The sequence below is a fragment of the Bactrocera neohumeralis genome, chromosome 3 (genome assembly GCF_024586455.1).
Source record: "Bactrocera neohumeralis isolate Rockhampton chromosome 3, APGP_CSIRO_Bneo_wtdbg2-racon-allhic-juicebox.fasta_v2, whole genome shotgun sequence".
Taxonomy (NCBI): Eukaryota; Metazoa; Arthropoda; class Insecta; order Diptera; family Tephritidae; genus Bactrocera; species Bactrocera neohumeralis.
In genome coordinates this window covers 3,704,152-3,992,509 of record NC_065920.1, presented here as the reverse complement: position 1 = coordinate 3,992,509, position 288,358 = coordinate 3,704,152, and the positions used below count along the sequence as shown (strand labels likewise).

General features: G+C 37.8%; 7 protein-coding genes and 1 long non-coding RNA gene across 19 annotated transcripts; 7 read left to right on the top strand and 1 right to left on the bottom strand.

Moving 5' to 3' along the window:
• Nucleotides 1–91,150: 91,150 nt before the first annotated feature.
• LOC126754254 (protein turtle) lies at nt 91,151–228,980 on the top strand. Of its 5 annotated transcripts, none has more exons than XM_050466265.1 (13): nt 91,151–91,512; nt 96,908–97,519; nt 136,674–137,145; nt 158,018–158,139; nt 169,696–169,978; nt 177,290–177,531; nt 191,005–191,275; nt 193,407–194,270; nt 194,759–194,842; nt 201,288–201,371; nt 208,800–209,213; nt 221,513–221,723; nt 225,380–228,980. In XM_050466265.1, exons 3-13 carry the CDS (start codon nt 136,731–136,733, stop codon nt 227,505–227,507), a joined length of 5,118 nt encoding a protein of 1,705 aa, XP_050322222.1. In that variant the 5' UTR covers nt 91,151–91,512; nt 96,908–97,519; nt 136,674–136,730; the 3' UTR covers nt 227,508–228,980. The 5 variants fall into 5 exon arrangements, with proteins under 5 accessions (XP_050322222.1, XP_050322221.1, XP_050322220.1 ...); XM_050466264.1 differs by lacking the exon at nt 201,288–201,371 and adding an exon at nt 186,968–187,054; XM_050466263.1 differs by lacking the exon at nt 201,288–201,371 and adding an exon at nt 186,965–187,054.
• Nucleotides 191,387–192,861, bottom strand: LOC126754272 (cAMP-dependent protein kinase catalytic subunit 2-like). Its single transcript, XM_050466304.1, has 6 exons — nt 192,771–192,861; nt 192,531–192,694; nt 192,230–192,459; nt 192,006–192,171; nt 191,662–191,939; nt 191,387–191,606 (listed from the first exon to the last, which is right to left on the bottom strand). Exons 1-6 carry the CDS (start codon nt 192,859–192,861, stop codon nt 191,387–191,389), a joined length of 1,149 nt encoding a protein of 382 aa, XP_050322261.1.
• An 11,294-nt stretch (nt 228,981–240,274) lies between the features above and the next one.
• Nucleotides 240,275–243,042, top strand: LOC126754267 (gustatory and pheromone receptor 32a-like). The gene is made up of 4 exons (XM_050466296.1): nt 240,275–241,313; nt 241,455–241,517; nt 241,578–241,667; nt 241,726–243,042. The coding sequence occupies exons 1-4, from the start codon at nt 240,285–240,287 to the stop codon at nt 241,795–241,797; spliced, it is 1,254 nt and encodes a 417-aa protein (XP_050322253.1). The 5' UTR covers nt 240,275–240,284; the 3' UTR covers nt 241,798–243,042.
• A 364-nt stretch (nt 243,043–243,406) lies between these two features.
• LOC126752830 (uncharacterized) lies at nt 243,407–247,369 on the top strand. The gene is made up of 6 exons (XM_050463824.1): nt 243,407–244,312; nt 244,473–244,486; nt 245,755–246,820; nt 246,983–247,045; nt 247,116–247,205; nt 247,270–247,369. The coding sequence occupies exons 1-6, from the start codon at nt 243,407–243,409 to the stop codon at nt 247,345–247,347; spliced, it is 2,217 nt and encodes a 738-aa protein (XP_050319781.1). The 3' UTR covers nt 247,348–247,369.
• Nucleotides 247,370–250,761: 3,392 nt separating this feature from the next.
• Nucleotides 250,762–252,289, top strand: LOC126752827 (gustatory and pheromone receptor 32a-like). The gene is made up of 4 exons (XM_050463820.1): nt 250,762–251,793; nt 251,852–251,914; nt 251,979–252,068; nt 252,122–252,289. Exons 1-4 carry the CDS (start codon nt 250,762–250,764, stop codon nt 252,203–252,205), a joined length of 1,269 nt encoding a protein of 422 aa, XP_050319777.1. The 3' UTR covers nt 252,206–252,289.
• A 956-nt stretch (nt 252,290–253,245) lies between these two features.
• On the top strand, nt 253,246–258,181 carry LOC126752824 (gustatory and pheromone receptor 32a-like). The gene is made up of 3 exons (XM_050463814.1): nt 253,246–254,325; nt 254,401–254,463; nt 258,059–258,181. The coding sequence occupies exons 1-3, from the start codon at nt 253,246–253,248 to the stop codon at nt 258,179–258,181; spliced, it is 1,266 nt and encodes a 421-aa protein (XP_050319771.1).
• A 270-nt stretch (nt 258,182–258,451) lies between these two features.
• On the top strand, nt 258,452–285,510 carry LOC126754260 (protein borderless). 8 transcript variants are annotated; one of them, XM_050466281.1, is made up of 9 exons: nt 258,452–258,537; nt 261,211–262,009; nt 277,983–278,205; nt 278,511–278,795; nt 279,059–279,207; nt 280,798–281,058; nt 282,629–282,857; nt 284,361–284,567; nt 284,630–285,510. In XM_050466281.1, exons 2-9 carry the CDS (start codon nt 261,587–261,589, stop codon nt 285,133–285,135), a joined length of 2,283 nt encoding a protein of 760 aa, XP_050322238.1. In that variant the 5' UTR covers nt 258,452–258,537; nt 261,211–261,586; the 3' UTR covers nt 285,136–285,510. The 8 variants fall into 8 exon arrangements, with proteins under 8 accessions (XP_050322238.1, XP_050322237.1, XP_050322234.1 ...); XM_050466280.1 differs by having other exon boundaries at nt 258,475–258,537; nt 261,119–262,009; XM_050466277.1 differs by having other exon boundaries at nt 258,481–258,610.
• Nucleotides 282,865–284,264, top strand: LOC126754274 (uncharacterized). Its single transcript, XR_007666277.1, has 2 exons — nt 282,865–284,025; nt 284,067–284,264. It is a non-coding gene; the product is annotated as an uncharacterized LOC126754274 (long non-coding RNA).
• Nucleotides 285,511–288,358: the final 2,848 nt, after the last annotated feature.

Sequence of the window (288,358 nt, the reverse complement as noted above, 5' to 3'; positions counted from 1 at the left end):
CCATACAAGCATTTGATTCCGATGGTTCAGTTTATATGGCAGCTATTCGTTATAGTAGTCCGATATGCGCCTGTCCGACAAATGAGCAGCGTCTTAGTGAGAAAAAGGCGTGTGCAAAATTTCTGGTTGATATCTCAAAACTGATGGACTATTTCGGGTATATATAGGCGGGTGGCTAAATGGACTGAGTTCGTCACGCTAATCAATTGTTCATATATACTTTATCGGGTCTCCGATTTTTTTCTTGAGATTTATAGCTAAAACTATATATTGCTGCTTGTTAGCTAGCTTTGAAGTCAGAAAGCAAGAAAGCTGCACTGTGCTCTCGCTATCTTGAGGAAATGGCAAAGGAAAATATTGTTTCAATTCAATTGCAGAGCGAAATTGGCTGATTGTGTGCGTATAAGAGAGCGATGACAACAAAGCAGAGCAGCGATAGGAAAACAAACAAAAAGGCTGCTGAAAAGAAACCAATATGGGCTTACATACACAGCGCGTACAGCCGAGCGCCATGGCGTATACGTGATATGGCAATTGCCAAAGGAGTGCAGCACTTTTTCTTGGGACTCGAAGTCTGTTGAGACGAAAAATTATTTGAAAACAACACATATGTGTAAAATATAAGCAATTTTTACAGCTGCGATTTATCGGCTGCAACGACAGCGCAGTCAACGCAGGCTGCATGAGTTCGGAAGAACAGCAAAAAAATACAAAAACAAATACAAAACTTAATGCAACTCGCAAAAGTTGTTGCGTATAAAACATTGCTTGCACTTTATGCCCAGATAAGCCACAAATTGCCTGTGTGCGCTGTTGTATGCTTTTATTTAGGTTTTTTTTTTCAAAAATCAGTCAAAATTCATTGAAAACAAATGATATTTCTTCCGCCCGAAATGCCAATTCGTCTGCGCAATATTGTCAAATTTTCTAGTCTGCTGCCGCAATACTCAAGATACGAAAGTACGCTTTAATATGCAAAATACCAGAAAATAGAAAGCAAAGACTCAACGCGTTTTGCTGCACTTCGATTTAGTTGTGGCAAATGGTAATCAAGACTAACGCTTTCCACCAGCCTGCCTGCAGCGTTCAACGAAATGTCGTGCCGTTCGATTTGTTGCCGAGTGCACTTGTGTGCATTTCAAAGCAATTATGCCAATTCCTTGACTACTTTGTTTAATTATCTTTCGACGTCTCGACTCAGAGCACTGGCTGCACTAATGAATGCACAAGCATGCGCTTGCACTGCCGCAGCGGTGAACTCAAGCAGAGCCAGTGTCAGCGCTGGCGGCGGCGGTGCTGGTGGCTTCAAGCCGAAAACCAGTCAGGCAGACAACCAGCCAGTCATTCGGTCGCCAGCCAGTTATCATTTGGCTACATTCATTTCATGGTGTGTGCACCAACACACTGCCCGCTTCCCTTCAGCGCGTGCTAGCGCAGCATTTCTTGAGTAACACTTCGTGTTTTTTTTTTCTTATGCTGCCATTCATTAGTTCTGCTTCCGTTAGAAGTAATCGAAGTGAATGAATGGCTCGGCGAATGCATGAATCAAATTTGTATAAATTTTGTCTGAATTCAAGTGGCAAACAGCAGTGCATTAATTTGCTCAATGAAGTGTGAAATTTTATGGTAATTTCAAGCACAACTCCAATCAACAGTACGCAGTGTTTGTGCACATTCTTGTTTTATGTTAAAATACTATTTTTGTTGCTGATACATTCCTTTGCGGATCGGAGAGAATTGCCGAAGCAGCAATGCCTCAGTTTCGTTGCTTAAGCAGCAGGCAGTTTGTTTTATATTTTCTTTTAAATTTAAATTGTGCAATTTGTAGTATTATATAATATGTTATCTTGTAGCTACCACTTGTGGTATGGTATCGACAAACCTAGTTCTTTAGAGGTGGTCTTACGACAGTGCTTTTCGTTTTCGGGAATTATATCCGATTGACTTTTAATTGATTGGTTGGATGATCAAGTGGGAAAGCTACGAAGATGTCTCATTAGAAATGGAACTAGAAACTCATTTAAGCGTAATGTATGATTTCGTTACTTATAAGCAAATGTAATTAGCTTCCTTTTGCCCCTGCTGACAAATAGACTGCCTCTCTAACGTTACTTAGTGAAAGATCGTTTCGTCTCAGTCACAGAAGTGGCAATTATAGCTCAACAACATTCTTGGCATGAAATAAGTAAAAATAGTGCACTGATTTATTTGAAAACCGAGTAAGGTTAGGTTAGGTTAATCTGGTAGGCCAATAAGCCACGCATAAATCAGGTTTAGTCCTTTGCGATACCAAATGAAGTTCAGTTCCTCGGTCCAAGAGAAGTACTCATTCTTTAGGATGCCTGTGCATCACGCGAATTTTAGAAGAGTCTGCGGCCTCAATATCTAACCTCTTCGTTTCGTTCGATTATCTGTTTTCATCTAGACGGCATCTTCATAATACCCCCCTCGTAGAAGCCCACCTCCTTATTTGCGAAGAACTCGGGCAACCACTTTTCAAAAGCCTCTTTTGAGTTCAACCGTACACCAACAAGGGCGTTCGCCATGGACAGCAACAGGTGGTAATCACTTGGCGCTATATCCGGGCTGTATGGTGGATGCGATAAAACTCCCATTCGAAGCTCCCGTAGCTTCTGACGAGTCATCAACGAAGTGCGTGGTCTGGCGTTGCCATGGTGGAACACAAAAATTTTTTTTCTTGATTGGCCAGTTGGTCAGTCTGCTGGAATTATAGATATTACAACCAATGACTTAATAAATATATAGCAAACTTTTTAAGCGGTGTGTTTTTTATTTTAAATATATTAAGAAAAGCCGGCGTCACGCAGGATGACCCCCTTAAGGCAAGAAAGCCAAAAGCTTTTGAAAATAGATCTCACTACAAATAAAATGAAGAGCAGCACGACTAAATATCTGGCAGATTACACAACGCTGAAATAAAATATTCACGAACTTCACACACGGACGGCGAATTTACTTGTATATCTAAAGAAAGAAATGAAGCCTTAGCTAAAAGCTACACTTCAGTGAGCACCGCAGAAATAAGCCTATAAAAATACAAAAAGTAACTAATCACTGCTGCAGTTCTTGGAGTTTACGGCTTTGTGCAATAAGCACCAGCGTAAATACTCCCGATCAGAGCCAAGCGCCGCTGGTTTAAAGTTGTTTGCTGTAGTTGGCTGCAGCTGCCGGCAAAAAATTGACAACGTTAGACATTTTACACACAAACGAACCGAATGGAGGCCCTCGAAGACTGCACATCCGCATTTATGCCGCGGCGTTGGTAGTTATAGGCGACGTAACTGCAATTGCAACAACATCAGTCGTTACTAAGTATTCTTAATGTTGACTGCGGCAAGTGCGTGATTATAACTGTTCATCTCATTTTCCAGATTTATGTACAATACACTGAGCGGCTCTCTGGGCTTAGCACCATAATCGACAAGTATATCAGCTGGATTCAGCCAAGAAGACACCCGGCCAATAGACCGCTTTCCTGCTGTAATTGTAAGCGTTAAACGGTCTTTTTATCTTTGCCTCTTAGCGCATTTCAAGTAGAATAAAATATGAAGAAATAAGCAAAAAAAAAAGAGAATATCTGTGGAAAGACGCTTAAGCACTTTGGTTGTATTTTGCCTGATTGCGACAGCGCAGTGGCATTTAATGACAGCTGCAGCCTTGATTTTTACAATCCTGCCGGAAATGTGTTGACAGCAACCAGCGGGGCCGCAGCTGCCAACAAAGTGTGAAGCGCGTTGCCACTTTCTGCAGATATGCCGCAGAGTTGATACTGTAACTATTGCAGGTATTTAGCCTTTTTTACTTTACAGGCACTAAATGATACTATTTAAATTGTAGTGTTTTTGTTGGATAGCGTGGCTCACGCCGAAAAGTACACATTTTTTGGCGAAATCGGTAGCTATTGTTATTTCCGGTTGTCAAACTTCAGAGAAAAACAAAAAGATGTTCAAAGAAAAAGCTTAACTTAAAGTAAATGGAAAGTGCGAATGAGACGTCAAAAGAAAACAAATTAATTTGAAAAAATATTAAAGAAAATATTGGGTAACCGAAAAAGTCTTTTCGTATTTTGTCAATAGATGTTCGTGCATTTGAATATCTTCAGTGACATTTACTTTTTGAAGATAATTTCATTTAAATGTTGATCATGTGGTTTCAACAAGATGGCGCTACATGCCACACAGCTCGCGATTCTATGGCCATTTTATAGTATTGGAAAGGTGAGATCGATTTAACGCCTTTGCTATTTTTTGTGGGGCTACGCTCAAGTCTAAAGTCTACAGAAATAAGCCAGCAACTATTCAGTTGACAAAAAGAAATTCGATTGAAATTCGAAAAAGTTGCCCAAAATGGAAAGAATGGACCTAAGACGACGTCAATTTAAATGAAATTATCTTCAAAAAGTAAAATCATGAAGAAAATCAAATAAAGAACCGATGAGATTTTGCAAATTTTATGGAAGTTATCAAGCTTAAAAAATTGATATATCTTCAGTGCTGCCAATCATACCATATAGTATTGGAAAGGTGAGATCTTAAGCTTCATTAAACCAAAAAACAAATAAATTCGAGGAAGTTGAAAAAAAAGTTACAACTGTTCAAAAAAAGAGAAGAATGCCACACAAGCCACCAATGAAATTTGTGAAGTTTACGGAGACGATGCTGTATCAGTTCGTGTAGCACAACAATGGTTCGCTCGCTTCCGTTCTGGAAATTTCAATGTGAAAGATGCACCTCGCTCTGGTCGACCTATCGTTGAAAAAGTCGATGAAATTATGGAAAAGATTGACCAGGACCGTCACATAAGCAGCCATGACATTGCTAAGGAACTTAACATTCATCATTAAATGGTTTTGAACCCTTTAAAAAAGGCTGGCTATAAAAAGATGCTCTATGTTTTTGGTCTGTGAAAAATTGAATGGACCTAAAAACATTTGCGATTCGTTGCCAAAACGAAATGAAATCAAACCATTTCTGAAGCGAATGGTAACAGGAGACGAAAAGTTGATCAAATACGACAATAATGTGCGAAAACGAGCATGGTCCAAGCGTGGTGAAGCTCAACAAATGGTCGCAAAGCCAGGATTGACGCCTCGAAAGGTTATGCTGAGTGTTTGGTGGGATTGAAAAGAAATCATCCACTATGAGCTGCTTCAGCCTGTTCAAACGATTGATTCTACATTTTGCAGTCAACAACTGATGAGATTGAAGCAAGCAATCGAAAAAAACGGCGAGAAGTAATCAACAGAAAGGGCTTGGTCTTCCATCAGGATAACGCTAGACCAAATGATTTGGCAAAAACTGGCAGAGCTTGGCTGGGAAGTTTTGATGCATCCACCATATAGCCCTGACCTTGCATCATCGGACAACTTATTGTTTCGGTCAATGCAGAACTCCCTTAATGGAGTTAAATGGGCTCCAAGATAAGCCTGTGAAAACTGATTGTCGCAGTTTTTCGCCTAGAAACCAAAAAAGTTTTACACTGATGGAATAATGTCTCTAGCGCAAAAATTACAAAAAGTGGTCGACCAAATGGTACATATTTGGTTTATAGTTCATTATAAATACAAAAAAAGATAGTTAAAATTTGATTAGAAATACGAAGTTACTTTTTCGACTACCCGATATCTAAAATGGTTAAAGCCAACCCTCGAAGGTATAAAAGCGCAAATAGTTCTCTGTTGTGAGGTTCTCTACCGAACTAGAACTTTTCTGGTTGAACGGTGGCTGATTTGTCTTATTATTTGAGTTTCTGCGTAATACAGTTATTTAGGATTGTTGTTGTTCGGAGTCAGCCCATTTAAAAATTAATGCTTTGTTCTTTATCACTAAATGGTTAGCCCTTTGAATGCAGGGCCTTCATAAACATTTGTGGCTGGGAGTGTTTTCAACATTTTTTGGACTCATTGCAAAAACAACAACAATGCAATACCTCCATATTTTTCATATAAAGCTTTTTGCGGTTGACAATTTAGTTTGATATAGCGCATTTGACGAGCACACGCGCGCTTTGACTAGTGCGCGATTTATTAGCGTTCGTGCCCCACATTCACCGCCGCAAATGTCATTAGCAAATATACTCTATAAATCAAAGCGCTACCAGCTGCGGGTTGTGCACTCAATGCAGATGTCATGTGGCATGATGGACTGCTTGCTAAGAGTGAACTAAAGCAACAACTACAACAACCATAATGGTGACAGCCACCAACGAAGCAATGACAGCGGCAAGGCAACAACAGCTGCCGTCGCTGATTGGGCGAAGAGCAAGCGAAAAGCGAGCACATCATAAATGTCGCCATTGAAGGCGCCGCAGAGTGACAGGCAGGAGCGGTGGGAAAGAGTGCCAGCCGAGGCTATAAATGGTGTGTCCGCATCTTCAGGCGCAGATAAGTAATGTTAACTACTTGACTGATAATGCTAGCAGGCTTGATGATGTTGCCACAACAGCGTGACGCGACAGTCGCAGCGGCGTACTCGGCGATATCAACCGAATTTCTAGTTTCGGCCCATGCCACCAGGGAGTCCGGTGCGACCGATGTTGCGAGCATACAAAATTAAGGTGCCGTGATAAATTGTTGCAAGTAGCAAGTAGCGTGTATCTTGCAGTCCCCCTTCACTCTTATGGCTGGCAGCAAGCGTGATTCGGCTGAAATGCGAGTGTAGTAGTGGTCGTGCAATTTCTCCGCGTGTCACGAAATAAGCAGCAATGCAAGGCAATGCAATAAAATGTTGCATTTATGCCACTTATTTTTTTGGCATCAGAACGCAGCAAGATGCCCAAAGAAGCAAGGAGGAAACGGGAAGCGATAAAAACTTGCATAATGTGTTGCTTTGGTTTGACTGCAGCGCCTTTGTGCAACGGCTGCCACATACTTGCCACATCGCAAGTGGCATGTTTCATCCGTTACGAACACAATACTGCTCATAACTTAGTCGCGCTCATGGTGGACACGTGTGTGGCATGCAACGCAGCGCAGCAGGATTAAAAATGCGCCCGAAAGGGTTTTGGGCGGAGTAAAGAAAGTGTTGAAGCACAAGAAAATTATCGCAATTTCATCAGTAAGTGTGCAGCAAATGGAAAATGTTGATCGAGTACGAGTTGTTACATTGTAACGAGTAGCGAGTGACGCCATTGTTCGCCTAGGAAAGCTGCGCGTTTTCTACTTTTCTGCTCTGAAAGCAGATTACTGTGACTCGTAGAAACTTGCACACGTGCATTTAAACAGTAAAGACTTCGCCTATCGAATTTTAACACAATAATAAATTGAGAAGCAAACTTAATTTTCTTTATCATGAATAAAAAAATTAAAATTTTGACAAAATTCCGTTTTAGGTCAGGTTAGTCTGGTAGCCTAAAGCGCCATGCATAGACCATTTTGTTCTTCTCGCATACTAGTTGGAGTTCCGTTACGAAGTTCATGAGAAGTAGCCATCCTTTAAAAAAAATGTTGCCACATGTATTCGATAAAAAAGTGATTAATATAAAAATATATTAAAATATTTATACTTTAACGAACTTTAAAAAAATTTTCTTTTGGTGTTGCCAGATGACCAAAAAAAGTGTTTTTGAATAAAATAAATATGTTTTATAAAATCTGTAATACTTAATTCTTTCTTGTTTTGTGTAACTGGGTTACCACCCATAATTATATTAATGATAATGAGATTATCTGTGCACAGGGGCGGCTCCAGAGTAGAGTACTGGGGGGAAAACTATATTTTGATTTGGGAAATGTGTTACTATTACTTCTTCTACTACCACACCAATGTCATCGTTTATGTTGAAAAATGCTAAGCAGTTCAATCTTTTCTGGAGCATCATTGTTTTGAGCCAAGTCTTGATTCGGCGCAAAGTTGAGCGCTAGCATTTGTGGCTGGCAAAGCGCAAAGTACGTGAAGAAGAGTATGAATCGCCGTATATAATACTATCCTTACCGCAAGTGCTGAGGGTTTCTAAGGCAGAAAGCGTTCTCGTAGTCATTTTCATCTTCCATAGTTGTTGCCATAGCGCTATTGCTACTTTGGGCTTCGATTTTTGCAGTTCTTTGTTTCCTGGCAAGATTTTCCCAGAACGTCTAATCAGGCATGCAATGAGTACAGTTGTATCTTTTTCTTCCAAGTTCAGGCTAAATTTTCGGTAAGAGCTGACTCAAATTGGTACTTTCAAGAGCTTCATCGGAAAACCGCGTTTTTAAATCTTGCATGACTGTGTCAATGTGTGGAATGTATGCAGAAACCCTGTAGAAGTCTTCACAGCTTTGAGATGGGTGATTGATTGGGAGACTCTGACACCTACATGTTCTGGGGGTTTTCACTTCATTATTTACTGAAATTTCGCCTACGAACCTTTCTCTCCAAGATGCTGCTCATTTGTCGGAACTACTGATATCGGACCACTATAGCGTATAGCTGCCATACAAAGGCAATGATCTAAAACAAGTTCTTGTATGGACATCTTTTGTGTTAGATAATATATCTTTAGTAAATTAAGCACAAATTACTTTTAAAGTCAACCTTATAATACTTGAAGAAATTTTCTAAATCCGACTACTATAGCATATACTTCCTATATGGAATAAATGATCGTATTCAAGTCCTTGATTGGAAATCTTTTGTATTTGGTGAGATATCTTTACGAGATATCTTTACGACCATTTACTAAGAAAACCCTATAACATGTAAAAAAATGTTTTAGATCGGACCGCCACAGCATATACGAGTACATAGCTGTCATATAAACTGAACGATCAAAATCAAGTTCTTATATGGAAACTTCGTTATTGTGAACATTTTTATTGTTTTTTTTTTTTTTTGAACAAAAATTTGTATTTTAGATGTGAAAATTATTATTTTAAAAACGTTGCAAGTAGTATACAATATTGTCTACTTTGGCTTGCAAATAAAGTACTTCAAACTGAAAGCACATTGCAAAATCTATATTCTCAATTGATATTTTAGTATGAAAATTATAGTTTAAAGGTAAAAATCCATCCACATATATTAGAACGAGAAAAATAAATAAACATTTTTCAAGATATCCACATTGCTGGTGAAAACTGAACTTTGACCTCAATAAAACTGCATGTGGCCCCGCTTTTCCACTGAAATTTAATGGCCCACCTTTATGCGGCTGTCATAAAACAGCGGAGCCACAGCAAAAACCCAATTGATAACGCGCTATTCGCAAGCCGATACCCATACACAAGCACACATACACACACACACACACACGTGCATACCCACACACACACACACACACTCATACCTGCGCAGGAAGTCAGACAGACAGTGGCTGCCTGTTAAATTGAGCGTAATGCACATTGTATGTTATATGCTGTGTGGAAATACCGTTGTGTATTTGCATACGTGCCACACCCAGAGCCAGGTCGAGGCAATGCCAACGGCATAAACAGCGCAAAGTTCACAGTGACGCAAATGTGCAACGGCTGCCAGATCATCCTTTTGTGAAGTAACCATTTGGAAAAAACATTGAAACGAAGCCAAATGGCGCTGCAAAACATGCCACCGCTGCCGCATACACCGTTGCATGTGCTCGTACCTACATATGTATATGTATGTGTGTAGGTGTGCTCACACATATTTATTTACGTTGGAATTAGGGCAGCGCAAGAGCAACAATCAACAAAATATTTATGTGTATATGGCAACTATATAAATTTAAATGCAGTTTACGCGGCGATGAAAGAGTGGCAAAGCGCATTTTCACTGCCACAGCGGTGTTGCAAGTGCGTGTGCGTATCCTTGTAAATATATATTTAGAAAATAACAACATTTGCACACTTTGATAGCACGGCAGGTGTGGCAGTAATAACTTCGCGCGAGTTACGTAAATGTGTGGTGGCAGCTCAAAGGCATGCACCGATGAGGAAGTATGGGGCAGAGGGGCTGGTAAATACGGCTCATAGGAGACGGGAGTTATTAGTATACACCCACAAACCCGCTTTGGAAATGTTCCTTATATAAACATATATTCTATGAAGTACAATCATCATAGTAAATGATCAGCTTGACGAGCTGAGTCGATTTAGCCAAGTCTGTTTGCCTGTATATGTATATGTATGTAAGCAATGTGGGATCTCAGCTTTCGAGATATCGCTCTGAAAAATTGCAAACGATCTTTTCTCCTCACAATGGTGCTCATTTGTGGCAACTGCCGATATCGATCCACTATTACAAACTGACCAACCAAAAAATCCCAAAGTCCTTGTACGAAAAACTTTTTTAGTTGACGAGATATCTTCACAAAATTTGGTAAAAATAATTTTTCAAACAGACGCTATAATCTTCGAATAAGTTGTTCAGATCGGATGGCTATAGCATATAGCTGCCATACAAACTGACTGATCAAAATCAAGATACAGATCTTTTTATACCTTTTTGTGCTATATGAAGTGTACCTGTGAAGGGTTTTACATCTTCGGTGCAGCGTAAGTTAACTTTTTTTCTTTTATTCCTTTATTAAATACATTTTCGTTAATTTCTTTTCTCTTTTTTCGTTGCTTGAAGTCGAAAGTCCTTACACGCAGCGCTATAAACTAGCACCAAATGCATGCACTTAAACATATTCGAGTATTTTAAACTTAAACAACATCATACGTCTTGCCAGCGCATTACCGGCCGCCGAGTAGCAACCTTGTTTATCCATGGTCCCCAGTGCCGCAGCTACTGCTGCATAAATTATTTCTTACAACCATAATTTTTTAACTAAATAACCAGTTTCGTTGAGAAATATATTTACACGCACACTCACATGCACCAACATAGCTACTCACACACACGCATGCATACACTCTCCACCGGCATCCGCTACACATGCCGTCCACAATAAGCGCCGTACTGAAGTCGCGCCCCACGGCGTATACGTGACATTTGCTTATGCAGTTTCGTGCTGGCGCATATGCGTGCCTCCCTCTGCAGCGGCCTTCGTCCTTCACCGGTCGCTCCGACAACTTGCTGATTTCGCGGTATTTTGTCCATTCAAAACTGTCGAATTGCGCTGTTGCTGTTGTTTTTGTTTTGTTTTTTGTGCACTTGTTTCCGAAAAGTTTTGTGCGCCGCTTTTCGCCGTTTTTAGGCGCTTTCACAATTCACAATTTATAGTTACCGTTGGCAATTTAACTTTGTTTGCCAGTTTTAAGTGCCGCACCAAACTACACATTTCGCGTACTTTGCGCCGCCAAGGTTAATAACGGTCCAAATAACGTGCCGACGTTTGACGCCTGCCACAGCTGACTGACAGCCGTGACGCGACAGCCCCGCGTGGCGTAGGCGCATGCAGCGGCACGTTTAGGCCCGTACGGCAGTGGCAGTGGTGGCGGCGGCGGCAGCCAAGTGTCTATGCATGCAAATAATTTTCGTGAGTGCAGTAATTTCGGCTGTTAGGCATATTTAGGCTTTCCACTCTTCGCTCATTTTGATGTAACATAATTAGTTTCGTACGAGTAGCATGCAAAAACGCATTTGGTAAGTGTTTCTGGCACTCAAATATTCGCAAAACATATGGGCCTTGGAAGCCAAGCTAACGTGCACTTAGTTGAAATATATTTGAAAATCGGTTGGAGGCTTGAGTGTGAGCAAGATAATTTTAATTGCAGGTACTTCTGCGTACATGTGTGTTTCTAATGGTTGAAATTTGTTGGTTTTCGAGTCGTTGAAGTAATGTTTTCCTTGAAATGCTCCCATCAAATATTCGCTATACATTTTAATTCATTGTCTCATAAATTTGCGTTCAGTATGTTCATTGAGTTGTTTTATTTTTGTGTTAACTAAAGTGAATTTGTATTACCATATTTTCTTATTATCTTACTTTTTAATGCCTCAATCGGCCATCCAGACATTAGTACTTCAGCGAATTCACCTTTATAGCCTTTATCGACTTACATAGAATTTTCTATATATTACTTTACAAAATACCTTAACGAGGTTTAGCCACAATTCCCAACACAAGTACCTTAACGAGGACTCTTGTTCATACGAAACTGCGTTTCTGCGGAATTTATCTCTGTCAAAAATTAAATTTTTAGTACGAGTTCGGTACAAAACAAGAAAAAACGTTAAATTCGGTTGTATTCTTCAGTAGTACAAAATATTTCTTACAAAAACTTGATTTGCTTCGATGAATTTGTACGGCAGCTGTACGCTATAGTGGTCCGATTTGAAGAATTTCTTCAGTGATTGTACCGTTATTTTTGAAAATAACCTATGCCAATTTTGGTGAAGATTGCTAGTGAAATAAAAAAGTTTTCCATACAAAGGCTGGATTTTGATCGTTCAGTTTGTATGGTAGCTATATGCTAATATGGTCCGATTTAAACAATTTCCTTGGACATTATAGCAGTGTCTTTGGCTGTAATTTGGGCCAAATTTCGTGAATATTTCTCTACAAATATAAGAGCTTTCCACATAAGGATTTGATTCCAAACGTTCAGCTAGTATGGTAGCTATATGCCGTATCCAATATGGGCCATTCCGAGAAAAGAGCAAGTCCTTGGGGAGAAAAGGACGTATGCAAATTGGGGGACTAATATGCGTATATAGAGGCAGACTGATATGTCGAAGTAATTTGGTTGCGTGCATTGACAAATTTACAGTGTGGACAACAACCCGCTAAGCTGCATTCCAGTTTCAATTCGACTAAGAATTAATGTAGTAAAACAATATCTTTATTTTGAATGGTAAATCGATCTAAATTAGCGTTTAAATCGATCAAAGGCTGGCTACTTGATCAATTAGCTCCTGGTCGAAAAGGTTATAAATCGACTCAGTTCGTCAAGCTATAGCCTGTTAAAGCTTTTAGACAATTATTATGAAAACTGTTCAAAACCGACAAGAAGGCATTCAGGTGTTCTCTGCAGTATCAAATTTGCAAAGTTACAGATGTAACTTTTCTAAATTTTAAGGAGATTAATTACAATTTGTATCCTGGTTTGGCGATATATTTAGTAATTAGAGTAGAAGATTATAAGAATTCTATCAATGCTGTAAAAACTTAATTCTCATTTGTTACAAACACTTCCCGTTAGTTGCAGACCTCCCAAAGAATTTTCAAGAAATACTACTTCATCTTCTCTCTAAATATGAATGTGTTTGAGGTTTGAAATTTTGATTTCAAATTGTAGGCTTCCATATTATGAGAATTCTTCACTAGAACTTAGACTAATTGTAGGTAATATTTTAAAACTATTTTCTCTCTCAACTCTCACCCTCACTATTTTTAACAATTATTATTGAACTTTGGCAAAAGTACAACTTCCAACAATAAAATCATAAAAAATATGTTTCCAATCAATATCATTTTTGCTAAATTAAAATCCAATCAAAATGAATTCCTTGGTGAATGCTTGTTTGTTGGGTGAAATTAAAAATGTGTGGTAGAGGCAGAAAACTCCTCACAACCCGAATTTATGTTTTCATTAAACAGAACTGGGCCAATTGAAATGATGCAAATGTACTCGTATACAGGTACCTAGTTATATGTAAATATGTACTTATATCCGTTTAAATAGAAAATTTTTGCACATTCCTGAGCAAAACATTTTCAAACTAATTTCTGCTAACTCTCCTCGAAGCTAAAAATAAAGCAAATAAGCGAACGGAGATGCTTCGAAAATACAGTTAGTGGCGATAATCAAAAATCAAATTACGTGGGTTGACTTTTATATTTTGAGATTTGGCATCTCTAGTGTTGCAATTTGCCAACTTACATTTCCATTGTAAAGTTTGACATTTCTGATGTTGTATATACTCGGAACGTTCTGTTATACCAGCGCTTTTTGTATTGCTTACAGTAACTTTAAATATTCAACTCGGACAAAAATTGGTGTTAAGTCGGGAAAATTTGTGCGCGATAATTTTTTACAACTTTCGACGTAGATTAACTCAGCAACAGTGCATTGATGAATGAAGCTCTATTAAGGATCAGTGCTTCTCGATGGTATGGTTGACCGTGTATCTTAATGAAGAATATTTTGAAAATTAATAAAACGATTTTCTATGGTTAATATTTGGTTTTGTTCAGCAATCCTGAAATATAAAAGCAACCCTAGAATAGTTTATGAAGAAACATATACATATACACTTATGACTGCTGTTTTCTGTTCCTTTCTTTCTAACAAACTGGAAAATTACTACTCACCACAATAGAAACTTGGAAATGGTTTTAAAATTTGTATAAAAATTACAATTAGAGTGCAACCTAAGTACGTCGATTGCTGCCATAGTCGAAAAATCAAAATATAAATCAGTGGAAAAATTGAGTTGTGTTGAGAAATTTAGGTGCATTACCAGTTATTTCGGTTGCATATCATCATATTATCACGTTTCAAATGAATTAAGTCCTAGTGAGCACATATGTAAGTCTAGATCTAAAGCCTCACACACAAAAATGCCTCGCCGGCAGTTTACTGAGCGTAAGTGAAAGCAAAACTAATTTTTGTGGCTGCATTTGCATTTCTTTATTTGCACTTCTCTCAGAGATTTTCAACATTTTGCGTTTCTATTGCATTGCTATATTTATGCTGCTTATACATAGTTGCTGTTGTTGCTTTAGCTTTTCCAACATTATTCAATTTTTGAATGGAGATGCCCAGTTGAGCTGTGTTCGCACGAAATATACTACAAATTGCTGCTATTCGCACACAATTCTTAACTAAAGTGCTGTCAAGAATGACTTTACATACATACATCTATATATTTACATACGTTAACACGCCCTCATATAAATGTTTTCCACATGCTGACTCAACAAATGTCCAGGTAAATGCAAATTCCACTTCTCCATAAATTCCCTGTGGAGCTCTGCTCACTGCAATTGTTGCCGAGTTTGGCAATTTCGTTTTACAGTTTGTTTAAATTATTTAATACTCGGTTAGTTAGTTCGCTTGATATTCATTACAAAGTTACATATGCTTAAAAAGCCGTACATTTGACTTTGCAACGTATTGTGTTGCAGTTATATTGCTAAGAGTTGCTACTTTGCTGTATTTTGAGGCGATATTCTGTGGAAAGTTTGATGTGCCATTTAGTGCTTTAAATAAATAATTTGGAAGATAAAAAAATTGTGAAAAAAATACAAAAAAGTTGGTTTTTATACTTTTAGGGATGGAGAAGAGAAGGAGACCCTACAAACTATTCATATATATGAATAAGTATAATGAAAGTAGACATGTCAAGCTTCAACAAATATTTGGTAGTCGAAAAAGTATTTTCGTATTTTGTCAATAGATGTTGTTGCAGTCGTATATCTCCAGTGCTACCAATCAAATTGTGTTATACCATATAGTGTTTAAAACGTGAGATTTAACCAACACAAATTAAATTCTGGGAAGTTGAAAAAACTACCAGCTGTTCAAAAATGAGTGAAAATAATGAAGAAATTAGCTAGGTTTTTAAATTTTTGTATAAAAAAGGAAGGATGTCATGTAAGCCACCAATGAAATTTGTGAAGTTTACGAAGATCATGCAGCACAACAATGGTTCGCTCGCTCCCGTTCTAGAAATTTCGAATTTACACTGATGGAATAATGTCTCTAGCGGAAAAATGGCAAAAAGAGGTCGACCAAATTGGTACATATTTGTTTATTTATTTATTATTATACATATAAAAAATAAGTGGAAGTTTGATTAGAAATATGAAAATCCTTTTTTTACTACCAATATTACGTGTACTAATCCAGGAGTCAACATAGTACATTGAACTTCTATCCAGGCAGAAAATATTTTCGTGGGCAAACGAACACCAATTTGGCTGGCATTAATTAATAAGACGGCGAAGCTTTCCTCTAACCAACATCTCTTCTACGGTGTTTTAGAGAATGTCAAGATCACGCTCTTCAAACTCTATATTATAGGCATCCTATGGAAACTCGCAACACAGCTCGAAGGTTCGGTCTTTGCTGATGCCGGACTGGCACTCTCTGTTCGATCTGAAGGTGAGCTTCGTTGAAACGACGGCCGTGAAAGTCAACAGAAAATATATACATATATGTGGCTTGTCAAGCATGAGTTTGGGTTGATCAAGAACTTCCTGTATTGCGGTGCGGCTAAAGAGGAAGAGAGTTTTTTTACAGCGATTAAACCACGTCAACCGGTGAAGATCGTTGTCAGTTGCAGGTTGAGCTAAGCCAGATTGGCGAAACGTGACTAACATCCAATACCCTCACTTTCAGACTCCAAATACTTAAAAGCAAATGCCTGGGATTGAGTTCTTTTAGTGAATAAGCGCTCTGAAGGCTGAAGAAGATATGAACCAATATTGCAAGAAGAAAGCAAAAATTGAATTGAATATAAATCTCATTGCGAAAGAGTCTTGAGAGCGTCAAGAAAATATCGGTTTCTATTGAATCTGTGAGGAACTAATTTACACAGACAAAGGAACTGCATTCTAACAAACTCCACTCCACTTAAAAGCAGGACGGCACAGCTCAGGTTAGTTGGTGTCGCAAACACAACAACGTCGAATTGTGTGAGACAGAGAACCTTTCCACAAAAGTTGTTAAACGAATTTTTAGTTTTTAATTAAATATGCACATTTCTATGACGCTGCATTATCCCAAATTCGTATATGTGTCGCGTTATTTAAAATGCGAATTATGTCAGGTTTCCTGATTTCGACAAAGCGCACGCTGTTCTCTCATTTGAAAGCGCTTTATGATTCTCTGTTTGTGTGTTGCTCTGACTTTCACTTGTCTATTGTCTCCGGGCAGCGAGTTTCACTTTTAATAAAAGCGCGATAGTGTGACTTTTGTCCTACACTTTCTGACTCGAAACGGGGGCGACTTCAAATGCAAACAATTGTTATTGCCGCCTATTGTTGGCGTTGCGCTAACCCCTTCTGCAATGCAATCAGCACAACAACTTCATATATATGCTTCTATGCAGCGATATCTCTATTCCCTATCAGCGTACTCCGCGCAACTTTGCTTTGCCGGCGCTCGCGTAATAATGAATTGTGTCAGAGCTGCGCTACTGTTAATAATGAAGTGTAAGAAAAAAGAATATCGCAGCGATATTAAAAATGCAAAACACAAAGCAAAGAAAAGGAAAATCTGCATAGAAACCTATATTTGCTTATATAAATATGCATATTTGTGCATTCTGGCGCAAAAAGCTGAAAAGCTGAGAGCTTAATTTGCTCACCCCTCCGAGCAATGAATTGTTTTCTATTTATTCCGCTGAAGCGTTCGCATATAACTTGACACTTGAGCCCGGCTTGCAATGCGCGAACCGGGGCTCTCGTTGACATTCATACACACACGCACACACACACAGATGCGCCGCCGTGTGCTCAACAAGTGCCCGCTTCAAGCATCCTAGATAGATTCAGCATGCAGCAGTTGACATCGTTTGAGCTGACGCTGCGTCATTGTGGTGCCATGGCAGATTTTGTGAGTTTGAGGAGTTTGGCGACGGCATGAAAAATGCAAAAACTATGCATGTGTTGGTGTGTAGAAATATCTATAAGAAAAAAGCGCGACGAAAATGCGCAAACAATGAGTGGAATGCAATAAAGAGTCAGTGGAGTAGGTCAACAAATGTTGCAAGCGAACTGGCGTAGTGAGGTGAGTGTGTATGAACGTGTGCTCGAAGCAGTTCGGCAGCCTCCTATGCTTGAGAGTGCTTCTGCCATGCAATTACAATTTGCGATGTATTTATGTGTGAGAGTGTGTGGGTACACCCGGAATGAATATAGCATTGGAATTGAGGCTTTAAGTTAATTTCATGTACTTTTGTGGTACTTATGTTAAGGCAATATCGTTTTAAAATTACTCATACGCCCCAGTGGCTGGCACTCAAAAACAGCAAAGCCGGCTTTGGGCTGGTATGTGTGTTTTTTTAACTAGAAATTTATTTTAGTTTAAATACGAAAAAAGAAAACACGTTAACTTCGGCTGCACCGAAGCTAATATACCCTTCACAGGTGCATTTCTTTTAGTAACTATGTGTTCAGTTTGTATGGAAGCTATATGCTATAGCAATCCGATCTGAACATTTTTTTCGGAGATTACATTGTTGCCTTAGAAAATAATCCATACCAAATTTGGTGAAGATACATTGTCAAATGTGAAAGTTTTCCATACAAGAACTTGATTCCGATCGTTCAGTTTATATGGCAGCTATATGTTATAGTGGTCCGATATCGGCGTTCCGACAAATGAGCAGCTTCTTGAAGAGAAAATGACGTTTGCAAAATTTCAAAAGGATATCTTAAAAACTGAGGGACTAGTTCGTATATATACAGACAGACAGACGGACGGACATGGCTAAATCGACTCAGCTCAACATACTGATCATTTATATATATACTTTATAGGGTCTCCGACGCTTCTTTCTGGGTGTTACAAACATCGTGACAAACTTAATATACCCTGTTCAGGGTATAAAAATAAAGTTTCATTATTAACACTGAATTTTACTTACTTTAGCATTAAAATATTACGCAAAATGCGAGAAGAGAACAAAAAATATGAATTTCTACCCGACATCATACACTGTAACGCTTTCACGTTTTACTCTTGGAATGTAAAAGTAAAACCATAGAGATCACACACATTCATAAAAAGACCACTTCCTGGGCTGTGAACCCCGAAGCACCACAAATACAATAATAAGAAATATTGATAAAAAAGGTGCCAACAACAACGCGTTACTGCTTTATTGCCGCCAACCACAGGAAAAACCTCATTAAAGACAATGGCGGCTGTGAAATAAAAGTCCATTGCCAACACGAGCAAATACGTAAAAAATATAAATATGTATTTATGATAAGCGCGAGTGGTGGAAAAAGCATTTCCGCTTATGTTCAATGTATATAAATGTGTGTGTGTGTGCGTCATAATTACCTGCATTCAATTGCGTGGCAGCAAGTGTGGAGAATTGTGCATTGCAGATAATAAAATTTGCACTTTAAAGCATTGCGCGCATTCCGGTTTGTATGCATATATGTATGTATGTATGTATATACGAGTACACACATATTATCGTGAATATTCGTATGCGAATGGCCGCCAGCAAAAATATCGTGCCTTTGTGTGTGTGCCTTTGCATGAGTGCTCATTTGAGTGAATGTATAAAAATGCTCGATGTCAAGGGAAAAGAAGGTGAAATAATAGTTGTTATGAAATGAAAATAATTGAAAAGAAGCATTGCGGTGCCGTATCTATACTGGAAGCATGAAGTAAACGGGGAATGGTTTCCAGTTGCCGATTTCAGTTGTGTGAAAAGTATGGCTTCAATCCGAAATCGTCAAAAATGCCTTGGCGCATATGCACTTATTCAACGCGAAACAAATTTCAGAATTGTTTTTGTACCGAATAAATGAGCTTAAGAGAGTTGTAGCTGCCAATGAGGCACTAGAAGTGGGCGCAAGCACCGTAATGACGAGTATGCGTTCGGTATAATGAGTGGGGTTGAGTCTAAGGCTGCGGATTTAAAGTGCGGTGAGTATAAATGGGATGGGTATGTGTGTGGTGAATTCCAGTTGTTGCGGAAATGGTCTAATGGTTGTTATTTTAAGTGTGGTGAGTATAAGTGTGGTGAATTCAAGTTAAATGTGCAAAATACCTTTGTAAGAATGTTCAATGTAGCTAATTTGAAATGCGGTCAGAACACGTGGAATGGGTACATGTGTGGTGAATTGCAGTTCGTTGGTCTAATGGTTGTTATTTCAAGTGGGGTGTGTACAATTATGGTTAGTACAAGTAAGGTGAATTAAATGTGGAAATATGTTCAAAGTGGCTAATTCGAAATTCGGTGAGAACAAGTGAGATGGGTAAATGTTGGGAAAATCCCAGTTGGTGTGAATATGTTCCGATGGTTGTGATTATAAGTGTGGTGATTACAAGTATGGTAAGTAAAAACATGGTGAGTTCAAATGTGGTGTGTACAATTTTGGTGAATTCAATCTGAATGTTGAAATCTGTTCAAGGGAATTGATTTCAAGTGTGGTAAGTTCAACTATGTGGTGAATCAACTGTAAAGTATGTTGAGTTATTTTTGAGCGATAGATATGGATTGAGGATTGTCGTTCTGAAGTCCAATGTTGCAAGAATTTTTGTGATAATGTCACTTATGTATATGGCTTTCTTCTCTTTAAAGTCTATGCTTTATTATTAGGAAGGAACATTTAGACATGGGATATGTAAATTGCAAGAGCCTTTAAAGTTTTAATGGTTATTTTATTTGTATTAAAAAGTCTCATAAATATAGGCTTTCTTTACTAGATCTTCCACATTTCTTCATAAAATATTTTTAAACTATTCTAATTTACTAAAAGTACTCAATAGCGCATACTGGCGTATTCCTTCAAAACAAGAAAAAAATAATAATAACAAAATATATCTTCACCCTACCACCAAAACATATTTTCGCTGTTTTTACGACCTTAAATCGCCTTACAAGAGTGCCCATGCGGCCGTGCGGCGCACTTTAACCCAACACATTTCCCTGTGTCAACTGCCACCTGTGCGCTTTCTAAATTAGTTCATGAATATTAACGTTAATTACGCCTGCGTCTTAGCCCTGCTAAACTTCGTGTAGCTTACTTTCTAAAGTATTCTTCGGTATTGTTTGCTCAGACTTACCGGACCTATGTAAGCTATGCTAATTTGTGTTATCCTTCCAACTTTTATTATCTCGTTGTAAAATTCGCTTAAATGTGATATCCTTTTTTATTGGCGCAACAGCATAAGAGAGTGTGTAGTACTCATCCGCTTATCGGGCTACTTGCGACTCTCCGCTTAATCACTCATACTCGCTTCTAGCATAAAGGCAGTCGGCCAGCGTATTGTACGCCTTTCTGTTGCTCGGTCGCTGTGTCGCGCGCTGCGACAAGTGATTATTCTTAGCAAAAGCAGATTCATTGCTATCATTCTCTGCGCTTCTTTCATCTTTCAGTCAACTGACGACTTCATCTGCGGTAAGTGTATGCGTTGGGGCTGTAGCTTTTTCCCAGCTGAGCTTTATGTTAACGCCATAATGAGCCACTTAAAAACTTGATGGCCTCCGCACAAGCTTGACCCTGAATAAATGAGCCAATTTCTGCAAAAGTTGAGTAGCGAGATTACAATGGTATGTGCGTTATATGTTACTAAGATTATGTGGCGAATTAAAAACTAAAAATATGAAAAATTTCTCTCATAATTATACAAGAAGACATACGTGATGATGGTAGGAAAGTAGAACAAGTACTGTTACAACACAAAATTTTTTGATAATTTCTATAAACGAAATTTATTTTTATATATGTCAAAAGCGATCATTTTCGATGTCAGATAGTTCTTTAATTTGCCCAAAGGAGTGAAAATTAAAATGCTGCGCCTGAAAATTGTAAATTGTGTATAACGTGGTTAAGAAATCATGTCCACTCAATGACTATTGGGAACCCATAAATCTAGGAGAGAAGCAGACTAAAAGCAACAAACTTACAGGACATCCTATTCAAGGTCAGAAGAATCTAGCGAGCCAGCAAAAGTGTTATGTTCAGTTAGGTTAGGTTAATTTGGTAGGCCAATAAGCCACGCAGATTGAGTTCAGTTGCTAAGTCCTAAGTAAGTAGCCATCCTTTAGGTAGACTGCGCTTAACACGAATTTTAAGATTCTGCGGTCTCATTATCGATACCTCCTCCAGTGTATCATAGCGTGGGAACCCCAGATGCCTACAACATAGTCTTGCAAATGAAGAAAAAGTGCATAAGAGTGCTCCAATGTTTCACTGGTGCCCTGCTCTAGACATTTCTTGCAGTCTTCTCGCTCTGTCACTCTGTAAGCCACATTTGGTGGACGTGTGTCGATTCAACAGGACAACACAGTTAAAAATAGAGAAAAAAATAAAATTAAAGCACAACTTTCCTTAAGAATGACAGTTAGTATTATCATATAATATCTTTTCTTTTTTCTTTCTGAAATCAGCACACTTGCACTCCATTTTCACTACAAAAATTCACCACACATGTACCCAGTCCACTTGTTCTCACCGAATTTCAAATTAGCCGCATTGAACATATTTTCACATTTAACTTGAACTCACCACACTTATACTCACCATACTTGTATTCACCACAATTGCTATAGCAACCATTTGACCAAATCCATGCCGAACTGTAACTCCCCACACTTGTACCCATCCCATTTTTGTTCATCACTCATCACTTTAAATCCGCAACCTTAGGACACAACTCTTCTTTAGTGTCCGAACTTAATTTGTATGTAAATTGTATATAATTTCTCTGCACCACAATAAAAGTATGCCAAAATATTTGCTTCTTACGAGTGTCATTATTGTTGCGGTTGCGGCTTTCCTTCTCCTCTTCTCCGTTGTTGAGTGGACAACAGTTGTTTCCACTATTATTATATATTTTATCTGCTAAATTATGAGTTAATTAGGTTGAAAAATATTTGTGGCCACTTTATACATGCGCATACATACACACATACACATGCGAGTACTCACATATACAGCTATAGCAGCTGAAAGTAGTGAGGTCGGCGAAAAATTATGTATGCAAGTAAATATTATGAGACTACATAATGTAATGAATGTTCTTATATTATATATTACGCTCGAAATAGTAGTTCAAGCACCGCTCTAAGATTTATGGCAAGGCGAACGCGTGAGGGCCGGTAGGAATTGCGATGCGTTTAGTTTCGCTTGGCAAACATTTCACAAATTTTGATTTTATCATGTGTGCGTAAATGGAGGTTGGTGAAAATGTTGTTAGTTGAGGTCCCAAATTGCAAAATTAAAGTGCTTTTCAAAAAATTTTAAATTAGCATTTATTAAAAACTATTTTCTGGAGGCATTTAAGGATTAAAGTTTTTCTTCCTGCATTGAGCACACTGTCCAAAAGTTCTCAAGCATGACAGCTGCACTCATAACTATTCACACAGCTCTACTTTAATATTTTTCTATGTACATGAACACAACGAACAACGCCGCACATATCCCCCTCCCTGTTGAGGCACATATTGTATGTGTGTAGCTGGAGCAGACAGGAACTCAACAGCGCAACTCCTCGCCTTTTTTTCGATGCTTCTTCAAAACACTCGCAGTGCCGGCACTTGTCAGTTGGCGTTGTCGTTTTGCCTTTTGTTTGTCCTTTTTCGCTTTTCGCAATCCTCTCCATATATTTATTTTTGAAATTTTTTTCAAAGCATATATTTTTCGTGGCTGCCCGCCTGTCCGCTGCTAGACAACGCCTGGCGCTACTGTTGATTATGGCATATTGTTTGCTGTTGTTGGTGTTGCTAGTTGCACTTCGAGTTTATTGCAGTGTTTGACATGCACTTGAGCTGCACAATTTTAAGCTCTGTGAAGGCAACAGCAAAAACAATTCGACAACAACAACAAGTGAGTGAGATATGTAGGTTGTTGAGCGAACAAATTTATCCACTTGTCTTTCTGCCACTTTCGTAGACTTAAGCACAAAAAAAAAAGCTGAAAATGAAATTACTTGAGCACAGCTCTTCATGCATCTGGGGTAGTTAATAAGTCTGGATGAATGCTGCGTGCTCATCATTATTATTAAATTACTTAAGCAAGCCTCATTTGTAGCTTGTGTTGCAGGGTGTGAGATGCTGCCGGCATGCCAACAACTTTCAGTATGCCAACGGAGTTTTCGGCAACCAATTCAATTCAACTGATGAGCCGCAATTAACTATTTTTGGTTTTGAACTGTTTTTTTTTTTTAGATCAAATGGAGCACGCGTATTGTTTGAAGCGATGGATTTGTTGTCACTGCGGCCACACAAGTCGTTTTGTTCGAAAATATTTCTTTATATTTTTTCCGACAAGTAGGATCAATATACTTGTTTCCTTTGAAGTTTGACAACTTTCCCTCAATAATGTGTGAAATTGGTATACATCTGTCTCTATTTATCGCAACCCCCTATAATCGGACACAAATCTCTCTGAGTGTCAATACATTAATTATATTGATTTATAAAAGCCTTTGATTTGAAAATAGATATTCCAAGTGAGATATCTTCTGGAAAATGAGTTTACATATTCACTTTTGCATTGTATAAACTAGTGCCGAGAGTGGTCTCAATCGGTTAAAATAAATTGATAAAACATTTTTTAAAATTTTCAAATGTAAGAGGTGTCTAATGTTGGCTCCTGATTTGATCTATATAGTTGTTGTTACAACACAGAATACAAAGAGTGTTGGCATATATGATTGGTCAATATATATTTTGTCGCTTTCAAAGTAATCCCCACCAGATGTAATACACTTAAGGCAACGATTTTTCCAGTCCTCGGAACATTTTCCCTAAGCACTTTTTGTGGTGGCTATCAGCTACTTCATTTTATTCTCTTCGACCAACTGAAAACGGTTTTCACGGATCGGCAATTTCAGTTTGGGGAAAAAGAAAAAATCACACGTAGCCAAATCTGGTGAATACTGTGGTTGATAGATAGTATTCATTGCTTTTTTGGCTTTAAATTCGGTCACAATCGCGGTCCGAAGAGCTGGTGCATTATCATTCTGTAAAATCCATGAATTGTTCTTCCACAATCCCGGCCGTTTTCGACCGATGTTCTCACGCAAACGCCTCAATACGGCCAAATAGAACTGCGTAGTGACCGTCTGTCCCTCCGGAATAAATTCATGATGCAGCAAACTACGAATATCGAGAAAAAGATTGAGCGTCATCTCGATTTTTGAGCGACTTTGGTGTGGTTGCTTTAGTTTCGGCTCGTTTTTTCGCCTCCATTCCGATGATTGTTGACTTTGGCATGCAAACTTATAAATCCATGTCTCATCGGCAGTTAGAATGCTCTCCATAAATGTGGGTTCGTAGTTCGCACGATTAAGCTTGTCTAAAGAGACCTGTTTACGGTCCTCTTTTTGAAAAAAGAAATCAGTTTTAACGGGACGAGTGGAGCAGGAACGCGTTTCATCTCCAAAAAATCTACCAAAATCATTTGAACGGATTTTAGAGAGATGTCGAGCTCTCTAACACTTGCCTGACGATTTTTAAGCATCACATCCTTCATTTTTTTAATATTTCTATCATGTTGTTGTAGAAGTCGAAGGTCGGCCAGAACGAGGCATACCTTCAAAGGTCTCGACCGTCTTTGTCGAATCGAAGACAGCCAGTGTAGCTTTCAGTAGGAAAAAGAAATCGTGACAATTTCTGTATCATTGAATTTGTCAAAATTTATAAAGGAAGTGACGAAAATTTATCATGTTTCTGTTTGTCTCTATTAACCATGCTTGGGCACATTTCTGCACTAAAGAGCTTACCTCTCGCTAGACTAATTTTCGAACCTACACTAGTAAACGCTGCATTATCAGAGCTCATGCTTAAAATAAGCTACTATAAAATAATTAAATATTTACTTGGAAAATATTTTTATATTTATTTTAGGTTTGCTTTTACCGTTATTGGTACTCGTAAAATTTTGATTAAAATTCCAGCCAGAACACAGTGCAATTTTCAATAAAAATTCCTCCCTTTATCAGCAATTTTGCAGATATTTATGATTACGATGTAGTATTTCAGCAGCGTTAGCTGGAAAGTCGAACGACCGCCACAACAACAACAACAGCGCCAACAACGCCAATAACAAATGCAAACACTGGCAAGCTAGCTGGCCAGTTAGCTATGTTGTGGGGAAATGAAAAGTTATTATGAAGCATTAGGATTACCTAATGGCAGAGCGGAAACGACAACTGCCACTGCTGCGGGCTGCCACACAGCTGCAGCAGTTGCAGGCAGCGCGGCCCGAGCGGCCATTGCTAGCTGGCATTTTATCACTTGTTCACTTCCTCTGCCGCTTGTTTTTGTTTTTGTGTTGCCATTGCGGTTGCTGTTGTTATTATTAGAGTTGTTGTTGTTGTAGTTGTTGTCATGCGCTTGCATTATGCATTTGTGGAGCTAACATTGCAGCGGTGCAACTTTATGCAACTTCCGCTGATTATCCGCCCATGCATAAATACGCCAACGGAAAGGGACTGACAGCGTCCAGTCATCAGTGGCAGCTGAAATGGCGATAAAATACAAAATTTCATTCCTTTTACTTATTCATGCACATATACAAGTATATACCCGTATATGCATGTATGTGTGTGTGCGACAGGAAGCCCGTGCATTTTTACTCGCGTTGAACTTTAGTTTTGGCTTCGCCACCGCTTTCAGCTGCCACCGTTCCACTCACAGTTGCAGTTACATAATATTTGCATTTAAATATATTTGCGCTTGCCTCGAGTATCTTCGGTCTTGGCCATTTGGCCAACTAGTCACCGGCGTTGGCAGGCCATCACGAATCAGCTGGCGAGCAGTTGAGTGTCGTGTGCTCGTTTGCGCGCCTGCAAGTAATGTGATTTTAATAATGTGGCAGAAATTTATGATGCCACACACACATGCACACTTGTAGTTTAGTATACTCGCATATACTGCATAATGTGCATAAAATATGCGTCGCTGCATTTTCGCCAGGGCATAAGTTAAAATTTATATGACTTAGCTGGCATTTAAATTGAGATTTGCCAAAAATATTATCTATGCAGCAGCGCTCATAAATATTGCGACAACCGTCGCTAACTGTACATGCCTTTTGTCGGCATAACACTGAGCAGCAGCTAAGCCGTTAAAAGACGAGTTCATAGTTGACCCCGTTAGACCCCGCTGGCGAATTGTGCATATGCATGCTCGCTTTGTTCAGCAACGAAATTTATGGCCACTGTTTGCCTCCAGTGCAGCAAATAAATGTACTTTATTGTAGAAAAGACTGTAGATTTGCACGAAAATGAGGTTAAGTGTTAATAATAAGGAATATTTGAACATCATCTGCCAGCAATTTTCGACTTCTTAAACATTATGCTAAGTCTCAAAATTCAATTTGTCCATGTCAATGCTTACTTTAGTTAATTAATACTCGAAAAATTGAAATATTGTACTCTAAATTTTTGAGACTCGAGAAAAATACAAATTTACGAGTTTACTTGTTTTTAGATATTATTTAGTGTTGCCTACGGCTCTCAGCAAAGTTCATCTCAACGCTCTGGTGAGCTTTCTTACTGAGGTCTGTACAGTGAGTTCAAAATCAGTGAAGCTACTGATCTTTCGTAATGCAAATTGCCAATCTGTGTAGAGAAAAATGATTTTACTAAATATTTTCTTTTCAACTGTCTAGCTTTTGCCAGACTGAAGTTAAAATATCTCGGTAGGCACCAGTCAAAGTGGCTGGGATTCATATTAGCCGCCTAAACAAACTTGTCGTAGGCTTAAGGGGGTATTTTAGTCTGGAAATTTGAAAAAATCGAAATTTAGTTTTAATATTTCGATAATTTTCACATATTTTCAAAAATATCTTTCTAAAAGGCATTTTCAAATGTCAATATATTTTCGAATACATTAATGTAAAACTTTAACAGCGTTCACAGCTGTCCAAGTGGGATCCTATGAGGTTATATGAATTCCTTCGCGTATAAAACAGCCTTTTTAAAAAAAAAATTTGTCATATAAAAACTTAAATATTTTATTGGAATTTTTAGAAAAAAATTAAAATTTCAGTGAAAATTTCCCGATTTTTTTTTCAAACAGTTGTAATCGAGAAAAAAATCCAAGCCTTTAAGAATTGTGTCTCAAAGATCTGTGTAAAATTTCATGAAGATCGAATGGGTAGTTCCCGATAAATCTTGGCAACCGACTTCAAAAACACAGTTTCCAAAAAAACTCGTTTAAAGACAGCGTTAATAGCCTAGCTAGCATCGAGCATAATATTATAATAAAAAATCGAGTTTTTGAAACCCGTAAACCCATGTAACCTCATAAGTTACCTTTGAGACTAAGATCAGCCTTTAAACCTAAAATTTCGCAGAATCATAGAGAAAGAGAATTTTTTCTTGGAAACTTGTAAATATTATTTTGCTCTACTTTGGTTATGCATGAGAAAAAGTTAAAAAAATTTTAACTTCGGAGTCAATGGGAATCTATACTTATATTGGCTCTAAACAGGATAAATTGACCCAGTTCGTCATGCTGTTCATTTATATATTGGGTTGTCAAAAAAGTCTTGCGGTATTTTATTGAATTTTTTTTTATTGAAATTGAAATGAATTTTTGATGACTCATGCCCAGCTCTTGACAGATGCTATGTCTGCTTCTATGCCGGTCTTTTTTGACCAATTCAGCGATTTTATCGCAATTTTCGACGACAGGCCTTCCGGAGCGTGGCGCATTTTCGACCACCTCTACACCACAACGAAAACGTTGAAACCATCGTTGTGCGGTGGAAATGGAAACTGTATCGGGTCCATAAACTGCACAAATTTTATTGGCGGCTTGAAATGCATTTTTTATCGTAGTAGCGAAAATACCGCAAGACTTTTTTGACAAACTATTATATATTTTATATGGTGTCCAAAAAAAATTTCAGGATTCTTATAAAATGTTGAGAATAATATTAAACTATTTTGTTCCTATTCGGATATTCCATAATAAATTTTGAAATACTTTTATTTGAAATTTTTCTTAGAATAACTTTCCTTTCTTTTCAACGACGAACTTCAACGTTAAAGTAAAAAAGGTATAGATTTTACAACTGATATATTGAACATATAGTGTTCCTCTACATGTTTCTTGACCTTTCAAAACACAACTTTTGTGCGAAAGTATGCTGCCGATATTCCAAAGTGGGAGCTCAGTGAATCTTACCTGAATACATAAATGCTTCCATGCAGGTGAGGGTGAAAAAGACTATAGAAAAAATAAGCAATAACCAAAGCTAATATTAGCTTTAGTCAAATATGTTTTCAGACTACTGAATTCATAACTAAATATAAAATTCCTGTGTTAAGTAACTAAAACCCATCTCACAATTTACTTGCAAGATGCAATTATACTTTTCTCTCCTCGGATTTACAGAATAATTTCAAATACAGAAGTTAATGTTGATGTGTGTGTATGAGCATAAATATTCTTCTAAAATTATAGAAAATATTTCTGAAAAATTGTGCATTTTTTTCCAATAAAATTTAATTGAATGGAATGTTTAATTTGAAGCTTATAATTTTCACTTATTTTCAACACACACATACCCCAAGGCAATACAAATGTTTCAGCATACACACTTACACAGTTAGCGTACTGAGATTTATGTGAAGCGTATTGTAGACATTAAAATCAAGGAAAATTTATATTTGAAATAAAATTGGCTCTTGTATTGCTTTCAAATGTTCACTCCTTAATGTACGCCATGGCGTATGAGTAATCATGCAGTCGCGCCTCCAACTGCTCAGTTTTGTTCACAAACCCATTTTAAACTGTTGCAAAGTAAGATGGAAAACTTTTGCTGATTTCATATATATGCGAAATCATTCATTTGCAAGTCTGCGCCGGCGACGGCGACGGTAATTCACGCTGACACGTGTAGAAATTATGCCTCCGGAGGATAATTATTTATTCATAGAACCCACACGCCGCCACTTAGGGGATTGAATTGGGCGCATTTTTAATTTATTTCTAAGCGATTTTTTGTTTTAGGCAGAAGCATAGATAAGCATTCACACCGATGCGCGCTTTGCGTTTTTTCCACCCCGAAGCAAAACGGCTTGGCAGCGCGCGGCAAATGGCAACAAAGCAATGTGTAATTGTCGCTTGGGAGCATTTAGAAAATGCGTATTTATGACGTTCAGTTTTTTTTTTGGGCTTCCGAATGCTGCTCATACTTTAATATGACTGATTTTAAAAACTTCTTGGTTTTTGGTGCTTTAGTGATGAAATTCAAGAAATGTTGAGTTGGAAGCGAGAAAGAAACAAACAAGCGGTGTTTTATGCTCTCACTTCCGAATTTTACAGTCGATCTAACTACTGTCCAAATTCTTAATCACTAAACGATGTTTACTTTCAGATCTGCAGCAAACAGAAAGCGCTTTTTTGGTTTCTAACTGACCATAAGCTTAGAACATGCGACTTTGCTTTCGACACTGAATGCAAACCGAAACTATGGAGAAAGCAGTGAATGAAAACATACAAAGCTTAAGTGTATTAAGGTGGAACGCTTATAGATTGGGTGTCGTTGTAATTCAACTAAGTGAAATTATCAAAATTTCCAAAATTCTATGGAAATCAGGATTCACTTAAATCTCACTTGCAGCGAGAGAAGCTTTAGTTTGTCCAACTCATTCATATAAAAGTTTGTTTTCCTGGAAACTGACCCACCTTTATGGCTGCATGCCCCAGCATAGGCAGCTATTAAAAATCTAGCAAGCGAAAAAGCTGGATAAAACTGTTGCCGCAACACTTTTAGACTCGGAAAATGGCGTAACTTTCGTGGACCGTAAACGAATGTGTGTTTGTTATGTGTGGAATTTCGGTTTAAGCCTCGAACACGTGCCGCAAACAATACAATTTTGCTTCCCTAGCTGTGCTACATCATTGCATAAGCGCCTTAACCCAGTGGTAAGTGACGCTTTGACCACTTTTTCGCAGGAAAAAGCTTGCAAAGACAGCACTGAGCCTAACTCCAACAAATTCATCGAGTTTTGTTATTTTGTTGGTTAAAAACAGCACTTAAAACAGCTTACCTTGTCAGCAGTGATGACAAAACTGACACCGTTACAAACATCATTACTTATATACCAGTTTGGGGACCAGTTATGTCTATTGAGCTCCTCATCTATGCATCTGGCTTTGGCTTTAGTCTTGTGTGTTGTTGTGTTCCCTTATAATTTCGCTTGTTCGTATGTGTTTACCGACGCTTATTGTTGCCGGTTCCCTTTTTTGTGCAATTGCACGCAGCTGTGTTTGTTTTGTTGTTTGGCTGATTTTGCGTTCTTTTTTCTCATGTGTGTTCCACACATATGCACACAAACACCCGAATCGCTGGGCGTTAGCCGGAATACCAAAGAGGCTTTACAATGTTGGCGTTTGCCAAGAAAAATCCTCACAATTCGCGCGCTGAGGCAAACACACGATGGAAGGTAAACGCGTGTTAGCGCTGATTTAAAGCATACTTTTGGGCTTTAAGACAAGCGTTTTGGTGAACTCACGCTAACGAAAATTAAAGCACCACATGCGGTGAAATAAGTGCGATGAAGTCAATTTTTAAAGTAAAAATTTATTAAAAATTAAATACGTTTAAACCACATTTCAGGTTAGTTTAGGTCGTAGGGTTGATCCAAGAGTGATCGATTTCACTAGGAGAGTTATTCGGCTCATGTGTTACCCGTAAACTCTACAAAGATGATCACTACATCCTCATAGATCGACCAAGCGTGTTGAGCTCACCACAAATTTATTTAGTGGACCCATTTCAATCCCTTTTTTTAGGTTCGCCAAAGGTTTATCTACTGAGTTAGGTTAATCTCAGTATAGCCCAAGCCGCGCTTTAGAGGAGGAAGTGTCGAAATGATTCCACCCGCCTACCTCGATGCAGTTTTGGCCGCACCGCCTGTAAACCTATTGGACAGTGTCCAGTCAAAACTTCTACAATTGCGGTAAGATGGACTTTACTACGAGCAAGTGGTTCGGAAGACCTCATACGGTTCATTCTGGGACAGAATAATCTCGCAGTCGTATAAGTTTAGGTAGTTAATCAATGCTTCCTGAGCTAATTGGAGGTCCAAAGGTTTAAGCCCAGTACGCAAGAAGACATCGGAAAACCACATCGCTTCCAATCAGATGAAATGTGCCCTTTCCTGCAAGATAATCAGCTTTGCAGTTTACGGCGATGCCGCTGTGACTGGATTCCCATACAAATCTAATATGACAGAAGTTTGAAGTTGTTGTTCATGAGGTCATGCACCCCTTAACTAATTTTGAGTGCACAGTCAGCTGACATTGAGCAGTATTTATTCTAGGTTATCGGAGTGAAAGCACAAGTATCTGAAAAAAGGAACTTCGAAGCAGTATATACAGAGCTGAAAGACGCTACAATGGTCTAGTGGTCTGAAACTTGAGTTTATGAAGAATTATCGACAGAAGACTCCACCACTTGATCCCCTTCTTAACTTCGATTAATCCGCTCACTGCACCCCTGCACCCCTTCTTCAATGGTTTTATCCCGCCCACAAGTCCTTCCAAAGTGTGTAAGGAACGAAGGATCCAACAGGGGAAAGTTCTGCGATGCAGTGATCTAGACTGTAATGAATGCAATGCAAGCAATGAATAATTTTAGTGTGTCCCTGTCCTAGGTTTCTCATATATCCAGCTTCCCTAAGTGTAATAGCAGCCTTCGCTCCCAAGCACCTACCAGCTAGATGCAAAGTGTCGAATAGCATTTATTGCCATCATTGGTGTTGTCCTGAGTGCAGCACAGATGTCGATAAGATTCACTTTTTGAACACGCTCCATCTAATTATGTGGTTTTTCGGAGCGCCCTTCACAAGACAATAAGCATAAAACATTCTTAACAGAATTACGACTTCGTATAGCCAGAATATCACTTCTTGTGAGAGGCCCCACCTCTTCCCAATTGCTCCTCAACAACAGTATAAGGCGGCCGATGCCTTCCTTATCCTCTCCACAATTCTTCATTTTATCACGTGGGTCAGTTGAAGTCTAGAACTAAGAAAATATTAAATATGCCAACACCAAACAGCAGGAATTAGCAAACTGTAACCGATATAGCAAGTTTCTTCTTAGGATTAGAAAACACCGTTGTATGAAAAATTGGAATGATTGATGGAATATTCAAATAACTTAGTATCGATCCGTGGTCTCCGGTTTAGTCTATACCGTGAATTCTTAAATAATAAAAACACCGGATGACACAATTTTTGGGTATGACTTCTGAACGTTAAATCTAAGATTCTTATCCACCAAAAAAAAAAGCGAAAAATATTTTTTTAATTAAAGTTTGCTTTTGTAGATTTTTTATTTCTTTTATATTCTTATGGGCTAATCCGGCCCATCCGTATCAGCAAAATCCATATATTTCATTGCTTGAATGAAAATTTGAGCACGAAGGGGGAAATAAAAAAAAATTATTGACTGGTGTAATAGACAAAGCTCATCATCTCTTCTTGTGACTTGGAACATTTTGATGTGCAGAGGTTCAACCAAATATACTGTGCTCTACGCCTTTTGGAAATAATTCATATTTAGTAGCCACAAGCAAGTGCTTGCAGAGCATAAATTGGCATTGAATAGCTGAGATTTTTCAATAATTAAGCACACAAATTTCGCTGTCAAACTTCTGTTGTTGAACTTTTTGCTGCCTGCATTCGCCCGTTAATACTTGTCATTGCTCGAACTCGACGCTCGCGTAAAACATTTGCATGTGGCACTTAAGTTATCGCAAAGGAAGATTTAAAAAGTTTTAATTTATATTTCTACTTGCGTTTCTGCGTAAAGCTGGAAAGAAATTAAAGTGGGAAGTCAGAGAAGAATAGCAGAATAGCAGCGACAATAGCCGGAAAGCAGAGCGCAAAGCATAATACTAACCTTATAATTTACAAAGTAGTCTAAGGATTAGCGTAAATGCAGGGACAATTAGGGAAATACTACCACAGTCAGCCCCCCAAAAAAAAGAAAGAAAAGCGAGCAGAATAAAGAAAATGTTGAAATGAATAATGCGACAGCAGAACTGAAAGAGGCGCACATAAATGCCAGTACTCAAGTGCAGGCAGCGAAGAAAGCAAAAAAACAACTAAAACTTAAAAAAATAATAAAAAAAAAAAAAAATAAAAATAAAAAATTAGGAAAACGACTGAAATACATACTTCTAAAAAGCGCGAGACTTAATCCGGCGTTGTTATAAAAGAAAGCGCAGCATTTGTCGTGAGCGCGAGTTATGGCGGCCAAACGCAGCGCGTCCTGCCGCCCATTAGCATGATTATGGCCATGCCAGCGCTGGTCCAAAATGGCGCGCCTGCCTCAGTGTGCGTGTGCCGCTGATTGCCGCTAAGCACTCGATGCCACTCGGCTAACATACGTACACGCTCAATGTAATTGCTGGCGGTCATCATTATGGCGAGTGGACAATGGCGGGCGCACGGTTGGGAGCTGAAGCGGGCGAAGTGGACGAATGCTTGGTATGCGCGGAATGCAAGCGCTTATGCGCGCGTGTGTGTGTGTGTGCGTGAATTTGTCGCAAATCTGCCATTCTTGCTGCGCAGCTATGCGAAAGTACAGTTAGTGGCGTTTAAGTGCGCGCACTAATAACTTAATGTAAAAAGTTTTCGGCATAAATAATTTCCATATTTGCACATTTCTAGTTGCCACAATTGTGGCATACAAATATATATATGTGGCATGCAGCTATACGATGGCGGAATGCTTCCTTCGCATTTGCATAAATCTTTGGCACTCGTAAGAAAAGTAGTACGAACATTTTTTCTTGACATATCTACAAGTGTAAGCAGACACACATACATATTTTATATGCAACAGAAAGCGAAAATGAAAAGTCATGCGCAAATAATTTTCGGGGTGTGGAATTGGTGCTAGCGTGTTGCTGTAGTAGCTCTAGCAACGCTAAACGGCTTACAAGTATAAATCAAAGGCTTTTCAGATTTTTCGCACCTCCATTGTGCGGATGTGTGTGCGATTATTCGCACCAAAAGCAGGGAACACGCCACAAACACAAAAGACACCTAGCTCATTTCATTAACGGGCTTTCGTGTCAATCTGAAGTTGCATGTGGCACTCGTATACAGCACCAACTCTCTGCGGCTCATAAATTTCCACACTCTTCATTTTTTAGTTGACAGCCGCAATTGCGCCACAACACCATGCCGCAACGACGTGCTGCAGTGTCGCAGTGCCACAACAGTGTGGAAGCAAACAATGCGTCAACAATGCTGCGCAATCTGTCAGCTACGCGTTGCCCCTTGCACGGCTTTCTCACTCCCTAATGTGGAGCTGTGGAACGTACGCTGGTTATGGTTATTGTTGGAGACCCCTTTTCTTATTTCAGCAAAAAGCTTTCACTCTTTAAACGCATATTTTGGCTATTGTTCCTGTAGGGAAATTATGAGTACATATATTACATTAGAGGTAACAAATTTCGAGAAATACGCCTGTACTATTTTTTGGTGGATATGTTAAGTCACTAAGTCAGCACTGATGTTAGCAAGATGACGCTAGTTAAGTTGGAAAATATGGTGCAAACTTAGGCTGACTGGACGATGCTCTTAACTTAATGCCCAAGTGTAGGCAACGAAATACATTAAAATGAGGTTTTGCCTAAAAGTAGGCTAAGCCAATAAAATTTCGTGCCACGTGTTTTTCAAAAGATTTTCAAAAACAACGAACGTCTAAATATTGTTTTTGTAACTACGAAAAATGAGCTCACCAATCTTGAAGCTTCCTAAATTTTAGATTTAACTAACGTATGATCCAAGTAGAGGTATTTTTTTCAATAGGCTTCTTTTCACAGATCACGCGTGAGTCCTGTCAAACTGTCATATTATTTTTGTTCACTATGGTTTGACATTTCTTCATGGGAAGACTTACGCATGAACAACATTTACCAATCGCTCAACTTTATTACGAAAATTTACGTTCTTTAAAGAATGTGTTTCGTGCGCTTTGCTGAACTTATGGTCAACATAATCGGCCTACTGAGTGCACTATTCACAACCACATCATTATATTCAAATTCCAAGAATATCCGACGTTTTCGAGCCAAATTGTGTTCAGCACATTTCTGACTCAGTGAGTACAAGAAGAGCAACCTGATGAGATTCAACAGCTGTCATTTTATCCAGAAAAAACAACGGTTTGGAGTGGTTTGTCCCTTCAATCCCCCTTCGCTTCAAGCCTTGGAGCAAAACATCACGCATATCATTCGCCAGTTACCAGTCGAAATGCTCGAACTAGTCATCTATAATTGATCTCAATGGATAAACCACCTGACTCGTAGCCGCGGCCAACATTTCTTAGAGATAATCTTAAAATAAGTGAGAAAGAATGTTCTTTGTTATGATAACAAATATTCCCCATTAAATTTAAAGTATATGTGTTATTTCTTACAAAAGCAGGAATCCTCGAAATGAATTACCCTTTAGTTATTTTTATGCATTTTCCAATATGAAAGGTTTGTGAACATATGTTCGATTTCATATCGTTACAACACCAGCCTCTGCAGACTGCCAGGAATAGGTGGCATTACGCTATCGCACTTCTTACTCGAAAGAAAATTTCTGGCAAGCAATGACCGGATGAAATAAAAAATCGCTGAAAATCAAACTCATCATTTTGTGCTTTTTGATATATGTAACCCTCTTCCACATCGATGGTTTGCATATTTGAGGTAACCCAATATGATGAAATAATTCTTAAAATAAACCAGGTTTGCAAAAGGACGCATATAAAAAAGTAACCCTCGACTACCTTCAATTTCTTTCTCGAGTAAATAGATACTTTTAAGTTTTGCGCTTCGCATTTGGCTTAGACCACACAACTTAGTTTTGCAGTTCTTTCAACTATTGTGAAATGCTTTTCGCACTTTTGCTGTAATACTTCTAACAAAATAAGAAAACCGCATGCAAATACTTCACAAAGCGCCCTTTATCAGCAACTGGGGCGCTGCGTTCGTTTACTTAGGGACAAACTTTGAATTGCTTTGCATTACAGCGCATTGGCTTTTGACGATTGTCGCGCTTCTCTTCTGCTTTTGCCAGCTCTCTTTTTGCCATTTCTGCCTGTCGCTCGTGCGGTTGATGGCCATTTCATAGATGCCACCGCAAAGTTTCAACTTTAATGCCGCCAATCTGTAGTTGCAACGAAGAAAAAATGTGGCAAGCAATTGGCTTTCAGTTGATCGCGCTGTCCAAGGAAATGGCCAATGTTCCAAGAAGACGCCACCAAATGTCCTTAGCTGCCGCTCTTATCGGACTTTTATGGTACACTTCCGTCCTTGGACGAACCGCTGGAATGGAGGCGGTCGCCTTACGCGCTTACCTTGTGTGACTGACAGCGGCCGCCAGTGATTGGCGGACTTGATGGAAGTTGTTCGTGTGCTTATTGGTGTGCGGCTGACATTTTATTTTTTACATCCGTTGGCTTTGACAACTTTTGTGCATTTCGCTGCTCTAAAGCAGCTTTTCTCTGTGCGCCCTTCCTACTCCTTTGTCCGCACTTGTGCGCCATTTGTTTGTTGCGCGGGCAGCGCTGCAGTAAACTTGTTACAGTTTGCGGATTTTTCCTTTTGTGTTGTCTGCTCTCAGTTATGATGTTTTGACATTTCTTGTTTTGTGGCAAAGTTATTATTGCAGGTAAAATGAAGAGACAAAAATTCGCTGGTGGCGCTGACAATTGACGATTTCCTTCTGTGTAAAATTTCTTTGACCGAAATGTTTAATTTTTTCTGCTTTTGAACAGTGCTTAATAGCTTGGTTAAATCTAAAAATGTTTCTAATAACAAAGCGATTTTTTTGATATTTTTGAGTATGAGTAGTGAACCAAGAAAAGTTGTAAAATTCTTGTTGTACTACGGGTTCTGACAAAAGACGGCTATAACAATGTAAATTCAGCCGATTTAAGCTATATAATGGTACAAGAATTGCTGTAAAGAATATGTGGACTGCACTTAGGCCATAATTAAGCCCTTTAAGCTCCCAACTTAAATCTTATCCCGCTACTTAGAGCATTTAATAAGAAACCTGATTCCTTTCCAACCCAACTGCTTAATATCTCTAAGCACTGGAAGCCGTGGAATATTATTCGTCTCATACTATTAGACTTAGCATATAGATAATGTTCCAGCGTCTCATCGTCATCACCTTCTAAATTCCGCTGATTTCACTTATTACGTTGTCTAGAGGTGGGATCTTAGTGATAGTTACCGCTATATGACCACTACAATGTTTCTAGACTTCCTTTTGCTTCCAACTGGAATCGTTTTAGTTTGTCAACCATCACCACTACCTCAAAGGAACTTTGTGGTATGCCTTGAGGGTAAATGGCCAGGGGCAGCTTAGGAGAAATGTTTTACTTTCATTTCCTTGTTTTCTATTCTGTTCTAGACCGGGAACCCAGCTGATTTTAGTCGAGCTACCTACGGAGAGTCTAGTTATTGCCTGTTTGCATAACCTAACACAGTGAGACTTAGTGTTGGCGCTACGGATAGCCTTCATTACCGGTTGACTATCCATTAGAAGGTTTGTGTATTAGCTGATTAGAGCTGGGTTCGCTATCGACCAGAAGGTTTGTGGATTAGCTAGTTAGTTAATTTCGGACTGAAGAACTAAATTGTAGTCAATTAGCTTGAAGCTACCTTCTGTGCATGAATTACTACAAAAGAAGTCCGCTCCTGTTCCTGCTTCACCCTTTGATTCGTAGGCGTATATGTAGACCTGTGTTTAGTGAACCTGTGCATATTGGATTGGAACCATAATGCAGAAAATAAATCCGATTTATTTACCTTTATTTTCCTTATTTATTTTTTCATCAAACGAGGAACTCACAGCCTAAAAATTAGAGCATTTTTCAAACATTCATTAATTTGTGTCTCCACAGCAACCGCAAGGAAACTAACCTGAAAATCAGTGATTGATCAAACGTTTCTGTTGTGTTTATGCATGCGATTTTCTAAAGCCAGTCCGATAGCGACTAAAAGGTAGATTAAAAAGAGAAATACCTCAGCTGCACGCACACACTTACGCAATATATTTGCGTTATATATATTTGTATGAGGTAAACTTGAATTAAATGCACGCACACACGCATATGATATCGCAATGAGCACTTGACTTTGTGTTCAAGGAAACTCACTTCAATTCATTTCAAATCAATTCAACTGATTGAATACCGATACCTATGCCATGAAAAGCTTTTTGCCTACGCTTGTATGATTGTATACTCATTTACATAGCTGTGCATATGAATGTGTGTTGGCATTCAACTTTGTGCTGTGTGGGCTTTGTGTCAAGGACATCCGACGTCAATCGAGCGTTTGAGGACTCGGTTTCGCATTTGTATTAAGGTTCTCATAAAACTGAAATTTTTTCGACCTTCATTCAAATCCACATTATTTGCGCTCACAACTACATATGCAAATAAATATCCAGCCACACATACACACGCAGCACATTGCTAAGCAGCTGCGAAAGTCAACGCATACAGAGAGGGGCTCGAGTTCAGGCTTCGCCTGCCCAATTGAAATGCTGAAGGCGAGCACTTTTCCTTTGGCAGCGTATTGATTTGACGAAACCACAACGAAATTCAATGAGTCTGGGCTTGTCTGTCGCACCGGTCGTCAATCAGTCGTTGTGTTTGTCTGTGCAAATTCGATTTTTTTTTCTGATTTTGCAAAATGCCGAAATAAAATTGTCCTGCTTGTTGGTCCTTGTTGGCAATGCGGGTTTTCCTTTTCATTTATTTATTCGCTCTTTGTTGCTGTTTTTCCTGGTTTTGTGTGCCTCGGCGACAGCCTGCCAATTTGTGTTATTTTGGGATATTTTCTTAGTCCCTAAATTGTGTGGCATGCTACTCCTGCCTGCCGCTGCCAATTTGTGCGGAGCAATGAATGTGCTTTATTTTGCTTTGAATTACACACACTCTCTCACGCATACATACAGCGCAAATAAATGTATATTCGGGCACATATCTGCCGATATTTTAATATACCAAAAGTAGTAGCTGCCTTCGGCGGTCTTTAATGAGTGGTGAATGTAATCCACTTATGGGCACTTTTGCGGTTCGTTTGCTTTCCTTTTCTCACTGTTTATCAACCAAGAAATTCATTTCAATTTCATCGGCTTCGCAGAGGCAAAAACCCGTAAAGCATCCGGTCAATATACACAAGCCCACACACACACACACTCACATATGCGCATAAGCTTTAATATTTCTATGCATGTGTTGAGGAAAAAGTCTGGCTGCTTTTTGATAAGCGGGATATTCTCGGAATTGTGCCCACACTCACAAACACACACATACCCACACATGCCACATCTTTGTTTTGTGGTCAACGTGACCGCTTTCGCTCTGCCACTAAAAATATTTACAAAATCTCAATATTTTCTTCCACGTCTGTGTGTGTGTGTAATCATATGTGGGTGTGTCTGCTGAGTTTAGAAAGCGCCCGGGCATTGGCGGCGTGTGGGTTGCGGCTTTCAGTTTGCCAACTTAATTTGACGGCTTATTCTGGTTAGCAAATTTGCTTATTTTATTACTGTGGACCCAATATATTTGCTCGCCTCATTCATATGCCAATATTCAATTACGATTCTGTTGGCAATTTTTTGCTCATTTAATCATGAATGTGCTCAAATGTATTAACTGTATATTTTCTGAGAAATGTGCTGACATGAATGTGGAGATTTGTTGCTTGAAAAACAACTTTATATACTTGAAGCATAAATTCGCTATAATTAGTGTCGCCTCTTTCTCTTTTTCCCTGCATAATGCGTGGTCTCGGTAAGCTCTCAATAATGGATGTGTAGTGACATAATTTTATTCTCAAGTAAAGTCTTGATTAACCCATTAATATTCGAGTGTGTATATATATACAAATGCATGATTGTCTGTTACATAAAAGACCCAAAAAATCTTAACTAAGCCTTTCTAAATTTCAGTAAGTATTTATATTTTGGAAGGAAAGATCCCATTTGTTGAGGATCTTCTTCTTCTTTACTATTGTAGACACCGCTTACGCGGTTATAGCCGAGTTAACAACAGCGCGCCTGTCGTTTCTTCTTTTCGCAACTAGGCGCCAGTTTTTTAAATGGGGGTCTTCAAGCCTCTGCTTCCCAGGCGGGTATTGCGTCCTACTTTCCAGAGCTGGAGTGTTTTTCCATACGTACGACATGACCTAGCCAGAGCAGCCACTGTCTGTTCATTCGATGAACTATGTCAATGTGGTCGTATGTATATCTCATACAGCTCATCGTTCCATCGCAGAACCTTTCTCTTGCTCGAAAACTCATCCGAGGCTGTCATCGTTCATGCCTCTGCACCGTATAGCTGGACGGGAATAATGAGTGACTTATAGAGTTTTGTTCGTCAAGAGAGGACTTCACTTCTCAATTGTCTACTTAATCCGAAGTAGCTCCTGTTGGTTAGAGTTATTCTGCATTAGATTTCGAGGCTGACACTGTTGTTACTGTTAATACTGTTTTCAAGATAGACGAAATTATCTACTTCGAAGTTATGACTGTCAACAGTGACATTGGAGCCAAGTCGATGACTGTTTGTTTGATGACAGCAGATATTTCATCTTGCCCTCGTTCACTACCAGACCCATTTGTTAGAACTTGTTTAGAAGTTGACGCAAGTGAGGAAAGTTCTCTGATTGAAATTCTCTTGGGAGTGCCCAGAAACGATTCTTTTACATATGGCTCAAGCAGCTCACGACTTCCTGTTTTAGACCAAGTATCCTGTGGGTAGCCAAGAAACATCCGCAGGGTTGTGCGCTGGGATTGAAACCAGCCACGTGGAAACCGCCCCGAATGAAAATATAACAACAGCTCGGAAGACTCCATTATTGCCTTTGCTTATAATTCTTGTAAATTTTTATTAAAAAATATCTCGTAAAAAAAGTATCACATGTAAGAAGTTTTTATAGATCGTGCAGTTTGTATGGCATACATATATACAAGTATTTTACAATGATCCGATCTGAACAATTTTTTGCCTTTGGTAATAACTCATATTAGATTTCAAGAAGATATCTATTCAAATGACAAAGCTTTCCAAACAAGCACTTTAAGCTATTCGTTCAGTTTGTTAGACAGCTAGGTATATGTTAAGTGGCTCTAAATCAGCGGAGGCAGCTTCTAGGAGATAAAAGATGTGTAAAATTTCATATCGATATCTCAAAAACGGATGGATTAGTTCGCTTTTATACGGACAGAAAGAAGAACAGAGATGGACATGGCTGAATCGACTCGGCTCGGCTAATAATTTATATACTATATGTATATATACCATATTTTATAGAGTGACGGATGTTTCCTTGTGGATGTTTCAAACTTAATATCTGATACTCTGTCCAGGATACAAATAAAGATCTTTTATAGCATTATTATTATTGCACTTGCTGCCTCTTCCCTGTCTCTGTTATGATAGAAAAAAGAACCTAAATCCTCAGCTTTCTGCTCTCTTTCTTTTGGCAGCTCTATTTTGAGCACTAGCTCACCTTGATGCCTTACTTATTTGTAGTTAATATTCTCGATTTCAAGGCTAATAATTGTTACCACTCATTTGTAATGACCGATTGCACTGAAGAAACGACAACAACCGAATAACTCATTATCTAATCAGCCAGCTGTTAATGAAATAGTTTTGCTTCTCCGCTATAGTCAAACGGAAATATTTGAATATTTTTATAAAACGAAAGAAAAATATCAATTTGCATTAATTTATGCATTTTCAATTAAATTCCCACTCGCGCTCTTCCACGCCACATCTCCGCTTTGATTTTTACTCAAAAGCGGTGTACTTTGGCAAGTTTAACGGGAATTTAATTAGGTTTTCGTATTGTTGCTGGCGAATTTTGCGGTGTCGAACTACGTTTGGTGGCAATGTCGAAAGTGAAGTGTCCACTTGACGTGGCGCAATTGGCGGCTTTTCAAATGCAACCCAGCTAAGTTGTGCGGTGCAACTGCGGTGGCGTAGTATTCGTGCTTAGGCGGAGTGTCGCGGGGGGAAGCAAATTTGTAACGCTTAAAGCGGCTGTGCAACGCTTCTGTTGTCGTCGCTGGTGTTGCGCTCTAACTCAATCGACGGCAGCCACTTGCATATCCACCAAACCACATTCACACACACACACATACTAGAGACACAAAGGGAGCTTTAAGTGCATTGTACTCTCCTGTAATTATTACCATTTGGACGCTGTCAGTTTTGTTGGCTGTTGCATTGCAGCATTGTGTAGTGTGGCATTTGCGGTTAAATGAGTCGGTTTTAAATTAAAATGAATTGCATGTTTAGTTTAGTATGACTAATTGAGGCGCATCAGTCAGCGGGTGCACCGGCTCAGCGTTAGCAAAAAGTTGGGATGTGATGACTAGCGCGAGCTTTAAGTGACAGCGTAATGTTGAAAGTGCAACACACCTGCACATACATTTGTGTATGCAGTTAACGGTAAACGGAATTTTACTCAACATTACCGTTAGTTCGATTCATTAATTTTGCACTTGTCTCGGCGTTGAAGCCTTGAAGCGCGTGAGAATGTGCTGCTGCCATTAAAAGCCGTAAATTACTGTATTACGAGGAGGAGCGAAGCCGCGCTCTTTATTCTTCGCAAATGTATGTATGTGTGAACAATAATAACGAAGGCTTATATCGTAATATTTTTCGGCGTTGTTAATGTAATGGCAACTCAAAGGTAAGAAGTACAAGGATTGAAAGCGGAAGAAATTTTCAATTAAAATGTTAATTTGTCCTCAGTAATAAATGCCGGTACAGAGAAGTGTTTCAAGGGTTCAAGAAATATGAAGGATGTCTACATATTATTGTCCTGAGAAGTTTATGAAGACGATGCTGTATCGGTTCGTGTAGCACAACAGTGGTTCGCTCGCTTCCGTTCTGGCAATTTCAATGTGAAAGATGCACCTCGCTCTGGTCGACCTATCGTTGAAAAAGTCGATGAAATTATGGAAAGCAGCCATGACATCGCTAAAGAACTTAACATTCATCATCAAACGGTTTTGAACCATTTAAAAAAGGCTGGCTACAAAAAAGAAGCTCGATGTTTGGGTACCACATGAATTGTCTGTGAAAAATTTAATGAACCGAATTAACATCTGCGATTCTTTGCTGAAACGAAATGAAATCGAATCATTTCTGAAGCGAATGGTAACAGGAGACGAAAAGTGGATCAAATACGACAATAATGTGCGAAAAAGATCATGGTCCAAGCGTGGTGAAGCACAACAAATGGTCGCAAAGCCAGGATTGACGCCTCGAAAGGTTATGCTGAGTGTTTGGTGGGATTGGAAAGGAATCATCCACTATGAGCTGCTCCAGCCTGGTCGAACGATTGATTCTACATTTTACTGTCAACAACTGATAAGATTGAAGCAAGCAATCGAAAAAAAAACGGCCAGAACTGATCAACAGAAAGGATCTTCCATTAAGACAACGCTAGACCACACACACCTTTGATGACTCGGAAAAACTGGGAGAGCTTGGCTGGGAAGTTTTGATGCATCCACCATATAGCCCTGACCTTGCATCATCGGACTATCATTTGTTTCGGTCAATGCAGAACTCCCTTAATGGAGTAATTTTGGCTTCAAGAGAGGTCTGTGAAAATTACTTGTCGCAGTTTTTCGGCGAAAAACCAGAAAAGTTTTACACTGATGGAATAATGTCTTTGGCGGAAAAATGGCAAAAAGTGGTCGACCAAAATGGTACATATTTGGTTCACTAAAGTTCATTATGAATTTATCATTCATAACACGAAAAAAAATTTTTCGACTAACCAATATATAATCATTAAATGAACGTTATTCTAAAACAGACTATAATAATCGGTGAAAGGGCACCAGTTAACAATTCTACTTGACCTGTGGACAAAATAGTCAAAATTCCTGATATTTGAAGATGGGATTGCGTAGCTTACATTATAGAGATTGGTTGTAGCTTATCGGAAAATCCAAAAAACTGTAGAGCTTTAACTTTGTTAATGTCTTGAAATATATAAAAATAAAATAGCAACTCCTTGTTTTACTACACTTTTCATTCGAAGTAAAGTGCTTAGTCCGACACTCAACATTGTCAGCGAGAGGAGAACATCGAAAAGCGGTACTTACAGCAAACCACTTAAAAACTGCAGTACGAAAATTAATTAAAGTTCCGCAGTGGCAGCGAGCGCAGCGCTAATGAATCACCGAATTACCTATCAGCAGCAATGGCAACAACAACGTCTCCGCTATAGCGGCAGCACTGCCAGCAGCCCGATCGAATGGAAAATATAAGTGCGCTCGCTGCCTGCTAAAAGCACGAGTGGCACGAAGACAAGCGCACACACACGAGTGGTAAAGCGTGTGACGCCGCAAATGAGCTTCGATTGCCAAAGCAAGACAAAATGCAGTGGCTTGCGGCAGTAAATTTCATTACGCGAAATGCCAGCGACCACGCCCACATGCCCATTTGGCCGCTTGCCACCAAAGTAACGCGCAGCTGAAGTGCCTGCGGCAGCGGAGAAAATTTCGTGCGGTAAGCGCGCTGGTGGCGGCGCTTGTGGTAGAAGTTGCATCCTTTGTGTAACGGTACTAAGGTGCCGGCGCTGGATTGATGTTGCACTAATGAAGTTAGGCACAGGCGCGCATATTTAGCAAACGCGCCAAAATGGAAGTCCTTGATTGCGCTTGTGCGCTGGCGGTAGGCGGTGGGGAAACGAAGCAAATTTAAGCACTTTACTCTGCAGTTATGTAGCGGAGCGCAGATGCAGCCATAAACAAGTGCGCTGGCGGCAAGCAACACTTTATATTGCAACTTCATGGTAACAACTTAAGCATTTGCAGCACTTTGCGCGAGCGATGAGCTGGCGCGATGGCGGCGCGGAAAACAGCTGAAAATATAAAACGCAAAACACCGAAAACGGCAGCGAGAAATTAAAAACTTTTCGTATATTGAGCACTTCACGCGAGATAAAGTGCAGCAGTCGAGCTGTGGCTGTGGCTGAGGCCACCCGAAACCGGAGATAGCGGCAGGAAGCGCTGCCAACAATACTCGCCCGAGCAACTAGCTGGCGGCGCGCAAGCAAGTGCTAAACACTTTCAGTTGTGCAACCAGGCTGCTACAGATCTGTCGGCAATTGGTGCATGAAGAATTACCGCAACACACAGCTCCGGGCACAAGACAACAACCCGCCACCGCCCGCACTGCTCTCCCGCCCCGCTCAATATATTTGCTGCGGAAGATGTTTTAAGTTGCAACAACGCCGAAACTGGTTACAAACTTGCCAAAGTTTACAACCAAAAAACGCAAACATTCAGAGTTGCTCGCTCTGCGTTGCGCGGCGCGGCCTGCAGTGGCGTCTGCAGCTATAAAAGCGCGCAAATAAAGATGGCGTCGCTCTGCCACCGCACAATGAAGAAGGAGTGCGCATTGTAACGGAACTTTAACAATATCGTGTGTTGCTCTCAATGTAGCGCTAATTTTTACGTACGTCTGTGTGTGCGTGCGCAACTTTGTTTGGTATTTATCGCTGCTGTCATAAAATACTTTGTGGCGGATGAAGGCAAATTGGATTACCTTGAGCGCTCGCAATGCTGGTTTAACCGATCAACCGATAAGAAATAATCTCGGGAATCTATAATAAAATACATATGTGTGTGTGTGGGTTTACCTACACAACCTCAGCTGTTGTAGAATTCAGTTCTCCGCCAGACTGTCGGTTCTACAGAACCTAGATGGACCCGTAATAGAGTCGAGTCCAGGAATTTCAACTCGTCAGCATTCGCCGGTCTTTGACCAGCGAACAACGAGCTCTCCAAATCTCAGGGATTAAATCGCTTAAGGACAGTGGATTGCTGACTCATTTCAAGTCTATTGATTTGAGGGAAATGATTTGCTATATCTAACGTTTTACTAAGTACCTATGCTAGGATAGGTTATGTCATACCGGCCGGCTACCACGCCATAGATAGACCTGTAGGGGCTTAGTAATGCCTGATAGCGGTACAGTTTAAGTTGAGTTGAAGTGTTCGCTGTACAAGACGTCAACGATTTTTGCGAACTTTAAGAGCGATTTGATATCTAATTTTGATACTTCATCTAATCCCTTGGACTGCAAGGCTTCTTGAAATCCGAGGCGAGTTATGGTTAATGCTGGTTAAAAGCATAGGAGGTGTTCCAGCGTCTCTCTCAAGCATGTATCGTCGTTACTTATGCTCATGCGGCTAGCAATCTATGCCAATCTTTGCTCATGATTTTGGCGATGGCCCTGATTCGCCTGTCAGTCCTTTCGGAAACTGCATTGTATATCGTTTTTGGTGACTTTCGTATTTCCTGTTACAGCTACTGCATCTCCGCTTCTATGGACATTTTCTGTTGTAATGCGGTCTGAGATTTCTTTGCCATGCGGCAAGGCTATCGACATATATATTGATCTTCTGAACGCACGCTGGCTATCTCAGCCGCTTTCCTGACAACAAATACTTATGCCAAGAAGATACGGCAATATTAAAGAAAGCTTGAAGGGTTGCCCGAGATCGAGCTCACAGCAGTAGATCCCGGCCCCTACTCCATTAGCCATTTTGTATCTGTCTGTATAAATGTTATAAGTTCCGCAGGGGAATCGCTCCTGCGTCATCTACCCTCTTTTAAAGTGGCTTCAAACATTTTCTCTCTAAAAAGCGTAAGGGTATTTCATCCACCTACCTGTGGTTATTGAGAAGTGCCTGAAGATCCTTGTGGAGAATCCACCTAAAAGAGAGTCCTCTCCATCTCTCACTTTTTAAAGACAATCGAAATAATTGAATATATTTCAACTTTTACGTAAGCAATGTCAGCAAAAATTCCTGTAATTCATTTCAAGATACCATTCACTGCTTCCCTCATCACTCAATCTCTCTCCTCCTGTCTTCTAAGCAAAAGCGAAGTATGCACTCACATATTGAAGCTTCCTGCTAAGCTTCAACGCAAATGCTCGTTTCAATTGATTGATTTTTCGTCATTTTTATTACGGCTTTAAAGCGTGCTGTTTGCTTCGCTCCTTCTTCAAGTCAGCTGCACTTACTCTCACTCCCCTGGTGCAGCCAGCGCTCTTATAAATCAAATATTCCATTTGTCATAAAACTTCGCTCGAGCTCGAGAGGGATCACAAAGTTAGCTGACACCGAAGCTACGAACATTTGTTGTTTCTACACGAAAGGGTAACACGTTGGCACAGTGTACGCGCGGCACCAAACCCAGGCGCTGGCATTTCATTCGAAAGAGCTCGCGTACGGGAACAAAAAAGTTCAACCGAATCAAATAAATTGAAGTCATATAAAGTCGGCGTTATCAACAGCGCTGCCAGCGTCTTTGTTGCTTTTGGTGCTGCAAACGCACTTTCACTGCAGCATGGCTCTGTGCGCCGTTAAGTGCAGCTTTACGCCGGCAGCGTTATTGCTTTCCGCTCCTGCAGTGCACCGTTATTGCGCGGTGCTGGCAAATGTCGCTGCAATTATGTACACTCCTGTGCGTGCAGTCATGAATCCATCAACATAACGGAACACTCATAGTGCAACACTCAGGCGCCCTTACGCTCCCACGAGTAGCTTTCAAAATTTCTTCAGGGACACCCACCTTTGTATTTCTTTGTAGTACTCGTGTCTGCATATCGCCACACTTTTTTCTCGCTTAACGATTGGCGATTGACTTTTTATGCCTTAAGTCGCTTGCCAGCACATTTCGAAAGGCAGAGGCACGGAGCGGGTGAAAGCGAATAAGAGAAGGGGAGGCGAGGCGAGGGTGAGAAGGAGTGGCGAGTGAGAAATGTGAGTAGTGTCGACTTTATTTTGTCTGCAGCCGTTGTGTCGCTGCTCTTAGTCATCTGTGCAGGTGTTTGTTTTTGTTGCTGTAGAGTTTTATGTGCTTTGCGCCTAAAAGCGCTCGATTTATTAAGAAATTTCATAAGAATTTATTGGCTACGGAAAAAGGTTCGAAATTACACCGGTAAATATTGCCCATACATTTACACAATCGCCCCTACATGAGTATGTGCGTATGTGTGTGCAGCGTGTATTTATTAAATGGCTGTGTGCTCAAAATTTATGGCGCAGTTTAGTAGTAAGTATACGGTCCCAAATTTAAAGTGTTCCGCATATAAATGTGTGTGTGCATGTGTGTTGGCATGCAAAGCAGTTTATACGCATTCAGCCTCGAGAAGTGAGCACTTAATAACGGGTTTTATGTCAAACGTGACGTATACGCAATAATATTATAAAATATTCACTAAGTAAGCAGCGACAAACGCTCGCAAGTTGAGTTCGAAGGTCAAAAAGGTCAATGTGTGTATGTGTGCATGTGTGCATGCGCATAGTGGCAATAAAGCAATAAAAATGTATATATGTTTTAATGTCAATATGTACTACCACAAATGAGGTTGTAAGGGCAAATATATATCAGCTGATTGCGCCTAAGTTGCAGTCATCTATATCTGATTTGATACTCAATGCTTTAAGTGCACAGTAGGGTATATAGGTAAGCATGTGTGTGTATACAATGGAAGCAATCATTTTAAGTATTAAATGAAAGGCAATAAATTACCCGCATGACATGTCAATATATTTGTGTCAATAAAGAATATATGTATATATGTAATATGTAGTGTCTGGTACCTCAGAGAGAATCGTGTAGAGTTTATACCCAGTTTCAAAAGTTATGTTGCGAGTTAGGCGATATTTCGACATTATGATCATCCCAATGATGCCTCACTAACGGCTTTTAGTGTGGATGAGTAAATTGTGGCTCAGTTGTAGAAGATTTGTACCAGTTACCATACAAGAGTTCAATAAAATAAAATTTTTAGCATATGACAGCGTTGTTTCCAATGTAACTCCACTTCCGGTTTAAAAAAATTGCAACCAAAACATTTTTTGACGCAGTATTTTAAACACTATGGGAAATATCAATATTACAGCAACTGTTTTCTGATATCAAGCATATAATTTCGTTGCTACCACATTAGAGTATTCAACCATTGACGGATCGAAATGGGGGAAATGACTTATTAATAATTTTACTACTATGAAAAAATATAAAGTAACAGAAATATAATCCAGAAATTTTCCATTTTCTGACAGAAACTAGTAATGGAAAAATAAGAAAACAGCAGGAAAAGCAATGATACTCATCGCAGCAGTGTAAAAATTAGAATTTATTATTGGGGATTTTTTGTCTCTAACTCATTCACTCAGCGTTATTCTTCAGAAAGAATCGATCGATCTGGTAAAGGCATCAAATATGATAGATACGCTGCTTGTAACGTTCCGAAATCGAAGACAAAAAGCTGAGGAACATTTTCGATCCATTTATTCAGACAAAAAAAATGGCGACAGAACTGAAAGTTAACGAAGAAAAATCAAGTATCTACGGCCGACAAATAAAACGCGAATATTTCTGCGTGGGAATTTGCAAAGAATACTACAATGTCTCAGTGAATATTACTCTGTTAGATACAATCGGCGAAGATTTGAAGACGCACTTTTCTAGAGAAGTATTGGGTGGATTTCAACAGAGTTTGCTGCTTTCAGAAAAATTATGTATGTGCTTTGAAAAGCAAAGAAATGAAAAACCTTGTTGACTACTTGTTAGATAGATTCAAAGGCCTTTTGGATATTGACAACATCGTGCGACGTTTGAAGCTCAAATGTGAACTTGGCAGTGCCATTGTGGGCAGAAGCAAAAATCAAAAGACAACAAGTTATCGACTATGCATTGGAAACGTTGAAGAACTGCGATGTAGACCATAATTCATAGTTTTCTACGCATATTCGTTTTTGGGTTGTTCACAGTAACGAAAAATATTCATCTCCGCCAAAAAATTTAATTACATCGCGAACATTACAACTTTGACGGAGATCACCCCAAGACGAATTTCGTAAAGGCCGTCCATAATCAGTTGTTGTTCTACATTTGACTGTAAACAAATTTTCGTAGCAGAAATGTCAGAAAAATGCGATAGCGGTGCTTCGAAACACGGCTATGGAATTCTAATAGATGATTAATCGTGGATTTAGGCGAATCGAATGCTTGGGTGTTTCCAGTTGAGCCGATTCAAACAAAAGTTTTTTGCGCACAAAACACTTCCAAACAAATGGTTGCCTGTGAGAATATAAAAGCTGAATCGAAGAAGGCTCTGATGGCCATCACGACGGAGGATTTTTCCAAGTGCTATGATGATCAGAAAATTCGTTGGCATAAGTGTATTGCAGCGGGAGGGGACTATTGATGAAGGAGATGAAATGGACAAAATTCACCTTTCAATATTTTTATACATCTAACTTTCATGAAGTGGCAACATCACAAAACACCTGTTCACTGATTTTTGATGCCAATATCAAACATTTTAAGACAAATTGTGGAATTTCTTCAACTTCACTTGCTTCACCGAAACTACCTTCTGGGTCTTCAAAAATACGACAATCTAACTTAGTAAAATTTCTTCAGGCTTAAATTGAATTATCTTTGCAAATTATATCTTAAAATAAAGATTAAATAACTTTTAAAAATAAAGTCTATATTTTATACATTTTTATTTAATTAAGTTAGGTGGAAACTCTATCAAACTATGTTTCTTCTGCTACCGTGTGATATATGAATTGCAAAACTGGTAAATTTTACAAAATTTATTTCGGAGGCATATGAGAGAAATAATGAATAAACGACATATACAATTGATGAAAAAATACAGCAAATATATATTAAGAGCGCAAGTCTTCCGAAGAAAAGCACAAGTTAAGTTTCTTGTTCACAGAGCAGGTGATATATGTATCTAACTCTCCGAAATGCTTGAAACAAAAGCGCAAAGACACGACTAATCTCCATGTTAGCACAATCAGACTGCCTTTCTTATGCACTGGCTCAAAGCGGTGTGGCTTCAGCTTTTCTGTTTGCATTTCAAACGCAACGAAATCGCTCTGGTTGGCCACACTTCACGACCCCCGGCGACAAGGCATAAATTATAGCGCCGACACAGCAGGAGGGCAAACGAAAGTGTGTTGCTGATATTGATTGCCGCGTTGATGGCGGTCGAGCACTTGCAACTGACGACGGCAGAGGTGCGTTGGCTGACATAAATGCGGCGGCACTAATCGCTCAATAAATCAATCGCAATGCATTGACGACGCCAAATGGACAAATGCACGCAAAGAATGACGATCTCTGAAAAGCACTTAAGTGCATAGAAATTCTCTACAAACGCTCAGTGCATGCACGCAGACATTGGTGGGTGTATGTGTGCGCCGAAAATTGCAGTAGTCACGGCATGTTTTCGCTGAGGTCATATGTAAAGCTCAGCGCAAAGCTCATCTGTCTTTGTCAGCATGCGCTCAGCAGAGGTGAGAATGCCGCACACACTCACACGCATACACTTACATACAAACACTTGAAAACGCAGCGCTACTTTCCATTTTCATTTATTACTTCAATCTGTTTGTGTTCTTTTCTTTGAATTGCGCTGTTGTTTATAGCGGTGTGTGTGCTTTCAGCTCTCTCAGCGTGTGAATTCCATTTCATCAAAGCCCATCAATGCCAAAACCAGCGCGATTCTTTTCGATATCTGCCTTTATCTGTGGCGCCTTGCGTTGAACTGCTGCTGCTCTGTGGAAATCTGTGTGTGAGTTACCTACTTACATATGTATGTTTCTGTGTATTGCAGCTGATTGGCGATGACGTTTCGCATTCATATGACTATCAAGATCAATTTATGAATAAAAGATAAAATATGCAGTGTTGTTGTTTTACTCGACGCTTTGCTCTGCTGGCAGCCTTATTTCTCACATGCTTAATACACGTCCGTATACTATATAATATGTATAAATAGTCAGTGTTGTGCTATTTTTCTCTGCATATATTACTCATACGCCCTGTGTAGTTTATACGTATGAATATTCTGCTGATTTGTTGCTCATACGCCCGGTGAACCTCAAGTATTGTGAACAAATAATGACAAGTGAAGAAATTTCATTTCAATACATTTATATATGTACTTTGTTATAGCAATTTAGACACAATATCGATTTAATCAATGTGGTTTGTAGAGACCTACTATTTATATGAGTCCTTAAGGACTTACATGGGATTCCTCGGGTAATCGGGTAAAGAAAAGCCTTTTTTCAATTATTTTTTTCCCATATAAAAAATAAATATTTTATTTGAATTTTTTATTGTTTGAAACATACACTATGATTCTCAAATTTTTGGAAAAAAATATTTTAAACTCGGCCATTGCGATGACATTTCTGGTGACCCACGGAAAAAAGATACACGTGCGTTGGCAGGATAACTCCTTACAGTATCATCTAAAATGAAAAAAATACTTGTTTTAGTTAAAACCTCAGAACTTGGATGAAGGAAAAAAAATGAAAATTGGATTTTTGGCAGACATTTTTACAAAAAAATAAAAATTATAGTGAAAATTTTGGCATATTTTTTTTTCAAATAGTTGTAATCGAAAGAAAATCCCTCCACCAAGTCTTTAAGATTTTTGTTTCTAAAAGGTATGTAAAATATCATGAAGATCGTTTGGGTAGTTCTCGAGAAGTCTTGCCAAACGATTTCAAAAACATAGTGTCGAGAAAAACGCGTTTAAAGACGGCGCACTTAGCCTAGATAGCCTCGAGCTCACAAGTTCTCAAGGCCGTATCTTCGAAACGATTACTCGGATCAACTTGAAAATTTAGGACAATATTCTAAAAATATTGTAGTATTTAATTAGGCGAAAAACCGATTTTTTGGAACTCGTAAATTCATCTAACGCCTTAAGTAAAATTTAAATATAGTAAGTAATGGCAGCGTGGGAGTAAAAATGGTACGTAGAATGTGTAGATGTAAGTGTTTTGAATTTATTATTTGTGCTGTAACTGGTGTTATAATCACCTTCAAGATGAGCCTCCATATAATAAACAACCCATACGAAGTTAAAGCGGAAGCCTTAATTATTATTTATTTTTGTCGCCTAAGGATATTCCGTTCAGGATAACTATTATGAACCTAGTTTGTTTTTTAGAAGAGCTAACAGCTGAGCCGAACTGTGGCTGCCGACAAAAATAAATACTCATAGATACAATATTTTCATCTTTCAGCCATTCAACCATTAAACCATAATGGCGCCAATGCTGTTTTTCCACAACACAAGCGAGTAAAAAGTCATAAGATGACGCTCTAACACTGATGGCAGGCAATTGGCCTACTCGCCAAGGATTACATCCAACTGACCGCTTACGCCACTGCCACGTTATATTCTGCACACACACCCAAGCAACTACAACGTTACATATGTATGTATGTGAAGAGGCGCATCTTTTTGACTCTGTGCCGAGTGTCGTTTGCATTGCAAAGTAGTGAGCGCTAAAGTGCTTACATTTCTCTGGCAGGAAATGCATACTACTTCCGGCCTTTTATGCCACTTCCAAAAAGCCAAAACAAAAAGGCGACTTCAGTGCAGCAGTGGCTGCAGCTACGCGCTGACCACTCACTATCCACTCTGGCATTTGAAATTCATTCAATTCGCACCAGAGTGTTTTGTTTTTGTTTCTTTTTCTTTCATTTTTCGTTGCTGAAATATTTTTGCTATATTTGCCAGAGCATACTCGAAGTGTGTGTGCGATTTGTTGAAGTAGTTGTGCGCTCGTATTCTTTCGTTTTATACCGTATATCGTTTAAAATGCAACATTGAGCTTTGCCAAGAACCCTGAAAACACATATGAGCAATAATATGGACAAATACAAAAGCCTTCTGCGAAAAAACTGTTGAAAATGCCATTATATCCAACGCCGGTTGCCAAAAATTTAAACACATGTGTTCGGTTTGTCGGTTTATAGTTTTGCTCAAGAATTTCTTCTTTCGCCAGTGACCACCTTCAGTTTATAAAAATTTTCATGTTCAAGAAATTAGAATTTATCTACTTTTGGCACAAAAAATTCGCTTAATTTACTTGCCCACATAAATTCTGTTTACCGCTTGCCATTGAAATAATAACTGTCGATAACTTTGTCAATTTCAACTCAATTGCAGACTCGCCAATGCTGTCGTCCGGTTACTTGGCTGTGAAAGGCATATTTTTGTTTTTTGCATTTTTCTCAACGAACTTATAAGAATCATTTGAAATCAAGAAGAACAAGAAAGAATGTAAACTTCGCCTGCGTCTAAGCTATAATGCCCTTCACAGCCGCGACTTCATATTTCATAAATGGAATAAATAAAATTGTATCTTGATTTTAATGGATCGATTTGTATGACTCTGTGAAACCATAGTTAAGCCTATAAAGCCTATAATGTTGTACGGAATTTTTGTTTAATGAGAGGCGCTGGAACCATCGTTTCAGCCGTTCTATATACATGGTCGCAAAAGCTGTCCTCACGCTCAAATAATCTAGGAACTTAGAGGACTGCGAGGCTGGACACTATGGAATCCTCGCACACTTTGATTTCATTCCAAAATACTTGGATTACTAGCCCTAGCTGCCTCTTCTCTTCGAGGGAGGCATGCAAAGGAAGAACTTGCTGGAGGGGCGGTGAGCTTTTTTGCGGATGGACCGATGCTTGTAGAAAGGCTTGGTGTACACTGTCGGGAACTTTACATCAGCTCCATGAATAGGCTTTCTGACTACTGCAGGAGATGGTTGTCATAAAGGTAGCATAGATCTAGTGTGGTGACTATCAAATCTGAGAGTAGGGCAGCGATGTCAGCCTTGACTTCGCTGACAGTGCGTTTAAGACTACTGAAAGGATGTCTAGAATTTATCTCTAGCATTGAGGTATTTTAGGATTGGACTGGTCAGCTACCCATGACAACAGCGGTATTGCAAGAAACTGTAAGGCTGATGAGCTTACTAGGACAGGTTCTTTAGTCTCAATAACTGCAGACTGGGAACGGGTTGGAGTTCCGTCAACATCTTGTGGTTCACTAATGGACTGCTCGATTTTAGGTCAAATCAGTAAGCGTTGGTTGATTACCAGCAGCTGTGTAGTCATAAGATCCTTTTTACTCAGGGTAAATTGTGAGAGGGCCAGGAAACTCTTAGTAATATCGACATTTCAAGATTGTAGGCGCTTTAACTGATAGTGCTCGGCATTCTTCTACGTTAAGATTCGTCAAATGGAGAAACTTTCTATAGTAGTCCAGTCTGATATCACCATTGCGATAAATGAGCTGTTGGGATTCCCGCCTGATATCTCAAAAACTGAGTAAGGTTTCCATAGATCTGGACGGCGTTGAAAACAACGTCAAGCAGTCGGCGACCGTTGAAAAATTGAAAGACTCTTCATTTTCAATACAATAAAGCGCCTGATTTTGTTTTCAACTATATCCCTCCTTGCAGTTAATTCTCATCACAAAATCACAAGTTAAACAGTGACCTCATTTAAGGCTTTTAAGGTTAGAAATTTTCCATTTATGATCTGAAATTCACTTTGCTCGTGGTTCGAAGCAGCCGCAAATTGCTCTGCGTAATTGGAAATGAAACAAAGGAAAAAAAGAAAAAAAAGAAACTGCTTCATACTTTATCTTTTAGATAACTCTATTCGCTTTGTGTTTAAACTTTCAGTTTTTCGGCATTGAGGTTAGTCTGGCAACAGTTACACACACACATACACACTTATTTGGCATGAAATATTAGTGGAACTGGCTAGCTGCTTGGCCAAAAGCGAGACCATAGATAACCGGGCTGCATTAAGTGCCTACAACAGAATACGTTAGTAAGTCGAAACATACACACACACACACATATATATATATATATATATAAGTGTGTGTGTTTGTATCTAAGGTTTGCATTGTGTCTGGGCAGAAGCATATTTCGCCTGCAGTGGCTTTTAAGTTTATTAAAAAGCAGCACAACAATTCAGTTACGCTTGCCAAATTTCGCAGCAAAGCAGCATGGAAAAGCGAACAAATGCAGTAGAAAAGGGAAGAGTAAGAAGAATGATGGGTTCGTGGCTCAGCAGGGTGGGCAGTGCAGTCGTGGAGCGGCAAAGCGTCGAGCAACCAACCTTGGACTTCTGTAGTTAGGCCATTGTGCCGCTGACAGTTGCATCAATCGGTAAATTTATGTGTGTGCGCAGTGACTTAACACCGACTTGCACACAATTTCTGCCTCCTCCTTGCGCTGCTGGGCCGAAATGTGCTGAGTTTTTACTTTTCCATCGTTTCCTTAATAAATTTTCTCGAGCAAGTTCTTATTTTACTGCTTTATGCTTTTAAAATTTGTTGCGAGTGCACAGAGTATCGCCAGCTGTGCTTGTTGTTGTAGCAATATACCTTGTACGTATGCATCGGTAGGGTTTTTGTGTGCGCTCGTATGTGTGTGTGTGGCGCTGCCGAACTTTTTGACTAGGCATGACTGGAGTTGCATGTGAAAAATCACAGAGCAAACAATGGAACTATTGAGCGAAACAAGTTGTGAGAAAATAGCAACTTGTCGAAAAAGAGGTTTTTAAAATGTAGCCAAACTTGGTGAAAACTTCGCTTGTACAGCAATTGCATTTTAATGCAAGTGGCGGGGGTGCAAGCGCAAGGAAAGTGGTTAGAACTTTGCTAAACTGCTTAAGAAAGTTGTACGGCAAGGAAATGCAGGCAAACAAGTTGAATTCGCTTTCGCCGCAAAGCGAAAGTATGAGTGTGCGATATGTTGGGGCTTCAGTCAAACATCTGTAGAAACATAAATTTTTGATGGCTGTACATTTTGGAAGAAACGTAAGCTCGGAAATTGTTTCGCTTCGGCGAAGAAATTCTCGAAGAAAAAAGGTAAGAAGTGATAACACATTTCATATATACGAATAGCATAGAATATTTCACCTTCATTTTGAAAACAAATCTTGAAATCAATGAAAGAAGAACTATGCTGAGATGTTACGAGTAACTATTTCTTTAAGTAAAAAAAATAATTTCGGCTCAGTCGTCTAAAAATTCTTGCCTTTCATCGGCTTTTTCAGGCAAGGAAACAAAAAAAAGTCCGGCGGGGCTGTAGGGCGTGGCGTGGTGCAACTTCCAATCGGCTGCGACGCCTTGTCGGACCCGATTGACCCTTCGTTGAAGTTTCTTGAGGACTTCCGCATAAAACCTGGCGTTGACGATTTGTCCAGAAGGTACCAATTAATGGTGGGCGATGCCTCTGATGTCTAAAAAGACTATAAGCATCGTTTTCCCAATGGATTTGCTCATTTTTCCCTTTTTTAGGCAAGGAGACGACGGTGTGTGCCACTCGGAAGATTGCCTCTTTGTCTCGGGATCATACTCAAGAATCCATGACTCGTCATTTGTGATTACGTTATTTACAAATTGGGAATCTCGTTCACACATGTTCAAATTTTCTTTGCATACTTCCACCTCTGCTCTAACGAACGCTTCATTTTCGTTTCGCACTACTCACAGAAACACGTCGCGCGAAAATGTTTGTCCTGACTCTCCAGGTGCTCGGAGACAACTGACCAAACACTCATTCGTAAGCTACGAACGTCCTCTACCGAATCCAGTCGGTGTGCCCACGCTCCGAAGTACAGTCGCTGTGGAAGAAAAATCAGTCCAATTACTTTCCGGACAAGCCCTGTATGTTGGTCCGGTCTGAACAATTTCTTCGGAGATTGCACGCTTTCCTTTGTTAATAATTCATGCCAATTTCATAAAGATACCTTGTCAAATGAAAAAGTTTTTCATACAAGAACATGGTTCCGAACATTCAGCGGGGTTCCGTGATACTGATGTCCGATATCGGCGGTTGTGATGAATGAGCAGCTACTTGTGGAGAATATAACTTTTGAAAAGTTGGAGCTCGATGTCTCAAAGACTGAGGGTTTAGCTAGCGTATATACAGAGCTATGGACGGACCTGGTCATCCTTAAGGTCTCCGAAATTTCCTTCTGGGTTTAACAAACTACGTTTCAAACTTAATATACCTTGTTTAGGTTACAAATATAACTGGGTTTGTCAGCATGAGATACCAAGGGCTTCTACTCGTTCTCCTGTTAACGAGCTAACTCATAAAGTGTTCATTAACAGATCTACTTTTACAAGCTGAACATTCTACTATCCCACAATCTACCTTGAATGCTTTCTTCGATCATCTTCCTTAATATTTGGTTATAATAACGGATAGTTTAACAGGTAGTTGAATGCAAATGAAAAAGTTTTCCTTACAAGCCCTTGAATTCGAGTTGGCGTATATATGAACAAACGGATAACCGGCTGACAGACGGACATGGCTTAGCTCCGCATGCTGATCATTTATAGCTATATTTTAAAAGGTCTGCGACGACCTGTACAAGGTATAAAAATATTTACTCTACAGGCGAAATCGCAGCTAACTTCACTTCATAAGAAGTTATGCTGTAATATCTCAAAATTCTAAATGATTAACAAGCATACGAGATATACAAAGGCTAAAGTCATTGATATGTACTTAAAACGCACATATGACTAGTTTATTTTCGAAAGAGTTTACTTTTTCCTGCTGGGCGCGAGATTGTCTATACCAAAATAGAAAAATAAAAATACACCTTTAATCCAACACATAAAACCACCCACTAGAAAACTTTGGTAAAACTGATACTCTTCGCTGTGGCAACAACCAAGGAGCGCCTCTTTGCTAACACACAGCTGTCACTGAGGTGGAAACTGGACCATCTCACAGTGACCACTCACCGCATACAATGAGCTACAATTTCAGCTCTATTCAGCAGCCACATTTCTTCTTCTCACCCGACTCTTGTACTCACTGCTATTATTTTCTGTTGAATTTCATTTTTATTTCGGTAGGTTTTCTTCACCAATTTATTCTCGTGATTTACCACACCAAACATATAGTATATATGTGCGTATGTATGCACACATGAGTATAACAGCTGCTAGTCCAGCTGTGTAGTATCTGCTGCATGCTACCATTGCTTAAGCTCTACAAGTTCGCAAGTCTTCTAGTTTTTTTTTTTTGCGTTTTCTCGATTTCTTTTGCTTTTTTTCTCACATGCGGTCAATTTTTCTTTGATTTGCCACTACTTTTATTCACTTTATTCGCACACACTCACACAAGTGCACACATATAGTACATACTTGTGTAGTGGCTTCCATCGTTTGGTGATACATAATAAAATTATTTGTATCAAATTGTGGCAACAAAGCGCACGCACTTACGCACGATCACACTTGCACCAACACACCATGAATTCAATTCAATTCAATTCAGCCGGACAAAGTATCCGAAATAATGCTCAAAGCCAAAGAAATACAGGCACTCACAGTTTGGAAAATTATTTTCAAAGCCACACACATACACACACAAACGCTGGTAATGTGCTGCAAGTGTGTTGGGTAAATGTGAAGACATCAAAGTATATTCCTGTGTATGGTATTTCTTCTCGTATTCTTCACGAAGCTGGACAGCCTCTCAGCCACTGTGCTCTAAATGCAGCTTAAAGCCTCAATAAATTCGCTACTGAGTGGCGTCCATTGTGTGTCCAAATGATTTCATTTATGAACTGAAAACTGATTTAGAAAGTTTTTCTTTCTTCAGTTAGAATGTTTAGTTATGCTTTTTGTGTTCTTAATGAATTCGATGTGCTTTCATAGATTAGTTGGAGTCACTTTTCATGCTTTGAACGAGCCGCAAATAGTTTTGTTAAAGAAAACTCTGTTTTTTGCATTCGAAGTAGGCGCTCATAGATTCTGAAGTGGCGATGAGTTTCGATTTCTTTTTGCTGTCCAATTTCAGGTTGTTTCCTTATGTTGTTTCCACAAGTTCATATTTAAGAGATTTTGGCACAGATTGTACAAATAAAGGAACGCAGCTGGCGATTTGGATGGTATTTATGGAGATGAAAATGCTGTCTGATTCTGCAAATAATATTCTGACTGAAGCATATTCAAATATATTTCTAAGAAAAAGAGCCGATTTCAAGGAATTCATTTGAATCGAAGGCATAAACAGTTATTATCTGACATCTAATTCGACATATTACTCTACTTATCTTCGAAGTTTATCTGTATACGTGAAAATACAGACCTATTATTAACTTAAAGCCTAACAGGGACGCGGATTTGACCAAAAGTATCAACAAATAAGAAAAAACGTTGACCTCGTCCCCATCAAACATTGTTTATAGCATAAAGGATGTAAAAAGATCGTTCATCATTGATTTCGATCGGTGAACTGATATGGCAGATATGCTATAGGGTTCGCATCTGAGCAATTTCTTCGGAGATTGTACCTTTGTCTTAGAGAATAATATGTACCAAATTTCGTGCAGATATCTTTCCAAAAGATTTCTCTGAAAAAGCTTTGCATACAAGCATTTGATACTGATCGTTCAGTATGTATGGCAGCTATAGTGGTCCGATATCGGCGATTCCGAAGGATGAGTAGTTTCTTGAGGAGAAAAGAACGTATGAAAAGTTTGCGGTCGATATCTTAAAGATTGAGGGACTAGCTCGCGTATTTACAGACAGATAGACAGACGGATATGGTCTTTTATATATACATATACATATCCGTATTTGTTAGGGTCTCCGAATCTTATTCCTGGGTGTTACAAACATCGTGGCAAACTCCACATATCACTCTCAATACAGTCCAGAACGGGGCATCGCAAGCGGGTCTGCGGTTGAATCCGGAGAAAAGGGATCTGCTAGTGTTCACAAGAAAGCACAAAATTTCTTTATGGAGATTTCCGTCTATAAATGGGTCCCAACTCTCTCTCAAGAACCGCACCAAGTACCAAGCGAACTGTTTTTGAAGTACAACGTGGAAGAAAGAGTGAGGAAAGTCAGCAATCCTTTATATGCGTGTAGGCAGATGCTCGGTACAACCTGGGGACTCTCTCCCTCTCTCATGCACTGGTGCTACACAACTATAGTTAGACGATATATACCGTCCAGAGTTAGGCATAACGCTACCTTTTAAGTTACTGGACCATCGCAGTATATTTCAAGCTGAGGTCTTTGCTATTGCGAAAGCAGCGGAGCTGACCGCCAATGCACCTGCCGGCAATTCCAGAGTCAACATCTATGTAGACGGCCAAGCAGCAATCAAGGCAGTAACCTCGTATCGCATATCGGTCAGAAGTGTCCTGGGAAGCAGGCCAGCAGTAGAAAGTGTTGCCAGAAGTAAGTAACTTAACTTCTACCTGGTGCCAGGCCACAAAGGCATCGAGGGCAATGAAATGGTGAAAGAGATTGAAATTAGTCAGATATTCGGTGAAATATTTACAAATCATATTTCCTATATAAAACAGTTATTGATTTCAATATTTGCATAATAATCCATTGGCCGCAAACATAACAGAGAAGGAGCTGAATAAACACAGTGTGCAAACAAATGAAGATGAACACGCCAGCAACAAACGCGATGTCAAAACGTTATATGTTTAAATAAACAATTTGTAAGTGAAGAACAACAAGTTGGCTTGATTGCGTAAGGAATTGAGCGCCAATGAATATGAGAACAAAGTGAGCTCAAAGAAGGCGCTTATAAGTAAAAGACGTGCGCTGTAAAAATAGATAATAAAGCAGGTAAAAGATGAGATAAGAGTAATGTGTTTAAATAAAAAAATCTTAAATTTTTCAAACACAATAATAAACATTATATTTCAGGGTTATTTCATAATTATTTCACAGTTATTTTTCTCTTTAATATAGAGTTATTGTTAAAAAGTCAGCTCATTTAAGTTCTAAGTGCCAGAAGCTCAACTGATCGCAATGGAAAGTAAAGAGAAAGGATATGATTTTACATTCGAACATGAGCAAATATCTCATTAATGCAACAACAAGCTTCTACATGAATATTTAAGCAGCAACAGCAGAGTAACTGTTGCACTTTCCGGTCGCGTTTAAGTGTCTGGCGATAGAGACAGACAATAGAACATTGTCCATGCCAACGAAATGTCATGTTATCAGTGACTCTAGTAATACACAACAAGAGCAACAACTTGCATAATACAAACTGGAAATTATATTTACATTTCCACCCGGCAGCACTGTGAGCAGCGTGGATCCACAATGCTGATGGAGCGGCGCAACCACACAAACGTTGCTGCAGCAGTCAGCCCGCCAGTCAGGCAGCCATTCATCGATATCGAAATTACATTGGGGAAATTGAAGCTCAAATCGAAATGGGGGTAATGAAATTGCTGTCATGAAACAAACCCCAACACGCTCAGTCAAGTGCTGGCGCAGCACTGTTTATTTGCACAAGCATAAATATATATACAAGTATATATGTATGTATATAAGTGTTGTTGTTTTTCATTTCTGCTACGAGCTTGGTAGATATGAGTCTGCATATGCGCACCGGAAACGGAAACCGTACAAATGAATGGAAACGGAAGTTAATACGAATGCGAAGGCAAAGCTTGGCAAAAGCAACACCGCGCCGCTGCCTTACCAATCCCTCGCATTTAATTGTGAAGAAGACGCATATCTAAAACAATATGGCGTGCGCAACTCTAAGCGCTGTCAGCGTCAATCCAAAAAGCATTCGGTGCCACCAGCCGTAGGGATTTTGAGCAAATTTACCCCATTTCTTTGCATTTTCTTCGCAGCGCTTTTGTGCGTTGTCTTGTGTACAGATATTAGTAAATACGAAACGGATATTCGTTCATTAAAAATGCGCGCTGACTTGTCAGCATCCGCACGAAATTGATTTAATGCTACCTTTCACAGGCTGCCGCTTTATCGCTCCGCTCCTGTGGGGCTTCTGTGGGCAAATTTGTTTATGTTTGTTGGGTTTTGCGGATAATTCGGCTGGCTTCGCTTTGCTTCAGCCTCGGTTGGAAACTGGCACACAAATCTTCACGCTACACTGGTTTACGCAAACCAATCGTCCTCAGATACAGGGTGGTGCCACTGAACTGTTGGTATTGATATCAAATATTGTCAGCTAGATCTAGACAATGCCTTTGAGGTAGCAGATTGATCTGGTGCTCAATGATCCGATCAGAGATAACTTGAAAGTTTTTTTGGACCTTCCACTAGACAACGTCGATAACAATACGTGACTTACTTGCCTTCAAACCGGCTCAGGGTAACCAAAACCAAAACAGCAACAAACAGTTAAAGTTCAACTCCCTGATGTTTCGGAAATAACCAGCTAAAGGTGTCTATCCCTTATTGTATGACGTAAGACAGCACCCTATATTTGCATAATCATAGCGATGATTTAGCCGTAGGGTCAAAAATGTGGTGGGCGCAACTGCTAAATTAGTCATCGATTGTAAGTGGTCTTTTATGTTTACAGGTAAGCTATTTTTCCTCGTCTTCCATCCTTTTTGCGTCCGTTTCCTGTGCTAAGCGGTGAGATTACTTGAATAGTTGGCAGTGAAATGAAAATTGACTTTGATCTCACGCCATAAATCCACATTCCGGCTGAGGAGTTTTGACGAAAGGTGCTGCTCGGAATTGTTTGATTGTTTATTTGGCTCGCTTGTTGACTCACGGCTTTTTCATTGGCCTAACTGTGTAAAGCTGAGATTTTCAACGCCTTCGGCAGTTAGTTATGCACAAAGTCATTTTGGTTTTGAAAACTTTGAAGCGTGGTTTTTGTAACAAGCTTGCAATGCGAAATATTTACTGAAGGTGGAATATTAATTTAAATAAGACGCTAAATACTAAATAAGCTTTTGATATGCATGAATATTGGAAACTCATTTGATGTTGCGGCTTGCTGTGGTGTGAAAGAGGAATTGCTAAAGTTAGTAGGTTAATTCAAAGCTGAAAATGAAGATATTGGAAACTGGAAATATTAGTAACAATTATTAAGAATATTGTATGGCATAACCATGAACAGCTAAAAAACACTGCAGAAACATAGAGAATATTCCTTCGTCATGTAAGTCCACGGAAAATATCTGAATTTTTAAACGACCAAGGTCTGTCAGCTTTGCATAAATTTTTAGAAGATGTGGGCATATTTTCTACCGCTACAACAATGACAGAAAAAATTACATACGGAGAAGTTAAATCAATGAACTGTAGACAGCATTTCACATACTAGAAGTGTGCCAATACTTCAACGTCTTTACCTGCAGTCATAGTTTTATTAAAATGTATAGTAAGCTCCCAGACTCATGCATTACCGAGATTTTTGAAAAATCTGACTTTATAAAGTGGTTTAGTGCATAAAATGGGTATAATCGTAAAAAGAGAAAATGGGGAAAAAGCTGGCGGTGATTCTGTTTTATAAAAAAAAACAGGCTTACAAGTGGTACAAAGCCTCGTTCTGGACGACGTTCGATCTCTTCAACTGAAGAAAGTAATATAAAAGAGAAATATATGTGCTGGAAAAATGTCAGGCAAGTGTTAGAAAGATAGCAAGAGAGCTCGACATCTCTCACGAGTCCGTTCGAATGATTTTGGTGGATATTTTGCGTATGAAACGCGTTCTTGCTCGACTCGTCCCGATAAAGCTGAATGTTTTTCAAAAAGTGTACCGTAAACAGGTTTCTTTGGACATGTTTAATCGTGCGAATTTCATTACAACTTTTATGGAGCGCATTATAACTGGCGATGAGACATGGGTTTATGTGTTATGAGTCAACAATTATCGGATTTGAACCCGTTTTCAAACAATCGAAGAGTTTACACAAAATTCGCTGAAGAAGCTGAAGGCCATCCCAAAAAATGCTCATGAAAAGTTTTGAGTTTTCGAGAACTGGAAAAATTGGTACTACATCTGGTGGGGGTTGCTTTGAAATCACACAAAATCTTTGTAATAAGCTTTAATAAAATATTTAATTTTTTAATGAAAAAAAATATTGAAAATATATCGTTGCCCCTTAAACTGCTTATTTTGGGTTATATTTTTGAAAAGAGTAACCAACTTTTCGGAATTTGTTTTTCAATAAGTCCAGGTTAAGTTAGGTTAGGTTAAAAGGTCGATGCTAAGAAGAATCTCACTTAGACAACTTGGCACGCCGGGTTTGGGGTACCTATAAAGTCCTATATACTGGATCATAAGACCCTAACAGATCAGCAAAGCGATTTGAGCCTGTTTAAAATTTGTTAAGAGGGCTAATATCAATTTAAGCTATATCTTCTGGTCCGCCAAAGGTAAGATTAGCGAGATGTATAGCCTCAGCCTTGCAAAGGCTGGACAAAAAGAAAGTGCCTGAATATTTCCACCTCACTCTCCTCCATACAACTTTGACAACTAACGTCTGAACAGATTTTTACTTTTACCGCTTGAGTGCCTATTGGATAGGGTACAGTAAGAACTCCTACAATTGCTGTAAGATGAAATTCGCTTAGGGCAATAATTTTAGTAGATCCCTTGCGTTCTGCTCTAGGACTGGTCAATAAGATTAGCAAAAAAATGTATGTATTTTAAAGTGGTTATCAAAACTTCTGCTAGTTGTTCTCAGGTTTCAGCAGAGTTAGCAGCTGTTGTAAATATCTAAAAAAGAAATTACATAAAAAACTAGAGAACAAGCTAACCATGTCACTCTTGCAAAATAAGAAAAATTTTTGAATTATTTAAGTCTATTCAACATTTTAAAGATAGATACCATGTGCACAAAGAATATAAGACTTTCGTCGTGGGTCTACAAACACAATATCATTCCTACAATTTACAAAATTATTACATCAGTTTGTCAATTTGTTTCACTTTTCTAGGTGCACAGTCCCGCCTTTAAATTTAATTGTTTTTTTTTCAGAAAAACTTTGATTTTACTCTTTTGCACTTTTCAGTCTCCTTTTTGGCGCAAACACAAGCATAAATATGTATACATAAATATAACGTTAACAATTAATAGAAGTTGTCGCCCGGTCTTCTCCATTCACTTTTAATGTCTTTCTTAAGAAGTGAAATATTTTTGGAATATAGAATGTAGGCGCGTTTTGTGGCAGCCATAGGAACGGCGCTGTCATTAACGCTGCCATTAACGACAGGCTTCTTCATGTTATCACTTTTGAGTGGGCAGTGCAGTTGGGAGCCCATACTTCAGCAAATATTGCATGCCAGTAAGGAAGGAAGCCGCAGCCGCTTGACGAAAGAAACGAAGGAGAACAGTAATAGAGATTGCTGATAACAGCTCGCCAATATCGCTCCGTAACTATTCTTGTTGCACTACACGTGAACACCAAAACTGTGGCTTCTGCTTCGCGTGGTACCGCTTGTCCATTGACGCCTGATTTCCCCAGCTCCGCCCAGGCAAGTGCACATTCCATTCAGCGCCGTAAGAAATTGCTAAGTACAAAGAAAGGCAATTGTAAGCACTTATTTATGAGCACTTATGTTTCGTTGCAGTTTCTCTTTATTTCACAATTCTTCGCTGCGATCAGCAGCTGCACTGTCACTATACAGCATCTCCCTGTTGTCTCTGCTTACTCCACTCTTCGCTGTTTTTCTCGCCAACGGACAGTGCTTTCGTGGCGAATGTTGTTTATGTGTGACGTTCACTTTGGACACACTTGTCACGGCTTACCGTACAACATAACTGGGCCATTATAGCCACACTGGATTGCCTTGTTGCTAGTTCTGTTATTGTTGTTGTTGTTTATAATAGATGGCATGGCAGCCATGGTGGATCGTTAGTTATTTTCAGCGTTTGTCATCGCCACCACTGCACAGACCCCTGGACTATTTTCAACTTAATAACTTTCGCTGTACACCCTCCGCCGTTACCACTGGGTGTGTCTTCGTATTTTAAGCAAAGCCATTGGTTGTAGGCTACCTTGTTGGTGTGGGATATGAAAATAACTTTACGAGCTGACCAAGTTCTTTAACGGCTCAATCCACTTAGTGCCCAAAGAGACCTATAAGGCAGGTGCAGGGCGAAAAGCGAAGTAGGGTGAAGAAGTGGTTTTAAGTGCTGTAACATTTGTTTTACACGCTTGCTCTTGACGTGCAATGGAATTCGTTGGGTGCGTGTGTTTGGTATAAATACTCCAATGTCACTTCTGACTGCAAGTTTACGCCGTAAATCATAAAAATACATTGGTTCAAAAAAAAAAAAAAAATGGCTGTAATGACGGATTATTATTATTTGATGACATTTCGAAACTTTTATTGCCAATCAACACGGTATCTTGCAGCATATTGATTGTAGCGGTTAGAGCGCGCCATTCAGGTCTTGTGTTCGTTTTCAGTCATGGTCCATTGTCATAACAGGGTTTGAGGTAAAACCTCTTTAAGTAGTGTCTCGCACAAAATGTCTTCTGAACCAATTTGAGTATTGTTTGATATGGTGCTCGAATGGCTTAAAAAAAATTCCAAGTTTCCATTCAAATGCACGACTTCTTTTGCAGGAACGAATTTGAAGAACCCAATTTTCGAATACTTTTTCCACTGAATAATGTGGTATGTAACGAATAGCTCGTTCAATATTGGCTTATAGAGCTTGAAGAGAGTCCGGTTTATTGCTTAAGACCAATGTCTTCAAATAACTTCACAAGAATTAGTCTAATATTGTTAAATCATAATTTCTTGAAATAATCAAATCTCCAAACTTTTCTCGCAATAACTCGGTTGTTGCACATGCTATGTGGTACGTTGCCTCGTCTTGTTGAAACCAGATGTTGTCAAGATCAACTTCTTCTAATTACGGCTATATATAGTTAGTTATCAGCGATCTATGTCACTTTCCTTTGACAGTACCAGTGTTGAATCGGCGAAAGGCGATCGAATTTAGCTATTTGGGGAATCATATCACGCCTATTATGAATTTTCATGGCACCAGATATCGACCGTTCTGTTTATTTTGGAGATGAAGAAAGTGAGCTTTTTTTGAAGATGATTTTTAAAGAAATTTATATCGTGTTGTTGTTCTAAGGAAAAATCAGTATATTCATGACATTTAAGGTAGTCCTATGGGTTCAGTTTTAGAGTGAGAAAAATTGTTTACGGATACAAGCCCAAATCCTTTCTCAAAATCCGCCAGATTGTGGTTTGAGACATTTTGAGAACGTCATGGAAAATTATATTGCGGTCTTCAAAAATGAACGCAATCAAACTGTGATGAAGTTATTCTGAAGGTGATTACGTCTGTCTATTTTTGAAAATCTGTTTTGAGAAGGGTTGTCAGCCTGTTTCAAATTTTCAAATCTAGAAGTTATGTAATTAAAAAAATTAAGGAAATATTTTGAAGATTCGTGAAAGCTATAGTGTAAAATATATCTTAAAGAGTTGCCACCTTTTTAAAATTTTCAAATGTAAAAATTATGTTATCCAAAAAAATTTAATGAACTGTTTTGAACAATAGAGAAAACTTGCAGTTTAAAATATTTGTGAAAAGGTTGCCATCTGTTTAAAATATAATAAATAATTTTTTCAAAATAAATTTGAAAATTATTATATCGGCGCACATTTGAAAATTTGTCTTGAGAAGGGTTTAAATGAAGGAATAGGAGCGTCAAACATCCCTTAAAATAAATGTCTTTCATGTATTAATGTCAAATTATTTTGAAGCTTTATTACTTAAGCCCTTTACATATAAATATTACATTTCGCTCGCAAAATGCGGCTTCTGCAAAGGCCTATAATCAATAAAGCCATATGTGCCATTAGTTGCTGCAAATGAAGGGTAATAAAGACGGCAAAGTGATATCCGATGTCATGTGAATGATTGGTGTCAAGAATGGAATGAAATGCATAGGTTGCGAAATGATAAGTGCATGCGTGCAGCAACAATAACAACAGCAATAATAGCAAGCAACGTCAAGTCTACCAAGGTCCCCTTAGCTCACGAGTGGCAGGCACACCGCGCAGTGGCTAAAGGAGCGCCAGCTTCTATACTCACCAGCTTGAATGTAAATATGTGTGTTGATGCGACAGCTAATAAAGACAGCCGGTGTTTGCATGCATTGAGCTGCGGGCGCTGGCAATGACAGAGTAAACAAAACGTTGTCGCACCATGACGAAGACAAACAATAACTAATTTCCAATTGGATTCAGGGCAAACAGATGGTAACTGCTGTAGGGGCAAACACACAGAGCTGCATTCAAGCGCTGGGGAGCTGTAGCGGCTACTAGCAGCGAGTTTAGCAGCCAGATAGGCAGGCAATTCGCAGAATTAGACTTTATGCATACACGCATGCGCCAAAAGGCTTCCAGAAACACATGCGCTTTATGCTGCAGAACTTTTCTAAAAACTTAAATTTTTCTGTGTCTTAATAATTACATACGTTAAAAGTAGATGCAGCATGTGTTTGAGGGTAGTGGTACCTTCAGGCTGCAAGTGTAAGGAGTAGCTTCCACTATGTCAAATTTAATGACAGTCGTAGCCAAAATGGTGAGACTGATTGTTTTTTATTTTTTTTATTAATTTATAAAAGCACATTTAGAGTAATTACTAAAATAAAATAAATATTCCTGTTAGATGGAAAGACTTAAGGACATCCAGGTTCTGCAAGATCATGTGATGTGCAAGAGCTTCGAATAAACGCAAGATGGCTTTTTACTCACCGAAAAGAACTTAAAAGTTTACTGGGACATTAGTAGCGACAATACATGCAGAAAGTGCAAAGAAGTAGACAAGAGAGAGATGCTGGAACAATTTCGATGCTTCTGTCCAATTTTATCGAGTACTCGTCTTACATACAAGAGGAACTTTGCAATTCAAGGACTAAATGAGTTATCAAGCATTGACGTCCTCATTTAAGCTGAGGCTCCATCTGCCAGTACTAAGAACTAGTACTCTTTGGGTCTTGATACTAGTTTAAGGTTGCTGAGCAGATAATTTTATGTTTTGACCTTTTGCATAACTTTTTAAAATACAAGTATTTTATTAGAATGGCGGAAGCGACTACTTTCTTAGCAAGAGGAGGAAGCCAAATGTGTTGAGCCCTAGTATAAAAAGTGTGAAGAGTCTTTAGCCGTTTTTCTAATGCCTGGTTAGTAACGTTAAGTCAAACAAAACTTAACTGGCGGATGGTTGCCAGACATTGATAAAATGGCACTTAAATAGTTCCAAATGGCTCACCATCAACTTTACTTCTTTATTGGTGTTGACACCGCTTACGCGGTTATAGGCGTTTTCTCTCATTCGAGGCTGTTTTCTTCTATTCATTGGTAGGGTTGTTTTACTTAACGGGTCCCAAACCCGCGCACAACCCTGGGAACGGGATGACTCGCCTACTCACTTTAGCTCGCCTTCAAACGGATGTTTTTGGCTACCCAGAGGATACTTGGTCTGAGACCGACAGTAATGAGCTGCTTTAGCCAAATGTAAAATAGTCGCTTCTGGCCACTTCCATGTGAATGGCGCTCAGAGAGTTTTCCTCATTTGCGTGAACTTCTTTACATGGCTCCATCCTCCCACTAATATCAACATATTATGTAAATATTCGCACAAAGTGAGTGTTGAGTCTAGCCTTTTCTTCTTACTCGGACTGTATTACAAGAGAAACCCATTTAGAATATACACAATAACGCTATAATTTAATAAGAAATTATGGATACTAAAACCTAACACATAAAGATTCGATCTCCATTAGCACTAAAACGCCATCACCGAACCATAAAGACAACAATCCATAGAGGTATAATATATATCTCATTCACATACATTTAACTAATCCGATTCTAACAAATGTGTGGCGCAAAGCAAAGTCATAAATATCAAATGAAGTATGAGAGAACTTTGCCAAAGCAGAAACTAACTAGGTAATTTGTGCGACATACTGCCAGTAAACACAAGTATTTTAGTGTCGACCCCTGCGCAGCCAAGAATTATGAGTTTCCGAAAGCTTGAGAAAAACGCCAACCGGAACTTTTAAGTTAAGCTCAACTAAATTTATCGCTGGCACAAAATTTACCGTGCTGCGGAATACGAGCCTTCGCAGCAACTGACAGGCAGAGGCGTCAGCCGGCGGAGGCTACGGCTACTTATACCCGTACAATAATAAATAATTTTACAGCTCTGGCAACCATAAAAACAATAAAATATTTAACTCATTTTAATGCGCTGGCTGGGCGCGAGAACACGCGCCGCAGGAGCAAACACGAAGCTCGTGGATACACAGTTATGTTAGCGGCGCAGAAAATCGGCGGAAGTCGCAAGGATGCGCGCACAGGATGTACGAAAAGTTGGCGTGGCAGGGGAGCGGTGGTTGTGCCGGAGCGTGGGAACGGTGCTGCAGGAGCGGCGAGGTGATGAAGTGCGACACGCGGTGTGAGTACCTTGTCGATTGGGTTGAAGGTCAGCATTGGTTGCTCGCGAGCTGCCCGGATTATAATTATTTTGCTGCGCATATGTACATGTATGCGTGTGTGTGTGAGTGTCCACAATCGGCTTGTTGTTGCTGCGTCCGCATGAGCTGTTTACCGCTCCTTCCAGCTTATGCGCCGCCATTATAACATTGTTTTCATTGATGTTACCACTGTTATTGTTGCTGTTCTGTTTGTTGTGGCTGTTGCCGATATTGTGTAGCCAGCGTTGCATCATTAAGCCAAAAATTACACCAAGGATTATGATGGTGAAAATGCGCGTAAAAAAGGATAACATTTTCAGCTTTGCATCCGTTCGCTTGTGTTGTATGATCTCTCTGTGCCAACGAATAAACAAGCAAACAAACGAATGAACGAGCGGTTGGAGCTTCCTTCAGCATCCTCCTGTGTATGTGTATGTGCGCAGCGCCGCGCTGTGTTTATTTTAGCTTAAGAGAACATAAATAATTACCGAAAAGGTTTAGCAGCATGCTTCGACAACCGGCGACGGCATCGCGTGTACGAGTCTAATGCCGCGGAGGGGCGGTGGTTGTGGGCTGGTGGGCATCGTTTAGCAGCCGCTGCATCATGGCGATGGTGCGCTCTTTTTCGCGCTTGCCCTTTGGCTCGGTGTCTCATTTCAGTTTCCTGTCAACGGTGCCTCATTATTTTTGGGTAGTTAAAATTTTTGTGTTGCCACTGCCGTTATTGCCTCGTCTCGTATTTACTGTTATTTTTAACTTGTTTTGTATTCTTTTGGCGCTTGCTTGATCTCGTTTATTTTAGCGCCCATTAAGTCGCTCATTTTTAATTTTTGTGTGCTGTGACTTTTATTGCATTCGCTGCCCTAATTATGCCCAAAGAAAGTCAGCCACGTTAATTGCGGGCTTTTAATGGTTCTTTGAAAGCATTCTATTACAATGTGAGATAATGCGATGTGTCTTTATTAATTTACTAATCTATGGTGCATTTTGCGGAGCAGTTTGTAATCGATATTGTTGTACAAAGTCACATTATATAATTATTTTCATTTGCATTTTATAATTATATAATATAATTTACATAAACTTTGGCGTTGTTGTGTTTTAGGGAATTCTAGAAAACTTTTTTGCTATTAAACTGTCAATTTAAATGAATTTGCAGCCCGACAAACTTTGAGCGACGCGGGCAACAATGAAATTAGAATTTAATTTTGAAAATAGAGTGGCCATTTATCAAAAATTAAAACTGAAATTTTTTTTGCGAAATATGGAAAAACATGAAAAAATTATTTATGATCTCTTCATGCTTTAACCTTTTGTCAATTGTAGTTTTGATAGCGTTTCATCGTGTACTTTGATGTCTTTATATGTCTAAACTTGCTGGTTTGACTACTTGAGATTATTCTTTGAAAGTTTTCAGAGGTTTTATCTGTGTTCGTCGCCAACATCGGGATCTTTAACATGAATTTCTTAAGTGCTAATATTCAAAAATAATAGAATCAAAGCCGGAATCTAATGCTCGGTGCTGGATCCCAGGCGATCGCCAATATTGTAGCATCTTCCAGGCAGAAGTATTCGCAGTTAGAAAAGAGGCTGAGACAGCTAGCAATGCAGGAAACCACATTAACCCTAGTGCCGGGCGAAATAGAGGCGCCCATGCGAAAAAAAACCGGCCAAATTTCACAGCTTTTCAAGGGTTCGGAAAAATGCTTGTAAAAACCAAACGAGAAACAATATAAAATGACTCAAAAAGCGGCGTATTGTAAATGAAATACAGAACTAAACAATGACACTAATTTTTTCGAACTCATTTGAAAATTATGGAAAGAAGGAAGGTATAAACGTTTGTAAATGAAATGAATTTGAGATCTTTTGTAGAAAACGTATTTGCACCTTGAAACAGTAATTAACCGGGTTAATGGTATGCAGTCCACTCAGATTAGTGTCGTTTGGACTTTGGAGTGAAATAATGGAGTTACCCTTCATCCACTCTCACATATCGGTGCAAAACTCGGGTTTCCTACGCTTGAACATCTCCAAACACTGCTTCGAAACATCAACTCGTCCTTGTTTTTGGTCAAAAGTGAGCGCGCGCGGCACCTACTTTGCACAGAGCTTGCTCATATCCAAATATTCGTGAAAAATACAATGCACACATTTAGTTGATATCTTTCGAGTCCCAGTTATTCGAACTAATGCACTTTACGGTTATCCAAAATCATCCAGACTTAGCATACCAATCCCTGATAGTTGATTTTTCTAGGACAGTGTCCGGAAAGTCGTCATCGTTTTTGCTTCAGCTGTATTTCCTTTCAAAGACCAATATTTTATCAACACGCGAAATTAATTTTTATCAATTCTTTCACAATAACAAAAGTTGCTTCATTGCAAATGATACAATTCACAACCTAATGATCCCACAGTAGTCAAATAAAAACACGCGCCTTTTCAAGGTTAGGGCTTACTAAAAACTATATGGATATAATTATAGTCTAATCTATGTGGTCGTGGTTTTTTCAATTGACATGTTAGTTTCGGTGTAGCTAAAAATTTTAATTAAAACTCTATAAAACAAAAAATGATGTCCACACTTATGTATGTATGTATGTATATTTTGCGAAAAATTTGTAGGCACTTGCTGCTAGTGTAGCTAATAAAATTTCTGAAAAACACATTCAATCAAAGCACATAAGCATCACTGTTTCACTTAAATCGCACAATTTCGTAGGAAAGCGCAAGCACAACTTAATCGTGTTGTTGCAGCGCTTGTACCCGCATGAACGCCAATAAATACGCACACACATACACACGCCCGCATAAATAGCCGCTTCAATGTTAATTCCACATAGCGGAGCATGTAAACAGCATCGAGTACACACAAGTATTTGCTTAAGTGCGCGCACACTTGTTCGCTTCTCAGCGCCTGCGAGCATTTTTATGTGTGTTTTCCGGCAAGCATGTGAAAACTATAACACCCAATCGCTCGAACACTTCCACGCGTGACGCGGTCCAGCGGGCCAGCTGCCCGACCACCAGGCAGCGCCACTTCAAATGCCACATAAATTTACTATGTGTGTTTGTGTGCGTGTGAGCGCTATAGGCAGGGGGTGGAACATATTGTTGCTTGCCGTCTTTATGGTGTTTGCTGCTATCAGTGTGTCATTAAATTTTGTTGTCATTTTCATTTAAGTGAACGTCAAAATAGCAACAGTGTCTAATAATGCGCCGAAGAGCATGAGCGAAGCAATCAAATGGCGAGATATAAGTATGCACATACAGCTATACACCCAGACGCGTATGTTCTGTGTGTGTTTGTGTTAGAAAGGCATAACTGAACTTTTGAAATTCCCACAGAAATCACAGCGTTACAATAAGCGGAGAGTTCTCTTTTAATTATCGACACTGGTGGTGGTGCTTCCTTTAGCACTGCGCTGCTAATTAAATAGTCTCATGTGCGTATCCACTGAGCGTTCTGCTTTCCCATAGTGTATATATGTATGTATAAGTATGCACTTACATTGTTGTATTTTGGAAATACGGCGCAGATAATCCGCTTAGTTTCGCTTTACTGTTCGAAATATTTATTCTCCAATTGACATGGCAAGCTGGTGATTACTTACTGACCCAAGAATGTTATACCTACTATATAATAATAATAATAAGTAATAGGACTGAGGCGATTTAAAAAGAATTATTGAACCAATCGTTAAAATTCTTTAAAACTTTCAAAATAGGCTCCTTCTGCGTCGATGAAGCGCTGCCAGCCCAATTTTCAAGCATTAAAGGCGTCATGGAGGGCATTCTCTGGCATACCCTTGAGAGCCGGGGTGCATGCTGCTTGGATCCCCTTTCGTCGGCTTTTTCAGGCAAGGAAACAAAAAAGTCCGGGGCCACATCTGTTTGGGTCTCTTGAGGACTGCATCACAGATTTTGATAATTTAACATCTGGGAAATTAAACGAATACTTAGTCGATTGTTGGTGTTTGTCTAAGTCACAGGTCTCGCAGCACAGTCTTTATCAGCGACCTCTTCCCGGTCCTCCAACAATACCTGTTGTCGTTAAAACACATCACTTCTTGCTAAAGCAACATCTCGGTAAGCCTACTTGATCACATCAAACGTCTCTGTCGCAGATTTACCGAATTTCACACAGAATTTAATCGCTGCATTTTCGGCTCGCACCACTCACAGAAACACATGGCGCAAAAATATTTGTCCTGACTTTCTAGGGGCTCGGAGACAACTGACCAGCCGCTCAGCCGCGGAGTAAGAAAGTTAGTCCTATTATTTTCCGGACAAACCCCAAATAATATTGACATTTCGATGAAAATACGTTATGAAACAAATATATTCTCTGTTTTGGTGGATGACCTGACAATTGAAGTTCCTCTTCCATTGGCCGGCCGCCCCTTTACAGGCTTTATAAAAGCATCCGATACACTTTTCAACAAAATTGTGGGTAAACACTTTCTTGTAAAATACTTCACATTCTTCCTTTTCCTTACATTTAAAATAAATGCTTTCCTTAAATTTGATTTTCATTTTCTCGAGAATTTTAGATTTGAATTTTTTTGGAATAAATCAAGCAATGGCGTATACCTGCTAAGTAATATTTGGCAAAAGCTGTAAAGTGATGAGACGAAGTTTAAAGAAGAAACGATCAATCATTTAAGCCTCTAGAGAGAAGCTTCCCAATGAAGAAAAAATGAGCGCTCACGAATCAGAAGTGATATCAATGAAAAGTTTGGGTTTCCAGAATTACTATTCACTTTAGAAACTCGGATTATGCCCATACAAGAAATGGCATTAAAGAAATAAGTAATGTAACTGGATTTGATAAGAAAAAAATTCTAAGCAAAAGCCGCTTTATGTAAGCCGTAGACAAAGACCCAAAGTCATATTGACCTCGAAATTATATTTGTATGTTGTCATAATTGTTATTATTTTTTATTTACATACGTAAGGCCATATTGTCGACTGCTGTTTACTTTCTTTACCAATCTACATGAGACTTTCCTGAGGGGTTGACAAATTGTGTGGGATCCAACATAAAAAAAAATTTGCTTACAGTCAACTACTATTCATACAATATTGATTGTGTGATGGTCCCACTAATGTCTATAGTTGTCTCAATCTGACGATATATCACATGATGATCTTGCAATATCAGTTTGCGCACAGCATCAATAGTTTCCGGAACAAAAACTGTATTTGGACGATCTTCACGAAACCTCTCTTGGAGTGATCCTTCACCGTGATTAAATTCATCATACCATCGATAAACGCTGGTTTTTGATGGAGCTTCATCGCCAAGAATCGAAACAAGTTCATCGATGCACTGTTGCTGCCTTAATCCACGTTGAAAGTTGTAAAAAATGACAGCGCTGAAACTCTCACTATTTAGTTTAATTTTTGGCCGAGATGAATATTTTAAGTTACTGTAAGTAACACAAATAGCACACGTATACCAAAATGTTCCGAGCATGCATAACATCAAAATGTCAAACCTTACGATGATGTTGTGAGTTTCAGACTGCAACACTAGTCTTGCCATGAACTGAAATATAAAAGGCAATTTACCTATTGAATGGCTGCGAACCATCATGTCGGCAGTTTTCTCCTTCACTTTGCACAATCACCTCAGCAATCGCTCATATAGATATTGAAGGAGTGCGAACGCTTTCAGATATTGCCACACATCTATTTTGTTTGATTCAAAGAACTTAATATTATAGTTAATAATACCTCAACCGTTACTTTGGCATACACACACTGCTGTCGAAATTTATTTTGAAATTAATTTAGCGCCGAAAGCTGTGGGGTTTTCAAAACATTACATTATTATACTCACCAAACCGTTGGTAAATACGTGTGTATGCGCATAAGCCATGATCCGCTTACTATGTAGTCCCAATAGCTGCCTGAATTATTACAGTTTGTTGTTTAATAAGCGATTTTCACTGCTGAGCCATTGCCCGGGTATTAGTGCCACCTACACACGTAATGGAGCTCGGTTAACAGAAGCCATGTGAGAGTTGCAACACACAATCGTATGCACAACACGCCCACACGAATTTGGATAACCTCCATCCGACGCACACTCACACAGGCACACAGTGCTATTACATTTATAAAGTGCACGTATTTGTGCTGTTAACATCCATGTACGTGTGTATGGGTGTGCATAGATGAAAGCCTCCATGCAGGCCTGGAGCTCACCGAGCCTAATAGCAGAGACCTGCGCGCTTGCGCCTTGCACCAACTTCCAGCCAAACTGAGTGCGTTAGTCAGACAGTCACTTAGCCGGTAAGTAAAGAGAAGGACGCGAAGCGCCCAGCCGGGGGCAGCGGCAGGGGCGTAGATGCGTGTGCATGTGCAAAACTAAAATTAGAAATACTAATGAAGGAGAAAATTTTTCGCACACGCTCACAGGGCGGCGCGCAGCAGCCGACATACAAATATGAGCTGTGGCAAATGAAGCGGGAATAGCTGCAACACCGCTGGGAGGAGGTGTCGTAAATCTTAATTTACTTTTTGCTTATCGGCCAGAGATCTGAAGTCGGCGCAGTGCAGGCAGGCGGCAGACACACTTTCAGTTTGTAGGTGTGCGTTTGTATGTGTGGCGCGCGTTTATGCCACCGCCTTGTGGATATAGCTTAGTGGCGCTGGTGATACTGCCGGCAACTCTCAGGTGTCAACGCGCACACATACAAATTAATGAAACTCATTTAGTGGCGCGTTGACAACAACACGTGTTTTAAATACCTACACATTTATATTTATTAGCGCGCGCGCTACCTGCGCAGCGTGCGGCAACGAGCTGTCAAGAAACTCCAACAACTGCAAAGTGACAACATTCAGCGCTCAAATGGCAGCACAAACGCTTCTAACTGGCTGCCGCCCCCCTGCAGCGCGACGCCTACAAATAGGCGCGACGCCTATTGAAAGCACGCCAACAACAATCCCGCATGTACCGTTATGCAGAATTAATTCACGCGCTTCGCTGCTGTGGATGGCAATGTGCCGGCGCCGACTTACCTCGCACATCCTCGCCGGCAAGCGCACACATACTTGTATGTATTTATAATATTTATGTAATTGCGCTTACATTTGTGCGCGCGTGTTGTGCAACATTGTGGAACTATTTAACGCCATGCTTGGCAAACGTGTGAAGCGTATAATTATAATGCTCGTACATCATTATTGCATCAACACGCTCTAATCCTTGTACATTAACTCATTACAAAGATGTGACAAGCGCGCATACAACCAAAAACAACAACAACAACTGCAACGTACGCAAGTAAAAGTGGCAGCAACAATAAAGCTTGCCAGCGACGCGGATGCGAATAACGCCACCAGTGCGCCAGACCTCCTATACGCCTATAAAGTGGCTAGAGCCTGCATTTATGTTAGTATATATGTATATAAATAAATATAGTATATATGTATATAAGACACATTAATTAGTGCTCATATATCGCAAATAAGTATGCACAACCCGCACGCTTGCAACTCTGCGAAGGTGTAATTGCACAACAGTGATTATAAATATAGCGAGTGTATTTCCAGCGCGGCTGTGAGCACTTCAGATTTTGATGGAATACATGAGAGGGAGTACTAATCGCTTTTACCTTCGCGGCTTCCACAGACTCTGCTAATGTATATTTTTAATGATATTTTTTCTATACTCGAAGCTAATGAACGTTTGATTAGGACGAGATTCTGGATTTTGCGATTTCTAAAGGGCCAAAATAGACTGGAACAAAGCAGAGCAAAATATGTTCTAAATAATGCCAACTTAGTCATTTTTCTAGGAGAGTATAGCAAGTATTTGAAAGGTCTATAATTTGTTATAATTATGTAATATAGTTTCCAGTTGTCGGGTAAAAATAAAAACAAATGGGAATTTATGCTATGAAATTTTCCTAGAAAACCCTGTTAAGAAGTCATTATATGACAACGAGGTCTAACATTGCTTTAACTCCTGACTTATAATTCGATTTTCTTATCTTTCAAAAAAGTATTCTCTCAGAAATAAAGAAAAAACTAGATATATGCAACAGAAAAACGCAATAAATATGGATATCTGATAAAAAAAGATGTAACTGGAAAACCCTACGAGACATATTTAACCACATTTTGAATATACTATTAGTACAGACAGTAAAGCCTGGCATGTAATCATACAATTCATATGATTACCTTGAAAAGGACGTGGCTGTATTTACGAATGCTCTTAATATAGATCTTCACTACGCTTGCCGTAAGCGACTCAAGCACAAAACGAAGCCCCCTTGGTGAAACAATGAGCTCTAATATGGTCGACGCAGAGTAAGGGAATGTTTCAACTGAGCCAAGCTAACTGAAAGCGAAAATTTTTAGAACGAGTATAAAGATCTCCTAAGGGACTACAAAATAGTAGGTCAAAGGACAGTGCTGGAAGAACTTTTGCAGCAGCTTTGAAAAGACCAACGAGGTGGCGAGACTCAGGAGACTATTATCCAAATGCCATGCTTCCTGGAGAGAAGTTAGGGTAGTTTTCATACAGAAAGCAGGAAGCAACAATCCAACCTACTCGAAGGAGTTTATGCCCATATGCTAAACTTCCTTCCTGCTGAAAACGTTAGACAAAATCTTGGACAATAACATCAGTACCTAAGCCCTTCCCGGAACCTTGTCCGAAGCGCAACAGGGATATACAAAAGGTAGATCAGAGGACAGAATTACATATCGTCACCAAAAATGCCAAATAACGTATTATCAAAAAATTCGAAATTGAGTATTTCTTTGATTACGATCCACTACTTCAAATTGCATACATATAAGTATATATGTCCAACCTTTTAAGGTTCTGCTAGCACTTATAACCCAGTTTTAACCAATATTTAAATTTTGTTTCACTCATGTTCCATTTTATAACGTGTTTCATTACTTCCCCTGTAAATTTCCGAAAATGTTCTTACGTCATTTTGCATTTTAGGTGACAATATACTCGTACTTCTTTTTAATATCGAAAGTGCTCTTTAATTTAAACCACAGGCTCTTGAAGTGTTTCTGGACAATCCTGGAACATTCAAGAACGTTTTTGCAAAACCTATTCTGAATAGTATCGAGTAAACAGGTTTTGAAACTGCCATACAACGCTGGATCAGAACCCACTTGATGTCCAGAAGGACAACAGCAGAATGGCACGACGCTAGAATGACAAAAACAAATCTGTAGAAGTACTCCGCCGGGCAGAGAGGTAACTCCGCTCTTACGGACATTAGTGGTGAATAAACTGTTAAGGAACTTTGACGCCAAAGCTTAAAGATGCACTCGCACTGCATATGCAGACGATATTGCCATTTAATAACGGGAAGGTGACTAAACACCATTAACAGTATGATGACCAACACTCCCAATATAGTCTAGAAGTGGGCATTGCAAGCGGATCTGGCGTTGCATACAGAGAAAACGGATAAAAAAATCTCTCCATAGTGGTTCCTTCGATAAATAGGAAACAACCCTATAACAAGAACTGCGCCTATTACCTAGGGATAGTCTTGGACAACAAACTGTTCTGCACAAAGCACAATGTGGCAGATAGAGTTAGAAATACATTATAAGCATGTAGGCAGATACTCGGTACAACTTAATGAATTTCTTCCTCTCTATTGCACTGGTCCAACACAAATATTGTAAGACCGATTTATTTCTATGTTACGGTGGAGTAGTATTATGGGCACGGGTTCTGAAATCTACTTAATAACTAGAAAGGGTTCATAGACCCGCTGCACTGTGCATAATGGGAGCTCTAAGAACCACTCCAACAGCGGTTTTTGGAATAGCGCTGAACTTTTCACCTATAGATCTCTCCGCTGCAAACTGCTCGGAAATCGGCGGGATGACTATTTAATGGAAAGTGTCGCTTAGAAACTAATCTACGAAATTGCAACATATTTTGCCAAGCTTCGCTTCGTATTTTTTCCGGTGTGTGCTTTAAAGTCTAAAAGTTCTACGAATTTAAATATAATAATTATTATTTTAACCCCTTTAATGTTCTTGAAAAATGTGCGCGCTACATGAGTCGACTTACATAATTGCGACATCGATTGCTGCAGTTGTTTATTTTTATATTCTGCATGCACTCGCAATTCCCCCTCAGAGCTGCTGAATATTAAATTACTATTTGCACAAACCCCCGTCTTTGTATTCGGTGACTGGTCAATTATTTTACACACACATATGTACATATGGCTTTACGGGACTCGGCTGTATTTATGCATGTGGTCGCGTGTGCGTGTGTGTGTGTGCGGGAGGTGCGCTGTTTTGCAATATCGTATGCCTTTGTTTACTGCTCGTAAGCTAATGTTTTTCTACCCTTACACTTAATTGTGCTTTGGTGGAATATTTTTCGCTGCAAACGAACCCGCTTTGAATTTTTAATGAGCGTTAAATTGCAAACTGAAACAATGGCAACAAAGGTGGACTCTTCGTTCAGTTGACAGGCGACCCCGCAGCACCAGTCGAGGCAGCTATTTTCGTTAAGTAGAGCAGGCAGGAGTTGGAACGCGAGAGATGCACTTCATTGTTAAAGAGAGTTGCTTGCCTGTAAGGCGGTTAACTGGTCTACAGAGAGCACATGGTCTCCGTGAGCATCCTGCAGTCGTCCTGTGTGGCACGTACGACTTCAGCTGTTGTAATGTGCGAGAGTTTTCGCAGTTCGTTTTCGAAACTACTACTGCGCAGTCGTTGTGCAGCAGGAGGCAACGAGCGCTCGTGCACACGAGTAGCGCCCTTTGCAGATATTCGCACTCGCCTTTGGAAGCAGTGCGCGATTTTTTGTTGCGCTCAGCAAAGGCACCTTCCAGCTGTGCAAAGCGTGACGAGCGCTGGAATTTTTAACCTGTTCATAAATTTTAATGGCTTTGCAGCGCGCCCTGAGAACTCCGCGCTCACAGCCGATATTGCTGTTGTCATCATCGTGAGCGCGGCAAGGCTGGTGCTCGGTTGTAAATACTCAATAGTCGTAAACTCATTGCACAAGTTGCTGATCAAAGCGGATTCTTAATTGCCAACTAATTGAATGTTTGAGTTCTTACTTAATGCCGCTTAATTAGTGACTATCCGCCAAGATGCGCGCGCTCACATGGAGCTTAGGGAAACTGCATGCAGGCCAAGCGTCACGGCGACGATACGGACCCTTCTGTGCATCATGGGAATTTAATGATGCAGCGTTAATGGCCTGTCTACCTGTCCACAACACACACGGCTTACAGCGCGTTGCGTCGCATACGCATTCGCCGATGCAGGCGCGCACAACAACAGCAGCAAAAACTAGGCGTACACGTGAGATTTACTTGCTTACGTGAGTCTCTCACACACTTAAGTAGTTTTTGTGCGTCTAGCGTGTACGGTTCAAAGCCGCTCGCCGCATTGCCGTGGGAAGTGTAGCAACGGCGCTGCGCATGCGCAGTCGCATTCATGTGTGCGCAGCAAAAAATATCAATTCTCAGGTTTTGCCTCCACGCTCTTTGTGCCACCCATTGATTAGCTAAGCGCGAACTCACAAAAAATGTTCTCAAGTGAGAAAATATTCTTGTTTTTGTAGGCATTGTGCGCACTTTCCCTTGTGGCATTTACCTGTGATTGATAAAAAATTAATTTCGCTTGCACTCAGGATGCGCACACGCAGCATTTCCTTGTGGCAACAAATCGATTTGTCTGCAATTATTATTAATCGTTTGTTGCGCAACCAGCAACAGGAAGAGTGAGCAAAGGAAATTGTAACAAAGAGCAGCAGGAAATAGAAATGAAAGAATCACCGCCAGATAATAACACGACTGCCATATGGAGACGGTGCGGGTAGGCGGAATGTAAAAAAGAAAAAAGACCCAGTTTAACTTCGATGTGTAAAGAAAAGTCAGTAATCTGGTCTAATACGTGTTTTGTGTGTTTCCAGGAAAGAACAGCAGTTTGTGTTTGTTTGAAATGTCTTCTTGGAAAACCGGTTCGGCACTTTAATCTGCTTGGGAGCGTCGAAAAGTAAAAGCAATTGGGCATGAAAAATATTAGGAAAGTGTATCAACAGCTGAAAGTCAATTAAGAAGGCTCGATGTTGATGCGCTTTGCTGAGTGATACTCATTTTTATCAGCTCCAGTTACTGCTTTTGGGTTTGGGCTCGGCTTGAATAATAAAAGTACTCATATATCGAAATTCGAATTCTTGCATTTGTTATTTTCTCACGCCATTTTCATTACTACCCTAAAGCTATGGATAAAGTTTGTATGTAATAGTCGGGCTGTTTGATTCCTTGCGAGTTATCGATGAGATCACTTTCCATCTTGTGATTGGTATGACTTCTATTCTATTACTAGAGTTTTTGATATTATCATGTGAATGCTTGACTGCTATTCGGCTACTGTAGTTTTTATTGCAGCATTAAATCTCACGTGTGCGGTCGGTTGCTTATATTGCAGTTCGAAGGTACAAAAAGACCACATTTCGTGCATAAATAATGGTGCTCTACTTTATCAGCAATTTCGGCGAGATGTCAAACTTTCCAATTCCTGAAAACGTTGGAAGACCAAGTCAAGTAAGCCCCTGAGAGATTTTTGATATTTTTCGGTCCGCCATGACATCAATAGTGCTTGAAGTGCTTGAATATTTCAATACCGGCAAATCGTTTTGGAACCAGCGATCCTTTGTGATGACGTTTTTGTGCGAGTTGAAAGAAAATATTCTCTGACTACGATGAATAGTATTACCTCGATGTGCAGATAATCCCCAACCGAAAAACCGGTACCTCATTTGTGCCCCTTGGGTCGAATTCTGCACTAGGCATAATAATAATACTCTTTTGCATAAGTCTTCTTCTTCTTTATTGGCATACACACCGCTTACGCGGTTATAGCCGCGTTTACAACAGCAAGGCTATTTTTCCTTTTCATTGGGGGTGTTTTTTTAAGTGGAGGGGATGTTTCGCCTTCTCACTTTAGCTCGCCTTCAAACGGAGATTTTTTCGACGTTGGATACTTAGTCTAAGATGGGAAGTCGTGTGCTGCTTGAGGCTTGAGCCATATGTAAAATAATCATTTCTGGCCACTCTCAAGTGAATGGCGCTCAGAGAACTTTCCTCACTTGAGTGAACTTCTACACATGCCTCCATCCATTCAATAGCATAAGTACTTACGAGTATACCTTCCCTTACTTATCGTATCTTTTTGACGGTTATGTGTGTTTCATAACTCTGAACTTTCAAGAACTTTTACCAGTCGAGCAGTGACACATTAAAAATAAGAAAGCATGCATTTGGGATGCAAAGTCATAACACACGCTCTTTAGAATTTTTCATTGGATCTTTTCTTTTATGAGTAACTGCCTTTCTTGCCTCATTTCCAAAGAATTTGGAGATCCAATTGCGTTTCCTGCACCACTCGAGGATTTAACTCACCCCAATTCCAACAGTTTGGTTCGTTTTCGAAGCTATTAAACCAGATGCTGGCCTCAATTGAAAATATGTTTTCTTGGACAATTTACAATTCTTGTACTAGAGTGAAATGTGACTTGATGAAATGGCAAACTTTACTGAACACTCTGACAAAATTTGACAATCCGTAGCCAAACATGGTCGCCACGAGCTGTCAAAATTACGCCATCCCTATTGGTAGACCCTGTTCTAAGGGTTGGTTTTGGATTTGTGGTCAAGTATGGTATACTTTGTACACTTTGAAGTTGGACCTAATACTCAAAAGACAAGTGCCTAAAATGTACAGCTGTCGGATAATTGTTAGATGGAATAAAGCGTGGAGGCTCATATTTGTGATAATAAACTAGGTTTGCCGATCACAAAACAGAGTATTGCTCATAAGCACCAGGAAAATTGAGTAAAAAATAACTCTCACTATAGGAGAGTGTGCGATTACTTCACAGCCACAGTTGAAGTATTTAGGGGTAATATTGGACTACAAACTGAAATTCAAGGAGTACTTGGCAGATACATCATATAAGCAAATAAAATTTACAATGCCTTATCAAGAATGATGGCAAATAGAGGCTGTGTACGCTACAGCCGTCGACTTCTAATCGCAGAAGCAATGAGCTCAGTAATCCTACTCAAGTATGGATACTGGCACTGGACATAAAAGCTTATGACAGAGAAACAAATGCGGTGCATAGACTCATAGCAATAAGAGTAACAAGTGCTTTCCGAGCAATATCCATAAAAGCAGCTGAAGTACTAGCTGGTATGCCGCCCATAGACTTATAGGGAGAACGAATTGACTTATTGACAATATGAGCTATCAACACAAATTACAGAAATCAGGAAGGAGAGAAAGAAGAGCATAATTATATGGCAGCAACGGTGGTAAACCTCAACCAAAGGACGGTGGACCCACAGACTTATATCTGACATCCATACGTGGACAACTAGGCAACATGGGAACCCGACCAATTGACGCGAATATTAAGCTGGCATGGGTGCTTCAGAGGCTATCTATACGAATTCCAAAATGACCCCAGTCCATATTGTTCGATGTGTATAGAGTCCACGTGTTTTTCCATTGTCCTTGGTTTCTAAAGTTAGAAGCTTCAGTAGATGGTAGTTTAACGGTGGAAAATTGCATTTATGTGTCAGTCCTCTGGAAAGTGGAAAGCTGTTAGCGAAGCGGCAACTTCCATAATGACTAAATTAGGATATTTACAGCAGAATATGCGTTACTCCGAAATAATATCTTATCTGGTGGTTCCGTGGGAGAGTGTTGAGTTGGGAGAAGGTTAGGTTTAGCGGATTAAAGTTTCGCACTCCAGCTTTCGAACTATAAAAAAAGCAAAAAACCAGATTGAAAAGCAATGCAAAAGGTGGCAACTCTTTTATGAATTGCTTCGCAAGCACCGTATTTTTCATATCTGGCCTCAATGAATTTAGCCTGAATGCAAATCAGAATATATTTTCGCAGAAACGAAATTTGGCGATGATATAGATATTTTTGTGGAAGAAACCCAACACAAATGAAGTTACTGATAAAAGAGCACGAAATTTGTATATTTTGAGTTCCTGATTTATAAATGTTTCTAAGCCTTTACAAAACCCAATCAGTTGCACAACGTGAAAATTGTCACTCACACACTCGAGCTCGTTTCGTTTGTTTTTTCATATGCCTCTTTTCCCTTGTGAGTGGGTCCCCAGAGGATCTTAACCGAGTTACCTATTGAGAGGCCAGTTATAAGCCGCTGGTATAATCTGACGCAATGGAACTTATTTTTGGCGCTACGGCTAGTCCTAATTTCCGCACATAAATATATGAACTCGTGTTGTATAAGAGAACAAAATCCAAATCATCAATCAAGGCGCTCTTTGTTAATTAATTTGAACATTTAAATCAGCAAGTCAACAATAAATTCGATAATCAGGCATAATTCATTTATTAGTGCGGATACTATATTTATTTAAATTATTGTCGACAGCACAACAACAACAACAACAACAACAACAACAACAACAACAACAACAACAACGAATACAACAAAGTGCAGTGAATTTTAAACAACTTTTTATTTATTAACACTTTATTCAATTTATCGCATCAACGCGCCGACGGGGCTCAAATGTGTGTAAACTGCGGAAAACCGCCGTCACAACAACAACAACAGCAGACGAGCACCATATAGAATGTAAGGGAAGCAACAACAAACGCGAAAAATACACACACACGAACACACGGAGGCAAGCCAAAGCGATTATAAACCTTTGAGCTGTCAAAAGAGTTTAAAAACATCATTTTTCATGTAATTAATTACAACTACAAATTACCATAGCAGCGGAAAAAGGTGAGCCACCGAAAGTTGTAGCGCGCTGCGCTGCTGTTGTTGATGTTGCTGATGTTTGTGTTGAGGCTGCAATTGCAATTGAGGCGATGCGCTGCTGATGTTGATGCATCGAGACAACTATGCGTGCAGTTGGAGTTGTTGTTGTTTGGTTTTTTGCTGGTAATAAAGCATATTATGAGCTTTTTTCCGATTATAATGCACAAATGTCAAAATATTTACATACATCTGTACGTGTGTGTGTGTGTGAGCCGCTGAGCAGCAGCAAAAAAGTCGCTCACAACAAATTACAATAAAAATGAAGAAAAATGATGCACAAATGAGAATTGTAAAAATGCAGTTAGCACACACTTACGATTTTCCACAACAGCGAGCACACAGCGCCATGGCTTATGTGTATGTATGTATGTGTGAGCTTGCCGCATAGAACAATAAAAAATGCATTTTTCGATTTGGCGCTGAGAACTGGACACTGCCGCAATGTATTTACCTCTATATGTATGCGCTTATGTACTCTTGTAACTGCTTTCCGATACCTTTGTATCTACATACATACATCCATATATACATTTGACACATAAAAGCAAGCTCAGACAGAACAAGTTCAGCGCGCAGCATAAAACTTAGCTGCTTGCTACCAAAAACCAAAAAACTACAACAAACCAACAACAAACACGCCATAAGAATGAAGCTGAAGCTGAAGCATAAATGCCAAGCGTAAGCGCCAAACTATTGAGAAGCCGCAGCAACAACAAAAACTGGTTTCATGAACAGCATTACAGCAACAACAGCAAAGAAAATATATGTCGAACCTGTGTTTGATGGCGAAGTTTAGGGCCAACTTTAAAGTACATAATAGGTTTCACACGCACACACACACATACCTGCATACCAAGCACAAGCACGCCACATAAGATGAATGGAGAGCAAAAGAACCTGCAGAAGTGGCTCGAAAGCGAAATATCAACAAAAAGCAGGAAGTCATGTGGCGCGCTGAAGACAAGTACTTCAGCGGCTTGCAGAAGCACTGAAAAAGCAGTTGCAACAACAACAATAACCGCAAGAAGTATCAGCTGAAGCCCATGCAAGCGGAAGAAGACGCTTAAGCAGTAAGACCAGCACATGTGAAGGGCTTCAGCAGATCAGATCGATAAAATGTATTTTAATAAATGTAAATATATGGAGATATGTAAATTATATATGTAAATAAAAAGTTGAAATAAATATATCTACTGTTATATATACATAAGTAACAGATTTTCGAAAACAAAAACAAAAGGTTACACTGAGATAATACACCTGTTTACCAGATTTGGATGAAGGAACATCTGTTCGGCAGCAGCCATTTCTGGTTCTGGTGATTTTACTGCCGAGTTGCCAGTGCTCAGCCAGATAAAAATCTTGATCTGTTTGAATAACTTACACTCAAACACTCAACACTGAGCACTTCACTCAGCCCTCTTATGTAATTTTAGCTGTTGCCTATACCCAAAGTGTCAAATATATCTCAAAGAACCGGTCCTTCGAATACGCTAAAAGTAGTTAAACGGAAATACTTTCATCATCCATTAAGAGATCACAAAAGAAGGTTAAGTTAAATGATCGATCCTAAGAGGCATCTCACTTGTACAGCTTAGAACGCCGGTCCGTTGTGGTAACAAAAAACTCCTATATACTCGATCATAAGACCCTCACAGATTAACAAAGTAGTGCAGTAGATCTCCCACGTTTTACTCCAGAGGCCAGAAAAACTTCGCATTCGTACAAGAACTGATCGTCTACCCGCGCCTGTTAAGCGCATCGAGGTCCATTGGTCCAGGACTAGAAGGCAAAATGCCAAACTAGATCCAACTCTGTCACATTCCGATGTGAGATGTTCAAGGGTGTCTATGGCTAGTTCATCGACTTTGGAGTTTTGTTTGTTTCCGCTGTGAACTGTCGTCCGTCTGATGATGAAGTACCTTGATGCTACGCTGCGCTCTGTGGGAGTTCGTCTACCGTCACCTTGACAACAGAGACTTCTGCTTGAAAAACATTACAGTGGCCTGGTAGTTTAAAACTATGACTGACGTGAAGCTCCTTATAGAAAATTCCACCTCCAACTTTGTCTCCTAGCTACGACCAATCGTTGGGTGGATCACAGCGACTTCTTCCTATCCACATTTCTCTCGTCGGTTTTTAGGAATGCAGTCGAAGGGGGAAAGAATTTCGGCGTGGCCTTGTTCGGACTCTTTTATATACCCAACTTTCCTGAGTCTTAGAACACACTTCGCAGTAATATACATGCGGGCAATGTTCACGGATGCTATGTTTAAATTTTCAGTAAACGCTATTGTTGGTGTAGTCCGTTTGCCGTTGAGAGCTACTCTTTGGAAACGTTCAAGATTTTTAGCTTTTCAAGCGCCCTCCACTAGCCGAGTACACCATAGAACATGATTGATTGGCTTTACTGTGGTTTCGTGAGAGCCCCCATCTTTTCCCTATAGCTCCTCTAAAGCAATATAAGCCGATGCTTTCTTTACTCTCTCCTCAATAGACTTCTATCAAGGATAAGCTCTAGCTCTTTCATCTTATCGACAGGTTGAAGCCGTGAAACTCCGAAGGAGAGAAGAGGCATGTTTGGGAGAAATCATAACGATAGTTAAATTAAATTTTGCTCAAAGAGTCCAGCCCTTTCCATTTTAATTTTTTTCTATAATCCGGAACCCCGATTTTGTATTTCGATGCTTATAAAGAAGCACGCTCCACTTATATAAACTGAAATTCCACACAAGCTCTTCGAATTTCTCACCGTGTACACGCTTTAAACAAGGTATTTGTGCAACTATGCGCGTGGTGGCCAGTTATGCTTGTTGTGCTATGTGCGAGTATTTATAAGCAAAACAGGCACCAACGGTCGATTCAATTGTTGAAAGGGTTCAGGCCGGTTTCGAGAAGCAGAGGTGCTTCAAAACCAAAACATCAAACAAACGCTGCTGCCACACAAACAATAACAGGTTAAATAGCGCGCGTTAGACAGCGAAGGATGCACTGATAATGAGAGAGAGAGAGCGAGAGCAAAAAACATAATAAGCAGTTGCACCTGAGCCGCACAAACTGTCCAACTGTGGCATTATTGAAAGCAAACAAGATAACGAAGTTGTCCTCTGCTGCTGGCCACTAACAGAGGCTGAATGAAGATCCGTAGCGGTGCGCATGCGCAGCAGCCACTAGAGTAATGCGAAGAATTCTCAGCGTAGCAAGCGAACGAAGTGATGTTGTTTGGAGAGCGCGCAGTTTTCCAGCCATGCAAATGCTGAAAACGACATCGCTCAGCCGCGCGCTCAGCGAACTTGCTTGGACCAGAAATTTCCAATATTCTCAGCTCTGCTTATTACATGATGCTGTCGCGCTGCTGGCTTGCTCTGAGCAGCGGCGCTAATGCGCAGTTGCTGTTGCTGCCACAACGCTGGCTCTCACCTACGCTCTGCCGCCTGCCTGCAAGTGCGCTGCTGAGCAACCGAGCAGGCTGCACACGAGTCGGCAGGTCGCTGCTTGGCTGTGCGCTCGTTTGTCTCGCTTAGCTTTCGACTTTCCAGCGCTGGTTGCTGTGCGAATGCCTGACGCTCCGCAATTTAGTACTCAGTTGTTGTGCCCGTCAAGCGAACGTGTTCGGTTAATCAAAGCGTGTGCGCTACACTGTAATAGATACACAGGCCGTCGGAAAATTCTATGCTTGCCACAGTCAGCAACACCACCACCACCATCACCACTAGCATCACAGCTATTCACCAACAGCGCCACAACCACTAAAATCATTAACCCGATATATGCGCGTGTATGTATATGTGTGCGTGTGCGCGCAAGTGTATATGTGTGTGTGTGTTTTCAGTAAAAGCAAATTGAAGTGAAGTCGCCAGCTTTAAGGCAGCAAATGTGCTAGAATCGCTCGAATAAGTGGTGAAAATCTTCAAAAACAAGTTCGAATAGACGTGAGTTTCGCGTGTGAAAGGTGAAGGTAATGAAATAAATAAGTAAAAGCAATTAAAAATGTCAACAATCGGAACTAACGCCGTGACTTGTGTACTCGGCGGCGCTTAAGGGTGGGAAAATGTTGTGTATCGCTGGAGCGTGAAAAACTTTCCGACACGAAAAAGTCTCATAAATCATTATCGGGCGTCTACGGCAGTTAAAAATGGTGTAATCCTTGATATTGCTGAATAAACGCAGGCACTTGCAGGCGCCTCGGTGCTGCCGTGCTTTAATTATGCACATGTGCCGCCTTAATATTTTACACTAAAAAATGCATACATTTTTGCGCGTGTATGTGTGCGCTTGTGTGTGGTTATAAGTTATTGGAAAAGCAGCAACAACGCGCACACAAACGCCAATAAGCGGGGGAAAATCGGCGAAGAAAAATTCTACACAGCAAAGTCTGCAAATACCTTTGGCACGCAATGGCGCTCACCGCACAGCGCGCAGCGTCGCGACTCCGGTTTTGCACGCCAAATCAGCGGGAGAGGAGTTGGCGCGCTACGACGAGTGAGCGAAAACCAAAAACACACACAAACAATATACGTATAAAGAAAAAAGCAACAACAACCAACTGAAACTGGCGAAAAACTGCAAACTGCCACAACGCGCCTTCTATAGCGCGATATGTATGCAGCTAGTTAGGTAGCTGCTAACACTGCTATACACATATACATATGTATATGTATGTATGTATATATTCGCCAGTATTTATGTCTGTAAGGCGCAACGCTGACCACACCCGCGCGCGTGCACAGGTTTGAAAATTTCGGAAAATTTTCCAGTTTGGCAGGCGCTTATGGCGAGCTGGCAGCAGGCAGCAGGCGGGCAGCCGTCAATTGCTGCCACTGGAAAATGCAAAGGCAGCCAGGAATGCCAATAAGAACAAACAGTAACAGCGGCAAAAGCAGCAGCAGCAGTTTGTGGCTGCAGAGTGCAAAAGCATATTACAGGCTTTGACCAAGGAAACATGTTGAGTTGGTTTGCTTAACTTGAGCAGTTGAAACAACAGAGCATCCCACAGCTTGTCAGCGGTTGGATGTGTGTGTGTGCTTGCCAGTGTATTGTGTGTATTTGGTAACGCAAGTCTACAATCGCACACAAGTTTGCCTTTGCATGTACTTCGTATCCGCATGTAAGAGCCACTTTAAGTGTCAACTTGCACGAACGCGCGTCCTGTGCGCCCTGCCGACCGTCAACTCCACCGCACAGCAATCAGCAATGAGCAGTTGACGCTCCCCCGCCTGCCATTCGCACCATCGATTTGCAGCGGCGCGTTCTGCGGCAACTCTGCACTCAGCTGGGTGTTGTTTCTGTGCAGAATCTGTAAACAAAACCCGAAATATACACACATGTGCGAGTACAAGCGACTTTGACAGCTCTTTTGCAAAACTCAGTCGCTCCAAATGTCATCGACAGCTTTCATAACTCACGTCTTTTGCAGGCTTTTCCGTCGTCGCTCACTGCTCACCTGCTCTCTCTCATCGTGTAGTGGCACTCACTCACTATGCAGATAGCGCCCACTTTGTTCGTTGTCTCCAAATATTCATTGACGCTTATCCTTAAACGAGTCCATTTTTTTTTTCTACTGGGCACCGTTAGCTATGTCCGAACATCATCAGCTGTTGCCGAACACTCAAAATGAGTTCCATGAAACACTGTCACTTTAGCCAAACCAAGTTTACTGCTATTTTATCCATTTTAAAACCAATATATAATCGACTTATTTAATTTTGAGTTTAATTTGGATGTTCTTAAAGAAACTTGTAGATTATTTTCTAAAAAAATGGGGCATTAGAATTTCGAAAAGGTTGGGCAATATGACGATCTTTTTAGCGATGCGAAATCTTAGTGTTCTAGTGAAAAGATTTTCATCATTACGGTCTAAAATTTTGAGGAACATAATTAGACTAATTGGATCCTTTTATTAAACTAACTCAAACTCGAATTTCAGGATGAGTCGGGATTTGAAAATACCATCAAGAAAGAAAGGAGTCCAACTACTAAGATTAGATTATATGAAATAAGAGGTGTATGACTAGGCAGAAAAAGTAGGAATGCAAAGATATGAGGTGTAGAGTTAAGACCATCTGTTGACAAAATACGAAAAAACTTTTTTAACTAACCAATATATCAGTTATCCGCAAGAGAGTGCGTGAATGAACCCCTTTTCCTGAAAGAACTATACGCAAAAAAAAATATTTCTGCTTAAATTCAAAAGATTGGTCTGAAACAAATAGAAGTTGTACATTCGCATAGACACTCTAGCTCCGGATAACTTATAAAACTCGTTGAAACTGCTGAAAACTCAATCAAAATCCCGAAGAGAACACTGAAAACGAAATGCCAACGTCGTTCGTTGTTGGATGTTATTAGACATCTGCAAAGCTTCCAATAGTTAAACGTCACTAAAAGAGCTGCCGAAGTGTCGCTCCGCCAACTGACGTTTGCTGCCACTACGCTCCCGTTATTTTGAGCACATTTCGAGCGCTGTCCTGCCATGGCGCCCGCCTGTGCCACGAAATTTTGTGGATTGTGACCAAACGCGCTGGAGCACACAAAACAGACGGAGACGAACACAGACGCCGCCAACAGAGACATCAGAGTAGGACAGACACGGGCGCGCGCGCTTCAAATAAACTAAATAATTGAACAGGGACATTTATAAATTCTAGAATAATTTGGAAAATGTGAAATAAAGTGTGAAATAAATACGCTTGAACAGTGAGTTTACGCGTTTATTGTTGTTAGTGGTTTGTGTAAACACACTTGAGATGCACCGATATGGTCGCAGTGAATATTAATCAATTTAAATCTGTTCTGTTTTTTTTTGGTTTTTTTTTTCAAAACTACTCCTTGCCGTGCTGGCATTGCGCTGAAGCACGTGTGTAGTGTGTTGTGACCTAATCTGGTGGCGAAGCAAAGTGCAAAAGTGCTCACCGCCGAAGAACAGCGGGGTCGCCAAGCGCTTGCTGCCAGACTAGTTGGCTGTGTCGAAGTGTTGAAAATGAAAATGTAAAATTAAAAACAGTTAGACAAGGAGGCGACAGCCGCAATGCTAACAGTTCAACAGTCACATGTGACATTGCCGTCGAGTGAGTGAGTCACGTGCCAAATTGTGTGTTCGGTACCGAAAATTGCGAGAATTGTTAATAAAATGGCAAAAGGGCGTGGATGAGAGGTCAACTGTGTGCAAACAAAGATATAATGAAAACATGAAAAGCGGAATTTAATGTGAAAACAAGTGCGAAAATGATTGAATTTGGTGAAAATAGTTGCGTGTGTTGAGCTGCGCTAAGAAGTGTAGCAAAGATTTGCGCCTCAAAAGTGGAGAAAGTTTTTGAAAATTGTTTTCTGAACGTGCTTTGTTGAACCATTGTTGTACAACTGCCAAGAATTCATAGATTTTTTTTTCCAATTTAACTGGTATTTAATGTTCAATTAAAATATTACAACCGCTGATGTGCTATTGTGCGCAGAAATTCCTTTTCCATGCAAGCACTGTACAGTAGAGATTTTTTTTGAAATAAAATTGGAAAGCCGCTTAACGTGACACTAATCCCTTTGCTGTGAAAAACGCGGTGCTCACCGAAAACAACAAAATAAATATAAAGAAATTTGGCAAAAAAAATTGTGCGTTGATAGTTGAAATGAAAAGGGGGCTACAATCAGAGAAACACACAAGAGCTTATTGAACAAAAGAAAGAATTTTGAAATTACAGAAAGTAAAAGCTTTTCAACAGCTTTATGTGTTTCGAATGTGAGATTGACATAATAGTTCAAAAAAATAGTTGATTTTATTTAGAAGAAAAAAATTGAAAAAAAAATTTCAAAAAAAAAAAATGAAAAAAAATAAAAAAAAAAAATTTTTAAAAAAAAAATTGAAAAATATGAATTCATTTTTCAAAAAATTTATTTCCCGGTTTTTTTGTCAAAGACTTAACTAAAATTTGTAACATTTTTTTCGAGAAAAGTATGTTTTTTAAAGCAGTTTTGCTGTCAAGCTTTGTTTTTGCCTCTACTTAAGTCAACTTTAAACTAATTTAAAATAATTTCTTGGAACTTCGAAACAGAAAGTAAAAAAATAAACGCTCTAAAAAAGCTAAGACTTGAATTATGGTTCTCATAACGATAATATAATAAAATTGTCAAATATTGGGTAGTCGAAAAAGTTTTTTCGTATTTCCAATCAAATTTCAATTTTTTTTTTATTTTTAATGAACATTAATGAACCAAATAAATACCAATTTGGATGACCAGTTTTTGCTATTTTTCTCTTATAGACATTATCCAATCAGTGTAAAACTTTTCTGGTTTCTCGGCGAAAAACTGCGAAAAGTAATTTTGAAGTATTGTCTTAAAGCCAACTTTACTCCATGAAGGGAATTCTGCATTGACTGAAATAAATGTAGTTCGATGGTGCAAGGCTATATGGTGGATGCACCAAAACTTCCCAGCCAACCTCCCCTGTGTTTGCCGATTCATCAAAGATGTGTGTGGTCAAGCGTTCTCCTGATGGAAGACGAAGCCCTTTCTGTTGATAAGTTCTGGCTGTTTTTTTCGATTGCTTGCTTCAATCAGTTGTTGACAGTAAAATGTAGAATCAATCGTTCGACCAAACTGGACCAGCTCATAGTGGATGATTCCTTTACAATCCCACCAAACTCTCAGCTTAACCTTTGGAGACGTCAATCCTAGCTTTGCGACCATTTGTTGAGCTTCACCACGCTTGGACCATGATCTTTTTCGCACATTAATGTCGTATTTGATCCAACTTTCGTCTCCTGTTACCATTCACTTCAGAAATGGTTCGATTTCATTTTGTTTCAGCAAAAAATCGCAGATGTTAATTTGGTCTATTGGATTTTTCAAAGACAATTCAAGTGGTACCCAAACATCGAGCTTCTTTTTATAGCCAGCCTTTTTTAAATGGTTCAAAACCGTTTGTTGATGAATGCTAAGTTCCTTAGTGATATCATAGCTGCTTATGTGACGGTTCTGGCCAATCTTTTCTATATTTTCATCGACTTTTTCAACGATAGGTCAACCGGAGTGAGGTACAGCTTTACTGAGAAAATACGAAAATACTTTTTCGATCCAATATGAAAAAAGTCTCTTATTTTTAAAGCTTTGAATATATGCAAAAATAGTAACTAATGTTATGTTAGTGTTAGTGATGAAAATATTTATCAAATATATGATACGTACTATATTGCGATAATAAACTGGATGCACTTTCATAATTTTTAATCGCGATACACAACAATACATTTAGGACAAAAATTTGCAGACTTCTCGCTTCAATAATAAACACGAATGTGGTTTAGTGCTTAAGTGAATTTGTATTTTCTTAACATGTTTCATATTTCTTCACATTTTAGCAAAAATTTTCAATTCAATTCAAAACACAAAAACAATACAGGGTGTAAGTGCGCGCTGAAACATACAAAAGCATAACAACTCAGAACAGCAACGAACAACTGTCTATGAGTGAATTGTGAACGAGAAAGGCATCAAATAAAACCAAATCAAAAATTCGCAGAGAAATCACTTATAATAATAAAATCAGCAGGCTTCGTTGCCTGTCAACGCGCCCACGTAAAAAGTGCTTAACAGCAACCCCAAAACTCCAGCAGCGACTGGGGAGCGCCAGGTATCAAGGGATTATCCGCCAAACGTGTAATTCATACTTTAATACAGTGAAAAGACAAAAAAAATACAAAAGGCACCACCACACGCCCCACAGTCAGCGTTGAAGTGTGCAAGAAAAGCGAGCGCGATTGCGAGTGGAGTTGTGAAAGTATCAATTTCAGACGCCTCTTTTTGAAAGCAAGAAAAAGTCAATAAGTGTATAGAAATATATTTGCTGAAATATCCAAATTTATTTTGCATTCGCTGCGGCAACCATATCATCGCTTTTTCCGTCAGCTACGTCACACAGTAACTCCGTCATTCATTGGTTCGTCAAGTTGGATAATGAATGCGCAAAAAAGGTGAGTTCACAGTGGAGCTACAAATTTTATTACTTATTCAGTTCTTGATTTACATATAAGAACGAATAAAATCAATTCTGAAACCAGTTTGTTAGAGGTTTCTAAGATTCTTTAGAAAGAAATCTGATTCGGACCAAAATTTGTGCATTTTTTTTTTCAAAAAAACGTTGAGTAGGGTTTCCAAAATAGAAGCTTAGGTTTTTAGGTTAAGTTAAGAGGTCGATCTTAAGAGAGAACTTACTTGGACAACTTAGAACACCGGTCTGTCGTGGTACCTAAAAAACTCTTCTATACATAAGACACTTACAGATCAACAGAGCGCTTTGAGCATATCACAAGTTTGTTGAGACGGGTAATGTCAGTTTCGTCCAAGTCTTCTGGATCGACGAAGGTAGGACTAACGAGAAAGAAGTAGAATCAGCATACACATACATATGTATGTGTCTCAGCTTAAGCTGTCCTATTTTTTGCTCCCAACTCTCTGTCATTACCTACGAACAGCGAGAAATAAGTCGACTGAGGTTAGAAATAGAGTTGCGCTGAAGAAATACAAGATCAACGAGGTCAAGTCCTATAAAGAGTGTTTAGATATTTTTTGTTAAACATGGACTTATTTATTTTGATCCAAAAGCAGCCCAAACAACCTTAGAAACATGACACTGTTCCTTTTTTTCTGAACAGTCTGTATCAAAGTTTAGCAGAAAAGCTTATCAGAAAACTAATCTTTGAAAGACTATAAAAAGCAGAGCTTTGATAAAAAAAGAAGATTCCTCTTACATAAGTACATAAAATTATCTGCGAACTGAGTCGAACCTCTTCTAAAAAGCAATTACAAGTTAATTATATACCCTCCGCCTGACCAAACACAAACTCTCCATGGCCCTTAAGCTGAAACTAAAGCATAAGAAAACTCAACAAAGTACTAATTTCAACCACAAGACACAATCATTCATTCACTCATTCATTCATTTGTTTTAATAATGGCTCTAAGTGTAGTACATAAGTATGTATGCATGTATGTGTGTGCGTGTGTCTTTTATGCCAAAACAATGTGCGAACAGACCAAGCAAATGCAGAGCACAACAACTTTTATAGTTTGCAATTGCTTTGAGAAAATTGTGTGTTTGCTGAAGATTAACGGCACCACAAAAGCAACAACAACGCACAGCAAGTCGGTACAAAAGCCGAAGCCCACAAAAACACGCCAAAACAAATGACAATAACTACTTAAAAATCCATAAATCTTCAGCAAATTTATATGTACAAATATATAACAAATATATATATATATATAGTATACACATAGAAGTGAGTGTGTGTATCAGTAATTTTTTTACGAAATCTGTAGCAAATGAAACTAAAACTAAAATCCACAAAACGCTATCATTTATCATTATTAACAATTTCGTCGGTTGTTGAGAGCATGAACTTGCCATTGTGTGTTAGTAAATACATATTTCTTTGTATGTATGCACGTATGTATGTATATAAAATGCTATGGCTACATACATACGTACTTTTATTGCAACAAAGCCGTAATCAAGCTTCAAAACAAGTCTAACGAAAGTATGTGCTCGTTAATATAAATCTGCCGTAAGCTGGCTGCTGGGAGGCATAGCAATTTCGTAGATCTAAGAAAAGTGCTCAGAAATTTACTAAACAAAACAAAGCCAAAGCAGATTTACTAAAAGGATTACGAAATTAATTTAACTCGTTACATTTTTGCTCTCTCTACTACTCGCTCTTGAAGCAAAAAATAAACTTTGGAATTCTAAGCTTTTGACTTGGATCTCTTGTATCGATATTTTAAAATGATTGCTTTTGAAAACTTGCAAGTATTATATTATGTTGTGGAGTGAATTATTTTATTCAGCCTTGAAATCCAAAGCAGAATCACTCTTGCCGACAGGTGCTACTTCGAACTGAGTAGGCAACTGAAAAGTAAAGTCCTATTACCACGAACAAAGATCTAACTCTACAAGTCCCTCACGATTGCCGTCCTGATATAAGGTGCGGAGGCATGGGTAATATCATCATCTGAGGAGTCGGCCTTAGGAGTGTTCCAGAGAAAGATTTTGCGGAAGATTTAAAGTCCTTCTTTATAGGTCGATGGCCACAGTCGATGGAACGATGAGCTGTACGAAATATACTAAGATATTGATATAGTTCAGCGAATCAAGAGGCAGCGGCAGATAATTTTGACCGGATGGAAGAAAACACTTCTGCTTTGAAGGTTTTCGATTCATTATGCTCCCATGGAAGCAGAGGAAGAGGAAAATCACCATTCAGTTCGAAAAATCAGGTGAAAAGGACATGGCTGCACTTGATATCTCCAATTGGCGCCAAATAACGAAAAGAAGTGACGACTGGCGCGCTGTCGTTAACTCGGCTATAACCGCATAAGAAGAAGAATGATTTAATTTTTATTTTAGTGCTTGTCATAGCGATAGAACTTTGAGCAAGCAAAGATATTACTCTCAGCTCGCAAATTTTCAGAAATTTTAAGACCTAAACTAAAAGATATTTTCTACCGAAACTTTTACTTCTTTTTCTACTTCTTCTGTAACAACGGTCTAAGCGCCTCATCTGTCAATTCGAAACCCAAAGCAAACCAAATTTTTCATTAGTTAGTAAGTCCTAACTGTTTCGAAACATATACAATACTTCCACACACACACACCACAGTGCTGTTAAGAAATGGAGAGTTAATTTTTATTGTCCAAATCGAACTCTGCTCCCAAATAGTGATTCTTCAATGGAAATCGAAATGAAAATTGTGTTCTCAGTGTCTATGTTGGTTCCAGGATAGGCGAATATCTCCACAACTTTAATTTTTTGTCCTCTGACATGGAATTAGAGCCAATGCTTCTCATTTTAGTGGAAGGTAAAGTTCATTTCGATCTTATTTTGATTTAATTTAGAAATAATGGAACAAACAGTGAGCTCTTTTAAAGAATGTTCATGTTTCTATTTCACTGAAATCTCGTCTTTTAAGATCTCATTCAGTGTCAAATGATTTGGAGTGGCTATTTGATTTGTCAGTTTTTTCTTCCTCAAAGGCAGAATTGCTTCATAAGGTGAGAGATAATACATAAATTTACTTTCTGCCACAATTTTTGATTATTTTTGGTGAAGATAAAGGTAGAGAGCGCTTTTCCTTTATTTTTTTTTAAATCAATATCGAATTCGGTTAAGTTTTATGATAAAAAAATCAGCTGGATTTGGGAACTGTTCAACAAATTCGTAACACTAATTCACACTTATTTTACGTTTCTGATGTCAGAGGCTCTTTCTTGCTAATTTTGGGTTGCGAAAACTGAAATTAATATTAAATATTTTTATTTTGTAGTCAAGGGATGTGGGGATCAAATCACAACCATTTACTAAAGTAACAAAACTAGCTGTACGCGATGGAAATTTTCGAAATTAAATTCGTAATTAGGACACCTCAAATATCCCACAGACCGTTTAGCACATCAGTCGCAAATGTTTCCTTCAGCTTTTTTGAGCAGTGTCATCTTTATCTTCACACTTTTGAACCCGCCAAGTGCTGTCTCAATCTTTTGCTACTTGCTCATAGACAGCAACATAAACACAAGTTTTCAAAACCTCTTCCAGTATGATTAACTTTACATAAGAAAAAACTTTCGTCCAAGTTTTACTCGACCGAACTTATTTATACAATTGTTTTTGCCACATTCTCTCTTTGCTGCAACGAATTGGGCGATTGCGGACTCACCATTTATTTATAAGCACGCAAAATTCCAACAACTTACATAAGTACAGCTATGCGTAAAGCACTAGATCCGCTTATTTTTAGAAACGCTTGCATAAAAACTCCACATACACACACATACATATCTGCATTTCTGTATGTAAAAAGTGTTTCATGTTTGTTTTTTTGGACGGCACCTCCCCGCAGACGATTTTCACACCACATTTCGTCCGCTTTAAGTTTCCAAACGAAAGTTGGTTGGCTGTAGTTTTCAACAATTATGTCATTACTCTGTGGTTTCTGGCTTTGTTTTGGCTTTTCTCGAATATTTCATAATTCGTTTTTCATAAACTTTTTCTCTGCACTCGATATTGCCACATACACACACACATGCATACAGAGCGGTCAGTGGCGGCCAGTGGCCATAATTTTACTTGTATGTGTTTTGCAGTTGCGCCAATTGTTGTTGCTTGAGATTGCAAATTTTTGTTGTTACGATATGAGATTTTCGTGCGAGTTTAAATGCAAATTTATGAAATTGAACTTTTATATTTTTGTTGCTGCAATTCGTTTGAGGTTGTTACACATTTTTTTCAAATTGCTTGCCGAAAACAAGAGTTAATTGGCTGGCAGTGGTTGAGGCTGGCTAGCTGGCTAGAAACAATGTCAAATTGGTCATTATTAGTCAAAAGTTTTGACAAAATGTTGAAAATATTTATATTTTGTGCAAACAATTATTTTCTGTAATAAAATATATTCAATACTGAATTCTACGCATGAAGTTTGTTGAAAACGAATTTATGGATACTGAAAATAGAATTAGTTTAATACGGGGAAAGGAGCAGAACTTGTAAATAACGTTAAAACAAAGTGAGAGGCAATATTTTGACTGTGGCAGTGTGAGCAGGAAAATATACTCACATTCATAGAAAAATATTATATCATTGTATGCAAATAGATTATATATTTTCATTCGTTTACGGGATCAGTGTTCATATACTAGATATACATATATCTCTATTTAATTCTATGTTGCAAATGAATCGTCTAAAGTTGAAGTTTAGAATTTACTCTCGTAACCAGGCAGCTAACGAGTTCTCTAACAGCCTACGATACTTAATTTCGAAACCGAAATAAGTATAGAGCACTATTTATCAAAATGCTTAGAAAGAGCATAAAAATCGACAAAAAAGATCCAAATGTAACCATATCAGTTTCAAGAATACTTAAGAAATTATAACTTTTGAAATTATATATTTATAAACGAATTATTCCATAGAAATAACAAAATAAAAAAAATTACCAAAGTTGATGAGAGACAGATTTTACGGTCTGCTAAATATATATAGGATTTTTCAATAGGGCACTACAAGTAGACCGATAGGGACGGCAAACGACGCGATATTTTTTCCTGCGCTTTTGACATTAATTTTCAGTGAGGCTTGTCATTTTGTCATGGAAAGATATACGATCCATCATCTTGTCGAAATTATTTAAAATTATTACCGAAATTCAGAGTCAGTGGCCTCAACTCAAGAGTGCCTAATTTATGGTCGTCATAATCGCCCGCTGAAATAACTTCAAGTATAATCTACTCACAAGCACGACAGCCTCACTTATTAGCACATTATCTTCACCTTTTCTAAAGGAAATCGATATTTATAGCATAATGTGTAATTCTTAAATAGTTTTCTTAAGAACATAGCCAAATTTAATCCTTAGTCATACATAATCATGATTCGCTTCGATAAAGTTTACCTTATCTGCTAATAATTATAATTTTGAAACTCTGAGAACACTCATAATACAAAACATGGTCGTTGATAAAAACATTTTTTTTAGGAAGTTCTTCTCATATGAAAACGAAAAGTAAACCCTAATATCAGTTAGGGCTCTTCAATTTGGTATAAAGACTAGTAAGACAAGTTTTATTCAGCATTGGAGACCATAACAATTCTCTTATTTTATTTTAAGTATATTTATGCTAAAAAACTCATGCACTCAGTGTTCAAACAGAACAAAAATATTCAAATAAATTTGATTTAGGACCTTTACAATTTCTCAATTCGTTATGCTTAAGGTCCTCCTTACTTGCGAAAAGTGAAAGTTATTTTTGTATGTACATGTGAAAACAACTGTTAAAATCATTAACTTATATCACATATACATATGTACGTTTGTTACATCGTCAAGATGCCACGAAAGTTTTCTAACGGCCCGACAGTTTTTCTTATGTGCGTGGAGAACTAACTTTTAAATGTCAGCGTTGCAATTTTATGTCTTTCATTTTACAATACTACTTATTTAGACTATCTTTGTCTTTTTGTGAAGAATCAAGATAAATTCTGTGTTCCATATAAACGTTGTCTAATGAGTGTGAAATTGCTATTACATTGGGCTAAGCAAGTACCCAGACATATACCATTTGCTATACCAATGATGTGAACCGAACCAAAGGTTCACGTAAGTGATTGTTATTTTTGTTTGACTCAAATAAAATGTATTGCAAGAATAAGAATAAGAATATAAGAACATAATTCAAATTTTAGGTTGATAAATAACTTTTGGGATACCCCTTACTATCTATAACTGCTTTCATACCTTTCGGCCTGGAATCAAACGATTTCTTTGTGTAGCTAGCAGCAATTTTATTCCATTCTGCTATCAAACCGTTTTTCAAGCGGCTTCATTTGGAAACTCGTATTTTCGAATCTCGCCTTCGGATTCCTGTGGCAGTTAGCTGCGCTAGAGATGGCAGTAGATTTGTGTATCTGAAAGAGAAATTCCCTAAACTTAGCGAGGCACAAATTTAAGAGGAAATATTTGTAGGCCAAAATATGGTAACTGATAAAGGGTACGAGTTTTGAAGAAGAAGTGAATATGCAGGAAAAGTCACCTGGAAATGTTTTGTGAACATTTTCTATTATAATTCTTCAATCGGAAAATTATAAAGGCTTAATAGATGAACTTATGTTGTGATATAAAGGTTTGGTGTGTAAAATGCCTTTAAATATACAAATGCTGTCCTTCTCAACAGGCTCTTTTCGGGCAAAGTTGGCTGCTGTGAGTGACGAATAAGGCGAGATGTTCCTTCAGAACATTTCCTTAATGGAGAAAAGGTATTACATAAGTGAAATTGTTGGATACTTAAATAAGGCCTTCGAAGAACCAAATGTTCACGAAAATCATAAGTATTTTTTCTATATTTGATAGATAGTAAATAATTGAGACTTTACACTGCGACCTTTGGTCTATTCTGTTTACTCTTATATCACATATGATCACACAGGTCCAGCACTCTGAGCAATTCCAGGCGCTTTTCTATATTAAGCAATATTTTTAAGAAAATGTATGTACTCGTATGTACATACATGTTTTTGGTGTTACAAGTTTTTTTTTTCATTTATATATTATTGTTTAGAGGCCCTAGGACATTCGAAATTAGCTATGAGTTTCCAAGTGACAAAAAAATGAAACTGTTAAGCCGGGCTGTTAAAGTGTCATAATTTCTTGTTTTTAGTCTCAAAGTTTTTATGCCAGCTTTTGTGATTTATACCAGTTGTTTGTTCGATTCTACAAATCAAATATCGACAAACTAGAGTTAGAAAATTATAGTAATTTTTTTCTATTTCTAAACAAATTCTTGTAAATAAACCAGTGTTATTTGATTTTCAATTCAAATATTTATAATCTGAATAGTTTTTTACCAGACTCATATGAAACATCGACTGATTTGAGCAAGAAATCGTGTGTACGAGTATTTTTCATATATGCAAATATGTTTCCTTTTTTACAAAATAAATTTTCCCAACGTAAGTCAAAGTCAGGCTCATTAAGAGCTTGTAAAATGTATGTATATATCAAACATATGAACATATTTACATATTTACATATAAACATATTTAGTTTTGTAAGAATGCAAGGTGAAGTGGCATTTGAAAAATAATTTTTGTAAGCTTTAAACCTGCTAAGGTTGATAAGACACCACTAAAGTCGTTTGCGTATTACAAACGAAGGCTCAAACACGCACACAGCCACATATGTATACATACAGACATATGTAAATTTGTAAATACTTTGGAAACCTATATTTATGTATCAAGTTTCGACTTTATTGAATGTCAATTTGACATCCGTTCAATTTTTGCTGCGCAGCTCGCACATACTTAATCGACACTAACACACATATACATGTCTGGGTGCATGTATTCATTAAGCAATGCATGTGTGTGTGTACGTGAGGTAACACTGGTGTGTGGAGAGTTGTGCAACGCAGTTATCTGCTGACAGGCGGCTGTCAGTTTAAAGTCAATTCAATGTGAATCGATTCACATGCGTTTGTTTACATATTTTGGAAAAATAACAACAACAACAACAAACGCGCATAAACCAAAGTGGGCACTTCCACAAACACAAACACCAGCGCAACGTCCGAGATAAGCAAAACAAAGCCAAACAGCAACAACAAACGGCATGGGATAAGTAAGAAATCAAAATATCAGCAAGCGTGTGTGCGTGTGTGTGTGCGGCGGGCAGTGCCCACTTAATGCTATATTGTGTTTTCCTCTGACTTTGCTGTTTACAAAGACAATAGCCATGGCATCGGCGGCGGCGGCGCGGCGCGTTGGGCTGAGCGGAGGCAGGTAACGAGCTCAAATCTCGATTGCCGTGCAGCTGCAGCGGGTGCGTGAACGCGCAAATATTTATGTTGATAGCTGCTTTGTTTTTGTGTTTTTATTTTTATTATTTTTGTTGTTGCTGTAGACATTTGAAAGACGCTGGCAGCGTGGCGCATTGGCTGCTGTCGGCCAACTATTGCGCGCTCGCTTATTTATTTATTTTATTTCACTTTTTTTTTACCTTTTTCCATTTTTGTTTTTGCTTTGCGTCGCTTGTGTTCTTCGCGTGGTTGTTGTTGTTGTTGGCCGCGTCTGATCTCGTTTGCGCTGGAAATGCGTAGTGCCAGCGCACACTGAGTGGAGGTCAGTCGGATAGCGGCTTGTTTGTATGCTTAAGCTGACGCACATACATACATACATACATCTTTGCATTCATATATGCATATATACAAACATGCAAACATTCTTACTGACATACATACATATGTACGCACTTAAGTGCGTGCTGTTTGTGGATGAGACGCGCTTACGGTGTAATGACACTGAGATTTGTTGCCGAGGTTAGTGTGAGAGAATACTTCTACTGTCTTCTGAAAATGAGCAAATTGACGTTGTACATACATATATACATATATATGATTTTGTTTGAAGAAAACAGTTTGCAAAAATTTTTTTTTCAGCTGCGAAAAGTGTGCGAACAGACATACAACGCATATATTATTATAAATGTAGAAAAAAGTTAAAATTTGATTAGAAATGCGAAAAGACTTTTTAGACCATCCAATATACATATCTATATATGATAGTTTATCTCATGCTTAAAATTTTTATGTTATTGCTCTAATTACGAGGCCTTAAGAGCGGTGTTAGACATTGTTAAGACAACAACTGCAAATGTATTATGTAATTTAACAATAATTTACAAAAACAAAAAAAAAACAACAAAAAAGTTAAGAATATTAATCTCATAAGCATATTATAGTTATGGATCATAATGCGCTGTGCATGAGCTGAATCAAGTAAAGACCGACAGATCTGCCTTTACTGTTGCTATTCTCATAATTTTTCTATGAAAAACATAAATTTTTGAATTTTTTTTGTATATTTATTAATATTTTGTTGTTTTTTTAATTAAATTATATTTTCGAATTTCTTTTATTTTTTTTTTATTTTTTGTTTACGTCAATAAAATTATGTTTTAACAACGCTGAGCGCTGACCTAAGTACTGGAATATGCGCTAACAGAGAGCATAAGCCGTCTGTGTGTGCGTTTGAGTGGCATAAGAGCGCGCAGTGGTGAATTCTAGCTGGAGTAGCATACAAATCGTGGTGAATATGTTGACCCGCCAGCCTCGCGCTCGCCTTCCAGCGCGATCGCAAGCGGCGATTTGGGCGCAACTATGCAACTAACGCTGATTAGAATGCCTTAAACGCACACACACATGCATTTTTTACCACCAAAGATCATGGCTGCATCAGTAGCCTGCATTTCACCTGCGTGCCTTTTGTTTGCTAGCTCAAAAAAGCAACAATTTCCAAACGCTTCATTATGATGCTGTGTACTAAAAACCTGATTTGAGCAGTGAACGTGATTTGTTGTACGTTTTCGGTTTGATTAGCACTTTCCAGCGGTTATAAGAGTGGCAAGAGGTGAGTGAGGCAACAACGCAAACTACTCAAAGCATTACAAAAAAAAAAAAAAAAAACTTCAACAACAACATGAAAAACAAGTAATAGCAAAATCAGCATAAATTCCTGTTGATTAGAGCTGCATTATTTTGGTTGCAACTGGTTTGGGTTTAGCGTTTTTTTTTTTGTTGTTGGACAACAGCTTGTTGTGACGTCAGCAGAAATGCAACACGATCGATAGTAAAACTAAGAAAATCCAATTAAATTGAAAGCTAGGCGCTGCAATCTGCATCAAAAAGTTATCGCTTGTGGCGTTGGCTTGATGCGCTTAAGTGTAGCTTTAGCGCACACACACGCACACATATGCAAAAACAACAACAGAGTATAAATCTTGGTAGAAGCAGAAATTTTCGCTCCTTTATGCGTCCTTAGAATACTTCTACTAGCAGGTTTTAGAGCTGTAAATAGGTGTACAAACACACAGATAGACATATGTATACACACACTCATAAAATTTTATATAAGTATGTGTGCGCGTGTCACAGGTTTGCTGGGTTATGTAAAAAAATCTAACAGCTGCTCACATGCGATTAAATCCTCACACACATGCTTGCATTTTCATACACAACGCACACAAACACACTCAAAAACATTGGTGTATCGTTGCATATTGCTCATTGGCTTGTATGTGTGTAGTGGTGCGGTTTTTATGTTCTGGCGCTGCAGTTGCGGCACCCGAATTGACCTAGAAACGTGATTTATTTTATTTTTACCTGCCCATTAATGCTGCTCTGCTCATTTATTACTCTGCCTTCGTTCGTGTGTGCGTATGTGTGTCACTTGCAGTATCGCTTGCTCCACATCTCACACTCTCGTGTGTGTGTTTTCTAAGTATTTTCCATTTTCATTGCTTTTATTGTGGCAATAAATTTGATCCCTTCGCAATCGATATGCGCTACCGTGTTTTATACCCGATATACAGGTATGTGTGTGTGTATATATGCAACGCTGCAAACTGCAATCGCAAGCACCTACTTATTTTTCATTCGCTAAAGTATCATAAAAGTAATTTTTATTATTGCTGCGTTGCATTTATTGCTTTCCCTGCTTATGCTATGCAGTTCTCGCATTTTTTTGCACTTTATTATCCTTGTAACAGTTGAAAGTGGCGCCATATTCTACGCTTGTGGATTTTTTATTGTGGGTTATTTAATTCAAAAAGTGTATATATTGAAATAAAGTGTAGAAAGTGAAGGAATTAGACTCTGATTTTCAGTTGAGGAAAATAGTTAGCAATGAACTTAAACGAAAATTTTGTGGAACTTTGCTTTAATATTCCAGAATTAAACAGTAATTTTAAGTTAGTTTACTTTCTAAGCCTACGTATTGGTTTACGAAAGGTCTTTGAGCCCAAAAAATGACAATTTTAGCCATTATTAACTGTTACTCAGGCCCACAACATTACTCTGTTGCTTCCAAGTATTCTAGTATGCACAAGCAACAGAGAAATCAACCACAATAGTATCAGAGCAGCACAAATTGGCAGACTTTGTGCGCCTGCTCCTGTAGAGATTACTGTGTGCTTAGCTAGGACACACACCAATTCTGATATAATGAAAAGATCACTAGAACTTGATGGAAACTTTTAGCCTTTTATAAACCATATGTAGGTGGTCTTTGATATTTCGGGATTAGAGAACAAAATACACCCTGTCCAGTAAGTATCGGGCATTCTTCACTTAAATCTCTCGCTTATATGGAAGACAGGTAAATTTTTTTCCTTGGTTTGTACAACTGTTCTAAATTATGATGCCAAAAATTAGCGCGATCTGTCAACCAGTGTGTTTGCAGCATCTGTTTATGTCAGTCTTTCATATAAGCTATGAGGAGGGGGAAGTGAATAATTCCCGATACTTTCTTAACAGGGTGTATGTATTTTCCATTAAGATTTATACACTTTGGCTTGCGCTTGAACCAATTTCCGTAACACTTTTGCCACTCAGATTGAGGTATCTTCAAAACATGCGTTCTGAACGCATCGACCGCCTCTTTAGGTGTCGAAAAACGTTTATCTTTTAGTTTATTTTTTCCATACGGGAATAAAAGGAGGCATTCAATGCAAGTCAGCACTTTATGGTGAATTACTCATCGAATTGATATTCTGAGTGCTCAAAAGCGCATTTCCTTCGGAGGATGTGTGAAAGATTCGTCTTATAATGATCCCCAAACTCGATTGGATTCACCATGCCATCAATTAATAATGGTCCTTTAAAAATCTCGCGCGAAAATTTTCACAATTCGATTCTATTTAGTTTTCGGCCGAGAAGAATATTTTCAGTTACTGTAAATCACATAAATAGCGCTCGTATGTCAAAACGTTCTGAGTATGTATAACATCAAAAATATCATACTTCACGATGAAGTTGTGAGTTGAAAGATTTCAACAACAGGGTTGCCAAATAGCGAAAAATTAAGGCACGCATTTTTTTTAATATTTCTTTATTTATTTGAACTGCTTTTTGTTTAAAGGCCTTACGATAAGTTATAAAATCTTAAATCTATTTAAAATCTATCGTGTAAAGGTTCTCCCAAAATTAAGGCAATATTGGAATTAAATAAAGGGTGTCCCAAATTAACGTAAGATTTGAACTTGCCAACATTTACCTACATACATACGTGGTGAAATGTTGGCAACTCTGCACTTCACTTATAAATATAAGCGAAAGTTGATTTTAAACGCTCCCTATATTAGTGACTATTTTATTTGGTTCGTTTATTTGCTCTGCATCAGTTTTTTTTAGCATTGCGCCTATATGTAGGCAACGATTTTTGAAATATTTCCTGAATTCTTATACTTTAATCCTTTTTCCGCTAATAATTTATACATTTTGTTTCATTAAAAACTTAACTATAGTATGAAAGAAAATTTTGGTTCAAAAATATTTTTTCTAAAATTTTGCAGACAACTTTTTATGAGGAGCTTTGAGAGTTTGCGCAGCACGCCTCATTTCATTGATGTTAAAACTTTTATTATTTTTGCTTAATTTTTAGCTTTAAAAACTGTAATTGCACGCTTTCGCCTCAATAACCCTTTTGTTGAAACAGTTACTGTCCAAGTAACGGTAATGCACTTGTCTTCCTCTGTGCGCAAATTCATGCAACCAACACTGCTTAGTCTCTTTCAACTGACAAGTCATACATTTTGAACTCTGCGCTGTACTTTACTGGCGCTTAACACATTGCTGCACTCGCTTTGCTGCAATTTCCAACTCTGCGCTTGGCAGCTGCAATTGTCCGCTGCCTGTGTAGCTTTTGTCGGCGCTTATGTGGGTTGAGCTCGACTAGAACCAGCATATTTCACAACAGTGGCGGTGTGTGCGTGCGCAAAGCATATATGCAGCTCTCTTTGTGAGTGTGTGTGTGTGTGTGTTTTAATATTAAAGTTTATGCTTCAGTTTTTGTAGCCTACTGCAGGGCGCATAATGCAGAGAACTCAGCAAAGCTATTACAATTTGTGCCTTTTTCAACGCAGTTCTCCGCTATATACGGGCTGATAAGCCTGCCGCTGGCTACTGTACACTTTGCAACTGCCGCTGCTGCCGCACTTGCCACTTTTCCTTTCACAGCAAAAAGTTTAGGCATTTTGCAACCTTAACTTTGCCGAGTGCTGCAACTTTTGTTACATTTTAATTTAACGTATTTGCATTTAGTTGTGGGCGCCCCCCACGCACCCGCTGCGCCCTTTGCATCTACACTTGCAACCCAACGCGCAGCACTGCTTGCAACTTGCCCCTTTGCCTGTGCCTTTATTTGTTGCGCTCTTCGCTTGCCGTCTTCCTGCACTTTGCTGCAGTTGCGCGCTGTTGTTGTTGTGTTTCCACCACATCGACGTTGTCGTAAAACGCGTTATGAAAAGTAGTTAAAACTAAGGAGCCGCGCAAAAGTAAAAAGTAAACGCGCAGCGAAAAAATTAAATGAAAATTTTTAATGAAAAGTTCGTGTTGTTGGTGGAAGACGTCGGCCAGCGGTGGAAATAGTCGTCGACGCCGTGGCTGCTGGCATGTCAAGGCACAGCGCAGCAAAAAATATTAAATGAAATAAATATTGCACAAACACACATACACGCACGCATGGCTGGCAGAAGTTAATAGGCAAAGATAATGAAAGTATGTAAAAGTGCTGGAAATGCGCCTCTGCAATTCGCCAACTGACTTCTCGCGCAAACTTTGCGTGCAAACATTTTTAAAGCCTTGCCATAATGTATATATGTATATGAGTGTGTTGGTGTGCTATAAACAGCTGCAATTTGCAACAGTTCGCTGCAACGCTTCCACTGCTTCAATACTTACATATATTTCCAACTACCCTGCCGTAGTAAAACAACAACAACGCAACACTAGCAACTATAAAGGCGAATGCACGCATAAGTGCATGAAAAATCTAGGTAAAGTAGTGGGCGTGGCAGCGCCGCCAATTTGCAACGCCACTGCAGTCAAATGCCTGTGTGTGTGCGTTTTTCATTCCCAGCACCCTGTCGTTTGCCACAGTCTTGGTAACATGTCCATTTTGTTTACTGCTCAATCTAGCCCCTCCTCCTCGCTGAAATGCAAATAAATGTTGGAGGCACAACTTTAAAGTTTCTCTGCATTAGTTCCCTTGGCGCAAATTTAATTAGCCTCAGACGGCGCTGCAGTCAGAAAATCGTCCTGAATTGAATTGTTTGTGTGCCTATGTGTATGTGTTGCACTTTCTTAGAATTTATGTGTTTATACAACTATTTGCATTTCTGCTTACTTACAGAAAATTATTTTTGAAATTAAGAAAAAAAATAATTAAAGTTTTTTGTTCTTGGAACTGGGCAAAAGCTTAACATTTGCCATTATCTAGAACTTTTGGCAGCAAAAAGTAAGAATCGCAACATGTTTTATAGTACGTGACTATACTCTATAGTACTCTCTATAAGAGTCCTGTATCAGTAGCTTTTTGCAAGCTTTTTTGATTGTATTAAAATTACAACAACTTTTGGTCAAAAATTAAAAAAAAAATAAAGTTTGGACGATATTGAGCTACTGCTTGGTTAGCTTGGCAATTTTATCTTAATTATAATTTCATAAAATATTTATATTAATAAAACGTTGAGCAAAACTGGATAAGTCATAATGAGTAAAATATATATAGACGCAATGTTAGAAAAAGTGATGCAGATCAAATAAATGATCTTAATGAAATAATCTACTATTATAATGAGCGTTAAAAATCCAGTTTCGAATATATTTTCATAAAAAATGTAGTTCACGGTTCCCAACATTTCACTATATACATACATATGTACAAAATGTCGGCAAATTCAAATCTCACGTTCATTTGGGACACTCTGTATTTAATTCCAATCTTGCGTTTATTTTCGGACACTCCTTACAAAAAATTTGTAGAAAAAAGGTTAGAATATAAGAACTCAGGAAATAATCAAAAAATATTTGCCTACAAATAGGCGCAATGTTGGAAAAAAAGTAATGTAGAGCTAGTAAACGATAAAAATATAGTAAACCGCTAATATAATCAGCGCTTAAAATCAAGTTTTAGCATATATAATTAAATAAAGTTCAGAGTTGCCAACATTTCACTACATAAATGCTGGAAAATTCAAATCTTAAGTTAATTTGGGGCACCCTGTATTTAATTCCAATATTGCGTGTTTGGAACACGCTTTTCAAATATTTATATTACAAGAAAACGGGAAACAATTTCAAAAATCGTAGCCTACATATAGGCGCATTGATAGAAAAAGTGATGCAACGCAAATTAACGACATAAATGAAGAAGTCGCTAATATAAAGAGCATTTAAAACCAAGTTTTGCATATATTTGCATAAGTAAATGCAGAAAAAAATGTATACCGAATATTCATACCCTCATGAAACCAACTTTGAGAGAAAAAATATCTGAACTGATGCCTAAAATCTATTTTTAAAGTAATTACAAACATTTGACCATTTCTATAATCACTGCAGACAAATTATCAAATTTGAACCCGAACATTGTTGGCGAAAACCCAAGCATTTAGCGAACGGTAAACTTTCAAATGTGCCCTTCAACAGCGACCCGAGCTGTCAGCTGCATGAAAATAGTTTGTGCAATAACAACAACAATTAGAAAGGGTGCAGAAGCTGAGTTATTTTGTTAAAATAGACAAACGAGGGTAGAAAGGGCATATACATATATTTATGTAAGTAAGAAAGTATGTATGTATGTATACATAAGCAAGAATATCACCCAGCACAAGAAAAATCAATAATTTATAGGCCAACAAGAAGTTGCTTTCGTATCGTCTAACAAATAACAAGCAGCATGTCATTCTTCGTGTACTTACCACAAAAAAAAAATCAAAAATATGTGTAAGTGCATGTGTGTGTGTGTTGTTTTAATAAAACTGTATGTGTGTTGGTAAGTGCTTTATTGTGGCAACTGCCACGGCCAGGCGCCTTGTGCTACTAAAGCCACAAATAGCTCAACAGTCCTCTGCAGCACTAACACACCCTCAGTACGACTCACATGTACATACACCAACGCATACATACACATTAAAGCAAAACAAATAGAAGAAGTACACTCGCTGGGATATTGTAATCTATTTACGTGCGCTGCTTTCTTTGTGAACTCCACGCGCTACTCCCACGCTCCACGCTCCCAGCTCGGTGTTCGGTGTTCGGTTACATGCTGGCCTTGTGGCATGCGGCATGCAAACAAGGTTGCCATGACAAACGGCCCTGGTGCGGCCGCACAAACACACACACACAATACACACGTAGCTGAGCGGCGGTAGGCTCAGCGCGCCGCAGAGTGTTTGGTTTACTTAGTTTGGTCTTCTTTGCTGTATGGGTTTCTTGCGGCAATACAATGCCACCATTATAGGTGTGTATGTGTGAATGTGTGTTTGGTACAACTTGCTTCAATGGCCAATATTTCTCACTCCAAGCCAACAGCACCGCGTTCGCTTTTGATTTTCAGACAATAAATAGAAATACTAAACTGCTCAAAAATGTCTTGGGTTATTTTTATAATACTATATCATAGCAGGCTTTTAGGCGTAGCTGCCATGCCATCCATTTTGGCACACTTTATCGTGTTATGCTACAAAGCGCTGTGTTTAGACAAAATGTATGTGTATTGTACCGCTCTTGGCAAAATTCCAGCGGATGTATGTTAGTTTGTCTCAAAAAAGATTTTGTCGGCTTAGTTTTGCGGTCACAAGTTTCTTTTTGATTGCGGGCCCAAAAGTGTACATTGTGCTTTGCGAGGACGAGAAAAATTTAAAGAATTGAATTAAATTGTTCGCTAATTTTATTTAATTTCTACAGGAGTAGCAGATATTTGAAAGGATATTTAAAGAGAAAAACAGTCCAGCTGGAAATTGAGACTCGAAATTTTGTTTTTTAACTCGAAAGCTGCAAAAAAAGCATTGAAAAAAAATTTGTGAAAATTCACAAGTTAATCAAGGCAAGTTAAAGCGTATTTTAATAAAAGTACAGATTATAGAGTAAATAATAAATACTTCACAGTAGACTCCTTTGACAAGCAAGCATCGTTCCCCAAACTGTTATCTCTCTTTAATGCGCATTTAAATAATAAAAAAGCACGTAAGCAGCATTAAATGGCAAAAATATACAAATGAAGAAAATCAACTTTGCAAAACAAAAACAACAACAGCGAAACATTAATGAGCGTTGGCAATTGGATAGCTCTTGAAACTTTCCGGTCCACTTCGCAGTGTTCTTTTCAAGCCTACAACACTTAGCCAGTGCCTTACTCCGCGCTCCGAGCGTGAAAGCGGGTCAGCCAAGGGCTTCAATCCTATAAGAAAATTAAGAAAAAAAATGGTAGCCGTAGCGAAAAAGTGGAAAAACCAAAGGCGCATAATAAAGCAGCGCATAGGCAACGCGACCGACAAATGACAAATCCTCTTCAAGTAAGCAAAACTTTTCTCATTAAAAGAAAATCAAACGGAAGTAACTGCGAAGGCAGAAAAAAAGCAAACTAAAAGTGAAAACGTAAAATCGAAAAAGTGCCAGCAACTTGTATTTGCTTAAATGCGCCTCATTTATAAAAACGGATGTCAGTTGGCATTAGCTATTGATGGCATAAAATTACGCTAAAGCATGTTAGCGCTAGCTGAAAAGAAAATCAAAAAAAAAAAAAAAAATGAAAAAAAAAAAAAAAAACCATAGTGGGAGCACAGGATTAATTAGTTATAAATGTGAGAGTATAAAAGTTTTTATAAAAATATTTTTTAATTTTTTTTGGCATATTTTTTCTTACTTTTCTTCGATCCAGCATACTTCTCTCTTACTCCTCGTATTAGTAACATGCCAAGCACTCTCAAAATTTAATAAAAAAGTTTACAAGCATGCGTCCTTGAGCTGCCTAGGCAAACATTTTGCGATTTTTTATGTTTTTCACAATTTTTTAAAAGCTCATTTCGCAACTTCAAATTTTTGGCAATCAAAGTAAGTGTGTGCGTGTGTGGTGTGCCATTCGCGTTTATATCCTTTTTTGAGTGCTCTTTATGGCTATTGTTTGGCAAATTACAATTTATGACTTTATATCAGCAGCCTTCAATTTCCACTTTTATGATTATTTATGCCCTTTTTCTGGCTTTTGATAGCCGCTATCCATTATTTTGTTTGCTGAAGTGGTGATGTCTGCCACTTTTGTCTGCCGTGCCATCCATTTATATGATGCAGCATTTATTCCTATTAATTCATTATTTATGTTTTGCGATTACATTTTTGATAACTTTATTTATGCTGCCAAAGTGAATGCTTTTTTAAGGTTATGTGTAACTCAGCAAAATATTTTTTGGGCTTTGAAATTAGAGTGTGTGCAAAAGTGCTTTTTCATAGCATACATAGTATAAAAAATACTATGTAAGTGGTATAATTTGACAGAAAAAGCTTAAATTGAGAAAAGCTCTTGAGCTTAGCATAAAAAAGGCGAAAAAGTATTTTTGAATTAAATTTTCTTTATATTTAATGAAATATGAAAAAAGGCAAAGCATATACGAAAAAGTGCTGCCACATATTCTGAAATTTCAACGCATTTCCATTTTTTGACCATCATCAGTTATCAGTGGCATTTTTTTTCATTCGTGGCAATGGTTTGAGGAGCGCTGCTTGTTGTTGAAGGAGTCATTGGAGGATAATCACACTTTGGCTGATTCGTTGAGACAGATCCTTGCGATGTGAATATAAAAATTGAATAACAATTTTGAAAATATTAGTTTTTTCTCTTTATACCTCAAAAGACTAGACCTTTCCCACAACTTCAACAAATAATCTTCATTCTAGTAACGGAGACCACTCTTTGAGATGCAACAATTTCTTGCATTTAACTTACAATTATGAAATCTCCCAAAGCGTCTTTAAAATTTCCAAGTCTACTTCTTAAAGCATTTAAACTCTGCTGGCGCTACTATCTGCAGCTCAGTCTAGTTGCCACACCGCAAGTTCACCTTTTTGGCAGGCATACACGTGGTCGCCCACACGCAGCTCCTCTAAGCTACAGTCGGATGTTGGAATGTCATTAATTATATGACGTTTGAGACCGGCATCAACCGCAACCGCAGACGAAGACGCAAAGGCCTCGCAACGCTGGACGCACGAATGCCATCGAAGCTGCGGTTGCCGCCAGCAAATAAAGTGAGGGCCGTTTGAATAAGTTCAAAGGCTGTATTTCAACATAGGAGAATGCAGTGTTTGCTCTGACGCTTCGACGTGTGAGCATTTTCTATTCTTTATTGACGGTGTTCTGTGTTTGGCTGAGTATGTACTTGCGCTTTTCTAAGTTTGTGGTTCCTTTTCCTCGTTTGGATCTCATTTTTCGGAGATACATTTACATGTGTGTACCCACATTGAAGGTCCAGAAGAGTCCGAAAACTGCAAAAAACTATAACTATACGCTATAGTGGCCTGATCTAAGCCATGTCTTTGGAGATTGTGTTGTTGTTTTGGAGTTTTATACACAACACCGACTGATTTGGAAAAATTTTCATCAATTTGCTTCTTTTTGTTCATATTTCGCATCGAATTCTACCAAAACCAACTTTCCAAAGCACTCACATATAGGCACATACAGTTAATATGAATTTAATGCAATAATATGCGCCTACCATTATTTAATGTGTTGCTCATTACGTAATATATGTGCATGAATATCAGACGATGCTTGCGCTATTAAAAGTGACACTATATACAAGCAGCTAACAACTTAACAACCCATTACCAGCCTCATTCGTTGCATGCAACAGCACTTGGGCGGTGTAAAATGTGTGCACGTGTGTGTGCTGCCTGTTAGGCGCTTACGTCTCTGCTTGCAGCGCTACGATAATTTTCATTTCCACACAGAAACTAATACCTGCCTGCTGTGATTGTTGCCTTTCATGGGCCAGTTAGTGTGTCTGAGCATAAATCTGTGTGTATGTGTCTGCATAATTGTCCCATGCATTATTCATGTGCTTTGCTTGATGATTGTGGTGCCGGCTGGTGCATAGTTTCACCTACAAGATAACATCTACTCTGCTCTTCACTCGCATCCATAAAACTATCTCTTCAACAGTCGCATTTTCTAATCTCGGCTTGCATGACAGTTTTTCTGTTACATAATTTATTCCGTTTAACACTTTCATGTCAAGGGTTCAATTCTGCTGGTTATTTATTTAATTAAATATTCTTTTATTCTGGCTTGGAGAAAGCTAATTCTAAGTTCTTATAATGAATTGAAGTTAAGTATGTGTTGGAAAGCGAACTTTGGATGAAAGTAAGGGTTATACGTAAACATATATTACATAATCGGAAAATATTGAAGATGATTAGTAAATGTCTAGCGATCGTGTTTCTAATGAAATGAAAGACCTCCCACTGATTTCACTCTTTTTTCGAATGCGTAGGAAATGCTATATGAAAATTATAAGAAAAAAAAAATATTACAATAAACACTAAGAACTTTAGCTGGACGTTAACGATCTTTATGCTCCTTTGCCTTTGGTCCAAGTTTGCTACTCTTTTATTTTATTTTTTCAATGAACTCGCCTTACACCCAAACATATCTGGTTTATAACATTTTCCCATTCAAAAACTTTTTTTTCGAAATTGAAAGTCCATACTGAGACAGACTGAGACAGAAAAGCATTTATTATGGTTTTGTTCTTCTTCACAGTGGTCCCTTTCGAATTTTGAAATATTTTTTATTACTTCTAATTTTCCACACAGTAAAATTTTTTTGTTGAGCATTTTTTGTGATATAAGTTCGAATCTTTATATACTTAGGCTAAGTTAGGTTAAGAGGTCGATCCTAAAAGGAATCTTACTTGAACTGCTTAGAACGTCGGCCAATTTTGGTACCTAAAGAATCCAATATGCTGAATCATAAGACTCTTACAAATTGACAAAGCGCTCTATCACAAATTTGTTAAGATGACTTATAACAGTTTTGGCCATATTTTCTCGTTCGCCGAAGGTATGACTGCCGAGATGTTTCAACCTCAGTTTTACAAAGGATGGAAAATGGAGGAGAAAGCGTGTAGATGTTTCCACCTCACCTTTATCCATACAACTTTGAAAACTAGCGTCCGACAAGATTTTTAGTCTTACCGTATGAATGCCTATTGGACTATATCCAGTAAGAACTGCTATGATTACGCCGAGATTAAATTTGCTAAGGGCAAGTAACTGGTTCACTAGTTCTCTTTCCTTTTACGCTAGGGCAAAAGGATCTCCCCGGAACTTTTAGCAGGCGCTGGTCGGCGTTTAAGCGAGGTTCATTGGTGCAGTGTTGGAACGCAAGACGGTAATGGAGATCCAACTCTGTTACCAGGCACCCAAACGAGTCTGATGAAGACTTAGCTTGACGCTGTATCAAGTGAGGTTAGGCTCTCCTTGACCAACTTTGAGCGCACATTTGGTAAGCTCAGAGCCAGTATTCGTTGAAAGAGCTGCAGTTCGTAGTGGTACGTCTACCACCGTAGCATAGCAGCTACTTCTGCTGACAGAAAATTTCGCCTTCAACCTTCCTATCTAATTTCGACTTTGTATCTTTATAAACTCAGAGAATAAAAATAATTCTTTTCTCTGAATTGTGTAAAAAATTTGTGGGCCCCACATAAATTTCGACTATAAAAATAATATAGTCTCGAAGGACTATCTTTCGATTTTGTCAGTGGAGGTATATGAGGATACCTCTGCCTCTACTCCGGCGTCATCTGTCAGTTCGGAAATGTGAACACAGTAGCTCAAATGAAACATAATACATATTTCCACTTGAAAGAGAAAGAACCAGCAGAGTTTTGTATTTACATACGAATTCAGTCCATAATTTTGCTACATATGTTTGAGTAATTGGAAAACAAAAGTGTAAATTTATGTTTTCTCTACCAAGATGGATTACCAAAACTCAATTTACTCATACGCCGCTTTAACCACCGCTGAATATATCGTTTCATATGTAAGTAATGTTAAGCGATTATCCTGTCAGCCCTCCCACTTGCCGCCGCCGCCGTGCTTTTATGCGCAGCCTTCAGCATAATTACAACCAAAATTTTAAGAGTGTCGAATTTACTTTGATTGCATTCTAAATTTACGAAATTTCCCCCGAACCGAGCAGCGTAAAAGTTAATATGACTAGACAGGCGGGCGCGTTATATAACACAAGCGAGCTGAAGCACATATGCGGAGCTTTTAACAGGCGCTTTATGCTTGTGTTTATTTAATATGCTTGCACGCGGAATTCAGCCTTTGAACATTTTTGTGTGTCGCCAATAATGCGAGGGTGAAATTAAATTACGCAACTGTGCAGAAGCAGAAACGCACAGCAAAACGTTTGGACGCTCACAGTACAGTGTGTCATATAAAAGTGGGACGGGCATGAAAAGAATAATTTTAAAAGTGCGTAGACTCAGAGTTGTGTTTCTTTTTATTATTTTTTTCGTAATCTACTGTATAAATAAGATAAAAAGTTGTGTAAACTGTAAAGTTTTTTTCTAAATGCTGATTAGTATACATCAGCAGAACGTTCCACTAATCACCGTAAACTAATAATAAATTTTTTTAAGGTTAGGTATAGTCGAAGACATGAAAAATAACAATATTAAATCACTTTGTTTAGTAAATAATTTTTTTTTTATATAAAAGTAAAAATGAAGCATCACTAAATAAGGTAACCTATAAGGTAACTGATTCAGTTCGCAGATGTAAGGAATAACGTGGGTTTTGTAATTTCAAAAAAATTTTTTTTTTATTTTTTCTTTTAAATACTACGATATGCCTAGAGAATTCTCCCTAATTTTCAAGGCAATCGCAGTAAAAGTGAAGAACCTTTGAGAGAGCGAACCATCAGGCTAGGCCGGTCAGATATTTCAATATTTTTCTCGAAAGATCGCTTTCCAAGTAAGTAGTCACAATTTTTCAGAAATCTTATTGACATTTTTCGTTGTTCTTCTAACCTGATAATCTTACGAATGATCCGATGACCTTATGATTGACCGAAGGATTTTTTTCCATTACAACTAATTCTCTCATGGCAATTTGTGCTAAAAATTAGACCTAAAATCACACTGCTTAGGTTGCAACTGTACCAAAAATTCAATTATTTCCAAATTTATCGATTATTCATGATCTATATTCAGCTACTGACCCATGAAATTTGATTTTTTGACTTATGTTGAAGCCTACGTCTGTTATGCTGACCTTCGCGCAGAAACGTTTTTAAGTGGTGCCTCCAGAAAACAGCTTTCAATGGTTGAATTTTTTTTCCAAAGATGCCCAAAATCAAATTCAAGTGTTGCTTTTGTCTTTGATGTGTTCAAAAGTTGTAATAAGTGAATTTATTTATTATTAGAAAAAAGGTGAAGGCAGGCAATTTTTTAGCCGTCAAAATCCACGTAACTGCTTAAGAGAAATTTTGGAAATAAAATTTAATATTTTAAAAAATAATGGCTGCTTGTATTCCCCTAAGCTCAATCAAATGAAAAGAAGTTAGTTATATTAAAAGATAGTCTACCGCCTTATCAAGATTTTCAGGATAAAAAGAAACACGGAAACTTTCAACTCGCTTCTTTCTTCTTTCAATCTTCTCTCAGAAGAAATAAAGAACCTTTCAAACTAGTTAGCGATTATCAGAAGATTAATGTAGCGTTGCCAACTTTTGTTCACCGAAAGTAGGCAAAATTTAGCAGCAACAAAAACAGGCCAACACACACTGTACATGAGAACAGCAGCGAAACAAGATAATGGCGACACATCAGACTCGTTACAGTAGAGAAAATTACGAAATTAAATTAAAAATGTTGTGTTTACTTTTCTGGGCACCACGCCCGACGTCGCACGCCGCTCACCCACGCTTGAAATGGTAACTGAAAAAAGTATATGGAAGAAGCACAAAAGAAAGCGCCAAAGCAAAAATGCGGAGGCAATATTTAACCGGCGCTGCGTTTGGAATGAAGACAAATACCAATGCTGGCAATTAGAAGAGCGGCAACATTAAAGGAAACTCTACGCAACGCACAGGCGGTGAGCGGGCGAGAAGACAGAGGAGTACCGATTTATGCGGCAGCAGTTAGGCGCAATGTGGGCGCACGCACACGCACACATAAAAACAGAAGCAGTTGTGTGTGTGTGTGAGGATGTGGCAGCGGCATAATGCGCCTCTGTGGAGCAGCGAATGAGCGGCAGCCAAGCAAGCGATGCGTAGGCAGCTGCCGCATTGCGTTCACCGTTGCCAGCGCATCTTCCAGTTAATTGCCAAAATGTGGCGAAAAGTTTATGTTTAATTGAAAAATCAAAGCCTGCGCCATTTCAAATGCTTATTCTGTAATTTAATGTTTGCCAAAATGGAATTCCGTGTGGAGCAACAGAATACGGTAGTTGTCGAAATTCATTGCATACTTCAAGGCGTGTTGGCGTTAGAGACTAGTAGCATAATTTCAGGCGCGCTGGTACTAAGAAAGCGCTCAACCGAATGAAATCGAGCGCAAATGTTGCGGCTGCTGACAATGCTACGAAACATTAAGTCAACTCGACCGCGCCAAGTTACTTGCTGTTTGTTGCTGTTATGTAGTGATAGATATTTAAGCTTGGAAATTTTCAATTTTCGATCGATAAAGTCGTTTAAAGGAAACAATTTGGCATGAAAGAAATGTTGCTTTAGTTATCATTATTTATTTTTTATTATTAGCAACACCATTTCGTTGCATAAATTATCAGTTACTCTTGCTTTGGAAAATTTTCACAGCTTTTCTTGCCGTTTCCAATTTTTTTTGGTAAAGTTTCGACTACGCTGTGCGCTTATGCCGCAGGCGTTTTGATACCGTTGTTTTTACAAAATATTCAACTTGCTTGGCTCTTACATGCACATGTGTATGTATGCGGGTGGAAATTCCAGTTGGAAATTTTTTATTGTCTCAGTTTTTGTTATTGCTTTTGGTGCAGTACTCAAGCAGCAACACAAAGTCTTGCCTATGCGCCTTCTTTTATGCAACATATATGTACCTAAAAACCTAAATGTACACTGAAGTACACTCATACACACATATGTATGTATATGGAACAAATATAAGATATTTATAGAAATATATGTACATCATTTTCTTTGGAAACTCTATGTATCCACGCTGGTATATAGATACACATGTTGCTACTTGCGCGTTGCCTTGCCTCTGCGAAACCAATTTCTGCTTAACAGGATATTATCAAACTTTTCCGCTTTGCTTTGTTTTTCTTTTTAAAAATTCGGCAACTCCCCATACTTTTTGTTTGATTTTCTCAAGAAATTTAATTTTTATTTCATATAATTTATTTTTGGTGTGTTTCTTTCTGCTTCGTCTAAAATATAGTGTATTGAATTTTCGGTTATATAAAAATTGACTTTTTTAAAGTCTCTATCTCTCTCTGTATATAGTATACGCACTTACGAAAAAGCCAGCTTCCTCTTTCCAATGAGACTTGGCTGAATGATTTGAAATAAATATAAAATCATTTAAGCTTCATTGTTGGGTGAGACTCCCTTTATACTTTGAGAGATGAATATATATATTTCTGAGTATTTTTATGAAACCATACAATTCCTCCACGAATTTTTAAATCAGTAGACATCTATCAGTTAGACGTACATTTACACCAAACTCAATTAATCAAGGGCCTCGCTCTATACGCCGACAAGTACGGATTGACTCAGTAATTGATATCTCATGTGAGACTATTGAAGACCAATTACATCTCTCTAAATTTTGTATTGAGTCATCAGAAAAAAATTTCGTAAAATTATATATTACTATGAGCAAAAAGTAGTAAGACTTTGTTCATAAATTTAAAATTCTTAATTTATTCTATTATTTCAGTAGTAAGCAAGCGCATTCTTCGGAAGTGAAAATTGCCCAGCTTCTTGACTTGAGAGATATGTGAAGTGATTTTTATACAATTTTTTTTAGGGAGAAAGTCAAATGCTCTCGGAAGTATACTTTTTATCAATCTAAGCGACGTACGACTTTGTCACTTCACTGGCTTACTTTGCTATGAATGCCAATCTCTTTAATTAATAAACATTTTTTTGCAGAATCCATGGAGTATTCAGAAGTAACGACTGAACCATGAACTTGAGTTAGAAATATTGCTTCAAGCCTAAATATCTTGATATTGTTAGAAGGCAGCAAAGATAGCAGTTTTTATAAATATTGCAGAGATTGGAAAAGACTCATAACAAGAGGAATATCGTAAATTGTAACATCAAAAAAAAACTATATATACATATATATAACGGATTTGGAGAATACCTTAGTAAAAGGAATCATTATTTATACTTATTTCTTTCTTCTAAACAAAAAAATAACAAAATATTTCCCTATAATTAAAGCGTGTTTCTTTATTCCATAAAGGTTGCCTTAGCGAAAGCAAAGCGACATACATACATAAACACTATATGAAAGCTTCTTCTAGAACATTTTTCTTCAAACAAGTATCTTGCTGTTGTCCTTTGAACCAACTTACGTGTAAAACCCCAACCCCAACCAAACCAGTTGCATTTGCGCCACAACACGCACATCTCCCATCACGACCACCCCACTATCGATCCAAACAAAAAAAAAAAAAACAGAAAAAAAATAAAAGAAAAGTAAGAAAAAGAAAAAAGTACAAGGGCCAAAGCAGGGGCGGGAGACAAGCCCACTTGAAACACCTTGAAGCGCCAGCATTGCGTGCGAGCGCCAGTGAAAATGTCATTTCATTGCTACAATTTACCCACCTGATAATCTAGATTAGTACCACTCTACATAAGCTTTGAATGCCGCATTTTCATGGAATTCCTTTCTATCGTTTCGTGTCGTCTCTTTTTTTTCTGTATTTCTTTTTTGTACTTCTGTTTCGAATGTCATGCAATTAATTTAATGACCGAGTTGGGGTGAGTTGGGGAGCAGGGCGAAATGTTTTATGAAGCATTAAAGCAAAAGAGTTACAATTAACGGCGAAACGCAAAGCGTTTAAACATTGTTGTCGCAGCTATTTCGGCTCTTGTCGAATTTCGTTTGGGCGAACTAAATGAATTTTTTATTAGCCGAGTTTGGGGGAACACACAAAGCCAATTAAAGTTTAATTTACTGTGGAAAAATGAGGGCGATAGTGAAAATTGACTTCCAAGTCAATTTAGAAGTGCTTGCGGGGAGAAGGAGGTTTAGGCTTTGTTGGGGGTATATTCAATTAAAGCATGTGATTTGATAAGTTAAGGCGTGTGATGATAATGCTAATGGCAGTTCACTTGCTTCCTCTATGTTTATTCTAGGGAATCATATCTCAAGTGCTCAGTTGCTCAGAAATAAATAAAATCGATGTAATGGATTTATATTGGAGAGAATCTGTCAGAAATGTTTTAATATTGGAAATTTTAAACAGATTGGTTTTCAACGAACATTTTATTAAAATTAGCCGTTTGTAGTAGTTTTTTAAGTTATACGTAAATATTCCATTGTGTTAGGCTATAATGGCGGGCAGTTACGCCTATATCTACTGGTCCTTACTAATGCCAGATGGCGGTTCAATTCAGTTTGATGTGAAGTCCAAAGTGAAATATTCCTTTAAAAATCAAATTATTGTGGCACAGTTAGCTCAACTACGTATAACTACAAATTTTTGTAGCATACATTTAGGCTGATCATATATTATATAAATTTTTGTAGCATACATTTAGGCTGATCACACAATATACACATTTTTTTAGTATACATTTAGCCTGTTAATCATTATATTAAATTTTTAAAATTTTTTTATGCACATTTGAATAAATATTTTACAGTTATTTTGTACACATAAATTCAGCTTTGCTATGCAATAAAGAAAGCACATAAATTATATAAAGAATTCACGACTGCCAACGAAATATTAAAGCACATTTTGATTTAGTGCTTATGGCGCCAATAAATTAGTTGTGATTATGCTTATGTCAAAACTGTCTTTTATGATGCCTTGCTCATTTTTATTGCATATTGAAAGCGAGCAATGCAATACTGATAACAAATCGGTGAGAGCTTTCATTTTGTGTGCGTGCTTTCGTGCTTACTGCGGCGCTTAAAGCTTTTACTGTTATAAGCAAGTATGCTGAGCATAATTTCAGCGTAAAAGGTGAATATTGAAGACGAACATATATGTTTATTATTATTTTTTAAATATATTTCAGCTATTAGCGCTTAATAATAAATCAAAAAATCCGTTTGAAGTGAAATGTTTAGAGATTTGAAAAAAAAAAAAAAATAGTTCAACTAAATCCATTAAGCTTTAGTAAGCACAAGAAAGCGCTCGACTGCTTGTTTACTTCGCCTCGAACACGCAAGAATTTTGAAAAACAAAGCGATTTCTCTTCGGCATCTAAAATATTTATGCGCGGATATGCCAATAAAACTGCCAACTGTGACACGCCCCCACATACTATATATGGTGTGTTCTCTGTAGCGTCCGACTTGTAGCGGCTCCAGGCGCAAATAGTGCACACCTTCAGCCACTTTCATAGTTTCTCGCGCATACTTGTTTATTTCTTTTAATGCTTTGCTGTTATAGTTTTGCTATTATTTTTCGTATATTTCGCTTACGGCGCTATTATTTTCGGCATTTTATTGCTGGCGAACGTAGTCTGCTTGTGTTTACTGTTATTTTGCTTGCGACCGCTTGCAGTGCTCTGGGGAAAAGTTATTATTCAAGTTTGTTTGCAGACTTTTAGGCGTCATACGTGCTGCTCACAAATACAAGCGCCAAGCTACGACACTACACAAACACACACACGCATATCGTGTATCAATAGCGCATACACAAGCGCTTCTGCGTTATGCAATAAGCTTGTGTTGGAACTGGGTTGCGCATTTTATCTCCGCACACACACACAGGCACACGCGCGCTTAAGTGGAAATTATGTAGGAATTATAAAACTTTACTGTCGCTGTTTGTGTGAGTGTGTATGTGTGTGTGTGCTTGCATCTTTCGGTTGCGCAGCTGCAGTGCTCATATAATTCATACAAAACTCGCATAAAGTTTCGAAGTGGATAAAATATCGCCCGATTTCTGCTTTAATAAATGGTCTAAAGAAGTTTTTGGTTACAGCAAGTCAAAATATTAATTTTACAAACAAATTTCTTGCTTACAGCAAATATTTATTTTTACAATACCGACTATAAAGAGCTTATTAAATTCTTGATTTGCCTTTTACTACAAAAGAAGGGTATAAAATTCCGCAAGAAGAAGTTCAGTAACCGAGAAAATATTTCCATAAATTTTTCGTCAAATTTCTGCACATAAAAACTCAAAAAATTATTACTAACACTCCTCATACTCAAAAATACCATTAAAGTAGTGTTAGCTATTACTAAATAAACATTTTGCTTAGTATTCCTCACGCTGCTTTAACATTCGTCGCTGCCGCCGAACAATGGCAAATTAATGTTAATGATTTTAAGTGCAAAATGCTGGCAGCCCATAGAGACGAGTTTAGAGACAACAGTGTATTCTTTTGTTAATTCGCTTTATGCTTCAAATTTCCTGTTGTTCTTTCCATTCTAACTGTTCTATTCAGTGTAATGTGGCGTCATTGTTCGCTGCATTGTTTGCGCGCCTAAAAGCCCGCAACGCCGCACCACGCATCACTGCCGCCTGCATACTCAGATAACAACACACACACACATGCACACAGATAGCTAGCAAAACACACACACACGTGCGCGCATGCAAATTTGACCAATACACTCACATACTATACATGAGGGCCTGCGCGCCCACACGCTGCTCCAAAGTGGCATCATCCTGTGCTTTTGTTGCAAAGTCGTGTCTTCTTCGTTTTTAGCCAGCTCTTGCGGCTGCGGGTGCATGTGCCTTGTTTGCGTATGTTGCTGCGCATATTTACTATCATTAACACAGTTTTTGTTGTTGTTACTTTGCACTTGCTTTTGTTAAAATTATGTTCATGTAAGTTAGTCTACACAGCAGATTTGCATTGTGCGCCATTGTCTTCCTTTTTTCATTTTTTCGTGTTTTATGTGTGTTTTTGCTGTTTTTTGTAAAGTGTGTCATTCGGCTGCTATTGTCTGCTGAAGCGTCGCGTGCAAGGACAATAATTAATAGAGTGTGCGTTGGCAATTATTTGTAGTTGCTCTTGGGCTCGGATATGCACGCGCGCAGGCTTGATGCCAGCCTCTAATGTGTTTGGCTTATGCGATCATTATCTTAGTAACTTAAGTTTGTTTATATAATACTATATATCAAACACATATGTACTTAATATTTTGAGGTTATGTGTTTTAGTAGAAGGAGTGAAACTTAGCTAACTTGCTCAGCGCAATATGCGAGGCTCTTCGCTTGTTTTCGTGTCTATTTCAAAGCTGTATTGCTCGTTAAAGGTATCCTATGTCTCCGATAGATGGTGCTAGAGTAAGGCTTGTGTCTAAAAATCGTATTTGTGCAGCAATTTAGCACTTATTCAAGGTGTAAGTGAGTAATATAGTGCTAAGTGTGCCCACCATGGATTGATTACTTAAACTAATACCTAAGGCTTAAAAAAATATAATTTAAATAATGAAAGAAAGTTCAGTGTGTTCTAAAGTTTCTTAAAAATTTACAAATCTTCACTTTTTCCGAATTTGCTCCTAAAAGTAGGCAATTTTTTTTTAAATCCTCAAATCAAGGTAATATAATTAAAAATCTTGTCTTTTTCGACTGGGTTTCGGGTTTCTGAGCTTGTAAGTAAAATTTTTCTGTTTGCTCTCAAAAGTAGGCAACTTTTTTTTTTAAATCATCAAATAAAAAAGTTTTCAACAAAATTTCACTAATATCTATCGTTTGTGTTTTTAGTGCTTTTTGAAGAAAGCTCAATCTATAAAAGTCTTCACTGCTTTAAGCCTCCTTTAAAAGCACATGTTTTAGAAGAAAAATGTGAAATATGTTATATATATAATTATATACTCATATAGAAGGGTAGCAAAGCATCTGTAAAGGTAACATACTTTATTATACCCTGAACAGAGAAATGTCATAGGCACTATAAAATATATATACATACATACATAAATAGTCAGCATCGAGGGCTGCGTGGATAGAAATCGGCGTGTCTGCCTGTATGTATGTATATACATGACTTGGTCCTTCAGTTTTTTACATATCGATCTGAAATTCTGCACACGTCACTATCTCACCAAGTTGCTGCTTATTTGTCGGAGTCGGCGATATCTGTTCACATTAGCATATAGCTGTCATACAAACTGAACGATCGGAATCAAGTGCTTATATGGAAAGCTTTTTTATTTGGCGAGATATCTTAAAGAAATTTCGCAAAATTGTTCAGATCGGGTAACTATAACATATAGCTGCCATACAAACAGACCAGTCAAAATCTAACCTTTGTATACAAAAATTTTGTATTTGTCAAGTTAATGTAACAAAATTTAGCACATATTATTTTCTAAACCAAGGCTGCAATCTCTGATTTTTCTTATCTAAATCGGACTACTATAGCATTTAGCTGCCATACAAAACAAACGATAAAGTACAAGTCCTTGTGTGGAAACCTTTTTTATTAGACAAGATATATAGACGAAATTTGGCTTTGAATATCTCCAAAAGCAACCGCACAATTTCACAAAAAAAATGTGCAGATCGGACGACTATAGCACATAGCTGCCATACTAACTGACGGAGCACAAGCAAGGTTTTGTATGTAAAATTTTTATTTTTGTAAATTATTTTAGCTTCGGTGCCGATGTTAAAATTTTACTTGTTTTTCTCTATAAAAAATGCGTAGAAATGTAAGATTGTGCAAATTTAGCGAACAAAAGAAATGAAAAATATTTCATTTGCAACTAGATTTTTTTAAATCAAAGAAAAAAAGAAATAAATAAAAACTGACTGAGTACATATTTCTTATTCAAGCTGATGAGATTTATAAATTTCAGCAGAGATTAAAAACTCATTTTAGTAGAGAAATAGAAAAGCAAAATCAAGTTAATAATATCAAAGTAGAAAACTCAAACTAACGCACACCTTAAAAATATAAAATGTTGCATACTTAAAATTTGAATATATGCATATGTGTGTATATGCAATGCATATGTATATACAATGTATATAATATTTTGCACGCAAGTGTCATTTCGTGAATTTGCATAAAATGTGCAAAAATCTAGATTATTCAAAGCATTACATTGGCTCTAATCAACTATGCAGAACGCCAACAACAACAACAACAACTGTGGCCACTCGGAAATCAGCCACTGCGCGCTCTGCATGTCGACATGAAAATGTGCGTGTGTGAGTGCACTCAATAAAAATGCAAAATTTGCCAAGCAATCAAAGCGAAAAACCATAAACTAAACTGGCCGACTGGAGCAACACCGAACAACCATTCGTCTATGTATGTGTGAGTGTGTGTGCGTGTCGATGGAAGTCCGGCAACAATGTTGTTTTCGAGTTTTCCACCAAATGTTGTCTGGTTACAAAATTAAAATTCCTGTGTGTTCGCTTGTATGAATATCCGAAGCGCACCTGTGTATATGTATATGTGTGTGACGAGTTATATATGTATAGGTATTGCTATATATACGCGCAGCCCTTTTCGGTGGGGGGAAATTTCGTTGAATATCGTTTCCAGGAGGCATTTGGCGCATAAATGTCAGCCGCAGTCCCCTCGCTGCCAATCCAACCGAACTGCAGTCACAAACATATGCACACACACACAGCAGCATATTATAATCACATGCTGCCATGATGTTGGCATAGCCCTTGGTCAATTTCTTGCATTCATCAGCACTCAAAAACCAAAAAAAAAAAAAAATCAAAAAAAGGAACGAAAAATTGATGAAAATGCAACCATGGCGTTCCCATTGACAGCAACACTGGCCGATGGGCGCACCGTTACTCTGCCGAGCTGTGCGTAAAGGTGTGCATGTAAGCGAATAAATTTCATGAAGTATGCTCTTTGTGGTAGTTGCAGTTGTTGTTGTTGCCACTGTTGGAGGTTTTTGCATGCTGATGTGATTTCGGTGAGTCGCACACACAATGGTGCTTACAGCTGTGTATGTGTGTGCCGGTGCACTTTTGTCTGCAATCAGCGTAGCCACACAATTTCGGCAAGTCGGCATGGCCTCAACGTTGTTGCAAGCAACAGCAAACGCACTCACCTAAAAGTGCACAAACATGTATGAACAAGCACTAAATAAATGCCTATGTATGTGTGTGCGAGTGTGTGTGTAATTCGAATTATCGACAGCATGCACATTTGTCAGCTGAGCCAACTTTTTCCTGCACTCTATAGCCATCACTTCCCACGCCCTTACACCGGTAACCACCCTCTCTGCCAGCGCTCCATTAACTGATACCCATTTTAAGAGAGTGGCACTATGTTGAATTCGGCTTCCATCAGGATATCCCGTACAGAGCGACTTACAAATGAAATCATACAACAATTGAGGAAAAGGGAAATTCGATTTTAACGGTATTGTCATTCGAAGTGATATAAAGCGCACAGCTACGAGCTGGATATCCAGCATACAAATATAAAACTCTCAACAAATATATGTGTGTGTGTGTCAACGGGGTCGTCTGTTGCTGGGTCGTTGGCAGCATTAATGAATTGCCAGTGAATTTTAGCCAAAATCATTGCATCCCTGCTAGTCGGTTGATCGAACGATTGCAATGATTGGTTGCGGTTCATTGTAATTGCCAGTTGTATTGTTGCCATAGAGATTGTGTGTACCTCTTGGTTATTTGCATTTTTGTAATGAATTGATGCAATGTAAACCAAATTCAGCAAGTTTTCTGAGGTTTCGCATCAGTGACGTTGACCTGCGGAACTAAATTTATTAATCAGTAGAAAATCGGGGATTGATTTGACTAGACTTTTGCAACGTTATCACTATTCAACTTATGAATAAATTTTTTTTTTATTTTTTTCGGATGGATTTGAAAGAATGTGGCATATGGTTATCGAAGTGAAGGAAGTGTTGAAATGACTCTGCCTTATCGTCTTCCAAAGAGCTGATGCAGCTGAGATCTGGTAAGATATTCAATCGTACTGTAGGAATCCCGATTGAAAAGTGTCCAGCCAGAAAGCTTACAACCATTGAAAGGAAAAGGGACCTTACTGAGAAAGAAGAGTTCCGTAGACCTCCTGTGATTTAACCAGCGCCTGAAGAACCTCGTGACTGCACAGCTACTGATAGTCGACCAGCGCTTGTTGATCTCGACGTTAGAGAAAAGGAGTCTCGATATCTTTCCAATAATTTTGAGCGCACTATCAGCGAATTCAAGGCTGCCTACTAACGGATTGAATTGGACCCCGCTGCGAAGCAGTTCAGGGTAATAGGACTGATTTTCTTCCGCCCCGACTGTACTTTGGAGAGTACACGCACCGACTGGATTCGGTAGAGGCCGTTTCTAGCTAACAAACGGGCCCCCTGGCCAATTATCTCCGAGCACCTGGCGAGTCAGGACAAACATTTTCACTCGACGTGTTTTTGTGAGTGGTGCAAGCCTAACTGATGACCAGAAATTGCGACGAGGGAAGTGTGCCATGAAAATAATAAAAAATAAATTTGAACATGCGTGAAAGGGACCACAATTTTTTGAATAACGTAATCGCAGGTGACGAGTAATGAATCTTTGAGTATGATCCCGAGACAAAGAGGCAATCTTCCAAGTCGCACTGGCCGCAATCTGCTTGCTCAAAAAAGGGAAAAATGAGCAAATCCAAAGTGTAAACAATGCTCATTGTGTTTTTTGACATCAAAGGCATCATACACCATGAATTTGTTCCTATGTATTGGACAAGCCGTCAAAGCCAAGTTATACGTGGAAATCGTCAAGAGACTCATACGAAGAGTCAATCGGGTTCGACAAGGCATCGCAGCTGATTGGAAGTTGCACCACGAACAACGCCCTGGCTCACACTGCCTTTGGAACTGCTCCCTAACCAACGCCGGCATTCCAATGCTTCCGCAGCGGCTCTACAGCCCAGATGTGGCCTCGCACGGAAATTTCAAAAACAACTGAAACTTTTTAATAACGAAATTATAAGAAATTCCGAAGCACTTTCTAATAACTTTGTTTTCAAGTTATCCAAAAAAGCCATTTGGTCTTCACTGGACAGTTATTTTTGCTGGTTGCTTGGGAGCCAAAAGATTTCTTTAGCATTAATCGTGCTTAAAATTGTGTATTTTAGGGAAACCAAGCTTGATGAAAAAACAATAAAATCTTTTTTATTCGATTTTCAGATTTCGAAACAGCCCCAAAACCAAAGCCGCAATACTAAATTTTTTTTGGCTTTTCAAAGAGGCTCAAAAATAAAAATTTCTCAATAAGGGCATTAAGCTTGTATTTAATTTTCAACTGATCAAAAATTTACATACCAAAGTCTTTGAAACAATTACATTATATCGAACAAAAACAAATTACCAACAACACCTATACTAAGTTTTTTTGCTTCAAATGCAGCGTATAAAAGATGCATTAGGTATTCTAGCCTAAGTATATCGACACATGGGCTCAGTGGCACAACAAAAAGGGCGCCAACACGCTGTGACAAGAAATCTCTTGCACCTATTTGTGTAAGCGTATTGAAGCGTGTTCAGGTATTTCTTGCCTACATTTAGGCGTTGACAATGGCAAACTTCGGCGCAGAGAACGGATGTGTTTGCCATTGTGCTGTAGTGTGAAAATGCAAAACTTTTTATCGGCGTGCGCAATCTCAAAGAAGGTGTCGATGTGTAGTTAAAGACAGCAGGGTTCTACGTATGCATGTGTATGTGTATGTGTGTGGGAATTAATCTGCTAATTTTACAGCGTGTAATTCGGCAAGTAAGACAAAGAAAACACAACCCTATACAAATACTCGTCGAACGCTTGTTATTGGCATAAAACTTGGGAATTTGAGAAATTGTATGTGCGCTTGAACTGCTTGACAATAACACGGATAGTGTTTGTTTAATGCTTGCTATGACTTGACTTAGTGGGAAATTTCTCTTTATTTTCGTATGGAGACATCAGTGTAAGTTGTCTTACAAATTAAGAGGTTTCTGGTGCAATTGTTTACTTTCGAGACGCCACGCGTGACTTGCTTGATAGCAAAAGTATTTTAATTATGAAATTATGCAAGGTTATGTAACTCCAATATAAAAATCACAAGATTTGCTATCATTCATTAATTTGTTTGGGGATTATCTATATCTGTGTACTCTTGAACGATTAATCTTACTTAAAACTAGGTCGTCTACAATTATTTTTTTTATATTTATACTGAACTTTAATGACCCAAATATGTACAACTTTTTGTATTTTTCCGCATTACTTCATCAGTGTAAAACTTTTCGGTTTCTCGGCGAAAAACTGCGAAAAGTAATTTTGACAGGCTTCTATTGAAGCCAACTTAACTCCAATAAGGGAGTTCTGCATTGACCCAAACAAATGGTAGTCCGATAGTGCAAGGTCAGGACTATATGGTGGTATGTGGTATGGACTATATGTATCAAAACTTTCCAGCCAAGCTCTCCCAGTTTTTGCCGAGTCATCAAAGTTGTGTGTGGTCTAGCGCTGTCCTAATGGAAGACGAAGCCCTTTCTGTTGATCAGTTCTGGCCGTTTTTCGATTGCTTGTTTCAATCTCATCAGTTGTTGACAGTAAAATGTAGAATCAATCGTTCGACCAGGTTGGAGCAGTGTGGTAGTGAATGATTCCTTTTCAATCCCACTATACACTCAGCATAGCCTTTTTAGGCGTCAATCCTGGCTTTGTGACCATTTGTTGAGCTTCACCACGCTTGGACCCTGATTTTTTCGCACATTATTATCGTATTTGATCCACTTTTCGTCTCCTGATACAACATTTGCTTCAGAAATGGTTCGATTTTATTTCGTTTCAGCAAAGAATCGCAGATGTTAATTTGGTCAATTAAAATTCTCACAGACCCTAACATCAAGCTTCCTTTTGTAGCCAACCTTTTTTAAATGGTTCAAAACTGTTTGATGATGAATACTAAGTTCGGTGGTCCTGTTCAATATTTTCCATAATTTCATCTTTCACAATGAATTTTTCAGAACGGAAGCCAAATACATACCAAAAACGAATAGACCAGGGTAGTTTATTTTAAAAAACAAAAAAAAAAATTGGAGTAGGATGAAATTTATCGGAAACGAAAGATAAAATGACAGACATTAATGGAAACATAGTTCGAACGGTAAATGAGGAAAGGTGTGGTTGAATTTTTAAGTGGTTAAAACGGTTTATATCGCTTTCCAGCAAAACTAGGAGTCATATAGGAAAAAGTTATATCACAGTGTTGTAGGTAATACAACGATCAATAATTTGGTGTATGAACTTTTTTCACATAACCTCAAAATTTATGTGCACAATTCCAATGACCCAGTTTTTGGTTTTTTCATTTTATCTTGTATAATTTTTTTCACGATTTTTTCGATGGTTTCATTCTAATTCCAATGAGTTTCATCCGCCTATGAATTTATTTCTTTTTTAATAATTTTTTTAAGGCTTCTGCACTAGTCTAGAAGAAAAATATATTTTAAAAAGTATTTCAAAACCAACACTATCGGTCGGATAGATGTTTGTTTCGCACAGTTAATTCCAAGTAAATCGTCGGATACACAATAAGACATAAATTTTTCAAAAGTGGTTCATGTTTCGTTTATTTACCTTTTGGAAACCAACAAGAGTTCTTCAGTGCACTCTCTGTCCTTATTTTTCTCCCATATTCTTAGAAAAAAATGTAAATGAAGCAATTAACTCTCTGTAAAAATATTTAAAAATTATCTATGTTTTCTCAATTATTTTGAGCCTCAAATATTAGAGCCTGAAATAAATTTTAAATCCAGCACAATTTATATATTTCTCGTTTTTCTTTCTTTACTTAGTCCTCGCACGAAAAAAATTGTAATATTTCACAGTTGTTTAAACATTCGCAAATACATCAGATGATTGCTATACAAATATATGGATTTATTTACTGATTGGCGAGGTAATCAAAGCACACACGCACGCACACGGAAATAATATTTCCAAGTTTAATTCATTCCCCTATCCACCTCAGCTATTTGCACACAAATCCAAATCTATTTTCCAGCTATCAGTGCGTTATTGCATTTTCGCATAAACATTGTATTTGCATTTGGAATTATGTCATGTTAACGAGAAAACAAACACAAAATTGCAATTTTAAATTTTCCAATAGGCGGTACGAAGGCCGAGAGGCCGATAGAATTTTTTTCATTTCAAATGCATGGCCGTGATTGTGTGAGTGTGTGGGTGAGTGTGTGTGTTTGGCAAAGCTACGAGTTAACCGCAAATTCAATTTTCTTGTCCAACTCAGATATCTGATCGACAACGAAATATACTTTGAGGAGCGAAGGCGGCAGGGAAGCATGTGTGTGGTCACACATGCATATACACATACATATATATAATACATGTATGTCTATGACAAGCAGAGCAATTTGTGCTTCGGGCACATCATCCAATGACAGACGGCAGACAGAGATTGATGCATTGAAGGCAATTTAGCAGTAATTTTTACTGGAGCTAAAAAGAATTTATTTTTGAACAGAAGAGACCAGAAATATATATTTTCATAACCTTTTTTTTTAAATATTATAACCTCAAAATCTATCTCTTCTCAATTGCAGATGACGCCGCTGCAATGAGGACGATCCGTTAGCGGCATTGACTATGGGACCAGAGGCATGGGCGTGTGTGCGGACCCTGGGTCTTACCGGTGGTGTCAGGCATTAAGCCGGTCGCGATCATCGTTCGCCACAAACAACAACAACAACAACTACAACAATAACGATTGTTACACTACAACAACAACAGAAAATTCAAACAATATCAAGCAGCAGGCGATTTCACAGAAAGCTGTAACAACAAAAACAACAACCATTTCGAAATCACTTGCAAACCGCAAATCAACGAAAATCCCAACAATTGATGAAAATTCGAAAATCAACCAAAGCAGCAGAGAGCCAGCGCACAACAAGTGGGCGAGCAGCAACAACAACAATAAGTACAGCAACAGCATAAACCGCTGGCAGCAAACTCATCAGTTTATCATATTACTGCTGGTTTTGCTGTTGCAAACCACACATGCAAACATACCAGGTGAGTGGACGGCGCGACAGCCAAATATTTTTTTTTTGTGAACATTTAAAATTTTTCAAAACTCGAATGAGTAATATAGAAAGTAAGGTTATGATGTTCTGAGAGTTTTTTTCGTGTTTTTTTTCAAATTATTATTTTTTTTTAATAAAAAAAAACATTGAAGTAAAATAATTTTTATTAGCTTTTGTAACTAATTTTGCCTTCCAACTAAAACAAATACTCATTCGAAGCATGTCTGGAGCTACTCGACAACCGACAGCTTTTTATAACAACTCTGAACACACTCACGCATACAACACTTCTAGGCGCTTTAGCATATGACCACCATAATTGCGTTGTTGTTGTACTTTCAATACGAAAATTCTGTAATTTACTTGACCACGACACATACCGCAGGCCGCCGGCTAGTAGATACCGTTAACAAATATAAAAGCGCAAAGCAGCAACTCAAGCCTCACCAGCGGACCCCCACTGCTACCAAAAGCTTGTCCGGTTGGCAATCGAAATGGAGATTTCCAAAAACAAAAGAGCTGAAGCCGCGGCGGCCGAATGAAAATAACAAAAGACGCAAAACAAAAGCTGCGAAAGAGCCAAACCGACAAAAAATGCTGCCATACACACACGCACACACAAGCAACGCGGCGGCTGTGCAACGTCCAGGCAGGTGGATTGCGGCAGCTGAATTTTAATTGAATTCCATGCAATGCTGTGTCAGCAGCGCAGAAAAAAGGAAAAGACAAACAACAGGATATTGCATTTGCGCGGCGCTCGCGCTGTTTATTGTTGTTGTGATGGCAGACCCTTTTACGCGGAAGTTTATGCAAGCAAATGTGCTGCGGTGTATGTGTGTGTTGATTGTTTATTCGCTTGGTGATTGAATGCTCTCTTGCCGGACGTGTCAAGTGAATATGCTGCGTCCATAAAATGAACACCGAAGCACTGCTTCCGATTTACAAGAGCAGCCACGCTGCGGCGTTGCTCTTATTCGTCCATCCTGCCAATGATATTGATTACAAGTGTACAAACTTTCAGAAGTATGGTTACCGCCCTTACTCCTTCTCTTCCACTTCACTTCAATATAGCAGTTCTGCAACGAAATTGATATATAGTATAAGCGGTAAATGAATGGAGTTAGGTATATACATATGTCTCCAATATTTCCTCTGCGCTTTTCCTGTGATTTTAAGTGTATTTTTAATGCATATACTTAGCCGTTTGTGTTGCTCAGCTGAGTGAAAAGTCATCGACGGCGAAGGGACTGGAAAGAGCTGACCGCAGGTATCACAGCGTTGATCAGAGTACTCATTGAGCATTTTGGCGCCAGTGGCACCAATTTATAAGGAATTTTGAGTAATGTTTTGAAATTTTTTCAATTAACATAAAGAAAGGTATTGACTAACTGCTAATAATTCTAGAACTATATTCAAAAAGTTCCTTAAAGCATGAAGTCAAAATTAGTTGATATTAACAGATCACTTAGATATCCAAACTTGACGCTCCCTGCCATCTTTTTGCGCATTTATATTAAAGCAAAGTGTGCGCTGCAATGTTCGAATCATTAATGAACTCAAGGCAAAAGCGACATAAAAGCGCTTACTTTATTGATATTAAATTCCAAAAATAATACAAATTAATTGGTAAAGTCCAAATTAAATAAAATTATACCAAATATGTTGGCGCACCCTGCATTTAACAGTCAAAATCAATCAATTATCCAGTTTACAATATCATTCCAAATTATTGCTATACTACAAGTGTAGGTTAGGGTAGGTCAAAAAACAAATAGAGTGGAGCAAGCAATTCCGCAATACTATAAGACTATGGTGCGGGAATATACCGTCTAGAGTTAGGCATAAGGCAACCTTTTAAGTTGCCGGACCACTGCAGTATATTTCAGGCTGAAGTCTTTGCTAATGCGAAAGCAGAGGGGCTGGACTCTAATGTACCTGCAGCCAATTCCTAAGGCAACATCTAAGTAGACAGCCAGCCATCAATCAAGGCAGTAACCTCGCATCGCATATCGGCCAGAAGTGTCTTGGGAAGCAGTGTATTATTAGAAAGTTATGCCAGAAGTAAGCAACTTAACTTCTACTGAACGCCAGCCCATAAAGACATCGAGAGCACTGAAATAGTGGACGAGATTGCCAAGTAACATCCGAAAATGTGATCAACATTGGGAAAATCATGCATTGTCTATACGACGATATTGACAGAAGCATGGTAAAGGAAATGAAAACCCCATAGAATGAGCTACTTGAGTGCAAAACTGAAAAATTCATATGCAAAACGGAAGATCGGAAGTACACAGAATTTCCATTGTTATTCGATAGAAGAGACTGTAGAAGCCTAATGGGAATACTAACTGGTCAATGTCTGCTGGCGACACATGCCGACAGATAGAGAAGACAGATTGATGCGCTGACAGATTGAGAAGACTGCTGGAAATGCCTAGAGCAAGGCACCAGAGAAACAATGGAGTATCTCTTGTGCACTTGTCCCGCATTGACAAAAGTACGCTGTAAGCAGCTGGGGTCCCCAAAGTATGATACACTTGAGAAAGTATAGACAGTAAGGACGCAGAGTTTGTTAAAAATTGCTTCAAGCGCAGGAATCCTAAAGGATGACTACTTCGCATGAAACTAGTAACTGAACTCCATCTGGTATCCCAAAGGACCAAACTAGTCTACGCGTGGCTTATTGGCATACCAGAAAACCTAACTTAACCAATAATATTTGTAAAACTAAAATGATTTTGTTTGATTTAAAAGAAAAAAGAAAACAAAATTTGTATGGAAATAATCTAAGTTCAAAAGTTAATATCTTTAAAACGGTTAGGTCAACGAAGAAGAAACGAGATGTAAATCTTTCTATTCGACAATAAGAAAAAAAATATATAACCGTTAAGAGGAGGACCTTTCTGTTAAATTTAAGAGCTCATCCTTGTAAAGTGTTTATTAGAAGTGTCTACAAATCAATTTTTCTGATTACCAAACGAAAACAAAACCGATTTTTAACTCACCCTAATGTACGCTTTATATGTAGGTATGTATTTTCGCAATAAAAAATGTTTATTACTCAGAGAAAAGGAAAGCATTAATATTAATACACAATATTGAAAAAATATGGAGGACGTTTTATAAAGAATTTCAAAAATGTGCCATTTCTTTGAAGCCGAAGTTGGCGTTTCCACTCAAAGTCAAACACGCGCAAGCAAAACGGAAAAATGGCGAACACGCGTCGAATAAAAGCGCTATAGAACTAACGGTATGAGATCAATGGCTCGTCATAAATCAAAATAATGTCCTTTGAAAAGTAAAAGCGCAAACTGAAGGCACGGAAATTGAAGGCTGAAGGGAAGCCAAACCAAGAAAAAACACAAACGAATAAACAAGGGGAAAAAAAAACAAAAACAGCAAACAAAAAAGCGAAAACGAAGCTAAAAGCAAATAGGAGCCACGAGTGAACTACAAACAAACAGAGAAGGGCGCTGAAAGAGAGATGAATGCGAACACGACATAGGCGGTCAACGATATATGCCCGCAATCAGCCGATGACGGGCCGCCGAGCAACGCATTTACCGCACTCATACTTCACCACCCCCCGCAGCCGCTATGCAAACACTTTACTTAGCGTTGACGTTAACAAAGTTAAGGCGATATCGGTGCATGTGTTGTTGTGGCCACTGACGACACGAAGGAGGCGCAAAGATATCGCGCGCGCACAAGTATCGATGCTAAGAAGTGATGCGTAAAGCAGAGGCGAAGGCGCGAATGGAGGAGGAAATGCCGCGACACAAACACATATACATATGCATATTTGCGAGCGCTTGTCGGCAGCCGCCGTTACTGCGAGTGGGTGAGTGGCATCGTTATGTCGTTGTTGCTGCTGCTTGTCCTTATGTTAATAATGTCATTGATAGCATTAAGGCTAACGATGTCAATCAGTAAATTGGCCGTGCCACCAATACACCGTTATTGTAGCAGGAATAAACAAAATTAACAAACGGCACTGCAACGAGTAACGGTAATATTTTTGCAGAAAATTTGAAAGCACACCAAGTTCGAAATGTAACCCTCAGGTTAGCCCGTATTTACAAATATATATGTATAAACGATTTATGTATGTGATGATATATTTGTGAATATTCATATATAGTTATATAAGTTTGTATGTTTCTATATATGTATGTGTATATTAATATACACTAAAAATCCAATAAAGCGCAGTTAATAAAAATAATGCTTCCAGCAAAGTATGAAATATTAAACTCGGTATTTGCGCTCGCCTATGCAAAAATGTATATTTTTGCTCACCAAAAGACAAAGGGCGGTCCGAATGGCCAATAAGCTTTTTTGGCTTGTTCTTTGAACTATTCTTCCACTCTTCGCCTTCATTGAACTCGTCACTCATACTAGACACGCGCTGATTGAACTTTTCCAAATAAATATATACGCATTTATCACTCTCTAGATGCTGACAAATACCGTTACTTGGCGTCGACTGCCATGTCAAGCATTGATCAATGTCCGGTGATAAGCTCCCCAGCATATTTTCCGTATTGCCTGCTTTTTCTGCCGCCGCCCTTGTGAAATAAATCAACTGCCATTACCGGAGTCGTAAATTCTACGCAACAAAGGAAATGTTTCAAGTGTAGGTTATTAGTTGAAAAGTGGCATTACAACAACTACACATGCACACAAAATTGTTTGTGTATTATTTTGTGTGATTTTATTATTTTTGAAAAATTCATTAAATAAGAAAATTTTGGGAAACTGATTGCAACACGTCTTAGTCGTAAAATATGTATGAACTGGTGATGGTGCCACGCCCCTTAAATTTTTAAACGAGTAAAAATTATTCTTCATTTTATTAATAGATCGCTTAATGCATTTCTGTGCGTCACTTTGTTAGTCCTACAGCGTATTGAAGCGTAGTGAGCTTTTTTATAAAGTTGAGCTTTGCGCTTTCATTATTTTTTGCTAAAAACTTTCTCCGTTGGAATATTTCGTGAAAGAAATTCAGGTGTTCACAACTTGAAGACAATGAATTTTGATATCCAGAAGAGGAGAGACCATTTTCGATATGGTCCAGTAAGGGATGATGATATAAATTTAGTTATCATGCATTTCATCGAGGTTTTTGCTGTTTTCGCAAATTTCTTCATATTTATGCTATAAGGTAATCCTTGATCTTGACTAAAGTCATCCAAAGCTTAAGCAGCATTTTATCATCATTTCACCCAAATGCCTGAAACTCTTCTCTCCTGAGAGTGTCATTAAGAATGGAAATGTCTAGTATAACAGCTGAAGTAAAATTTAAAAAATGTTTCAGAAATAATAGAAGGTATTTACTCTTCATCAAACCAGCCATTAGTAGCACCGCAGATCTTTGAAAAGTAAAATTTCGTCGCTAATTTAAAGATTATTTAGGCATGTTTTGTTAGCAGAGACAAAAGCCCGAGAATAATGAATTTATCAAAGACTATATTCAGTACAATAAAAACCAGAATAGAGTAAATTTTGAACCAAACTCGGCTCGTAAAATATCACTTTAGGTGGATTACAACTATTCCATAAACTACCCTTCATCTGCATGCCGTTTAATTATGGTGGACGATAAAGTTGATTTGTTGTTGAACTAGCAAAAAGCGCAGATGTTGCCAGCCTGTTGACATTATAAAATTTACATAAACTCTTTGCAACTGCTGCGGCAATCATGGCAATAACAACGACAATAATAGACAACACGAGGTGTAGCCGACAGTTTAGCATATAAGGGTGGCAGCACACTCGTTTGCGAGGCAGAAAAATAAGCCATGTTGGACCCTCCCTTTAATCATGTTATCTCGCTAGATAATTAAAAGTTGCCGATGGCATACGGGTTGACTTTTTTTGTGGTCAAAATCGTGGCGGACTTTACCTTGTACTTTTAATAGCTTAATTAGTTGTTGGCTAAGCTTTTTTACATACAAATGCGTTACAGCAAAAAAAATTTTAGACTCCGCCTTATGTGAAAGACGGTGTGACTATAAATGTAACCAAATTAAGCTGCGACAGCATTCTCGTGTGAAGCTTATAATTTTTTTTATGATCCAAAAAGTATACTAAACTTTTGCTTTGCCTACAATTAGGCGCATTTCAAATTTTTATAAAAGCTTTGGTCTTTAAATATATGGTGAAACCATTGTTCGAAAATGTAATGGTTGAAAGCTTTTCGAAAACTTTCAAATGCGGTTTCATCCTCCACTCTTCTGTTATTATACCCTGAACAGGGCATATGAGGTTTGTAATGCTGTAAGTATATATATTAAAGGTTAGCCTGACGAAGTGAGTTGATTTAGCCATGACCGTCTGCCTGTCCGTCCGGTTGACTGTCCGTCCGTCTGCCCATCTGTCTATTTACACGCGAACTAGCCCACGAGTTTTTGAGATATCGAAATGAAATTTTGCACATGTTCTTTTCTATCGAAGAAGCTCATTTGTCGGACCACTAGAGCATATAGTTACCATACAAACTGAACAGTCGGAACCGAGTGCTTGCATGGAGAACTTTCTCACTTGACAGGATATATGTATTCACGAAATTTGGCATCCATTCCAAAAAGGTCTACAAGAGGCAACAAAGCAATATCCCAAGAATTTGTTTAGATCAGTGACCCGGTCATCATACAGCTGCCATACAAACTGGACAATCAGAATCAAGTTTTAAGAAATCTTTTGTACCTGTGCAGGGTACTTTAGCTTCGGTGAGCCGTATTGTCATGTTGCTTGTATTGTAAATTGTAAAAATATTTCGGAAAGAAAAATATAAATTTGAATTATTATAATCTCATGGTTAGATCTGAGTCGGAAAATTTTACATTTATTTTGTTTTCTATTGGTAGAAGAAGATGCTATTTGCTCCGTCCTATAGTTAGTGAATCTCTACAAGGGTCATCTGCAGGCATTTCTCTCTGTTAAATATTACTTACCGATCCAAGTAGGGTTAGATCGTCGAAAAGACAGCACTAGGCCGCATAAAATCCTGGTAAATTCCAGTATCGTAGAAACGGCTGTCGTGGAAATTGTTCGCCTTTCTTCTCCTTTTAAGTGCTTTACCGAGCTGCTGATCTGAATACTGATATATGTATCTCTCAAATCTTAAAGCGCCTACTTAGAGCTTTTATACGCCTGACATTTATTATATCCGTGGCCTAACAGTCACAACAACCATTAAAGAATGCTGCGCATACTAGAATATTTCAAAAGAAACTCAAATAGCTTTAATTTTATGAAAACTCTCCCTAAATTTACTTTATTACGTAAGCTAATTTTATATTAGCAAAGTTTTTATAAACTTTTGCATTTATTTTCTGATTTCGCACAAAGCAGGAGGAAAACTTTGTTTAGGCGCCGCCTTTGAATGCGCATTTACCGACACCTTTCTTCGGCAAAAATTTTCATAATCCCTTTCTCATAACTTTGCCTTCGTAAGCCTTTGGCGCGGTGCTTGTTTTCTTGCGCCACCGCCGCTGCCGCCGCGGTATTCATGCAAAACAACAACTCGAGTATTCGCATTTAGTATTTGTCGTGGTTTGTTTCGTTCGTGCTGTTCGCTTAGTTTTGGAACGCGCTCGTTTAAGTCGAAAAGTTTTGCTAACGCGCCATAATTTAATTACAAACAATTGGCAGGGAAAACGATGGCAACCAACTATTTATGTACAGCCAAGCAATGGCGAAAAGAACAAGCAGCCATGCCGCAGCCAATAACAAATGCTCATAAATTAGGCGACGCAAAAAGGTGTGTGTTTGAGTGTATGGGTTGCGGCGAAAGTGTGCGAAGGTGCTGCGCTGTCGGTGTGGTGGGGGTGAAGAGACTTCAGTTTCGGTTTTGAGCAGTTGGCAGTGAAATGTCAAAAGGGGCATGTGACCGGAAATTAAGGCCATTCATTTCGCTTTTTAAACTTCACACCGAACTGAGCCTGCGAAATGCGTCTGAACGCCTCAACGCGCGCCGAAACTGCGACATGTCGACATATAAACTTTTAGCTAAACAATCCTGCCACATGCCACGCCGAATGTGCTCGTATTTCATTTCGTTTGGCTATGCGAACAAAATTGGCTGCGAAAATAGCGGCGCGTTAGCGTAATTGCATTTGCTAAATATGCCGCGCACGCGTTCGACAACAACACGGCCAACGAGCAGTCAATTCAAACAAAATGTTAACTCAATAAATGACAGCTTCCCCCCACCCCCAGCCGCTGGTACAGCCGCTTGGTTTCGCGCCCTCTGACCGGAATAAAGTTTACACAAAATATTTCCACTCGCTGCCGCCGCCGACGCCCCGAATTGGCGCGGCCAGTGTTGTTGGCCGCAGCTGTCGCAAGATAATGTAATATTCTTGTAAATTTTGCCAAATTTATTTTCGTTCGGCCATTTCGTGGCACATGAAATTGACAAATGTCGCTAATGAAAACTTTTGATGAAATGTTTGTAAATTTCCAAATTTCCCAGCCAGTCGAAATTACATGAGTTATTGTGTTTGTTTGTATGTATGTAGGCTGCCATTACATGGGCCCTCATTTGGTCGCGTTCACCCCAAATAGTACACAATACTTAATTAACTGTAATTTGTTGTGAAAATGGATTTGTTTGCTGCAATGTTATTTACATTGGTATGCGTTTGACCAGCAACGCGTCGGGGAAGCATACTTTTGGGAGCGCATAAATTTAATGTTGCAAATGGAAAAATTACAGTTGTACTACATATATGTTGTAGAATTATGACTATTTTTCGTACAAGTCTTACTTAATGTGGAACAGTAGTCGGCTAGAATTAGTGAAGATCCCAACTTAACAAACATCTAAATTTTCGTGATGTTTTCTATGGTTTGACAGCTCATCCTAGATAAAACACTCAGGTGGAGCGATCACATTGAGAGTAGGACTGCTAAAGTCCTTCGAATCTGGAACTTCTGCAGAAGAGTTATTGCCTCAAAGTATGTTTTACGATCCCACATGATCTATTGGCTCTACATACAAGTGTTGTCCGCTCCTTACTGTAGTGGTGTGGTGGATGAAATTATCGAAAAATTACAGATTAAACCCCTGGATCAGATCCAATGATCCTTTGTTTTGTAGTAGGAAGTCATAATTTTGGAATGCGGAACTTCAATCCGCTAAACCTTACCTACTTCCAACTCATATCTCTCCCAAGGAACCACCGGATTAAGTATTATTTCATGCCCACTGCAGGCTAATGGCATGATATCATAGTCGACCTTGTTAATGAATACGGTGTGAGCTGGCAATACTGCCGAGAAAAGGAGGCTCACAAGGAACTAAATACATCGTTTTCATTCCAAACTAGAGGAGATTGAATCAATGGTTCTGTGATCGACAGTTCAAACGGCGAAACATATTCACTGATGGATCACAGAGTGAAACAGGAACAAGAGCGGACTTCTTCTGTAGTAATCAGTTCACAGAAGGCAGCTTCAAATTAAATCGCTACAATTAACTCTTTCAGAAATGAGAAGTGTGAATTCCATGATATGCAGAGCAAGCGATACTTCAAACAAAGAGACCTTGGAAAACTGGGGTGGAAAGGAATCAGATTTTTACCAAATCCTCTGAGTTTGTGGATGAGGTCTAAATTGGTTATCACAAGGGAGTACAACAAGCCTAATGATAGTTGAAGAGAGGCTGTCTACGGTTTAGCGCTCATGCGTCTGCCTTCTCAACCAGCCAATTCAAATACTTTCATAAGCTGTCTAAGGAACGATTGTCCATTTATTGATTTGGTTGCAGAAAAGTTCAAAATTTATAAAAAAAACTCGACTTTCAAAAGCAGCAACTTCCAATTTGAAAAATATTTTCAAACCTCTAAACTGTTTGTCGTGGATTACACCAGCAATAATTTGAGTTTTTAGGTTATAGCATTAGTTTTCAGCACACTTGAATATCATTAAATAAGCAGTGCCATATTAGCCTAGTATACTTCCTTGCTTATGCTACATAATGCACAAATATTTAAGTTTAAATGAGTTTATTTGCAATTAATTTGCAGGAGTTGTGCAATTTTAATTCGAGTGAAAACAACTTTCATGCATACAACTGGTTAATGTGAAAGCCTACAAACCTACAACTAAAATAAACAGAACTGCATTTAAGCGCATTTGAGTATTTAAATAAATGCCAACAAAGCCAACAATAAATAAATGTGACTCACATGTCATTAAATCGGAAATGCATTCAGCCAAAAAAGCATTTAAAGAGCAGACGTCAGCAGGTTCAACGCAGCAAGCACTGCAACTACTGTTTGTAGATCCCGGCTAGTCAGCAAAAATTAACTAAAAAGGAGGTATTAGGTCCTAGATGATATACCAAAAATATTTGATGAGGAAACTAATAAATAAAGCCTTGGATTTATCTAACTGAAAGTAGTAATCCTTGGTTCAAACTAGTTTTTGCCTCCACTATTTCAAACAAGTAGCATCCAGTATACTTCCGTCATAAATCTGACAGCTGACGTTTCCTAGGAGAACGAAAAGTATAAACACTAACCACTTTACCAAAGAGCCAACTAGTTCCATTGCGAACTTGCACTAGTTATAATCTTATTCAGCACCAGCTCACTTGGCTGCAGGGTTGTAATGCAATTACCTAGCTATAAGTAGGCCAACACTCGCTGCCTTGCTGACTTGTTGGCATGTCATTAAAATTAAGTAGAAAATTTATCTTTTTGGCTGATGAAAGGGTAAATGTCAGCATATTCAAATTGTATTTAAATATCAACTGACACATTTTCAAAAACGAGCGTATGCCATTGAACAAAACCGAAAATGCAGCGTGTGTGCTTTCGAATATTTAACGAACAGCCGCAACGAAATGCCAATGCAGGCGAATAAGCGACAATTTAGTGGAAAATTTAATATTCATACCCAGTGCAATAAATGAATATGACCCAAATTATTATAGATAAAAGTAGTAAAAGTCGATATATTAGGTAAAGAATATATACATATATGTAGAGCTTAATTGAGCCAGTGAGTTTGAAATTCGCCCAAATACGTTAGTGAAAGTGAACAATGGAATGTTTTATGAAAGAGATACGTCTACAGTGAAACTTCTAATTTATTAAATTAAAGCATTCTTTACTCCAGCTTTCACTCGAGCAGCTACTTATGAGCTTTTGAATTAAATCTGAGCCGAGCTTTTAAAATATCAACTTCCTTAGAGAAATATTTGAACCAAAGCTAAGTTTTTTTACCGAATTGTTTTGAAATTTGAAAATCTTTTATTAGAGCTTTCACTGATCTTTCACTCATGATCTTCTTAATTAAATATATTTTTGAGCTTTTATAATATAATATAAACGTTCTTAGAGAAATATATTAACAAAAGCTTACGTATTTTTTACCTAATTGTTTCGAAATTTGGAAATCTTCGAGCTTTCACTGAGCGTCCGCTCATGAGATTTTCAATTAAATCTTTGTACTGAGCTTTTAAAATATCAGCTTTATTAGAGAAATACTTTAAAAAAAGCTTAGGTTTTTTTTAGAGCTTTCGCTGATCTTTCACTCATGATCTTCTTAATTAAATATATTTTATGAGCTTTTATAATATAATATAAACTTCTTAGAGCAAAGCTTTTACCTAATTGTTTCGAAATTTGGAAATCTTCGAGCTTTCACTGAGCTTCCACTCATGCGATTTTCAATTAAATCACTGTACCGAGCTTTTAAAATATCAGCTTTATTACAGAAATACTTTAACCAAAGCTTAGATTTTTTACTCGAGCTTTCAATGAGCTTTCACCAATGAGATTTTGTATTAAAATTTTTGAAAATACATATAAACTTTCTTCGTAGAAACACTTTAACTAAAGCTTAGAATTTTCTAGCAGACCTGTTTTTAAGCATAAACTCTGCATAAAAGCTAAATAACCTTTCTGTCTTTTTTATTTCTGTCTCTTGTACTACTTTTCTTTGTTTCAGTGCCTCTTTCTCTCCAACAAAAATCTTTGTTATTTTCCTTTCACTTAACTATCTACGGCTTATCTGCTAAATCAAAGGAAGTAAACGTGGCCATTTGTGTTTTTGTATTCTTTGTTTCCTCTTTTCCATCTGTCAAGAATTGGGTTATCACGTTTCAATGAGCTTTTCACTGCATCAATTGCTCATCGAAGCTTTTCTCTCGAAATGGGTTTATAGCGCATTACACAGTGCTACTTGTATATTTCGGTTTTTAGCCGCAAGCGACCACTTCAAAACAACCACTCCATAATTTATCATCCTCCACTCTACCCACTTTCAACTTGCTTAAGCATTTACTGTACAACTACAAGCCTATTTGCTCTTGTTTATCTACCTTTTTCGTTTACAACTTGCCGTCCTTATTAGCCCCAGCCATTGTTGCCACTGAGAATGTTGCTGTGGGTTGAAAGCGATGGCTGCAAATTTGTAATGGCAAAATTGGTTGTTAAAGGAGAGCTTTCTAAATGCATACTTTATTGAATTTGGAAACACGATTTTTAACCTATGCGCATACGGTTAATGCCTAACCAAGGTAAGTTGTATTGAAAAGTGGGCCACTTCAAGTTCTTCAAGGCGCAGGCAACCATTCTGTTGTAGCCGTCCTACATGCTTTCAGCTAAGTAATCGGTTGCTATTGATTTACGGGAAATTGCTTTCAAAATTAACAAGCAAATAGCTGTCAATCAGCGCAGTAAACACTAACTGACTGCTTTTCTACAGCGAAATGTATAAACGTATATATTTAAGCACCTGCCAATCTTCGATTTATAAATAAAGGATTGTTTTTCTTTTCCATAGTTGCGCAGAAAACTACTCCATAATGTAGTAGTTAGCAAGTAGAGTTAGAAATTTGAATCATGGTCTTTTCGCACAGGAGTTAATTAAACAATTAATCGGCTTCTTCTCTAATAAAGCACTCATTTATATAATATAAATCTTATTTTACTACATTAATGCTTTAACGAATTTCAATCGAGTTGAGTCTGAAATGTAAGTCTGCAGGTTGTTGTCTACACTGTAAATTTCGCAGTGTTTAACTCTGATGGTTGTTGTCGAGGTTGTAAATTTGGTTGTGTGCATTGATAAATAGCAATTAGCTGATACATTTTAATCATTAGAAAATAAAGAAAATTTTTTAAACATTTGAAAAATGAAGAGCGCAAGCAAGTATAACAGGTGATCGTTAATCGAGACTATAGTTAATCGAGTAGCTGGCTGTGCGAAAGGCAAAAACTGGTTTCTCTATTATTGTCCTAACGTACTGAATTAATTTGGCTGTGCGAAAAAGCTATTAGACACAGAAGGCACTAGTTTACAGATAGGCTTCCTAAAAAAAAATCAGTCATCTCAAATTTAGGAAATTTCTAATACAAAAAGTTAATGATAATGGAATCTTCAGCTATGAATATCTTAAAAGATTATATATTACGATTATAAAGCTAATGTAGTTGATGTCTTGTCCGAATTAGTAACAGGTTGGGTATATTTCTGGCAACTTCTAAGCAAAAAAGTTGTTGCAAGTAGTCGCCTGACTAGCTTGGCTTGCTCTCCATCTCAATATGAGTTGTAAGCCACACAGGTTCCTTCTGTGCAAGGGAGAAGGGTTTGATTGCAATCACAAATACCATCAAAGCTTTCAGGCTACAAAAGTAAAGCACAGCACGAAGAAAAGAGCTTCAGTTACGAGAGTCTTTTAAATGTCAATCATTGGAATTGCATTGCTTGAGCTTCTGTTTGTATAATCAAGAACAAGAAGACTGACTGACGGTGGTTTTAAGTAAAATTGCAGCCAATAGATGAACATATATTGTACTTAACGAAGTTTACCGATAATAAACAGTTCAGAATTCGTTAAAGTGCCTATCGATAAATAATGTATGGCAGCACTTGCGAGACAGAATTTTTCGGTAGGAACTTATTCAGAGCGCCGTGAGATGAAATTTTAAGCTTATATTTGGTAGTCGAAAAAGTGATTTCGTATTTTGTCAATAGTTGCCGTTGCAGTCGTATATCTCCAGTGCTACCGCTCACATTGTGTCATACCATATAGTGTTGGAAATATATTTTGAAATTTTTGCATAAAAAAGAGAAAAATGCCACGCAAGCCGTCAATGAAATTTGTGAAGTTTATGGAGACGATGCCGCATCAGTTCGTGTAGCACAACAATGGTTCGCTCGCTTCCGTTCTGGAAATTTCGAAATTTCGATTTACACTGATGGAATAATGTCTCTAGCGGAAAAATGGCAAGAAGTGGTCGACCGAAATGGTACATATTGTTTAATTATTTATTGGTATAGATAAAAAAATACGTTGAAGTTTGATTAGAAATACGAAAATACTTTTTCGACTACCCAATATATTTTTTTCAAAACTCGGAAACTGAAAACTAAACCGAAATTAGCAACCTTTTAATTGGTATTCACTTTTTCCTTTTAATAGAATATTCTAGAGCGCTCAGAAGCGCCTGAAAGACATCATCACTTCATAGATATTTTATTATTATTACAATTTTTTCTACTCGTTTGCTGCTCCACAACAGGACTATTTAGAAATCGATAATCAGTTACTGCTCACACTCACACAAAAAGTGTTTATAACCGTTTGAATTGTCCATTAACTTGAATGTTCACTTAATTGTCACACATACATGCATTAAAGCCGCTAAAGGCTAGCAGCAAATAACAGCCAACACTTTGTCAATATTTGAAGTAATAAAAATTTATTTGTATATTATGGCTATGACGCAAATAGAACCATGAGAGTAAAAATTGATGTTTTTCGTAGCTCAACACCGAAAAAATTATCAGAAAAAAGTTAAAAAAAACATTAAAAATTTTTGCAATTGAACAGAGTCGAATTATGTTGGAGCACATAGTACTGTAATCTCGCATTCCATTTGCCGGCACTCCATGTAATTGAAGCAATGTGGCTACATTTTTCCTAACGGACACTCGCTGCTCCAGCTATCCTGTGGAGTGACTGATAAACACTAATGAAATAAAAGTGTCAATGCGCACGAATGGAGCCACCATCGAGCGAACTAACAAACGGACGACTCAACGAGCATTGCATGATGCGCGAAAATTGTGCCAATACACTTAACAAACTCCAACACAATGGCCATTGACATGCTGGCACAACAACTGAGCATGCAAGACTCAAGAGCAATAAACTGCAAATCGAAAGCCCGTTGCAAGGAAATGAAATAGCAAACGAATGTCTATGCGGTGGGGTGGGGAGCGCGAGTGTGTGTATTGACACGGGAGTACAATAAAACGAATGACTATGTGTTCGGCTTTATGTGTGCACGTATGTAGGGCGCCATTGGATCAGGCTTATAAGCATGTCGATACAATTATGTATCGATATTGCTTTGGAAACCTTGTAGGATTCTACGGAATTGGTTGTGGAAGGGTTGTGATGGCAAACATATGAAATATGGTTGTGTAAAGTAGAATTTATAATTCTTGGTGTGGTAATAAGATATGAGGTCGCATGTTGTTGTTGTGTATGCTCTTAATATCAATGCTTGCAATTTTTAATGAGTGACAGTGAGAACTAAGTACTGGTAGACACACTTATTACACTAGACAGAATAATTGAGGCTAAGCTGAGAAAAAGTCATAAGAGAGTTTTGTGAAGAAAGTATTAAAGTAGATAAAAGAAAGTAAAATATAACTACTACTATGAGCAAAAATTGGAGGACTTTCAATGTAATCAATGTAATCACCCTTAGCTCCAATACACTTGTGCCAACGTTTCCGGAAATTCACCTTTAATGTCTTCAATTGACTCAAAACGGTGTCCCCGAAGCGTTCGTTTGAGTTTCTTGAATAGCTAGAAGTCACACGGAGCTAAATCAGGCGAATACGGCGGATGCGGCACGATATCGGTTGAAAATTTGGCGAAAAACTCACGAAGAATCAATGCAATACAGTGCATTATCGCGGTGTCAAAACCAAAGTTTTGGGCCCCTAATTCCGGCCTCTTCGCTTCGCGCAAATGAAGCATAACACTCTAATAGTATTCCTTGCTATCAGTTTGGTCGGTCGGAAGGAATTCGGAGTGCACCACACCTCCATAATCGAAGAAAACTGTCAACATAACCTTGATTTTTGACCTACTTTGACGTGTTTTTTCAGCTTCGGCTCACCTTTGTCACGAAATTCGGCAGATTGATCGGAAAATCGATTTTCTAGCTCAAATACCCATAATTGGTTGTTTTAGAAACGAATTTTAAATATAGTAAAAGCCACACAGCATTTTTCTTGAAATTTGTCAAATATTAATTCAAAATAAACACTAAAACCTGAGAAAGTTCTCTTAGAATTTTCACACACTTACTTATATTAGATGTATCTAATTTTAAACAAATGCCCTTTAGACGACCAAACCGACACTCAGCACCGCCTTGCATACCACAAAACTCTAGCGAACTGTGTTCTTTGCTTTTTTCCCCCAAATGTATGCAACCTAAGCGCCACTTGGTGCCTGCGACCTGCAAAGCCGCACAAGTGTCAATAGCATGTCGCATTGCATTAGCTTCCGACGACAGAACAGTCGCACACACCCACACACACACACATACAAACACCGAGAAGTGGAGTGTTTGCATGTGCAGCAACGTAAAATATCGCATTGCATTGAAGTGGATCGAAATGACATCAAATCGCAAAGCAACGGCGGCGACAACGTCAGCGCTGACAACAACAATGACATAACATCAATGACAACGACCAAAGGCTGCACTGACAGCGCCAACGGTCACACCACAAACACACACACATACACACGCGCTGCTTTCGAGGAAGTCAATCGTCATTTCCCAGCGCTGGGATGTCATATTTTAGTATGCGGCTTGTGTTGGTTGTGGGATTGTAATAACAATGGCAGGGTCTTAGCTCGTTTCGCCGAGCGATTGACATTCGAGCAGCGAAGTGCATACTTTAATTCCAGTTACTGCTCTGGCCAACTACAGCACAAGCACGTATGCATGTGTGCGTGTGTGTGTGTGAGTGCCTTGTCGTTCTGTGCGCGCACTTCGGACATGGCACCTGCACTTGAGCGAGCAGCGGAGTGCCACCATCCAATCAACGCCACCGACGACATTGTCAACGACGTCGTGAATGTCGATATTGAAGTCGTTGCCGTTGTCGTCGTCAGCGTCATCGTTGAACACTTGATACTTCCGCACGGAAGTGCAGCACGTCTTCCCCGTGCGCTCGAGCTCTCGAGCTTATGAGTGCAGTTGTGTTCTTCATTTCAATTCTCCCTCTTGTGCTTAGATTGTTGTGTTTATGAATTCCTTCTATGTCAAAGCACAAACACACTCGTTCGATGCGTGCAACTCATTCGACTGATGGCACTCACGTAGATTTATATTTTTATTTTCGCCCTTCACACTTTTCATTATTTGTTTGGTATTCGTAGCTTGTTTTGCTTCAGTTCTCCATTCCTCTATTCCTTGTCGTGCCAGAATGACTCTTCACTTGGTGTTAATGATTGTTTTGGATGTCCACCGGAATGGCAATTTGGGTCGTTATGCTTAACATGCACTCCACTTCATGTTGAAATGATTAAGCATTCGCTGTAACTCTCAAATGGTCCAAGGAGCTGAATGCATATATGTGTCCGGTACAATATCACTGTTCCAGGATTATAGGTTATTTTTTAAAGTGAAACCTTCTAGCTGTCGACCCAATTTTTAGATTTCTTCCAGAATATTACTTATACTGCGTTTAGTTCTTCAAATGATAAAAACAGTACAACAGGGCCCAAGAAACATGCTGTTCCCGCGGGATAGAACCAAAGGGAGGGCATGCAAAGAAGTGGCCAGTATCATGCGGAGGAGTTAAACTTGCTATAGTATCCAGAACGAAGATTCCTAAGGGTCACTCTCGTTTCTCGCGGTATCTCGAGTTCATCGTCAGCAATAGGTGGTGCTTTGACACCAAGCACGCCACTCACTGAAAGAGAGTCGGTGAAGGTGTTGATATATCATCGACGTAGTTGAAGAAAGACCTCTTTATACCCATAGGAGGCGGTTCGACTTCAAGCAGGTAACCGCAGGGATGAATTCTGCGAAAGTACCCCAGCACTGCTTGGAGAGGTGTTTATTATGATCTTTAATTGGGAGGATATGTGCCTCACTATGTGGGTGTTCGATAGGAAACATCAAGAGCATCCTATCGTAGTCCGGAGTGCAGTATTCTGACAAGTCTGGAGCTTCATCGTCTACGTTTCATTGGTGCAGCGTGGTTAAGAACCGGCCGGCCGATTGCCTTGTAAGTTGCCAACGACCTTTTTTGTACCTACCCCATGTGCTGCCAGCTAGAGACTTGAGGATTTTTTTGTGGCTCTGTACTTTGCGCGGTCGTATGAGAAGTGAAGGAGCCTGTACTGTTAAAAGTCACACCTAAAATGTTAGGATTATTGGTAGTCAGAATTTTAACGCCATCGACTGCAATATTAAGGTCAAGTCTATGCTCTTTCATCCAGTTTGTAAATATGGTCGCTGTGGATTTACTGCGGTAGAATGTTAAGTTACATGCAGCGAAGAAGCGAAAAAAGTCGGAGAGATAGCCATATGAAACATAGTAGATAGCCATTTTAAACAATAGCGGGGAGAGAACAACACCATGCGGAACCCCTTGTTTAAATCTTCTCAGTTTTGAGTTTTTACCTGAAATAGTACGGATGATTGACGACCGCTCAGGTAGTTCATGGTCCACCTCTTCAGCCTTGGAGGGAGCGTAGATTTTTCGATGTCCTCCAGTAGCATTGTATGACTGACTGGCCTTGCTTCGTACAGTCTTGCTTTCATAAGCAATGTCTTCTATAAAAGCCCTTCTCACATAGATATAAACTTTAATAGTGCTATAATATATGGTAACCATAGTATGCGTTACTTATACAATTTCACTTTATCATATTTCTTTAACACATCTGACCACAACAGAAGTCAAATAATAACTTAAGCTTCTATTAACAAAAAATTGTATTTTCTATTTTGCTGTCACTTATGTCTATTGCTAGTCTGTCAGTCAGTTTTGCCAACACGCAGGCCTTTCATAACCATCCAATATTTGCTATACTCGCTGATAAGCCTTGGCTTCACAGCCCTTCCACAGTTTTCATTAGTCGCCATGGTGCTTGGCTTTTGTCCGCAGGCTTTTCGGTCCGCATTCATTTGCTCAATCAAAATTTTCACCGACACTTCCTCTCCCCCAAATGCTCGTAGCTGCGTGAGACAAGCTTTCACTTGCTGCTCTATGCGTGTGTGTGTTTTTTCGGCCTGCGGGAAATTCAAATATCATGCTGATTTTGGCATTTTACAAGAAAAATGATTCATGAATAATATTCAGCTCTATAAAACTGTCAGCTTTGCCATAGTGCAGTTCAATTTTATTGTAGTATTTTGGAATTTAACAGTTCCTTTTTATTAGACCACAAAGCTTAGCCAGCATATTTGTGATAAACTGTGAGAAAAAAATGCTTGAATGGTTCGAGGATTAAATGGCTGGCAAATCATAAATGTGTGTGTGTTATGAAAATGAAAATGAAAATTTGTGTGAATGATATTTCAAAAAGGGCTTCCAAATGCTTGGTTTTGTGTAATCAAACACTGACGTATCGCAGACGTTGATTGAGGTTCACAAATAACCACAAAATCTTTGTGATAACATTTTGATATGTCAGAAGCTGGCAGGCGGCTTGAAGAGGTCAGCAAACTCCATAAATGCTTACGGCATGCAAATGACAAGTTTTTGAGCTTGAAACGAAAAAACATCCTTCACTCTTCTATTCCTCACATACATATATATGAAACCTTAGAAGAAAAATACTCCCTTTTCACGTCAATTCGAAACATCAAGCTTCTGCTTGATCTCTCTTTCTCACACTTTTTACTTGCTCTTTCTCCTCTTCTATGTGTTACCATACTGCCACTTGTATAATTTTGGCTCTGGACACGCTCCGTAAGTGTTCTAATATGCATAGAGTTGAGATTTAATCTAAGCTAACTCAGCTGGAAGAAAAACTAAATAAGATCTATGTGATCACAAACCTTGCTCAGTCTTCAACTCATTCCATGTCGTATTCACCGCCTTTCTTTTCTTTTTGATCATACATTCATTTTAAAATGCACATTAGAGACTTCTTAGCTAAACTTTTGCTTACCGAGAAATAATTTTACAGACCGTGAAGTTTCAACTTGTTATAAGTAAATCTCTGTTTGGAACAGGATCAATTTCATAACGTCACTTAAAATGCAAAATACCGTAGCATCATCTGCAGGCGCAGGAAAAATTACACTCATTTTGAAACAAAATTTGAGTTTTGGTTATAAAATGGTTATATATTGGTTACGTATTGGTTATCTGTTGGTTACAAATTTGAGCTTTGGTTATAAAATGGTTATATATTGGTTAGGTATTGGTTATCTGTTGGTTACATATTGGTTTACATATTGGTTATATCTAACAACGGAAGCTGAAAATTTTACGCTACATAAATTTAATATGATGTAGTGAATCGTAAGCAATAAAAAACTCAATTTCGATTTTTTTGATGATACGTTGTTTGGCATTTTAGCTCACGATAAGTATTCATTACAATTTTTTCAAGTTCAGCGAATTCTCCTTAGTCTTAAAGTCGGAAAATTGGTTCTCACCGCTTTAAATAACGGTTCGAAATTAGATAAGAATTTGGTTGAAGATTTGTTGTTCTTGAAGTCACAAAGTTCCAAATCGATATCGATTATTTCTTAACCCTTACGGTCCCCTCAATGTAACTGTAATCAAGCGACCATCAGTCAGCAAATTCTCATTTACATATTTTCCTCTTTCCATTACAGAAGATGCAGTACACATTACAGCGATCCTCGGCGAAGGTGTCATCTTCAATTGTCACGTCGAATTTCCCAATGATCATCCGGTGCCGTATGTCCTACAGTGGGACAAGAAGGTGAGCGAAACGGTACGATATCACAAAAAATATTTCTTCTCTAAACTCTCTTTATTAAAGCGTCCAAAACGTTTTGTTTGTTTACTTTTTTCGATACAAAACCAAAACAACAACGTTTAACAAACATTTTTTGAATGAAAAAAATAACATTAAAAAAAAATATATGTATAAACGAAACACTGAGCGTTAAGTAAAATCAAACAAGCACACGTTCATACCAACAAGATACAAAGTAACGACAAACTAGCAGACACAGCGTGTTAAAGACATAAGTAACTACTTGAAAAGAAAATATAAACAAAAACAAAAACAAAGAAGAACGTACAAACAATTTACATACAAAAGATGTGAAGAGCAAGTCAAAAGGGGCGTGTTGAGCAAAAATCAGAAGAAAATTCAAAAAATTTGAAAAAAGTGCTGCTGTGTGTGTGTTTTTGAAGGCGGTATAGTTGTGTGCTGTTGTGCATGTGCATGCATTTTGCATATATTTCGGCGCAGTAACGCAATGCTGCCTACACACACACACACAGAAGCTGCAGAAAAAAGCGAAATTTTGCTCATTAGCTCCGCTCAACTGTGAGTATTTAGTATTGGCCATGAACGTAAGCGTTTCCATTGCGTGCAACAACAACAGTAACATTTAACATATAGCATATATGAGTAAAATAAACAACTGTAAACTGTAAAGTAATGATTTTGTCTATTATTTCAACATAAGTACATAAGAATCTCAAATTTCGCCACGTTCAATGATTTTAGTTGAAATGTGTTTTTGTTTTGCTGGAATTTGCATTTTCATATATTCGGTGTTAAAAGTTTATGGAGAAAATTTTCAAAATGTTGCATACGAAATTATTGGCTGCCTTAGTTAAAGTGTAAATTTGTATGTTTAAATGGAATTATTTTGATTAGTGCTGTTTATTTGAGAGCGAAATGCATTGGAAATTCGTGATTGTGCGTTATTTCTTAATTTGTTATGGAAAATTGTGTAAACAAAATTTATTTCCATTATGCGCTTTTTAAACCCTTTTGTTTATATATAACTATATACATACATACATTTTATACCAGCCTTAATATAAATAAATGCGTTTCTTTCAATACTGGCCCAGGCTAGAATGCAAACTGTATGCATTAGCATATTTGAGCTTCGTTTTAATGCTTTTAGCTCTCGTAATTACCAACACATACACATACTTATATACTTATATAAACAAATGAAAACAGAGCAAACAAATATGTCGTTATGTAACAAAATATGCAAAATGAGTTGAGCGGACTTAAAAATATTTTATTTTGCGAAAAAATCGTTAAATGAATAAATTGTTCACAAAAAAAATAAATAATTTTGAATATTTTATTAAAAAAAAAAAATTCTATTGAAAAGTAATTAAAAAAATAGTTTTTTTCGTAATAAAAAATAAGAAAAAAATTAAAATTAGTAAAAAATTATTTTTGCTGAAAATTTTTCTAATAAAAAGTAGATGAAAAAATAAATTTTTCACCAAAAAATTTTTTTACAAATTTGAAAGTTTTTGTTAAAAATATATAAAAAATATTTTAATGAAAAGTAATTAAAAAATTATGGACGAAATTGAAATTTTTTATCGGAAACAACTTCTATTGAAAAGTTATTAAAAATTTTTTTTTGCAAGAAAAAAGTATTAAAAAGTCTTACCTTTTTAATTTAAATTACTAAAAAAAAATATTTTTTCGAAATAACCCTAATTTCTTCTCTTTCTAATAATTCCATGAAAAACAATTTTTCGCAAGAAAAAATATCAAATTTTTTATTAAAAATATTAAAAAAATTATTTGGAAAAAATTTAAATATTTTCAAAAAATGTTATTGCGCAGATACGTATGTATCTAATAAAGAGCACTTGGAAAAATAAATTTTACGAGCAAAAAAAAATTGGAAAAAGTTTGGATTTTTTTTAATATTAAAACATATTTTTTGGAAAGGCCTTAATGAAAAATGATTAAAAAATTTTTGAAAAAATTATTTTTTTTTGCAAGGAAAAAATATTGAAAAATTAAATTGATTTTTTTTATTAAAATTATAAAAAAAAATATTTTCGTAAATATATTTTAATGAAAAATTATTTAACAAAAATTAATTTTTTCGCAAGAAAAAATATTGAAAAAATTTATTTTTTGCAAAAAAAAATATTGAAAAAATTTTAATTACTTTGTTTTATTAAAAATATTATTATTAATATTAAAAATTGTTGCTTATATTATTTCTTACAAATAGCTGCAACTCATTTTAGCATTAAATAGTTAACTTGCATACATACTTACGAATATATGCTCCAAACAATACACGAACTCAATACAATAAGCGCTTTTTTCAAGTAACTATATTTGCGTTGAACTTTATACCGCTAAAATACACCGTTAAAACTATAAAACAAAACAAATTGAACGAATCAAATACTAAATTTTCAAATTTCAATACGATTTTTAAAAATGCAAAATCGTCGGAGGCAAAAATTTTGCGAATTTATAACAAAATTTTTAATTGAAAATGAAATCGTTTATTCGCTAAAGAAAATCTTATGAAAATTTCAAATAAGAGAGAGAGAGAGTCAGAGAAGAAAACACCCCGCATCCAGCACCACTTCAACCAAGCGCCCACGTCACTGCAATTGCCAACAGTTCACTAGCAATTCACCTAGCAATCCATCAAGCAGTTCACCACCAATTTGCAAACGCTTCCATGCCATACTAACAAAATTCACCAAAAACACCGCTCTACCATCCCTTCTAACATCCACTAGTTTTCGATTTTCCTGCGCGCAACTTTCACACACACGAAAAAACAGCACACGCTCACCAAGTTGCGTGCAAACCTAGCAACTTGCCGCTATTCGAACCACTAACAACTAGTTTTTCAAGCGAAAATTTTCAAATACAAAAAAATAATTACTAACAATTGCATCTTACTAAGTACGAGTATTACTTGCAAGCGTGCAGCCAGCAAAGTTTGCCATGCCATTCACTAGCAATTAGTAAAAGAAATACTAGAATGCAACATCTTGCTGCTTTGTCTGACCACACGAGTATAGACTTGAAAATTAGTAATTAAATTGCAAAATACTTCACCGCCATTGCTACAAAGTAACTTTCTAGTTATTGCGCTTAAAGAGGCTCTCATGAATGCCAAGCGCACTTGTGCGGCAGAAATATGTACTCACGAAGACCACAAGTACGCATTGCAGCTCTCATTTCGAAACTCTTCAATACATTTCAAAATATATTTCAGTTATATGCAAAATGCACTGTACTCTTCCAATGCACTTGCCACAACTCACCGCCTGCCTTACTGCTCCCTCACCTCACCTTAGACTCGCTCACCTTAGAACCAAACAAACGTCTAGTCTCCTTCACTCACCTGTTCAAGAAACTGTAGAAGTCTCGAAGTTCGAATTTCAATTAACTTAATTGCACAGTATAAAAAAAAATATGCGAATTCGAGTGAAATACTCGAAGGAAATATTACACACATGAATTTAATGTTACTTTTTACATTTATTTTTTAATTGCTCCATGTTGCATGTCTCTTATTTCTTAGTTTTACGTATTCTACATAGCTGATAGAGTGGTTTCATGCATGTTAATTTAAGTTTTTGTTGTTGTAGCTTAAGTCTATAGAATAAGAGAGTGTTAGAGTTGCGAAAATGATATTTAAAAAAAAATTTAAGGATTTTAAGGAGTCAAATGGGATTCCTTGGCTAAAAAACAGCCTTTTTTCAACACTTTTTTTTCATATCAAAAATTAAATATTTTTTTTAGAAATTTTTATTATTTCAAACATACACTATTAACACAGAAACTTCGAAATTTTTGAAAAAAAAAATTTAAATTCGGCCATTGCGCCGCCATTTCCGGTGACCCCTCGGAAAAAAGATTCGGCCGCTTTGGCAGAATAATTCCTTAAAGGATCATCTAAAGTGAAAAATACGTGTTTTAGTTAAAACCTGAACTTAGAACTTGGACGAAGGAAGAAAAAACTGAAAATTAAATTTTTGAAATTTTTACAAAGCAATGAAAATTTCAGTGAAAATGTCGTTTTTATTTCAAATAGTTGCAATCGAAAAAAATCCTTTTTCCAAGTCTTCAAGAATTATATGAAGATCGGTTTAGTAGTTCTCTAGAAATCTTGCCAACCGACTTCAAAAACACAATTTCAAAAAAAACTCGTTTAAAGACGGAGCTCTTAGCCTAGCCAGCCTCGAGCGCACAAATTGTCAAGGCTGTATCTCCGTAACTATTACTCGGAAAATATACTAGAGGTATTGTAAGAATTAATAAGATAATAAAAAAATCGATTTTTTGAAACCTGTAAACCCATGTAATCCCTCAAAAAAATTTTAATTGAATTGAAGAAAAATATATTTTCTCCACCAAAGTGCCACTGCAAAGCGATCGGAAATGTGTCGTGTTGCGCATATATACTTCGGAGTTTCTTCGGCAACAATTCGTTGAAATAACAGGGTCTAAAAAAGCTCTCACTTTATGGGAAGCTTTTATTTTAGGTCGACGAATAATGCCAAAGCTCGCTAAGCGCATATAAAACTATATTTTGGAAGCGAAATAAGTCGTCCTTGATTGCGGTATGGTTTTAAGGATGTGATATCACTAAGAGCGCAGTTATTTTTAATTTGTCAAAATAGAATTCCTTCGATACAAGCCACTAACACTTGGAAGATTGGCATATCATTACAATATGATCCAAACTGGAAGCAATAAACCGCATTTATTTCGGCAGCCTTTAAGGAATATCCTGGAATTATCTGATATATTAGTAGCCTTTGACAAAGAGAGTGCACCAGTTCAGATGTGAAATATTCTCAATATACAAAAATATCGATTTTTATACAAAGTTCATAAATCATTGTGTTATTAATCCGCCAAAATTACATTCAAATCCCATACAGTTTTCCACTTGCTCGAGTTTATAGGTTAATTAGATTTTGAAATTCAATCAGCATATAAAAAAGCAGTAGAAAAAACCCTTAATGCATTTAATAAAGTACCAAAAAAGCAGAAATATAATAAAATATTTATCACAAATAAATAAAACATTAATCCTGCGAGGCAATAAATTTTCGCCAAAGCAATTACAATAAATTGCGCAAAGACATAAATAAATAACATAAAAAAGGGCTTAAATATGCTTAAAAGCAAATGCCACATGCTGACCAATTTATTGAAAAACTGCGTTCGCGTCAAACGCAAATAACACCGAAAAACCGCAGCAACATAATGCCAATGTTTCGTTAATATCAAAATTACCAAATTGCCGAGGAAAAACGCTCACATTAAAGCGAGCAAATTGCAACAGAATAAACAAAATTAAAACGCCAAATCAAAAATGCGGCGGCGGTAAATATGCATGAGCCGCGCTAATTATGCCAATTATGACAGATTTCAACTGGGTTAATGCGCATGATTGGTACAAAACACTATAATTCAGAGCTCTAAATGCGTGTATTTAAAAGTTTAAGCATTAAATTGAGTTTATGGTTTGAAATGCGTGGATTTTGGGGCCAATTCGAATGGATTGGATATTAGTTAGCCAAACAAAAAATACGAAATTAATTTTCCGCATTCAAAATGATGCGTTGGGAGCCGCAGGAACTAGATGGAAACGAAAATTTTTAACAAAATGATAAAAATAATTTTTTGAATCACTTGAAATATAGTTGATGTTGAGTTGCTTCTTTCCGGTGCGATAAGAGACTTGTTGCTTACAACAATAGGGTTCCATGAAGTTAAAGCGAACTTCAAGCGGCTGGAAAATATATCGGAAATTGCTGAAAATTTACCCAGAGCATTGCCATTGCTTCCAAGATGATACTGTCTATAGAAGAAATTGTTAATGTTGGTCGAAACGGCGATCGACCTCGAGTTAGGTTATTTGGTAGTACAGAAATCAACTGGAAGGTGTCTTCAAGATTAATACAGAAGAAGAAATTTGAAATTTTTATTTTTATTTTTAATCCAAGAGACATTTTTACTTTACCTACAAAAACCGTCACATAAACCAAACATGGCTTCATATTCGCTGGCAGCAAGCCAGAACTTGTGAAAGTATTTATTTTCCCTGCACAACTCTTCATACTTGCAAGCATATACATATAACAATAGCGCTGCCTTACGCTCGTGTATAAACAGCCAAACCGCAAAATCGCATTTATAGCGCAAAAAACTATTTAAATTATCGTAATCGCTTGGACAGCAGCTATGGCAAGCATAATAATCATGGCGCTTGCAAATTTTACACATGTTATCTCTACTTCACACAACCCCAAACACACAGACACACACGCACACTAGCGGTGGAAAAAAAAATATTGCGAATGTAAGCGCATAAAAAGCCGAAAATACCACAGACCGCATGCCGAGCAGTGTTTGAGAGCAAGCAGGCGAGCAAAAGTTATGCGACCAGCGCCACAATAAACGGTCAGAGCGAGCCAAACACATCGCGTATACGACATGTGCACCGCGGCGTGCGCGCCATACCATGCAATTGACACAGTTGCTGGCGGTGAATGTGAGCGCAATTATTTGACCAAAATTAAAGGCTTTAAGCGGACTTATGCTTGTAGTTATTTATGGTGAGCTACGCGCAACAATGAGCGCTCTCTGCTGCCACAATAGTTCCCACTTCCGCCCAGAAGGCCATGCTTAAAACTAACATGAAATACTGATAACAGTTACGTCAAAGCGAAAATTAAATTCTAAGCAAGGAAGCGTAAGCATGTTTAACTCTCTTAAATTTCTAAAGTAAACTGCTGCACTGTCAAACTGCGCCACCACACACCTCTGCTTACTTCAGTTGATTGTCAAAATTATTCACAAGCATGCAATCAGTTTTAATCTGGCAGCAAGTTACCGCTAGCCACATATGACACGTAAAAGTATACAGAAGCAGACAGAACGTAATAAAAGCAAAATATGCTGGAGTTACTTTGACGCTACTTTGCGCTGGCTGCAGGTCGTTCTCGCTCTGTATGCATGTGTCTCGCTACTTTCTGACACATTTATCAGGGCAAACTTTGGCCGTCACTGCTGTCAAGCTAATGTACAAATTAAGTGTCAAGAATGAGCAAAAAATCGTCGCTTGCCAGCAGTCAGCGCGGGTGCCCGGCAAAGTGGAGGTGTGCGCGCAAGAGGACTCGAAGTTTTAAGTAGCAGCTTAAACGAAAATTTTAATGGGATTGCACGAAAGCGCTTAAGTAACTGTCGGTCTGTGGAAAAAAACTAATTTTCAAATTAAATTAAACTTATAAATATGCTATAAAAACAATGTTTAAAGGCTTAAAAATGAGTAGAAAGAAGTTTTAGTTAATAAAAACGGCAGTTCTAGCTTTGAGTCACATTTACTAAGAAGTTTCCAGTATAGTATATATAGTGAGAAAATTTTATAAAAATATTAACTTTGAATTCACTAATAAACCTTTTTTTTTAAATCACAAAAGAACTATCCGCTTACTGCCTTGCCATTTGAGAGTTTTGTTTAAAATCTAAGATTGAATTTTCGATTTCGTTTTAACGTCGTCGTAAAATGTATACCAATCGAATTTCATCGCAATTAAAAACTGAGAAAATTTCATAGTTGACTTGATAAGATACGCGCTACTCAGAATTTCGAATAATAAAACCTCGTCTTAGGAATAATTAAGCGTAAAGGTTGCTGGCTTCTGGGTTTAAAGTTATGCAGGTTGACTTCATGCATCAACTTAAGTGCAAATGTTTGCTTAGCACATAACAGGTGCTACATATACCATTATATCTTTATATATAAAAATTATGAAAAATAAAATGGCACATGTTGTTTGTCCGCGATGGACTCCTAAACTACTGAACCGATTTTAGCAAAATGTAGCACAGTGTGTCCAGTTCGAACCAACTTAGAAGATAGGATAGTAAAAACAATTCATATATAAAAGCTGTGAAAGCTCTATTAAATGGACGCTCTATTAAGCGCACATCTCCATTAAACATGCACATTGGTCAGTCCCACAATTTGTTGATGTTTATTAAGTACAATCTATTAAGCGGACAACTTTAAAACTGGACAGAGGGGCTGTGATAGAATTTGTTTCTTCAAAATATGATTTCTAATAAAATAAAAAAGTAAAAGAGCAAATAAGTCCAACAGCAGTATTCTATCGCTCAGAAACAAAGCAAATGGATGGGTTCATGGTTAACGATACTTTAGGAAATAACTTCTCTAATCAAATATAGAAAACAGACAGTGATCAGAGGGTTGGAAGTGAAATAGGAAAACAATATTGACATTACTGCTACTACTACAAAACACCTCTAATCTATATGGAGTTAAATATCAGAAGCAATGCTAAGCTGGCACCAGAAATCAGCATGAATTTAATCTACCAAGTTTTGACCTCTCTTGAATGACAGCAGGCGTCGAACCGTGCCGTTTGTATGGAATGAGCGTAGAAATGACCAAATGAAGAACGACATTAGTTCACTTTGTGTTTTTAGTGGACGCCAAATTACGAAAAAAGCAACGGAATGTCGAATTATATTTAACGCTGTAAACTTAAAGGCGATTCATAGAAGATTATGCACAGTTTAGACAAATATTTGAGGAAGGGCACCTTTTAAGATATTCGTAATACAAAAAGTACAAAAGTGACATATACCAGGGTGTCACTGATAAGTTTATGAAAGGCAAATTTGTACTTGAATAGTATTGAATGGAGCAATATATTCATTTAGATAATTAATAGAATAATATTTTCTATTTCAAAATTTATTTGAGTAAGGAAATATAGGTTTCTGACAGGTGATATATGGAACGGGTGGCGCAAAAGTCAAAGGATGATCAGAAGATGCTATACAATTTGCAATTGCCCTCTAATGTCAGTTCTGTTTTGACATTTGTGTAGTAAACACATGGGAAATACACGGAAATAAACAATGGTACGCTACACTGCGTGCCCCAACCTGCTACACCGGACGCCTAATCTCCCGTTTTGGCAATTTGCACTGGCCAGCAAGATCGTTAGATTTGACCGCTCCGGACTTCTTTTTGTGAGACTTTTTGAAGTTGCGGGTCTATGTCAACAAGCCTCAGACTATTGCAGCTCTTAAAGACAATATCCGTCAATATGGAATGATGGAAATGATGGAAAATGCCATAAAAAAGGGCTCAAATGAGAATCAACTGTGGCGGCGGCCATTTAAATGATATCATATTCTCGACTTGATATAAAAAAATTTAAAAAACCAAATAAAAATAATCCACAAACAGAATCAAAGAAATCAAAAAGAAAAAAAGTTTTTCATTTTCCAAAAAACATCGGAAGGTAATTTTTGCGCCACCTGTTATAAGGGGCATATCTAGTGTGACAATCTAAAGAAGCGTTGATTTTTGCGAATTAAAACAAATACTGTATTGACTGTTTAGAAATATTCAGGAAATACTTATACGTACTTCATGAATACACAGAGAAAAAGAAGTATTTTTTGAGTTATACAATATCTCTGACAGCGCCAAACGAAGGTCCTCTATCGCTGCATGATTCCAGCCTTCCTCGTGGGTGAAACCAAAAAATAAAAAAAATTCGCTAAAGTAGAAGTTATTTTTCTTACATATCAAATCCGATCTCAAAAATTTACAAAGAAGCAGTGTTTAAAAAAAAGTTGAATTTTATTCCAAATTTTGGTCATTTTTGGCCTGTCAAAGTTCGATTTTTGATTAGATAAAAGCGCCGATTCAGTCACTGCAAAATAATATATAGAATTAAATATAGAACAGGTAGAAAAAAGATGAGTCGAGTTATCACTACAGCAAATTCGAAAAATGCTGTGTGGCGATAAAAGCGTTTCAAAGTAAACTGGTGGACCGGTTTGAACTGAGCGAGTACATTTTAAATGACTGTAAGTCAAAAACTACTTAGGATATCAATTTGAAATTTTAGTATGTTTTTCGTGAAGGCATAAAATATAGAATCACTCAACATATCACATTATGAGCGTCTCTTAATTTCCACAAAATTTCCAAAAAAGAACACATAAATTGCTTTTGAAAGTGATTGAAGCTGTGATTTTACCACTTGACGCAAGCAGACATCCTGATGCTTTTTCGATGGCTTAATCGAATTAATAAACAATATGTGTGACCACACGTTGGTCAACTAGATGGAAGGCGCCGCCACAAAAGCGAAGAAAAACTGTTTGTTTTTATTAAAATGTGTGAGCGAGCGAACCAAGGCCAGGAACCGTGCCATATATATGTATATCTAGATGCAAACATGCACTTACTTTTGTATTGAGCGCGTAAAGAGTGTGCCGTTGCGGCGTTTCTGACAATATAATATGTATGCGGGTGTGTAATTGAGCTCTTGCACTGCATGTTTAAATGCCACATATTAGCGCATATTTTAATGCATTCACACAAATACACACAAAAAACATTCAATATATGCGCTTATATGCCGATGCATTTTTGATTTCGAGTTTATTGCGAGTTTTCAGGCAATTATTGCAGTTTTACCATTAAATTTTATGTGCGCATGCATAAGTTAGCACACACACACATACAATTATGCATGTGTACACATACAAATAAGCGTGTGTGTGTGTGGAAAACGTGCAGAAAAAGAAAATTTTAATTTTTGGTGCGCAATACATTGGCTCCGGCATTATGCCGTGCATAGTTAATAATTTGCATGCTCTGGCGCCTCCAAGTAGGCAACAAAAACCTTGCATAAACTTGCGCTTGCACGAAATAATTGTTATTTATTGTATGCGCCTGCCAAAGTAAATTAAAAATGTAGCAAAAATAATGGAATTTTTAATTTAATATTTTTTTTTGGTTTGCGTGTACTAAAAGTGGCATTGGAATGTGGCAAGACACTTGGACTATGAGTGGATTTTTTGCGCATATTTTTGCATTACTCAAATACGCAACTACTTATGTGGTCTGCATGCGTTTATTTGTACAGCAATTATTGGCAAGAAATTATTTTACAACATTTTTTTAACTGGATTTAGTTTTTGCCACTGAATTGTGCTTGAATACTTTCATTTTGAAATATTTTCGTATTTATAGATTTAGTTATGTGCACTAAGCTAGTAAAAATACCTCTACATATATACTTATGCATATATTTATATATCATATATACTTATACTACTATTAACTGCTACCATTTAAGCAAGAATTGTCTCTTTGCGCCAGTATCATGCAACAAACTCACTTGTAGCTCACTATTTAGCTAATGAAACATATGTACATAAATATCTACTTTCGTTCGTAAATATTGATTTTTCAAGTATGTAAACTCTTTGGTTTCGTAATTTCGTAATTGTTTGACATCGACATACTTCAATTGCCATTATTTTATCATTTCTTACATGTCTATGCACACATAAACACTACAAGTCGTACTAATTTCATCAAACTATTTCACATTTCTCTTTCTTCAATGGAACTTTCCTACAAATACTAATTTTTGTGTTTCAAAACCAAAAACCAAAAACGAACAACGAAAATTGAAAAATATTAAACGCTGCCGCCAGCAGGGTTCCGATTTGCCCATCTATATATGGTATGAAAGCTATCCGGAGCACATCGAAGAGGGCTACAAGGGCCGTGTGTCACGCGTCTCACAGGACTCACCGTTCGGTTCGGCCTCACTCAATTTGACCAACATCAAGGAGTCGGATCAAGGCTGGTATGAGTGTAAAGTGGTATTTTTAAATCGTGATCCCAAGCAGCATAAGAACGGTACATGGTTCCATTTAGACGTACATGCACCGCCACGTTTTAGTGTTACACCAGAGGATATTATATATGTTAATTTAGGTGAGTACGATTCAAAATATTCTAATAAATACTTAAAAGTTACTAAATATTATTTAAGAAACTAGAAAGCTTAAAAATGTGAAAGCTCATTTTTATTTTTATTAGACAGTAGCATTAAGAATAACTTCAAAAAGTGTTTTTTGGAATAAAAAGGAATGGATTATTCAGTGTAAAACTATATTTTATACAATAAAAAGAATCTGCCAAAACTATCGTTGTCTGTGAAAGCTCTTTGAAAGCTTTTGAAATGATATCTGATGCAATGGACATAATGTAACAAAAGTACATTTTCCGTGTGAATGTCGTAAAATTGTGTATTAGTTGAAGTTGTCATTAGATATTAAGCAAAAAGGATGAAAATGGTATTTTGAAACGTGAAAGCTCAAGGAAAGCTCTATTTAGCTAGAAAGTACAAGCAAGCAATGAAAATAATTCGCAAAAGTACTTTTTTGTGTGCAAGCTTTTTAAAAGCCAACGTAGATCACTTTCCGCGTGAAAGCTCGCAAGAACCTTTAGATTTTTTTGAATTTCTGATGCAACTAATTTACCGTTATTTGTGTCATTTTCCTAAACTTATGTATTTAGTTGGAAACATTGTCATACACAAAGGCACTTAAAAGGAGTACTTTTAATTTGTGAAAGCTCAAGAAAAGCTCTAATTAGATAGAAAATACAACGAAGCAATGAAAATAATTTGACATAAGTACCTTTTGTATGAAAGCTTTTTAAATCACTTTTCGCGTGAAAGCTCGCAAAGATTTAATTTTTTTTTAAATTGATGATGCAACTAAGACAACGTTTCCATGTCAATCTCCTAAACTGATGTATTATGTTAGAAATATTATCAGATAAAAATAAAACTGAAAATAATACTTTGAAATATAAAAGCTCATTAAAAGCTCTACTTGATTCGAAAATACAGCGAAAAAGTACTTTTATTTAATATTATCAGATACAAAGAAAAGAAACTGAGACGAGTATTATGAATTATGAAAGCTTTTAGAAAGCTAACACACATAATTTTTTGCGTGAAAGCTCACAAAAAGCTTATTTTTTTTAACTTACGTTTTTCTAGAGTAAAGAATATTACACAACACAACAAGACACTTACATATGTATGAAAGCTATTGAAAATGTTAAGTTCCTGCACTTACAATATAATATGTGCGACCGTACAAGCTAACAGGATAGAGTGAAGGACATAATATTGGGTACATGGAAGACCCGCAAGAAACATAGAAAAATTATTTGTTGATATATTTTATCTTAATATCTTCAGCAGCCTTTATTGGTACCTGAATTATAACTGTGTTTGACATATTAATACTACCGTTCAAAAGCATTCAATCCAACTTATTTTTCCCTCATCTTAGCGCTCTATGAGCTCATTTTCAATTACTCTCAGGATCAATCTAAAATACCTATTTAAAAGCTACCGATATTGCACCAACAAGAAACAAAAATAGAACAATTTCCCCGAACGAACGCATGCCACGCAACGTATTCGCAATAAATACGATTCTTCTAAATTCCAATGTAAAGAAATACCAGAGAGCTCTCTTGTTTGATTTATTTGCGGCGCAAAACAACTTGGCTTACCTGTTTGCCAGCAAATATTGCGCACAAAGTATAATCATAAATATTTTGCCAATGCAATTCTCCAAACGCTGTGATAGTTCCGACTACAGCAAATAAATTTCCAGCAAAATGCAACACACGCACACACACAAAAGTAAAAAAAAAAATCGAAAAGGATAGAGAGTATATGCCAAAGCAGTTGCGGCAGCTTCCACAGAACCCGTTAGGATTTATACCTTTCGATTTGTCATTGTCAGCTGCGAGGCTGTTGGGACCACAAACACACAAAGAGCTAAGCCATAGCCATAGCCATGCACCGAATCAAAACAAAAATAATGCAAAAGGAAAACATGATGTGAAAGCACCTTCCAAGCGAAAGAATAGAAACGCAAACAAATTGCGGCTATAATCTTCACATGTGTACCCAAGAGCTTATAATGGTGTCACTTGTATATGCCTGAGTGTATGTGTGTGTAGGTGTGCGCAATTTGCATACATCAACTTCATATGCAGTGAGCTGCTGTACGGCGCCCATAAATATACTTCAAAACTACAAAATCACAATCTACTACTTGTGGGTGTGCGAATACATATATGTGTGTGTGACTCCATCTTTCGCCTGCAGAAACGTTACTTTCACCTTTTTTTTGCTTGCAAAAAAGTTCCAGACATTTGCCACTTTGACATCACACATTTTACTTAAAAGCAGCATACATTCGTGCGCGCACATACCTGCCACTCACCTTCGATAGTATCTGAGCACCCGAATTCATCACGCTGACAGCTTTTCGTTTCGCACCCGCCAGCAACGCGTCTCTAACCGGTGCGGGTATTGAGATTTTTTCGACAAATTTGCTCATTCACCGCACCCACGCTCGCATAAACCCGACTTTCAAGCCACTGCAGCTGCCGTTGGCAGTGTGTGCGCGCCAATTCATTTGGCTATCGTGTGTGAGCCGAAATGTGCGCTGTCATAAATGGCAAATTGCATGCCGGTCTGTTTGCGAAACCCACAAATTTGTCACTTTCAGTGAGTTTATCCTTCTTGTTGATGTGTTCAACACTCACACTCGGCTAAGTCTGCGAAAGTATTTGAGTAGCTAACCCAACTTTTTATTTTGCAGCAAGTAGACAGGTAAAAAAATAGAAGATTTTGTGTACCTGGTAGTTATTTAAAGCCTTAATATTGTTGTCCCAATATCAGCTGAGCGCATTCCAGAAAGAATGCATGTGGAAAAACGCAGAAGTAATGGAGTGTAAGTGAAGTTGCTGAAAATGAACTGTGAGTATGCATTGCAAAAGAGCCAAATATTCTCAGGATTACTCAAAACTTAGTAATTAACTAGTTACTTAATCACTTTGCTATTATTACTTTTTGCATTCGGCATTTAAACTTAATATGTCACTATTTCAGCAATTTCGTAAAGATCTACCTGACATATTTTCAAAGGCATACTCTAGGCGCTCATTCAATTTCAAAAAAAATTCAAATTGTAAAACAACAAAGTTACCAATTTTCAATAAATTTTATATTTTTCGCCTCAAACATTATGATCGCTGTTTCTCTATTCCACTTGTATCCATTACCCCAACTACAGTATCCATGCGTAATCCCTTCCACCGGCGCTATGAATAATTGTCAGCATTTGTCTCTATAGCATCGCAATTGCAAAAAACACTCAGAGAGCTTGCACCGTTAGCATCGATTTGAATTCTGTTCCAAATTCCATTACTTACGCTTTTGCCACAAACCCTGCTCCGCGCTCTGCTTGAATGCGATTCATTTATGTTGACTGTAATTCTCATACTGTGTCAGCTCTCCGACCGTCTCTTTGCCAACTCTCTATGTGTATGTGTAGAGAACTCCGCGTTTCGTGATTTAGCGCGCAATTTGTCACCTTTGAAGTTTGACTGCGCTCTGCATGGTGGGTGTATTTCATGCATTGGGAAAGATAAAAACACAAAGTTGGAGACCAACAGCATCTCCTAACCATTGTTTGCAAGTCCTGACTACAAATTCAGGTACATATTCACATATATAGTATATGACAGCTCACACATTCACTCGCTCTCAGCGCATGCCTTGACATGAAATGTTTCCCGACAAATAGCTGAAAGCGAAGTAGTTGCTTTTCCACTTTAATGTTGTCTAATTAAACTTGAAAAGGAGCCAAGTTAGCCAAAGTTAATATGCGGTTGACTTGTGACTGAGTTGCCATCCGTTTCTCCGTCAACTGTTGCTGCGGCGCTGCTGTCTTAATAGACAGCTATGAAGACGTGTTTAATTTGTGCCCGCGTAGTCAGCTGGACAGACGAAATGCAGTGCTCGGGCGAGTCTGCAGCTGGTAAATGGCAATTAGTAGTGGCAAAATGGTTGCTGTCAGCTTCGCAAATGTTTATATAACGCTACTTTTGGCTTGGCGAGCAGGGCGGAAGTGAAATGCATACGAGTATATATGTATGAACATATTTCTTTTCGAGTTTAGTAACTTGCTTTAAAAACGAAAAATTAACTCCGACTAAATTTCAACAAACCGTCATATGTGTGATCTGCTCGCATGCTATTCGCATAGCACCAAGTACAGAGGAGCCGATGGGTAGAAAGAGGTATATTCAATCCCGTGACTTAGCTAAGCTTCGTAAGTTTTTGAAATATTGAAGAACTTATTTACAAAGTCTGGATTTCGTGTGAGATCGCTGAACGCTGAACTGTAGTCGTAGAATTTTTTTTTTGCCTGAGAAAGACCGCAAATGATCTAGTGAGGTTTGTTGACTCAGCAGTTTACTTTTCCTTAACCGTAACCAAAGGTCTTGTCGGATATCAGTTGCCAAAGTTGAAGAAGAAAATATGATGGAATCACCCGAATATTTTCTTCCCAACTGCTTAGGTTTTGTGGGACTAATATTGAAACAAGTAGGTAACCTGGCAACCTGGCTACAACTAAATTCAATATACATATATGTGATTTTGGCAAAGTCGCTGGAGAAGAGACGAAGTTAGCTTTTCCACGGATGGATCGAAGCACGAGAGGAACGTTGGAGTGGGAATATTCTTTCGGAAGCTCTATTCCTCAACATTCTCTGTGTATCTTTCAAGCAGCAGTGGCCGCCGTCGAGGTTGCAACCGATGTACTTCTACGGAGTGTGGTTTCTTTTAGGAAGGTATGCATACAATCCGATAGCAGACCGTCTATACAGGCTCTGAACTCGCTGACAGTAAACTCAAAGCTAGTCAAGGAATACATGATCTCACTTTTAGCGACTGGCCACATCGTATTTGTTGGAAAGCTATAAAGCTGATAAGCTCGCTGAAAATAGCACCCTCACCTACATCTCATTAGAATGAGAACAAACAGGTATTTCGCTGTCTCCGGCTCTGGATCTATGACAGTCGCCTGAGCTTAGTAAGGGTTCGTTAGCAATCAGCACTTGTGACGTTGCGAAAGATTTCTGGCTCAGAGTGGAACGCTTAAGGTCCTTGAACCTACTAGCTTTTAGCAAGGTTCACATGGTCATATTGGAGGGCCCAACTTGCCAAAGTTGCCGAGGCCGGGACACATCTAGACACTTTCTCTTTTGTTGTCCAACTTCAGTCAGACAAAGGATGAAACATCTTGGTTGACATACTTTCTACGAACCTGGCGAATTGCCCTCAGTGGATATTAGACAGCTCAATAAATTCTGGCTGGCCCTAGACGCTTTTTAGCGAATTATCTTCAGTGGATGTAAGTCAGCTCAACAAATTTGTGGCTGGCTTTAGGCATTTCGCCTATATGCGATGGTCTTTTCGATCCATACTTAGAAGTTCTGGGCATTACAGCGGACAAGCGCCTCTTGCAGTCCAAGTGGAGTTATTAATAATCGCGCTTATCTCAGTAATCAGCCTATTTTATCTAACCTAAACTAGGACTTAATCTAAACAAATTCATACTTTATGATCGAAATATAGGTATGTTGCTCATTTCTTAATTTTAAAAAGAAAATTAAAAAAAAATTACAACTCCGCATATCTTGCGACCTAATACCGTGCAGTTTTTTTTAAAGAAATGCAAATAATTTTCTATTTAAATCTAGCTTCCACATTTAGCTTAAAGTTACCGTTATTGCCGCAAATACAGGAGGAACTTTGTTAATTAAAAAGTAATTAAAATGCGTTGGTTAGACAAACAAAAGCCATGTGGCGGTGAAGAGGAGCCAATTGAAGTTTGCTGGCTACAACAAAAACCAACTTAAAGCTTAGACAAATAGAAACAACAACAACCACCACAATAACCATGCAACTGCGGCACGACGCAAGCGAACAATGGCAAGAAACAAAGGACAACAACTGAAGGCAATTGAAACCAATTGTAGCCATTTGTGTTAATTGCGGCTGTCGTAGTAAGCATAAACAACAACAACAATAATAATAATAAGAAGGTCTATGTACTACGTAAATAAAGGAGTCAAAAACGGAATGAAAGGATGAATGGTCGACGATATGGGAGAGGAAATGAATGCCTTAACGCTAGAGCGCACATTGAAGACGCGCTTTCAAGAGCACACATTCATTACAGGGTGCTCATGAAATTTAGAAATGTTAGTAGTTGAAAGAATATGCACCAAGCTGGGCTACAGACGCGAAATTATAAAAATTATGCGAGAAAAAAGTGTGAATGGAAGCCAGCAAAAATTAGATGAACATGTAGCCGTTGAAAAATATAGAGAAAACATTGTGTTTAAAGAAAGACCAGCAACAAATCAGCAGGAACTCGCGCTGCAAACAAAAGCGCTGCCAGCTCACGTTGCGACGCCGGACCGAACCTTGCCACACTGCGAATGCAAGAACGAACAAAGCAAGCGGCTCATTTACGACAGCCAACAACAGCGCGCCGTTCCACCGCCTGGCAGTTCCACTTATAAACAATGGCGCAATATCGTTGGCATGCTCTGGCCGACTTGTTCTAGTATATGTTATTATTGTATTGTTTTATTCCGCCATTTTTAACTGTTGATCCTATTTGAGCGCACATTTTACTTTGCCAACTCCTGCAGGATGAAGTGGATAAAGATAAAAAAAGAACGCTTAACATAAAAGACAAGCCAACCGGCAGTTTTCATGGCAAATTATCTGCACAGAACAGAGCGCAGCACGAGCGCCTGCTAGGCAGTAATGCAGAGGCGCGTAAAAATCAGGTTGGAGGCGTGAGGATGGGCGAGCGCAGATGATAAGCCGGAAGGAAAGTTTGCTGCTGTGCGCGTACAACAAATCAAACAAGCGACAAAGGCACGCACACGCACACAAACCGCCCTGAACCATCCTGCGTACCAGCGCACAATGACAGTTAGATACGCTGCACGTACATGCCGAAGACAATGAGCAGAGCGCGCTCAAAGCAAAAAGAAAAATGAAAATGATAGAAAATGAAAACTAAAAGTAGCTGCTGCTATCTAGTGCCAGAATCAGCCAGCGCTGTCCGCATTGTGACAGCTTATCGCTAACTTGACTGGCAAGCAACGCCTGCCCGCGCCACAAGCTTTCGTGCAGTTTTGACAGGCCAATGCGTGTACGTGGGAGTGTGTATATGCCACGCATTGTTTCACGTATTCTTTAAGTCTTTTACTGCTTACTCCACAGAGGTGTTCACTTTATTATGTTATATAAATTACGGTATTTTTCAATTGCATCAAATTTGAATATTAATCTACTTTTTCTCTTTCTTTCTTTCTTTGTCTCTTCCACGCGAAAAACAGGCGACTCAATTATTCTAAATTGTCAAGCGGATGGCACCCCAACACCAGAGATCTTATGGTACAAAGATGCTAATCCCGTTGATCCCTCGTCTACTGTTGGCATCTTTAATGATGGCACCGAGTTACGGATCTCCACCATCCGACACGAGGACATCGGAGAGTACACTTGCATTGCACGCAATGGTGAGGGACAAGTCTCCCATACGGCCCGTGTTATAATAGCGGGCGGCGCTGTAATCATGGTAAAACATAAATTATTTTCGAACCACCAAAACCCCTCTCAGAAATATCAAATCCTCCACAAAATGTAATAATCGATGCCCACTTTGGATTGTAAATTAACGAAGAAGAAAAGTTTGTAAAATGAAAACAAACAAGAATATTGATTTGGTGAAGTGAAATTGTAGTAAAGTAAATTTTTTAGACGCGACTCCTCTAGCTGATTGGCAGTTTTAACAAAAGTGATGTAGTTTTTTATTTTTCAAGTATAAGAATATTTAGGTTAAAGTCAGCTTGCGTTACTTTTGGGGTTTTAGTAATATGTTAACGGTAAGAAGTGCGTTTAGTAACAGCTTAAAAGCTTGAAAGGTTTGTTTAAAAGTTTAAGCAGGCTTCAGATTCCTTACATATAAGCAAAAAGCTAAAATTGCAACACTAAAATTTGAAAGCTCACTAAAAGCTCAAAGCTCTTTTTAAAGCTCACTCAGCTTAAGTGCCAAATAATATTTGAAAGCTTATATCTTACATGATTCGCAAGGCTAAAATTGCAATACTAAGTTTTGAAAGCTCACTAAAAGCTCAAACTTCTCTTCAAAGCTCATTTGGTTTAAGTGGCAAACAAAACTTGAAAGTTTATATCTTACATGATTCGAAAGGCTAAAATTGCAATACTAAGTTTTGAAAGCTCACTAAAACCTCAAAGCTCACTCAGTTTAAGTTCCAAATAATACTTGAAAATTTATAACTCACGTGATTCGAAAGTCTGAGATTACAACACCAAGTTTTGAAAGCTCGCTAAAAGCTCAAAGCCCTTTTAAAAGCTCACTTAGTTTAAGTACCAAAATTATTTGAAAGTTGATAGCTTTCATGATTTGACAGCGATTTCAGTTGATCATATTTTATGAATCTCAGCTTAACAGCAACTACTCCGTGCAAAATATATCAGCAGGGAAGCAATGTTGCCAAATTTGTAAAAAGCCTGCCGACAGATGTCGCTGAATCAAGTTTACTTAGTGAATGAATCAGTTTCTTATTTTAAACTTTTCTGTAGACTAATTTGTAATCTCCTAATTGATGTGCTCATATAGTAAGTGAAATAAAATTACACTATTCAGCAAATCTATAGGAAAAATTTGTGACTGATATGTTAAGAGGTCTGTGCCGTATTTGAAGGGTACTGATTACAAATTTGAGTTCAAAAGTGATCCTATTTTGTCAATTAAGTAAATGGCGATGGGGCCTAACCTCTTGCCAACAACACAAAAAAATCGTACGTGTTAGGAAATGTAGAGTTTTTTAATATCACTTTCGGATTTAGCAACTTAAACTTAGCACGGAACAGCCTTTAACTTCAGAGTACCAAGATGACTACTAAAACTCATGTTATTAGACTAAATTTTGATTGAGAATAATGTATGATTGTTTGAGTGACATAAAATTAATTCCAAAACTTTCACTTACCGGGAAAATTGTCCATCAGCTAGCATTTTTTTTAAGTTTTTGCAAACTAATTGGAGTGTTCAAAATAATGAAATTTCTTTGCGAATGACTTCAGTTCCAATAGCGTTCCATATCCATATGTTTAAGTGTTGTCGCCCCCTATTTATAAACAAACAGAAAGAATTATTCCAAAAAATATGAAAAATTTAAACATTTAGTTAACGATTTATCATCATCATCATTACTAAACTCATAACTATAATTAGCATATATGCATGCAAAATCATAGAAATAGTTAGATTTACCGTAACTAGCATTAAAAACATACATATATTCTTATAAAGCTTTTGTCGCGCTAATTGGCTTAGTGCTAACATTAAATGCTGTTTGATTGTGTCTAACGAGTAAAATTGAATTTTAAAACGATCCAAGCGAATTTAAGCACAGAAAAAGCTTAAATCGCATATGCTGCATACTTTTAGGCGCATATTTGATAAATTTAAACTTGTTAGCCAAAACTTAATGTGCTTAGAAAATTATTTTCAACACTTCTTATATTTTTTTGATTATATTTTTGATTATGTTGAACTTTATTAAATTTATGTGACGGTATTCAGCCGCTTTTGTGGTTATTGAACATGACTGCTTCACCCTGTTGACGAAAGCGAGCAAAATGCTTAAAATCTCATGCCGAAATTAATTACAGGCAAATTAATTATTTTGCTTGAGGTAAACTGCCTGCAAATATTTTAGATAGCGGCGTGTGCACTAGGCTTTCGGCAGCTGCAGAACTATATTGACGTGACATGTGGGTTCCTGCGCTGATTTAAGCCCATTTAAATGAGTTACAGTGTAATTAACTTAAACTGCGCTATAAATTATAGTTATTTGCTCAAATTTAAGATGCAGCAATTTACTCATCTACTAAATGTTTTATTAGATTATTTTGAAAATGCCGGGGTCGTAAGCAGAGTTGCCATATATGCAAAATATTTTCATGGAAAAAAATATCATTTAAAAAAGCAAAAGTAAGCAAATTCAAGCGGAAATTTAAAAAAAAATAAATATTTTTAGTAATACTATAAAAATTTCACTAAAAAAAAACAAAAAAAAAATTTAGTGAAATTTTTCCACATAGCTTTTTTTAAATTTTACTAACCATTGTCGATATCGGCACCTAAAATGCAAAATGTCGTAACATCACTTATAATAAATTTACAGGGGAAAACGATATCAAAGAAACATATTGAAACAAAATTTGAGTTTTGGTTATAAAACGGTTATATATTGGTTATATACTAGTTGTATATTGGTTATATATTGGTTATATTTTAGTTATATAATGGTTATATTTTAGTTATATATTGGTTATATAGCTGAAAATTCAATGCTATTTATATGTAATATGATGTAGCGAGTCGTAAGCAATAAAAAACTCAATTTCGGTTTTTTTATGATACGTTGTTTTGCATTTTAGGTGACGATATGTATATGAATTTGCAAAAATTCAAGCTCAACTCGCCAAATAAGTTTTTTTTTTCATTTCAAACTCATCTTAAGTAAACATTTCTTAGTAATAAACCCAACAATTTCCTTAACAAAATCCTTGAAGCAAGTTTATCTTCGAGCAATTTATGTAGGCAGCGCCAGTCAATTGATCATACTCGAAAAAAGTAGGCCAACTGCAGCAGCATTCCCGCAAGTGTACATAAACTCTAAGACACAAAATAACAGTTACAAAATGCTAGCATATAACTTTAATCGCATATCCGCATTTATCTACGTAAGGCGAGCTTATGCTGAGCTCAAACTTAATGCCAGCAACATGAAAACTTCCATTGAAACTAATGCAAAAACAACACAAGACATCACGATGCCATGAAATTGTTTATAAACAAAGCCAACAATAAAGTCTACACATACTGCAGATACAACAACAGTTATTATTTATAAACTAAATACAGCCATTATGCAGCATGCATAAGTGTAACATGTGTGTGGTCGTAGAACTTTGGCAGCGCCTGAAACTGTGCTAAACTGCACATCATTAGACAGCAACAAACACACGAACACGCATATGTGCAGCTGTTTGTGCGCCTGTGTGTTGCAAACGATATTATAAAACACAATTATATTACGAAAACCGCTCAATAACTGTCAGCTTGAGACACAAGCGCACACACACACACAAACACACACTGGCAGTTGTGGGAGTTTATGTGACAGCTCGAATAGCTTAGGGAATGTTCTTGGAAGTAGAAAATCTTAATTCAACATGACAACACTAATGCGCTACTACAATTTAATAGTTAAAAGACGCCGCACACACTCGCATGCAAGCAAACTGTGGTCCGCTTTGGTTGGTTGGTTGGTGCGCTATGGCGTATGAGTAACAACAATGTACGCGCTTTGTTGATCCTACACAGATGTTGTCATTAGACGACGTTATGCGCTTTTGTCTTCATTTGTTATCGCTTGCCACTAAACTACTGTATTCAGCATTCATGTCAGCTGAAATTGATGGGCGTTTGTGTGCATGTGTCGCCGCCTGCAACAGCAGTCACTAAGTGCCGCTCTTTAATAGTGCTGCCTTAAGCCTTATTTATGGCGCACTCACTTAAATGCTTTCATGCTTTTCAATGAGAAAATTAAACAGTTCTAACTTCTTTTACTCACTAACCTTGTTTGACGCTTGTAGTCTCATTACAGTGCTTTGAAACCATAAGCCTGCAGTTGTACTACTGGAGGCGCTATAGATAATTAAAGGGAAATATGCTGAGTAATCAGACAACTTTTTTGTTCCGAAAGATTATAGAATATGTGACCTGGTCTACGAAAAGGGAGCTAACGTGCGAAAACTAGTTTTCTGGGAAAAGCTGTTAAAAATAATCGTCAGTTTCTCGTTATCTCATTAATTGTTCTCCTTTTTTTTGACACCTAAGTCCCCTTTCCGTAGACCAGGTCACATACAATGTTTGGTAGTCGAAAAAGTATTTTCGTATTTCTAATCAGACTTCAACTGATTTTTTTTTTATATTTATACTAATAAATGTTTTTATTTCGAAGGATTTTAGGATATTTTATAACGGTTTTATTAAAAGGGCCTCCAAAGTAGGCAATATCAAACCCCCGAGTGAATTTCTTTCAGATAAAGGCCGCTTATTAAAGCCCTCTGCCAATTTGGATCAGTTGGCATAGCTTCAAATACTAAATCAGCTTTCTACACAGTTAAAGCTTTCTTAACCGAACATCTAACGATTTCAGTGGGAGATTTCTTGTAGAAATCAAATCTATATCGATTTAAGCAAACGTGAAAGACATAAATTAAGTAGAGTTCACCACGAGTTGCAACAAATTTCTGTTTGGCAATAATTTTTATCAATAAACAAATGAAGTAAGTTGTAATAATACGAGTTCGCCATTACGATAAGATCTTCAAAGCGTAATATGAGCAACAAAATATATTTAAATGTGCATTTTACAATATTTTTCCACAATATTTGCAGTTCCTACAAGTTATACAAGTTAAATGCTTGCTGTCTAAGGCATGAAATCAAGCTTTCACTATATTAATCGTTAAAAAAAAAATATTTTAAAAATTTGAAAAGTCGATATCTTATTTTTAAAATATATTCTAGCAAGCTGCGCAGGTCATAGGTCATATTTTTGAAAGAAGAATTAACATTCTTACCTAAGCTGACAAACACTCGTGTAAATACATGATTGTAGGCCTCAGCTTATTTGCTTGAATATACTAAAGGAACAAGAATTCGCCATAGACCTCGTAATATCAACAGACATGCTATTGGCAATACTTCAAACGTAACTTAAAAACTTTTCCATACAAAAACTTGCATGCTTATAAAGAGCGTGGGTTGTTGAGGCGCCGGTTATAGTTACTAGTGCGACCGTGCGTGCCACGAAAATTCTCACTTGAGGCGCCTTAACCTTTTACTACACACTCGAATATATTTGGTGTTATTGCTTCATTGAGCTTCTTTTTATAGCCAGCCTTTTTTAAATGGTTCAAAACAGTTTTGAATATTAAGTTCTTTAGCGATGGCATGGCTGCTTTTTTGGCGGTCCTGATCAATATTCATGGGTCACCAAGACCAGGAATCTCATATGACAGCTCAGAACGATCTGTTGTGTTAACTAAAACTTTTATATAATGAATCACAAGCTCTTACAATTCTGCAAAGCGCTTTGAGTCCAACACATATTTGTTGAGACGGTTAATGTCAGTTTCGACTATGTCTGTTGGCTCGCCGAAGATAATATGGTGCTTCATCTTCAGTCTGGCAAAGGCTAGAAAATACAATAGAAAAGGCGTGGATTTTTTCCTTACAACTTTGATAACTTGTCTTTTGGAAAATGTTTTGTAAGAACCCCTACAACGCTTTGTACTAAATATAGCAATAGGAAAATTAAGCGCTTTTGAAAACTAAACTCTTTTATTTACCTCGTTTCATAAACTTCATAGGGTTAAAGGCCTGCAAGTTCGAAAAAGTTGTATTTGGTGCCAGCAAAGTAGGCAAGAGCCAAAACTTACTTAAGTGACAGACTTATAAACACGAGCTGTTCATGCCAACATTTGCATTTATGTGCACATTAATACATATGTATATAGTTGTTAAGTAAATGCAGTGGGAGGGGGAGGTACTTACAAAAACACGCAATTATTTAAGGGCTTTCACGCATACAAAGGAAAACAGCTACACACCAATACATGAAAAAAAGCAAACACACGAATTAGTTGCTACACTCGTGTGTAAAACACGTTATTGCTTGCGTGTATGTATTTGTGTTTGTGGGCCCAGCAAAAGTTTCATAAAGTGGCTTAGAGAGCGACCCAGTCGCGAACTTCAATTTCACGCATATAACTGTAAATATATAGATATGTATGTATATGTATGTATAAGAGCATACATAAACATATATTTTAGAAGACACAATCAATAGCAAACACGCATATACATAGAAGAGAAGACCTCGGGCCTCGGGCGTTGAGCAGGCCAAGGCTAACAACTTAAATGCTCACACCACAAAGTTTCACGCGAAACGGCAAATGTTGTTTCCCGTTAGCCGTGCGCACAACCCCATGTGTGTATAATTTGTATATTTCTGTTGGCATGTATTACTGTGCACACACACACGCACACAGGCAAGCGCATAAATATGTGGGCTTGGGGAAACGAACATTGAAACAAAATAATTTAAGCTCAAAGTGTGCGTCTGAGCGGTTGTTAAATGAATTTTGATGGCCCAACGGCACTTTTGCGCACGCACACACACACAAAGCCATTGGCACACACACACATAGCCAAATGTGGGCCCATAGGTATAAGCGATAGTGTATGTGCAAGCAGATGTTTCGGCAAATACATTTTCAAAAATTTAATTTTCGCGTACATGTGAGCAGGGGCATGCAACAAAATGGCGTACGGCGCTGGCAACTACACGCTGCTCTCTCAAGGGTTGTAGCCGCAAAATGGAAAACATTTTTTTTAATTTATACGCTGTACATATGTATATGTGAGGGCATATACATGTGCTCCGGTGTCTGGTTCCACGTAACGCTTTTAAATTCAGCAGCATTATAACGGTCACGGGGCTCGTTTGGGAAAATTTAAAATACAGAAATTAAAATTTTAATCGAAGAGCTTTTCACAACTTCTGCATGGATATTAGAGCTTTGATTTGAGATTACGAATTATCCATTTTTTTATTTTATTATTCATTTTTTTTTAAATTACCACTATTTTTTGAATTTATTAACACCACAACATTTAATTTTTTTCTTGTTTTTTAATAATTTTTTTTAATTTTCTTATTTAATTTTTATTTTTATTTTATTCGAAAAAATTTTTTGATGTAAAATTAATTTTCCTTTAAAAAATATCAAAATTCTGAACACAAAAAAAAAGGATAGCGATATTCAATTTACGAAGAGGACAAAAATAAAAAAAATAATATTTGAAAGTATAATTTTTAAAAAATATTTTAAAAATAAATTTTTTTAAATATGTATGTATATATTTTTAATTTAAATATATTTTTTTCAATCACGTTTTTGATGTTTACTTTTTTTCCAAACGATTTTTTAATGCAATATTAATTTTCATTTAAAAAATATCAAAATTTCGAAAAACAACAAAAAGTATATTGTTCGATATTCGATATTTTTAATTTACGAAGAGAACAAAAATAAAAAAAAACAGTATTTGAAAATAAAACATTTAAAAATATTTATAAATAATGTATTTACAAAATATGAATAATAAAAGAACAATATTTAAAAGTATGACATTTAAAAAATACATAAAAATATAATATTCCTTTACAGACATTTTTAATGCTTGACTGTTTTTATTTCATTCTAAGCGATTTTTTAATGAAACTTTTATTTTTTTCTTTGAAAAGCACCAAACAGTTTTCGTTAAAAACAAGAAAACTCTGATAAAGTTTTTTAATAAATATAAATTTAATAATTTTTTTTAAATTTTGTTTTCAATTAAATCTTTTTTAAATTATTTTTCAAAAAGAGTTTTAATACTTATTTTTATATTTTTATTTTATTCGAAGCAATTTTTTAATGTCATATTAATTTTCCTTTAAAAAATACACAAAATTTCGAAAAGCAAAAATAACTACATACACAGTTCGATATTTTTAATTTACGAAGATGTGAAATATAAAAAAATAGTTAATAATTCTATAATAATATTTTTAAAAATTATAATTTAATTTTATTTTAATCGTATCATAATATTTTTTTAAATATTTTGCAACAAGCACCAAAGATCATTTTTCTTTGAAAACAGCAAAATTTTGACAAGAGTACAAAAATAGAAAAATATTTTAAAATTATATTTTAATATTGTTTAAAAATTAAAATTTAATATTTTCTAAATATTTTACATTTAAGAAATATATATTTTTTTAATTTAAATTTTTTTTATTTTTTCGAAAACATTTTTAATATTTAATTTTTTTATGTTTTATACGAATTTATTTCTTAATATAATTTTTATTGTTTTTTTTTAAAGAAAAAACAACATAATTTTTCTTTAAAAACGCAAAAAATTTTGAAAGATAAAAGTAAAGATCTAGTTCGATACAAGATCGGTGGCTCAACCAGAAGAACCGCAGAATTTATCTGAAAAACACTAAAATCTGGGAACTGCTCTTTAAATGAGTTTTACGAACGTTCCACGGAAGTTGGAATGAAGATAACTCTTTGTCATCCAACTGTATTGGCTTTGTAAATTGAATGTCCAAAATAAAACTAATCTATTTTGAAAACCAATAGCTGATTTAGAAGGTTATGGATAGAAATCAGCTAACTTACTTTGGATATATGTATATGTAGCTAAGTTACACCGAAAATATAAAATTTCCCTATAAAAAAAAATAACTAAAAATACTCAAAACTTTTTTCTGAAATGAATATATCTTGCGCTCCTGAAAATATTCGTGTTTTTAAACTAAAATTCCATATTTCACCTTTTCTTTTGATAACCATAAAGGACATGCATCACAACTTATTAGCATTACTTCAATACAACAACATCATAAATATTGGCTTTAACTATAAGAACATGAAAAAAATTCAAAAATATTCCTGCGCTTTCTGTCTGTTTATGCTGAGTCTGCTAAAAAGTACATAGGCCTCTGTTCACTTTCTAACTTTACTTTAACTCAACTCCTGAAAACCAATTTCTTTGTACTTAAATATTTTAATGATTACCAACACAAATTACCTAACTGTCCAACGAACCAAACCATCAATCAACTTAATTACGTTAAACCGCCCGACCTCGTGCACCTACTCTCCCAACCAACAACAATATCACAACATCACAACAACAATAACAACAATTTCTTAATGCCAAAACCTGGTACAAAACTTTCCCAACCGCCCAACCCCACACACCGACGACCGAATGGCAATCGAATGGACGTTTTTTGTGCCACACGCATCGGACATGTGTGTGCGAAATGCGATGCGCGAAGCAGCCGGCAGCTGGTGGGAAGGGGAAAGTAAGCAAAGCGGGTCCAAAAAAGGTCGCCAAAACCGGCAAATACACTAAGCTCGGTATTGCAGTAAGTGCCCAACAGCAAAAACCACTTTTATCTCTATGTTTTGCTATAACGTTGCATATGCAACATTAGCGTTTTTTGTATGTGTTTACGCTGCGTTGAGCAATAGTTTTTGAATTTTGTCATTTCGTCAATTTTTATAACGACAATTCATTGAAAAACGTACGCTTTTTCACGCCAAATCGCCGAACACTCACCTGGCCATGCACACGAAATTGAAAAACATATTGCCACCTTGCCACATTGCCACATAATCAAACAAAGTCCCATAAAAACTTTCATTATTGGATTTAAAATTTGAAATGAATTTTGCTAAGAGTTATTAAGCATATCATGCATTCATATTTATTGTGCTGCTGCCAAGCTCAGGTATTTGCCACAAATATTCATTAAAAAAAATAAAAAAAATCGCATTTCGAGCAGCGAACGAAATACACAATGCATTCGCAGTCACATCAAATGCCATTTAATATTTATATATACATATATCTATGTGAGTGTATATGTATAAATGTATGTATGCACATATATAAAAAACAGTTAATATAAAGAGCAGCGAGAAATTCATAAAAAGCAGCACACGCTCAACATAATTGTCATTTGCGCCACAGTCACCGCCACCCTCGCCAACTCGCCATCTCGCCGCCGCCACCAACGCCGCCGCTGCTGCCACATTCATCGCCATCAGCAATATATCTGTGTATGTATTCATTGCCATTCAAGCATTTTGTTGTTGCTATTGCACGCAGCAAACAATGCGAGGCCATAAATTGCCATATTCGAACGATGTGTGTGCCTGTCTTCGGGCGCAAACGGACGTAAGGACACACATACACACTCACATGCAGTTGCACATTTACAGACACACTTTCGTTAAGGCTCGCAAAGATGCGCACAAACACCCACACAGTCGCTCACTTATTGGTAGCAATAAAGTTTGTGTGCTTGTGTGTGTGTGTGCGTGTGTGTGACATCTTTCCCGCCGCTACGCCATTCATTCCAGTTAAGCGCTTGCCATGCTGCCGTTATTCTTAAATATGAATCATTGCTGAATATCCTGGCATTTCAGTTTCAGTTTACCATAGCATCCGACTACAATGACATTTGGAGAATGCAGTTATTTTTGCTTTTGCTATGAATATTTAAAACCTTTGTTAACTTACTTTTATTAACATTTTAAATGCGGAGGGCACAGTGCGACAATGTTGTTTTATGATCTGACGCTTGGAGGGATATTTTTTGGACAAAAAATGTATCCAGACATAAGACTTTTGGTGATAGAGATCCATAGATTAGTCTAAAATTGTTTTAAATTAATTTATTTGAATTAAATTTAATCTGATTTTTTTATATTTGGACTACTTTTTTAATAAGTTTCAGAATAAAAATAAAAATTTCTGAAAAATAATAAAAAATTTTTTATTTAATTAATCAACTAAAAATTAAATTTAAAAAATTTAATATTAAATTAAAAAAATTAAAATTAAATTAAAAAAAAAATTAAAATTAATTTAATATTAAATTTAAAAAAAAATAAATTTAATTTAATATTAAATTTTTTATTAATTTGTTTTTAATATAATTTAATATTTTTTTTTTTTAATTTAAATAAATTAAGATTTTTTTTTACATTTAATTAAAATAAAAATTAAATATTTATAATTTGATTTTTTTAAGTATTTGTAGCTTAATTTTTTCTTTCATTAATTTATTTTTTTAATTATTTTTATATACAGATTTTTTAAATTTACTTTTCTTCTTGAGAAAAACTTTGCCGCACTGTGAGATTGCATATCCAATTTACTTTTGCACGTTTTCTTAAAACTTCTTGCTTTTATATGTTGTAGAGTATAATATTTCTAACTATATCTCAATAAATATATATGTATATATGTATACATATATGCATTGTGACAAAAGTACACCCGAAAATTGTAAAAAAGTTCTTCGGGTAATAAATATTTCAAAAAAAAAATTGCGAAGTTGGCAGGACTGTCCTTTTTTTTGATTCAGTTTTATCAAACACACAAGCCGACGAGTGGTACAAAGCCTTCAAAGACGGTCGAGAGATCGTTGAAGACATGCCTCGTTCTGGACGAACTTCGACCTCTTTAACTGATGAAAATATTAAAAACCCAAAGTATGTATATGGTGCTTGAAAATCGTCAGGCGAGTGTTATAGAGCTAGCAAAAGAGCTCGACATCTCCCGCGAGCACATTCGAATGAATTTGGTGGACAATTTGGGAATGAAACGCGTTCTTACTCGACTCATTCCGATAAAGCTAAATTTTTTCAAAAGGAGTAGCGTAGGGATGTAACTTCGGACAAGCTTGATCATGCTAGTTCTGATCCTAAATTCATGAAGAGCATTATTACTGCCGATGTGACATGGGTTTATGAGTTTGACATGCAAACAAGTCAACAACTACCCGGTTTCAGTCGATCGAAGAGATAAAACAAAATTCGCTGAAGGAGCTGAAGGTCATCCCAAACTCTTGAAAAGTCTTTCGAGGACTAGAAAAATTGTTGGCATGAGAATATTGCATATGGTGGGGATTACTTTGAGGGTGATAAAATCAATATTGATGCATAATTAAATATATTGCGTTTCATTTACAATTTTCGGGTACTTTTTTCTCACAATGCATACATATAACTGGAAAAATATATTCTTGTATGATAAGGGTACTCAAAAATCATAAATATACCAGCATGGTATATTAATCTCCCAAAATAATTTTTATTTTACAAGACTCTCTCGCAGGCTTTTCTCTACTAGTTAAACTTTGAAAATATAAAAAGTATATATTGTTTATTTCTAGACTAGAATACCCCTGAAGAGTGCTGAAGCAAACAACTCTCATTATCAAAAAGAAAAAAAATAATGACGGTAGCACTAGCAACTTTTGACGGGTTTCCAACTAATTTACGGGTTCCCTACTAAAAAGCAAAAATATGCAACGCGGTTTTCGCTGCAAGCCTGTAAAAAAAATGTTCATTCAGAAATATTTTAAATAATCTTTCACATACGACAGAAAGTTATTATAAACGTAGTGCCATTTCTTTGAATCTTCAGCTATATAGTAATTAAAGCTGATTCACTCTAAGAGTTTCAGTTCTCTTTCTGTGAATAATAAACGTATGTTCTTTATGTCTACGACTGTTAGAATACTTTGGTCGAAATTTAATTAAGGCCGTCTTCGATTCGCCATTTCTCGGCTCGCTTCTGCTCTCTTATTAGGAAAATTACAAAAATGGCAAAGCAACAACAAAGCTAACGAGTTGAAAATCGGGCAAGAGAGTATGCAGATATCTCACTAAAGCATTATAGCTGCTATAACTAGTGCGGCCAAGTTTTATTTTACTATGTCGAATGTTTCAAATGACAAATTAATATACAAATTTCCATTGTTTCTTGTATTTTAAGAACTTAGGACTTAGAGTCAATTATTGTGACTTATAGAAAACAAAAGTAAAGAATTGCAGCAACATTTTTAAAGCAATAAAAAATAATTTCTCCACCAACAAAGAATTATAGCACTATAGCGCGTGCGTCAGAAGACATCTTAGTGCAGAGTTGCATCACATGATCACCTTCATATTAATTTTCATTTTTAAGCGCCACTATTAAGGAGTTATTCACTAGAAACAGTTTGATATATTTTAATCTTAAAACAAATATTTTATTTTCATTTTTAAATTATTGCAGAAACTTAATAATAACAAATATTTTAAGTTATATAATATGCCTTAGTAAATAAATTTAATGTAATTGTTAAATTTTTCTCATTACGCTAAGAATAAGTGTTCGAAATTAATAGCTTTTAAATGTTTGCAAAACTTTTTACTACATAAAGTCGGTCACTGAATGACACTAACGCAATTTGCATATTTTTTACTTTTTCTCTCCTCCGCTTCTTTCTTGCAATGCATACTTTTTTGCCATGCACAGGTGCCGCCCACTAATCAGACCAAACTCGAGGGCGAAAAGGTGATATTCTCGTGCGAAGCGAAAGCAATGCCCGGCAATGTTACCGTTAGATGGTTTCGCGAAGGCTCTCCCGTGCGGGAGGTGGCCTCACTGGAGACACGCGTTACAATACGTAAAGATGGTTCCCTTATCATAAATCCCGTTAGCGCTGACGATTCTGGTACTTACTTGTGTGAGGTGACGAATGGCATTGGAGATCCGCAGAGCGCTTCGGCTTATTTAAATGTAGAATGTAAGTACACACAAAAGATATTAACGAAAATAAATATACATATATATTCTCTGTCACTGCTAATAACTAATTGTATTTGAACGAGGAAATTAACAAATAACGTTTAAGTAATTAAAACTCGGCAAATATTTCGGGATATTTGTTTGTCTTCGACTTCGGTGCATTCTTTCTATCTTCGGGGTATTTGTCGAAATTCGACAGATCTTCCATGTTTGAGATGACTGGCACATAGGGAGGTTGTATTTGTTGGTTCAGTAGTCCGTACCAATCGACGCCCTTGAACCAGTCGTGATTTTTAATGTCCTTGTGTGCGTTCGTTAAGCAGCCGAGTCTAACGTTAGTATAGATGATTTTTCGTAAATCTCATAACACGTAAACACACTCACCGCTTCGAGGGATCGACCACTAGCAGTTTTGAAATTAAGTCCTTCAACATTGGCGGAAAGGAAGCTGGTATCTTGTAGGCGCCATCGCAAATTTTGCCATACATCATCATAACATCCCTATTGTACTCGGAAAAGGGGGAATTACCGGCGACAAACTCATAAACCAGCACGCCAAAGGCCCACCAGTCGACGCTGGTGGAGTAAGGTTTGGACTTAATCAACTCGGGCGCCAGATACTCGGGCGTGCCGCATAAAGTCAGAGTGCGGGTCTCAACGCGCTAGAAATAGAAAGTAAGCGAGGTTTGTACCCAAGGTACCACAGTGTCAAGTGGCCATTTGTATACCTTTGCAAAGCCAAAATCCGTTATCTTAAGGTAACCTTTTCTATCGATTAATATATTCTCTGGCTTCAAATCGCGATATAGCAATTGCAAGTTATGTAGATACTCCAAGCCAAGAAATATTTGAGCAGCATAGAAACGCGCCTGCTTCTCCGAAAACTTGCGCACTCTGGTAGAAAAAAGAATGAAGAAGAGAGGAATAAAGAGTATGCTTGCTCTGCACCTACTTGCGATGATAGGTGAAGAGCTCGCCGCCGTTTATGAATGGCAAGCCGAAGATCAAGTGATCAAAGTCCTTGCGGCAAAAGTCCATCATCACCACATATGGGAAGTCTATGCTGAGCAGCACGCGCTTCTCATTGAATATATGCGGCACTTGCTTCGTCTTCACGATCATCTCCTTCAACACCAACTTCGCAGCATAGTAATTACCCGTCGACTTTTCGCGCACCAGTTTCTATCGAAACAAATAACAAGCTTAAATAATTTGTATTAACGAAAAATAAGCGACGTTCGTTTCGAACACACCACTCGACCGAAGGAGCCGGCACCGATTGTGGCCAGCTCGTCGAAACCTTGTAGGCCGGTGTCTGGTGATGGCGTCATTTTGTCCCACTTCTTAAGGAAACTGTCCCTGAACACAACCAGCACCATGTCGTAGTCGACCTTGCCACTGAACCTGGTGTTGATGGCTGCAATTTGTGGATTTAGGTCCGATAAAGATTAGTGTGGAACTGGCTGTTATTGTGAAACTGTTGAGACGCTTACGTTTGTTGGCTTTCTCCACAGCGATTATCTTCATTTCACTTTCCGGTGCTTGTCCCACATTAGAAGGAACCAGCTCCATTTGATGTGCCATGTTTTGAAGACTACAGTCGGGGTTACTATTAAGAACCAACGAACTCAGAAGTTAAAAAGCTTAATTTTTGAATTATTTGTAAAAAATTTTCAATAAAAGTGCGTCTACACAACAGAAACTGTGAAAGCAAGACTGAAAAGTCAAATTGAGAAGACCAAAATTTTAAATGAAATGTCAATTCTCAATAAATATAAAAAAAATTTCCAGAAAAGTGTTGGGAAATTAGAAAACTTTCGAAACAGTTTCGAAAGCGGAAAATATTGGAATAAGTTTCGACAAGACATAATAATAGAAATTTATGTTCGATACCATAGAGACATAACCTCAAAATTTAGTAGCATCCCACTATTTACCAAAGACTTTAAATTTCGAAATATCCATCCGAATACCGTAGTATTCGAAACCTTGAGCTTATAAGAAATGCAAGAAAAGTAAGCATATTATCGAAACTATGAAGTACTCAATTTTAATCCGAACAGGCCTTTAGAAATCTATGTATAAACAGGTCCACTACCTTAGCTCACACTCGCTTTGTCCTCTTACAGATCCTGCCAAAGTGACCTTCACACCCACTGTACAGTATCTACCCTTCCGTTTGGCCGGCGTCGTACAGTGCTATATCAAATCGAATCCGACACTGCAGTATGTCACCTGGACCAAAGACAAACGCCTACTCGAACCGTATCAAATGAAGGATATCGTCGTCATGGCCAACGGTTCATTGCTCTTCACGCGCGTCAATGAGGATCACCAAGGTCGCTACACCTGCACCCCATACAATGCACAAGGCACGCAGGGCTCATCCGGCCCCATGGAGGTGCTCGTACGCAAACCGCCCACATTCACCGTCGAACCGGAGTCGCTGTATCAGCGCAAAGTGGGCGACAGCGTCGAAATGCACTGCGACGCCATCGAAGCGGAGGGCACACAACGGCCCACCATCAAATGGCAACGACAGGATGGCGGCGATTTGAGCGAAACACAGCGCACCCGTGTCAAAGTGTCCGGTGGCAACATAACCATCGAGAACTTACGCGGCGAAGACTTTGGCTACTATCAGTGTGTCGTCTCCAATGAGGTGGCCACACTAATGTCGGTAACGCAGCTGGTCATCGAGGGCACACAGCCGCACGCACCGTACAACATCACCGGCAAAGCGACCGAGTCATCCATTACGCTGCAATGGATGCCCGGCTACAGCGGCGGTTCCGAATACAAGCAGGACTATACGATTTGGTATCGCGAAGCGGGCGCCGCCGATTGGCAAACCATTTCGGTCACGCCATCCGGCAGTACACAGGTCACCATCAACGGCCTGGCTTCGGGCACCACGTATGAGTTTCAGGTGGTCGGACGCAATGTTCTCGGCGACGGACTCATGAGCAAGGTGATGACGGTGCGCACACTGGGTGAGTTAAAGTTTCAACATTTTTATCTATGGCTTCTATTAAGACCTTGTTGCACATACTCTATGCAAGTATGGCAAATGTGGTGCGGTGGGGTAGGTAAGTGATTGACGCAAGCAAAATTAGTTCAAAGCAACAAGTTAAAACAAAATTTGTGACAAACTTACCTCCCACGCTGCGCCAACTTTGCGCCACTAACTACGATCTCTTATATTAAATTAAACCCATACTCTTGCATTTCTCTCTTTTTCTCTCTTTTCTACAACAACATTTGTGTACAATATGTATCAATTTATTTATGCAACACTCATAACTCTGCCATCATCTATCGTCTTTAACTAAAAAAAATTAAAAAAAAAATAAAACAAAAACAAAAAAATCAAAATACGAATTATTTCGAATCGCTAAACATTCACAACTACAACAAATCAAATAAAACCAATATGGACATTTGAATTTCATTGAAAAATTGCAAATTCAAATGCCTTTAGAAGACGCACCGGCAGCGCCACGTAATGTCAAGGCTGCAACACAACCGCCAGATCATATTTTCCAACTTATGCCAGACGAAGCTGGTAAGCGAACACACCTTCCCCCCACCCCTCAAGGAACAAAACCAATAGCAAACTTAGCAAAAACAAATAGTGACCGCTTTGGTCAATGCAAATCGTTCGAAGTGCTCGAGAGCGTGCCTTACTTCGATGCATTGCCCAATAGCGGTACTTATGTTGCTTTTATTTTGTTAGTACTTAATTTGGTAGGATTTTGAAGCTCTTCACCTTTACTAGAAAGCATTTTCGGTAAAAACATATTTGAAAACTGATTTTGAAACTTATATGATTATGTGAAAAAAACTCCAAAAAAACCAGGTTTTTTTTTTAGTTTTCTTCGAAGGTATCTTGACTCCATAGTGTGCTTCAGTTGCTACTTTTTTGTTGTTCTGGTTTTTCAAGTAAGAACGGGTTAGTAAAATATTAGTTTTTTAAGAAATTGTTGTTGTAAATATATGTATATGTATATCGTCACCTAAAATGCAAAATTACGTAACATCACCTTTCATAAGTTTAAAGGCTAAAAAAGTTATAACAAAACCTCATATTGAAATAAAATTTTAGTTTTGGTTATAAAATGCTTATAGTTTGGTTATAAAATGGTTATATTTTGGTTATCATACACTCATATTGAAACAAAATTTGGGTTATAAAATGGTTATGTATTGGTTTTATATTGGTTATTATATTTAACAACAACTTTCTTTTTTTTTTGATGATAATGCTTTGCATTTTAGGTGACGATATGTTTCCTTTACTGGTGTTGTGAGTTAAGAAAGAGAAACAGAACAGGAACAGAAACAGAATTTTTTCTAATTATTTTAAAATATTTTGGTTAACTACTTTTTCGAAATTTAATATTTCGATTATAATTAGAAAAACATGGAATAGCTTGTGTTAAAATGCTAGTAAAGCTTGATAATTATTTCGTGGATTCTGTGTGAGTATCCCTAACTTATTAGAAGATATGTATTAAGGCACAAACTTCATTATAAAAATCTAATATCGCAAGATTGTAGAAGTTCTTGGTGCATTAAGCTCACTTCTCCTTTTACTCAAAGGGCGTTGAGAGTATTGCGCTTCCAATTTTTGGGCTTTGGAGAGTCTTTCAGATATCAATGTTCCCGAAATCCTTTGAATTAAAGAGTTTAAAAGTCCATTTGAAGGCTTAGCTTAGAAACCAGGTCCGTAGTGCTATATATTTGAAGCCAAAAGTTTAAATAATTTTTATTTTCGAATTTTTTATGGTTCATCGGTTGTAAGCTGAGGTTTCACTCAAAGGTTAGGTTAGGTTAGGTTAGGTTTGGTAGGCCAATAAGTCACCCATAGCCCAGTTTGGTCCATTGCTATACCATATGGAGTTCACCTGCTAGGTCCAAGAAGAATATTCATCCTTGAGGATGCCTGAAATTGAATTTAAACAGTCTCTGCGGCCCACTATCAACACCTCTTCCACTGTATCATACCGTGGGGATCCCAGATGCTTACAGCATAGTCTTGTCAATGCGGGACTAGTGCATAAGAAATGCTTCATTGGTACCCTGCTCTTTCAGTTAAAGTACTTTGGTATATTTTTTTTTAATTAAACCCTTTCAATGTTCCGTTCATGAAGAAGTTAGTCAAAATATTTCGAGTGAATCCTAAGAAATTTTGACAATTTCGCTTTTAAATGTTTGTTTACGGATATAATATCGTAAACGTCAGTTTCAGCCTGTTCCCTTCCGCATCGTAAATTTCAGTTTCCAGCTTATTCCCTGTCGTCTCAGTAGTAGTTTTAGTATTTTTCTTTTATAGTGCTTTTAAGACCAATATAGTTAAGAGCTTACGATAGGCATTTTCAAAAAATCTAAGTAGTTTCGAACAATTGCTGCAAAAGCTCCCGGTTTAAGCCACATTTTTCGCGCCAATTTGAAAACGTTTTAAGTTCTTCTTAGAATGATAAACGTACGCCTCACTTGACACGAATGAAACCGAAGAACAAATAAGTCTGTTTAGAGTTTGCTTGTTATATAATTTAATAAATTTTTATTTTATTTTTATTTTTACTTTTTTTAAATTTTTTTTTGAAATTTGTTTATAATTCCCGTTACTGCAATATTTTTGCACGCACACAATTTCTTTGCTCGTACTTTTTCACCTCAAAATACTTGGAATGTGTCCCTGCCTCCACTGTTCTGTCCACTTCCACAATTACGCTCCGAACAACTGACTGACTAACTGTACTGTACTAACTGTAAATGCGTGTTGAAAAATGTTGAAAAACAAAATTTTGCAAACTAAGGTTTTAGAAAGTAAGAAAACAAGAATATAAAAATGAAAACAAGAAAACAAAAACAAATACTAATTCGTATGTATTTCGTTTTATATATGTTGTTGTGTAATGCAACCCTGGATTTCGTGTTCCTCTGGCGCTGTTAGTTTTACCTCCCCCGTATATTGTTTTCAGTTAAAAGCATCAATTATTTCAATTTTCGTTTACTCGTTTGCTCGCTTACGCCAAAGCGCTTTATCGCCCATTAGATATTTTGTGTTGCGCCGCTTTTTGCATTCGCCATGTGATTTCATTAAGACATTTTATGCTTTGCACCAAAATCGCTGCACCCGCACATCAACACACACTCATACACACGCACACAGGCATACAGCTATTTCGCATAGACGCGTTCACGGTCATAAGCACCATGCAGCAACAAAAACAATAACAGAAACGGGTGAATAAATCCATGCGCATACACACATATGCATACATAATACAAACATACACATACATATACATACATGCATTTAAAAATGCGTTAAATTGTTGAAAAAACACTGAAAGTACTTAAACTCGCGAGAATTACCAAGTCTCCAAGCGCACTTCATACATATATTTAGATGTCTGTGTGTGTGTGTATGTCACATATACTTATATACGTGTTCATATGTATGCAAATTTACTGTTAGGCAGTTTAATTGTGGACATGCTGCTGGCTGGGCCAGTGAAACGCCCAACAAAATGAGAAGTCAGCACAATAACGGCGCTAAAAGTAAAGCGGCTTACAAGAGAGAGCGAAAAAAGCAAAACGCTTAAGATCCCTGGCACGCCTACAAACGCGCGCCGCCTCACACGCTCACACGCGGTTCAGCGCCAGCGAACATCCGTTATAACGCCATACTTGTTTATTGTTACTCACTCCAATATATATGTATACACACATATGTACATTTGTATATGTGCACCGTTATATAAGCTGTATTTTTGTGCGCTGAAACACTTGGCAAAGCTTCGTTGGCGAGCAACGTTGACGTTGGCATGCCTGTTTGTTTGTGTGTGTGTGAGTGTGCTTGTGTAAATGACGCAAATATGTGTCAAGGCTGGCAAACTCGCACACGGCCGTTCGTGACTGCCAATGCAACAACAATGAAAACAGCAAAACAATAACAAAACATTAGTTAACAAAATAACAACAACATACGCTTAGCGCTAAGCTGTCAGACCAGTCAGCCCTATAAATAAATATATAATAATTGCAGCGCATGCAGCTTGTCGGTAAATAAATCGAAAAAAGCAACAATAACAATTCAAAACAACATACATATATGTATATTTTCCGAGCAAGAATATTTTAGTTATCGTGCGATGTTTTAGAAATATCAAAGACTTATTTGTGTCTGATGTATGACAGTGGTAAAAACGTAGAGCAAAGTAACGGTAAACCGCATGTGGCTATAATGGATCAAGAACTGCTTTAAAAAACATCATTTGCCATACTGAAAAGTATATGCTCACGATGAAGATATAATGGAGATAATAAATAACTTCGAGGTCCATGTAAATTTCAAACACTTTTGAACCGACCTTATTTGAAATGCTTAATTATTGAAATCTTTGAATCTTTTTAAGTGTAAGTCTCATGAAAAAGAAAAGACGCACATATTCTAGCCCGGGATCTTTTAAAATGATGAATAAGCTTGGATACGATATACGAAAAGACTTTTTCGACTACCCATATATTTTCTTCGCTTCCAGTCGATTGCTCAAGAAAAAGTACTATTTTAATCTGAAATATGTCCTGTTAGTAAAGATCTCAATATGTCGAGGGATGTGACGAAGAAGCACGTTCACCTCAAGCAACTTAACTCGACAGGGGACTTGATGGAACCTGATATTTGGAACAGAAAAAAGTAGACGCTCTAGACCTTCTTTTCTTCAAAAGCAGTCTCTTAAGCTCGATAAAATGGATACACCAAAATGTACATATATCCAAATATAGCTCAGGCTAACGTGATAACGAAAATACTTATTGTCCTCTAGGACTTACAATTGGTTTCACCCCTCACCTTGATACCCACCTGATCAACCCGTAGACGGTTCATGCCTTTAATAAAGGTGCATTTGTGCGACAAGGTTAATTAAGTAGTTTTTGTCATCCAGGTCACCCTGTTTAGGTGTTACTGGCCGTCAAAGGGTGACACAAAGTGGTTTTTTGGCGATTGCCTTGCTTCTAGTAATGTCAGGCGGGTGACTTATGGTCTTAAAATAAGCCCTGAATGTCTTCTAGATGATATACTTTGTAGGACACATCTAGCTTACAATTTCTGGCCGCTAGATGGGAGCAATGTGAAAAATACGCCAAATTAACCACTCGCTTACTAGCTGATTGGCAAGCCCCTGATGGTGGTAGGCGAGTTGTTAGTGGTGATAATGGAAGTTCGTACTGTCCTCATTTTGCAAAGTGGTTGACAGTATAGATCTACAGGCCTTTCGTATAAAAAATGAATAGTCAATATAAAAAACAACTTTCGGAATAAAACCAAAAATATGTATACATTAGAACGGGTCGATAAAAAGGGAGCCAAAAATGAGAAAAATCGCGTACCACTTTGCCCAAAAGACTAAGGGTCCCTTGGTAGATGCATTTTGATATTATATTGATCATTTGTCGGAATCGGAAAACAGTATCACTCATTTCCCATAATACCGGTTATTCAGAATTCGCCTTCGCCTTAAAAAAAGTTGGCTCGTAACCGGTTTTAGACCAATAGTCTTTTAGGCAAATTTAGTCAGAATTATTCGCAGAAAATTCGCTGAAAATGCGATTTTATAAAAAAAATCGATCCGATCTAATATACATATACGACTGCAGCGACATCTATTGACAAAATATGAAAAGTCTTTTTCGACTACCCAATATATTGCTATATATATTATTATATATATATTGTAACGGTATATAATCTAAAATCAAGGCTGCAAGACATTTGATATCGCTTAATTGGTATTTATGACCCCACTTTCAACAATATGGACCAAGGCTGGTCGTCGAAAAGAATTTTTGTGCAAATGCGCCAAGTTTCCTTTGAGAGATAACAATTAAAATGCTAAAAAAATATAAAGTAAATACCGTTATATGCTTTTATTGACGCAACAATAACGGTATGTACTTGTGCCTCGCAATTAGTGCGAAACAAAGCTTAAATTGCTATTTTCTTTAGCGCAATTTCCGCCCACACAATGGCACATGGCCAATCCATATTTACAGTAAAAAGCGAGAATTTAACCCATTCGCGGCGAATATTATGCAAAACGCTGCATTATTGCGCACGTTTCGCTCTTAAATGCACTTAAATTGCATGCGGCCACAACAACTGATGAAGGGCAGCGTTAAAGCACACGCCCACACATGCGCAGGCCTCTTTGCATGCGTATTTATGTGGCAAGGCAGTGTGGCAAGGACACGCGCTTTAAAGCGAGACTGGCAAATGCAAACAGGCGCGCCACGGATCGTTGCATACGTGTGCTTGCGCTGGTGTGTATTTGTGGCCTGTGTGATGTCTGTTTGTGTGTGCTTGTAAGGCCTGGCTGAGTGTGTGTGCGTCCAATTCGTGTCAGGTTGACCGCGTTGGCAGTTTTTTCATTTTGTTGCTGTGTTGTTGCAACAACGCGACCATGTGCCGTGTGCCGAACGCATTGAATTTCGTTGAATGCAGTTAATTATCGTACGAGCGCATACATATGTACAACTATGAATATATATTTGCAACTATATACAAGCAAAAGTGTCATTAATACAAATTGCGCATGTGTATGAAGGGCAATCAAGCCGAAAAGTGGCACAGGCGAAAAGCAAAAACATGAAAGTAAAGCTGTAAAAATATACTGTCGATATTTGAAGTTCATTTCTGCTTATAAAAGTGATGCAGGAGGGCCGAACACTATTGCTTTAACTCTTTCTAATTTTCATTTCGCTGTATTTCGCACTTTTTCTACTTAACGGCATCATTAACAGTGGAGTAACTGGCAAATTTAACACGCACACTTTCACAAATTTTAAAAATTTTCATATTTCACAGTTATATTATGTAATAACACCATACTTTAGTTCCACACACACACACCTTTCATTTTACCATAATTCATTTTCATTGCGTTGCGCTTTTGTTTTTCATTTTCCATTTGTTGTTTATTTTTTCCGTTTCATTGCAGACCTTTTAGCGTATTTTGACATTTATTTTCATACCGATTCGAATGGTTCGATCGTTTATTCACCGCCAAAATTAAAATTGAAAGGTATTTACACGATTTTCTTATGCTTTTACTTACATACATAAGCTACCTACATACACATACATAAATGCTTACATACATATAACAGTTAAACAATTAAATAACAGCATTCACATTGTTAAGTATAACACATAGTTAAGCTAATTAATGTGAGTATATGAGTCTTATAACACATGCTGTTAGACGAGCGGTAAACTTGCATTGTTGGATTTTACAAAAGGTGGCAACATTTCTAAAATATTGTTACTACAGAAATTTGTTATAATTCTGTACTTTATTCTTTTGTTTTATTTAATAAAATTTAAAAAAAATTATCAGCCGGCAACCCTGTTAAAATATTTTTTTAAATTTAAGCCTTCCCCAACCTCTTTCACCTTTTTATATTTCATTTGTCTTTTGTATTTATTAATTATTTTTTTTTTAATTTCAAAAAGTTGGCAACCTTTCTAAAAACAAATTTCACCTTAAACATTTTCAGTTTGATGCTTATTTGGAAAATTCATTATTACAGCAATTTTAATCACTGGCGCGTTGCTTGTATCATCCAAAAGGAAGCGTCGGAAACCCTTTACATATATTGGCAGTCGAAAAAGTCTTTTCGTATTTCTAAACAATTGTCAATTTATTTTTCTTTTTATATTTATAATGAACTTTAATGAACCAAATATGTACCATTTTGGTCGGCCACCTTTTGTAATTTTTCCGCTAAAGACATTATTCCATCAGTGTAAAACTTTTCTGGTTTCTCGGCGAAAAACTACGACAAGTAATTTTCACAGACTTCTCTTGAAGCCAACTTTATTCCATTAAGGGAGTTCTGCATTGACCGAAACAAATGGTAGTCCGATGGTGCAAGGTCAGGGCTATATGGTGGATGCATCAGAACTTCCCAGCCAAGCTCTCCCAGTATTTGCCGAGTCATCAAAGATGTGTATGGTCTAGCGTTGTCCTGATGGAAGATTAAATTTTTCACAGACAATTTATGTGGCACCCAAATATCGAGCTTCTTTTGTAGCCAGCCTTTTTTAAATGGTTCAAAACCATTTGATGATTGATGTTAAGTTCCTTAGCGATGTCATGGCAGCTTATGTGGCGGTCCTGGTCAATCTTTTCCATAATTTCATCGACTTTTTCAACGATAGGTGAACCAGAGGGAAATACAGAGAATTTTTTCATTATTTGCATTGCTTTTTGAACAGCTGTAATTTTTCAACTTCCCCGAATTTAAATTTTTTTATTAAATGAAGCTCAAAAATACGAAAATACTTTTTCGACTACCCAATACTTCCCAAAAAAGTTTACAAGTCTAGCCACAATTTTAATTCCTTCAAAAACCTTTTAAATTTGACACTTTTACCTTAGTACTTCGCTCATATGAACAAATTTATTGTATGCAAATATTTAGGGAGATGGCATCCCTACTAATATATTTTTAGCTATATGTATATAGCATTTTCGTTAAACTTAAAATTTTTCAAATTGTGGCAACCCTGAATCTTTTTAACCATTGTAGTCCCTTATTTATTTATTATTATTATTAATTTTCTTAACTCATGTTTACTTCAATATTTTCTATAAAAATTATGAATAAAGTGAGCCGCCATGCAGGCGCATTAAACGCTCAGGCAGCTTATTAAACGTGCTTAATGCAAATTCTAGCTGCATGGCGTGCAAACACCCATATGTGAAGGCAGCAAGAAATGCGCGACCGTAACACGTCAGCTCTAATTTATGCCAACGACGTTGCGCAAAAAGTAACTCATACGCCCTGCGGCACCGTGCGGCCTACAAACATTTGGCGATAAACTTCTGCGCCTATGCATATGCCGCTGGTCGGCTGGCTTGCCTACAAATGTGCATATGCTTGCATGCTTATCATAAATTTATGTCCAAGGCGAACTCACACACTCACACATATACAAACACTCACTCACCTTCACGCCTAACCGCCTGAGCAGCGGTAGCTGCAAGCCAGCAGGCTGTATACGAAAGGTCACAGCGACGAGGTATGGTTGTCCGCAGCAAAGCCGTTAGCTTGTTAGCCAGCAGCACAAACCGTGCAAGAGCCCGCGCTTAGGGGCTGAGGAGAGTGGAGCGCGCTTGGCTTCGCGCTGCCTTCGCAACTGCAACAAGCAATTAAGCTTCAATTTCCGCTTCTCACTGCCGCTTGGCAGGCGCGCTGCCTTTAAGAAAGCGCAAACACCGAGAAAGCTTGAAAAAATTATAAATATGAACGAACAGCAACAACAACAGCAACAATAATTGCGCAAAGTAAATGTGACAGCAAACAAAGCGAGCGACTCGTGTTTATGTCCTGTCGTGACGCGCTGCGCTGGCATTCTAAATTGCAGGAGGCGCTAAAGCGACGGTGCGAACGGTGCGCTGCAGTAAACGCAGAAATTTATGAGTGCAGTTGTGTGCGTGTGTATGTGCGCTCGCTGTGAATGTGTATAGGCATCATTACCCTAGTGCCGCCTATGCCGCGCGCTTCAGTAACAATGTCACAAGCCCAAACCCGTTAACTTTTTTATCTGCTTTTTTATCTTTTGTTGTTCTTACTAGTCTTCGTGCTTTCTTCTGACCCTTTTATGGGCTTTTGCGCTTTCCACTGCAGCCATAAATAACATTTTCGGTTTTGTGACATTTCCGCCAAACTTGTGTCCTTCTGCGCATTGTACATTTACACGTGTGTAGTTTTGTTTTTATTTTTTGTTGCCCCTTTATTACTGCCGTTGTTTGCTGTCCGCTTGCTTACTTTGTTGTCCTAACAATTGCTGTTTACATTTGTATGCAGCGTGTTTACACTCGTCTTAGCAGCCGGCGAATTTATGCTGTGTATATTACGGAAGATTCGAGCGCGTTGGTGGAATTGTAGGGGTGAAGGCGAGTTAATGCGCAATAAAAACGATATTTTTGGCAGCTAAAATTCGTGAACACTTTACTCTCGCCACGTTCATATCTGAAAACGTGAAGTGCTCGAAATATACCAAGAAAAGCGCTGAAATTTCCGGTACTTTAATATGCTTCCTTTGCTGGCTTCGAAAACGTTTGTTGTTTCTAAGCACAGAAATTTGTTTGTAGTTGCGTTTTGGGAGCTCTATTCAATTTTATTTCATCGACGATTTCGCGACAGCAATAGCGCGAGGCAAACATGACACGATCAGTTAAGATTTAGTGAAATGCTTTAAAATATCTGAAAAGACTTTTGATAAGGCATGAAAGAAAAAAGTTTGCTGGAACTGAATATTAAAGACAGTGAAATCTCCCATAAGCGGACTTGCAGGACCAGCTTTTCTTAATAAACGTCAAAAATTTTAGGGCCGGCCAATGTGCACGTTAAACGAAATGTCCGCTTAATAGAGCGCCCGTTTGATAGAGCGTCATTTCAATGAAGCGTCCGTTTATTAAAACTTTGACTGTATATTTGGAGAAACCAAAACACTTTTACGGTTTTGTGAGGATAAGTGGAGAATATAGACCACTTTTCTTCAGTTTTCTCCAGCATTGTTCTATGTTCTCAATTCATAACGCATCAATAAGCAGATTTTCACTCAAAATTATGAAGCTACCGCAAATATTGATCAAAATTTACGATGCCAAGGTAAGCGGAAGGCCAGAAAATTACAAATTCGGTATATGGTGATCCGGAAAGGATTCTGGAGTGACTGAAATCCCAATTGGAAAGCGTTTGCCTCATCTCTGGGGTGCGATTTCTTCTATATTTTATTCTTATTTTCCCATCCAAACAACAACAACTATAGATTGACGCAGACAAAAACAAAAATATGTTTCTGTCTCAGATATTAAAAGGGTTACATGAGCCTCCTCGGGTAAAAAACAGTCTTTTATCAAAATTTTTTTTCTCATAAAAAATTAAAAATTTTATTAGAACTTTTTATTGTTACAAACATACATTATTGACAACACAAATCTGAAATTTCTCTCCTCACAGTTTCATCTAAAGTGAAAAATATGTGCTTTAGTTAAAACCTTAACATAGAACTTGGACGTAGGAAAAACCTGAAAATTGGATTTTTCGCAGACATTTTTATAAAAAAATTAAAATTTCAGTGAAAATTTCGCGAAATTTTTTTCAAGTAGTTGTTGTCGAAAAAAATGCCCTTCGTTCAAGTCTTTAAGAATTGTATCTCAAAGACCTGTGCAAAATTTCATGAAGGTTGGCTAAGTAGTTCTCGAGAAATCTTGCCAACCGACTTCGCAGTTTTGAGAAAAAATCGTTTAAAGACGGCGTACTTAGCCTAGCTAACCACGAGCGCATAAGTTCTCAAGGCTGTATCTACGAAACTATTTCTCCGATCAACTTGAAAATTTAGAACCATACTCTGGAAGTGTTGTAATAATTAATAAGACAATAAAAAAATTCGATTTTTTGAAACTCGAAAACCCATGTAACCCCTTTAGACATATGTAATTTAAGAGCGCTTTTGAACCTCGTATTTATATTCTCCTTTACCAACCCAAACTTAGTGAATTTATAAATTGAAAAACGTACTTGTCAAGGATATTCCTACAATTCCGTCGATGTGAAAATATTTCTTAATTTGCTTCTAATTATTTAGCTCACAAACATATTTTGAAATTTGCATTAAGTTTTGGAAATCTCAAGAGCCTCAAAATACTCGTAAAATGCTCAACAGAGCAATTAGATGAAAATTTGAAAATCCGACACTCAACTCATTCTGGACTTAGCAGCTTGTGCTAATGCATACCCAAATAAGAAAGGTAGTCTACTTCAATCCAACCAGCACTCCTCTAATCATGATGATCACTCAAACCTCAAAGCATCACAACTTGGCTTGACCTCCATGGCAAGGCTATTTATCTGCGTAGCTTCCACTTACCACACACACATGTGCTTAGGGGCTACAGAATTTACAATTCTCAAACATATAATTGCAAAAGTTTTTAATTTTGTTTTTGTTTAAACTCACTTTACTAGTTTGCCGTTCTCGTGTTTACAAAGAGAGTGCTGATGAAGCTTTCTCTGCTTACAAATTAGTGCTTTTATTATTATGGCTAATAAATGCTAACCGCAACATGCACGTGTGTGTGTGCGTATGAACACTCATGTGAAACTAAGGACGTTTGTTCGCCGACGCACCTGAATTACTGAGTTTTTATTATAATTTTGCGCTTTTTTCATACAACACTTCCGAAGCACTGAAAAAGCTGTGCTGTGAGCGCACAAGCCGCAATCAAAGCAGTTTAAAATGAAAATCAAATCAAATTTCAAATGTAGAGTCATGAAAGCTCAGCAAAGTTTCGAGTTAAGGCAAAGAAGGTCTGCGTTGATTTACACATACAAAAGCTTTTTTGTTGCTGCATTTTACACAAATGCCTTTCCATGTGTGTTAATGTGTGAACAGGTTGCCATCAAATTTTTAATTAGGTTAATTAAGGTGCTCAACAAAAAGGCATGTTTAAGGACTTATCTTAACATAAAAAATTTTCATTTTTACATATTCGAAAAGTTTTGTTGGTAAATGGTGAACCATTGAAGCTTCCATAGAATAGGTGAGTGGAAGTTTATACATACATGTTGGAGTGCTTCTCCTGAATTTATCATAAACATTTAATTCGGGCAGATTTTAAAAGTGTATGAAGCTGGTTAGGAAAGCTGTAAGTGGGTAAAAACTCAAGTTTTGATTTTTTTTTACTTTTATCATAGAAAAACTGAACTTAGAAAGCTTTCACTTAACGTTAATAAAAGTGAGATTTGACGGATTTAGGCCACTTGTAGCTTTCATCTTTTACTTAATTTTTTTTTAGTTTATTTAATTCGTTTCTTTATTTGTTTTAATTTTTTTTTAATTCTTTCAAGGAGGTTTGTTTAAATTTAGACCATTGTAGATAATTTTTTTTAATAAAAAAATGCATAGTAGGAAGAAACCCATCGGAAATGTAAGTTAAGATAACAAACATTAAAAGGAAAATATTTTATGGGGCGTTTAAGGTCGGGAAAGGTTTGAGAAGGGGCATGGCTGAAATTTTAAGGGTTTATCTCGATTTCCGCAGAAACAACGACCGCTATAATATATAAAAAAAAATAAGGCAGTCTTGTAGATAATGAAACGATCTATAACTTTTGTATATACTTTTTTTCAAATAACCTCAAAATTTACGTAGAAATTAAAATAATCAATATATAGGTTATTACTTTTATCTTGAGCAAAAAAAAATCAAAAAAAAACAAAAAATTGTTTACAAATTTTGGTGGACACTTACATTCATGTGACCCAAATACTCTGTATTTTTTGCCTAATTTTTGTTTTAATTTTTTTGTTTTGTTTTTTATATTGATTTACTTTCGAAAACATATTTTTTTTTATTTAAGTAAACTTTTTGATTGCTGAAATTTCTTCTTTCTGATGGTAAACATTTAGCTTTAAGAACAATGAGATATTAGCTCCTCAAACCAGATATTCAAGAGTTTAACCAACGAAGAGCTTCAAAATAAATGTAGAAAATATTTTTAATCCCCTTTTTTAATTAATGAACATATTATTTAAATCTGAATATAAATTAAAATTTTTTTCCCTTTTATCCATATTCCTACATAATAAACTAATCGTATATCTTCTCTTTCATATAAATGTGTAGTTTTACTATAAATTGCATTGTACCGTAACATGTTATCGAGGAGAACGTCGACAAAAATAGTTTTGTAAAATATTTCAAGAAAACAGAAAACAAAAAATTACTCGCCTGCTTTTGATTAAATTATTATTTAACAGTCTGATCAAAAAGTATGCTTACCGGGCCATGACGTGTTTGTCTTCTTGAAAATGGTTACAAAACTACTTTTAAGCGTTTCTCGCGATGTTTTTGTTTCTTCTTATAGAAAAATAGAGGTTTTGTGTTTAAATTTTTTTTTTACAAAAAAGAAATAATTTTTTGTCTATGAAGTTTTTTTCCACAAAACAAGAAATAATTTTTTCCACGCATTTTGGTAAAAATAATTGAGATTTTTTTCAATTTTTTTTTTGCTACGAAAAAATTAATTTATTTTTTCACGCGTACTTTTTTTGTTTTCGTGAAGAAATAGAGATTTTTACTTACAATTTTTTTTGCTACTAAAATAGTAAACTTTTTTTCTAAGATAATTTTAATAAATTTAAATAAAAATTTGTATATAGCTTCTAACTATTGAAAGATTTTTTCTTGAATTATTTGTCCAAAAAATTTTAATAAATTTATATAACACGTAATTATGAATTCCTACTGTTGTTATAGAGTTGTTTTCAAATTACCATAACCTCAATTTATATTCTAAAAGTAAAAAAAAAATTGCGTACTTCTCTCTTCTTTTTTTTCTTGAATATAATGCATGTACACATATATTTTTACTACAGCGTTACCATCTTATTAACACACATTTCATTTTGCCTCTTCAATATTTCCCGCATATAGGTCCCAAACCCGGTCCACCACGCAATCTAACCGTCACGGAGGTCTCGAATGGCTTTCTGATCTCATGGCAGGCGCCACTGGAACGCGCACACATCGTCAAATTCTACACCATCAAGTATCGCACCGACGCCCAGTGGAAGACGCTGAATCGCGGCCAAATACGGCCCGAGGAGACACAGTATTTAGTTAAGAATTTAGTCGGCGGTCGTACGTATTATTTTCGCGTCTTAGCTAATTCGGAAAAATCCTACGAGTCCAGCGATGAAGTGAAATTTCCGGTGCCGGCCCGTGTCAAGCATAAAGCAATAACAGCCGGTGTCGTTGGGGGCATCCTGTTTTTTATTGTTGCGATCATTTTATCGGTTTGTGCCGTAAAAATTTGCAATAAACGTAAACGACGAAAACAGGAAAAAGGTAAAAAACTGCAACTACCAGTGAAGCAAGTGTAAAGCGAATGCACAAACGTTCAAAAAAAAACATTAAAATTAACACGAAATGGTTTTTGATGATGACCAGCAATACGGAACGCACGAGCGCCAACGAGCCAACATTTGGCGCTGTGTGTCGTGCCAGTTGCGCGCAGCATGTGGGCAAAATGGCGGCGCAGCCGACAGCCGCGCCAAGCACGCCAACGGCCACGATAACCCCGCGGCCTTGGCGTTGTTGGCGCTGTTTATGTCCGAGCTGCGGCAGCCATGCGGCCCATAAAACGCTGCGCTCCACTGTGCCACCGGGTGCGCTGCGTTCCTATGCTGGTCTCAGCTCAGCGAGTACTTTATAACGCTAAATAAATAAATATAGATATATATTTAAATAGATATATATACGTAAATGTTTTTTGTGAGATTCAATTAAAATTTTTATTGCGTATTAATTTCCAAGAGGGCCTACCCACATTAATGTATGAAATTAACTTTTTGCGTAAATTTGCCAATTAATATTTCCACTTTATCGCTTAATTAAATTTTAAAGCTAATTTTTATGATTTCGATAAATGAAAAAATAACAACAAGAACAAAACAAAAAAAAAAACACAATTTATAACCCCTTAAAATGTAGCGCTTTATAACAGTAATACTTTCTTATATGTATATTTGAATATGTAGTTTTCGTTTTGTAAAGTACTGGAAATAAATTTAACCTCACTTTTTGTGTTCCAATAGTTTGACGTTGGCAAAAAAACGCTGGCGTTACATAATACTAACAGTTCAGGAATTACCGCTGATTAGTTAATTAAAATTGCGTGCAACCAGAAATGATACGTGACTGATTTCGACTTTTGCTTAATTAAAAACACAGTTGTATATATATCGATGAAAATTCTTGCCTTTTTTGAAGCATTAATTGGCTTAAACAACAAGTAAATATACTCGAACTAATAATTAATGAGTACAAAATTTGATTATTTTCTATTTTTACTAACAAATATCATTTTGTACGCCATTTTGCTTTTGTTGTTAATATTATATATATAATAACTATTATTTTTTTGCTTTAAACACATAATCCAACAGCTGGAATTTGAATTAGAATAATTTTAACAATTTAATTTTTTAAGCTATTAATTGATCTTATTAAATTTCAATGGTGTTTTTTTTAGTTAGAAATTATTTAGTTTATTAAATTTATTAATTTATTTTAAGTAGAGTGTGTAACCCAGTAGATATTAAACTCACTGCCGTCAAAGCAACTAGTTACGAACTAGCGTACAACTATTCGCAACCGCAACCAGTAGGCTAACTGTTAGCTGGCCACGCAAGTAACTAAGAGTTTGATGTGTAATTGCCGAATTTCGGCGATCAGCATGCCAGTTTGCAACTAGTTCGCAGCAGATCTTCAACTTTTAGGTTGTTAGGTAGAGTTAGGTTAGCTTAGGTTACACTGGCTGATTTCCACGTCACACATAGGCCTACAGTTCCTTTGTACCGCCAGATGGACGTTTGTTACCAATACGAGCTGAAATTTACGGCATGCAGGACATCTTAACTTAGGCTTAATATTTAATTATTTACTTCCTCCAGTCTCTTGAACTGTGAAACTCCAAAACATTTAAGCTGAGTTCTAGACATGTCAACGCTAATAATGCAAATAGGGCTCGCATGTGTTGTGAGTAAGTTTTGACAACTGTCCCACAGCCTTTTCGAGCTTGAGTATTTTCTTTCGGCTCCCTTACAAATGATCTTTTCGACCCTACATGCCTACAAGGCCTTCCATTTCGCCTAGATCCGTCCGTCAGCCCGTTCGGAAGATTTATTTTATACAGTTTTTAGTGATTTCCGTATTGTTCTAGTTCGCAAACCAGACTGTTGAAACTTTTGGCAGTACATACGCAGCTTCCTTTCGGCAGCCAGTATAACTACTGCCTACCTACTTTTAAGGGCATTTTCTGACAAAATGCGATGTGATATTGTTGCTTTAATTGCCGCCTAGCTTTCGAGGTATATATTGATATTCTCTACGCCATTTCCTGCGTTGTTGGCTTTCTCAGTACTTTTGCTGATTGCAAAGGCTTCTGCCTAAAAGAGACTGTAGTATTCTGGGAGCCTGAAGGGTCTCCTGTGATCTAGCTCCGCGCAATAGATGCCGGCGCCCACTCCATCAGCCATTTTTAATGCGTCCGTGTATAAGTTAGGAGCTCCGCTGATGAATCATCCACTCTCTTTTAGTGAGACTTAAAATCTTCTCTCCCGTTACGTAGAAAGCAGCGAACCGTTGTATCGCTTTAACGGTTTCCTGTATGAGATTTTACTGACAGCTGTCCACCACACCAAAGCAGCGTATAGTAAGATTAGCTTGACTACTACTGTGTAAGACCATTGCCTAAGGTCAGATGTTAGAACCCATGTTGACCTAAACATCTTCTTTCACGTCAATTTGTCGTCCAAAATTACTTCAAGTTACTTGGTATGATTCTTAGTAGATAACACTTCCCGTTGATCTTCGTGGGTTTCCATGACGGAACTTTGTACCTGCTTGTAAAGGGTATCATATCCGTCTTAGTGGCATTTATCTTAAGGTTTTCCGATATTGCCCTTTGGTGTATGAATTTAGAGCACTTTTCATCATGTTGTCTGCATAGGTTATCAGTTTTTGTACTCTATATTCAAATTCCCAGACGCTCTTTTGCGACAAGTGACCACAGAAGAGGCGATAGTACGCCCCGCTGAGGAATTTCCGTTCGCGCACTGCTTGAGTCAATTTACATATTCGGACAGCCTTTTTAATTTGGATTTTCTTCAAGTCCTCCGAGAAAAATTGTGATTTGATAAAACTGCTCTTCTGAACTTACTTTTTATTAAAACTCTTATAAATCTGCTACTTTTCTAACTAGTTCGTTTTTAGTCACGTAAGAAACCCTACACTGATTAGATGTATGACTCCGGCTAGACTCGCACAGACACAAGAGTTGCTGATGAAAAAGTGTACCTCAATTAAGGCAGCGCTTCAAACCGGCATTATCCTACCAGACACAAATGGTTCTGAATTTCGTAGAAAACTGATCTCTTAATTACTCAAAAGCATTCGCCTCGCAACCAAATCCATAATTAAATACAGTCCGGAGCCAATTATCACGCACAAAGCAGCTATGTATTTTAAAATATTCCAAAATAATATTAATCCACAATAAAATAGGAAATAATTTCCGCATTTCGTTTTGGAAATGTCAGTCACAATTGCCTTCATTCGAAGTTCACATTTAATTTGCAGCGAAATGTGATTCCGAAAAAAGGCGAAAATAAAAATTATAACGGTAATAATAAAGGAGTAGAGCACAAAATGAGCGCTTTCAATGCAAAATCAAATGCAATCAGCAATGAAATACGTGATTCTGCCGTTTTGCTATTGAATTAAATTTTATTCGACAGCTGAACGCAAACCGCAGCGGAGTTGTCACCGCCACTCAATCGCGCGCCACACAACAGCAACAACAATGCGCACACTTATTTCGTTATTTTTTGTGGCCAGCAAACCGCCAAACAATTTAAATGCGCGAGTTCGAAATTTGCGACCGCACTGTCCTCACTGGAAATTCACAGTTCGCGTCTAAGCGCTCTCACTTTGGCCGTTTTGCTATAATTGAAATCAGCACGCTTCAGCCGAGAGTCATGCATATAATGCACTCTTTTATGCGGATTAAATGTGGTTTAAAAATGCATTTTGCATTTAACGCAGTTTTGGTCTTTAATGACTAAATGATTGTTAAAATACAGTTATTATTCAATGAGTTAGGAATATTGATGCGATGTGGCAACATTGACGGTACTGTGGTATAATCATCTAGTCAATGCACAAACCAATTTTTGGTAAAGAATTGAACATAATTCTGCATTTTATAGATGAGCTTCAAATTTATAAAATTTTTTAAACTCTCTCTCACATCTTCATTCCCCTTTTTTGGTTCAGAAATATGGTTTCCGCGTATTTAGTTCTCAGAAATCCTCTTACTGCCAAAAACTAACGAAGAGGACATGCCACAGATTGATTAATTTTATAAATGCCGTCATGGAAATTTTTGGATCAGCTATCAAATCTAATCTAGCCTAAGCTTAAAAATTTGGTTTAAACGATTTTTTTCAATAAAACTAAAGCTTTTAAAGCTAAATACCCCAGAGACATTATACAAGTATTTTACCTCCGAGATGATATCAGATAGCCTTGTGGGAGCCGGTGTTAGAATTTGACGAATGTCAAAGCAAAAAATGAACGAAATCAGAACTTTCAATTCTATCATAATTTCAGAGACCTATCTAAAGCGCTTATTTCAAAACTTTTAACTACGTATGTATTGGCTTTGACGCTAAGACTCTATTTGTAAAGAAATTACTAAAGTTTTCAAGCACTTGCGAAATTTTTTTTTCCGTAGTTCTTAATTTAAAAAAGCGATTTTTTCATGAAACAACCCTTACAAAATTTAAATTTAATGGACTGATGGTTCGGCAATCTTGCCTTCTATGAGCGCAGTTGCCCCCGCCACGATGTCAAAATCGTGCTTGGCGACTTTAACGCCAGGGTGGGCAAAGAACGTATATTTGGCACTACGGTCGGGAAATTCAGCCTCCACGACGAAACATCCCCAAATGGGTTGAGGCTGATTGACTTCGCCGGGGCCCGAAATATGGTTATCTGTAGTACTAGATTCCAGCATAAGAAGATTCATCAAGCTACCTGGCTGTCTCCGGATCGAAAAACTACCAACCAGATCGATCATGTTGTGATAGACGGAAGACACGTCTCCAGTGTTTTAGATGTGCGTGCGCTCCGAGGTCCTAACATCGACTCGGACCACTATCTTGTTCTAAGATTCGCACCCGCCTCTGTGCAGCAAAAAACGCGCGCCACCAAACACAAGGAAGGTTCGACGTCGAGAAGCTGCAATCACAACAGACAGCCGAACGATTTTCTACTCGGCTTGCACTCCTGCTCTCTGAGAGCACTCGTCAACAACTCGGTATAAGGGAACTGTGGGACGGCATTTCAAACTCCTTACGTACAGCTGCAACCGAAACCATTGGTTTTCGGAAAGTGCAAAAGAGCAGCTGGAAAAACAGGCTGCCTACCTCGCAACGTTACGATCGACCACTACACGTGCGGGATGGGATAGATACCGAGAGTTGAAGAGGGAAGCGAGACGCATTTGTAGACAGAAGAAGAAAGAGGCTGAAATGCGTGAGTACGAAGAGCTTGATAAGCTGGCCGACAGGGGTAATGCTCGAAAATTCTACGAAAAAATGCGGCGGCTTACGGAAGGTTTCAAGACCGGAGCGTATTCCTGTAGAACCCCCAAGGTGATCTAGTCACTGATGCCCAGAGCATACTTAAATTATGGAGGGAACACTTCTCCAGCCTGCTGAATGGCAGTGAACGCACAACACCAGGAGAAGGAGAACCCGATTCCCCAATCGATGACGATGGAGCAGACGTTCCATTACCCGACCATGAAGAAGTTCGAATAGCAATTGCCCGCCTGAAGAACAACAAAGCGGCAGGGGCCGACGGATTGCCGGCCGAGCTATTCAAACACGGCGGCGAAGAACTGATAAGGTGCATGCATCAGCTTCTTTGTAAAATATGGTCGGACGAAAGCATGCCCAACGATTGGAATTTAAGTGTGCTATGCCCAATCCATAAAAAAGGAGACCCCACAATCTGCGCCAACTACCGTGGGATTAGCCTCCTCAACATCGCATATAAGGTTCTATAGAGCGTATTGTGTGAAAGATTAAAGCCCACCGTCAACAAACTGATTGGACCTTATCAGTGTGGCTTCAGACCTGGCAAATCAACAACCGACCAGATATTCACCATGCGCCAAATCTTGGAAAAGACCCGGGAAAAGAGAATCGACACACACCACCTCTTCGTCGATTTCAAAGCTGCTTTCGACAGCACGAAAAGGAGCTGCCTTTATGCCGCGATGTCTGAATTTGGTATCCCCGCAAAACTAATACGGCTGTGTAAACTGACGTTGAGTAACACCAAAAGCTCCGTCAGGATCGGGAAGGACCTCTCCGAGCCGTTCGATACCAAACGAGGTTTCAGACAAGGCGATTCCCTATCGTGCGACTTTTTCAACCTGCTTTTGGAGAAAATAGTTCGAGCCGCAGAACTAAATAGAGAAGGTACCATCTTCTATAAGAGTGTACAGCTGTTGGCGTATGCCGATGATATTGATATCATCGGCCTCAACACCCGCGCCGTTAGTTCTGCTTTCTCCAGGCTGGACAAGGAAGCACAGAAAATGGGTCTGGTAGTGAACGAGGGCAAGACGAAGTATCTCCTGTCATCAAACAAACAGTCGTCGCATTCGCGACTTGGCACTCACGTCACTGTTGACAGTCATAACTTTGAAGTCGTAGATAATTTCGTCTATCTTGGAACCAGCGTAAACACCACCAACAATGTCAGCCTAGAAATCCAACGCAGGATAACTCTTGCCAACAGGTGCTACTTCGGACTGAGTAGGCAATTGAGAAGCAAAGTCCTCTCTCGACAAACAAAAACCAAACTCTATAAGTCACTCATAATTCCCGTCCTGCTGTATGGTGCAGAGTCTTGGACGATGTCAACAACGGATGAGTCGACGTTGCGAGTTTTCGAGAGAAAAGTTCTGCGAAAGATTTATGGTCCTTTGCGCGTTAGCCACGGCGAATACCGCATTCGATGGAACGATGAGCTGTACGAGATATACGACGACATCGACATAGTTCAGCGAATTAAAAGACAGCGGCTACGCTGGCTAGGTCATGTTGTCCGGATGGACGAAAACACTCCAGCTCTGAAAATATTCGACGCAGTACCCGCCGGGGGAAGCAGAGGAAGAGGAAGACCTCCACTCCGTTGGAAGGACCAAGTGGAGAAGGACCTGGCTTCGCTTGGAATATCCAATTGGCGCCACGTAGCGAGAAGAAGAAGCGACTGGCGCGCTGTTGTTAACTCGGCTATAATCGCTTAAGCGGTTTCTACGCCAATTAAGAAGATGGTTCGGCAATCTACAGTTCCAACGGGTAAATTCATCTTTTGATGAATAGCCAAGTCTCACAGCATTACGTTATGCAATCAGGCAATAACTAGATTCTCAGCAGTTAACTCGGTTAACATCATCTGGCTACCCGGTCATATAGGAATAGAAGGAAATGAAAAGACCAACGAGCTGGCTCGCTCAGGGGCAGAGGAGATACAATTTCCTAAGCTGCTCCGAGTCAGTCAACTCCTTCAAGGGTTGTTTGAAGCAATGGAGCGAGAACAGCTCAGGTCTTGGCGCATAAGCAACACAGGACATACACTACTTTAGGGTAGTGTTGATGGTGAATAGACCAAAAAGATTTTTCTTCCAGGTAAAAGGGAGCTTAGTAACAATGAACAGTAAGTGGAAAAAGTGGAGTCGGTGGAATGAAGAGTATGGAGGCGCTAGAAAATTATTTCTGCGAATGTCCAGCCTGCAGCCTTATGAGACGAAACATGATCCACAACCTTCAATGCTCTACGTTAGAAGACATTGGACAGCTGAAGAGAAAATTAAACGATTTGTTTCCTCAAATCCATTGAGTTTCTGAATAACCTTAATTTGATTACCTTCCGAGAGTACAATAGGCCCAATGGTGTTCCAAGTGTGGCTGCCTGCGGTCTGGCGATAAAGCGCCTCCCTTTTCAACCCATCAACCAACCAAATGTCATACTTTTTAATCTATGATCTATCTTAATCAATTTTCTGGTTAGAAAAACTATATTTTCGTTCTAAGCGCTATCTTTCCCAGCTTTCCCATATCTTAGCTATATTTTTTGTTTTCAAATGTTACTACGACTCGTTGTACGTCCTCTCTTAGACTGCTTTTTATTGTTACTTTTAGAAAACATACCTCAAAAGGTATGCTCTCTTCGCTCTACATAGAAGTAGATCGTAGTTTCAGAGCTTTTGAGAGAATACTTAACAGGATGACGCACAGCGCTTCATTAATACTTCTCACTCTCTCTCAAAGAATTCAGCTATTTACTCAGCATAGCTTTCTGATATTTCACTTTTTGTGGAATATATCTATAGACAATCCATATATATTGACTGTACTAGATAACTGATTGCCGTATTGATGCGAATTGCTGAAATATTAAACTCAGTTGTGTGGATTTTTGTATCTCTTTTGTACTTTTATCTGCTTTTGTTGGGTATTCTGTTAAAATTTTAATTTTTTTGCTAATGTTACCTTTGCTTTTTTTGTTTCAAATTATACGAAAAACTACTAAAAACATACAATTACAATAACACAAAACAAGTAGCGTGTAAATACTTTGCAATACATACATGTAACTATGTAAGTACTATACATATAGATGAATTAAAGAAATCGCACGCGTACTTAAAACCAAAGTCAAGACTCAAACACAGAAAGCATGGCTTGGCGGCCAAAGCAAACTCAAAATACACTTTTTTTGGCAGGCTTTATTACCTGAGTAAAAAAAAAAAACAAAATGTACAAAACATTGAATGAAATGTTGAAATCACCTTTACCCGAATTATTGAGGCGTGTTCTTAGTTTCCTCGTCGTTGTTTCTGCCCAGAACTAAGTTCATTGCCGGTAAAGGTGCCTGAGCGAAATGGGCAGACGTTTTTTGTAAACAATTCACGCACAAAGGTGGTAAAATCAAGGCCCAAACGACATCTGATAGAAATGATCGCGTCGTACAATAAACTCAAAGTCAACTAAAATATTTGCATGCAATTTCCAACTCACTTGAGTCACACAAATTAAATGTTTTTTATCATTCAATATTGCTGCAATTTGCTCGAAACGAACCAAACAGTTTTGCAATTTTGAAATAAATATTCGGCACATTTCGATAAACTTTACATACACTTCGGATAATAGGCGCTCATGCAGCACATGAGGCCTCGGTTCTCGCCTTTGCCCGCAATGTCTAATGTGAACGTAATTAATTTTTGGAGAGCCTCCGAGGAGTATGTAATTTAAGATCTGAAATTGCCGAATTCTGTTTGGCAACCTAAAACCTTTCAATTACAATAAAATTCAAATAGAGCGAGCGCGCTAAAGAGACGATCAGTATCGATAGGAGAATTGCGCAATGCGAGACTGCTAGGTGTGTGAGCAGGCTGCTTGTGAGGTCAGTTTTTTATACAACACGTTCAACCACATCAGTGGCCACTGAGCACATTCGGGCAAGCAAAATCACCAAAAAACAGAAAAGAAAGAAAAATGAAAACACAAAAAGCCAAAGCTGGATTTTACAACAAACAAACAAACAGAATATCAAGCTAAGTACAAGTGTTCTGTGAATGGGGTAAGTCTTAACATTTAGTTGAATTTCGTGTGTCAATGTGTGCTGCTTGTTTAAGTCTTTTCCCTTCAAATCGCCAGCGACGCAAAGCGCGCGCGCGCTCCACTTTTATATGACTTACACATATTTTTCATAAAAATAAATTTCTTCCACAAACTATTTTGCAGCAAAAGAAAAAAGCAAATGGTGATGAAATAACGGTCACGACTCGCCGCACAGCGCCTTCAATTGGAAAAGCGTTGAAAAATTGCGAACCAAAAAAGTGCAAAAAATAAAGAATCACCGATTTCTTTTGACTTAGTTTAGAAAAGCACAATCATCATAGCACTCTTACATTAAACTTGCGCCATTTTTACAAACTCACACACACACACTCACACATACTCGTATACAAGTATATGCGTTTGTCATAGCTCATGCATCACATCACTAGTACATTGAAGATTACACACACGTACAACTGCCGTAAATTGTCATGATTTCTATTGCATTTTACTTTCCTTTACTTCTACTTTAAAATGATTGCTTTACGAATTTCCTTTCATCAGATTTAGATTTCTGTGTTTATTTCCTTCAAATAGACGCGCACTCGACTGAAAGCTTTGTAACTAAAAATTCCTTTTATAATTTTGAATTCTACTTAAAATGCTCACGAAGCTTCAAAGCTGCTATATTTTGCACCAAACTAGCATAATTTAAGTATACAAACTGTAAACAGCTTTAAAAATAAATTTCAAATTCACTACAAAAATTTTAATAAATCAGCTTTTCAAAAAGCTCTAAAGCTTGAAATAGCTTTCCTAATTTGTAAAATAATAATATGTAAACAGCTGTTCATATTCTAGTAGAGATGACGCAGCCCGAACTAAACATTTTACTTTCCAAAAAGCTTTCAAAAAGCTTTTCTAACCTATGGAAGTTTCAGCACAAGCCGATCTGTTTGTAATTTGCAAGAACTGCTGTGCCTCTTAACATTAATAAATTTCAAAATTTTCTAAAAAATTTATAGTAAATGACCTTTTCAAAAAGCTTTAAAAAGCTTTCCTAACTTGTTAAGATTACAATAAATATAATGTTTTTGTGATTTGAAAGAAGTGATGCGCCTCTACACACAAAAAATTTTCAGAAAATGCCAAAAGCTTCACATAAAATTAGCTTTCCAAAAAGCTTTCCTCAACTGTTGGAGTTTCAGCACAAACTGACGAGTTCTGCATATAAATAAATTTCAAAAAGTTCTAAAATATCCATATAAAATTATTTAATCATAACGAAAAAAGCTTCGATATGAATTATATTTCAAAATTTATAACATGCCGTAATTTACCTTCTCGTTGCTGAGCTGAAAACCGTATATGTATTTATATATAATAATACATATAACCGCCATAATTGTAATATTATATAAAACTAAAGCTTCAGCTCTTACCAAAGCTTTACTAAATATGAAGAAGCTTGATCATCGGCAGGTGTAATTGCTTTCTAACGCAAGTTTCCAGTTAAAGCTTAACTATCTCGCCCTTCAAGTCTGCACATAGATCATTTTCGAAATTCCAGCAAAATATTAGCGCAAGCTTTAAAGCTTCAGCAAGAAGCCAACATTTTTCAAATCGTTTTCTAACATCAAAAACCGTTTCACCACTTTTTTTTAATCACCTTGTACAAACCGATCCTAAGTTGAAATAAATCCATTATTAGTGTCTCCATATATGTATACCACACTTGCATACCTATGTATAACTAACCAATTCTTATGTATGTATGTATGTATATGTGTATTATTCTCTTGCTGTCGTCTTTTTCGGTGTTCAATGTGCGTGCTTGCGTGCGTGTGTGTGCATTTCATGTGCGTTGTACTCCCCCCATAGTGATGACTAGTGGCGCGCTTAAGAGTGTGCCTAACAAATATTCAAAATAGTTTGTAAAAATTTAAGCTTTAGAAAAGCTTTCATCTGAAAATGACAATTTAGGGGAGCCTTAAGGCAAGCTTTCAACTACTAAAAATGAAAGTTTAGTGAAAGCTTGATGAAAGCTTTCACATAAAAAGTGAAAGCTTAATGAAAGTTTTAGTATAAAAGTGAAAGCTTTATGAGAGCTTTAGTATAAAAGTGAAAGCTTGATGAAAGCTTTAGTATAAAAGTTAAAGCTTGATGAAAGCTATTTATATATATAGCTGTATATTAGCCAAAATAGCATAATTTTAAACTTTTTGAATAGTATGCGCAATTGTAAAGTGTAAACTCCCACACAAAATTAGTTTGTACGCTAAAGAATTGGCACATCCCAACATAATAGGTTGATATAAGAAATGACAACATAAATTAGTTATACATTAATTAGTTGATACGTATAAAGAACGATTCACATCTAACTGCTTATGAATCTATATTTCATTTAGAACGAGTATATATGTACACATATTCATATTCATTTACTGCATATGATATATTTCTCTTTTTGGTGTCTGTTATTTACTAATTTATTTCGTTAACCCATTATTATGCGATAAATTTTGTTATGATTTTGTGCTCATAATTATTATTTTCGCCTCATTAAGTTCACATTTGGAATGTGAAATAAAAATCAATACATATATATTATATAAGTATGCATACAATTCGAATGCTAATGTCTTTCGAATGCGAATTATTTATCAAAAGGCGTAAAATTCTGGTTCTACATTGGCTTAAAATCGTTATTCGTGGTGGAGAGTGTAACTCATATGTCTTATGCATAATACGCTAATTACTCATTTAACACCTTAGAAGCTTCGGCATAACACATTCTATACATATATGTACATATGTATGTAATTGCATTTGTATGTATGTCTGTATATGTGTATGTAGTTGTATGTGGATTATTTTAGCGACTAAGGAGCGGTCAATACTCCACCAAAATTAATTGTAGAAATCATTCGTTTGCAGAGTTCAATATGGTAGCTTGCCGGATAACGGATGCCCGTAATATAGCGGCGAATAATCATCATTTGCAACATCATCAGCAGCAGCAGCAGCAGCAGCAACAACAGCAACAGCACACGCAATTGCATCAACAACACCAACACCATCAACTTCAACATAACTTGCACAGCCGCAGTACGGGCTCGCTTTCCGCTGGTCAAGTGCCTTTAAAAAAGTAAGTAGCCACGAGAGGGGATAGCTGTTTGTGGGGATGGGGGTGGGGAAGACTAACTACACTCCAACATATACATATAATTTGAAAAAAGTTATATTCATATTAATTATGGGGGACTCAGTGGAAAGCATACGTTCATATATTGGGACGGTAATAATAAAGAATAAGTCGGTATTTATACCCTGAACAGGGTATAGTAAGGTTTTCAAGATGTTCATCACAACAGTCTTCAAAAAATGTGTTCAGATCAAATAGCTATAGCATATAGCTGCCATAAAAATTGAACGTTCGAAGTCAAGTTCTTCGAAAAATGTGTGCAATCTTCGAAAAAATTTTGCAATTTTCGAAAAAAAATTTTCAGTTTGTGCAATCTATCAAAATTTTCAATTTTCGAAAAAAATTTCAATCTTCGAAAAAAATGTTCAGATCAGTTAACTATAGCATAAAGCTATGATACAAATTTAACGTTTTGAGTCAAGTTTTTTGAAAAAATTGTGCAATCTTCGAAAAATTTTAAATTTTCGATTTTCAATTTTTGAAAAAAAATTTGAAGATCTTTGAAAAAATATAAATTTTCGAAAAAAATTGCAATCTTCGAACAACTTTTTCAGATCAGTTAACTACAGCATAAAGCTATGGTGCAAATAACGTTTCGTGTCAAGTTTTTCGAAAAAATTGTGCAATCTTCGAAAAATTTTCAATTTTCGAAAAAATTGCTCAGAACAGATAACTATAGCATAAAATTATCATACAAATTTAACGTTTTGAGTGAAGTTCAGATCAGATACAAGTTGAACGTTTGGAGTCAAGTTCTTGTAAGGAATCTTTTATATTTAGGAAAGGTATGTGTTATAGCTTAGTAAAAGTGAAATTTTTCGATACATCTTTCCACTGAGTCATTTGTCTTTAAAAAACAAGCTCATCACATAATGCAACAACGCTTCTCACACATATCAATCACATCACATACACATCTATATAATTGAAAACGAAATTATTTCAATAAATACAAAATTTCAATACCACAAAAGACAGCAAAACAAAACTGTGTTATATAAGAAAAAAATTTCTCAGTTAATAAAATTAATGTTTTTCTCTTTCTTCATAAAAACCAAATGCATATATAAAACATCGTTCATGCAAAAATCCCGCAAAAACTATATCACTTCATATTAACTTCCAACACAATTGAAAACCACCATCGGCAATTCGTATACTCGCGTGAAAAAATTTAAACAAAAAGCAACACTGAGCATTTTCGTGATTATGAAACCGTTTTTATAGTTCCAGGTCCATCATGCCATAGTCAAAATCGTAAGAGAATTTATGCATTTTAAATAAACTTAAATATTCACTAGCAAATGTAATTGTTTATTAGAAGTCTTTGTTTAAATAAATGCCCGTTTTGTTGAGTTTTTTTTACGTAACGGAAAACACTTTATTTCGTCCGCATAGTATTGGCTTAAAAAGATCAGTATTTTGAGAAGTTCTTAGTTTCATTTTTTTTTTTTGCTTCCAAAATTTAATATACATATTTATGCGCCTGAATGGTATCCATATATTGTCATTTAGAAAATTTTATTAAAAGTCTAATAATTCTGTTTTGTTTTTGTTAAAAAATGTGTAGTGTTAGATGTTGGAAAACATTTTGATGAATATGACTTCCGCGACTTGTTCAAAGACGTCTTTGTTTCTTTATCCAGCATACTTGGCGTCTAAAGTTCAAAGTTTTTAGTGTTAGGTTTTTGAACAGATGTTGTCAAATGTAACTTCCGCAACTATTTCGAACCCGTCTCCTTTTCGGAATAGCAGACCTAATCCTGCCATAACTCATAAAATTTTTGTCTAGTAAAAAAACCACCATTTTTGGAACAGATTTCCTTATATGCTACGTAACTGCGATAGTTATTACTAATCTATATATTATAGCTATAGTCTGTCTTTATCTGATTTCGTGAACTTGACAAATCTCTTTCTTAATATGATTAAAAAGATGACGATAAATGTCAAGTGCATGTCTCTACTTTTACAACCGGTTTGACAGCTTCCTTAATGCTACATCTCTGAAGAAACTATAGAGCGTGTTTTTGATAAGTTGTAAAGGTTGATCCAGTTCTAGGTTCCCTAATTCTTTAAAGAAAAGACTCAGGCACTTGAAACATAACGGGGAATGTTTATTACAATTTGAAAGAACATTCTTTGGCATTTATTTTTTGAAGATGATCTCTTTCAAATATTGGGCGCGGCTACGTCTCAGTTGGTCCATCCGTTTAGTCCAATTTTTGGTGACTCTTTCGAACATTTCGACTGGTAACTGGGGAATGACATGCTTGATGTCTTGCTTGATTGCCCGCATAGACTTAAGACTTTACAAAGCCCATCCCCACAAGAAAAAGTCTAACGGTTTCATATAAAATGATCTTGATGGCCTACTGATCGGCCCAAAACGTAAAATTATCTGCTCACCGAAGTGTTCTCTCAATAAATTTATTGATTGGTGCGATGTGCGGGAAGTAGCGCCATTTTGTTGAAACCAAATGTGTCCGAGATCCTGAGCTTCAATCTTAGGCACCAAATAGTCGGTTCTAAAGGCACGATAACAGTCGTCATTGACGGTTACGTTCTCACCAGCCATTCATTTTTTTCATTATAATCTTTTTCGAAGAAATATTGGTGATTTCATCGGCCCAAGAACCATACCAAACCAAAGAACGTGAATTCTCGTAATAAAATTGAACGATTTGTAAACGTTGTTCAGACGCAAGTTTTCCATGACGAAATGCCGAACAATAATGAACAAAAAGAACATGACGACTACACACGACTCACGCGTGATCTGTCAAAAAAAGGCTACCTCTACTAGGATCGTCTTTTATAAGTGCGAAACTTCATAAAGAACGGCTTCCTGGAAAATCCTTTTTTGTATTTCTAATATATTTTCTTTCTTTAAAGGTACTTCAAAGATTATTAGCTAATTAGATATCCATCTTTCCGTTGTCATTTTTGGTGCGAGCTTCCGCAGCTGTCTTTCGTTTTACCCAAAACTTATTTGTTGTGTGTTTTCTAGTTAAATTTATCGATTGAGAATTTCCGTAGTTCTGAAAATGTGTGTTAGTTTTTCATAGCTGAACATGTTGGCTGCGTATCTGACATTATTTCATTTTACTTGATTCTAGTTTTCCCCATTTGTAGTTAATAACGGTAATTAGTTCAACATTTTGTTTTATCACGACCAGTACTTAATTACGTTTCGCTCATTATGGCATTTCATAAAGTTCATAATTATTTTTATTACAACAACTTACAAGCGTTCTAACATACCAATGTAAATATCTGTTGTCTTTTTTATGTAATTCGAATGCAATAATTTCTGGATTTTGAAGACCACAAGGTTTGCATTTACTGATTATGTATATCCTTTTATTATATGTAAATATGCGTAAGATCTATTTTGAACTGGCGAAAAATACGTGCTGCAATGGCACAAAATCGCGGCATTTTTCGAAGTTCAAAACTTTTAAGCATGTTCACCATTTTGCACTAGCTTCTTTATTTGAGTTTGGCACGTAGATGGTATATTTTTCTTTTCGTTGTAGAAACTTTCTCTTAAAACATCCACATTAATTTATGAACTTTCTACGCTCTTTCCTGCACAGATTTAAACAAGCCCGAATATCAAGTCTAACCACGATACTAATTGCTATACTGCACTGGATTTGGCCACCGGACCGCTGCACCAACTGCCACTCCATTTACAGTTCACCGCATGGCGAGGAGGAAGGCGCACGCGATCGCCACTCCGTTAGTCAAATTCAACGGTCTGTCGACGGACGGTTCGTAATATCGACCGCTAAGTCCGGCAGCAATGGCAAACTCAATGCGCTCACAAGTGGTGCGGACATGGAGGGTGTCGACGAGGTGGACACCGGCACCATACGCCGCAATAGCCACGCTTCGCAAAAATCTTCCAGTGACGATGGCGGCTTTCTGTCGCGTCGGAACTTTATTACGGCGCGTGCCTCCTGGCGTCGTCCTTTGGTGGCCTCACCTTCGCAACTGAGCTTACAGTCAGCCGTCGGTTCAGCGCGTGGTTTCCTGCAAGGACTCGGTGGACTACTGCGTGTTGGTAGCAATGCTGCAGTTGGTGGCAGTAGTAGTGGGCTCGCGGGTATTTCGGCAGCTGGCGCCGTGTCTGCTGTCGGTGAGGATGTGGCTGGCAATGCCGGCGCGCGTTATCAAAACATCTATCGCGGACAGTATGGGCAAAACATCTACCGCAATTTGCAGCTGGCGCAACCAGCACAGCCCACAAGTCGTCCGCTGCATATAAATACCTTAAGTAGCGGTTCATATCTTGGCGGTCATCAGTACCACCAGCAGCATATGCATAGCCTACACTTAACACCCAACTTATACACACCGTCGCGCATATCACGCATCTTCTCCAGCTCACCAGCCAGCACGCCGAATGACACCCTAGGTAGCGGTACCCATCAACATATTAGCGGTCTTGGTGGCACAAGTGTTGGCGGTGGTGGCGGCTTGCTCACCTCACCGTGGTCGCTGACAACACCTGGTAGCGGACATCTGCATCCACATTTCAGCGATTTGAGCAGCGTGTATCCCAGTTCGGCCGAGCGTTCATTGCCGACGCTATCAGCGACTAGTGGCAATCTCAGCCGTTATCGCTATTATGCGCACGAGCTGCCATCGCTGCGCACCATACAAGAGGAGACGCGACGCTACAACCAACAGCAACAAGAGGAGAAACAACAGCAGCAGCTGCAAACATCAGATGGCTTCGTACCACTGCAAATACCGTCACCACCCTCATGGCGGAATTACTACCACTCGCAGCTACCATATAACAGTTACCGGCCGCGTACGCGCTGGTATCCACGGCACTACGCACGTCTATTTGGACGCACACAATCGGAGCTGATGTCGCCATTGCCGCATCTGAATCTAACGCTACGCTCTGCGCCTGTAGGAGCTATGGGCTTGGAAGCTTCGCCTGAGTCGCGTTCCAGTTCGAGTGGTTTTGGCTCGAAGAACAACTCTAATCATCCACAAGGATCTCATCACTCGGGTAGCACGAGTGAATGGCGATTACTGCCGCCCTATCGTCCACCGCCACCCCCCCCAGCCAATAACAGCGCTTACTTCGGCATCACAGCGCTGTCTGCACAACAGCAGGCACAAGGACAAGCGCCCGCAAGCCATCATCATCAGCAACTGCACCACCCGCCCTTATTCGCTTCCAACTCACTGCCCTACTATGCGTCTTACAGCGGCACAGCTGGTAGTGGCATGCTTCAGCAACAGCGGCAACAACATAGACCGACAACGCCACCCTACACCATGGAACACTGGCTGGGTATGATCTCAGACCTTGATGCGGCCACGGATAATGTCAATCTACCAAAGTCAGTAGATGTAGGCAGCGTCGATGGACACTACGAGTTCGACCCGGCCACCCCAACACCCAGCGCTTCCACACCCACCGGCGGCCTTTTACGCGAGGATCTCAATTTGCACGTCGACACCACCGGCCACCACACGCTTGGTCCGCTCAGCAGTGGCAGCCTTTACCACAACGGCGTTGGCGCGGCCACACTCACTTCGGGTGCCGCCACATACGCCGGTCCAATGCGAAAGACACGCTTCTCACGCTACGACAATGTGGAAGCGCGCTTGCAGGCGATGCGCGCCGAGTTCTACGAGTACCGCAAGCGACAGGCGATGCAACAGGCGGGAGTGGCTGAACTGGAGAGTGTATGCTGAGTTGAACCTTTGAAAATTGTGAGCATATGTGTGTTAGTATTGTAAGTAGCGCGTGTCTAGTTAGCGATAAGTAGGGTTAGACTAAGTCGTCTAAAGTATAAAATCAAATGTAACTCATTTCCAGCCGAACGAAATGCAAACGAATGTTTTAGTGCTGTCCAACAAAAGTTATCACAAAATTTAAGCAATTTTTAGCAACCGTGGGTAAAACCAGTGCTGTACTTGGCGACAGGATACAAACAAATATTTCATATTCTTAGTTATTTAGCAATAAATACACTACTGATGTCTGATAGCAATACTCTCGGATGTTGTTTTTCAAAATATAATGGTCTTCAGTGGCAGTTCGTTTTGGAAAGAATATATACATACATATATCGTCTTGAGAGACTATTGTATGTAAAGAGAAAGCTCAAGTCGTCACATTAAATATCTATAGCGTGGAAAACTTAGAACGCAGCTTTTCGTGTTGAAAAGCTCTGTTCAATGCTGTTAAAAACCACATTTTCTAATTAATATTCTTCAAAAACGACTTGAGCGTGCTTTAAAAGCTCTTTTAGAAACGATTTCAAACGTCTTTTGTGCTTTCTCGTGGCTTCTAAACGCGTTATATGAAAAGCTTTCAGCAAATTCTGTTTTCTTTCTCTTCTCGTGGCCTCTGAAACCGTTATATAAAAAGCTTTCTTCATATTCTCTTATATCTCTCTCTCTTTACGATCAAATAAACTTGAAAATTTCCTGTACATCGTGCACTAATGAAGTACCTAGAGTACTGTTATCGGTAATTAGCTAAGCGCATGCAAAGATTACATTCAAATGACGAAACGCAAGTAGCATTAACGGCAGTTTTATGCTAAAACTAAGCAAAGGATCCATGTAAATATTAAACATTAAGTCTTAATTGTAGCAAAGTGAAAACAAAAACAAAAACATAAAACATTAAGGTGAACACGTATTGTAATGGTGAGAAACTGAGTATCCAAAAATATAGCAATTGTAAAGATATATTACAGCAGTAATTAATTACTACATTTAATTACATTTAAATCAATTAAAAACGACACTTTAAGTACGTTAACTTAAGCAGAACATTACTAACTTTAATAAAGCGTAAAAAATGAAATATAAATAAATAAAAAACATAGTTATTATTAGCAAATGTATTTAAAAGAATAATGATTACCCAAAATCAGTTGAAGACTTGTTAAAATACTAAAGATAATTTAACCTGTTTAACTGAAAGAGAATTAGTAATCTAACCGAGGTGAAAGTAATGGAAGCAAGTAATCGTTTAGAAATGAATCCAAGCTGAAACGCGAGCAACGGAGCAAACACAAAAGTAAAGTAGAGCAGTAACAACAAAAAAACAACAACAAATACTTAACAAAAAATTTAAGTGAGTTTCCACGTACTAACAAACAATGAATGAACATTACTAATTTAAAACCAGAAAATAAAACAAAAACAAAAACACACAAATCTAAACTTAAGTAGTTCAATATGTATTGAGGAAATTATGAAATAAACTAACGCGAAGTAATGCAAAAACACAAACAAAATGTAAACTAACAAAAACAAAAAAAAAAAAAAACTTAAAAATAAATTAAATAAAAAAACACTTGAAGACGAAAGTAAAATACATTTATTATGACTAGTTACTATATAAAAATTCAACTGAAATATAAATAGTAAAAAAACAAGCTAAGCGACTTAAACGTGCGTACATATACATATAAATAATATATATATATATATATAATTAAATATATATATAATTAATTTTTTTTGTAGGTGCACATTACAAATTACTGAGCAAAACAAAAAAGTGAGCAAATTAAAATTAAAAATAATGAAAAAAAATTATCAAAGCAGTATAATGGTAATTAAAATGAATAATTGAATGAAAACGCAGAATTTCTCATTGATTTATTATGTAAAAAGTAGCATGACGACACGATGACGACAGACAAAAGCAAGCAACCAAATTAAATAATGATAATAGCGGTTAGTAGGCAATTAAGGAAAACACAATACTTTACAGTGAACTTGAAAGAATAAGAATTAAAAGCGTTATTGCATTTGACAACGTCAACTTTCGGCACTGCACTTTTTGCGTGCGGCAACGAAGGGAGTAGAAACACTGCTTACGTCTTCTTCTTTCTAGGGTATGCTGCTATGCTAAATTTGCATGGAAGTCAAAAAGTCAAAAAATTTAAAAAATTAACAAAAAAAAATAAATCGAAAACCTACAACAAACACGTAACATTTTCAAAGCGCCATAATTTCCATTTTACAGCATTGTTTTCAAAATTATATAATTTCTATGACATTTCATACATACATAATTCTACTTCAATACTGTAATTTAAATATTTTCACAATTTTATGAAATATTTTTTGAATTTTTTTACTTTTTTTATTTTATTTAGTATTTTTTTGATTAAAATTTTTTTTTCGTCTGCACGTATGTACATAATTCTAATTGAAAACTCTAAATTAATTATTACTACACTTTTTTTGTATAAAAAATTAATTTTTTCAGTTGCAAATATTTTTTAATTTTTTTTTTGCTACACATAAATATTTTTAATTAAGAACTTCCATTACAATAGTTTAACCAATTTTTTAAATTAAAAAAAGTTTTTAGCTTTTTACATATTTTTAATGTTTTTTTCAAATACATAACTCTACTTCAAAAACACTATTTAAATAATTTCACAACTTTTTAATTTTTAATTATTTTTTTTTAATTTCTTTTCTTATTTTTTGTATTTAAATTTTTTCTTAAATCTATACACGCCTAATTTTTTAAAATTTAAATTTAAATATTTTTACAGATTTTTTATATAAAAAAATTAATTTTTTTGGTTTTTTTAATTATTTTAATTTTTTACTACACATACTTAATTTAACTTTAAAATCCAATTTAAATTTTTTTTAACTTTTTTATAATATTACATACTTAATTGCTTAATTGGTTAATTAAAAAAATTAATTGGCTTCCAATTTTTTATTTATTATAATTTTTTTTTATTCTAGACATATGTACATAATTCTATTTCTAAACTCCAAAATAAATATTTTTATAATATTTTAAAATTTTCTTTTTATCTTTCAAATTTTTTTTTAATAAAAAAATTTTTTAAATTGTAACCATAGATACATAGCTCTTCTTCAAAACTCCAATTTAAATATGAAAAAAACTTTTTTAATTTTTTTTTCAAAATTTTTATATTTTTTTATGTTTTGATAATTATTTTTTAATTCTTACTAAAAATTAAAAAAAATCCAACTTCAATATTTTTAATTTTTTTAATTTTTTGCAAAACTTTTTATATTTTTTTAGTTTTTTGAATTTTAACCAAGCATAAATCTCTACTAAAACGCCGATTTTAATATTTTTAAAATTCTTTGATATGTTTTCTAAATGTTTTTGAAATTTTTTTATATTTGTTTTTTATTTTCTGTACAAACATATTTGTATTTTAAAATTCAAATTTAAATATTTTAAAAACATTTTGATTTTTTAACATTTTTTTATTTTTTTTAATTTTTTTTGCAATATTTTTATATTTTTTCAAGTTATTTTTAATTCAATCCTTACATATTTCTACTTAAAAACTTTTGTCTAAATATTTTTCCAATTAACAAAATAACATAAATTGGTTTCCAAAATTTTTTGTATTTTATTTATATTCGTTTTAATTTCTTCCAATTTTGCTTATATATTTTCTTTAATTTTACACATACATAATTCCACTTTAATATTATTATTTTTAAATTTTTTTTCAACTTTTTAGAATATATTTTACTTTTTTTTTTTTTTTTTTTAATATATGTATGTTATTTTGTTTTCTCGTTCACCTTAAGACCAAAGCAAACCGCGTAAAATGTTTAACTAAAATTATGTAAGCAGCATAAGCATGTAAAGTAAGCAACAAACAAACAAATTTGAACGGAAAGGTTTGACACAACTCGACGCCAATACACTGCCACAGCGAAGCGGGGGGAGTCACCGACCGACCGACCGACAGGCGCTGCGTGCCGCGTAGTAAGCGCCGATGCGTGACACGCACGTGTACAGCTGCGTGTGAGCATGTGTGCTGCAGAACACGCCACTGTGTGTGTGTATGTATGCGCATCACTACCGTTGCATAAGTGTGCGTGCACGCCGCGTCGTACGCTACTCACGCACGCCGCCTCTGTATGTATTGTACTAAGTATGTAGTAGTTAATAATAAGAGGGAAGTTGATAAGCGAGATTTTGTGTAAAAATGTTAACAATGAGTATAATGATAATTGAAATTGACATACATACATATATTATATATGTATAACTGCGGTGACATGTGCACGCAGCTGGAAAAATACATTCAGGCACTCCTTGTATTTTTGATTTGTTTACATTTTTATCATTTCTACATTTACAATTTGCAAATATTTCAAAGCAAAATCGTGTATTCTGCTAACATAAGTCTGGTGTATGTACAAGACAGGTTCTGTTATTGCGCTTGGAAACAGCTGAGAGCGGAAAAACGCTCAGAGAGGTCTTACTTCAGCTTTCTGCGAACTTTTCGTGTTGAAGAGAGATATGTGCTATTTTATGCTTTTCGCTATAATATTTAGGGTTTATATTTCGAGAATAATAGTTTTCTTCAATAAATTTTTCGCAGAAAAATGCTCCCGAACTGCATAAAGCGGCAGCTTCACTTGAAAATCAAATAGTGAAAAATCCAGCGTGTCAAAGTTATGCAAGAACAGCTCGACCAAATGTTTATGTTCTCCAAAATATGTAAGAGTTCGCCACGTCAGCAAGTTCCACAGCCACTACGTTGTATAGTTGGTATCTAGGCTATCTCTATGTTGAGCTGAGTGTAAGTTATAGGCTCTCAAGCCTAACAACAGCATTTAAAGCAGCTGAGAGCACTAACAACACGTTTGATAACCACAAAAATCCTTCAAAACGACCTCAAGCACAGCAACACTGCAAGCATATAGGCTGTTTGCAAGCCAAGATTTGAGAACTAAAAACAACAATTAGCTAATGATCTCAAACAGCATTACTTTTCAGCAAACTATATTTTCCAACGAGTAGTTTTGAAACTCCACCAAATTGCAGAAAATTTAAAAAAATCTATTTTGTTTTTGTTTTCTCTTTTTCCTATGCGCGTACGTAGTTTTTGAGCCCACAGCAGTAGAAATATAGTGAACTTTAAGCGCCTGCCTTAGATTTTCTTCGAGTTCGTAAGCAACTACTCAGGCATAAAATCTAAACCACGCGCTTAGTTCTAACGGAGAGGAGTAAATATTATTTCTTATATATATTTGTATATAGATTTTTCTGTTAATACGTGAAGCGCTTGTTAATTTTGCTATGGTGAGAAACACAACATCAAGCACAAATCACCGAATTTAGTTTATGTTTCAATATTCGAGATTCTTTTCATCAGCTCGAAATTTCAGCGCCACCTCTTCACCACTGGCGTTTTCAAGTAAAAAAAAATACGAAAAAATTCAAACTGAGCGCGCTAGAGAACGGCTGACTCAGCAGGCAAAACACGTTCACGGCAAATAACAGTGGTGGCGAGTTAATTAAGCGAAAACACACACACACTCTTAAGTGAAATCAATTATATCGTAAGCGCAGCTAAAAGCCATTACAACAACAACTCAAATAATTAAAAAAAAAAGATATAAAAACATAGCAAACATTGTAAACAAATGTGGTTAAAGTTAAAACTCGTCTAAGTATTTGAAAAATCGTCACTCGAAAACTAAGAACAGCAACTGAATTCATTGGAAAACCGATTAGAGTTGGCGAATCGAGGCGCGCCAACTGAGCGGCGCTGAGCAAAAGCAGAGAATTGAATGTGAATCGAACAATTATAGTAACGATCGAATTGTTATTGTAATCTTGTCTAATTTCCAAAATTAGTATATAAATAAGCTAGTATTAATATTACAAACTCATAGAAACTAAAAAATAAATAAATAAACATAAATTAAAAAATAAAAAAAAATTAGAAGGAAGCATGATTTCATATATTGAAATGAGATTATTCAGTAAAATGAGAAAGGAATTAATAAAAAATAAATATAAAACAGTTACATACTCATTTAGGGCAGAGAACACTTGACGGAGAACTTGTCAAGCGCAGGCACAGCCGTATTATGTACATACATGTAAACACACAACCGAAACAGCGCAGAGAAAATTGAGCTGTGTGAGAAGCTGGACAGCATTACAAAGCGATCACTCTTATTACAAAGCCCACAAAGCTGAAAAGCTCGAAAGCGCCTCAAAAGCTCACAAAATGCCGAAAAGCTTGGAAGCGTTTTAAAAGCTCTTCAAAAGCCCACAAAATGCTGAAAAGCTCGAAAGCGCTTCAGAAGCTCTTCAAAAGCGCTGATGGGCTCAAGCGTCACATGTTGCAGAGAGCACTGCGTAAGCACTAACAGCTTATGAGCTTTCGCTCTCTTGCATTTTTTGCGCGATCTGCACTCGGTGTGTCCCCTTACATACATACATGTACATCCACGAAAGTTTCATTTCCATTCTACAGTTTTTCATCAATTTCATTAAACCGTTTTCCGCTTGAAAACCGCTCAATACTTTAAACTCTCACACATTAAGGTTTCACTTGTCGCTCTTTGAAGATTTCATTTTCGTTGCGCTTTCTCTCCACTTTCCACTCACTCCACTATCGCCTCATCACATCGCATTAAGCATAAGAAAGAAACTTGCAATGAAGCATACGAAATTCTAAATGAATAAAATTTATTAAAAAATTGGTAAAAATTAAACTACTTAAGCACACAAACACACACAGAGTAATAATGTTGGTTACCACATAATTTTATTAAACAAAGGTAAACATACACAACTACACACACATATGTAACTGTGTGTGAAGCAAAAAAAAAGGTTCATTAAATTCCTTCGAAATGATAACAAAAAATGAAAATGGTGAGAAATAATTAATTCGTGTTTTTATATAAATCACACATACACACGTAAGCGTAGTAAAACACAAATTTATGATTTTCAAAAATTTTGAAATTTTTTTAAACCAATTCTAATTAAGTTTTTATTCATTTTAAGTTTTTATTTTTTATTGCGATTTTTTAATAATTTTCTTCTAGTACAAATAGTGATCTAGATATCTTAGTACAGTGCTAGCAACAGCCGTTAAGTGAATAACAGTAAAAAATAAAAAAAAATATTGCGTTAAACATAAAAACAAAACTCACAGATGACAAAGCAAAAACAAAAACAAAGTATTTCAAAAAAATAAAATCCAAAAAACCAAACACAAGAACAAAACCAATTAAGCTGTCGAGCAAACACTTGCATAAATAGTTAAAAACGTAACGGGATATTATTATAATTACTTGTAAACGAACATTCACACTTAAACGTAATGTAAGCTCTAAGTGGAGATAACTAAAATTAAGTATGAATTGTGAATGCATTAGCGTTAGCGTTGGTAGCAGCTGCCCGAGCAGTGGCCACCTTAGGAAACCTTCAATTTCGTGTTTCTCCTGCTTTGGGTCATTATTTGTAAATTATTTTTTACTGCAAATATTCTTAATTATTACGTAACGGCATTATGTTTAACAACTAACTACGAATTAACATTAAACACTAAAATGTAATTAGTTAAATATTATGCATTAATGAGATTATTAAGTTGATTGAAAAATAAGATGAGCAAAATGAAATTTTTAAACGAATAAAATTACAAACAGTGAAAAGCATACAAAAAATCATAAAAATCAATGCAAAAAAATTACACAAAAACCGAGTTTGCTTTCATTTCAAGGGGCATGTATAGGGCTCAATTCTACTACAAACAAGTAAATCAAAACGCCGCTTGAGAACATCGAACAGTCTGTGCTCCCTCCAGACTTGAAAAAGTTGACTATGAACTAGCTGAGCGGTGGATAATCATCCGTACCTTTTCGAGCTAAAAATTCTAAATTGAGAACAATTAAACAGTGGGTTCCTGTGGCTATTTAACTTCAGCACCTCGAAACTCCCTCAACCACCAGAGGGAATTTCTATCACATCGTACGCTGATGATTGCACGATAATGACGTCCGGCAATGGAATCGATGGCATCCCACGACAGTCGGGTCTACTTTTATACGGCCAAGGACTGACAACTCGGCAGAATTCTGCCACTACAACAACAACAACGTGGAATGTGCTCTAAAGTAAATGACTATCTCACCGGCCTTTCTCACTTCCTCGCTGAACGGAACCTAACACTTTCCCTCATTAAATCCATAGCGACCGTATTAACAAACTGGACGAAGAAATACAGACTTGACCTTAATATTGTAGTTGAAGGCATTCCGATTGTCAATAACCCTAAGATTTAAGGTGTGACAATAGACAGCCTGTGCTCCTTCACTACTCACACGACCCCAATTACTGCCAAAGTACGGAGCCACAGCAAAATCCTCAAGTTGTTAGACGGCAGCACGTGGGCCAAAGAAAAAGAAACGTTGTTGGAAACATACAAGGCAATCGGCCGGCCGGTCCTTAACTACTTTCCACCAATATGGTCGCCTAGACACAGTGAAACGCAGACGCGGAACCTCCAGATATATCAGAACACTGTACTCCGGACTATAACGTGATGCGTCTTGATGTTTCCTATCGACCACCTGTAGAGTGAGGTCCGTATGCTCCCAGTTAAGTAGCATACTGAAGTCCTATCCAATCAGTTTCTGCTAGGGTGTTTTCGTAGAAATCATCCCTGCAATCACCTCAACCGGAACCGGAACCACCTCCTAGGGGTATCAAGGCGCCATAAGACAATACGCTTCGGACGCATCTTACTTCAGACATGCACTGATCACCATTCTCAGTGGAGCCATAAACAACTTCACAGACTCTCTCTTAGTGAATGGCGTACTTGGAGTCAAGCCACCAACCATTGCAGATGACGAGCTGGAGTTGCCACGACAATCCAGAGTGACCATTGAGCACCTGCGTTTTGGATGCCGTAACAGGTTAAACTCCTACTTATCCAGAATCCGACCGGACATATCAAATATATGTCCAGCATACAACGAGTCCCCGCATGACACTAACCACCTCTTTGCATGCCCAGCTAACCTTACACATCCGACACCCCCTCCCTACGGTCCGACTTCGTCGTTATTTCCCTGATTCCACAGCTTCTTAAAAGCAAATCAGGTTACACTGCATAGGTCCTCCGGTTGGTTCGTATAGCTTAGCGTTGTTACATAAGAACCGCCATGGTGTTTGTTGGTTTGGCCAAGACAAATTTCGTGAACGTCGTCCGAAATCAGTTATTGTACCGTAAACTATTGTTGTCGTGTGCAAAGTGATATTGCAAAATCGTCATGTGACCTAACATGAGATTGAGGCAACTATAGACATGAGTGTGACTAACACGCTTTCAATATTGCATGAATCTTTGACTGCAGAAAAAACTTTATTGTCGTTGGATCCCACACAATTTGTCAGACGCTCAAACAAAGAGAACCCGTTTACGAAATCTTTGAGAGTTTTTTTGGTGTTTTGTGAGTCCACTTTATAAAGAACAGAAATATTCTAGTAGCAAAAAAACATTCAGTAAGCGTCGTGAAACTATACAAAGCTGGTTCCATGCTAGTTGCCTATTCTCTGTCAATAACAATAACGTCAAAAAAGTTGAAGTGACAGTAAAATATCACAGAATCTCATCATCTTGTGGGTGACCTCAATACATTTCGGTTAAGGTTTTGGGTATGAAACGTATCAATCATACCAAAATATTTTGCAAAAACGACGTTGGATAAAGGTCACAAAAGAGAGGCTTGGCAACGTAGCTGAGAACCCAATATGTAGTTAAGTTTTATGAATACGATGTCGAAACTAACCGAAATTTCAACGAATGGCCAAAATTGAAATTCGCTAAAGGCACAGACGGCTATCCCAGCCGAGGCTTATAACAAGTATAGCGGAAATTAGATTAAGCGATATTTGAATCTTGTGTTGGTTCAAGGGTCCACTTTGAAGGCGAATAAAATGGGTGAAAATGTTATTTTCATTTCATCAGATCAAATTTGATCAGTTGGCAGTTCATATTAGTTCAAGGGTATACTTTGAAGGCGAATAAAATACGTGAAAATAGTATTTTCATTTCGTCAGTCCGGGACAAATTTGATTAGTTTCCAGAGAAAAATGAAAGATTTCTTGAAAATTCAGAGTTTAAGAGACAGGAAAAAACGTAAAAAAACGTTTGGTATGCCCAAGCTATCTTTGTAACGATAGTTTTATAGTGTTATTAATTTTAAAAGAAAGAGTTGTGGATTATTCTTCCACTATACAAAGCCTGTGCGATATGTGGTTATTAAAAGAAATACAAATGAATGTTTTTACGTTTGCTCAGTCTCGTGATATTGTTGAACATATAACAATGCAGAGACCTCCTGAAAACTCACTACACTTTCTCGAAAAGCTTTATAATCACCATTTAGGTATTAATGTATTTAATATTTTTAATATGATTAAACAGATAAGAGTCTAGTTGCTATCTCTCCCTAAAGAATACACCTTTTATTGAACAATTGACTCCCGCATACAGCATTTAACAAGCAATTACTTCGGGGAATTGCTTTTCAATATCGCTTTGGTTAATTAATGTAAACACTTAAAGGGCACGAGTATCTACAGTACAGTGTAAAAATATATTTCTTATGCTACTCGATTGAAAACAAAAAAAACGAATAGTGATCTTTTTTGACATTTGGAAAAAGATCGTTTCGTGGTAAGTTTCCGGTTCATTCTTTAGATTATTTTTAAATTTTTTGGATCATAAAATGTTTAAATTTCATGTAAAGTTAAAAACTTACAATTTGACTAATTTATTGAAAAATTATTGCACTTCACTGTACCTCCTACCATGTCAAAAGTAACAGACTATTTTAGTACAGCACATACAGTTACAATTTAAGTGTCGAACGTCAAAGTTGTTAATCGTGTTCGTGAAAATGCGAAGTCTCAATCGCGTAGGTCATGAAAGTAACGTTAAAAGCGATAAAACACGAAAACCTTCAAAGAACTCCATACTCCTCTACTTGAAGTGCCATTTGTTATTACTGAAATACTTGGGTCTATTACCGTTCTATACTACGCTTAGTGCCTATGAGATTGGCATGCCAACCCAACGATCGATATATATAAACCGAGCCATACTTTTGGCTAAATTTGCGTTGAACATTTCGCACATCAATGTCGTTCTGTCACCCATAATACTGCAGCTACTCTTCAAAAGAAGCAATACGGACGGCATTGCCAACTTGTTGGACGTGGCCTTTTGTATGCTCAGTGATATCACAATAACGTGGACCTGTGCCCGTAGTACCACGGACATTCTGCTTGATAATCAACAGCTTCTTGAGAGTGGACAAGCTACTCAGACAACATCCAGACTCGCCGGCTGAAAAAAGCTGCGCCACCAATCATTTCAATAGATATTTGTTCTTAGTATTTGGTTACATTACTCTCGTCATGATAGCATACGTTAAACACACTTTGGACTATTTCTCCATGTACTTTTGCGCGTACATAACCTTCTACCAGCTGGAGAACGCGATCTCGTGCGGCTTTGTTGTATTCATTTCAGCGCTACTGCATCTGCTCACGGAGCGCTTTCAATACGTAAATCGGCTGATCGAGCAATATGCTAGTAAACATTTACTACAGAAACGATATCCATACATGAGCACAACGTCGATGTTGAGCTACGACAGAAATACGAACACGCACGACGATGTCAATTTGAGAATGTTTGCGCAGAATTCAGCTATGATTTATAGTTTGCACATCGATTTGTTGGATATTTACAAAATGGTCAACAAATATGCCGGTTTGGGTCTCTTGATGTTTTTACTGTACGCCTGCTATGGCTTATTGTCCTGCGCCTACGATTGCTTCGTGTGCGAATGGCAAACGAGCGACGATTTGTATTATGGCATCTGGACATTCTCTTGGTTACCTCTCTATGCGGGAATTCTAATACTCTTAGCAACTAACTGCGCGAAGGCTACAAATCAGGTTAGTAGTGGATCTAGTAACGTGCCCTTAGCATCTAAAACATTTCGGTAAAAAGCATTTAAAGCTTTACCAAAAGTGTTTTCATTGCACAATTGTTTTATATCACGACTCTCTATACGGGTTTCTTAGTATTTCGGCTTTCAGCATTTACACAGTTTAAATGAAAGTTTGCTGAATAAAGCGCTGAAAACGCTGTGGAGTTGAAGTTTGAGAACTATTTTGAAAAGTTCTACTTTGCAGTTGATTCAATGGTGGGTCGTCTATTGAGGAGATTGGTTATAACTTTCACCCTAGATGGAAAATACAGCGATGGACTAATTATTTTCGCCACATGGGACCATTTTCGGACCACCTCAGGAAGGAACGAAGTGCTCAGCTAAGCTTTTAACAAACCAAAAAGCTTCAAGTAATTTATTGCTAATCAACTCGGCACGTGTGTCCATCAATGCATGAATCAAATAAAAGTCGTAATTCATTTATTGTCGTGGTCGATATTCCTGATATTCACTCGTCCGTACCTACCATAGCTAATCGGGTTTATGATCGCTCAGTTCAATTAAATTTATAATCAGTCATAAAGAAAGTTGAAGTTAGTGTGTGTGTGAAACGAGATTGCCACCTAGCGATTGAGTAATTACGAAAGTCCCAAACAGTTGAAATTTGTGTGTTCCTTGAGTAGGTTGTGCATTGTAGCCGTGTAGATGCGAGATACCAGCCGAGCGCGCGCCACAAATAACGTTGGAGCCGAAGATGCAACGAACAACCGTCGTCACATACTCGTGTTTCTTAGGTGGCCTTTATTACTGCTTCAACTCATTGGTATATCACCCTTATACACTAGAAAGGGCCTATACGAGATCGGTTTGCCGAAACGACGTGCCATATTCATTACCCGGGCCGTGCTTTTAGCAAAACTATGCTTGAATATTCTGCATATCTTCTATTTGTTGTCGCCCACAATGCTAGAGTTGCTCTTCGTAAAAAGCAATACGGATGGCATGACGAATGTGTTGGACATCGCTCTCTGCATACTCAGTGATGCTACAATAACGTGCAGTTGTGCCGCTAATACAGATAAAATTATCAACATCCTCAACAGCTACCTGAAATTGGACAAACTGCTGAAACAATTTCCGGATCCGCTGACGGAGAGGCCTCTCGCAACGAATAAATTTAATCGGTACTTGATATGGATGCTTGGTTTTAACTGCATTGCAATCTTCACGTATGCCAAACAAACCGCGTTTAAGTCGTCATTATACTTCTTTGTGCACACACTCATCTATCTGCTGCAAAATGCGATCTCATTCATCTTTGTTGCTTTTATTTCGGGGCTGTTGTATCTTCTGGCGGAGCGCCTACGATTCGTTAACATGTTGATAACTCAATATAACCGCAGCGGTGTGTCGAACAGGGTTCTGAGTAGAAATGCGATCAATCAAGATGAAGAGAACTTGCGACGATTTGCTGAGCATTCGACTTTGATCTATAGTTTGCACTTAGATTTGCTCAACCTTTACAAAATGATCAATGAGTACGCCGGTTTGGGGCTGCTGGCTTTCGTACTGTACGCCTGTTGCGGTTTGCTCACTTGCATTTACATCTTGGCCCTCAACATTCACATTCTCACTGATGATTTGTTTTACTCGTTGTGGGCTCTGTTGTGGATACCTTATTTCCTAACGGGATTGGTATTGCTAGCAACGAACTGCGCTAAGGCTACGAGAGAGGTCAGTAGCATGCGTTCGTGATTGGGTTTTTGGTAGAAAGTGTGCGCCATTTTTCCACGAATTTGTTTTTATATCCTCACATATTCATGTATAAGTTTATAGTTTACTTATGTGGTTTTCACCCTTTCCATTTCATTGCAGGCAAATAACACGTCGCAAATACTTGCGAGAGTCTACGGAAAGGGCAAGGCATATCAAAATATTGTAAGAGTAAGTTTATTGTAAATTATCAGCTACTCATTGGCATTTATTTCATTGGCATAGATTGACAAGTTTCTTACCAAAAGCATTAGACAGGATGTGCACTTCACCGCTTACGGCTTCTTTGTTATCGATAATACAACACTGTTCAAGGTAATGTCAAAGAATTTGTTAGTTTTCTGAAAATTTTGTTAAACAAATGCATTCTTAGATTTCCTCAGCTCTGGTCACTTATCTGGTGATACTAATCCAGTTCAAACAGTTGGAAAAATCCAAGGTTTAGGGAACTGGTCTAATGGAATTGCATCGAATTTGGCATATAATTTATGATTGCTCAACAATAAATAGAAAATAAAGTTAAATTAGTACTAAGGAAGCTTACTACTAACAGGTCAATTGAAAAGTAAATGGTATGATACGTCGATAGCGCTACTAGAACTGATCCGTATGATTTTTAGGTAACCCTAACCTTCAAAAAGCGCGTATATTCATTTGACAGTTTTCGGATTATTAGTTTGTTAATTACATCATTTTCAGTGAATCAAATTTTATTTTTCTGAAAAAAAAAATGGTTAAAAAGTATATTTCAGTTGAAATGAGCACCGAAGACGGACTCCCAAAAGAGGTTATTGCCGACGAAAATATCAAAGAAGTACACAAAACAATTTATCAATCTGATCTAACGATATCTACTGAACTTATATCATATCATTCACAAATATTTAGGTATGAGAAAGCCCTGCACAAAGTGGATACCACGCGAGCGCACTTTTGACCCAGAAAACGACGAGTTGATGATTCGGAGCAGTGCATGGAGATGTTTAAGCATAACAAACCCGAGTTTTAGCGTCGATATCAGGCAATGGATGAAATTGGCTCCAAAAGTTCACTCCGAAGTCCATAACTACAGTAATCTGAGTGGACTGATACGAAGAACCCAGTACAAAGCGTAGGGAAACGTAACAGTTATTTGGCGAGGTTATGGCGACTTTTTTATTAGGAGTATACATCGAAAGACGGATTGCGGAACTTTAATCCGCTTAACCTAACCTAGTCCTATTTCATATCTTTCCCACGTGACCACTGGACTAAGTATTACTTCATGGGTGTATGGCGTCTGTGTTTTGGAATGCGCATAGAATAATTTGTGCCTTGAAGAGAAAGGACCATCAAGAGCGACTATTACATTCAAATAGAGAGTGTTTTTCACAAAGACATTGCACTGTGTCCCAAGTCAGTGAAAACACAGAACATAAATCGTTAAATTATGCTTCGAATTGCATCCACCGTATTCTCCAGAGTTTATTTCCTGTTCTCAAATCTCAAAGTAATGCTCTCTAGGAAGACATTTTCGTCGAATGATGAGGAGATCGCCGAAGCTGAGGTCTATTTTAAAGCAAAGGCCAAATCGTTCTCTCAGAATGGTATCAAAATGCTGGAGGAACTATGTTGAATAATTGATTATTTCATCTTCATTATAAAATCTGTACAAAATCACGTCTTTAATAAAGTATCGGCTTAAATCGCACGACTTATTTTGTTTTATACATATGGGAGGGTTATTGAAACTAAGCTCGAATGCCATCAATATTTGGTAACTTCTTCCAACAAATTCAATCAACTAATGCTTTACTTATAATGGTGTGAATACATAAATGCTTCCAAGGAACCTGAACTCGATTTGAGGACTAATTGCCTACATTACAGAGCAGTCAAACGTCATTAAGCCCAAAGTGTCGATGAAAATGTCATCATCAAATGGATTAGCAATATCAAACGCTACTCGCGTATATGACTGTTATTGACTGAAAATGGCGTTGTTGTTTGACTACTCTTGAACATCTCTTTAACGTCAGCACAACGAAGCTTCAGGTAACAAAAGTCCTTAAAAAATGAAAATCATAAAGGACATGAAATATGTGAACTTCGCTGGTCAAGTTTTCGGTCTTGTGCCATTCTACGAAGTCAAACGCGGCGAGCTGAGAGTAAGCCTCCGCGGTCACTACTTTACGTACTTCATCAATATACTGTTATTTATGATATCGCTGGCCATCAGCTGGATTGTGCTTAACAGCGATAGCAGCTTTTCGGTATTTCGCAATTTGGAGGGCTCCGATCAAACCACCGAGGCGCTATTTTGCCTTATAAGCTGCAACGTCATTATCTTCGTTTCGTCGACAAACAGTCGGCGCTATTGTGGCATCATGCAGGAAATCGGTAAGATGGACGCATATCTGGTGGCTAAGGGCTTCACCGCAGTCTACTCGTGTTACTTGCTAATGGGTTTTCTGGTCATCACCGCAGCTGGATTACTGTACACCACCTATTATTACATGGACATGCTGAGCGATCATTTTCATTATCATCAAGCCATTTTGCTCGGCATTTACAGCCTACAGTTGCTGATATCGAATTTGTACGCGATTTGCTTACGCGTTTTACTCGGCAATGTAAGCAAACGTATCGACTTCGTGAATGTCCAGTTGGAAATAAGTACGAAAAGTGATCTGGCTGTGGAAAGCAATTGGCGACAGATGAGCTATCACATTGAGATGCTCTGCAAGTACCGTTACGTCACAGATGAAATCAACAAGAGCGGCGGCATAGCAATGCTTTCTTACATGGCTGTCGCGTTCTACATTTTGACCAAGCAATCCTACATGGCGTTTATGACCGTGGTACAACCCATGGGCTTTGAGAAGAGATATGACATTTTGGGTTTATCTTTTGCCTGGATTTTCGCTGAATTCGTAACAATTGCGGTGATTTGCAGTGCCTGTGATGCCGTGGCTGCCGAGGTGAGTGCGTATTTATAATCACTTTTTGTACCGAACATGAAAATATAACGGTTTGGAAGCACCAGAGCTAGCTGGAAAAGCTGAGCTTTGTTGAACATGATATCTCCACCTATCTGTAAGATCACAAGCCATTCCTTAATTTTAAGATATATGTTTACAGGGTTTGTCCGGAAAGTAATAGGACTGATTTTCTTCCGCCGCGACTTTACTTCGGAGCGTGCGCGCATCGACTGGATTCGGCAGAGGGCGTGACCCCCAATTTTTTAATAACGCCATCACAGGCGACGAGTCATGGATCTTTGAGTGTGATCCCGTGAAAAAGAGACAATATTCCGAGTGGCACACGCGAATGAGCAAATCCAAAGTCAAAGCGATGCTCATTGTCTTTTTTGACATCAAAGGCATCGTCCACCAAGAATTTGTTCTTCCTGGACAAACCGTGAAAGCCAAGTTTTACGTGGAAGTCCTCAAGAGACTCAAACGAAGGGTCAGGGTGCGACAAGACATCGCAGCCGATTGGAAGTTGCACCACGACAACGCCCCGGCTCACATCGCCTTTCTTGTGAACAGCTACTTAACCAAGGTCGGCATCCCAACGCTTCCGCAGCCGCTCTACAGCCCAAGTGTGGCCTCCCGGACTTTTTTTCGACCTTGGAGCCTATTTCGAAAGTTTTTAAAGAATCGTAACGATGGGTTCAATAATTTTTTTTTTTAAATCGACTCAGTCCTATTACTTTCCGAACAAACCCTGTAAATTTGAAACATGCATATCACCATGATACGTTTTAGAAGACAACTCCAGATTCACTTCTAAAAAACATCCCTGCATTTTGGTGATATTATTTTAGACTTTGAAGTTGAGTTCTACTGGTCCTACTATAGCACTTACTTCGCTTAGTAATTATTTGTAAAAAAGAAAGTAAATTTTTGGTTCGTTACGAACTGTGGTGTACCAAGATCTGCCAGCTCCAAGTTCCCAGTATTTTCATTATCTTTTCATTTAATGTGCCGTTAACAAACCTGTCGCAAACGGTATCAGTGACTCAACCGACGATCTACCGACTGTCTGTCATTTCTTTGTCTACTAAAAAATGGAGACTTTTCCAGTTAATATTTGAACTACTATTTTCAGCCAGCAGAAGACACTTTAAGGCGCTGATGATTGGAGAATAATTTATGTTTTTGAAATTGAAATGTACACATGGTTCCAAACAGCCGAGTCTAAGATGCAATAATTCCTCTATTTGTGTAAAAGCATTGCTGTAGCCTTCCGCCATTAATTTCGTTAAATATTTAATGTAGTTCAATTACTGCAGACATTCTTATCAATTTGAAAGATTTTTCGCCAATAAAATTATCTCCGCAATTAATTGCTAAATCAATTAGCCTCGCTTATTTATGACCTACATGCCGGCCATCCAATCGAGCAGTTAATGCAATAGTCCGGCTGTGGTCTTTACACTTTTCTCGCGCAATCAACATACCGCTTCTACAAAAATGTGGACTAAACGACGCGTCTCCTGCAACAAACATATCAATAACATAAAAGTTCGTAAGGCGCCAGAGCCCAAATCGCCCTCATTACTTGCGTGTATCAAGTGGAATGTGCTGATATTGAAGTTAGTTGGTCTCGTGCCATTCTATACAACTCCGAACTCTGATGAGATCGCTGCGCCCAAAGGCTTGCCGATACACATCACTCGGGTCATCTTTTGCGCTAAAACGGCGATGCACTTGCTGCATGTCTACGCCTTGTCGTCGCCCTTCTTTATGCAAAAACTCTTTCTGCGAAGCAAAACGGACGGCATTGCGAACAGTCTTAGCGTATGCTTCTGCATCTTCGGCGATGTTGTCATTAGCTGGTCGTGCGCTCGCAACGGCAACCAAATAATTGCGATAATTAACGGATTTCTGAAAATCGATCGACGACTCGGACAACTCGCCCCACCGCCAGCACAGCACCTACTCGCCGAAAATGCGCTCAATATGTGTTTGTTGTTGTTATTTGGCTATCTCTGCGCAATAACAATGCAGGCGATGAAATGGTTCTACGGCACTCTGCCCGCCCACTTATTTCTGGGTATTTCGTTCTACCAGGTGGAAAACTTCACCTCGTGTGTGTTTGTTGTATTCATTGCGTCGCTGCTGCATCAGCTCGCGTTGCGCATTCAACAGACCAACAAATTGATAGCTCAATACGGTGCGAAGGACGCAGCAGCGTCAGCACACGATGTGCAGAATTTCGCACGAAATTCCACAACATTTTACAGTTTGCATAACGAGTTGTTGGACTTGCTGCAAATGATCAACAAATTCGCCGGTCTGGGTCTGGTGGCATTCCTCCTCTATGCCTGCGCCGGTCTGCTGACCTTCACTTACGCCTGCACTTTGTACGATTTGCGCAATGGCGATGCCTGGATCAATCTACTGTGGAACTTGTCCTGGATTCTGAACTTCGCGACCGTTTTGATATTGCTGGCGTTTCGGTGTGATTGCGTCACCAAAGAGGTTGAAAACAGACAATAAATTCTTAAATATAATACATATATGTTTATAGTACACAATAGATCTAAGGTTGCGGTGCATTCAACTTTTTAATGATTAATAGTGCACTTAATTGCGATTTATACAAATTATAGAAAAACTCTTAAAAATCGATTTCGTTTACAGGCTAATAACACCGGGCAAATACTTGCGCGCGTTTACGCCAAGGGCAAGGACTACCAAGATATCGTAAGTCTCTTATTTGCTTAGGCAAAAGCTATACAGTGGTTTTTATTCTCCAAGTATAATTTACTTCCAGGTGGATAAGTTTCTGTCGAAGAGCATTAAGCAGGAAGTGCAGTTCACCGCTTATGGCTTTTTCTCCATTGACAACACAACACTATTCAAGGTGCCGCTCTTTTTCATAACATATTTTTGTAATTCAACGTTTGTACTTAACAGAAATATTTTAGATATTCTCCGCTGTCACCACTTACCTCGTAATATTGATACAATTCAAGCAGTTGGAGGACTCAAAGGCCGAAGAGTAGAAATTTCCACTGGAAAAAAGAGATGAACAAATTAAATTTGCTATTAAATTAAGTGAGCTCTATTCGAGACATTCGTTCAATTGAAATAAAAAAATTTATTAAGCAAGCTAGTTCATTCTGCCTAAAGAGGCGGCACTACTGCTCGATCCATTTAAGATATGTTTACCTTTCACACTATAGCTCCAGAACACATCTAATTACCCACTATTTCTTTATGCGACGTATTCAGAAAACATAAAATTAAAAAATGGCTTTCCTGAGTCAAAAGCTCTCATATATAATAGCAAGTATAGCGAACACGTATGATCAAATATATAACTTTACTAAAATTCAGATCTGAAATTTTGTCCAACCTAGCCAACACCGAATTTGGAATTAAAATATATTAAGTTTCCTCTTTACTGCACAAATGAACAATAAAACACCTTTAACCTGCTCGAAGAGGGAACCAAACGTTCTAGGTCCGAAACAGCACTCTGAATCGCAGACCCTCTCTTTTCCGCCGGGTAGTAGTACTTATAGTATAGGTCTCGATGATGTCCTAATGACCTTAGTAGACTCGGAAGCATATGTATGTATGTATGAGCTTCTGGAATTGATATTCCTGAATTGTAATTAATTTGCTTGGCTATAGGGTATATTTCTAAATACATGTGCGCCTTAGTTTGGGTTTGTCAATTATACTGATTGCTTCAGATACATATCTGAGAGCTAAGTTGTATTATGTCAGACATACATATGAAAATGTTTGGATTTTTCATTAAATAACTGTAAATGAAGTGATGAATTGTGTTTATTAAGGCATGTATATATTTTATTTTATACTCCCGCAACATGTCACAGCAGAGAGTACAAATGTTTTATGCACCGAAAGGTTGTTTTTATCTTCTACAACGAGTTACATATAGAATTATATATAACTGGTTTTTCAATAGAGACGCTACAAAAGTAGACCGATAAGGAAAACAAACGACGCCATATTTTCCCCCACTCTTTTGACATTTATCTTCCGTTTGTTACAAATCAGCAAATGAGCGTCTTGTAGAAAAATTTGAATCCACAGGCACAGTACAAGATGTCCCCGTGCCAGTTAGACAAAGAAATTCCCATAGTGTCGAGAATATTGCTGCCGCTAGCGCATCAATTGAGGAAGACCCAAATCAGTCTTTCACACATCGTTCTTAACCGCTGGGCACCTCTGTGACGTCGTTGTGGCGAATTTTGCGAAAAGATCAAATACAAGATCAAATTGACGCAAGAACTGAGGCCGCTTGACCACCAGAATCGTCGTATGTTCGCGAATTAGACTGAGCAACAACTGGAAAATGTCCGGGTTTCCATCGAAAAATCATCTTCAACGATAAGGCTCATTTCTGGCTGAATGGCTTCGTCAACAAGCAAAATATGCGTTATTGGTCGGGCAGCAATCCACACGTACTCCATGAGTCACCATTGAATCCCGACAAAAACAGGGTTTGGTGCGGTTTATGGGCCGGCGGCGTCATTGGGCCGTACTTTTAACTGATGATCAAGACCGGCACGTTAATTTGAATGGGAATTGTTACCGCTCAATGATAACCGAATATTTTTGGCCCAAATTGGCTGATATGAACTTGTACAAAATGTGGTTCTAATAGGTCGGCGCCACAAGCGAATGTCACAAACGAACTTTGGTGAACGTGTTATCTCACGGAATGGCCCAGTTAGTTAGCCGCCTCGGTCGTGCGATTTGACGCCGTTAAACGAATTTCTGTTGGGTTACGCTTGATCTATGGTCTATGCCAAAAAGCTTGAGACGATTAATTAACGTCAACCGAATATCGAATGTGAAGTTGCAGCAGTATCGGCCGATTTATGCTTGCAATCCATCGAAAATGAATGAATAAATGGTCAGGATGACGAGACAATTTGAATTGCGACTACTGTCTGTTTGTTCCTTTGTCTACTTGAACGATTTCAAATTTTGTGTGTGAGGTTAATCAAACATACCTATTATGCATACACTGCGAAAATGGGCGAAATCCGATGAGAACTACGCCTAGCTTCTAAATTAAAAACTTGTAAATTTCATTTGGTGATTTTCCACCGAAGATATCGCTCAATCAATGTGGTTTGGTATTGAAATTCGGCTTGAATATTTTTCTTATAGGATCCTTGCAAGTTGCAAGAGTACAAAATGTTCGGAAATACACGAACATAGCGCTTCCTTACTTGCCGATTATAGCATTTTTTATTATTTTGAGGTCGTTAATTATGAAATAATTACGATTATCTATGTAATAAAATCAACTAATCAAAATCACTGCAATCGTCAATATCAAATAACCTATTAACAGGTATAACTTTTTACACATAATCGTTGAGTCCTTCCTGGTGCCTCAAGCACTAAAATCTCCAGTAAAATGAGTGAAACAGTTTTTAGTTGCAACATTTATGTCTTGAGGTTATTTTCTAAAGCATTTTTCTATTACAATGTCAAATATATAATCGTTGCACATATCAATCTCCGGGCGATAACTATAATTACTGTAACTCTTTCGCCAAAAGCACGTCTAAATATATAATGATATGCACCTTAACTATGTATGGTGAGCCTGCTTTAATATACTCGTGTAAATGTGACATTTTCCGAACGATTGAATTGAGTTTGGATTATAAGGAAAAATCAAATCCAGCCATAAATCACTGCTCATTGAATCAACGCGCCAAAATGGTAACCCTTACATCGGTTATGTGAAAATAGTCAATAAACAAAAGTTACAGATCTTTTCATTATCTGCAATATTGGCATATAACTCTTTTCTATACTCGTGGATTTGTCGAAAATAGAGTTAAACCGTTTTTAATCCTCGAAGATTCAGCTACGCCCTGGCTTTCCCTTTACCGTCTTCAGATCGCCCGTAAACTATTATTTCTTTAATATTTGTTAATTTATTTTTCGTTTTCCATGGCTTTCAATCTGCTATGAATTTCGTACTTTTCATCTTTTCGAAGGCTTTTGTACTATAATAAATTCCGAAACGAAATATTCATAAATGTTTAAATATCGGCATGAAATATAATGCACCCTGTTTACCCTATTTACCTGCCAATCATTACTCATCAGATCCAGCAGGTTCAACAACAATACATTACTAAATTCAATGCATTAGTATGCCTGAATGGCAGCCTTTATGCTAGCGGGGCACACAATATCAATGTTATTGACCACACCAAATATTAGTTACTAATCACTAAAGCATAACTATTCATTTGGAAATCTAATCCTAATATATGTATGTGTGCTTAACGCTCCTCTAATTATAATTACATACTTATATGTTGATAGGAAAGGGCAGTGAAAAGTCTTTCTTATTGGCAACAAGCTCTCCAAATCAAGCAAAAGTTAGTCTACCGTGTACCGTTGCAGTCGAAATGTCAGCAGCAGCAATAAGGGTGAGCGTCTTGCATACACGCCAACAACAACATAAACGCGCCACAGCATACACGCTCATTAAGGATATGAAATGGATATTGTTGGCGCTAAAAGTTTTGGCTGTAGTGCCATTCTTCCAGGTTGTACAGCCGTACAAGATTGCATTGCCGAAAAAGCAGAGCTTCGCGTCACTTTATCCTACGCTCCTGCGTCTTTTCTGCTTTATTGGCACATTGCTGTACTTGTTTATGATCTTCTCGCCCTTCGCCAAAATCAGCATTTTCATCTACGGTGAAATGGATAATGCGACCATAGCGCTGGAACTGCTGCTCGGTCCACTGAGCAGCGTTATTATTTTGTGGAAGAGCGCGCAAAAGTCAAAGAATTTCGTCATAATCATCAATCTGCTGCTCGGCGTGGACAAAGAGCTGCAACGGCATGCACACGCGCCGAGAGCTTTGGAAAATAAATGCGCGCATTTGGAGCGCTACATGTGGTTGCCGCTGTTCCATGTCGTCGCGATATGTCTTCTGCAAGGGCTGCATATGCGTAAATGCACGTCGTCCATCTACTGTGTGAGCATGTACTTCTTCTACATGGTACTTCACGCCATTATTATCAGTTATGTGATATGGGTGGCGACTTTGTTGCATTTGCTGGCAGTGCGCTTTAGGTACTTGAACGACTTCATCAAAATATATACGACGCGGCAGGGCGCGCGCCTAAAGCGCACGGTTGACATGACATCGGCGCCGGAGACCTTCACAGCCGATATGCTGCTCATCTATCGCGAGTATAATAATTTGCTGGCGATTCACAAGAAGCTCAACGATCTCGTGCACATCACGCTGCTGGTTTTCATAGCTTACTTCTCCTACTCCAGCACTTTGTCGATGTATCAAGTCTACCGGACTTTAACGAAACTGGAGGATATGAATGTCAGAGGAATACTTTGGTGCCTCATCTATCTTTGTGTCCATGTGCCAATCGTCGCATTGCTGATGCGTCGCAGTGACGTGGCAACGAAGGAGGTGATTGAGTGAACATTATTAGTTCGTTGAATTCTTACTTAAATACTTAAGTTTCTAGGCAAACGGAATCTCGCGCGTAGTGGCGCGCATCTACGGCAGGGGCACAGCGCAACAGCGTCTGGTAGAATGATCTCAGTTTATATTTAAGAAGCAAATTTCACATTAATTTTTTCTTTTCGCTGCAGATCGATAAGTTTCTTACCTTCAGCATTAAACAGGATGTCCAATTCACTGCCTTTGATTTCTTTCCAATCAACATGTCAACGCTTTTCAACGTAAGTATGTACCGTTTGGTTTCGGTTATTTGAGTAATTGTGTCCGCTTTCAGATATGCTCAACCATAATTGCTTACGTGGTTATTCTAATACAGTTCAAACAATTAAATGAAACGACAGCTGAGGCCTCAGCTTAAGTAATTATTGATAAAGCTACATAATTTGTGAAATATTATCGATTAAATAAAAGCAAGCTAAGTTCCGATGGAACTGTACAATAATTCTCCCGTAAATTTTCTTTGGTACACTGATTATAGCGACCCTCCAACTTTTCGGTACCATTCTGATAGTACGATTTGTTCTATGCTTCAAAATAGGCCTCAGTTTCGGCGAACACCTCTTCATTCGACGAAAATTTCTTTCCAGCGAGCATCCTTTTGAGATTTAAGAACAGGAAACAGTTAGTGGGGGCCAAATCTGGAGAATACGGTGTATGTGGAAGCAATTCGAAGCCCAACTCATCGATTTTGGCCATGGTTTCCCCCAACTTGGGACACGGTGAGTGGTCTTGGTGAAAAATCTTCCTCTTTTTTTTTTAAATGCCGGCGTTTTTTGGCGATTTCGTTTTTCAAACGGTTCAGCAACACTATGTAGTAGTCGCTGTTGATGGTCCTTTCTTTTTCAAGGTAAAAATTAATCTATGCGCATCCCAAAACACAGACGCCATACTTCCATGAAGTAATACTTAGCCCAGAGGAATCACCATATTTTATATAAAAACTTCGAGTAAGAGCGACTTCGAGTTACAGAAGGAAATTTCTATGAAATTTGATTTCCATTGCCAATTCAAGGGTTCGTGTTATGGAAATTCAACTGTATTTGTACACAACTACCAAAATATCAATTATTATTATTTGTTTGCCTAAGAGTAAGAAAGCAATTGCTTAAACGATACCTTTTGTTCCCACATTTCTTGTTGTTAAATATACTTTTAGGCGTAAACGCACTATCGCAGTGCCAATCTCTCTTTATGGCGTTTATATCAATATCTTCAAATAAATAGATACGAGAAACATATAGCTTCGTTTATTTATTCATTTCTAAACAAAAAAGCTTGCCCGAAAGGGGAAAAGACAAGTAAAGTCATTTGAGCAATTAGTATTTAGTCGCTACAGAACAAGCACAACCTCAAGTGAATTCAGTTCAACCTCAAAGTGTGATAAATAACACATCGATTATGGCCCGTACCGGAACAGTAAGGCAACAGCCAACTATAAGCAGCGGAACGCAACGCCGATATCCACAGCAAAGGCTCACCACTGCCTACAGCACATTTGCGGAGATCAAGTGGATTGTATACACACTGACCGCCATCGGCCTATTGCCATTTTACACCATAGACAACGATTATAAAATCAGCCCCACACACCGCAAGCGTCTCATCACGACCTTCTACACGACAGGCTTGCGTGCATTGTGCATCCTGCTGCCCATCGCTAGTATATACCTGATATTTTCACCCATCGGCGGATGCAATTTCCACATTTTCGGCAGTGTGGACAGTGTGAATGTCGCTTTGCACGTATTGCTAACAATTTCCTGCTTCCTCACCATCACGTTGGGTTGCGCGTGGAAATCGCACGACTTTCAGCAGATTGTCAACAAGTTACTGCTGATCGATCAGCAACTCCAAGCCCGCACGAGCCTCGCGCCACCTATACATAACGATTGCGCCTTTTATAGACGCTATTTGGTGCAACTGTGCATCTTGATAGTGCTGGCAATTCAGGTTATCTTATTCAGTAAAAATATTTCCACATCGAGTCTTTTCTCGATTTCGTTCTATGTGATAGAGAACACCATCAGTAATTTATTTGTAATTTTCATAGCGCTTCTTTGCCATCTACTGGCAATGCGGTTTCGGTATCTCAACGCATACGCAAAGTCATTCGCTAATGAAGAGAAGCAGCAGCTCTCGCGTTGTAGCAGGTCTTTAGATCCATCAATTTTCTATGTGATTCTACCAGAAGAACGGCATTATTCAGCACCAGCAGAAAATCCCTTTATCAACGCCAGCTCCTTTATATATCGCATGCATTACGATCTGCTCAGAATGTACAAACTGCTCAACGACTATGTTGGCCCTGCTCTGTTGATGTACTTCGTATATATAATCTATGTGATATCGGCGATTATATATTTTATGGCTAAAAGGAAGAGTTTAGACAGGTTCATTTTGTGGCACACTAGCTCACTGTATTTGCACATTAGTATCATAGCGCTAGTCTCATGCTGCTGCAGCACGCTGACCAAGGAAGTAAGTTATGTTTCAAAATAGTTCTTCTTTTGTGAGTCAAGAGCAAAAATATTGTTTCTTATGCACAATTTTTAGGCCCATCAAATGTCGGCAATCATTTCTAGTATTTATGGACGTAATGAAAAGTGCCGGAAAATTGTAAGTACTGAATTTTAGCAGCCTTATTTAATTGATTTTTTTTATTGTTAATTTTTATGTTAATATTTTTTTATTTTATTTTTTATTTTTAGTTTTTTTATTTTATTTCTTAATTTATTTTTTGTAGGTTATTTTGTTTTATTTATTTTTTCTTATTTTATGTAATTTTTTAATTAATTAAATTTGTTTATTGGACCTTATTTAATTTTATTCAGTTTTTTTATTTTTTTTTGTATTTTTTTTTTTGTTATTTTATGTATTTTAATTTTTTCTGGACTTACTGGATTTATATTTTATTATTATTTACTTTTTTTAAATATTATTTTATTTTTAATTTTTTTATTTTATTTCTCAATTAATTTTTTTTATAGTTTAATTTGTTTTATTTATTTTTTCTTATTTTATGTAATTTATTAATTAATTTTTTAATGTACTTTATTTAATTTTGTTTTTATTTTTATTATTATTTTTTTGTATTATTTTATTTAGTTTTATATTTTTTAATTTACCTAATTTTTATTTTATTACTATATTATTTAACTTTTTTTAATTGTTTTATTTCGCTTTTTATTCTATTTTATTTCTTTATTTTTTCTTATTTGATATTTGTTTTTTTATTTATTTTTTCTTAATTTATATAATTTTTTAATTAATTCATTTATTTTTATTGGACCTTACTTAATATTATGTAGTTTTTATCATTATTATTACTTTTAGATTATTTTATTTTATTACTATTTAAGTTTTATATTATTTTATTTCATTTTAATTTAATTTTATTTTTGTTTTATGATATATTCTAAAATAATTTTTCTTTTTTTATTGGACTTTATTTAATTTTATTTGGTTTTATTTTATGGAATTTTAAATTTTTTATTAATTTATTGGTCTTTCTTTTGGTTTTATTTTGTTATTATTTAGTTTTATTAATTTTGTTTTTGTTTATATTATATTATTTTATTTTATTTTTTGTTTTATTTTTTTTTTATGTTGTATTGTTTTCAAATAATTTGTGGTATCTGTAACAATATTTAATGTTTGATGAACTCTGTTTTGCAGACGGATAAATTTTTAACCACAAATCTTAAGTTGGATATACAATTTACCGCCTGCAAACTATTTTCAATTGACAACTCCACACTTTTTAGGGTGAGATCAGACAATGCAGATTATAACAATATAAATATTTTATTTTTCTACAATAGTTGTCTTGCTCAGTTGTAACGTATCTTACTATTTTGAGACAGTTCAAGCATTTAGAAGACAAGTCGCGGCAATAAACAAATATTGATGGCATGCAAGACGATTAATACCAATAGAGTGTAATCAGTTTTTGAATTGTAAAATAAAAAAACTTCTTTCAATAAAAAATTATACTATTATTCAAAATACCGCCTAACAGTTATTTCCTATTGGCAATATGCCTATGTTAACTTTATCCGAAATTATCTATGAAAAGTTTTCCACTACTTCCTAATTATCTCACGCCGATTAACTGATAATCTGTGTTTATGCTTTTGTAGCAGTTTATTGCACTCCATTTAAGCTGTAATTTGGAAGTGATTTCACCACTGACCCCATCGATAAGCAAGTCGCAAGTCTTATCGCTCTGTAAGCATGAAAAAATTAAAATATTGCCATTAAAAATCAATAAAATATAAATTTTTTGTTCACAATTGATAACACAGACATTTATATTCTGCTCAGAGGAGACAATAACGATTTATTTGTTGTAAATATTACATTTAATTAAGGAACTGTCGTACTATAAGCGCTTAAGGCAACCAATTTGACAACGCCCACGCCGAGAAATACACATACATATATATGTCATTACTTACAGGCAAGTAAATTTGTGTGTTGTTGACCAAGGCACCGTGTAAAGCTATGTGTAATATGCGCATAATATTCACCACTACTTGGTTTTCTTGAGTATCTAAATTTAGCACTTGAGAATGCCAGTGAAGCACATATTACATATTATGCATCCCTGCAGGAAATCGCATCATATCGTGTCTGAGGGTTTCTTTTTTTATCAGGTGAGGTAAAACACAATATAACTCTTACGATAATAAGCACTTAAGAAGGTTGCAAACTTGCAAAGAACCCCGAGAGCTTTCAATGGGCGGTGCTCATCAACATATGTGGTGCCCTAAGGTCCACTCCAACAATGGCACTCAACTCCATCTTGCACATAGTGCCAGTAGACATCGTCGGAAGGTCTATGCCTGCGAAATAACAAGTATCTGAACAATCGGATATCCGCACACACTTTGACTTCATACCGGAGCACTTGAGTTATGGAGTCGCCAAACCGAACTCTAGCGACTCCTTCTTTACGCATATACCGACAAGGGAGGATGTAGAAAGAAGCCATTGGAGGAGAGGGGCAGGGAACTTGATTACGGATGGGTGAAAGCTTAGAGGAAGTTTGGTGGAGGGATTTACTGTCAAGAGCTCTCTATCAACTCTAGCTTCAGACTTCCTGCATATTTCAGTGACTACCAAGGCGAATATGTACCCATGAAGGTAGCAGTAGATCTCCAGCTGCGGAGTGCATCCTCCTTTAAAGAAGTGACCATTCACTCAGATAGCAGAGCGGCGATACTAGCCCTGGACTTCATGGTTGGTCAAAGAGTGCTTAACCTCGCTATCAATAGCATTGATTGTCTTTGTGATAAGACTGGTATGGGTGCCAGACCATAGCGGAATCGCTATTGCAAATAACCGCAGTCTGTAGAATGGGAGCAGGTCGGCGCTCCCTCATCTTCTTGTGTGCTGTGCTTGACGGAAGCTTTGCGCAAGATCGATCGCAATAGATCTAGCTTTCGTTGTTTTCCGTTGAGTTTTTCCTACAGGGCACCCCTATAAGCACTGCGGTTAGACAATTTTCCTTAATTAAATTATGGCAGTCACGACGAACTCAATTATAATTAAACCATAATTTTCACTGTCTTAATGTTTCTATATGCTTTTGTACTCACTTGATTACAAGCATTCATTTATATATTTATGATTATAGTGGAATTCATAAAAGGCGCATTCCTTCCTATTTGGGATTTATGTGAGAATATGCAGCAATGGAATGCCTGACATATTGGATCACAACCTTATCAGTTTGAAGAAAAAACGTCACTCGTGTTTTTAAGCGTAGTATCTCTCTCTCTCTCTCTCTTGTAGTAGCTCAGTGAGATACTGCAAAATTTATGCAGAGAATTTGAGCGCACAACTGTGAATTCAAGCGCTATAGTGCGTTAAAAAACGAACGATTTCTGAAGAGCCGAAACAAAAATATTGAAAATTTGTTTGGTTCTGAAATTTTCTTTGAAATAAGTTTTTAAAATAGTTTTGAAATACTACCTCTTTAATATTCTAAGTTATCATTGTCAAATCTATCAGATTTTACCCAAAAAGAGATCATATACTTAAGTTGTGAGTCTAGCAGCTCCCGCTCTGAGAGCTTTTACGAGAAAAGTTCAAAAACATAGCTATTACGCTGTTCACTTGATAAGTTTTCAAGTGCGTTCTAAGGAGGTTAAGTGTTACCGCCGTTGTCTCCCTATTCACACCAAGCACTGCTCTAATTCTTTTGAAGTTAATTGTCATGGACGTGCTTAAGCAGCAAATTGTGCGTGACCTTATGCCATCAATTAATAAAATCGTTGGTAGTGCTGACACAGCAATAACGCCTTTAAGAAGTGCCGCCGCCACTGATTAAGGTCGGTCCCTTTTGCGCGCTCTTGTAGCCTCAGCTAAAATATGTCGTTGAATTCCCACACCCTCACTGCTCTCGCTCTCTGGCAATCACTTTAACACTCCCGCTGCTGAACGCCAACGCAAAGCTCATCAGCGCTGGGCAGACTACGAAATGCGCAACGTAACACCGCGTTGCGTTGATCTTCATTATGATGTTTTCGAATGATTCCGCGGTAGACGAAAATATACTAAATGTCTGTACTAACTACGAAGCTTCCGCTTAGCTCAGCTCTGTTCAGCTCAGTATATGGATCGTCGCTAGTACCGCGCACGATCAGTCGCAGTTCTCCGATCAACGCAAGCACTTCGCAAATAACGGTAACTCGCTTAGTAGCTAACGGTGTGCTGGCATCATATAAAAATAAAGGAAATAAAATCCTGCATTTTTTAGGTTAGTGCTCATATGTCTATGCATTTAATGCGACAAGTGCACTCGAGTGTTTGTTTGTGGCAAGCAGAGTACCGTTGATCCGCGACGTCATATGTGCAACGTCTGAGATGGCGCTGACTGCGACGTAAATCACGAAAAATCGCGACTAATTTAAACTCAATTGACCCGTTTTATGAATTTAACGCGCCTATCTCGCGCTCGCCGAGTGTTCGTGTGATTCGTGTGTGTCCGCAGGTTTTTTACTTGCGTGTCGGATATAAATTCGTTACGCGAAATTGAAATAAAATAACGGCAAACATATAGTTTGCGAAAAAATGGTTTCGAATTAAATGGAAAAGAATTTTAGAATTAAGAGAAATTGAAATATGCAGTTTTTATAAAATATTGAAGGCATCCATGGCAATGCAAACAGAATTTTAATAAAGGCGGAAATGCGTTTGTTTGCTTGTTTATTTATTAGCTTCAAGAAAAAATAATATCTGCAATGATACCTCGCAGTTACATATTAAAAATATTTTGATTTAATAATTGCAATTTTTTGTTAATCTTTTAAATATGCAACTCTTTTTTGTACTAGTGCAATTATGTATGCGACATAACTGTTATTTGCTTAATATAACTGAAAAACATATGCATCACAATGCAAATAAATGAAATTAATCGGGTTTTAAGCCGCTGTGTGCAGTATGCAGCACCACGCACGGATTAAAAACGCACTAAGTTTATTCAAAACAAAAAACAATAATTTTTTATATTTTTATTAAATTCAGGTATCTTAAAAAATTAGTATTTTTTACATTTGGCAACTCCTACCATTTGTAACGCGGCAATAACAGTCTTATTCAACCAATTTTGAGTTGTAACGGTTGTTTTAAATATTATATATCTCTTACGAAGCCCAATTGATCGAATTTATTCATCTATATAGCTCCGGTTACACTTATTTGGTGTCTAACGACAAAAGTATGAACGTCTTCAGTCAAGTACTCTCACACCATAAACGAAATCTCAGGCTCTCTGTTTTTTCTGGTTAACGCTTGCTGCCAATATGTGACATAAAAAAGTAAATCGATGAGTATTACCGAGTTTAAGTCTCACCCTCGACATATTTTCTTCAATTATCGAAATCGAAATATTATTACGCCCATACTTTACGTTTCTTCACAACAGTAATTAGAGCATATTATTTTCTGTAGAAGATCATCTGTCTAATCGGAAGTGTTGTGTGTCTTGGCTTAGCATAGAACTTAACCCAGCATAGGGAAATGTACATATTGTATATTGGGTGGTCGAAAAAGTATTTTCGTATTTTGTCAATAGAAGTCGTTGTAGTAGTATAACTCCAGTGTTACCAACCTCATTATGTTATACCATATAGTGTTGGAAAGGTGAGATTTTAAGCTTCATTTGACCAAAAAAAATAAATAAATTTGGAGAAGTTTTTAAAAAAGATACAGATGTTCAAAAATCAGTGAAAATAATGAAGAAATTCGCTATATTTTGAAATTTTCGTATAAAATAGAGCAGAATCCCACGCAAGGCAACAACGAAATTTGCAAAAGACGATGTTGTATCAGCTCGTGTAGTACAACAATGGTTCGTCGTTTCCGTTCTTGAAACTTCGATGTGAAAGATGCACCTCGCTCTGCTTCACCAATCATTGAAAAAGTCGATGGAAATGAGCGCAAAGCCTTGAAAGGTCATGTCGAGTGTTTGGTGTGATTGGAAAGGAATCATCCACTATGAGCTGCTCCAGCTTAGTCGAACGATTGATTATACATTTTATTTAATCGACAAAAAGGGTCAGAACAGAAAGGGATTCGTCTTCCATCAGTACAACGCTAGACCACACACATCTTTGATGACTCGGCAAAAACTGCGAAAGATTGGCTGGGATGTTCTGATGCATTCACTAGCTCCGACCCTTCACTATCGGACTACCATTTGTTTTGGTCATTGCATAACTCCTTTAATGGGAAAAAGTTGGCTTCAAGAGAAGTCTGTGGAAATTACGTGACGTAGTTTTTCGCCGAGAAACCAGAAAAGTTTTGAATAGAAAAATGTATCTATAGGAAAAATGGCAAAAAAGCGTCGACCAAAATGGTACATATTTGGTTCATAAAGTTCTCTCTAAATATCAAAAAAAAATGTTGAAGTTTGATTTGGAATGTGAAAAGACTTTTTCGACTATCCAATATTATCCGTAGAATATCATGTCTAAACGTCAGAGGTGTGGGTCTAAGCTAAGGCTTAGTGGTAGAATCTTACTAATGAAAAGAGTTATTAAAGAGCGAGTAATTAATGAAACAGTTACAAGAATAAAAAAAAAAAATATTTTCATTAGTTCGATGCTAGTTTAGGCCTGTGACACAATAGTTTATAGTATAGTTGCTTTTTCCCGTGATTTCAAGGTTAATATTGTTTGTTACACAAAATTCCAACCCAATTTATCAACAATTAACGTGCCCATATATTAAACAATTAGTATTATGTGTGCTTATTTTGAAGCGAGGGCTTGGAAACAACAACAAAAATCTCATTTAAGCGCTCGAGCTTGACAACAACACTAAACAAATCTCATACAAGTGATTCTTTTGCAGAGGAAATACTTTTGATTTAATTTCAACTAACTAAATAACAACAAAAACATAACCGAAGCACAAGAAAGTTTCCAAAAAATGTGAAAAGTGTAAGAAAGCTACTGCAAAGCGCTGCCAAATGCTCATCTGATTAAAGAGTGCACATAAAAAAGACGCCCAAAGAGACACAGTAAAGACAATACCCACATACGTTAATAAGAATTCAAGTGATAAAAGAAACAAAAACGCAAAGTAAATAATTCAATAAGAAGATACAAATAAGGCGAGCAATCCGTGCTATTAGCTGGACCTGCCGTCTCTGTGCCACTGCCATTGCCGTCGGTCACGCCGCCCAGCGCGTCAGCTATATGAAAGAGAAAAGGCAAAGCTGAGTGAAATGACAAACCGCAAAAAAGACAAGCATTCGACAATAGAAACAATAGCAACAAAAAGCGGCACAATGTCAACGGCTTCGTCCGCAAGTGAAACAGACGCTACAATAATGAACAGTTGCTTATGCAATAACAATAGCGCTGATGCCACGTCAAGGCAGCAAAGCAACAACAACAAGCAAAACGACACAAATAAAACGTGTAATAACAACAAACCGGCGAGAGCGCCACTTTGCCGCCCCGCCGTGGTTGCGCTCGCACTGGCGCTGCTCTGCTTGATTAACATATCCTGTGCGTCGTGCGCGCGCGATCATCTGCACAAGCAGACACATCTGGAGGCGAAGGTTGGCTCGCATGTGGTATTCAATTGCCCCATTAACTTTCCGTACGACGTGCCCATCGAGTACGTGGTCATCTGGAGCAAAGAGGTAAGCAAATACAACTAAAACGAGCAAGCTAATTAAAATCGTGTTTTTGTTTGTAGAGCAGGCTTTTAGTAACTAATATTACGGTAGATCATGTGCGAGTGTAATTATAATGAGAATCATCTATTAAATGTATGGATCAGTTTAAGGTTTCGATTGACGGGACACAAATAATTATTTTTACATTTTTTTTTCATCAAAATTTTTATCCAAAATATTTGTCGCCATTTGGAGATTCCAATGATAGCCAGATGCTTCTCCCTCTGGTCTTTCCAACGAAGTAGAGGTCTTCCTCTTTCTTTGCTTCCCGGCGGATACTACGTCAAATACTTTCAAAGCGGGAGTGTCTTCATCTATTCGGACGACATAATCTAGCCAGCGGAGCCGCTGTCTTTTAATTCGCTGAACTATATCAATGTCTCATACAGCTAATCGTAAATCCACTTATCAAATGTTATCCATGCCTCTGCACCATTTAGCAGAACGGGAACTTTACTTCTTAATTGCCTGCTCAGTCCAAAGTAAGATCTGTTGACAAGAGTTATTCTGCGTTGGATTTCAAAGCTGACATTGTTGTTGGTGTTTATACCAGTTCTAAAATAGACAAAATTATCGACGACTTTGAAGTTAAGACGGTCAACAGTGATGTGGGAGCCAAGTCACGAGAACTACGATACCTAGACGAAACGGATATAGACAGCTGGGTGCCTGGTCAAAAATTTAAAATCGATGAAGATGTGGTGTATGTCTTTAAACTTTTACACAATTTGCTCGATTTAAACTTATTTGTGATGTTGAGGAAGGTTGTTCCACCAAGCGGGGATTACAGCAATAAAATAAGGACTTAATGTTCTGGCAAGAAGTGTGCTCAGAACAAAGAGTATATTTATTTCATGCACATAGCCAACCAGCTTTGAGACTCTTGGGGTTTCGTCAAATATAGTAAAAGAATAACCTTGACCGCTTGATCTATCTTGCTATTTCAGGATAAACCTGCAAAGGATTCCAGGACATAGTGCTATTCCTGCTAACTGTGATGTCGATGAACTAGATATAACAGGCACCACGCTACAGCTAGATTTTGGAAAAGAGAAAATGTATATGTCTTGGCTGCATAGCCTAGCGAAACGTAACCATGTGGGTGCCTGGTCACAAATGTATAATCGGGAATGAACTGGCTAATGAGCTCGCCCGCTCTGCAGCATCCACTTATATTGTAGGACCTGTTCTCATACCATAAAAAAGCTCTCTTGGAACAAATTCAGACTACTTGTCGCATTCTATACTGGCCACTGCAAGCTAAGAAAGCGCTTATACAACAAGAACCTTGCTTCTTTCGTAAATTGCCGGTTCTGCGGGAGAGAATCTGATACACCAGAATACCTGCTAATAGATTGGACAGAAGTCTGCAGTCGCAGTTTCCAGAACCACGAATCCATGTTTTCTAAATAGGGATCACAACGCTTCGCTAGCATCCAGCAGTATATTGGACTTTATCTATATGCTGGGGAAGAAGAGAGCAAAATAAACCAAAAGTCGCGATGTATTCCTCGTTTATCAATGTAATATAACCCAATGTGTCTCTAGCTACTTGTAGATACTCAATCGAAAAACATATTATATATACAAATATAGCTGAGTCTCGATGGAGTCAATCCCTAAATTGCTCAACAAACAGGCAAACGTGGCATGAATCGAATATGGGTCGCACATGCCGACAATTGAAATTCAAAAGGTATGACGTAATAACTCTGGTGGAAGTGCTAAGAGCTCACTTCCTAATTGGCAGAGGTGCTCGCAGGCCTGGTGCAGCATAAATCAGCTGTTCAAGAAGAAGACTAGAGTTTAAAGCAGCTATTCGAATGGAAAGCTTTTCATAGGAAGTGAATCGCAACAGTCGATCAAAGGCTTCTTGATGATATTTCGACGGCTGCACAGGTAAAACTTTTCGTACTGATGAACTTCATTGGAGGCATGGGATGGTTTAGATAGGAGAATGAGTGAATTTTAGTCCCTGAAAAATATTTCCAAGAAGTTGAAAATTACAACAAAAAGTCCTGGTGGTTTCTCAATGGACCTCCTAAATGTATATGTGCGTCGTCCGATAGCCACCCACCATTATGATCTAGTATAGTCAGTATTTGCTATATCATAGTTAAGAATATTAAATGAGAAAGTTATACGAAAAAAATTAGGAATGAAAGGGAGCTCTGATACAGCTTTTGAAAGCAGGAACTATATTAAAAATGGAGAAAATACTTTTTTCTTAATTACTAACCTTTGATGCAAATACTTAAGCAATAATCGTCTTTGAAGGAAGAGTTTGAAATTCTAATATTTTTTTTTATGATGAACTCATGCCAAAACGCCAAACACTAAAAGCTCTAATCGAAAAGCAAGCATGCAGAGTAATTTAATTGATCAGCAAAAATTTAATTGATACGCTAACACACCGTTAGCAATCCACTAAACTAACATGCAAATTTCATAAATTTATTTATAGAGTGTGTGGCGCTGTGTCATATAAGCATGAAGGCACATGCAAATATTTGTGCGGCTTTCTATTTTTGCAATTGAATAGCAATACATCTGTTCAACTAACTATTTACTTACACATAAAGTATGATGGCATACACATATGTATGTTTGTATGTAAGGACAGACAGTTCTTATAGCGTATATATTAAAGCCATTTGTGTTGAACTGTGTGGCATCAATCATTCTTTGCTTCGGTGTGACAATTTAATTAAAATCTGACATATTGATAATGAAATACGCAATTTTACAGTTATAACGCCAATCAACGAGTGCTGTTAGTGTTGATTGAACACCTACATACATTCCTACGATGGCATTTATGAGCGTGGGAAAGTCCAATAAAGCCGCTTCAAGGGTTACAAGCTAAATTTGTAGGCGCAGCTTGCACAGTTACTCAACAAACAGCTGTTCGACTATTTATAATTACGATTATTGATGATTATTGACAATAAAATTACTTGCAATTTAGTAATTTGTGGCACTCCAAGGGTGCAAGCAATTCAACTAAACCGTTAAATTATAGCTAAGAACAAGTGAAGATTTTCTATTATATAATAAATATTATTTTTTAAAATATTACTATTTTCCATAAAAAATATATGTGCATAATACGAGTACTTTCATGCTAGATGTTAAATGTTACTCATACGCCATGTACATATTATTATACATATATACAAGTACGTAGCATATCGGACTGGTACATGCAATAAAAGAGAAGAAAAAACTTTAATTTCGCTTGCACCGTAGCTGGGATACCCTTTAGAAGTAATGGAGTTTCCACACTTTAACTAGATCGTCCAGTATGTATGACAGCTATATGCTATAGAAGTTTGATTCAAAATTCAAATATTGTATCGTTGTCCTAGAAAATAATTTCTGGGTAGTCGAAAAATTCTTTTCGTCCACCAATGAAATTTGCGAAGTTTACAGAGACGATGCTGTATCAGTTCGTGTAGCATAGCAATGGTTCGCACGCTTCCGTTCTGGAAATTTCGATGTGATAGATACACCTCGCTCTGGTCGACCAGTCGTTGAAAAAGTCGATGGAATTATAAAAAATATTGACCAGGACCGACACATAAATAGCCATGACATCGCTAAAAAAGTCAACATTCATCTTCCAACAGTTTTGAACCATTTTAAAATGGCTGGCTACAAAAAGAAGCTCTTTGTTTGGGTACCACATGAAATGCCTGTGAAAAATGTAATGGACCGAATTAATATCTGCGATTCTTTGCTGGAAAAAATGAAATCAAACCATTACTGAAGCGTATGTTAACAGGAGATGAAAAGTGGATCAAATACGACAGTAATGTGCGAAAAGATCATGGTCCAAAAGTAGTGAAGCTCAACAAATGGTCGCAAAGCCAAGATTGAAGCCACGAAAGGTTATGCTGAATGTTTGGTGGGATAGGAAAGGAATCATCTACTATGAGCTGCTCCAGCCTGGTTGAACGATTGATTCTACATTTTACTGTCAAGAACTGGTAAAATTGAAGCAAGCAATTGAAAAAAATAGCCAGAACTGACCAACAGAAAGGGCTTCGTCTTCCATCAGGACAACGCTAAACCACGCACATTTTTGATGACCCGGCAAGAGCAGGGAGAGCTTGGCTATGAAGTTTTGATGCATCCACCATATAGCCTTGACCTTGCACCATCGGACTACCATTTGTTTCGGTCAATGCAGAACTCCCGTAATGGAGTAAAGTTGGCTACAAGAGAAGCCTAGGAAAATTACTTGTCGCAGCTTTTTCGCCGAGAAACCAGAAAAGTTTTACACTGATGAAATAAGGTCTCTAGCGGAAAAATTACAAAAGGTGGCCGACCAAAACGGTACATATTTGGTTCATTAGAGTTCATTATAAATATAAAAAAAAGTTGAAGTTTGATTGGAAATACGAAAAGACTTTTTCGACTGCCCAATATGCCTGTATCACTCACTTCAATGAAAGTATAATAATACTCTCGATTTATATGAAACCCCGTATGATTGCCTCACTCCCAGCAAATGGCGTCACTTTCGAACCAAACAGTTTCCGCTTTAAACTCGCTTTTCTTTTAAAGCGAACTTTAGTAAACTGCTTTCCCTTTCCGTCTGCCTATATTTTGCGCTGACTAGCGTTAATCACAACACGCCCAGGCCGGCGAGCATTTAGACAGCGTTTATTAGCCAGTAACTGGCGGCAGTTCACTTTTTGTGCGGCGTTTCGGTCAATATGGGTCATGATGTCATCTCGCATCGAACCGACAAATCAACAGCCGAACGGCGCTCGCCCGCCGCCGCTGCTGACAGTTACTTCAACTGACGCGCGACCAGCCTCAGCGGATTAAAGCGCGAGCAACTGCATTGTGCGTACACTGCCAACACACACACAAGGCCACGCTCACATATGGATGAAATCGTGGAAAAAGTGTGAGCTATAAAAACATGTACGTAGTGTGGGCGGCGCGTGAGTGCTGCAAGGGCAGTGGAAAAAATTAATCGTCAATTGGCAGCGGAATCAATGAACCGACGTGCGAATATCGACACTTTGTGAAATGTGGAGCACTCGAATTGCTTTTACTTTTGTGCTCGCAGGCACAAGCTGCACGTCAGTGCATACGTATGTACCGCTACGTGGGCGTGTAGGTGTGTGGAATTGCTTTTCACCGTTTTTGCACTTGTGTTTGTAATTAAGGTTCGTTCGCTCGTTTGTGTGTGTGTGTGTGTGCCACTTAATATCGCGTTCACTTTTTCCGTTGCTGTCATGCAGCTGCCGCAAATTTAATGATTTTTTGTTTAATTTAATCCACTAATTGGAATGAATTCAGCAACAATTGCCAAACGCTCTTTTCTTTATTTATTTCTATTTTATTGGACAGGACAGTTCGTTGGGTGAAGATACATGGATGCATTATATTGACTGCCAAAAAACTAATATAATTAAAGCTAAATTATTCCTCAATATTAATGCGTAAATAATGTCAGCGAAAGTATTTGAATCTGAATTCCGCTAAATATTTAAATAAATAAAAAGTGAATCGCGTTTCGAAATGTTATTGGCATTTATTAGTTTGCTGAAATGGTGGACCAAGCGTTAAATATAAATTCGTAATCTCTTTAGCAACAAATTTTACACGCTGGCAACATCAAATTAAATTTTCGAAAGCTCTGTAGGTGGCAGGTAGGCAGGTTGGCAGGTTGGTAAAAAGACTGTCTGCCGACACCCCTACGCAACAGCCGGCATCCGTGCATGACGGTGGGAGACACGGGTTGTTTAATAGCACCGCCAGCATCACGTTTGTCAGCGCAGCTCGCATCCACTATTTGGCAGCTTCTTTATAAGCTGCTCATTGGTTGGGAGTTGTAGCTATATCCTTCTGAGCGGGTAGGCGGTCTTAATACGAATTAAGGAGGGCGCCAGATATCCGCAAGCTCCGCTCAAGTCTGGGCTATTTAAGAGCAGCAAGGCTGACCCTCGGCACGGAATGCATGACACCTTGATTCAGCCTTTTTTGTGCTCTCAAGCATAGCAATACTTCTTTTTTGAATGTTGTGCTATTGAGAACAAAGGAACACCGAAGTCAAACCATAGCTAAATGCCTCCCAACTGCAACAACAGCGAACTGTTAGCAGTCTGTGCTACTGTGGTATTTAAGCATTACCAGTCGGCACCCTCAGAGAGGGTTTTCGGGAGGATTGTTGCCGATTCTTGAATAGACCATGTCCAGCACGCAGTGAAGAAAATATAGCAGCCTTAGTTGGGAATGTACTGTGGAATGAGACCATGGAGAGTCGATTCGGCTCCATTCGTAGCAACTCAGAGTCACGAAGTCATGTCAATGTAGCTAGGCTATGAAGTGAAAAAGTATTAACATATTGAACGACTTGGCGCATTTCTCGTCGAGATCTTAAATACAGCTTGTGCAAGAACTGAAGCTCTACCTTACCAAGCGACATCGCTTTGCTCTATGGGCTCTTGAAAAGTTCCAGCAAGGTTCGACGTTTTCGAGCCAAATTTTGTTCAGCGATGAGGCCCATTTCCGGCTCAATGGGTATTTAACAAGCAAAATTGCCGTATTTGGGACGAAGAGTCACCTAGAGAGATTCAAGAGCTGCCATTTCATCCAGAAAAAAACAACGGCTCGTGTGGTTTTTGGGCCGGTGGAATCATCGGTGAATATTTCTACAAAAATTATGCCGGTGAGAACGTAACCATCAATTGCGAGCGTTATTGCGCCGTTATAACCGACTATGTGATATCTGAAATTGAAGCTCGTGATCTCGCCGACGTTGAGTTTTAACAAGGCGGAACCGCTTTCAAAACATCGCATAAATCAATGGATTTATTGAGAGAACACTTCGGTGAGCGGATAATTTCCCGTTTTGGGTGGGTCGATTGTAAGTTCAAAAGTCTATGCGGACAATCCCGCTTCGATTCATGCCTTGGAGAAAAGCTTCACGTCAGTTACCAGTCATGTCATTCGCCAGTTACCAGTCGAAATGCAGGAACGAGTCATCAAAAATTGGACTCAATGGGTGGACCATCTGAGACGTAGCCGCGGCCAACATTTGAAAGAGATAACCTTCAAAAAATAAATGCCAAAGAATGTTCTTTCGAATGATAATAAACATTCTCCATTAAATTTGAAATTTCTGTGTTTTGTCTTTAAATAGAAGCATTGACTGACACAATGGGAACAAAAACTTGACTTTATTGATTTGGTGTCAAAGAAGTCGAAATGAAATCAAGTTTTAATTTTAAAAATTTTATGCCGCAGTTGGCCGCTTTAAATTCTGAAATTCAGAAAACTGCCGATTGAGACTCTCACAAGAAACTTATAGCGAATACTGGGGTCTAACAGACCCCAAAAGCTAGACGTAGCGTTCACAAAAGTATTTGTTGTTGTATTTCTACTTGCAATTTGCAGTCTGCCTACAAACCGCAGGCACGCTGACGAGCTGACATTGCCACTGATACGATTTACGATCGGCAATCAAACCGCATTTCATGCTCATCTCATCAGCTCCATCCATCAATACTTGGCGGCAGCTACCAAGTATTGTAAAACACACACTAACACATGCTCTAGAGGTAAATGTTAATTATTTTAAAATAAAAATAAATGCATTGCTAAGCATTTGCAGTTTTCCATAAATAAATTATTATTTCGCTGTTGCAATACTAAACGGCTACCGTATCTATGTGCGTGTGCGCATGTGTGTATGTAAGCTCCTGAAACGTTGTAAATGCTTTGCAGTAATTTTTGCTGTTGTTGTTGTGCTGTTGGTTGGCTCTGTGTCAGTCACTTAATAGTCTAAACATCTGTCACTTGTGAGCAACTATGTAAATTTGTATGTGTGTGTGTGTTTAGGTATGCATTACACAAATACAACAACTCATTCACAGCTGTCAGAATTTGATACGCCATTTGTTGGCAGCTAATTTCTTCAAATTGCAAATTTTTATTTACACATTTATTGGCATAAATTAATGGCAATCATTACATGCCGCTGCTGATGACGTGATCCACTAGCTAAACGAAATGCAAAGTATTTCTGTGCACTTACATATGTATATGTTGTTATGCGCATTTTTTAGGAACTTTATTGCTCGCTGTTTGCATACAAATCATTTTCGACTTAATGCATTTTTAATGCAAAGCGATTCGGTTATTGATATGCGGAACATATTTTCTTAGAATAATCTGTGCTGTGTAAAGTAAACAATTATATATTACTAATGTTATATACAACAACAAGACCTTTTAGAATGCAAATAAAGTAACGCTGATTCGCAGAATTTGCTATTTTCCGCGACTGCGTGCTACAAATTCGTTATTCTTATCATTTCTAATGAATATATATAATAGTTTCCATTTTGTGCTTGTCATAGAAAAGGTAGGGCGTAGTAAATTTTTTAGAGAATTCTCGCTTAATAATGAATTTTCTGTCTAAAAATAAATGTTTTTGTAAATAAAAAATAATAAAGAGCAAATATTTTAATTTATTTATATTATTATTTTATTTTATTTATCTTTAATTTAATTATCTTCGACTGCATCGAAGCTATAACACTCTTCACAATTACAAAATATTTCTTACAAAAACTTGATTTTGATCGGTCAGTTTGTGTGGTAACTATATGCTTTAGTGGTCCGATGTAAGCAATTTCTTCGGATATGGTAAAGTTCTCTTGGACAATAACCCATGCCGAATTTAGTGAAGATTTCTTGTGAAATAAAAAGTTTTCCATACAAGGACTGGTTATTCATCGTTCAATTTAAATAACAGCTATATGCAAATGTGATCCGACCTTAACGATTTCTTCGAAGTTTGTACCGTAGCCTTGAAAAATAATACATGCCAAATTTCGTCAAGATTCCTCTTCAAATAAAAAAGTTTTCCATAGAAGGACTTGATTCCGGTCATTCAGCTTGTATGGCAGCTATTTGCTATAGTGTTCCAATCTGAACAATTTTTTCGGAAATTGTAGCGATGCTTTGAAAAATTAGTCACGCCAAATTTCGTTGATGTACCTCGTCAAATCTTGTTCAGATCGATATCTCAAAAATTGAGGGACTAGCTCGCGTATTTACAAATGGGCAGATTTTTATAGATAAATCGTCTCAGCTCATCATGCTAATCATTTATATATGTATTTTATGAGGTATCCGTTGTTTCCTTCTGGGTGCTACAAACATCGTGGCAAACCTAATACACCCTGTTCAGTGCATAAATCGCTTTTGAATATGTCTGTGTCAAAGGAACCCTTTGGACAGTTCAACAAAAACGCTATTTCTTTTACATATTTTTATTAATTAAGTCCAAAAATAGCGCGCAAATACCACCAGATATACATATAAGGCATTTTCTATACTGAAAGGCAGTTCTGATAAAAAATATACTGTGGGCAAAAAATAGTAAGACTTATTAATTTAAATTTCGCACGAAAACCTATTTCGACCTATTCGTCGAAATACTTTTTTTAGGTTGGTATTACTGTCAGTGATATCTGTGACAAATTTCACATAAAAATAATCATTAATGTTTGGTATTCGCTTGTGTTTCTGAAGCTCAAAAACTGCATTCGGCGATTTTTACGATGATATATTTTGTGGAATCAAAATCAAAAATTTTTTTCGAAAATCGGCGTTGAGTTAACGTCTGGACAACAATGCGATCATCATGTCATGAAACGTATTATTACTGGCGATGAGTCTTGGATCTAAGCTTAGAACACGGAAACAGACGATCAATCCCCCGAATATCGTGGCAAAGGAGAGCAGAAGCCGAAAGAACCACTTAAAATCAGGTCAAAAATCAAGGTAATGTTGACAGTTTTTCCCGGTTATCGAGTTGTGGCGCACTCCGAATACCTTCCGACAGGCCAAACGATGAGCAAGGAATACTATTTGAGTGTTATGCGTCGGCTGCGCGAAGCTATTCGTAAAAAGAGACCGGAATTATGGACCGACAACTCTTGGTTGAGGTCAGGCGTTAATCACAAACAGATTTTGAGGAATAAATTAAGAATTTTAATTAAATGTCTTACTACTTTTTGCTCATAGCGGGACACATACACATATGTATATGTACATATAGGCCTCAAATTATATAATAGCAGCAGACAGTATATATTTTATTGAATAATAAATGTAATGGTATTAAATAATGAGCACAAAAGCGAATTAAAAGTGCTTATCTGCTTTGCCATGTGACAATGCCTGTCAATTTTAATATCGAAAATTAATTAAGTTGTCCTTAAAAGTGCCGGAGTATGTCACACACGCGGCAACAGGCATGCGAAACCACAAACAATTTCACACACGAAATTAATACGGTAAATGGAATGAAAAAATATGCAAATTATATGCGGAACTTTGACAAGCGAGGCAGAAGGATGAGCAGGATATGAGTATATGCAACGTTTAACAAAAGGATGTTTTTTCGGAGTATGGGTCATAGTGGAGCGGCAACTAACAAACCAACTGTCGCAGGGAATACATGTGTTTGACACTTACTCAGCGCATAACGGCAAATTATCAGGTGAAATCCAGTACCAAAACTTCGAACTAAATTTTCTTCTCCTAAAGAACATTATTGGGTAGTCGAAAAAGTCTTTTCGTATTTTGTCAATAGATGTCGCTGCAGTCGTATATCTCCAGTGCTACCAATCACATTGTGTCATGCCATATAGTGAAAGGTGAAATTTAACCAAAAAAATACGAAAAGACTTTTTCGACCACCCAATATTTGAGAGTACATATAAGTAATTATTGCTTTATGCTCATAATTATCTCGTTCGTATTTATGCAAAATCGCATGCAATTTTCTAATTTCAGCTAGCGTTCAGCATTGTTGTTGTTGTTTTTTGGTGGCATTAAATATTCGCATATATTCGCAGCAGCTTTGCGGCTATTAGCCATTTCACGGTCAAATTAAGCGCGCATCGCGAGTGTGTGCGTGTGAACGTAGCCTCAAGCGCACATGTGTGTGCGCTTATGCAGGCGGTAGGCACTTCTAAGGTCAATTTGATCGCTTTTGCGTTATCAACTAATTCAATTTCTCCGCTCATGTGTACAGATTATGCGAGTGCATGCCGACCTACCGTATGTAAATCAGTGCCGAACTTTGGGTGCACACGAAAATTACCGGATAAATCAAGTTATGATTCTAATTTGTTTGATTATGTTGATAAATGTGTTCTTTATTGCAATGCGAGCATAGAAACACTTACCATTTGCTCGCAGTTGGGTGCTGGTGCTCTAACATGTGCTTTGAGGCTTTTAGAGAGAGACTGGTCCGAAAGTAGACAAAAGATAACTAGTTGAAAAATTGGTGCAAAATGAAAGCGGTAGTTTAAGAAAAATGTCTTTTTGTTATTAAAAAGAAATTTTAATTAAAAAGATCTTTAACAAATGATCACTGAGAAGTTTATCGATATATCACAGGTCTGATTATACCGAATATACATATGTACCATAAATATTCCAAGCATCATAATGAAACAAAAAAAAGTTCTTAGCATATTTTAGGACGAGGATGATGGGAAACTTATAGAATTTTGTCTTTGTTCGTCGAGTGAGGACTTTACTTCTCAATTGCCTACTCCAACCGAAGTAGCACCTGTCGGCAAGAGTGATTCTGCGTTGGATTTCGATGCTGTCGTTGTTGTTGTTGTTAATGCTGGTTCTAAGATAGACGAAATTATCTACGACTTCGAAGCTATGACTGTCAACAGTGATGTTTGAGGCAAGTCGCGAGTGCGACGACAGTTTTTTGCTGACAGCAGATATTTCGTCTTGCCCTCGTTAACTACCAAACTCATTTGCTTGGCTTATATGACTTTCTTGTAGTTTTGGTTGCTTCTAGTTATTTTTGTGTTTCCTTCTCAATGTAATCTAAGTAAATGTATACTTCTTTCTTGCTGTTGGTTTTTCGGCTGGGTTGCAAAGGCAATTATTTACTCGTGCAATTTGTTTATTGTCTTTGCTTTTACGAAAAAGCGCAACTAAGTCAATTGAATTCGAGCAATAAGCAAATTTATATCAAATTTGAAAGCGTTCAGATTTTGTGAAGCAAAACTTGAATTTATTACATTCTATTCTCTCAAATTCAAGTCGACTGAATTGAAATGGCAGCAGACGTCCAAAGGGGGCTACTAAAAACGAAAATTTCAAGCAATCCACAAAATGATTCTGGTGGAATATGAATGGAAACCAATATAACAAACTGTTTAAAGAAATCAAAGACGCATGATGGGCATACCGTTCCTGAAAATGTTTGTTTGTTCTTTAGTGTGTCAAGCTGAATTGACTTCACCTCGTCTGTTTGTATATACGGAAACTTGTCACTAGTTTTTGAGATATCGATCTGAAATTTCGCAGACAATCTTTCCTCTTCTAGAAGCTGCTTATTTGCCGAAATGACTGATATCGAACCACTATATCATATAGCTGCCATACAAACTGAACGATTGGAATCAAGTACTTATATGGGAACCTTCTTTATTTGTTAAGGTATCTCTACCAAATTTGGCACAGTTTATTTTCCAAGGTAGCGCTAAAGTATCTGAAGATATTGCTTAGATCGGACCATTATAGCTTAAAGCGGCCATACAAACTAAACGTTCGGAATCAAATCCTTGCATGGGAACCTTGTTTATTTGTTAAGGTATCTCTACCAAATTTGGCACAGTGTATTTTCCAAGGCAGCGCTATAATCTCCGAAAGGTTGTTTAGATCGAATCACTATAACGTAGTATAGCTACCACAGAAACTGATCAATGAAAATCATGAAAAAGATTTTTTATACTTTTTATGCAATAAAAATCCACTTGTTAAGGGTAGTGTAGATAAGGTTCAGCCGAGTTAACGCTTTCCCTTATTTTTGTGTGAGACGCGAGCTTGTAATCCGCGGATACGGCGTGTTGCAAAGCAATGAAATCAAGGGTGAAGTGTATTTTCATCACTCTGCGCTTAAGAAATTGAGGTATATTTTGAGACAAAATACCACCCACCACTAATACAAAAAAAAAATTAAAAGTTGGGAGCGCTCAAACATAAAATCCAAATAAATCAAAACGAAATTACTTTCTTTGAAACCATATAAATTTTCAGTCCTCCTGTGACTGACCTGATCTCATTATTATAGAATAATTCCATTATATAACTACAATGTTGCCTATCTACTTGAACACTACTTGCTGAGTACCTCTAAAATTAGTAAGAAACGCTTTTCAAAACTCCCACTACTTTTTTAAGTACCACAAATTTCCGTTCCGCGTCCTTGTTTCACATCAAAACTCCCTAATTGCAAAATTCGCATGTTTAACACAATTATCTGCTCAAAATTTATTTATGGCCCGAAATGTGCCTTTTCAGCCACCAACAGTATGCCAATCTTTTGCTGGCAGACAACATCAAGGCCGCGCTAACAACTGCTGATTCATCTTGTTCACTTTTTCACAACAAAAGAAATCCATTTTATGGTCTGTTGAGTTTTTCAACGCCTCGCCGCACAAGCGCTCAGCCAATCCAGGCTCCAGCTTCAGCCACATAATTGATACGCGTGCCAGCAGTTTAATGCGCCGCTGCTGTTTTCGTCCCACCCAAAGTAACGCAGTGCTTGCATATTTTATAATTTACTCTACCGACTTCTCCATCACACCGCTTACTATGCACGCGCACGCGAAAGCCGAAATAAAATGCGTGCGAATCGCCCTTTTGATTTGCACATTCCTCATTGATGGATCACTCGTGTGCGCTGCGAATAAAAGCATGTTGAGAAAAAATACACAGAGCGAAAAAATGCAAAATCTGCGCGCCTCCGCTGTTTCACTTGGCAACACAACGGTCGCATTCAATGTCAGGCTAAAATTTCCGCGCGGCCATCGATGGAGGCAGACACGAAGGTGAAGTCAAAGTGAACACACCGACATGCTGATGCACGCGTCAGCATCTGTGTATGAGTGTGTGAATTGTGTTCTTGTGCGCTTCATTCATTGAATATTAGCACAGTAACAATAACAAGTCGCTTTGCTTTGTTGCATACTGTTTGCTACTGCTTTGTTGTCACAATGCGTCAATGTTACTCATACGCCCCTGCCATTGCTGCGGCACTGCGGGCGGTCAATTGAATTAGTGAATAAGCAGGCAGAACAAACAAAGCAACTGACAGTTGGATAATGCACCAGTGGATGTGATGGCGGAAGCAAGTGTGGATGTGTGTCTGGTACAAACAGCATAGTGGAGGCCAACAAAATTTCCATAATGCCCAATCACTATGTGAAATAGACTCATGGCTTTGATACCGTTGCACACGGTGATCATACGCACTCCGATGACCACATGTCTCATATATGTATATATAGCAGTAATTAATTAGCAATGCCACGTGCTGGTTTATGATTTTGTAGCGGAAACATAAATATTGAAGCTAGCACAGGCTCTTATATGCTACTCTCTCTCAGCTAAACCGCCTTTGTACTTCAAAAAAATCTCTCGATTGCCAGAAAAGTTGACTGTTTGAAAGCAGTACAATAATGTTTGTTATGTGTGCCAATTCATATAAAACCAAAATCACACAAAAAGAAAGTATGAGCTAATTCACTTCTTTGGAGAATCAGTCGCCAAAACTTTCACATTATATTTGTTTGGCTGCTATTTGTCTACGACGTGAAAGTGTTGTCCGACAAATTTTTTTATGGAAACGTATTAGATAACGAGTTTGGGTTTTTAATAGAATCAGCGCAACGAAGTCGCTGAAAATATTCAAGAAGTATTTTGAAAAGTCTACTTTATCAAAGCATTCAGTCAAGGTCGTGTATTCCTTGAAAACTTGTCTCATGCGAGTCATGCGGTTAACGACTATAACAACCAAAAAGTTAAAGAAAGAGTTACTGAACATCATTGAGTTGGGATAAGTAGGATAGCATATATTGGGTGGTCGAAAACGTCTTTTAGTATTTCTAATCTAACTTCAACTTATTTTTATTTATTTATAATAAACTTTAATGAAAAATCTGTGCCCATTTTGGTCGACCACTTTTTGCCATTTTTCCGCTAGACACATTATTTCATAAGTGCAAAATTTTTCTGGTTTCTCGGCGAAACACTGCGACAAGTAATTTTCACAGGCTTCCCTTGAAGCTCCTTACTCCATTAAGGGAGTTCTGCATTAACCAAAACAAATGGTAGTCCGATGGTGCAAGGTCAGGGCTATATGGCGGATTAATCAAAACTTTCCAGCCAAGCTCTCCCAGTTTTTGCCGAGTCATCAAAAATGTGTGTGGTCTAGCGTTGTCCTGATGGAAGACGAAGCCCTCTCTGTTGATCAGTTCTGGAAGTTTTTTTCGATTGCGTGCTCCAATATCCTCAGTTGTTGACAGTAAAATGTAGAATCAATCGTTTGACTAGGCTGGAGCAGCTCATAGTGGATGATTCCTTTCCTATTCCACCAAACATTCAGCATAACCTTTCGAGGCGTCAATCTTGGCTTTCCGACCATTTGTGGAGCTTTACCACGCTTGGACCATGATCTTTTCGCACATTATTGTCATATTTGATCCACTTTTCATGTGCTGATACCATTCGTTTCAGAAATGGTTCGATTTCATTCCGTTTCAGCAAAGAATCGCAGATGTTAATTCGGTCCATTACATTTTTTGCAGGCATTTCATGTAGTACCCAAACATCGAGCTTCTTTTTAAAGCCAGCCTTTTTTAAATGGTTCAAACCCGTTTGATGATGAATGTTAAGTTTCTTAGCGATGTCATGGCATTGATGGCTTGGTGGCATTCTTCCCTTTTTAGACAAAAATTTCAAAATATAGCGAATTCCTTCATTATTTTCATTAATTTTTGAACGGCTGTAGCTTTTTTTCAACTTCCCCGAATTTATTTTAATGTTTTATTAAATTTTAAAATGCCTTCCTTCAACTTCTTTGCAGAACAAGAAGATTTTCACCTGGTATGAGGGTGAGTCGACCGCCACTGAGCTCTTTAATGGACGCTTAAATCTAGTCACCAATCATCCGGAATACGGGAAAGCATCTGTTAATCTCACCGCCATACGGGAGTCCGACCAGGGCTGGTATCACTGCCAAATCATCTTCCCTAATCGTACGCCAAGCGTGCGCAACAACGGCACACTATTCCACCTAGCCGTGCAGGGTGAGTATTAGAGAAAGCAAAAACAAAAAAATGCCAACAACAATATAAAGCAAACAAAAGTCGAAAAAGAAATCCAATCATGAAATACAAATAAAGTCGAATCACTAAAATAAATAATGCTTTCACGGAGTAAATGCAATGCGCTGAGGGTTGCAACTGCGGCGTTGACCACTGCAAGCGCGTATTAATAAAATTGCAACAAAGACAGACATTGCATTACTTCGCATTACAAACTAAATCTTAAGCATATGGCAGCAGCAATTCACCTTTTGACCTTTCCATCTTTTGCTTTCGCACACGAACAGGTGGTTCGCTCATAAAAATACCGCCAGTGAATCAAACGATTATGGAGGGTCAGACGGCATTCTTCCATTGTGTAATGAAATATCCCGATGCATCGACCATTGGCTGGTTCAAGGATGGCACGCCACTAGAGGACGTACAGGATCTAATGCGACGCTGTCACACCGGACCCGATGGCAGTCTCAGCATCGATCCGACGATGATGAGCGATTTGGGCGAGTACGAGTGCCGTGTCAACAACACAGAGGGCGAATTTCAATTTGCCAAAGCATTCCTCAACATACAATGTGAGTATGACCTGTGATATGTGCAACCATATGCCCGAGCTGTGGCATATAGCGTGGTATGTATGTACGTTAGACGGCCTCCATGTGAGCAGAGGAGGCCCAAGTGCACGCTCGCATAAAATGACAGTGGACAAAAGCTTCAACTAAGTTGTTTATGTCAGTCAGTCCATGTCTGAATTTTTGTGCATGTGTGTGTGTGGTGGCTCTGCATGTTGCACAGTTTACACAGTCATTGTCATTGCTTACGTTGCATTGCTTTGCAGATAAGGCCAAAGTGATTTATGCACCGCCGGAGGTTTACCTGCCATTCGGACAGCCAGCGGTGCTCGATTGTCATTTTCGCGCCAATCCGCCATTGAAAAATCTACGCTGGGAAAAGGATGGACTGCTCTTCGACTCGTACAACGTGCCGGTATGTAACTTTCGTAAAAATATTATGGAAAATCGTAATTTCTTTACTTTAAAAAAACAAAATGAATTACTATGAAGACAGAAAAGCTTATTTTCATAATTTTTTTTTTTTGATATCAGGAAAAAAATTTTTTTTTTTTAATTTCAGAATTTTTATTTGAAAGAGAAATACTGACTACTCTTTCCAAATAATATGTCATATATTTTTAGTGAGCGTTCTGATATGAAAAAAGATGGCCCAAGAGTTCTCTGCCGATAGTTCCGGCCTCTTTCCGTATTTCTTGTTGGCAGTTTGGCCGGTCGGAAGGAGTTCGCCACACCTTGATAATATAAGAAAACTGTCAACATAACCTTCCTTTTTGAACTATGGTTTTTTCGGCTTCGGATCACCTTTCCTATGAAATTCGCCGATTGATCGTCTGATTCTGCGTCGTATCCCAAGATACAAGACTCATCGCCAGTAATAATACGGTTCATGACATCCTGGTAGTCGGAAAGCATTGCGTCACAGATGTTAACGCGACGCTGTTTTTCGAAAAAATTTAGTGATTTTCGAACCAATCATGCCTTCACTTTTCTTAGGCCCAAATGATCTTTCAAAATGGTTTTCTCTGATCCTTCCCATATTTCTACGATGCCAGTAAGATCTCTGACTGTTAATCGTCGATTTTCAAGAACCAATTCCTTTATCTTATTGACGTGTTGACCACCGTCCTGGACGAGCTTCATCATCAACGCGTTCTCGACCGTTTTTGAATAACTTTTGCTAATAAGAAAACACCTGCTCGCGACAAACAATTATGACCGAAGACCATTTTCAATATTCTGAACGTTTCGCCATCTGAAATTTGACTCCGCACACAAAAACGGAACTTCTTTGTTGAATAAATTCTCTAATCGTAAAATGGGCCGAATGCACTTTATATCATTCAGAATGGCAAGCGTATACTAAACGCTAATGATTATTTTGAAGTGACATTTGGCACAGATGTCACTGGGAGTCATACCAACCCAGAAAAATAATATTTTGACGAATGGGTTTTCGCGCAGTTTAAATTAAAAAGTCTTAATATTTTTTGCCCATTCATGCAATCGCCACCTAATACTTATATAAAAGAGTTCGGTTTGTTCTTTCCTTAAACTCTGCCACACCTTTCATCACATTTTAATCCAGTTCTTGCACTTAGGCCGGTTATAAACAACAACAAAAATCCGGTAGGTGGCGCGAAAGTTAAATTATACCATGATCATATTTCTAAAAATGTCTTCCATAAGTTTCTGAAGACTTGCTGAAAGCTTATGCTCATTTTGTAACAAAATTGAGTTCTGACTATTGCTATTGATATCCAAATGTATTTTTTAAGGTTAGTTGGAGTCAAATTTTTTCTTATCAATATGTTCCACAGTGTAATCCACATATAAAACTAGGAAAAATTTACAGGAATTCTATATTTTTCAACGAACTCAGTAATACTTATTTCTGTACTTTTCATTAATAATAATGATTTGATAAATTCTACTAATTAATTTCTTCTATTTCTTTCCCTTCTTATACGCTTCCTGCAACTATTGCTCACCCAAAACTGCGCAGGGCGTTTTCTACAAAAGCAACGGCAGCTTGTACTTCTCCAAAGTGGACGAGAGCACGGCGGGCAGCTATACGTGCACACCCTACAACGATCTGGGTACGGGCGGACCGTCGCCCATCATTAGTGTAATTGTGTTGCGACCGCCAATATTCACCATAACACCGAAACCGATTTACATACAGAAGTTGGGCGAAACGGCCGAATTGCCATGCGAAGCCATTGACCGAGACGGAAACAATCGGCCGACAATTGTCTGGAGCCGAGTAAGTACAGTCACAATTATGCGCAACTACGTGGGTGCGTGTATTCGGCGTCATCATTCGCATGCCAACCAGCTGCTGGCCAGTAATTGCACGAACTGCAACCGCAGTTCAAATTTCGGCTATTTGTATGAGTATTCCTGCAAATCCAGGTTGGACAAGGTAGCAGTTGTGCGTTGAAAACAAATTGGAAGTTGACTAAAGTTCGTAACGGTGCTGGTTAGCAGGCATAGTAGTTGCCACAATGTGGCACGCTTGTAAGAGCGCAATTTAGAAATGTAGTGAGTAAGTAGTCGGGCGTAGGCCCGGAATGGCATTAGTTGATTGGCTGGTTAAAATTTGATGATAAGATCAATGCAGATCTACAGAGTAGTTTTGGGGCGAAGTGGTTTTGAATGAAGTAGCGAAATGGCGAGCGGGGGCGCCAGAGCTTTATTTGGATGAACATATTGGTTCAAAATATAATATATAGAAATATAATACAGTGAACTCTCTCATAAACGGACACAGGCGGGCCTTTCTGTTCGGTTAATAGAGTTGTGCTGTTAAAAGATTATCCTTAAAAAAGATCAAAAAATGTTGAACCGGCCAATGTACATGTTAATGGAGATGTCCGCTTAATAGAGCGTCCGTTTAATAGAGCTTTCACTGTATTATTGAAGAAGAGCCAAAACAAAGCAGCATTTTCAAATTTTTGGAAAAATAAACAGATGTTTGATTAAAATTTATATAAAAGCAAGAGTAGATGTAACTAAAAGAAGCTTTCGTCTGACAGTTCGATTTATGTAAGCAAATTGGTTCCAAAATTGTAACCGACCAAGGAATGTAATCTCATACACATTTTGCTCTAATCAATTTGGGAAATTTTTAACGCTGTAACAAGTACAATGCGCGATTAATAGGTTAACAGCTATGATGAAAGCTTTAAGAATTTATGTTAAAGTATAATAAAGCTCTTTCTTAAAATCATAAACAACAACAATTAAAGGTTTTTTTTTAATTTGAAATTACAATGAAAACCATTTCTGTCTTCTCCAAATGTCTTTCTTATAATCACCACAATTCTTGAAGTACAATAAAGCTCATAAAAAGCTTCGGAAAATCAATGAAAGTGATTTCAACTGTACGATATATAAAAAATTATAGAAAAGAAAGCTAAAAAAGCATTTTTAAAATTGTTAAAGTAAACTCATCATTAATTTAATTTTATTGCATACAAACACCACATTTCACTTAATTAGACTATTGTGAATATTTAAATGCCGCGCACGAGCGCCGAGCGCCGAGCTTTTCGTTGCCAATCACAGCTGGCGCCAAATTCATTACCTATTATAAGCCTATTTACGCGCCACAGACGTACACATTACTGAGGCATTATGTTAAATACGTACTCCGCACCAAATACCGTTACACACCGCTGCAGCACGGTTGAAACTAGTTCGCGCGGCATTTTGATGCCTGAAAATGTTTTTATTGCATGAAAATCATATCAAAGACACCAAATTTGTATATTTTTTTCTATTCCACACGCATCGCTCTCCTCATACACCACTTCCACCGCTACGCTTTGCAGAAAGATGGCAGTCAATTGCCCGACGAGCGTCACAGCGTCAACGCTGGCAATTTAATCATTTCGAATTTGGTCGAAACGGATCGCGGTATGTACGAGTGTTCGGCCACTAATGAAGCTGCGACCATAACTGCCGAAACGGAATTGATGATCGAGAATATTGCACCGCGACCGCCCTACAATTTGACGGCGAACAGCACGGAAACGGCGATAACGGTACGCTGGCAACCAGGTGAGTTCAAGCGCTGGCTGTAATGCGCCCGTTTTATCGTAGCCGCTAAGCTCCACTTCCACTGTGCCCAGTCAACTCTACACCTTGCTATTGTTACTGCGCGCACTTTGTTGTTTTGGTCGGTTGAATGGGTTTGCAGTCATCGGCATGTTTCTGCTTGATTGACCAAAGTGAGCATTGTTGTTGAGGGCTTTGCTTTGTTGGAGTTTTCGGATTTTTGGCAAATTGTCTGTTTACACATATTGAGGTTTTGGAGGTTCAGTGCGTTAATTTTTTACTTTTTTTTTTAATATAAAAGAAGATTTTTTGTAGAAAAGTTGTCAGCATGACATTTTCGTATTTTGAATTTTGGTAGATTATTGGATGTAGTCGAAAATCTTTTCGTATTTCTAATCAAGCTTCAATTTATTTTTTTATATTTGTAATGAACTTTAATGAACCAAATATGTACCATTTTGGTCGGTCACTTTTAGCCATTTTTCCGCTAGAGACATTATTCCACCAGTGTAAAACTTTTCTGATTTCTCGGCGAAAAACTGCGACAAGTAATTTTCACAGGCTTCTCTTAAAGCCAACTTTACTCCATTACGGGAGCTCTGCATTGACCGAAACAAATGGTAGTCCGATGGTGCAAGGTCAGGGCTATATGGTGGATGCATCAAAACTTCCAAGCAAAGCTTTCACAGTTTTTGCTGAATCATCAAAGATGTGTGTGGCCTAGCGTTGTCCTGATGGAAGACGAAGCCCTTTTTGCTGATGAGTTCTAGCCATTTATTCCCATTGCTTGTTTCAATCTCATTAGTTGTTGACAGTAAAATGTAGAATTAATCGTTGGAGCAGGGTGGAGCAGTTCATTCCTTTTGAACCCCTCCAAAGACTCAGCATAACCTTTCGAGGCTATGCTTGAGCTTCATCACGCTTGGACCATGATCTTTTTCGCACATTATTATCGTATTTGATCCACTTTTCATCTCCAGTTACCATTCGCTTCAGAAATGGTTCGATTTCATTTCGTTTCAGCAAAGAATCGCAGATATTAATTCGGTCCATTAAATTTTTCACAGATAACTCATGTGGTACCCAAACATAGAGCTTTTTTTTGTAGCTAGCCTTTTTTAAATGGTTCAGAACTGTTTGAGATGTCATAGCTACTTATGTCACGGTCCTGGTCAATCTTTTCCATAATTTCATCGAAATTTTCAACGATAGGTCGACCAAACCGAGGATGCGTCTTTCACCACTGATTTTTGAAATGTGCTCAATATTCGACCTTTGGTCGAGGATCAACAAGAGGTTGTTACCAACGAAATGAGTCAAAATTTTTTTCGTCCAAAACTGATTTTCTCTCTCCTCCGTTTTTCTGAACGACAACTTGTGGGTTTCTCAATCCAAAGATACGCCAAGACGCCAAGAAAATACTATGAAGCTTCGAGTCTTTTTTCCCTCTTTCTATTTTGATTTACACATCAAGCAATTAAACCAATTTCTGCTTCCAATATACAGGCTACCTGCGTCCCAATCTGGAGTACACCGTGTGGTATCGCCTCACCGAATCACCAGAATGGCGCACCATGCGCATACTGCAGAAGAACATTATGGAGGCGACAATACAGAATTTGCAACCGGGTCACGAGTACGAGATCATGGTGCTCAGTCAAGACAAATATGGCGACGGCATGTTCAGCAAAACGCTACGATTTTCAACGCAGCGTAAGTTTTGGAGCACATATCAAATAGAATATTATTTACATTTCTGTACTTGATCCCAGCAGAATCGAGCACAGCAACGAACGAGGCCAACATGCTGCTCCAGTCCAATCCGCTGGCGAGCAGCATTAGCGCACCCTACAATCTCACCGCCACGAATAATGTACAAGGTTGGTTGGTGCATTGGCAGGCGCCCAAACGCGGCGCAGAATCGGTGCGCCTCTACACGGTGCGCTGGTGGAAGGAGCCCGAACATTTTCTCATCGGCACCATCGAAACCTTCGACAACTTCTATCAGCTGCGCCATCTCAAGGAGGACGCCATCTTCCAGATACAAGTGATAGCCACATCCATCAATGGCGAGCAAGTGGCAAGTGATGTACTCACCATCGAGGTGCCATCACACCGCAAGACACGCGCCTTGCTCATCGGCAGCACAGTGGGCATTGCGTTCCTGCTGTGCGCCCTGGTCGCGTTTTTATACGTGAAACGCAGTTGCCTGCGACATTTGTTCGACAGCGGCGACAACGATGGCGATGCCAAAGACAGCGAAAAGATGAATAACACCTGAGTATATGAGATCAGCTGGCAGTTCCCTATGCAAGCGGTCGTTGAAGCGAACGCGGTAGTTGTAGCAGCGATGACGAACGAGCCAAAGCCACAGCCATAGAACCCCTCTTCCTCCCACGAACCAAAGCAACACGCCATCAAGTGAGCAACTAGGCTTTATTTATTTTATTTTCTCTTCTAAATAATATCAAATCAACTAATTGTAATTAAAGGAAACCCTTAAAACATATAAAATGTAAAAATTATGTGAAATTATAAACTCGAATGTAAGACATTAACCCAAAAAAATTCAGCAATATTATATTCTAATTTCTAATATAAATGTAAAACTAACTACGGTAAAAAGGTAAAATAAATTATGGAATAAATAAAAATGTTTGCTTAGTTTTCATAGGAGATGTGGGATTAAGTGCTCAGTGAAGTACTCAAAATATTAACTCTCAGAAGAGCAAGAGCGCAAAGCAAGCAGTATCTTTTATATGTAAGCCATCTCTAATAACACTTAACATCAAATTTTTAATAGTCAGGAAGTGGATTCTTAAGTCTTCACCGGATCAACCAGTATCCAAACAATTCGGTAGAGGAGTTCCTAGCTAACGAACGAGCGGCTGGTCAGTTGTCGCCGAGCACCTGGAGAGTTAGGACAAACATTTTCGCGCGACGTGTTTCTGTTAGTAATGCAAGCCGAAAATGCAGTGTTCAATAGAGCAGAGGTACGCGATTAAAGTCTGTATAAAACTCAGTAAATCTGCGACAGAGGCGTTAAATATGATCAAGCCGGCTTTCCCATACAAGAAGTGATGTGTTTCGGTGGCAGCAGATCTTTTTGGAGAGCCGGGATGAGGTCGCTGATGAAGATCATTGTCTTTTTTTGGCATCAAAGGCATCGTCCATCATGAATTTGTTCCTCCTGGACAAACCGTCAATACCAAGTTTTAGGTGGAAGTCCACAAGAGACTCAAACAAAGGTTCAATCGGATCCGACAAGACAGCGCAGCCGATTGGAAGTTGCACCACCCGGCCCGGCTCACCCCGCCTTTCTTGTGAACAGCTAGCTAACCAAGGCCGGCATCCCAACGCTTCCACAGCCGCCCTACAGTCCAGATGTGGTCCCCCCGGACTTTTTCTGTTTCCTTGCCTGAAAAGGCCGATGAAAGGCAAGCATTTTGAGACGACAGAGAGGATCCAAGCAGCAAACACCTCGACTGTCAAGGCTATTCCGAAGAATGTCTTCCGTGACGCCTTTAATGATTGGAAATCGCGCTGCATCGACGCAGAAGGAGCCTATTTTGAAAGTTTTTAGAGAATTTTAACGATTAGTTCAATCAATTTTTTTAAATTACTCAGTCCTATTACTTTCTTGACAATCCCTGTAGTAGTCCGATATCGGCCTGCAAATTTGCATCTCCTTGGTGATAAAGAATTTGTGGAAAATTTCAGATCGACATCTAAAAAAAAACTGAAGGACTCAGATCGTTGGACATACATATGTAGCTATATCAACTCGGCTCGCCATGCTGATCATTTAAATATATAGATATTTTGTAGGGTCTCAGACGTTTTTTCTTGGAGTTACAAGCATCATGGCAAACTTCAAATACCCTGTTAAGGGATTAAAAAAAAAGACCTACTGATGTCAAAAAAATTAAGGGCTTCCTCGTCTTATGATTAGTTGACTAAGAAAGTACCCGACCCTCCAATGTCGCTCGATAAAATTTGACGCTCACCTCAACAACGACACTTAGGGCCGTTTACTCAATCTCTGGTTAGCAGCCATCTGGCAGTTAAGTTCTGTTTAAAAAAATGGTTCTTTACAGAAAGAAGGAGTCTTGATTTAGTTAACCAGAACTTAACTAAGAGATGGCTGCTATACAGACATTGAAAAAAGCCCTCAATAAAATTCTTGAAATTACTCGCAGTTAATATATTTTAAATTTTAGAACTTTTCCTGCGTACTGTACCCTAGCAGCTCTTCTGTAATGAAAGCTTCAGCCAAAACAAAGCTTTTAGGTTCGGGTATAGGCTAAATGAGAATAAACAACCAAAGTGAAATGTTAGTTGCAGTAGATGGAAAAATGGGCTTCACACATACATATGTACATACATACTTACAAAATAAAAATTATATATGAAAATTATGCAATAATATAGTACCCTATCATACCACTGGATTTAAAATAAGCCAGCTTTTAAAGTTGTATTTATAATTTGGTATTCCTCGTTGAACTGAGTGAGTGCAACCTCAAAATAGTGAAATTGAACTTTGACGCCAATTTCAGCTTTTAACCACACGTGCCATTGGTCGCCACCCACCGAGCTTGGTCGGATGCCACAAAAAGAAACAGAGAATTCACGCAACCAGTACATTGCTCTAAGATTCATGTGAATGAACTAGTCTGTGAATGAATTTAAGTTCTCCTTAATTGGCGTATTGTTCCGAAATGTGGGCGTTGTTGCACTACAAATACGAAGGCTTTGTGCAAACTTGCACGTGCTGCATATATTAACGGTTATCATGTCAATAATACAGCACTGTGAGAACGGCAAGTGTGGCACACTAGTAACGCTGTGCGACCTCTGCCTGTGGGGGAATTCAATAGCAGTTTAATAATGTGACATGAAACAGATGATAAAGGATTAAAGCCTCACATGGTTCTGTGGCTCGTAAAATAGAAAACTTTAAAGAATTTAATATTTCAATCGATATTACATGTTGAGTGTTTAAGCAATTTCTCAAGGCTATTACTCGGATCAACTTGAAAAATGGACAATATTCTGTGGTTTAAATATAATAAAGATTTAAAAAAACATATAAAATTGTTTAGAAGTGTGTCGTTTTAATCTTCTAGAAGCATTTTTGAAGCGGCGTAGAAAAACGTCAATTAATATTTTTACGATCAATTTTTTCTTTAGGTCTTTATTAACATTGCGACAATACAGAAAATAATCAAAAAAAAAATAAAAAATTTCGGAAATTAGCGGCTCAAAAAACGATTACAATTTATACAATATTTTCTCAAAAAGTGTGTCGTTGACGTAAAAAGATAAACTATTTTTGAACCACTTTTTTTGAAGTGCGAATATTTTAATAATAGTAAATGTTGAAGTGATAGTTTTTACATCCATTTTTACAGTTTTTTAATAACATTACAAGAATGCGGTAAATTATAAAAGAATAAAAAAGTTAAAAAGAACCAGTTTTGGTTCTTTGCGTTATCAGATGG

Excerpts from the sequence above, each read along its gene's own strand:
- LOC126754254 (XM_050466263.1), top strand. The coding sequence starts at position 136,731 with ATGGGCGTGTGTGCGGACCCTGGGTCTTACCGGTGGTGTCAGGCATTA. Across the intron at positions 158,140-169,695 it reads ACAAGAAGGTGAGCGAAACG|GGTTCCGATTTGCCCATCTA; the intron begins GTACGATATCAC and ends TGCCGCCAGCAG. Across the intron at positions 194,843-208,799 it reads ACTTATGCCAGACGAAGCTG|GTCCCAAACCCGGTCCACCA; the intron begins GTAAGCGAACAC and ends TCCCGCATATAG.
- LOC126754272 (XM_050466304.1), bottom strand. The coding sequence starts at position 192,861 with ATGGCACATCAAATGGAGCTGGTTCCTTCTAATGTGGGACAAGCACCG. Across the intron at positions 191,940-192,005 it reads CGGATTTTGGCTTTGCAAAG|CGCGTTGAGACCCGCACTCT; the intron begins GTATACAAATGG and ends TTCTATTTCTAG. Across the intron at positions 191,607-191,661 it reads GTGGTCGATCCCTCGAAGCG|ACTCGGCTGCTTAACGAACG; the intron begins GTGAGTGTGTTT and ends TACTAACGTTAG.
- LOC126754267 (XM_050466296.1), top strand. The coding sequence starts at position 240,285 with ATGCGAGATACCAGCCGAGCGCGCGCCACAAATAACGTTGGAGCCGAA. Across the intron at positions 241,314-241,454 it reads GCGCTAAGGCTACGAGAGAG|GCAAATAACACGTCGCAAAT; the intron begins GTCAGTAGCATG and ends ATTTCATTGCAG. Across the intron at positions 241,668-241,725 it reads ATAATACAACACTGTTCAAG|ATTTCCTCAGCTCTGGTCAC; the intron begins GTAATGTCAAAG and ends ATGCATTCTTAG.
- LOC126752830 (XM_050463824.1), top strand. The coding sequence starts at position 243,407 with ATGAAAATCATAAAGGACATGAAATATGTGAACTTCGCTGGTCAAGTT. Across the intron at positions 246,821-246,982 it reads GTGATTGCGTCACCAAAGAG|GCTAATAACACCGGGCAAAT; the intron begins GTTGAAAACAGA and ends TTTCGTTTACAG. Across the intron at positions 247,206-247,269 it reads ACAACACAACACTATTCAAG|ATATTCTCCGCTGTCACCAC; the intron begins GTGCCGCTCTTT and ends GAAATATTTTAG.
- LOC126752827 (XM_050463820.1), top strand. The coding sequence starts at position 250,762 with ATGTCAGCAGCAGCAATAAGGGTGAGCGTCTTGCATACACGCCAACAA. Across the intron at positions 251,794-251,851 it reads GTGACGTGGCAACGAAGGAG|GCAAACGGAATCTCGCGCGT; the intron begins GTGATTGAGTGA and ends TTAAGTTTCTAG. Across the intron at positions 251,915-251,978 it reads GCACAGCGCAACAGCGTCTG|ATCGATAAGTTTCTTACCTT; the intron begins GTAGAATGATCT and ends TTTTCGCTGCAG.
- LOC126752824 (XM_050463814.1), top strand. The coding sequence starts at position 253,246 with ATGGCCCGTACCGGAACAGTAAGGCAACAGCCAACTATAAGCAGCGGA. Across the intron at positions 254,326-254,400 it reads GCAGCACGCTGACCAAGGAA|GCCCATCAAATGTCGGCAAT; the intron begins GTAAGTTATGTT and ends CACAATTTTTAG. Across the intron at positions 254,464-258,058 it reads ATGAAAAGTGCCGGAAAATT|TTAATTGTCATGGACGTGCT; the intron begins GTAAGTACTGAA and ends ATTCTTTTGAAG.
- LOC126754260 (XM_050466281.1), top strand. The coding sequence starts at position 261,587 with ATGACAAACCGCAAAAAAGACAAGCATTCGACAATAGAAACAATAGCA. Across the intron at positions 278,796-279,058 it reads AGCATTCCTCAACATACAAT|ATAAGGCCAAAGTGATTTAT; the intron begins GTGAGTATGACC and ends ATTGCTTTGCAG. Across the intron at positions 282,858-284,360 it reads AACGGTACGCTGGCAACCAG|GCTACCTGCGTCCCAATCTG; the intron begins GTGAGTTCAAGC and ends TCCAATATACAG.